At 41.7% G+C, this 288,358-nt stretch overlaps 1 protein-coding gene and 2 long non-coding RNA genes across 16 annotated transcripts in view; 2 read left to right on the top strand and 1 right to left on the bottom strand.

Annotated features, from left to right (window-relative positions):
- The first annotated feature begins 87,166 nt into the window (after positions 1-87,166).
- LOC102142342 (uncharacterized) lies at positions 87,167-194,935 on the top strand. Of its 11 annotated transcripts, none has more exons than XR_010583982.1 (8): positions 87,167-87,980; positions 88,792-88,870; positions 99,854-99,921; positions 115,707-115,837; positions 139,658-139,776; positions 168,011-168,225; positions 180,048-193,261; positions 193,407-194,935. It is a non-coding gene; the product is annotated as an uncharacterized lncRNA (long non-coding RNA). The 11 variants fall into 11 exon arrangements; XR_010583983.2 differs by lacking the exon at positions 193,407-194,935 and adding an exon at positions 100,686-100,750 and having other exon boundaries at positions 180,048-184,200; XR_010583985.2 differs by lacking the exons at positions 99,854-99,921; positions 193,407-194,935 and having other exon boundaries at positions 87,167-87,551; positions 180,048-184,200.
- A 52,828-nt stretch (positions 194,936-247,763) lies between these two features.
- On the bottom strand, positions 247,764-253,442 carry LOC135968882 (uncharacterized). The gene is made up of 2 exons (XR_010583897.2): positions 252,018-253,442; positions 247,764-248,838 (listed from the first exon to the last, which is right to left on the bottom strand). It is a non-coding gene; the product is annotated as an uncharacterized lncRNA (long non-coding RNA).
- Positions 253,443-253,654: 212 nt separating this feature from the next.
- The window catches only part of MAF (MAF bZIP transcription factor), a 391,888-nt gene continuing 357,184 nt past the window's right edge, over positions 253,655-288,358 (top strand). Inside the window, exons 1-3 of one of the 4 annotated variants that reach the window (XM_045381903.3) lie at positions 253,655-254,279; positions 254,457-255,610; positions 259,829-260,039. In XM_045381903.3, coding sequence (XP_045237838.1) covers positions 254,493-255,610; positions 259,829-259,922 — 1,212 coding nt within the window. In that variant the 5' untranslated portion in view covers positions 253,655-254,279; positions 254,457-254,492 and the 3' untranslated portion in view covers positions 259,923-260,039. Of the gene's footprint in view, positions 254,280-254,383; positions 255,611-259,828; positions 260,040-268,530; positions 268,593-270,925; positions 284,381-288,358 lie in introns of those variants that run through there. The other 3 variants (XM_074026757.1, XM_045381904.3, XM_005592863.4) reach the window with 3 other exon arrangements.

Genomic DNA, 288,358 nt, shown 5'->3' with positions numbered 1-288,358 from the left:
AATTAACAATTCTTATAATCTAAGGATAGAATAATTTTCCTAAGCTAATAACACATATCTATCCAAAACCTAGAGCAAGCGTCTGTTCTTGTCAGTGAAACTATGTTATTATTGCATTAAAATCAGCATTGCAATAAGGTTACTATTACACTTTCTGGCTGACATTTTTCTGGAGTATAGTAACCAACTCTATAGGACATGAAAAAGAAATGAAAGATATAGTACAGGGAAACAAAGACAAAAAACTGAAATTTTTTGCAGATGAATTGTTGTTGACAAGAAAAAATCCAAGAGACAATAGGCTACTTATTATAATACAATTAGTAAGATTTCAAAGACATTACAGTCTGTAACTTAAAAAATGGAGAATGCTTCTATACACAAATAAGTAGCAATCAGAATGTGTAAATTTAAGCTATTCTTAATAGCAAAAATACAATGCAATAAAATAAAATGTAGGCTACCTGGGAATAAAAAAATATATAAAAATAAGATAGATATGTGTCAAAGTAGATAAAACATTAATGAAGGACATAAAACAAGATGTAAATCAATGGAGTGATATATCATGCCCAAGGTCAAAAGACATTGTACCTTTGGGATAGCAATTCCCTCAAATTATTCTATAAACATAATAAGATTTGAACAAAACTAAAGAGCTGTGACAGGAGTAGACACATTTTTTTTTCTAAAATTTATTTGGAAAACTAAAATGCTGAAGAAGCATTTTGCATCAAGTGAAAAGGTCAAAAGATTCAGTAGAAAGCATTGGGACACAGGCTCTGTCCAGATAGGGAGAAGGATTAATTTTGATCTCTGCTTCACTCATTATTCAATAATGTATTTGAGTTGGATTAAATATCTCCATTTGAAACGTAAACTTTAAGTTTTTTTAAAAAATTGAAGTATGACTTATGGCCTTGGCATGAGAAAAGATTTCTTAAATAAAACGTATCAAGTAAAATCCTTACATGCAATTTTTAAAATGTAAGACTAAACAAAATGTTAATTAAAAATCCATAAACTGGGGTGAGGCCAAGATGACCAACTAGAAGCAGCGGCACTCAGAGGCTCCCACTGAAAAAACCGTAATTAGTTTGTGAATCCTTCACCAGCAGCCAAGGTATCCAGGTTCTGTCACCAAAATTGACTAGAAGGCTGGTATGACCCATGGAGAGAAGGAAGAACAGCGTGGTGTGGCGGCCCACCTGTGAGTCACTTGGGGCAGGGGAGCCCTCTCCCCCCAGCCAAGGGAGGTGGTGAGTGAGAGTGCTACCTGGATGGGGAAACTGTGCTTTTTCACAGAACTGTGCAACCCATGGATCGGGAAATTCCACTCACGAACCCACACCACCGGGGCCTAGTGTCCTAACCCTGGAAGGCACAGATTCTTACAGTCTCTCAGCTGGAATTGGCTTAAGCATACCGAACTTGGGGGTGGGGAGGCTGGTGTACACCACACTTGGGGACTTCCTTTTTTGGCTTTGGAGCTCCCCTCTGTCTCTGTATGGGGGAGCTTCATCCTTCTTCCTTCTCCCTTCTTTCTGGCCTAATAAACTCTCCACTCCTTGAAACCACTCCATATGTATCTGTGTTGTTTTATCTAAACCAGCATGAGGACAAAGAACCCTGGTGTTTGTCCACTCATCAGAACCATATCAGTATCAACAGATGAAATGACCAAGCAGAAGAAAGCGTATCAAAGTTTGAAGACCACCTTACTGAAATAAGACATAAGACAAGCACAAAGAAAAATGAATGAAAAGTAATGAACAAAGCCTCTGAGAAATATGGGACTTCATTAAAAGACTGAACCTATGATTAGTTGGAGTACCAGCGGGAGACAAGGAGAATGGAAACAAGCTGGAAAACACCCTTTGAGATATTATCCAGGAGAACTTCCATAATCTAGCAAGACAGGCCAACATGCAAATTCAGGAAATACAGAGAACACGATTAAGATACTCCACTAGAAAATCAACCCCAAGACACACAATCATCAGATTCCTCAAGGTCAAAATTAAGGAAAAACTGTTAAGAGCAGCCAGAGAGAAAGGCCAGGTACCTGCAAAGGGAAGCCCATCAGACTAGCAGAGGACCTCTCAGCAGAAACTCTAGGAGCCAGAAGAGTCTGGGAGCCAATATTCAGCATTCTTAAACAAAAGGATTTTCAACCCAGAATTTCATATCCAGCCAAACCAAGCTTCATAGGTGAAGGGGAAATAAAATCCTTTCCAGACAAGCAAATGCTGAGGGATTTCCATACCACCAGGCCTGCCCTGTAAGAACTCCTGAAAGAAGTACTAAATATGGAAAAGGAAAACTGGTACTGGCCACTGCAAAAACACACCAAAATATAAACACCAACGACAGTATGAAGAAACTGCATCAATTAGTGTGCAAAATAACCAATAGCATCATGATGACAGGATCAAATTCACACAAAATAATACTAATCGTAAATGTAAATGGGTTAAATGCCCTAGTTAAAAGACACAGACTAGCAAATGGAATAAAGAGTCAAGACCCATTGGTGTGCTGTATTCTGGAGACCCATCTTACATGCAAAGACACACACGGGCTCAAAACAAAGGGATAGAGGAAAGAAGCATGGAAAGAAAAAAAAAAAAAAAAAAAAGAAAGAGGTTGCAATCCTAGTCTCTGACCAAACAGACTTTAAACCCACAAAGATCAAAAAAGACAAAGAAAGGTATTACATAATGGTAAAGGAAACAATTAGACAAGAAGAGCTAACTATTCTAAATATATATGCACCCAATACAGGAGCACTCAGATTCATAAAACAAGTTCTTAGAGACCAACAAAGAGACTTAGGTTCTCACACAATAATAGTGGGAGACTTTAACTTCTCACTGTTGGTATTAGACAGATTAATGAGACAGAAAATTAGCAAGGATATTCAGGACTTTAACTCAGCTCTGGATCAAGTGGACCTAGTAGATGTCTACAGAACTCTCTACCCCAGATCAACAGAATACACATTATCATCAGTGACACATGGCACTTATTCTAAAATCGTCCACATAATTGGAAGTGAAACACTCCTCAGCAAATGCAGAAGAATGGAAATAATAACAAAAAGTCTCTCAGACCACAGTGCAATCAAATTAGAATTCAGGATTAAGAAACTCACTCAAAACCATATAATTTCATGGAAATTGAGCAACCTGCTCCTGAATGTCTCCTAGGTAAATAGTGAAATTAAGGCAGAAATGCAGAAGTTCTTTGAAACCAATGAAAACAAAGAGACATTTCTGGGACATAATCTCTGGTAGATGGCTAAAGCAGTGTTAAAAGGGAAATTTATAGCACTAAATGCCCACATCAGAAAGCTGGAAAGATCTCAAATAGACACCCTAACATCACAATTAAAAGAGCTATAGAGGTGAGAGGAAACTAATCCAAAAACTAGCAGAAGACAAGAAATAACTAATATTAGAGAAGAATTGAAGGAGATAGAGACATGGAAAACCCTCCAAAAAAAATCAATGAATCCAAGAAATGGTTTTTTGAAAAACTTAACAAAAATAGTTAGAATGTTAACTGGACTAATAAAGATGAGAGAAGAATCAAGTAGATGCAATAAAAAGTGATAAAGGGGATATCACAACTGACCCCACAGAAATGCGAACTACTATCAGATAATACTATAAACACTGCTACATAAATCAACTAGAAAATCTAGAAGAAATAGATAAATTCCTGGACGCATACACCATACCAAGACTAAATCAGGAAGAAGTCGAATCCCTGAATAGACCAATAACAAGCTCTGAAATTGAGGTAGTAATTAATAGCCTACTAATCAAATAAAAGCCCAGAATCAGATGGATTCATAGCTGAATTCTACCAGAAATACAAAGAGGAGCTGATGCCATTTCTTCTGAAACTATTCCAAGTAATTGAAAAGGAGTGACTCTCCCCTAACTCATTTTATGAAGCCAGCATCATCCTGATACCAAAACCAGGAGGAGACACAACAGAAAAAGAAAACTTCAGGCCAATATCCCTGATGAACATCGATGTGAAAATCCTCAATAAAATATTGGCAAACCAAATTCAGCAGCACATCAAAAAGCTTACTCACCATAATCAAGTCAACTTCATCCCTGGGATGCAAGGCTAGTTCAACATACGCAAATCAATAAATATAATCCAGCGCATAAACAGAACCAAAGACAAAAACCACATGATTATCTCAATAGATGCAGAAAAGGCCTTTGATAAAATTCAACATCCCTTCATGTTAAAAACTCTTGATAAACTGGATATGGACGGAACATATCTCAAAATAATAAGAGCTATTTATGACAAACGCATAGCCAATATCATATTGAATGGGCAAAAGCTGGAAGCATTCTCTTTGAAAACCGGTATAAGACAAGAATGTTCTCTCTCATCACTCCTATTCAACACAGTATTGGAGGTTGTGGCCAGGGCAATCAGGCAAGAGAAAGAAATAAAGTGTATTCAAATAGGAAGAGAGGAAATCAAGTTGTGTCGGTTTGCAGATGACATGATTTTATATTTAGAAAACCCCATCTAAGCCGCAAAACTTTTTGAACTGTTAAGCAACTTCAGCAAAGTCTCAGGACACAAAATCAGTGTGCAAAAATCACAAGCATTCCTTTACACCAACAATAGGACAAGAGTGAGCCAAATCATGAATGACCTCCCATTCACAATCGCTACAAAGAGAGTGAAATACCTCGGAATACAGCTAACAAGGGATGTGAAGGACCTCTTCAAGGAGAACTACAAATCACTGCTCAAGGAGATAAGAGAGGTCACAAACAAATGGAGAAACATTCCATTCTTATGGATAGATAGAATCAACGTTGTGAAAATGGCCATATGCCCAAAGTAAAGATACAATGCTATTTCTATCAAGCTACCATTGACATTCTTCACAGAATTAGAAAAAACTATTTTAAATTTCATATGGAATCAAATAAGACCCCATATAGCCAAGAGAATCCTAAGCAAAAACAACAAAGCTGGAGGCATCATGCTATCTGACTTCAAACTATATTACAAGGCTACAGTAACCAAAACAGCATGGTACTGGTACCAAAACAGACATATAGATCAATGGAGCAGAACAGAGACCTCAGAAATAGCAACACATATCTATAACCATCTGATCTTTGACAAACCTGACAAAAATAAGCAATGGGGAAAGGATCTCCTATTCAGTAAATGGTGCTGGAAAAACTGGCTAGTCATATACAGAAAACTGAAACTGGACCCCTTCTTTATGCCTTATATAAAAATTAACTCAAGATGGATTAAAGGCTTAAATGTAAAACCCAAAACCATGAAAACACTAGAAGAAAACCTAGGCAATACCATTCAGGACATAGGCATGGGCAAACACTTCATGACAAAAACGCCAAAAGCAATTGCAAAAAAAGCAAATAATGACAAATGGGATCTAATTAAATTTAAAAACTTCTGCACAGCAAAAGAAACTATCATGAGAGTGAACAGGCAACCTACAGAATGGGAGAAAATTTTTGCAGTCTAACCATCTGACAAATGTCTAACATCCAGAATTTACAAGTAACATAAACATTATTTCCAAGGAAATAATAAAAACCCCATCAAAAAGTGGGTAAAGGATATTAACAAACACTTCTCAAAAGAAGACATTTATGTGACCAAAAAACATAAGAAAAAAAGCTGAACATCACTATCATCAGAGAAATGCAAATCAAAACTACAATGAGATACCACCTGATGCCAGTCAGAATGGCAATTTTTAAAAGTCAGAAAACAATAGATGCTGGTGAGGCTGTGGAGAAATAAGAACACTTTTACACTGTTGGTGGAAATGAAAATTAGTTTATCCATTGTGGAAGATAGTATGGTGATTTCTCAAGGATATAGGAGCAGAAATACCACTGGACCCAAAACCAAAGGAATATAAATCATTCTACTATAAAGATACATGTACACATATGTTTATTGCAGCACTATTTACAATAGCAAAGACATGGAACCAACCTAAATGCCCATCAATGATAGACTAGACAAAGAAAATGTGGTACATATACACCATGGAATACTATGCAGCCATAAAAAGGAATGACATCCTGTTCTTTGCAGGGATATGGATGAAGTTGGAAACCATCATCCTCAGCAAACTAACATACGGAAAGAAAACCAAATACCACATGTTCTCATTCATAAGTGGGAGCTGAACATTGAGAACATGGACACAGAGAGGGGAACAACACACTCCAGGGCCTGTTGGGAGGTAGCGGGTAAGGGGAGGGAACTTAGAGGACAGGTCAATAGGTTCAGCAAACCACCATGGCACATGGATAACTATCTAACAAACCTGCACGTTCTGCACATATATCCCTTTTCTTTTTAGAAGAAATAAAGTAAAAATCCACAAACCAAGATAAATATTATTTTTATATTATATCCAAATATGCAAGCAATTCTGACAAGTTAATAAATAAAAGACATACTAAACAATGCGGGGAGGAAGGGGGAATAGTTCAATGACAAAGGAAATTCAAAGAAGAGAAAACCCAAACATTGGATAAAAATATTCCCATCGTTTTCCTTGTTGCCTTACAATGCCTTCTAGGACTTACAACAAACACCGGGGTCTGTCTCTAGACTCTCTGCTGTTTCTGTGGTCTACTGCTGATCTCTGCGACTTCAGCACAATGTTTCGATACTCTAAACCTGTGCTGTCTGGTGATGGGTCACTACATGGGTCACATAGCTAGAGACTATCTCCTTGATTGTAGAAAGCTCTATTAGCAGCACAGCTTCAATGTGTAAGTCTTTGTATCACTATAATAGAGCACGTCTCTCTCCTTTCTTTCTTTCTCCTCTTTAAAATTGCTTGGGCTCTTTACTTTTCCAAGTAAATTTTAGAATAAGTAATCAGGGAAATGTAAATTAAAACAACAATAATATTCCACTCTATGGCAACAAAAATGAATGCATTACATGCATCAAAATAGAGAGACCTGAACATAATGTGAATGTGTGAGAAGAGCAAGTTGCAAAGTGTGTGTGTGTGTGTGTGTGTGTAGGTGTGTAGGTGTGATGCCATGATACACTTTAGACAAATCTTAAAAACACACCAAAAAGTCATTCTGTTTATTATTCATGGATCATAATAATAGTTAATATATATTAAGCATTTATTTTTTTCCAGGCTCTGCTCCAGACACTTTAAATGTATCAACATTTGATGATTGCACATAGAATTGATTTACTACCCTCTTTCCTATTTGACTGAGGCAGAGCAAAGTTAAGCAACTTCTTCCAGGTTACTCAGCTAGTTGGTGCAGAGTTGGAGCTGAGAGCCAGGCTGGCTTCCAAGTCTGTGCTCATAAGCACGGTGCCATCCTGGATTCAGACCAGACGACACCAGACATGCATAGGGCTGTTTCTAGACATGGAGAAAATATAATAGAAATGGCCTTTGGGGCTTTACCTTCCATATAATATGTTTTAGAGAGAGAAAAAGAGAGAGAAGGGTCAGGGAGAGAGAAAGAGAATGGGAGAGCCAAAGAAAAGATAGGGGAAAATGTTAAAATTGGTCAGATCAGATTGGCCAGTACATGGGATCTATCACTTTCTGTTTGAGTAAAACATATAATATTTTTAAAATTAATAAATTAAAAAACAATGGGTATATTAATGGGTGACATAAGGCTTCCCAGACTTGCTTTTGCTCTGCAATTTGCTAACTAGACTTCTATGTTGCCAAGAGTCACCCCTCCCGGTTTGCAGAGTGAGATGTGGAAGCTGAAGGGTTTTTGAGGGGCAGCTGAGAGGGACACAGAACCAGGAGAAAGGAGAGACGGCAGGCGAGATTGTTGGGGTACACCAAAGGGAGGAAGCAGCAGCTGCAGGACGAGTGGGGTCATGGATATTTACAAGAGACTTCCAGAAACCCTATAGTGTTTGATGTAACCCCCTCTTCCATTTCCCCAGGAAAGCTTCAGTCAAAGCTACACTACTTTCCATTTCTTCAGCAGTCAGATTATGGTTTTCTTTTGGCACGTGGAGAAAAGTTGAGACTTGCCTCAGAGGGACCATGGCCTGGACAGCTGACCAAGTGGGTGCAGTCACGCTCAGGGTCTATATCCACATAAAGTGACTCTTCTGGGTACTTAGCAGGCCTCTACTGTGGCATCACTGCATCCCAAGGAGGTCTCTTCTTACCTAAGGCTTTCTGTCATCTGACGAGCTGGGTGCTCAGGCTTCATGCCCATGTCACCACGCTCCAGTGGCTGCCAGGTAGCCGCCCCGCCCCAGCATCGTGGCAGAGAGGCTCTTTGGCTGTCGCGCTGATGCCCGCTCACCTGTGGGGCTTCTTGCACAATTGCTGTCCTGGGAGCAGACAGGTGGGAGTGGCAAGGTGGGGCCCACACAGGCAGGTCTGGGGAAGCTTAACCATATGAATGGCAGACACCCGCCAGGCCTCCAGGAGCTGGGGAGCTGGGCTGCTGCAGGACCAGCAGGAAGGTGGGAAGGCAGGATAGATAATGGGGTGGTGAAAGGGCCTTTGGAGGGAGGTCCTTGGTGCTTCTTCTGCCTGCTGTGAGCAAAGGACCCAGCCCCAGCCTGCTGATTTATGGCTTCTCTTTTGTGAGCTCATCAGTGATTTTGGAGCAGGTTCATAAGAAGCAAATGCCCCGTAAAGGCACAGTCTAGCTCTGGCTCTGCCACAGCCTCTCCTGGGAGCGAAAGGAGGTTTCCCATTCCTGGGGTGTGGTTGGCCTGCACTCCCCTGCACACCAACAGCAGGCCTCATGCCGCCTTGCAGAAGCCAGAGACGGAGCTGCATGGCTCGGCTTCCACACGTGCCAACACTCTGTTTACAAGGCGAGAAGCTCTGGAGGAAAATGATAAGATGTTGTTTTTTAGGATATTTTGCAATTTCATTAAGCCCTGTGAGCCTCACTGAGGAATGCATCACTGTGAAAGCTTCCAGACCTTCCCGGACAGGGATATGGGGCCAGCTGAGAGGTGATACCGCCTGTCATCATTTGTTCTTTCTTCTGCCTGGGCCACCTGCTCCCGGATACCTCTGTACCCAAACTCGAAGCTTTGTCTCATCCTGCAAAAGGCAGGATCATCTAACCCATAGAACACAGACTCTGGGTCAGATGAAATTCGGTGAGGACTTGTCTTAGTTCAGGTCCTCGGTCCTTACGTTTTCTGGGCTTCAATCTATTTGTCAGAATGGAAGCCCTCCCTGCTTTGACGAATTTCTAAAACTGGAAATAAAAGTATTTTCATGTAATTAGTCTTCCTCATTAAATCTGTTGAGGACAATCGATCATACTAGTTAATTTCCAGTTCTTATAGTAGTCCACATATTGTACAATCAACCATGAATTGTTCATATCAGTTTGTTTTATGTAGTCATGATTGATGAAATTATCGTAGATATGCACGTGTTTTTAAAGTCACTTCTGTCTCAAAAACAAATATGTAAAGAAAGAAATGAACTACACACACACACACACACACACACACACATACACACATCAAGTAGTACCGTGGCAAAATAAATAGACTCTAGATAGACAGACCTCGTTCCCTCTGGTCTTGCTAACATATCTTGACTTTGTGATCTTGGGCAAGTTGATTAACCTCTCTGAATCTGCTTTTGTTTATTTTGGAGACAGTATGCACAGTGGTCAAGGGCTTTGACTCTGGAAGCAGATGATCTAGGTCTGAATCTCGGATCCATTACACATTCACCTATTTGTGCCTCAGCTTCCCCAGCTGTAAAATGCAAATGAGACTAGTACTCATCCCATAGAGATGCTGTGAGGAACAAATGAGCTAATGAAAAGTCACATGACATAAAGGGCTTAAATGGCTGCCCAACACATCGTTATTAAAATGACAGCGAAATGGGAATGATAATGAATAATAATGGAATCTACTTCAGAGGGTTGTGGTGAAGACGAGATGAGATAACGCACGTGAAGCACATAGCTCAGAGCCTGACACCCAGGTGCTGGCTACAATGGGAGCTGTTGTGGCTCTTATTTTTCCTTCGGGGCAAGAAGCAGAGAAGTTGGACTGCGCACAGGTCAGGCTGCACACTCCTGTGGTGTCCTGAGATCCATTCACAATTCTACAGCACCAGGATCTAGGGATATGCGGGGGACGGTGAAGACAGAAGGGTGGGAAGAGAGGTGATAGTGTCCTGGGAGAAGGGTTCAGAGAAGGCCAGGCTCTGGCACAGACAGAAGTTTCAGAGGCCGCAGACAGCAGCTACCTGGAAGGCTGTGCTTAGGCTGCACCCAGTGCAGGACCATTTTGCTGATCTCCCTCCTGCTGCCAAATGTTCTAACCAGAGCTCTTTGATCCGCTGCCAGGCTTTGGGTAATGGAGCCAAGGTGTGTCTGGATTCATGCAAGGCCCTCGGGTGAGGGCCTGTTGATCCCGACAGCCATGCCAGTGCAGGGCCAAGAGAGAATGTCCTGGAAGGGTGGGGATGGGTTGGGCTGCCTGAACCCTCCCACCCCAGGAAGGCAAAAGACATAGATCACCGGCAGCAAGGGGCTGCCAGTTCTGGTGCTTCTACTCTCCACAGCGGCCACAGGAGCCCGCACCAGGAGTGGGAGGAGCAACATTCCAGAAGCTGGTAATGATGCACCTGGGTGGGTCCCCGTGACCACCTAGTACAAACCTCCCATTGCCAGGATGAGAAAGCTAAGGCCGGAAGAGGTCAGGGAATTTTCCCAACGTCCACTTTAAGGGAGGGCAGACCTTTTAGTGACTTTATAGTTTCATTTCTCAACCTTAGCACTGCTGTTATTTGGGGCTACATAATTATTTGTGGTGGGGTCCGTCTCATGTATTATAGGATATTGAGTAGCATCCCTGACCTCGACCTCCTAGATGCCAAAAACACTCGGCAAACAAAAATGGGGTGACCAACAAAAATGTCTCCATGCATGGCCCAGTGTCTCCTGGGTGCAAACTCAGGCCCCAGATGAAAACCAGTCTCTTGGTGAATGGGACGCTAGAGCAACATTAATTGAGGACCAACTGCATCCCAATGGTCTACGCTAGCCATGCACATGCATTATCCTGTTTAACACTGACAACTATCTAGGGAATAAACTTTCTGTTTTCACTTCTATCTATGCAGCTTCTCTCTGCATCGATGCAGAAACTGTGCCTGCCAGAGTAATGATCCAGCCGAGGGCACGTGGCTACAGTTTGCAGAGCTGGACTGAAGAATGGCTGACATAGCCAGCCGCAGTGGCTCATGCCTGTAATCTCAACACTTTAGGAGGCCAAAGCAGGAGGATCACTTGAAGTCATGAGTTCAAGACCAGCCTGAGCAACATGGCAAGACCCCATCTCTATGAAAAATACAATAATAAGCAGGGCATGGTGGCACATGTCTGTAGTCCCAGTTGCTTGGGAAGCTGAGGTAGAAGGATCATTTGAGCCCAGGAGGCAAGACTGCAGTGAGCCATGATTATGCCACTGCACTCCAGCCTGGGCAGCAAAAGGAGACCTTGTCTTAAGAAAAAAAAACAAAGAATATAGAATGGATGATATAGACTTTATTGTTTACTGGGTGGTTGTGGTGGGGGCAGGCGTTAGTTCTGTTCTTCTTTCTCTCAATACCCTTACAATGTCCCTGCTTCAAAAGAGATCCCATACTATGCCTGCTACCCCAAGTCCTGAGTCAGAATTCAAAAGCAAATATGGTAGGATGATAAGAGAGAAAGGACTTAGGCAGCAGGAGAGCTGTGATTGGTGGAAGAGGCAGGCAGGAAGAGTTTGGGTTTGGAGATGCTGGTTACTGAGTCAGAACTCCAGCTCTGTCATTGCCTGTGTGACTTTGGGCAAGTTACATGTGAGTGTCGGAGCTTCCATTTCATTTGCTAAATAATTGGGATCATAACACACACACTGTAGAGTTGTTAGGATGTCACGAGAGAATGCACAGAAGTAAGTACTCCCAAATTGAGCTATTATCTACCTCAAAGGATTACTGGAGAAATAGAAAAGGGATATAAAGAACACAGCAAAGATGCTTCATAAAAGGTAATTATTATTATTGTTACCAAAACCCTTTGAAATTGGCTATTCATTTTCTGAAAGCCACTCAAAGATTCTGTTCCTATCGCAGAAGAATTGGATAAATGACTTCTTTGATAAACTAGCTTTTCACCTAGGGGATCTGGTTTACTGATCCTACCCAGATTAAAATGACTGAAAATCAATTTGATTTGACAGCTGTGGAAAAAGTGAAAAGCATGTACTAACTGTCAAGCCATGCAGCTCCTCGGTGCGGATACAAAGCAAGGCACAGAAAGGGTCCTGCTCGCTGGGATCTTGCTGCCTGGTCACCCATCACGGCTGATAAGATCTGACCTCCTTCCTACTTCACTGATGCCCCATGGGCCAGCAAATGCCCACCAATGTCCAGGCACTGAGGTTCTCGCCTGTTTCTCTGCTTCTGGGGTCTGGCCTTGCAGACTCACCCCAGACCTGCAAACTCTTTCAAAAGGGTTCTTTGTTCCTATGTAGCATCCATAGCAACCACTCAAAAGGCAGAACTGACTGGGTTCTGAGAGCTACAGCTGCAAGAAAGATGAAGGAAGGTGAAAGGAATCCCGCCACCTGCTCCTTGCCACAAGAATAGATGACTCCAGCCCCTGCTCCCTTTTGACTTCCCCTCCACTGAACCCCCATTTCTGGATTCCCATCCATATTCTTCCAGGTCTCAAATGCTCCAGGCATGTCCAACTGCCAAACTCCTGAAATGATACATCCTCTGAAGTCACAAGGCATAGATCAGGCCACTGGAGGCCTCCTGTGACCCCAGGAAAGGCCCCTGGCCTCCTCAAGCCTCAGTTTCCATGTTTGTCAAGTGGGGAGAAGAAAGCAGCATTAGCACTGTCTGCCTCATGGTGCTACTGTAAGAATCAGGTGGTAGGTTGAAGGCAGAGGGACTTCCTAAGCTGGGTGTGTCTGCAAATGGGAGTTGGGGAGTATTAGCCACGTTCTAGAGCGCTGCGAATGTGCTCCTTGTAGGAGTAGAGACGCTACCTGTGGACCTCATTTTCATTGTCATTTTTCCATGTGTTCTGATTTTGTCCTATTTGCCACAGAGAGGGATGGGGTTCTCACTGGGTCAACTCCACACAGGGCTGTTCTCCCTGAGTTTTTAGCATAAGTAACCCCGGACCCAAGTGAGGAATTTGGGTGTTTAGAGGTCCTCCTTATGGATTTATTTTGAACTAGCTGCTAAAAATAAGCATTAATCATCATGAAATAAGTAAACTGTGGGCTGCCTCCCCTGCAGCCTGCCATATGGAGTTGCCCCTGTTAGAAGCAGCATCTTCTCACAGCAATACCTGCCCCTGGAGAAAGACATCTGCCATTTGCCTTTTTTTATTTGTTTGTTTTATTCTCTCTCTCTCTATCTTTATATACCATCAGCTTCTTTCCTAATCAATAAGCTTCATGGACCATCTACTATTTTCTCAGTTTGAGCTATTCTGCTTATTTTTTTTTAAGTACAAACTACCTGGAATGCCTACATACTACTTAGCCTATATTTTAAGCCAGATCCTTTTAAACATGCCCTCCAAGGTTGGTGAATATTCATTCAATCAGTTTTATTTACACAAAAAGAGAGGCTTGTTTAATTTATAGGGGTATGTATTGTAACTATCTGTCTCCACCCTAGAAAAAATGCTGTCCTAGACAGCCCTGGACAAGTTGCTCAACTGTGTTCCAAGAAAGTGCTAGTTACTTGTCATTTATTGAGAATACCCTTTGTGTGAAGAAAATGGAAAGCATGCCAGGCATTGTGGTAATATCTTATTTAGTCATCAGCACCTCCTCCAACAGTTAGGTAGTCCAACAGTTAGGTATATGTCCCATTTTACAGGTGAGGAAAATGAGAGTAGGAGGGATGAGACAAGTTGCTCAGAACCACAAGCTCATAAGTAAGAGCCAGGGTGCAAATCAAGGCCTTCAATCCACTTTCCAGGAGTCCTGCTGATTAACTCACAACGCTCTCCTACAAAAGGCTTGAGGGCTAGGTGCTGGTATTGTCCTCACTTTACAGAGGAGGGAGTGAGCTCGGAGGGCCTTGGGTGTGATGAGTTGAGTAAGGAGAGATGAAAGATGCTCTCAAACCTCAGCACACAGTGTGGTGGGCGGATAGATTTTCACCGAGTTTGGAAGGTAAGAGTCTGGGATGGTTTTACTTAAACTATAGGATGTGGTGTACATGTGAAATAGATCTTTGGTGCCAAGGGTGGGGGCTCCAAGAAATAATCACACCTAGGACCACCCACCCTCTCAGCAACTGAAGAACGCTTTGTGTTTGATTATGCATAAAATTGTTTAATTAATTGCTTTTTATCCCCTGTCACAATATTCCACCTTCACGAAGTGTCTTTCATGTTGGATCTCCAAAACAGGAATAAAAGCTGTAATTAGTTGTAATGACTGTTGTGTTTTTAATAGTTACCTGCTATAATGTCCATTTGACAGATGAAGGGGCTGAGGCTTTGGGTCAGAGGATGATAGGCTAAATGCGGAGATCCAAGATGGAAGCTAGCCAAGTCCCTTCCACCCTGGAGAGTGGGGGTCCTGGGAGCCCCTCAGGAAGCCTTGATATGTCATAGAACAAGAAGTGCCATAGATGGTTTGAGTCTGTCTCCTCCTGCCTTTGGGCAGGGCTCAAGATTCTTCCTGAATTGAGAAAAATAGTCAACTTGCCATGGCATTTTAAATCAGGTATAATTTGTCCATTCCACTATGAAACAAAAGGGGGTTCAAGATTCAATATGCTACTGTTCCATGTACCAACCTCAATTTGCTCATGATTCATGATAAATTCTAAATCACAATCACCTTTTAGAGAGAGAGAGAGAGAGAGAGAGAGAGAGAGTGTGTGTGTGTGTGTGTGTGTGTGTGTATGCAGGGACAGGTAGAGTAGGTTGACGTTTGGGGGGAAAAAAATGAAGAGGAACTTTCTCCTATTTCCAACTCTAAAAGAGCAAGATCCTCAATGCAACCCTGTTAGTTAAACAAGAGACACAAAGGATTTGTCCAAAGTCATTACTGGTAAATGACAGAGCCAGGATTCAAACCAAAGGGCTTCTTCTAAAACTACAGCGGTGTGTGCAAATGGGGAAGAGAGGAACCCTGGCTGAGTAGCCATTTTGGGGGAAGTCAGGAAGTGGAAACTCACACTTTGGGAAGAAAAAAAAGCCCTCAGCAAAAAAAACAAGGTGTCCTCTTTGGAGCAAACTAATAAGAAAATTTTAATAACCAGATGGTTTGTCATGGGAGTAGATCTATGGTCTCTTGACCTGTCTTCAGTTCAACTCCTAGATATGTACTCTAGAAAAACTCTTATTCACATGCATTGAAAACCATGTACAAGAATATCATACAGTTGTATTAAGTTGGTACAAACATAATGGCGGTTTCTGCCATTACTTTCAATGGCAAAAACCACCATTATGTTTGGACCAAGCTAATACTTGTAAATAAACAAATACACAAAAACTAGGTAACTAGAAATGACCCCAATATCTATCAACAGGACAATGAGTAAATGGAATAGAACACTACCTAGCAGGGAAAATAAATGAACTACACACAGGTACATGCACCAACATAAATGAAACCTAGAAATCTAACACAGAGAGGAAAAATCAGGTGATGCCAGATAATATAAAATATGGTGACATTTTTACCAAGTTAAAAACAAGCCACACACGTACACTTACAGTTCAGAGATAACTACCTGAAAAATACAACTTTATAAAAAAGCCAGAGAATAGTAAACATAAAATTTAGGATAGTTTAACTTGATGAGCAAAAGAGAAAGGGCTTGGGAGAGAAGGTTCACCGATACTGGTTTATGGTTCTTGAAACATTGTTTTCCAGGTTGCTTATATACAGTTTGGTGACTAACATGTAGATTGCATATACAATTGTGAATGTCTCAGAATACATATTTCAAGAGAGAAGTTTCCTAGACCAAATGGCCCAAAGGCAAACTGTTTTATTCAGTGAAAATAGATAAACACGAATCCAAGAAAAGCACAAGGAATATGATATATTTGTGGGGAGTGTTGAGGGGTGTCAGGGGGAGCTTGGGAAGAGGAGAAAAATGAGAAAAAAGTAGGAAAGCTTGGAGAATAATTGTGTGTGTGTGTGTGTGTCTTGATTTTATTTCTCCTTTCTTCATAAGATACTTCCAGTTGCTGATGATCTCTTTTTACACCCTGTAAAATATTTGGTTAAGGACTGATGGAAAAAGGGAGAAAATATAGACCCCCCCTCCCCAGGACATAATGCTTGTCCACCATCAGGCTGATGAAGGCACAGGTTGGAGGGAGAACTAAACTTGGAGTCAGAGACCCCAGGGCCTCATTCCTACTCGAAAAGTGTGACCAGGTGGGGGTATTCATGCCTTCCAATAAATGGGGCATCTAGTGATAAAATGTATGTGAGATCAAGTTGTAAGCTGTAAAACGTTATGTTTTTATAAAGGTCATGGTGACTTTCACTAGACCCAGGACCTAAATTTGTGTGCTTCTGCAGATAAAGACCCTAGCCTTAATTTGCTGAGTCTATTCTCCATTTCGTACAAGTCCCATTTTGCTATATTTAGACACATCTTTTTCGCTTTGAAAATCAGAGTTTGAAAGAGATGGAAATAATCCTCCCCAAACATTATGACTGAAGCTTGTATCACAAAATATTAAAAGGAAAAGTGAAAAGAAAACTGTCTGGATATCACACAGATCTATCAGTGAATATCTTAAAACACTTACGTTTGGATTGTAGGCTTCATGCGATATTGAATTTTTACATGAATTAGACAACCAGTAAGAACACTTTAATAATTAATAATAATAATAATAGCAGTATTGTTTGGTAATGTCAAGAGTGTGCCACACACACACTGAGAAACTCCCTATTTATTTTCAAAGCAGTATTTTCAGGTCACTATCATGACCCATTTGCCAGTGGGGATTGGCAAGCACAGAAAGTTAAACCAACTTGCCCAAGAACACTTAGCAATTAGAAAGTGGCTAGGCTGAGATTTCAACCTCAGTAGGTCTGCAGATAAAGCCACTCACATTATAGCCAGGTCCTGATATGTAATTTCCAAAGATTTAACAGCCAGGAGAATGTGCCAGCCAAGCTGAGAATAACCTTATTTTATGAAGGACTTCAATTTATTTAACACATTCACCTACTCAGAGCAATGGATAAGCATTTGGGAGCAGCCAGCCTTCAGCTCCAGCTCTAAGAAGGGAGGGCCACAAAGCCAGGGGTGGAAGGAAAAAGCGAACCCATCCTGATTCCAACTGCCAAGCCACATAGCTCCGTCCAGAAATCCAGAGCTGCTACTATTGGCACAGGGTGTTCAAAAGCTGATGGGGCCTTAAAGGGAATGGATCTCACATTCTTGCATCCATTGCCTTCCCTCAGCAAGTCCTCTGGGCTGCCTTTGAGCTTATTTCCAGGGCTGCTGCTAAGGGACATGCACCGGTACCCCTCCAAACTAGGCTTGGGCTAAGGCGCTAACCACACCACTTTTTGCTGGGTCCACAGCAGGCAGCCTTGGAAACCGGGACTTCTAGTAGGCTCCTCATTGATGGGGAAGCTGTAATAGAGAGGAGAAGACGTTGCTAAGGTCAAACAGCCTTCAGGAGGCCAGAAAAGCAGTGGGAGAGCAACCGTCTGCTGTGAAGCTCATGACCTTTATAATACCACATGCAATCCCTACAAGGCAAGGGTTCTAAACTGGGGGAAACTGGGTTCTCAGCCTGGGGAGTTTTGGTCATCATAGCTCTGGTGGGCAGTGCTCCTGATGTCTGGTTTGTAGAGGCCAGAGACGCTGCTCCACATCTTTCAACACATAGGTCAGTCCCTGGCCCCAACACACACACACCACAAAGAACTATCCTCCCCCAAATGTCAGGAGTGCCAAGGTTGAGAAACCTTGGCTACGTTGCTGTTAAAGAAACAGAAATGGGAGAGAGTAAAGTACACCACAGGAAAGGGGGCCTAGTGATAGCAACTCGCCTGTATTTTAAGGACCCAGGCACTGGCCAAACTGACCCTTAGTAAATCTCTCTCATCCTCTACGCAGGATTGTTTGAAATGCCCAGAGACAGCAGAGAATACCATTCTCCATCTTATATCTCTTTCACAAGAGGTCTATAGCTTTGAAGAACTGCCAAAGATAGGGAGGTAGAGGCTGGGGGGCAAAGACGGGAGTGGAAGGGATTATTATTATTATTATTATTATTATTTTCTAGATACACAGAGTAACTATGGACAGAGCAACTCTGAGAGCATCAGGTTGAATCTTTAGGGGAACACTCTGCTTCCCAAGAATCACATCTCAGTGTCCAAAGAGAACAGGGAAACGTGTCTGTGAAGGGTTAAGTTTGCATCTTCTCTTGCTGGCGTGTCTCCCAGGCTAAATGAAGGCTGTTTCATCTCACATGGATATGAAAGACAAAGTGTGCAGATTGAAAACATCTGTACACCGAGTGAATGGACCACATGTCCACGGTGCCATGCCGGGGTTTAGCTAGATCAGTGCCCTTTTTGTTTGACTTTGGAAGAGCAACACAAATAAATACAGTAGGTTCCGTTTAAACAAAGAACTCTGATCAATAGAGGTTTGTATAGCTTACGACCTCCAACCATAAACAGAAATTTGAGGTAAAAATCCACAAATCCCAGATCAATTACCAGATTATTTACCCTCTTGCACCGCTAATGTTCCAATCTGCCTTGCATATTAAATAGCCAGGGAGGAAAAGGATTTATGTTGCAGAGAAGAGGGAAGCGTGCATGGATTTATTAGCCGTGGTAATCAAAGCGTGTGCCATACGTTTTCTATATAAACACGGCCGGGGTGTTTGTGCAAATCGGCTAAGATGAATTTTAAATTCCAAGACTTTTCAGCCAATGTTACCAGTAGCTTTAATAATCTTTTTCTATTTTTCAAAGGGGCGTTAACCATCTGCCACAAAACTGTTGCTGCATTGCGGTCTACCATAAACGAAAGTACATGTTTTGCGGGGCTCTTGGATGGGGGTATCAGGAGATAGAGGCTTCAATCCTTGTTATGCTCCTCGGTTGCTGTGAATCTTTGAGAAAATCCCTGCCCTGTGTTGCTCTGGGCTCATTTTCCTAGGTGTAAACTTGGGCTTTTACCCCCAAGCGCTGTGCCTGGTGTTACAAACTAGCACTGTACCTGGGGCAAGTTGTATCATCTTTTGAAGTCTCTGTTTTGTCATCTGTGAAATAGAAAAAAAAAAAAGCATCGCTGTTTCCCTGCTGGAATTGTGATTAGAAGTAAGTAAGATGCAACATATAAATGCATAGCTCACATCGGGACTACAGGAAGCACTGCTCCCCAGGCAGGAGCTACCGTTGTTCTTCTCATCACCATTATTATCAGTGTTCCTTCTCTGAGGTCCTGAATTTCAGCATATTCATGATGATTTGGAATGGGCCCTCTGAGTCAAGGACTTGGGGGAGCAGCTGGAATGAAGGAATGAAGAACTGTTAGGGAGAGGAGTATGTAGTGCCTCTAGAGAGGGAGCAGGAGAATTTTTTTTTATTAAGTCACCCTGAAGACCCCAGCAAGGAAAGGCCATGGGAGCCTTCAGACCACTCCACGTCCACTCCCACCTATCCACAGAGATCTTCTGGCTTGGATATTTGTTCATCAGTACCTATAGATCTACTCCCTGCAAAGAAATAGCTTGGGCGCCCCACCCATTACAACCCTCTATGGGATGCTGGCATCAGAGAACACAATTTCCACCCCACCCACTACACTGTAAGTCCCCCTGAGGGCTAGGGACCATGGTCATCTCATTCACGTCTGATCTCCAGTCCTTAACTCCATGAGGGACTCACAGTACATCTCAGTTTACATTTGTCAGACAAATGTGTTCTCTGGGATGCCCAGGAATGTCTCCTTTCTCTATCCCGGATTGTAGACTCCAACCTTCTCCTCTTATAGTCAGACCTCCTCATTACTGCCCGACTCTGGCCTCTCAAGCCAATCATGGAGAAAATGCTAGGATATACCCTATTCTCTGTTTCTCTTCCATACACCCATAATCGTAGGAATGACAGAGAAAGCAATCTGTGCCCAGCCGTGTTGAGAGCTTGACATATATAGACTCATAAATTCACAAAGCAACACCATTTTTTCCACATTTTACAAATAGAGGGAATGAGTGCTAAGGAGATTATTCATAGGCTGCAAAGAGGCTGATAGGAATCCACACGAGGTCTGCTTGACTCAACTCTTAGGCCAGTGGCTCTCGAGCTTGGACAGCATCAGAATCACTTGGAAGGCTTGCTAGAACACAGTTTCCTGGGCCCTATTTCAGAATTCCTGATTCAGTGGGTCTAGGGCAAGGCCTGAGAATGTACATTTCCAACAAGTTAGGTAGTGATGCTGCCACTGCTGCTGCCCGGGGATGACTCTTTGAGAAATACTAAAATCATCGTCCAATGGGAGACAAGTTCAATTATTGACTATTTTTGCTTTTTTTCTTCTTGCATTTTGAAAGAACCAAGTTATTTTCTAATCGTGTTCTACAATTCATCCTCAAGTATGACACTAAAAGTGAAATTCTTATTAACCAAGTGTTGTGATCTTCTCCAGAATCAAGGACAGGATAGTGAAGAAATTTCTTGTAACTTAACTAAGAGGTCTAATTATAGCAGAGGTTAACCAACCTTTAAAACAAATAAAGAAATAAATAGCAGAGGTTAGCCAACCTTTAAAAGAAATGCAGTTTCTTGAGTTGTAATTATTCTACATATTATAAAATGTGGAAAGTTATGGGGTGGGGGAAGGAGGACTAGAGGCTTGCATTCCTTAGTAATGAACTACAGAAGTAGTAAAAGCCCAAGTTAGAGTATTTTTTCCAATCTTTTACTCAATAAATATCCTGTCTCCAAAGTATCACAAATTCCAAATTAGCAGTGTGTGGATTCATGAAATCCATTCATTTCTCCATTCATGCATCCCACAAACATTTATTGAAGCCTCCATTCCATGCCAGCCATCTGCTGGGTGCCTGGCCAGGGGAGGGACATGGAGAGTAGGCAGTTCTGGGATGTTGATGTTAAGAGAAATAAGATACAGGCCATATCCTCGAAGAGCTCACAGGACAGTGGAAGGTAAAAGTCATAAAGCAGATGTGTGAGACTGCGCATGTGAGTGGAAAGTTGGATAAGGGGTTTCCAGACAAAGGAAATAGTGTATATTGACGGAAGCTGTAGTGGACTGTGTTGGTGCTACAACCAAATCCTCTGTTCCAGGCCATACCATTCATTCCCTAGTTGCTGTGCTGACTGCTAAGGGCTCCATGTTACCTCTTCTTAGCCAGCTAGAGCCACTTGCCAAGGAGGTCACAATATCCCCCTACCCAGAAGGCAGTCCATTGACTGACTGTTTAACACAGGACTACTTCAGGGTAAGAGTCCTCTCCCAGCTGGACCAATTATTTGATGTAATTCTTACTCCAGAGCTTTTGCTAACATTGAGCTAGAGCTAGACTACAGCGGAGGCCACATACTTGTTTAGCTCCTGCCCTGACCTCTTCTTCTCCGTAGCTTCTTTCCTACTGAAAGCACATCCTCAATAAATCATGTACCTCAACCTAGCTCAGTCTCTGCTTCCACAAAGGAGGTATAGTGGCTAACTGCATGGCCTCTGGAGCCACATATCTGCTTTTGTCATCCTGGGTCTGACACTTGCTAGTTGTAGGATTCCAGGTAAGTTACTCATCCTTGACTAGAGTTACCAATAGGAACCCAATAGAAAAGATGCATATATTTACCAGTAGGTACAGCAGGCAGGTCCCCCAATCCCCATCTTTTCTTTCCCCATCCCTTTTAAGGAGCACCATTGTGTCTATGAACGTGTACACACATGTACACACACACACATAGGCACACAAACCAGCCAAAATAAAAAACAACAGTATCAACCAAGTGGCTTGAGGACCCACCACATGGATGCCCTCTCCCTAAAGACTTAAAATTTAGACTCTGAAGTGCATTCTGAATCTGATCTAGTATTTTGTAACTCTCTGAAATGTCCATCCTGGCCTTCAATCAATGTACTCTCGGATAGGCCTCTAAGACCCATCTGTGTCAGTTTAAAGGCTTTTAGAAACAAGTAGTAAAAACAGCCGGGCATGGTGGCTCACGCCTGTAATCCCAGCACTTTGGGGGGCCGAGGTGGGCGGATCACGAGGTCAGGAGATTGAGACCATCTTTGCTAAAATGGTGAAACCCCGTCACCATTAAAACAATACAAAAAATTAGCCAGGCATGGTGGCAGGCGCCTGTAGTCCCAGCTAGGCGGGAGGCTGAGACAGGAGAATGGCATGAACCCAGGAGGCAGAGCTTGCAGTGAGAGGAGATGCGTCACTGCACTCCAACCTGGGCGACAGAGCAATACTCCATCTCAAAAAAAATACAAAAATAAAAAAATAAAAACAAACTAGCTTAAGCAACAGGATAAGACATTTTTTTGGTATCACACATACTGTCCAGAACTAGGGCAGATTCCAGGACTAGCTGATTCAGTGGTCAATGATGTCAGCAAACCCTTGGACTTTTTTCCATTTTTCTACACTGTTATCACCAGTGTTGGCATGTGTTACCCTCACGACGTGACAATGAGGAGCACTGAACTTCTGTGTTCCCACTTGTGAGCTACAGTCCTTTCTTTTCATCTTTGTGACCTATCCTAGGTCATGTGTCCACTCTGAACCAATAACAGTTAGCAAGAAAATGCCATGGTCTGCTCAGATTAAACAAATCAAGGCTTGCCCCTAGAGCTGGGGATGGACAGGAGGCAATACAGCAGCTTGACCGCGGAGCCAGAACACAGGGACTCAAATCATGCCTGTGACACTTACTAGTTATATGGCTTTGGACATATCATTGATTTATCTGTTTCCTTATCTGTATAATAGATATAGCAAGATGCCAACTTTGCAGGGTTGTTCTGATGATTAAATGAGTTAATAGATGCCAGGCACTGTGAACACTACTTGGCCATGCACATGGCATGCACAAATGTTAGCTGTCACACTATTGTGTTGTGTCTGAACAAAACTGGGTGCTGACCCTGCAATCCCATTACTGGGTATATACCCAAAGGGTTGTGAATCATTCTACCATAAAGACACATGCACACGTATGTTTATTGCAGCACTATTTACAACAGCAAAGACTTGGAATCAACCCAAATGCCCATCAATGATAGCCTGGATAAAGAAAATGTGGCACATATACACCATGGAATACTACGCAGCCATAAAAAGAATGAGTTTATGTCCTTTTCAGGGACATGGATGAAGCTGGAAACCATCATCCTCAGAAAAATAACACAGGAACAGAAAACCAAACACCACATGTTCTCACGCATGAGTGGGAGTTGAACGATGAGAACACATGGAGACAGGGAGGGAAACATCACACACTGGGCCTGTCGGGAGGTGGGGGGCAAGGGGAGGGAGAGCATTAGGACAAACACTCAGTGAGTGTGGGGCTTAAAATCTAGATGACGGGTTGACAGGTGCAACAAATCACCATGGCACATGTATACCTATGTAACAAACCTGCACATTCAACACATGTATCCCAGAACTTAAAGTAATATAATAATAATTTTAAAAACCCTGGGTGCCAATAGGAAAGACAGGACAGCACATGTTAGCTAGGTGACTGGCAGTGTCTGCTGTGCTATCTCCTGTTCAGCTCAGCATTCTGAGTCCAAACATCCTGACCATGTGGATAAGGTTTAAAAACCACTTTGTTTCTGAGATGGTTCTTGGCATTCAAAGTACCACCAAGCATTTGGAAATTGTAGCCTTGAGCCCTATTCTCAGTAATATTATCTCTCACCTGAGCTCCACCTGTAGCCCATCATTACGTTTCTCTTGAGTTTGGGTGGGGGTGTCAGCTCCAGGAGACGCTACCTCATAACAGGGGTGCCGGGACCCACCTGTCTGCTTGTCTTTCAGGGATGTGCCACCATGAAGAGGTTGTACTGGGCAGGCCCGGTTTGGTTTCGGAATCTATGAGAAGACAGACTGAGCTAATCATATGGTGCCATGATAGGCCCTGAAGAGAGAAACCCTTTCACTCTGGAGCTGTAGAGGCAGGAGTCAGCATCAGGCTGCCCCAGAAGAATGTTAGAGACGAGAAAAGTCAGGACTGATTAATTATGGAGATAAAAGTATCAAGAGATGGTGGAAGTACTTCCTGGTGAGGCTGTTTGTAATGCCCAGTTTAGTTCACTGTCCGTAGCAATCCTCAAGCTGGGGAACTGTGCATGGGGACACTGGAATGGGTTTGAGATGGTTGCTGAATTCCTTACTAATATGCGTGTGTATGTGTGCCTAGGTATCTGGACTTTGCTAGTAGAAAGAAAGGCTTCCAAGGGAATCTCAAATTTGGGATGTCCAAAAGAGGCTGAAATCCACCGCACTGGAGTCATCTCCCTACATAAGGAAATTAACCACCTCACTTCTGTGTTCATTTATAGATGACTTCTCACCTTCAACAAGGATATGTTAGCAAGTTAGGTATCTCAGGTCCAATAACCCACCAACCAGAAGTCAAGGAAGCTCACTGCTAGGCACCAACATGGGTCTATGTTTTGCATAAGGGAGAATATTAGTGAGACACCTGATTTATGTGGCCACCCAGAGTCCCGTTTCTCACTCAGGAAGGCTCAGGATTCTACCCACCAATCACCTGGAATAGCTACTCAGGTGTGGTGGCCTGGGCATCAGAGTCCCTTACCAGATCACACCCAGATAAATACAGAGATGGATAGTGCATATTTAGGAAATTTATTAGTAATTTGGCACAGTAATTTTATAACTACCTAATCTAATAGTTTTTAAATGGGACTTGTATTTTGTATGTCTTGTAGGTTTCATTTTTTTCTAATTATGTTGGTTGTATTTTATAAAATTATTATTAGTCTAAAGTGCATACAAAATTGTTTTTTAAAAAAACTAGTCTTTATATAGTTTGGGAAGGATTAACCCAAGGAATCTTCACCAGCTTCCGGGTTCCCACTCCCACATCTGTTGGCCGCTGTGTGGGGGACAGCGGATAGATGAGCCTGAAGTAGAAATGCAAATGTGAAATTTCTTTAAAGGCTCCTATTAACTTGAAAAGTCATAGAACTTGCACCTCATTCTAAAATATATCAAGTTTTGTTTTAATATAAAAATCAAGGTTTTTTTTTTCATTTGTTTATTTTCCTTCAAGATGTCAAATAAAATTTTAACTCCAAGAAGATGCACAAAGAGTTGTTAGTTAGTTGGTTAGCTACCTAGTTAGTTAGTTAGTTAGTTAGTTACTTTTGCCCTGCAGTTTTAAGTGCCTTTAGAGACATCACCATATCCTCCTGGGGAATGGCAGTATTTGTTATTTTGTGAAACAGCTTTGCAGAAGATATACAACAGCATTTAGGTCTCAATTTCAGATTTAAAAGTAACTTATACTCTTATAATATAGCAGTCAGTGTAGCCTTAATATATAAGAGCAAACTCTTATATAGCGTTTATTATGTGCTAGGGAATGTTATAGGCGCCTCTTCTACATCAGCTCATATAGTCCTGAAAGCACTCCTTTGAGACAGGTGCTATTAATATTATTGCCATTTTATAGGTGCAATACTGATGCACAGGGATGCTAACTCTCTTGCCCAAGGTCGCACAACTAGTAAGTAGGTGGTAGAGCTCAGATTTCCACCCAAGCAGCCTGGGTCCTGTTCTTGCTTAGACACTGTTCTGAACTTCCTGTAGCCTTCCAAACGGGGCAATCTCAGAGGCTGTGTCAATTCAATAAACTACTAGCTGCATGAAGATAATGCATTTGACTGAGGACCAAAGACTTATAGGGAAGCCACAGTTACACACGGTTCTATGCTAGACTCTGCTTGGATTAAATTGATTAGGTTCTGAAAATGCAAAATAACTTTTAATGCACATTTTGCTCCACATTCTGCTACCTAAGTGATAGTCTCGAGTTGAGTTGAAGTGGAGAAGAATTGTGTTTGGGACTGTCCGGTTCAAGGCACCCTGGCTAGAGCAATTTGCTGGAAAATTTGGGGGCAATTTTATAGCCACAAGTAGACCCCATCAATTCCACTACATTTTTTGGCCATGCCTTATTTAGTCATGGCTGTAAAGATTCAGCCTTTGTGAATTATCCACACGCCAACCCACATCAGCATTCGATTTGGTGTTTCACGCATCCCATTTGGTTTTGAAATTAGTTGAAGAGGATGCTATTTAGGGGCCATGTGAAAAAATATATAATCTGTCTTGTGCTTACGAAAAAAAAAATTGCTGTGTTCTGATTAACTACACGTGACGTTGAGATATATCCCTGTGAAAATGACCTCCATTTGCAGCCTGATTTTGATTTGCAGGCTGTGGAATTAAATTCCACCTCATTGGTTTTATGTTTCTCTCATCGTTTGTCCATTCATTCACCAAATATTTATTGAGCACCAACTATAGCCAGACCCAATGCTAGGTGCTTGTGTGGAAGAAGAGGCGGAGACTACTCAATGATGAATAAGACACAGTCTCTGCCCTTGTGAAGTTCATGGTTTTGTTAGAAAGACAGATGTATACCCATATAATGATAGTACAGGGTATGTACAAATACCAGGCCAACACCTATCACAGATCCCAAATTAATTCATTGTCTAATAGCTTGGTTACTTTGGTTAAGGAAAATACCAGTTTACACCGCCTGCGAGTTAGTAACTGAACTATTATTTATTATTTGTCTACCCTGAAAATGGAAATAATTGGATGCCTGTAAGGCTGACTTCAGGATGTTGAGTACAAGTGGTAACATTTGTCTACTGGATATACTCATGTCAGAAACAAAGCCAATAAGCAAAAACCAGGAAGCATTTCTCTAATGCACCTGCATTTACCCCATTTGCCCCCAACTTCACAAAACAGTTCTATATCTATAACAGAATTGCCCTGTGGCAACAGTCTCTGAAGATGCGCATTCTCATCTAGGGAGAAGTTAAGTGACTTGTCTAAGGCCTCCCAGCTAGCTGACAGTAGAAGAGAGCCCCTGAACCAAGTCTTCTTCTTCCAAGATCTGTGTCCTTTCTGGTTCGTCGTGCCATCCTAATCATTTATTGAACACCTATTGTACATTCAGTGTTAGACTCTCTGTATGATTGGACGGCATGATTTTAATATCCAGATGCTAAGTCTTCTAGCTCACCTGGCCAGTCATTTTATGAATGTTGGTTAAGAGGCTACTCTATACCCAAGACAGGAGTGGCCGTTACATTACCACTCGTGATGAACCCATTAAGGAAAAGCAGAAGCTTCCAGAGCCAGCTCTCTGTGGTGCACTCAGAGCGCTTCCTTGCCTTCCCGGCCTCACAACTTTAATGTTTTCCTTCATTTATTAACCCAAATGGTTCTCTGGAGCCATGGGGGATGGTCAAACAAGATAAAATAAAACAAAGAAACACCAACTTTATTTTTTTCCCTTTTTTTGTTACTGGTTTTGACTTAAATGGAAAACTCAACTCAGCTTTTTGAAAGTCAGAGTGGCCTTTGTGTTTGGAAATTAACTTTTTACATCCCCCAGGGGGTAGTTATTACTCACTGGATACTTTTAAATTTAAATGTGATCAATTAATTGATGGTAAAAATTATATTATGTAAATGCAAATTCAGAATTGAGTTTGGTGTTCACAGTGGCCTGAAAACATTTTAAAAGGTCAGGTTAGGCCTGAGGAAATTGGAAGTTTTAGTTCCTGCTATTAAAAAAGAGAAAAAAAGAACAAAAGAAAGAAAAAATGAGTTTGCAACAAACTCAGTAATGAAGACCAGAATTGTTTTTTTCTTTTCTTTTTGACAATGTTATCACAATCTGTTATCGCAATCTAACTGTACCACAGAAACTTCAATGTAAAGGAATCAGGCGAGCTTTTTTGTTCAACTCTTTTTGTTAGAAATCCTACTCTACAAGCCTTATCAAGCTTATAAAGCTCATAAACACTGGAACCCCAAACAACTTCAGAAGATAGAAAGACAAAATCTGGGAGAGAAAAAAAATAAAAAAGAATGGTGATAAAATGAAATTGAAGAGGGTTACACAAAAGACTCTGGAGCCATTAATTTTTATAGCTGATGCAGCTACTAATATTTTATGAGGTTTGGAAATATGAGTATAAAAAGCACCCTAATATCTGCCCTTGCTCTCTTTCTGTTGTTGTTGTGATACAAGATAAGCCCCTCGTATTTGTACCTTGAAGATGGCCTTATTACAGTTAAATATTCTAATGGCAGAAAATGTTCTGTTTCATTGGAATCTTTCCAAGTCAATGTTTTCATTTTTGTTTAGTTTGATTTTCCACCTTTTCCAACGGAAATTCATGGACTCCTTTATGTGCCATTTCTTTCCCATGTTCTTTTTTTTTTTTTAATTTCTTTCTTTTAACTTATCAGATCTTATTTCCAGTTAAATTGCAGCAGGGTTTATGTTTACCAGCTTTCCTGGACCGTACTGTGTGCGATGTCTCCATTTAAATGTAGATTTTGACTTTACACTGGGGAGGTAGGTGACAACCTTTCTGCTGCAGAATTAACATCAAGGTGAAAATATAAACTCAAAATAGATGCTATGTTTCCATAAGTAAAGCTGCGTAAGTCCAGTTTGAGTATTCTGAGCCATTTATTCACAAGTTCCCTTGTACTCCACAGGGGAAAACATTGTACAAGTCAGATCTATATATTTATTGAGGCCACAACACAAAACTTTAGGTCAAGGAAATCAAATGCTGAAGGGTAGCCCAGAAACTATTATAGACACTCATCCAAATGCAGCCCCATGACCTTTGGAATTAATGACAAATAGGACTAAGAGGACTAACTGTTCACATCTCTTTTCCTTGTTCAGGAGCCAGTTGCACTATGAAGAAATGGAATACAAAATATATACTCTAAATAAAGCTCAATCAAGTGCAGAAAATAATGCATTTTGAATCATAGCCCCAACCCACACACATTTTTTTTAGATTAACTGTGGTAGATATCTATGAAATTCATTTTAAAGACAAAAAAAATAACATTTTGCCCTCTGTCTTTTGCCCCATTTTATTGATAGGCCATTAAAGAGGGCAGGGAGAGAAATTAAGTATCCATATTTACATCTAGATAACTTATACAGTGTTTTTTCTCAGCTATTCATGGACCAGCCCTATTCCCAAATGATGTAGATGTGGAGCTTTTAGCACCATCCAAATAACTTAGTGAAAAAAGTATGTAACTTTGTTGAGAGCTCTCCCAAAAACCTGCACCATTGAGCCTATAAGTAAAATTGTCCTTATAGAAGCATATATTTTGATTGAGTTTATCAAAAACGTAGTGCCCTACTTCTCCTAATGCCTCAAGTAGAACCCTAATCATTACATGGGGAAATGTTTTCCAACCTAACTTATAAAGGATATTAGTCCATTGTCATGGTCAAAACCATGTGGTCTAAAACCACTGTGTGTCCTCTGGACTCCAGTTTGCCCATTTGTAAGCTGAGAATAATAGTAGTACTTATACCATGAGCTATTTGAAGAATAATGTCATTTAATGCAGGAAAAGGGTTGAGAACAGTGTCTGGTACAGATAAACACCCAATAAATATTGGATATCCACTCACACATACACATGGATATGTGTAGATACAGAATTCTCTCCTGAAGACTTCAGGAGCCAGAGAGAAAGGAGTGGCTCTAACTAAAGTCAAGTATCATTTACTTTTCTGGAAATCTCGATTATAGGGATGGGGAAGAACTTCCACAAACTGTAGGCTAGTGATGACTAAATGGTAGGAAAGCAAGTTCAAAAGCAGCAGACCCTGGCATAAACAGGGGAGGAAGAAGACAAAAAGATTTTAAAGAGGGCCCCCAGGTGCCTGACTTAGCTCACAGGCTCCAGGATCTCTGGATAAATTCAGGGCTAAAAAACTGAAGATGCCCTTACCACTTTGACAGCATGACCAAGAATGCCATCCTTTGCACCTCATCTGGTCTAAATACTTAGTTTACAAATGCATGTTGCTCAGTATCATGTGTTATAGATGCTTTATGTTTATTCAAGAACTCAGTTTCCAGACATGCGGTTTACCGCAATAGACAGCTGTTGATACTCTGATCCCATGAGCATTATAATATGTTTTAAAATTGCGACACTTTTAAACCAGATGTTCTACATAAATTGTACGCAGGGGGAAAAAAGAGAGAAAAAAAAGAAAGAAAGGGGAGAAGGAAAAAGAGGACAGGCAGATCTGTCAGTTGGCAAAACACCGGAGTTCCTCAAGCTCACAGAAAATTCACAGCAAAACTAAAGTGAACCCCGTAAAGCTTGTTCTGGGTTTTCTTCTGCAGAAAAGATTAAGGGAAAATTGTTTTAGCAGAAAGAAAGCTCCATCCTCAGGAAAGACAAGCAAGGGAACTGGAGCTAAGGGAGGGTCAGCCCCTGGCTCTGCTGTGGTTCTGAGGTTCTTGTCTCCAGCTGTTTTCCAGGATACGCAGGGTATGCACTGAGTACTTCACTGGTTCCTAATCTCTTCTGAGGTCCTATGTGTATTGCTCAATTTTACAAACAGCCTCTCCACTTCTCTCCCAAGAGTTCCTTTCAGTTGGAACAGAGGCTTGTAGGGTGCATCATTGTAGGTATATGTTGTGCAGTCATGTTGTTAAGAGGGGGCCCTCTGGCCTTAGACTACCTGGGCTCTAATCCTGACTCCATCTCTCAGTGAGTGCCCATGGGTATATTACTTCATCTAAGTCTCCGATGTCTCCCTCCATAAAATGGGACCGTGATGTCAGCTTCCTAATAAGGAAGCAGAAGCATTTAGCATAGCGCTTGATGAACTTTGAACATTTCATATATTCTAGACACTTTATATGTAAGACCTTTTTCCCAATTCAAACTACTTCAGGCTAACTTGCTTTGAGAGGAATTTGGCATTTTTACTTCTTCTCTGGAATAACTGTAAAATTTCGAGTATCCTCAAGTCATTCCTGGAAGTCATGATTCCACCCAATTGTAAATGACCAGTTTGGAGAGAAGTGGAGTGGTAGCATGCGGTAATGGAAAGGCGGCACCATCAGACAGATCTGGGTTCTCACCTAGGATCTGCACTTTGCAAGCTATGTGGCCCTGTTCAACAGCCTCAGCAGGTCAGGCCCTGACTTTCCACTTGAATTCTTAGGAATACCTTTTCACCTCAGAGAGGGTGTGAAATTAAAAGGAACCAATTCAGGTTAAGTGTCTTGCATACAGTAGACATTCAATCAGTTTTATTTCTCTTATTACATCATCTATATGGCTCCTGAAAATAGGTTTTTGTATATTTATCAAATAACTTCTGCCCAAGTACAGAATTTATCAAATTATATTTCTATTTGCTCATATACCTCCTCTGCAAAAAAAAAAAAATCAATAAAATAAACAAATGCAAACAAAAATAATAACAAAGCAAAAGCATCTGAGCAAAATAAAACAAAAGTTTTAATAGGTGTACACTGATCCCTGCTTACCTCTCCAGTCCAATCTCATGATTCCACCCCATCCCAACCTCCGACTCAGCCACCCTGAAATGAGCCACCTCCGTCAAAACATCTCCATCTCCTTCACCCTTGGTCTTTGCACTTCCTGTCACATTTTGGCCTCACACACTTTTCACCGTTCATTTCTCAGCTTAGACTTCAGTTCTAGAAAGGTTTCTCCAATATTCGGCTCATTCCTTTGTGTTCTCTTAATACTTAGTTCTTACCCTCATCCCAGCCCCAAGTTCACTCTTTTCCCATTTAGTTGTCTCTCTTGTTGGACTAGAAAACATTTGAATGCAGGGGTAGTGTCCTGTTCACCATGTTACCTTAGTATCCAGCACAATTCTGTTCCTAGAGAATTGAATAAATAGTTGGTGAAGGTATAAATACATAAGTGTGCAGATTGAGGGTTGGATGGATAGGTGGGTGGATGAGTGGGTAAATTAATGATAAGAGGGAATGGATGGATAGATGGATGATTGGATAGATAAGTGGATAGATGGATGGATGGATGGATAGATGGATGGATGAGTGGATGGATGAATGGATGGATAGATGGGTAGATGGATGGATGAACGGATGGATCAATAGATGAGTAGATGGATGAATGCGTGGGTGGATGGATGGATGGATGGATGGATGGATGGATGGCTGAATGGATGGATAAATGAGTGAGTGCATGGATCAGTGGATGGATAGACGGATGGGTGGATGAATGAATGGATGGATAGATAAATGACTAGATGAATGGATGGACAGTAGATGGATGGAAAGTAGGTGAATGAATGGATGGGTGCATGCAAGTATGGGTAGATGGATGAATGGATGGCTACATGGGTATATGGATGCATCAATGAATCACTTAGGACTGGAAAAGTGAGTCTCTGACATCAGCTACATTCTCTGCAGTTTAGTTGTAAGGTCTGCCAGCTGAATGTGGCCAGGAAATCAACGATGATAGTGAATTGACTATGTGATCAAATCTTTTCTTTGTGGTAACTTTATCTTTCTGGTAAGTTCTGAAGTCCCCCGTGTGGCCTACTAGGCTGTCACAGGTCAGCTTTGTTTACTTCTCCAGCCTCATTTCACATACTGGCTGTCTTTTTCTCTGTGCTGCAAGCTGGACAACATTATCCATGCTCCTCTTCATCTGTGAGGTCTCCTTGACTACCATCTCCTAGCCATATCCTTCTTCCACTTTTGCCCACCTGACTCTGACTCATCCTTTTGGGCTGAGCTTCAGTGTAGCTCCTCTAAGTGAGTTTTTCTTGACCTGCAACCACATTCTCTCTAAGTCTCCAAACTGAGTCAGGCCTCTCTGTTGTTTGTGCTTACACCCGCTTCTCATGCTCAACATAGCAGTTATCACAATTCTAATTATGTGGGAATTGGTGTGATTATTGGTTTAACGTCTGCCTCCTCAACTGCAGTGTGAACTCGAAGGGCCAAATTGGTAGTATTCACTGCTGTAATCCCAGGGCAATTCTGGGGTCTGGCAGAGTATGTGCTTAAGAAATAACTCTTATCATTGAAATTAATATTTCAGGAGTAGGGGCCCATGAATCCCGTAATATTGTTTCTAAAATGCAGAATTGGTAGTAGGTGGCATGAATTAATATAAACATACCAGTAGTTTATAGCACACGTCCACCTGGTCAGTCAAATGTGATTGGTTAGTCACGGGGATGGCTAATACATGAAATATGAAATCTCAGATTTCATATTAGTTTTTCAAAGAGGTCCACAATAGATCTCCACCTTGGAAAAATGAAGTGAAGATCCACCGCTCTGGAGTCTGAGAAGAGCCCATATTATGAAAGATTCTTGAAAACTATCAGGACCCTGTCCATAGTCCTAGACAATGTTGAGGTTTGTGTTTTCCATCTGTGCCAGATTCCCCCTGACACAAGCATCCTTCACAGCTGTATGTTACACATGAAGAATATTCTGGGTCACTTGAAGTCATCAATGATTCATGCCTGTGGAATCAATCTGTCACCGAGAAAGACATACATGGAACAGAGCAATGTGCATAACAGATTCCCTCCTTCAGGGGAGAAACTCTCCAAAACGTATGGGGGAGAAACAGACCTTAGTGGTCCACAGGACAGATGTGAACATCAACCTCAGCCGTCACCAGGGTGTCAGGAGGAAGGAGAAGAGAGGGAGAACCAAGCAGCTAGCTCCTTTTAGAATGAGAGTATGCAACCCTAGGGTGACTAGATATCCGGTCACACAAGTCACAGAAAAGAGTCAATGACAATAAGGCAGCAGGTGTTGTTTACTATGTGCCAGACACTGTGCTCAGGGTTTGCCAGGCATTCTTTATCCACTATTTACTTAAATTCTTACAACCACCCAGTGAAGGTTGGTACTGTTATTATGCCCCTTTGTGTAGGATCAAACAGAGCCTTCCTTCTTTTAATAATGGGGAAATAGAAGCAGGATGAGATTAAAGGTCTTGCCAAAGGCTACATAGCTACTAAGTAAGTAGCAAGACATAATTTGAATCCATTTCTGTGCAATACTAAAGCCTATGATCTTTCTTCTGTCTGCTATTATGTCTTGACCCATGCCAAAGTTTCTGAAACTCAGAGAAAAAGGAAAGCTTTCTGGCAACTCAGCAAAGGCAATTATGAACAAACCCAGACTGTGCTTGGTAAATGCATATGTCTGGCTGGAGTGGACCGTGAGTGTTGGGGAGGAAAGTCAAGCAGGTTAGAAAAGGCTGACTTGGTCATGGAGCATCTCAATACTTAGAGATGGGTTCTAGCTTCCATTCTCTTTGCAACATGGAGCCCGTGACCCGTTCTGAGTAGCAGTATAGTTTGTTAAGAATTCTTTTTTGGATTGAATTGTTGGAAGAGGACGGAGGCAGGGAAGCCAGCCAGAAGGCTGTGCAACGACTTATTTGAGTAGCCCCAGACTCATCTTGTTATCCTTTCACAGAGAAACCCCTGTAATTGCCCAAGACATTGGCACCAACTCCTCACCAAGACATTCAAGGCCATCTCCCTCTTTAGCATTTTCTAATGGCTCTCCCACCACTTGACACTTTAGACCACTGATCTTCTAAGTGTTCTGATTAGCTATACCCCTGCCCAACTGAAGAGCTTCATACAAGCTGTCCCCTTTCCTCTAAAATACTCTCAAGGTTCTTTAGAGGACCAACTCTTATCTGTCTTATGAATCCTTCCAGCTGCAACATCAGCTCTGCTTCCTCTTTGGGCATCTTTCTGACCCTTCCCTTCCGGATGACCCTCTTCTATGTGTACCTGCAATATCTTGACTTTTGTTTTCACCTCATTTATCATCACTGTATTAGTTAATGAAATAAGCATGCAGTTACCTCATTAACCTCCCACCACCCCATCGCTCTCTCTCTCTGTATTTCTTGAAGCTTTATGATGTCAAGGATGATGTCTCTCTTTTACATTGTCATGTCATCTCTGCTTAGCACAATATTTGTTTAAAGAATGGATGAATGTGGTTAGAATTCAGAATGCTCAACCTGAAATTGTGGAGTGGGAAGAAGTGGGTTTTGATTGGGATGAAGTGGGTCTTGATCAGGATGAGTGAAAAGAGGAAGGATATTGAGTCTGGGCTTGGAGCACAGCCTCTTATTCCACAGTCAGCTATGGTCAGCTGCCAATCTCAGCAGCAGGAAGTAGAAACATAGTGATTAGCAATTAATTCACTCATTAAACTAGCCAATTATATGAAAGGGAGAAAGAAACACCCATGGCATGTTGCTAGCAGAAGACACCTCCAATCACAACTACAGCCATGTCTATATGCTTTTTGATCTCTTGTCTATCTTAACTGACATAGTGAGCCATGTCGATAGCTCCATATTTTTGTGGTAGGAGGAGGCATGTATGAGTTAATAACAACATGAAACAGCCAAATTGTCTCTTCCCAAATGTGCAAATGAAGAGACACTTTCAAATCCAATGGAGGAGAACAACATTTCTTGAGTTGTTGCACGATAAAAAAAAAAAAAAAAAAAATCTGTCTGTTACGTTTGCATTCGAATGGTGAAATGACTGGCTATAAATTTTAAGTGTAACATTTTGTTTCTCTGAGGGTATTTTACACAATGTCCCACTGTCTTCTAGTATTGAATTATCACTCACATAAAGTCTGAAACCAGTCTAATTTTTCTCTCCTTATAGGTGACTTAACTGGATTGTCACAAGCTTCTCAGTTTTTCTTTGCAACTTGAGAACTATGCCAAGATATGTCTTAGTATTGGTTAATTTCTACCAGTTTTTCCTGGAGCACATTATGCTCTCTCTTAAATTATATCTTTGAATTTTTTTCTATTTTATTTACAGTGATGGATCCTTGCTTTAGACATACAATTGTGTTATGTTTAATCTTTTTTTGTCTTCCACAGTCATTAATAAATTTCTAATCTCTTTTAATTATTTCAAACTGTAAATTCATAAGTTATTGTATTTTAGGAAAACATTCTTGATATATGCCATTAAATATGTCTTCTAAATTTTTCTCAATTCTTTAGTATAGTTTACGTATATCAGCTATACATATTCTTGACATACATCAGTTATGTCAAATATGCTTGTATTACTTTATTCTGTTGCTGTCATTTTATCTTGAATCCCTCTTAATTTTTGCCTCTTATTATTATTTTATCTTATTTATTTATTTATTTTGAGACAGAGTCTTGTTCTGTTGCTCAGGCTGGAGTGCAGTGGTGAGATTTAGGCCTGGCTAATCTTTTGTATAATATATTTAGTAGAAAATGGGTTTCACCATGTTGGCAAGGCTGGTCTCGAACTCCTTCCCTTAAGTGATATGCTTGCCTCAGCCTCCCAACCTGCTGGGATTGCGGGTGTTACCCACCATGCCCAGCCTATTATTACATTTTAATCACTTGTCTCAAGTCAGTCTTTCTGTTCCTAATTATTTGTCAGCAATTCTTCCTTTAGTGGCTTACAAATTAGTTTCCAAAGGTATTGACTTCTATAAAGGCTTTTTATTTTTCTCAGCTTTCCTGAGTTTGGCCATCTCATTTCTCATCTGTTTCTACTATTTTATCGTTTATGTCTCAAGCCCTTATAGGTCTGTTTTGAGCTCATTCTTTGCTTAATCTCTTGGAACAGTTGACTAAGTGTGTATAGTTACTAATGCCTGGTTCCCTTGAGACAACCTTCTCACTGGGTCACATTGCTTGAGAACGTCCTAACACAAGATGCTGTTGTCTTGATTTACCACTCAGGGAATGGGGAGTTGGCAGGATTTGGATAGAAATAATATGCTCAATGACACAATCAGGCCTGCCATTGGCCAAGACATGTACTAGAGGCTTCCTGAATGGATACACCTAAACCAGCAGCACCAACACCACCTGAAAGTTGTTAGAAATGCAGATTCCCAGGTTCCACCCCACCAGACCCACAATATCCAAGTCTGCATTTTAACAAGATTGTCAGGCGATTTAGGTGCACATTAAGGTCTGTGAAGCCCTGTCCTAGGACACTACCACAGCAAAGATACTGCTTTAGAGTTCATTCACTCCTTTCCTAATGTCTTGTAAAAACGGTTTTTACCTACACTCTGTGAAGAATGTCTTAGAAAGACAACTCTCAACTGAGAAGGCCCCTGACTATATTTGAAGCTCCAGAATTGGTTGATATTTTTCAAAGAGTGAACACTTGTGAGCTGAGATTTACTGCCTATTTGAAGGGGAGAATGGCTGCCTGAGTGAACATGCTGATCAATAATTCAAATTAAGAAATCCCATTTTTAACACTCACACCACACCAAAATGACGGCAGGGCCCATGTTGTAATTATTACAAACTTCAGCTATTAGAGATTCCACTCTGATTCCTGTAGCCAAGAAAAGAGAAAGATGAGAAAAACCACTCTGCTTCTCTTAAGAGATTTTGCTGCATTAAGACATGACCAATGGTTGGTATTATCCCTGCAGAAATCTTTCACTGTGGGTTGTATCATACTTTTAAAAAGTATGTACTGGGTCTTCTTTAATGAAGATGAAGGCACTGGGTTGAGAGTAGAATATGAAGCTCACAAACACAAGAGACTGTTTCCTGAAGATCCAAATATATCTAACATCCTAAATGGCGTTTTGAGGCGCTCAGCTCTCTTGAGCTGTGATTTGTTTTCTGAAAGGACAGTTCAAGAGAACATGGCTTTGCAGGGCACCATGAGAAATGTGAGTTACATAAAAGAAAATGCTTCCTCACAGCATAAGGCAGAAATCAATGAGAGGTTTGTCTATGAGTGCCTCAGCTTCAGGAATGTCTTTATACACCTAATGGATGGCCAGGTACATCAGAAGGATATTCTCACTGTAGGCTGAAGGATACAGTTGATGACCTTCAGAGGTATTTACCGATTTTTCTGAATTGTAGCTATGTGACAAAACCAAAATATTTTCTAAATTTTTTTTAAAAGCATAAATCTGTGGTTCAATGCTTGTAGCACAAAATTCAGAGTGTTGATTCCACTGGCTTCAATACCCTTTTCAGTGGAAGTGGAGAAATTGTCCATCAAAGTAGAGTGTCCTGTTGGTATCTTAGGGTTCACTGCTTCCCAACCTTCAATCCAATTTCGCTTTCTTGATTCACACTAGATCCTCATACTAGATTAGGGTCCAAGTAGTGCCCACATTCTTAAAAGTGAGATGATATAAAAGTGGGAACATTATATAATTGAGGACCAAGTATGCTTCAATCCAATTAAAATGAAATTGGACCATCCTTTAGGATGGTCTTCTGATCAGTTAAAAAGAAATCGGATTGAAGGTTGGAAAGCATACTAGATCCTCAAGTATACAATGTTCCCATTTTTGTATCATCTCACTTTTAAAAATGTAGGCACTACTTGGATGAAAACCTTCAGTTCTCTTAAGGGACTTGGCGGCAGATACTGTTATTATCCTATTTTATGGATAAGATAAATGAGGTTCAGAGAAACTAAGTCACTTCCTCAAGATAACTTGCCTCAACTTCTAAAAGTCATAACTTGAACCCAAGTAATTTGACTCCAGATTCAGAGCTTTTAGTCACTACGTGAAGCTGCCCCTCAGCTAACAGTATTGAGTGCCAGGCACTGTCCTGTGTTTTTACATTGATAAGAATAGAACATACAGGTGCTGAGAAGGTCTAGAGTGGAGGTGGAGGAAAAGTCTTGAGAGTAGCCCTTGAAGAAAGTTAGGAGCCCAGATAGGCATAAAAGGCACAAAGCACCATTATCCAATATCCTGTCATAGTAGTAGTTAGATGTAGTTAGATACCACACCTAAGCCGGCCGTATTCGTATTCTGCATATCATGAGGAATGCTTTCATCTGCAAGTAACAGAACACTTGATTCCAGAGGTACACACACATGAAGATTTAGTGTTTCCTTGTTGCATGAAGTCCAGAGGTAGGTAGTATCCAGCATTAGTCTAATATAATGGTTCTTAACCAGGGATAAACACCTCATCCCTACAGGACATTTGGCAATGCCTGGATGCACTTTTGTTTGTCACAACTGGGGGATACATGTTTTAGTTGTTGCTAAATGCTACTGGCATCTAGTGGGTAAAGTTCAGGGATGCTGCTAAACATTCCACAAGGAACAGGACAGCTCTCCAGAACAAGAATCACCTGGCCCAAATCTCAATAGGGCTAAGGCTGAGAAATCTGGATCCAGTAGTGAATATTTATCAAGGCCTATCCCTCTGCATTTCTCTTGGCCTTTGCCTCATGGCCTCAGATGGGCTGCTGGATCACATCCTTATTCCAGACCAGAAGATAATGGATGAGAGAAAAGCTGCCAACCATGTCTTTGTCTTTTCTATTTTTCAGAAGAAAAAAAATGTGCCGTTTCAGAACCCTGAGAAGACTCCACTTCTACATGATGGCCGAGACCATGCTCCCCGCATAGAGAATTTGGGATGGGCAAAGTCCTGCACAGGATCTTGCTGTCCCAAACAAACTCAGGGTCTCCTAGCAAGGAAGAAGAGTCCTGAGCATCCCACAATTACTGTGTGCCATATCAGGCCAATGTGTTAACTGCTATTTTTCATGAATGCAGGTGGTTCTTTTTCCGACCAGTCCTGCAGAAGCCTTACAAAGTGCAGTGACCACACCCACTTTAATGGTGTTAAAGCAGGCTCCTAAGTCTGCCAGCACCTCTCTACCAGCATCCCCCCAAAGAGAATGTTTTTAAAGTGCCTTTTCCCATTGATAAATTGTCTGACCAGAGACTGATTGAATTATTTATCTGAACTCTGAAAATCAGGATGGTTTATTCTCAGTGCGGCTGCGGTCCAATTTTAGAAAATGTATTTGTGGAGCAATAAATAACAATATTACTCCCAGCCTCATTTTATTGCTGTTTAAGTCATTCATTCAACAAATATGTAGTGGGCTCTGATCATGAGCACTAGGCTTGCGTACAAATTATACATCTGGTAAAACTTCTAGAGTATAAGCTTTTTGAGAGCAGGAATTGTATTATCCTAATATTCATCATGATATCGCCAGAGCCAAGCACATCAAATGGCTCATGGTTAGATTGAAATGTATTTATTAAATGAATGCATGCATGCAGCATTATCTTCATGGGGATTATAATCTAGTTAAGGGTGGTTGTGGCTACAGAAAGTGCATATGATAATGACATACTTTTTTTTTTTCTTTTTGAGACAGAGTCTTGCTCTGTCACCAGGCTGGAGTGCAGTGGTGCCATCTCAGCTCACTGCAACCTCTGCCTCCTAAGTTCAAGCGATTCTCCTGCCTCAGCCTCCCAAGTAGCTGGGATTACAGCCACACACCACCATACCCAGCTAATTTATGTGTTTTTAGTAGAGATGGGGTTTCACCATGTTGGCCAGGATGGTCTCGATCTCCTGACCTTGTGATCTGCCCACCTTGGCATCCCAAAGTGTTGGGTTTGCAGGCATGAGCCACCATACCCGGCCATATTGCATTAATATTTTAAGAACATATGTATAATTTCATTTAAAAAGATAAACAATTCATTATAAGATTTTCACATTTCCTCCAAGTTCTACCAACTTGTGAGCCTATGATTTGGGTTGAATATTTCTGACTTGAATAAATATCAAGATATGCTTTCTTTCGGAGGTTTCACCACATACCAGAGACAGAGGAGAAAAGAAATGTACGATATGCAGACTGCCCTCAGGTATTTTACAGAGGCTACCTCTGTGGGTAGATCAGAGGAGTTTCTTGCTGCCAGCAAATGTGCTTCCATTTCTTCTACTTCCCGCCCTCCCACCTCACCCTTTTCAGCCTCCACATTCTGGCATGGCATTATCCAGGAAGCTGTAACCTCCTTACTGACAGCTGAAGGTGGGAGACAGCCTGGATTTCTCACACAAAGCTCCCCCCTGGGGATGCTTTTATGACGTCCTTGGTTGGGGCAGCTTCTGTGGAGGAGGGAACCATAATTCTCTCCAGATTAAGAAGCAATTTGCAGGTGTGAGGAAGGCTCCCTTGCCAGGGATGAATTCACCAAGTGAATGACTCATGACTCAGATCCAGCCTGGTCCCTTCATAAAGTTCCTTGAGGACCAAGGGGCCTAGAGAAGAACTGCTATCACTCCCCACCCCTGTATATGCTTCTATCAGCACACTGATGAGACTGTGGCACTGGGGTTTATCAGGTCCATGTCTCGCTGTTATTTGTGAGCTCTTTTGTTCATGTGTTCATTCAACCCATATTTATTGAGCACCTATGACGTATTTGGTGTGCACGACGTGGAACGAGACAAACACAGGAGTCCCTCTTCTGATGAGTATTATATGCAGGAAGGGAAGACAGTGAATGAAATACTCGATTGTACTAAAGGGCAGTTGGAAACAGAGGTGCACACTTGGATGACAATGTGCTCTGGGGATGCTTAACAATAGGTCTGGCGTATGGACCAACTAAGGGTAGGCTCCACAAGAAACATGTGAGCCGAGGACAGAAAAATCATGACAAAGGCTGTCTTACTATCTGTCTTACTATCTGTCTTGTGTCTCTAGAGCCCAGTACGATACCTGGAACAAAAAAATAAATGTGTGTTAACAGGACTAAATAAACGGCTCTCCCGCCGAGGTGTCTTCTGGATCCTGCTCCAGAAGGTGGAGCTGAGACCTTCGCCATTCCCTCTTCTGCAACTGGAGGCCTCCTCACCCACCTTGTCATGCACGCCATTCCGCAACCTCTGCGGTGATGATATTTTGCAATCACAAAGTGGATCATGTCACCCCTGCACAAATCTCCCGTGCTTCCCCACAGCAGGTAGGGAAAGCTATCTATTGAGCTCTCTATTTCCACAACTTAGATCTTCTTCTGGATTCCTGAATTCGTCACACATTCTTTCTATTGCAACTTTGAACCTGCTCTTCTCTTTGCCCTATGTCCTTTCCATTTTTCTTCACCCAGTGAATGCCCTTGCATTCTTTCAGAGCCGAAACATAGAAATCCTTTGGGTTATGTTTTTCTCAACTCACCTCATCATAGGTAGGCTCCCTGAGGATTGCGTCATGACTGTTCACCAACCTTGCATCTCCACTAGACTGTGGGAGCCTTCTTCGAGAATGCAGGCATTATTTTAAGAACCTTGTTTCTCCAGCACTCTGTCTAAAAGGCCATAGGGACTCAATGAGTATTTCTAAAATAAATTGGGCATTTTTCACTGCCTTCCAGGAATATTCACTATAAGACACAAAATAGTAACCTTTTCGTTTTCTAAAAGAGATAGTTACCATTGCAAGCAAATCTTACTATTATCTATGAAATGCAGAAAATATTTTTTATCAGCAGCATTTGGCTTTTGTTTATACTTTTGATGCTGTACTTCAAAATGAATAATCAATGTGGCAGTGCCCATGCCAAGTCTTCTTGCCTAGAGAAGATCTTCCAGGTGTCTTTGAAGATCACCAAGGCAAACAAACACATTTCAAGAGCACCTTATAGACGGTTCCCCTTTGCCTCCCAAAAGGGCATCTGTAGTAGAAAGCTCTTGCCAAAGGCTTTATTCTCCAACATTCTGCTAGAAAACTGAAGTAGGAGCAGTTGCTTTGCCCTTCTGAGTGACTTTGTAAAGAAGATAGCTGTAAGTTCACAGAAATAAGCAAGCCCCAACCTCACTACTGAACTAGTTTGGGACAGTCCTAGAGAAAAGATCCCCAGAAAATGCATCAATTAATTTGGATATTTTCTTTATTGGTTATCAAGAAATGATATTCAGTGTATATATACTGTACTGAGTATCACTGTGATCACTTTGCAAAGCCAATTTATCATTGCCATTTGTACCTTCAGTGGAAGGATACTGTCACTGCTGAGCCCAAAGCTGTAATGAACTTAAACTTTACAATAGGTACAGGAAATTAAGCAGTGTCATTTCAGAATATGCTATCCTATTCATCAAGTTAATACCAGGGTTCCATGGACAGGATGTTCAGGGGTTGATACATCTTTTGAAGCATGTAGTGACTCAACAAAAATAACTTTGATAATTTATATAATTGACCATATATGATACGTATTTGCCTGAAGTTTCCAGCAAGGCAGCAAAGAAGTTGTTTTTGTTTCTGATTTTAAACCCACTCCAGCTTCATCAGAGAGTTATGTGCAAGCAGAACTGTTACCTATTTCAAGTGGCAATTCAGAATGTTTTCAAAATGTTTTCCCATGAAATTAGAAAGAAAGAATTATTATTTGATGCTAAGATCACTATTTTTTCCTACTTTTAGACAACAGCCTTAAGAAAACTTAAGAATATTGGTGAATTGGGATTAGGGGGACAAGAGACTTTCTCTCACTAGTGTTGTGTCTTAGTCATTTTTAATGCCCCAGGTCTCAGGACCATCATCCATAAAATGAAAAGATCAGATTGAAAGGTCTTAGAGTCTCACTTCCACTCTACCTAACATGATTATATTTCAAATGAGGGTAATTACGAGATAAAAAGTTACGGGTTGAATAACATAACTTCCATGCACACCATGCTTTCATCCCTTGTGAGGAAGGATAAAAGTCGAGCCCAGTTAACTCAGCCAAGGACTCTCTCAACACTATAAGAGTGAGAAATGTCTATTCAGATCTTTTGTCCATTTTTTTTGATTGGATAATTACATTGTTTTTCCTATAGAGTTGTTTGAGCTCCTTATATATTCTGGTTATTAGTCCCTTGTCAGATGAGCAGTTTGAAAATATTTTTTCCCATTCTGTGGGATATCTCTTAATTTTGTTGGTTGTTTGCTTTGAGGGGATGGATACCCCATTCTCCATGATATGATCATTTCACATTGCATGCCTGTGTCAAAATCTCTCATGTACCCCATAAATATATATACCTACTGTTTACCTATACAAATTTTTAAAAATTAAAGCAAAAAGAGAGCTTCTAAAATATGAGTGAGAGTTGCAGGAAATGACGAGGGAGAAGAGCTGTCTCTAGTTTGAAAGCACTAGGCTGGGGCTAGAAGGCTTGAATTTGAGTTTTGATGTCCCCTTAACTCTTTTTATCAGCTTTGGTTGCTTTATCCATCAAAAAGGGATCAATCACCTCCATCCTCCTTGTCTTGGGATGGGGGAGGTGCTATGAGCATTAAATGATGTAACAGACCCGAGAGAGCTAAACCAAAAATGACAATCAATTGTACACATGTTAAGCATTATCACATTTATTAAGCTACAAGCTCCACTGACTGTTTATGCCAGAGTTTACCACGGTGGGTTTTTTTGGTAGATATTTGCTGAATGAAATAATAAACATATTTCTTCCAAAATCCGATCACTATTGTGTGAAGAAGACTGTTGGCTGTGATTTGGGGATGAGTTCTCCTGAGGATGGTGAGGAGAAAAACAGGATGTAAGAGTCAATCCACATGCAGGGGTGGCAGCACAGGGTGCTTTGGGGAGTATAGTCCTTCAATCCCCCAGAACGGTAATTCTTCCCAAGCTACCCACAATAACCATGCCAGCTATGTAAAACCAGTGTGCTTGTTATGCGAGCACTGCTTCTTGGCTTTTCTAGTGCTTCCACAATAATCGCTCTATGACCCCTGAGTTGCTCCTGCAAAATTCTGAATCTGCCAGTCCCCAAAGGGTAGTAGTCCCCTTCCTATTACTCAGTGATGGATCAAGGAGCCTGCCATGAAATCTTCCTGGTCTTCTTTCAAGAAAGTAGAGATGGGAGTACATAGTGGAGGCCCCCTAGGATCTGAACTGAAGAAGCTCTGTGATAAGAAACAGAAGAGTGAGGAACTCCTCATTTACCTACAGCATTCAAGTCACAACTCTAGGGGCATTCCCTTGACTTAAGCAGTACTTTCGCTTTACGCTGGGCTACCTGTAGCATTCATTTTGTGGTTATTGTCCGAGATAGAAGGGAGGAGTTATTTTGAGTCTAAGGAAGGAGGTGGCATCACTCAGACACCACCAGATCACCACCATTTCATAAAAGGCTTGGGCATTCCCTGTGGGAGCTCCCTCTGGACTGTGATCCTGTGTGAGGAGAGACCCCAGTTCCTCATCATGGTAAAGACCCAAAAGCAAAGCCAAAGAGGAGGAAATGACTGTGGGTCATATTCAGAGTGGAGTACAAACAAGCTGCCCTTACCCAAAATGCTACACATTGCTAAGACAAACATAGCGTTGTATCTTTTTAGAACCTTAAAACCGCACATGTGTTGCTGTTGAAAGACCAAATACATGGTGACCAGAAGGCATTTCTATGCCTATTTCTTTGCGACCTGATCCAATCCAGGATAAAAAATGAAATAATATTTATCACCATCATGTTCACATGAGAACACCTACTTTGAGTACTTGGTGCAAGCCAGGCCATTATAGGTACTTTACTGGCATTGCCAATGAGCCTTGCAACAATCCTGAAAAGCAGATATCACTATCATTTTACAGATGAGAAAACTGAGGCTCATTTTGAAACACGGTTTCTCAGCCTTAGCATGACTAATATTCTGGGCTGGTTAATTCTTTGTGTTGCAGGCTGTGTTCATTGTAGGATGTTTAGCAGCATTCCTGGCCTCCATCCAAGACTCTGGGAATGAGTTTCTACTTTTGCTGTTGATGTAAACACCAACCATTTTGTATAAAAATTACACTTTAATAAAGCTATTAAACAAAGAAGCAAACAAACAAATAAAAAAGTCACTAACCAGGTAGCACTCTTGATCTTTGACAGACAAAGCAGGTTGAGTCTACACTGTGTTGAAAAAATGTAGCAATCAGTATTAGGTAATTAACCCAGTGACTGGTTTTTTGTAAATTTTGAGCCAAATTTTGCCTTATTATGTTAGGCTCTTGCTAACTGAGATTTATATACTTAAACACTTAAAGAGAATATCAAATACTAGAGTGATCATTTTCATCAAATTCCAAGAATTCGTCCAGTCTGATTCTGCTGGTGATAATGTTAATAATGTATCTTTTAAGAGTTCCAAGCATAAATTATTTGCAACAGAAGTTTGATGGTAGTAGCACACATCATACATTAGTTCTTAAAGCTGAATAATGCAAGGCTTGTGCAGTATGGGTCGATAGCATTTGGATTTCTTCAAATCATTTTCCCTTTGCTCTCCCACTAAGCAGACAGTCCTTCTGTGAGGTCAGTCCACTGCTGTGACAGTAGGTAAGTGCCCTTACCTTATGCAATGCAAAAGAAACAGTGATATATCTTCATTTCAAGATTATGCCTTCTGTGTCCCAGGCACCACCCCCAGAGCTCCAGAGAACAGTTAGTAATTAATTGATGAGTGTTGTTTTTCCAGACACGTTAGAACATGTGCTCCTATTGCTGCATGGGTAGGAAGAGTTGAAGTGGAAAAGAATGATGTCAGATAACACTTTCTTTGCCTAAAGAAAAGCAAAGCAAAAATATACCAGGGTAACAAGGCTGAGAGGGTGATAGTCACTTTTGGAGTTCCCCCAAATGATCATGACTTTCCCGCCCTTTACTTTTTACATCTTTTCTCCCCTTCTCTGTCCACCTCTGCATCATCTTACTCTCCCTCTACATTAATAGACTTTTCCCTTGGGCTTCCAACAGGTTTTTTTTTCACTGCTAAATGCCTAGCACCTGGAATAGTACCCAATATGTAGTAATTGTTCAGTAAATACTTTGGAATGACCCGAATGTATATATCTTGGATAGGATAAAAGGTACGTAAGTTAATACAATATGTCTCCACTTCTGCATTACGAATGTTAATACAATATATCTCCACTTCTGCATTACCAGGCCCTATACCAGGTCATCCCATATGCCACTGGCCTGTTCATAGCTTGGGCACCTTGGGATGAGGGGCTCTGCCCTTGTGTAATCATCTGTGTTCTAATGGGTGAGATGCATGGCATCAAATGGCACCTTCTGCATAAGGACCAAACTTGGGGCATTGTTATATGGCCATGACAAGCATTCAGATATTCTGGACACTTCTTTAGAACTCCAACAGATAGGCCGGGCACGGTGGCTCACACCTGTAATCCCAACACTTTGGGAGACCAAGGTGGGTGGATCACGAGGTCAGGAGACCGAGACCATCCTGGCTAACACAGTGAAATCCCATCTCTATTAAATATACAAAAAATTAGCTGAGCGTAATTGCAGGTGCCTGCATTCCCAGCTACTCAGGAGGCTGAGGCAGGAGAATGGCCGTGAACCCAGGAAGCGGAGCTTTCTGTGAGCCGAGATCACGCCACAGCACTCCAGCCTGGGCGACAGAGTGAGACTCTGTCTCAAAAAAAAACACACACACACAAAAAGAACTCCAACCAATATGTATAAATCATCTATTTTGTGCTCAGCACTGTGCTAGTTGCTACATATGTCATTAGAATAGAAAGAGTGATTTAAAAATGTTTCCTAGCCCGGGTGCAAAGGCTCACGCCTGTAATCCCAGCACTTTGGAAGGCCAAGGCTGGCGGATCACGAGGTCAAGAGACCGAGACCATCCTCGCCAACATGGTGAAACCCTGTCTCTACTAAAAATACAAAAATTAGCTGGGTGTGGTGGCACGCACTTGCAGTCCCAGCTACTCAGAGGCTGAGGCAGGAGAATCACTTGAACCCGGGAGGCGGAGGTTGCAGTGAGCCGAGATCATGCCACTGCACTCCAGCCTGGGAGACAGAGAGAGACAACTTCTAAAAAACCAAAAAACAAAAAACAAAAAACAAAAAAACAAAAAACAAGTATCTCCTACGCAAGAAGGAAGGATTAGAAAGGAACACAAGGAAACTTTTGGGAGTGACAGATATGTTCATTTTCTTAATTTTGGTCATGGTTCCACGGGTGTATTCAAAGTTCCACACTCATAAAAATTGTACCCTTTAAATGTATTCAGTTTATCGTACTTCAATTACATATTAATACAGCTGTTAAAAAATGAAGTAAAAAAGATGCCTTCCAAAATGGTGAGACCATTGTTTGTTGGGATGAATGTTTTCATACCTCTCCCATTCCATAGTGTTTGTTTGAATGTTGGATGAGAAAGACCTTGGTCTGAAGTAATTATAACTGGTGGGAAGAATGGGCCAAGTCAAACAGATGCTCTTTAATAAGGAACAATGTGAAACTTCTTTTATTTGTGACTGAAAAGCTAATGACACAAGTATGGGATTGGAGAAACATATCTAAATACAGAAAAATACCTACAGGAGATGGAGAGTGTTTAATTGACAGTAAATTCAACAGTGCACTCTGATTGCCAGAAAAGAAAAAAAAAAGTCAGATTTTAGGACGCATTATCTCGAAGAAGGAAGGAGATCATTTTGTTCTCTTGGGTTCTGTATTCAGCTGGAACATTGTTTCGGGTAGATCATGGATTAATAGGGACATTTGGGTAGGATTTTTAGAGGAGATGAACCAGGGTGGTAAAAACAAAAACATTTAAGATAACGTAGCGCGAGGAACAGTGGAAGGAGCTAAGAATGTCTAAACCAGAGATCGCCTTCAAGGATCTGCCAACTCCTGGGAGAAGAATACTTCGCAGGTGTCAGGTACCCTGTGAACCATACATCACATGGCTTAAATCATTAACCCTGCAAAACAAGCCTGTGAGTGAAAGTGGGCTCAGTGTAGTCATCAAATATTTCTGGCTCTTCACCTTCTGGGTCATATTAGGATTGCAATTTAAAATCAGGCATAGCTGTGTAACTTTCTTTGGCCAGGAAATGTGAGTGCACAAGCTCTGGGTGGAGTGCCTATCAATACAGAGTCTCCATCAGCGAGATGGCTGAGTGAAGGTAACAGAGGTGAGGGCCTCACCCAAGCCAAACTAATGTAAGACTTTTCTTCTTGGTCACTTGGCAAGCCAGGGATCCCTCGCCAGTGATGCCCGACCTGGGCCTCACTCAGCCAGAGCTGGCGTGACCCCACTTGCCTGTGTTATAACTTGTACCCACCTTCAGTGGTCCCTTGCTCTTGTACCATTTCCAAGAAAAATGAGGATATGCTGGACATTGAAGAGTGAGGAAGGCAGAATTTTACTGAACAATGAAAACAGCTTTCAGTGGAGAGGGGACATGCTGGGGCTGGCTCCCTACCTGAAGATGGGAAAGTTCCCCTGTGTGGCTGGATCCAGAGCCTTTTATGGACTCAGAATGGGGGGTGCATGCTGATCGGTTTGTTAATATGCAGAAAAGGTTAAAGCAAAGACCACTCAAAGCTGGGCATGACAGTATAGAAAACCAATTAGAAAAGGTTAAGTGTATATGAAATAGGTGGATGGCAGGGACCAATCAGAGAAAAACACCAAACAGGAAGACAAGTTCTGAATCCCGTCCAAGGATTTAACTTGGAGCTTGGCTTTCAGGCTTTAAACTTTCTTTGGCTTGGAGATGGGGTTTCACGGGGAACCTGCTCCTATCTGCCTAGGCATTTGGCTGCCTCTTGTCGCTATCAAAACTACAAAGATGAGGTGTTATTTAAACTGGTCATTTAGAGCTACTAAGAGTTGCGATTGTCTGTTACTGCAGCAGAACAAATCTCATCATGATTGACAACTGATGGAACTTATATCTTCCTATTTTGAGTGAGTAAGTAACTTGCCTAAAACCTGACGTTTGTTATTCCACATTTGTTAACCCTGAGTGGGTTCGAATGCTTCGCAGGTTGACACTCCAATGACCACAACCAAGTAGGATTTAAAAGGGTATTCTATTACTTGCAAAAAGCGAAGAGGACACCGGGAATAGCTCCCAAAGCAGCACCTCCCCCAGCAAAGGTGAAAACAGGACTTTTATTCAGCAGGTTAACCGAGTCATTGTATGTAGAAGGAGGGTGAAGGCAGCATGCATGCTGTTGTAGACCATGCTTCAACACACATTGCATGAATAGAAAATAGTGAATAAGCTCCCCTCTGAGCAGAGTTTTTAGTGTGGCAATGAGGAGAGTTGGCCAAAATTCATCTCCACCTCTGGATTCAACCAGTTTTTGTTTTTTCCAAGGCTAAGCTTCTTCTTGGAACTTTCTGAAACAACAACTCAGGGTGTAAGAGCTACAAGTAGATACTTTTACACAGTGCGTTCCCAAAAACCCAGATACCCTGGGTTACACATTCAGTTTGTGACAAGAATTGCCATGAGTGAAACTCCAAACTGCATGCACTTCATCAAAGGCTTCATTTAATCTGTAGTCATGAGGGCAAAAGAAGGAGCAAAACCAGAAGTTAGAAGAAGCCCAATTTTTGGTTCAATGTTAAGAGACCACTTTCTTACAACTGCAGTTATCTGAAATAGAAAAAGCTGCTTGGAAGGTTTGCATCTTTCCATCTCTGGACGTGTTGAAGGAGAAGCTTTCTAGCTTCTTTTCTGGGATGTGGTGGTGAAAATCCAAGAATTGATAAGGTGTTTGGGCTGAAAGACTTGTTAGTTTCCTTCCAGCCCTGATATCCTAAGAGACTGTACCTCTTAAGTGGGAGAGATACCCAGAGGGCATTTCATAAACAGGTGCTGACTGCAATAAAACATTCTCAACTAGAGAGAAAGGCAGTTCTTTGCAGCATCTAAGTAACTGGTAAATTGAATCAATGCTGATTTCCCATACACCCTACGTAAGTTCAGCAGAACCCAGCTGAGTCCTCAAATATTAATTGCGGGGAATGATTTGTCTGCTCTAAGTAGTAATGCATAGCTTTGGGTCCCTCTTTAGTCTGTAAGATCTCCCACAAGCAAAGTACATTTATTTCTTTTTTTTTCACTGACCCCCCCCACCCCACCCCCCGACACACACACACACTGCCTCTCCTCATGCCAGGCTAATAAATGCCAATGTTTTGTTGTGACAGGCAATTCTCTCTGCATTTTAGATTCCATCTTCCTTTGGTGGGATACTAAGACCATGCTCCCCCAGACTAAAACTCTCAGCTACATAAATCATAGAGCAAGGGGATTTTTATGCAAAATAAAGCACTTTCCATGCTTTCTCCCTTGCAATGATTACATGATTTTCCCCCGAAACCGAACAATATATGTTTCCTAAATAGATCTCTCTCTCTGCAAGCAAACCTTGGAAATGGATTATTTGTTTGGTTTGCATTTTGTCTCCCAGTGTTGCAGCAACCAGAAGCCAGTTCTCACAGACACACCACAAAGAGGAGGAATGAGAAGAGCTGCAAGTCATCAAAGAGCCTGTCCTTTGGGACTTGCTCTCTCTGAATGGCATATTGCTTATTAGAACTCGGATCATGAGACAGTCAGAGAGTGTTGAAAAGGGTTCATTTCTAATCCTGGGGTGGGGGTAAGTTCTCAAATTATTGGTGAGAAAAAAAAAAGTACGAAAAATGTGTATTTTAACATCCGAAAGTTCATAGCATTTCTAAGCACATGTTTATTTTTAATTACCTCGTGTCACTTTTGAAAAAAACTAAGAAAGTTTGACATTTGAGAGATATTATCAATCTCTGCAGAAGGTACCCAACTCTAGGAAGTCTGTGGCATTCTTCACATAGTAGCACGTGTTAGATACACAGTCTGTTGAACAAAAAAGACAATGGGGATCCCTTTGAAAGAAATGATACATTTAATACCAGGGTTGCAGGTGGTGTTCGACAGCAAAATACTTCTAAAAGGTATTTATCTTCCATTTCAGAGAACACCTGTGGTGCCGAAGGCCCCTCCCACTGTCAGGGATGGAGATGTAGATGACTTCTCCTGGCTCTCTGACTTAGCATGGCCAATGGCCATGTGAGCCCAGGGCTCCATGCCCAACTTCTCTAAAGAGACTAAGTCATTTGATTCCCAGGACAAAGGAGCTCCAACAGAGTGGACACAGCCCAGCAGGGAAATCCTGACATCACACAAAACGGAGACAGCCTCATTCTTCTGGAATGTGAGGGGTTTAAAGGATAGCAGAGTTGAAATGTGCCTTTGTACCTTACCTAAATCTGAACTAAGCCCATGAGTTTTCAAGTATCGCTGAGAATATGGTAAATAATCTCATCGCCTGCAGTATGTGAAACATTTGATGTTAATTACAGGTTGGTTCATTTCAAAGGATCCTCTATGTCTCAGGAAGTTAATACAGCCTCGTGGCTTCAGACCCTGGAGCTCTGAATTTCAGACCTCCTAAACTCAAACTGCACTTCTCCTACATGTTACCTACAAGATGACTCTGCAACAAAATGCTTCTCTGAACCTCAGTTAACTCATCTGTAAAATGGACTAAGAATGGATGATTGTCAGAATTTATACAATTTTTACCTGATAGTATACACATTATCATCATACCATCAGCACTCTCATCATTGCAAAAATTGATTTCCTAAATATTTTGACTGGCCATCCTTTGCTATTGTAGTGACACTAAGTTGAGAACTCACACACATTCAAAATTACAAAAATTCTTGACATGGAATAAAAAGCATCCAGGGTTGAAAGCCTGAGTTCTCGAGTTCTCTACATGCAAATGCATTAGCATGTGTTTTTGACACTGATGTTAATTTTAATGCCTGTGATTGAGTGAAAGAGCAAAAAACAGGGCAACCAATGTACATGGCAAGTCCAGTCCCTGGCACACAGCATGGTTAGCATGGCTTTGCCTTTCCATCAACTCATAGCCAAGTCCCTGTGCTTGACAAGTCTTTGAGAATGTCGGGAGGGATTCCAGGACCAAGACATGCTGTCTGGTTGTTCTTGACAAGGGGTCTCTCGGAATGGGGTGTAACTCTAGAATCTGCTATCTGAACCCTCCTCATTCCTTGTGCCATACTTCAGCTACCTCTGGCCACAGCATTCAGGCTACTTTCCCTTCATTTCCTGGACTACAAGCTTCTAGGAGCAGCTGAAGGGTCTAGGTATCTTTCTCATCCCCAGTGTACAGAACATGAGCAATGTATCTGCGTGAGCCTCAATCATTAGGTGCGTATTGAATGAATGAATAATGAAACACTGCCTTTCCTTATTGTTGAACACAGCAAGCCATATTATATGTGTTGATTATATGTATTATTATGTCTTTTTAGGCAGCACCTGTATGCTGGTTTTACTTAGTGTCATGTCCTCAGGCTGAACACAGTGCCTGGCCCATGGTGGATGCCTAATAAATGTTTGTCTTGTGAATGAATGAAGGAGTGAATAAATGAGTAAACCATGGACTGGCTCAATAAATATTTAATGTTCTAGGCTAAATAAAACATTTGCCATCTGATGACTTGGGTAACTTGGGGTATATGCATCAGCTCATTAAGTATATGGCAAAGAATCAGTCATTAAGCTTGTCTTGTTATAAAATATGATTTGAGGACTGCAATAAACCCAGAATTATGCATGCATGAAATAAAACTTTGGTTGTAGGCTTTCTGTAGCAATTCTATTCATCTAAGCTCCATCCTGACTTGAAGGTCCTTTTTTCAAAGCCTGTTTTTATTGTTTGTTTGTTTGTTTTGTTTTGTTTTGTTTTTACCACTCCCCATCTCAGGGGCAGACCTGTAAAGGCCAGTATACTTTTTTTCATAAATTCTTTCTCACAAAAAGATAAAAATAAAGTATAAACGGGTGTGTGATTCATTTCATAGAAACAATTCAGGCTTTATTTGTAAAACAGAGAATGTACAAGGAGCTTATCAAACATAAATGTCAGGACATCCCCAAGTGTTGGCAAGGATGTGAGAAGAACTGTCATAGATTACTGTTAAGAATATAAAATGGTAAAACTACCTTAGAAATCTGTTTGTAGTTTCTATTAAAATGAACCTTACAACTGCACTATAACCCAGAAATTCTATTCATAGGAATATATACCCATATATTTGCGTATGTCCAAAAATGCCTATATAAGAATGTTTATAAATGACTTACTTATCTTAGTCAAAACATAAATAGATGCGGTCTCTCCAGTCAATGGAATACCATATAGCAATTACAAAGAACAAACTACTGGTACAACAGTATTGTCCATGCATAATTTAGTCTGGAAGAATCCCACAGATATTTTGTTGAGTTAAAGAAAGCAGACAAAAAGTGTGTGTGTGTGTGTGTGTTTGCGTGTATGTGTGTGTGTATACATACACACATATATATAATACAATATAATATATACACATATATATATAAGTGTGCATATATAAGTATATATATACATTCTTTGTTTTTTATATATATACACATTCAAAGACAGGCAAAACAAATCGATGATGATGGCCACTTGAATATTGGTAGAGGGAGGAGTACAGTGGTGGAGGGAGGCATATGGCAGCCCTCTGGAGGGTGGAAATGTTTTGCTGTTGTAGTGACACTAAGTTGAGAACTCATACACATTCAAATTTACAAAAATTTGTACATGGATAACCTGTCTCATTAAGCTGTATACTTAAGATTAACATACTTTATGTATACCTGGCTATAGTTACATTACTCCTCATTTTAAAAACTAAATAAATAATGGCGCCTGGACACAGTGGCTCACACCTATAATCCCAGCACTGTGGGAGGCTGATGCAGGTGAACTGTTTGAGATCAGGAGTTCGAGATCAGCCTGGCCAATGTGGCAAAACCCCATCTCTGCTAAAATTATGAAAATTAGCTGGATATGATGGTGCACACCTGTGATCCCAGCTACTCCAAAGGCTGGGGCACGAGAATCCCTTGAACCTGGGAGGTGGAGGTTGCAGTGAGCCAAGATTACATAGCCAAGATCACACCACTGTACTCCCGCCTGGGTGACAGAGTGAGATTCTGTCTTGAGAAACAAATTAAATAAATAAATAAATAAATAAATAAATAAATAATGGCAACAAATGTCAGGATTCTCTTGCTATACCAAAATTGCTTAATTTCTTTATTCATAACTGCAATCTTCTTCTTGCTTCAGTTTAAACAACAAATGGCCTTGGTTAGATTTCCTAGGCATTATGTTAACAAAATCAGTTCAACTACTCTGATGTTGGTAACTTGGACCTGTTACTGCAGAGGACAGTTGTCATATGGGGCAACCAGCTTCGACCCAGGAGCCATGTGAGCTGGGTTGGTATTCTGGCTTTGCTGTGTATTATCTACGGGACCTTGGACATGTCACCTTACCCCATTCAATTCTCAGTCCATTCATCTAGGAAGTGAGAGTAATATCAGTATAACCTCATAGGGATGAAATGAGAAATATATGTGAAAGTGGTTAGCTCAGTACTGGGCCCAGAATAAAGGTTGCCTAGCCATGGTATCGAGATAATTAATAGCAGTGTTTGTGCTAGCATAAAAAGCAATTGCAAAGGTAGTAACAGAATTACTAGAGTCACATTGACCTGTGCAGACCATAGCCTAGATAGCTCTGTTTTGAGCTGCAGGGATCACAGTGAGGGGAATATGAGTGCTGGTAGTTCTAATGACATTGTGGCCATATCACGTCAGAATGGAAACCTCCATTCTGGCTGGGAAAAAAGGGAATGTGGCCTGTTAGATATTTGCTCCTGGATCTGGAACAGCCCATACTTAAGGTAGGGCATTTATCCCTGTTCCTGGTGTCACCAGACCCCAAAATAAAGCCAGCTGTGCCATGCCCCCGCCTGCACCCCAGCCTGTGGTTCAGTGGGCAGAAGGATCACATAATTCTCTGTAATGATTCCCCCTCAGTGGCTGCCACGGGACAGTGTGTGATTACTGTGCAGAAAAGGAAACCAGGGGTTAAATCTTGGTGGAACCCACGTCTGGTTAGATCATTTACGTTCATAATTACTTTCCGTCACCACAATGGAGTGTGTCTGGTTGTTCATTATGGGAAAAGTGATTTGCTGTGGTGTCCACATGGAGAAGGCTGTATGACTCATATGTTGGGGCCCAGATTAGGGAATGCCAAGTCCTGGATAGGGCTGATTCAGCCTGAGATGTTGCCACTCTCCCTGACAAAGCTTTAACACTCATAGGTAAGAAACATGTGCACTCAATTAGCACATAGAAGATAGATGGATGATTCTCTCAGCAAGTCGCACTCATCAATAGCAATGGAAGCTGCCATTTGCGTAGTACTCACTACATGCTAAGTACTTATGTCCAGTGTGGCATGATGACCTCGCATCTATTCTGTCTGTCTAGACACAATTCATTGCCACTTTAAAGATGATGAAATGGAGGATTATAGGAATGAAGTCAAGCTTGTAGGTAACAGAGCCAGATATCAAACTCTGTCATGCAGGATTCTCGAGTAGGGGCTTCCCAAGAGGAACCTGGCTGACTCTTTGAGAGTCTAAACTTCCACTGGTTCTGACTAGGCTCTATACTGAGGCTCTCCTTAAGGATGATCAGATTGCTTTACTCAAAGGACCTATGTCTGTATTGGACCAGTTATCCTTGCCCTATATGTCAGCTCTCAATCTTCAACTGAAATATTACATTTATTTGTGCAGGGTTGTAAGTTCATGACGACTTCTGGATTTTTCCAAGAAAGCTGACCACACAAAGAAAAATCTTCAGGAAAATGTGGATTCAGAATAACTCAGCTTTTACACGTGAAATCTCACACACATTTTTAGATTCCTGGAACATCCTAAGATGAAAAGAAGAGATATGAAAACTTACATTGATTCCACCAAAACACAAGCTCACACGTCAATGCACTAAAGTACCATAATGGTTTGACACTAAGACAGTATCCAAAAGCTTTGATGACAGAGCCCAATAAATAAAAGTAGCTACAACTGGCTCTTATGCATAGTATACAAGATGTGTTCAGTGAAGTATAGTAATTGTTTGTCATTCTGTAAAAGATAGACAGGTATTAGCTTTTATCTTCTGCAGGTGAGCCAAGAGACTTCTAATTCAGTTTCCATATAAGACTCTAACCCCCAAGAGTCCCACACACCCATTTTGCATGGAGGGCAGATTCCACCTTTGCCCATAGGCATCAAGTTCTCCTGGACCAACTTGAAACCCACTTCTACAGAATCATGGGAGCAATGTGTCTTCAAACCAGAGGATAGAATCAAGCTCTTGTTAATGATATGGAAGACTGGAGGGAAAAAACAAATGCACAAGAATTTTCATAAGAAGAACTTAGGCCTAACCTGTGATGGAATTTATTTCTTCCCATCCACTCTGGGGCTGCTAGGAGCCACTGTGGCTGGCTGATGTAGAGATATTCTCCACCAAGCCATCTCCAGTGGCCTCAGATATGCACTCACAGAAACAAGTTGCATGCACAGGGTGCTATGGTGGCCTGAGATTGTAGCGACTGTGCATTGAGAGACACTAGAAGTCGAAAAAATGGCAGGCAGGGGTGTCTTGCAGTCACATGTCCCAGATTCACATCTGCTTAGAATATTTTTAGCTCAACACATTTCTTGTCACTGAAACTGAGCATGAGCTGTCACATACAATTCAAGATAGGGCCAGACTTGACTCTGTTTCCTATTTTTCAGCAGCTAAAGGCCCACACTTCAGAACTCATTTGGGTGATTATAGGAACAATGAAGTCATGACAATTTCATCATCGGGAAGGCCTGCCATGTCTTGTAAGTGATTTGATATTTACATAGATCAGGCTTGGAAAATAATGAACTCTCAGGAAAGATATGGACACACCTCCCTAAGTCACAGAGAAGAAAATGCTAATTGCAAGGAAGAAACCAAAGTAACATGTCCCCAAAGTTGCTCTGTGGAAGCCCAAATGTAGCTACCTTTCATGAAAAGATAATGGATGCATATCATAGCGTCATTTTAGAGATCCTCAGACTACATTAGCAAACAAAAGGCTCTGAAGTCCAGCAATTATAAAACCTTCACGGCAGGATTTCCTACAAGTCTTTGCTCATGAAAAATTTTTGTTGTTGTTGTTCAAGGAACACCTATTACCTGGAATGACTTCTAGGAAATGCTGGCCAACAAAATGGCTTGTGTTGTTGCAGAGGTCCAGAAAAACATTTTCTCCTAATTTGCAAGTCCTTAGAGATGACTCCAAAACAAAAGTCCTGCTTAATAGATTCTATCTGGGAATAACTAGTTCACACTGATTTTCAGAGAAAGAGCTGAGAGGCTGGAGTTAAATCACACTCAAAAATAAAAGAGATCCCACTTTTGGGTATATCCCAAAGGAACTGAAATTGGTATATCAAAGAGATAGCTGCACATTAAAGTTCATTCCAGCATTATTCACATTAGCTAAGATATGGAATCAACCTAAGTGCCCATCAACAAATAAATGGATAAAAGAAATGTGGTCTATATAAACAAAGGAATACTATCAGCCTTTTAGAAATAGTAAATTCTGTAATGTGCAATAACATGGATGAACTTGGAGGATATTATGCTAAGTGAAATAAGCTAGGTAAAGAAAGACAAATACTGCATGATTCCACTTGTATGTGGAATCTAAGAAAGTTCAGTCCAAAGATGCAGAGAGTGGAATGTTGGTGACCAGAGACTGGGGAGGGATGTAGGTGGGGAAAAGGGAGATATTGATCAATGGGTACAAAGTTTCAGTTAGACAGGAGAAATAAGCTTTAGTGATCTATTGCACAGAATGGTGACTATAATTTTTTAAATGCATCGTATGTTTCAAAATTGCTAAAAGGATAGATTTTCAATGTTTCACCAAACAAAAAAATATATATGTGAGGTGCCAGACTTGGTAATGAGACTCATTTAGTTATTTCACAAGGTGGCCATATCAAAATATCATATCATGCCTTATACTTATATACAATTAGTATTCGTAAATTAAAATAAATTTTAAAAATAAAGGAATGCCTAAAATACGAAAGAGAAGTTCTGAACTTTCTTGTGATTGCCATTCAAGTTCCTATCTCAGAAAGGAAGTCAAAACTCCAGGTAGAAGGCCAGCTGTGACCTTCAGAAAGTTCTAAGCAGGGCCTTGGTCACTGACCTTGGTTCTAAAGTTGGAAGAATGTTTCTAAGTCCTTTTTCCTTTCTTAACTGCAGTGTGACCTCAAACAACTTCCTTAACCTCCTCAACCCTCCCCATCCTGACCTGTAAAATGAGAAAAGTACAGTAATACCAGCAGCATCTACTTGTCTGATTCTCATGTGGATAAAAGGAGACAACAGATGGGGAGTTCTGAGCCTGTTGTTAGCATCCATCCAATCCATGGTGGCTATTAGGACAATTGGCCATTTGGGTTACTCACCAGTGTTCCCATAGCAAGCTGCACTGAAACACTTTAAATGGTGAAATTTCATTATTTTTTTTTCCTGGGCAGTGAAGAAGGTGGCAGTCAAAGTGAAGGGAAGAGGGGTTGCAAGACGTGGAGGTAGTGGTGGCAACTCTGGAGAGGAAAGGAACATGGCCAAGAAGTTGGGATTTGTGCTAAATCAAGAAGGAAGAACCCAAAAGCAGCCCAGAGACTTCACAGCCACATAAGAAAAATAAAGGGGGCCAGGCACGATGCCTCATGCCTGTAATCCCAGCACTTTGGGAGACTGAGGCGGGTGGATCACGAGGTCAGGAGTTTGAGAGCAGCCTGACCAACACGATGAAACCCTGTCTCTACTGAAAATACAAAAATTAGTCAGGCATGGTGGCCCACACCTGTAATTCCAGCTACTTGGGACGCTGAGGCAGAAGAATCCAGGAGGCAGAGGTTGCAGTGAGCAGAGATTGCACCACTGTACTCCAGACTGGGCGACAGAGTGAGACTCCATCTCAAAAAAAAAAAAAAAAAAAAAAAGGACGTGACTATTGCCAAAACCAACTTGTAAAACATCACCATGAAATGTCACCAAGCTACCTACAAGATGCTGGGCATACCTTCAGGGGAAGGAAGAAACAACTATGCAACTTTCGGTTGCTTCATTTTTCTCTTGCATTTCTAGTTCAGGTTTGGTTTTGGTTTTCTGTTATTGTTATTGTTGTTGTTTTGCATTCCAAATAAAATAAAATAAAAAAAATAAAAAACATTGCTATCATCCAGGCCTACAGATTTTTCAAGAATATCTAGTCTGTTCATTACTTACATTACATGGGGCCTGGGCATGCAAGCCTGAATGAAAGGAGTACTCAGCTCTGCTCAGAGCCCACAAGGGGTGCTCAGATGGGCACTTGCGGGGTAGGTCAGGGCTTCACTAGTGTGTGTTTTCCAAGCTGCCGTAACAAATGATGAAAAACTGGGTGCCTTTAAACAAGAGATGGAACTGAAGTGTCAGGAGCCCGTGCTCCTGCTGAAGTCCCCAGGGGAGAATCCACCCTGGCCTCCTCCAGCTTCTGGTGCTCCTGGCCTCCTTCAACTCTAGGCAGCATCACTCAAGAACACGATGAAAATAGTATTATCAGACCCATTTTACAAATTAGGAAATTAGAGTCCATATTGATTATGCAATTTGTAAAAATGTGCATAGATGTTTAATGGTGGGAGTGGAATTTGAATCCACGCCTGAGTGGCTTTAAAGTTCATATGCCTAAGCACTAGTCCAGCTGTTCTCAAACTTAAATATGCATCATAATAACTTGGGGGAACTGATTCAACATAGGTTTCCAGCCTCAGAGGATTTGAATCACTGGTGTGGACTGGAGCTTGAGGATGTTCGTTTTAGCAAGGAAGGTGATCTTGGTGTGATTCTTCAGAATTACACTCTGTACAGAAAGTTACACTGCATCCTAAGCTCACGCCCAAAGTAGAGTAACCAGCTGTCTTAGTTTGCACACAGAAAGTCTCTCATGCCAGGGAAACTGGGATAGCTGGTCACCCCACAGGCCTCACTCGAGCCTACACAAACCACTTTTAGCACAATGCCTGGCACATGGTGGACCCTTGAAAAATATTTGGGGAATGAATGAAGGAAGGAAGGAATACAGCTCCCAGTGGAAGCCTAGGGTTGACTGGCTTGGCTTCCCTGCAGCAAGAGATTTGAGGAAAACTTCAAGGGCTAACTCAGAGGGACAGCTTTGCCTGCTGCCCTGAGGAGTTGGTCACAGCCCTGGAAAAAGTGGTACCTCATCATGTTCTCATTTGTGCTGACGTGTGCAGGCGATGCTTGTCCTTAATGCAAAAAGAAAGGAGAAGAAGGCAGGAGTAAATCTCTTCTGTCATGATTACTCTTCCTGTCTTTTTACTGTCCTGTCCCTAAACCCTCAACCCTCCCCTTCCCATTCTGCAGACAGACCTGTCTACTGAGGAGTGGGAATTGAGGGAGGGACCCTGGCATTGGGAGACTGAATTCCGTTCACGCTCTGCCTCTGACCCACTGGTGCTTCTTCTTGGCAAATCAGTGAATCTATTGGGACCTGAGAAATGGCACTAAAAAGCTATGGGAATTGAGCTCCTTTCTTGATTATCTCACAAGGCTGGCCTGTGGTATGTGCATGTGGACAGGACTATGCTAAACGAGGAAGGCTCAGATAATAAAGTGTAGTTCTTTTAAACATCCATTCATTCATCATTCCCCAACACAGTGGGTGACTTGAAGGCCCTGTTCAGACCTAAGGCCAGCACTAGGCTTTTGGAATCTTACTAGTTCAGAACTTTTGATCCTTGAGGAAGACTAGCATGTAACAGATAATCACATAGACCAGAATACATAATTATGATCATGACATCATGACGTGTGCTACAGAAAAAAAAGAAGACAGTTTCATCAGACCACATAATATGGGGACCTGACCCAGTCTTGTGGTTTATGGAAGATTTCCCTGAGGAAATAACATTAAGGTGAGGTCACAGATTGAGTTGGAGTTCGCCAGGTGAAGAAAGGGTGGAATGGCATTCTTAGACAAAGGAACAGCAGATGCAAACACATTGTTATAAAGGATGGCAAAGTTTTCAATCCATCAATCTTTTTTCTCTTTCCCCTCTTGCTCCCTCTCTCCCTCCTTGTCTTTTTCTCTCCTTCTCCATATCATTCTTACGTCTTTCTTGTTTTACTTCTAATGTGGTTAATATACATTCATCTGCTTGCTATTGGTGTCGTTAAACAGATGATATTGCTGGGTCCCCAATTTGCATAAATGCTGCGGTGGACTTTCCTTCCAAATTTCCATCTCTAAGCATGCCCCCACATAAACACTGGCATTCAGTGGTGTGAAAAAAAAAAAATACAAGGCCACAAAAAACTCCTCATTCCACTGAGTTTTGCATTACATTGCAAATCACTCAGACATGATTTCTGGTACTGACCTTGCACCAGCTTCGAGGTGTCTTGGGCTGCTGGTGGATCCTGAGGTCTTCACGTGGGCAAGGCAGCCACAGTTGAGTTGGTTCAGCTTGCAGATTTGGTAAAGAGTTTGGAAGACATTTCCCTGGGAGTAGAAACAAGTGGCATCCTTCCAGGAGAAACAGAACTCTTTTCACGTCGTTCGCTCTGATTCGCGCTACATTAAAATAAACCTTCAGTGTCAGCTTCTGGTGCGAGCCTCAGGACTCTTCTAAATGTATCGTCTTCACAAAGGCATTTTCACTGTTAATCAACAGAGTGCCATGGATTTGACGCTCTGGTATTGGAGTACAGGTTTTGCAGTTATTTATTTACCGAGAGGGAAACAGAACAGTGGTTCCATTTGCCACTCCTAAATTTATTGTCAGTCCCTCTGTGTGGTGTAAAATTGTTAGTCGTCTTCAACAGCTCTCAGAAATAAGCATTCCAAATATATTCGCCTACTGTACAAAGATGTGCTGATGCCACTCCTTGCAATTTTGCCAGAGAGGATGGGAAATAGTAGATGTAACTGGTAGGAAATGAATCTTGAGAAGAAAACAAAAACCTAGGACTTTTGCAAAGCCTATGAAATAGCAGGAATTGCAAAGGTGCTTCCTAGCATAGCCTACTTAAAAATGGCCAGGTTAATCACTACAGGCATAAAGGACAGGAGAAGGAGTGTTCCCATATTAACACAGTGGGAAAGGGCAAGAGGATGAACTTTCTGTGTAAGATGGCCCCAACCACCAATGGTCAACCAATGGGCCCACCAGTTCTTCCATCTGCATCTACTACCTGGCAACTCATACCCTTCTCTCTTCTCTGCCAAAAGAAAGAAAAATACTCTGACATTGGCCAGAGAATAGGAATTGTGTAAACTCAAGCAATTTGGAAGTCCCCAAACCTTTCTGCCTGAAGGGAGAAACTTCCCGAAAACAAACAGGAAGTGGAACAGAGGTTTGCAACTATTTTACCACCCAAGTCAAAGATGTGCTGGAGTGCGAGTGCCACAGGTCACAGGAACTGATTGGAAAGATCTCTTCCCAACTCAGCATTCTGTAACCTCTTAATGGCAGCGTGAAATCGGCCATGATTACCAATCAGGACTAAGCTAATTTATCAGCACACTTCTGCCTAACATCTACAGTTATCCACTTCCTACCCCTAGATTACATATCTATTTATTCATTCATTTAATTCATATATATTGAGTCCTTATTATGTGCCAGCACTCTGGAATAGGAAATCCAGTCCCCATTTTATACATGTAAAAGCTGAAGTTCAGAGAAGCGAGATGACTTGTCCAGAAACACTTAGTGCCAGCCCTCTCCCAGGCCCTAGGGAAACAGGATGAAAAAGACCAATTAGGTCCTTGCCTACATGGAGTTTAGATACCGTCCACTTTAAAATCTGTGTTTATTATACAATTATTCATTTATTTTTCATTGTTAAGAAATGGCATGAAGGCATGTAAAAGAGACCAGTGGAACTTCCAATCAATGGAAAGAAACTATATGGTCACAAGGAGCGAAAGTCCTGTCACAAAAAGTAAAAGCGTTTTATATGATCTTGTGGGTGTTGCAGATGTCTAAGCGTGTGTCTGATTTTTGTTCGTATTGCCAGTCACCCAAAAGAGTCATAGATAAGCCCTCGGGGTAGAACTCCCAGTTCCCATTTTATACATGTGAAATGGGAGTGGTTACGCCTTTAAGACGTGGGAAGCGCCAATATCACATCTTTAGGAAGTGGAATAGGAATATTGATTGACACCTGAGACCCCCCAAATGAGGCTACATATGCCCAGATGCTTTGTAAATAAAAAAGCGTTTTATAATGTCACCACTGATCGCCATAATTATTAGTGGCTGGCATTGTTATTACTACCGCATAAAAGCATAAAGTCTTCTAATACCAAACCTGAACCTGAGCTTAGCTTTCTAGAAGAAAGAACCAATGTTAAATTTTTAGGTGTTGTTGCCTCCAGAGCAGCCCTCCAGAGAATTTCCTGGGGTGGTAGGGAGGGGATGGGGGAGAAAGCGGGTTAGAAAGCCAGGATTTTCTGAGGGCCAATGTTCTGCAGTGTCTGAGATGATAAGCAGACGGAGATTCCATTAGCTCCACTGATCCAGCATTGGGCTTTAGCCAACAGCAGACCCATCACGAGACCCCGGGCCAAAGATGAGCAACAGCTGCTGGAAACCGAGGCTTCTCTCCCCATCCACACAGTAAACCACTCTTCCTAGCGAAACAAAATGTTCTCATTTAAAATTATTTATTTAGTTTTTAAAGAAAGCCATGCGAGGCATTAAAGTTGTGCTGAAGCTGGTTGTGTTCAAAAACTCCAAATGATAACAAATGTTTTTATTTTATTTTATTTTCCAAACCATACGGATGTGCCAGCTCAACGCATCACCACTTGTTTATGCCAGAGCAGCTGTCGGCACCCTGATAATGCTATATAGCATCACTCAAGCACAGATTGCCAAACCAATGGAAATCATCTCACAAATTGAAAAAATAAAAATAAAAATAAAACCCCACTTCAAATAAGATTCCAACTGTAAATTTCTGCAAGAAAGAGGGTCGGGTAGAGGGGTGCGGAAATCCTATAAGCAGTCTTAAAATTCAGTATTGTTTTAACCAGGATAAAGTGTGACTCGTCTGGTTAATCACAACTAGTATTTGACCTTTACAAAGGTACAATTTATGTTTCATGGCCAAGTGCAATTTTGTGTTTTCTTTTTTTAATTATAACACTATGATTCAGAAGTCAGCCGCAAGAACAGAGTTTGGAAACTTGATTCCCTATAGGTTTTAGGCACTTTTTATGTATTTATTTGTTTTGACCATGAAAAAATAACCACTCATGACAGGGGTAAATTGCCAAAGACACACATCTCGGCCTGGTGTCCTAGAATCACCCGAAACCTTTATTAAAGTCAGTTCACATGTCCAGCCCCTGCGTCCTACACAGATGAGAGTAAGTTAAGCAGAGGATTACACTACAAGGAAAAGTCCTCCAGCTGGAAGGAAGCGAGCTCTGAAAGAACACATAGAACGTTGTGCTTCTGTTTGGCCTCTGTGAGCCAAAACTACCTGCTGGAACTTCCTTTATTGTCAATATTTCATGCTGCAGACAGCTAGCAGGGGACTAGAAAGAAACAGGAATAGAAGTCATAGGCACAGCCCTCCAATGCAGGAGGCACTATGCATGATCTCATTCAATCCCTGACTTCAGCGAGATAAGCAAGATTATGACCATTTTACAGATGCAGGAATGGAGGCCTGGAGTGGAGAAGTCACTTGTCCAGGGTTGTTGTGAGTTGAACTATATCACCCAAAATGTGTGTTGAAGTCCTAACCACTAGTACCTGTGAATGTGACCTTGTTTGGAAATAGGGTCTTCGCAGATATAATCACGATCCAAGTTAAGATAAGATTGTACTGGAATAAGGTAGGCCCTCAACCCAATGTGGCTGGTGTCCTTATAAGAAAAGGAGAAGAGGGGCCGGACGCGGTGGCTCAAGCCTGTAATCCCAGCACTTTGTGGGAGGCCGAGATGGGCAGATCACGAGGTCAGGAGATCGAGACCATCCTGGCCAATACAGTGAAACCCCGTCTCTACTAAAAAATACCCAAAAAAACTAGCCGGGTGAGGTGGCAGGCACCTGTAGTCCCAGCTACTCGGGAGGCTGAGGCAGGAGAATGGCGTGAACCCAGGAAGCGGAGCTTGCAGTGAGCTGAGATCCAGCCACTGCACTCCAGCCTGGGCAAGAGAGCGAGACTCTGCCTCAAAAAAAAAAAAAAAAGAAAAGAAAAGGAGAAGAGACACACACACAGAGGCAAATGTCATATGAGATACGGATATGTACAGAAAGCAGAGGATGGAAGGACACATGTGAACACCATGTGACAATGGAGGCAGAAGTTGGAGCAATGTGTCTACAAGCCAAGGAAAGCCAAGGATTGTTGGCAACCACCAGAAGCTAAGAGAAAGGCGTGAAACAGACCCTCCTCTAGAGACCTCACTGAGAGTGTGACCCTGCCGGCACCTTGATTTCAGACTTCCAGCCTCTAAGCTGTGAGAGAATAAATTCCTGCTGTTTTAAGCCACCTCATTTGTGGTAATTTGTTATGGCAGCCCTAGGAGATTAATACAAGGCGTTAATATGGTTCAGACATCTTACAATGACTGGATATCTTTTGCTCAAAATGAGAAAAAGAAACACTCTTGGCTGGGAGCAGTGGCTCACACCTGTAATCTTAACACTTTGGGAGGCCGAGGCAGGAGAACCACTTGAGCCCAGGAGTTCAAGACTAGTCTGGGCTGCACAGTGAGACCCAGTCTTTGCAATTTTTTTTTTAAAATCAGCTGGGCATGGTGGTACACTCCTATAGTCCCAGCTACTCAGGAGGCTGAGGCAGAAGGACACTTTGAGCCCAGGAGTTTGAGGCTGCAGTGAGCCATGATCCCACCACTGCACTCCAGCCTGAATGACAGAGTGTGACCCTGTCTTAAATAAATAAATAAATAAATAAATAAATAAAATACAGAGAGAGAGAAGCAATTTCTATGCAGGAATTTTGGTGCATTTCAAAGAATTTCAAAGATAAAGGAGAAATATATGACAGGGAATGGCAGAACTGGGAAGCCTTCTCCATAGCTCTGTTCATGACTCAGTATTGAATGCCTTCTCCACGACACATGTCTCACCAGGTATTGAGGATTCAGAGCTGAGTCCATAGGCCTTGCCTTGGAGAGCTTAGCATTCGGTTTATAATGCTGAGTAATACTGGAAATGCCAGTGATGGATTTTACAATGCAGCGAGGTACTGGAGGCATTCTCATCAGAGAACTCACCTTTGCATTAGACTTAAAAGGATGAACAAGATAGTGCATGATGGAGAAGGCATAGAAAATTGCCAAGCAGATGGAGCTCTTTGAGCAAAGGCCTAAAAGCAGAAGGTTGCCAGGTTTAGTAACAAAAGAAAACAAAATTACAGAATTCCAAACTAAGTTTAAATTTCAGATAAATAATGAGTTTTTTTTTCAGTATAAGTATTTGTTATGCAATAGTTGGGACATGACTTATACTAAAACAGTATTCATTGTTTATCTGAAATTCAAATTTAATTTGGCATGCTGTATTTTCTCTGGCAATCTGATTGAAGCATGAACAGGAGAATTGTGTCCAGAGAACCACTAAGGGTTCCATATAACAGGGGGGAAGAAAAAAAAAACTGAGCAAAGGGCTGGCAGAAAGAGAATCTGAAACAGCATGGGGAGACCCGGTCTTGAAAAGGTTTCCATGCCATGCTATGGCAGTCGAGAGACAACATGGTGGTTAAGAACCTGAACTGTGGTGCCAGAATGCTTGGGTTTGAACATCACCTTCACCGTTTACTCATGATATAAACTGGATCCTCGGTTTACCCATCCGAAAATTAGTGATAAAATAACATCCAATCCACAGCATTGCTGTGGCAAGTAAATGAATGGGTACATAGTAAGCATTCGTCCATGTTAACTGCTATTATTGGCACTGGACACACGCTCATGTATAAAAGCAAGAAACAAATCATGTATAAAAGCAAGAAACAAATGCTACTATCCAAATCCAGATGTTATCAGAGGTTGGTAGACAAATATTGAGAGCACATACTGTGTACTTGGGATACAAATGTTTATGATGAATTCCTTGCTCTCCAGAGGTATGCGTGTGTTTGGCTACAAAGTACCTAGAATACCGACTATGACAGTGGGTTCGATTATTTTTAAAGTACTTGTTACCAGCTATTATTTGTTGGGCACTTTCTACGTACCATCTCCATAGTCAAACGCAATGAAGTCTATCAACTCTGAGATGCTCTTTACAAAATTATCTGGTTTAATTCTCATAAAAATCCAGTGATGTTGGCATCATTATCCCCAATTTATGCATGAGCTATCCAAGAATGGAGGTGGAATTGCAACAATAGGAGCTTGGGTGTCAAACATCAATGCAGGCAGGAGCTGAAGACATCCTATGAATAGAATGGGGGATGTTTAAGGCAGTATTTGATGGGAATGTAGAATTAGATCAGGTGACAGGAAGGGTGGCGATTGAGGAACAACTGCAAGGAAAGATCCCTGGCAGTGATTCACGAATTGGGGTGGTGAGGCAACATTGAGGAGAAAGGTTGATTGATGCAGAAGCCATGTGTTAGCAAAGAGAAGCCCGGCATCTTCACAGGAGGGTCTCCATTGGCAGGGTGAGCGGTTTTCTGTGGCTCTGGTGATCTGCTGCAGGTTTTACAGAGAGGACAGTCAGACAGGATGCCTGAGCTGGTTCTAAATGACAATCTGGAAGGAGGGTGGGAGCCAGAAAAGTCAACCTCTTGCCCAGACTCATCCCTGGACAATGGCTTGCTCAGGTTGATTTAATTCTCTGGAACCAGTCTAGCCAGTTTGGGTGCCCTGGATTCACTAGCAGTGAGCCAAACCTGGGGATGCCCAAGGTTTGATATATCTGCTTGCCCTCCTCTCAAGGGACGTGATATCATCCAAGCACCAGCATGGGTCATTTTGATAATGCACTATCTGGCCTCATTTGACAAGAAAAATCCTACCAAGCAGAAATCACACCTCAGTCCAGGGGCCTCCAAGTAGTGTGGGTTTAAGGAATGACGAACCATTTTGCTCACATGAGAAATATGTGGGTCTCTTCAAAAGCGAAATGGTTTGAGGAGGAGAGCGTTCTTTGAAATCTCAACATTTAGTTAGCAAACAAGGTTTACTCCTCATTGCATGTTGCAGTTCAGATTTTTTTCCTGGGTTTAAGACTTAAACCAATTAGTGTGAACACATAAATCTCCATGTTTTCAACATGTTTATTGAGTGTCTATTTTGTGTTAGTTTATTGAGTATCAATTTTATGTCAGGCACTATGTTCGATTTTTACATACTCTTTGAACATTAGTACATTCTCACTTAATCCTAACGGCACCAAGTGTTATCTCTATTTCATAGATAAGAAAACTAAGATTCAGAGAAGTTAAGGGACTCATCCATGGTCAACTAAGTGATAGGGCACAAACCTTGAATACAGGTCTCTTGACCCTAACCCTTATCTTTTTACCCACTTTTTATCTTTCCAAAGGATTAAAAGACAAATAGTGTTCTTTATTTTCTAGATGATGAAAGAAGAGAACCATGGCCTGATTTTTTATTGACTCAGAGAGAGAAAAAACCGTCTCAGAATATCCTGCTCTTCTGAACTCTATCAACTTAGAGATTCTTCCTGAAATATTCCTATTGCCAAACACACAACACACATACACACACACACACAACTGAAGCTATAACAACATCTTTACTCTTTAAAAGGGTCCTGGAAACAGCTTGAAATCAAAGATGCAAATCTTTTAACACTTTGTCCTAAGAAAATATCATGGGTAAAAATCATGGCAATGGATTTCAGGTAGTGAAGTTAACAGGTGTCTCTTACTCTACATAGTAATTTTTTTTTGCTAGAAGTTGCATGTAAATTGATTGTTGCTTAATTCAATGTGATTTAAAATTCACTCGCAAAACTTTAATTGAAATTAGTTCTACAGCATCTTGGTTTATAAGATGAATAGTCCTTTTGTAATCTGTGCATTTACAAATTGTGATTCCTTTAAATTGTGTTATAGGAAAGCTGTGACTATCTATCTGCTGGAGAGGTTGATAACTTCTTTATGTTTTCCTCTTCTTGGAAACAACTCTAACTTAAAATTGGTCAATCTCAAAACATTGAGAGATGTAAGTCCTCTAAGTCTCCATGGGGCACTTAATATAAACTCTTGTAAAAAAAATTCACCTGCAGTTAGGTATAGACATTTCAAGTTCTTGGGTCTTAGCGTTCCCATCTAAAAAAAATAGACTAAATATTCTTCTCATTAACTTATATATCTGTCAAATGCTCTCACATCTCCCAGGCTCTTGAAGTCAGAGTTTCTGGATACAGAAGTATAACATAGCCTAGAAATGATGAAGAGACTCCTTTTCACACACACGAAAAATGATAAATTCTAACTAGGAAAGAGAAATGATAATAAACAGATTACTGGAGCCACCTGGTTTGTAGAACTTTTATTATTCAGACAAGAATGTCAAGCTGCATAGAATTTACTCATTAGGGTCCTTACTGAAGACTTAAGCTGCACCCAGAGAGGGCCAAAGAGTCCACGAAAATAGCAGCCGTTCAAAGATCATCTCCTTTCATGACAAAAGCGCTCATTAAATCAGGTGCAACAGCAATGTATCTCGACATAATAAAGGCCATATATGACAAGCCACACCTAGCATCATGTTCAACGGTGCAAAGCTAGAAGCTTTTCCCCTCTAAGATCAGGAAAAGACAAGGATGCCCATGGTCACCACTGCTATTCAATGTCGTACTGGAAGTTGTAGCCAGAACAGTTACGCAGGAGAAAGAAATAAAAGGCATTCAAATCAGAAAGAAAGAAGTACAATTGTCTCTGTCTGCAGAGGAGCAATAATTTGGGGTGGTAGTGCTAATGGCGATGATGGTGATAATACTGCTGATGGCAGTAGTGGTCATGGTGATGGTGATGATGGTAGTAATAGCAGTCATGGCAATGATGATGGTGACGACGATGGTGGTGGTGGTAGTGATGGTGATGGTGCTGGTAATAGTGATAATGATGGTGGTAATGATGATGGTGGTAGTGGTGGTGGTGATGATGATGGTGGCAATGATGGTGGCGATGATGGTGGCTCTGATGGTGGGGATGGTGATGGTAGTTATAATAGTAGGTGTGGCAATGGTGCTGGTGAGCATGGCAGTGGTTGTGGTGGTGGTGATGGTGGTAGTAACCATGGTGATGGTGGTAGTGATGGTGGTGATGGCGATGGTGGTAGAAATAGTAGTTGTGGCAATGATGATAGCATGATGGTGTTTGTGGTAGTAATGGTGATGGTGATAGTGGTGGTGGTGATGGTAGCAATAGTAGTTGTAGCAACGATGCTGGTGATGTCAATAGTGGTGGTGGTGATGGTGATGGTAGTAGCAACAGTAGTTGTAGAAATGATGGTGGTGATGATAATGGTGGCGATGATAATGACGGTGATAGTTATTGTGGTGGTGATGTCAGTGGTGACGTTAGTGGTGGAGGAAATGACATGGAAACTGTTATTTCAATAGCCTTGGAACTAATACATACTCTCATTCACTGCCCTTGATTCATCTTCCACTCTCCCAACACTCAACCTCTAACCAGCATGCTTCTCTTGGTGTCTCCATACAACTGTCCCCCTGATATAAGTCTATCTTATCATCTCCCTTTCTCGCTATTCCTCTTTTCAAATCTAATTCTCCAACCAGAGACCTCTCTCATCTGCCCACACTGAGTCCAAATACTTTATTAGTGCCTCTGTATTTCTGCCATGTGCATGATTTTTTCTTCTCCTTTTACTCTTTTGGAATGACTTCATTCATTCTACCGTCTTTTATTTACTTTCAGACCTGTCTTATATGGATACCATCATATTGGAGCAGTCCTCTTCTTTTAAATGGTCTCCAAAATTATTTGGCTATATGGTGTTTCTTTGGAATAAGTCCTAAAATGGTGAAATGTTTTCTCTTTCTGAAACTTCATGTCTGTTGTAAAGGCCTTTATGCACTCCTAAAAGCTCCCCTCTCCTGTTCCAGAAGGCATCTGGACTGGTTTAGTCCACCTGTCCTGATATTGTGCTAAGAAACTATTACTGCATTGCATATTCTCCTCCATGTTTTCTTTTCTAAATAAATAACTGAACCAATTAGAGAATCCTAGCTCCTCCAGTACATGCAAAATGCCCTTTCTACTCTCTTCTATTAACTGAAGTTTCTTTGGCCTTCGGTCTTCTCTTATGTCATGAGTTTATACCAATACTCTGTGAATCTAGGTTTAGCATATACAGTTGTTGTCTATGCTGCACTGTGATCTTGCATATAGTAGATCCTCCTCATCCAAATATCACTTTTAAGGATGTCTGTTGGAATAAGAAGTCATTGGGTGACTGAATGAGCAAACACTGACTCAGTGCTATAGACCTAGCACAATGGTCAGCATCTACTGGGCACTCAATATTTGTTGACAGACTGACTGATTGACTGAATGAATGAATGAAAATGAGGAACTGAGAAAGAATGAGAAGACATGTTCCAACCATTCTCCTTGAGATGATCAGAAAAATTGTCACAAAGGAAGTAAGGCGATTTGCTTTTGGTGGCTAGAATTTGGATTGACAAAGATGAAATGGATAAGGTGATAGGTTCCCTAGGAGGAACAAACAGGATATGATGGTGGAGGTAAGAAGCAAGTCTCATCTCTTTCCATGAGAATATTTCCAAAGATAATCTCCTTTTCCTCCTCCTCTTTCTTCTTCTTCTTGGATAATGGCTCTTTACACTTCTTTTTTTTTTTTTTTTTTGCCTTTTATGTATTTATTTATGATTGTTTTAACTTTTATTTTAGGTTCAGGTGCTTATGTGCAGGTTTGTAATATAGGTAAAATACTGGTGGTGGGGTTTGGTGTACATATTATGTTGTCACCCAGGTGATACGCATAGTACCCAATAGGTAGCTTTTTAATCCTCACCCTCCTCCCACCTTCCACCCTCAAGTAGGGACTGGTGTCTGTTGTTCCCTTCTTAGTGTACATGTGTACTCAGTGTTTAGCACCCACTTTTAAGTGAGAATATGAAGAATTTGGTTTTCTGTTCCTGTGTTAGTTTGTTTAGAATAATGGCCTCCAGTTCCATCCACGTTACCGCAAAGGACATAACCTTGTTCTCTTTTCATGGCTGCATAGTATTTTATGGCATATATGTGCCACATTTTATTTATCCTCTAATCAACTCATGCAAGGCCACTGACTGCTAGAAGGTACCTGGAGTGAGTGAGGTGGCTCTAGCCACTTTCCCGTGGTTTCTCACAATCCACCAGGACTCAGCCCTCACTTGCCTGGGCCATGCACAGTGGTTCTCAGTGTCCACTGTCAGTGTTTTATATTCCCACAGTCTCTGGCCCTATTAGAATGGTGACAAAACCTCCACTGCTGGTTCCAGGTGGTGGCCCCTTTTTGGTTCCTATCACATTGCTAAGTTCCAGAAGAACACGGAAACTCTGGCAGAGAACACTTCTCTTTACAGGCTGAGGGAGCAGAAGTTGGAGAGCAGATTTGCTTATCACTCAGCAAGGCAACAAAGAAAGAGCTCTGCTGTCTGTTCAGACCGAACGCACCCAACTCATACTGTCACACTGCAAGTTTATCTCCCCAACTAGATGTACATTCCTTAGAAGCAAGGACTGTGTTTCATTCAACTCTGTACTCCCACAATGTCTAACACATGGTTTGAAAACAGTAAATATTTATAAGAACAAATTGGTGAAAGCTTATCCCTTAAGCCGGCCTGAAATGAGTCATCATCAATGGTGCTTAGGATGATACAGTACTTGAGACTACAAGCTTTGGACCCAGAGGGACCAGGGGTTATGTCCTGATTCTGATCCTGTTGAATGACCTTGACCTTGACAAGTGATTACAATTTTAAGTGTCAGCTCCCTCATCCACGCGGTAAACACACCAGAACCTACCTCACAGGGTCAGATGAGGATTAGATAAGACAATATACTTAAAACGCCAAATAACACCTAACATATGTCAAATGTTTAGTAAATATGACCCACAATTATTCCTTACATTATGGCTTAAATATATAAAGTATAATCCAGAAATACCTATAATAAGGGTCATTCCCCTGTTCAACTTCACAAAGATGCTGAAGATCAAGGTGATCTAAGATGACAGACCCAGCAGAAGTGGAGGTCCCAAATGATGATCTTGAGACCTCTCAGATAAGCAGAGGTGCAGGGAAAGGTAAAGTACATGGAGATGAGATCTGAAAAAAAATAAGAAAATTAGGCCCCTCTTAAATTACCTCTACCCAGCATTAATCACAATGGATGCAGCATAAGGTCTATTTTTACACCAACACTAGAGGTCACAGGCAGTGGACATTTTGTATTTTTTTTTCTACTTCTCAAATTACTCAGGACTCAAAGTGGAAAAGATGACCTGTTGGTTTGCTGATGGGATATTTTAGGCAAAGTCATGGGGCACTGACTTTTCTCTTCTCAGGACAAAGTAAAGTGATGCTTTGTCAACCACCTGGCCAATTTTGTTGCTGTCGACAGTGGATCCTAATAACATGGTCGGCAAAGTAGGTTGGGGCCTCCTGTGTGATCTACTTTAGCTCCTGGGTTTCCTATACAGACTGTCTCCATTGATCAGATATAATCGAATAATGGCTGAAATTCTGCATCTCCATGGGCCCTATAGGCCATTTCTTTATGACATGACCAAATTGGCCATAGCGCATTCAATTTGTTTTAATGGCCAACACAGATGCAATTAAGCGGATTGACTGTGCAGCGATCCAAATTGTCCATTAAGAAGGTGGCCGAAATAACTGGACCAAAATCATGTACCCCCCATCCACTTATTTTGGGATGTCTAGACTTGGCCGCACCTTTAATTTTCTTAAAACCCCCGTTAACTAGCTCTGTTTAATGTTGATGCTACAGTGTTCTTGAGAATGAAATGAAGCAGGTTTGAAAAAATAAAAAGAGATTTTTAGGATGATTCTAAACCTTCTGATCTGAGTGAAGTAATAGGAAGTAAGCACCTCATTCGAGCTCTGAAGATTTACAAGGATATGAGAAATTAAATGCATTGGTGCAGATTGCTACTAATACTCATTTTATGAGGAGGGATTTATCTTCTCACATTAGCAGCCCCCAAGGTTGTGATCTGTCTCTATAATATGTACCTGCATTTGAACAATTGACAATTGACTTCATCTGTTCCTACTTTGCTAATTTAATCTGTGAAGAATAACTACTCTTGCAGGAATTTTAAAGATGAAAAACACATCCATTATATTATTGAATACAATTGATCTTTGAGTACCTGTGTATGGTTAGATATATGCATTTGATTCCTTTGTACAACTATCAGACAGTCTATATAGGAAGTCTCATTTATTAGGTAGAGGTAGAATGTGTCTGCTAAGATATTTTCAACTAGATATTTAGCAGTACAGGACCAGTTATTGCTAACAGAAGTAGGCAAAAAAAAAAAAAAAAAAAAATGAATACAATCAATCTGATCTATCTTGAACTTTCATGTTTAAAGTCTCTATTTTCCATTTCAGTGAGCATTTTTCTTTTATATATGTGTCATCAATAGTCATGGGCAAAATCAAAAAAGAGACACATCAAAATAGAGTAACTAGCAAATAAATAAAAGCATCTCAGCTGTCTTCCAAGCAATATATTTCTCCCATCATTTGCTAAAATTACTGGTATTTTAAATCGATACTGTGTTTTTTGACTTTGAAAATACATTTTCACTACAGTCTCGTTTTATTCTCCAGGACTTCTTCTAAGTCAGGTATGGCTATCCCCATTTGGCTGATGAGGGAAGCATAGCAAAACTGAGGGACTTACCAAGGTTACATGGTAATAGTGGCAAATGGAGGAACTAGGGCTGCTGCCTCAGAGCTTTGGTCCCCCTCCTGAGAAGGCAAAGGATGATCTGCAGTCACACTGACTATCTAGACCCAATTCTCTTATAGACTCGGAGGAGGATGGCTCATCTCAACCGTAACATCCCCAGGGTCGCAGTTCTCTTGATCCCAAGCAATTTTCTCAAAAGCAATATAGTGTCATGGTTAAAAGTGAAGTATCTGGATTTGAATCATATCTTCATTTTTCTTGGACATAAACTAAAGATAACAATAGCACCTACCTCATAGTGTTATTCTATACTATCTCCTGACTGTGTTTATGAGTTCTCTCCTGTTGACCAGTCTATACTGATTGGGCCACTACGACTACCTAGTATTCATTAAAAATTTATTGAATGAATAAATGAGAAATAAACAAGATGACAATATCAACTGCCTGTCATATAGTCTTAAATACTCTATAAATGTTCACTATTACTAATAAAAGTCTTTGTAATAGATTATATTAGAAAGACAGAGCCTTAGTTTCTTCATCTCTAAAATGGGCTAAATAATATTGCTCTTTTAGGGTTGTCAGAACTATTTTAGAAAGATCCATACAGGGTGCCTGGTATGGTATTTAGTCTTAGTGCTGCTGAGCTGTTATTATTATTGGTGGTGGTGGTGGTATTTACAAACTTTGGGACTCCTCTAAGATTTTGCATATGTAAAGCAAGTGAAAGTAGAAAAGAAGCAATTGAAAAAGGCTATTAGTCACTGGGCAAAATCAAAGGAGAGAGGCATCAAAATAGATAGCTAGCAAATAAATAAATATATCTCAACTGTCTTTCAAGTAATATATTTCTCCCACCATTTGCTAAAATTTTTAGTATCTTAAATTGATACTGTATTTTTTTGACTTTCAAAATACATTTTCACTGTGGTCTCATTTTATTCTCCAGGACTTCTAAGTGTTCACCATATATCAGACATTTATGTACAACACAATAACTAGCCTATGTGGAAAATATCTGATTTACAGGTTATAGAAGCTGAGGCTCAGCCCTGTGCAAGGTCATGGCTGATGGAATTTGGGTGCCATTGTGCTTTTCTCCAAAATCTTTGATTTTTTTGAACTATATGTCCCTCAACTAGTGTTCTTGCCCTTCCTCACACTGAAGCATATTCCTCTCTAGGAATTTAATGCAGAGGCAAACTTTGAGAGCAGAGGCCAAGTGAGGCTATTGTAGCTGCTCCCCCATTGGTTTGAGGGTAAGGCAAGGACTAGCATCATATATCTGACATACAGCAGGGGCACAGTAAATACCTGCTGGATGATTAATAAATTCCTCCTTATCTGGGGAGAAGATCAGAGGGGCAGAAGTCTCAGGGCTTTCTCACCTGCCTTGGGTCTCAGGCAAACCCAAGAGGCTCCACGAGAACTCAAGACCACAGTGGATCTCGGTCACACTATTGCTACTGCAAACATTTTTCAGGATATATCTCATATATTATCTCAATTTAGAAAGAGAGATTTGTTTAGTGGCCCTACATTAATACCTTCCCTTCTGCTCTACCCCACAGTTCCCGCGTTCAACAGGCCCCCAGTAGTCCCCATTTATAACACACGGCAAATTTAATGATACTTGGGAAACATGAACCACCTCCTCAACTCTTCTATTTTTTTACAGCGACACAATTAGCCAGATGACGAAGCTCTTTAAAATGAAAGAAAACACTAAAAAAAATTGATTTTTTTCTACAGAGCCATAATATTAAATGTATCATTCCAAACTGAAGTGGGGACTAATTTAGAAGCGATGCATAAATCTAAAACTATCTGAGTACAGCGACATTTTTTTTTAAAAAAGCCTAACAAAAAATTATATATGTGGAAGCTTGTCTATCATTAAATTACTTGGTTTGGATTTCCACTAATAAAATATAAGGACTTGTTACTATATTAGGCAAGTCACTCCCATTATTAATTTGTTAGATAAATGGCTCCTCTATCTTGGAACTTTAAATGAAATGGAATTCACTAATCCTAATTGCTTTGCCTTCTACTGGAACTTTTTCCCATTAGTTCAGCATGATTTTTTTTTTCTTCTCTTTTCCACTTGAAGAGGGGAGCCTTCTTCAACTTAAAGCCTTAGGGTATACTTTATGGGTTTATTAATTATCAGGTATTCATTCAAAGGGGTTAATTAAGCAATAACTTTCTATTGACTGCAGTATACAAAGAATAAAAGGCTTGACTTCACCTGCTGATTAAACACCTAGTGGCCGTGCCTTCATGTTCCTCCCTGTGGTTAGGTGAAATAAAAATCTTTTACCAGTTCTGGTCATGGGTTGCAAGGCCACTCAGGAGGACAGTTACAACCAGTTTGTATTTACAACTCAAGCTACCTTGAGATTGCCGAGAAAGAGAAAGAACTTCTGCTTCTCGGGGTTTCCAAGGAGAAATTTTGTCCCTAGCATCTTTGCTAAGAATCACCATTTTTCTCTGCAGCATGCTTTTCAGCAACGGAAGGTGAAGGATGATTTCCTTCCCTGTCTCTGGGGAGTTTCATACAATTAAAACAAGTCAACATCATAAACCCACAGGGGTGGTGGTAGTTGACACACCTATCTTGGAATTTTTTGAGATCATTTCAACTTCAGGGTACATCTAAGCTTCATGCCTAGTGGTTGCAATTCTCCAAATCAAACTAGTGACAGAGGCATATCATACTTTCAAGGAAGATGGGCTCTTTGAAGACTGACCAACAACTTGCCAAACAAGGGAGGAAGGAGATGAGTGTTCACTCAGAAGATTCCATGAATTCAGCTTTCAGGAGGGAATAAAATAAAGCAGCTTTAAGGTCATGGTCTTGGGATGTGCTAGGATGTTCTTCTGAGAAGAGGAAAAAAAGGACAGTTCATGAAAAACGTATTCAACAGATGCTTCTGATTCATGGCCAACCCTACCCCAAAATTATGTGGTGATAGGAAAAAACAGAAAACTGCATCCTTGGGTCCCCAGTCTCATCCTTTCCTACTCCTTCCTTTTCCAGAATAAGTCAAAAGAGATGGTACTTTATCCAGGAGGGCATACAGCATACAGTAGGGTGTTCACGAACATGGATATGGAATGATTTGCACTTGGATTTGAGCCACAGTTCTCCCATTTATTAACTGAGTGACCTTAGGCTGGTTATTAAGTTATCTGAGACTCACACATATACAATCCCATTCATTCCACATAATAATCATAATAATTTCATAAGGTAGATATTTCTCTAATTTCCCTATAGCTAATGAGGAAATGGAAAAATAGAGCAGTTAAGTGGATGATCCAAAGCCATTCAGCTACCTCAAAGGTTGATATAAGATCAAATAAGATGCAGGTAAAATCTTTGGCACAGGACTGGTCCTACTAAGCACCTGATAAATGTCAGAGGTTGCTAACATTATTACATCACTCTTGTCAACATAGCCATCCTTTTCTTAGCTAAACATACTCTAAAATAATTAGGTACATACAGGGTAACCATACCTTTTTTTTTTCCTTAAAATGTAACAGAAATAAATCTATTAAGTTTTTGCATGTAATTTTGACCTCACAATACACACACACACACACACACACAAACTAGTATTGCTCATAATTCTGTATTTTATAAAATTTGCAAAGCATTGCTTTTAATGGCAAAAACTGCAATTACTTTTGCACCAACCTAACATCAAAAACACATAGAGAATCCATTATCTGTATAGGGAGACATACATATAGAAGACCACATAAAACTATTGCAATACACACCCTCGAGAAATGACATCATTGTACTCACATTGGAGAACAAAAACACATATGCTACAGTGACTCTCTTCCAAAGAGTACAGTATAGAAGGTAGGAGACAAGTGTTACTATACAGTGGGAAAACCTGGCAAACAATACTTCGGCCCGGTAATCAAGGTCAATGGCAACAATTTCAAATCATGTTGATAGTATGTGCCCTTGATGTGGTGTGATGAGAAGGGCCCTTTACCTCTGGGGTCTTTCTCCCAAGATCCCTTAAATGCAGTCCAATCATGAGAAAGTCATTAGAAAAAATTCCAACAGTGGGGCATTTAGAAAATTAGTGGCCAGTATTTCACAAAACTGCCAATGTCATCAAATCCAAGGAAAGTCTGAGAACCTGTCCCAGCTCAGAGTAGTCTAAGGAGATATAGCAACTGACTGGAATGTAGACTCTTGGATTGGATCCTGGAATAGAGATGGGATATTAGGGGAAAAAACATGGAAATCTGAATAAATTAGGGACTTTAGTTAATCATAATGTATTGATATTAGTTTGCTGATTGTAACAGATGCACCCCACTAATGTAAGATATTAATAATGAAAACTGTATGCAGGGGGCAGGAAAGGGGTAATATGGGAACTCACTACTATCTGCCCAATTTTTCTGTAAATCTAAAACTGTTCTTAGTTTATTAATAAAAATTATAAAAATAAATTTTTAATAAACTTTAAGAATGCATATAACAAAGAAAAGCCTGCCTTACTGCCCACATGCCAAGCTCTCACTACTATAACCAGGTTAAAGGGGGTCCCCAACCAGGCAAATGTTAAGGAGGAGAGTTCTTTTGCATGTTCACTCCCTGAGACTGGAGCCCATCTGGCCAGTAGGAGCATCCATAATCTAAGGGTATCTTTGATATTGGAAGTCCCCAGAGTGAATCTTGGTACGAAGAAGGGGGTTCTCTAAGGACAATGCTGGGGATGTAGTGAATCCATGGCTTCCAAAATCAAGTCTGTGTCCTTTGATCAAACCTCCCTTCTCCACTTTTAAGTAGGATGGAGAGGCTGAGGAAAGAGGCAACACTCACTTATGCATTGAAGTATCCTAAAAATATGTATTAAGTGGTTACCCTGTGCCAGGCTCTGATCGGAGCACGTGCCTGCCTTCAGGGAGCTTAAAGTCTCCTGAAAAAGAACACGGAGGTGGCCCTACTACAAGGTAACACCAAAGCTCTGCCTTATAAAAGGCCCCAAGACAATGATCTGTGAAGGGCAGGAAGGGGATTATCCATCCCCACGTGCACGAAACAGAAGGGTCTAGAAGGTCAATGTTGAGATATGAGGTCGCAAGGGTGCACAGTCCCGGAGTCTCTCCCATGAGCTTGCAGCCCTCTTTCTATTTGCCTTGTCTCGTCCTACTGGGATAAAGGCAAGCCTAAATTCAGCATTTAGGAGAACAAAAGAGAAGCAGTGTGACCCAGAGACTACAAATATTTTTCTTAAGCAACCACAAGGGACAGGCTGTTTGGTGAGCACACTCACCAGATGGCTGGGGCTCGTCAGCTGCTTCCAATCAAATCTTGCACCACTGAGTTGGTGCATCCCACACACTCAGCAAGATTCTGCTGAGGTGTGGGGGGAGCAGGAAACACCCTGTTTTCTCCATACCTAGAAAGTGTGCCCTTGGAGTTTGCAGGGCAGAATCCAAAACTAACAAAGTATCAGGAGAAGACAAAAGGAAACTGAAGACAGCACCCTGTTCTGGGCCATGTGTTTTATTTTAAGTTTATGGCTTTGGAGTAAAGGCAAGGAGAGAAACTGGTTCTTCAAGTCTGTGTGGGCAGAGAGAGGCAGGAAAGGGTTGGAAGAGGAGATGGAGGGAGCTGGCTGGGAAGAGATGAATGAGAAAGGGGGAATAAGAAAGAAATTAGAACATCCAAAGATCATTTGCAAAGATCATAAGGTGCGAAAGCTCAATTTATGATGACTAATATTATTTTGTAAATTAGAACATCTTTACTTAATTTCAGATATGGAGAAAATAAAAGGCTGAATCTATTCATTTATATATAAATATGAATTTTGTATATATGAATATGTATTCATATGTGTGTATATAAATATGCAGACGTACACACATATACACACACACACATATATGTATAATAGGAATTTTGGAAAATGCACTTTAGTGGAAATTTTAAAGTATTCAATACCTTTTCTCCTTAAAGACCAGAATGTTTCCTTTTAAATAAATGACTGTTAGAACAAATGTTCTCCCATGAAGGGGTTTCAGTGAGGAATGAGATGCAATTCTAATGGTATGGTTGAATATGGTGATGTTTGACTTCTAGCACCTCCTTGTCCATGCATCCACAATAAAATGTAGCTCCTGAGTTCAACCTATAACCTAGATATCACTTTGGGTTTTGGACCACAAAACTCCAACAAAGATTCCAGGAGAAACAAGTCGGCATTAGAAATACTGCCTCCAATAGACCCTCCCTCTCAATCTCTCTCCTTCTTAATCTGAATGAGGAGTTTTTCAGCTTTTTCCTAGAAACAGAACATCTTTTCGGGCACTGGGATGATGCTTGCTGATTTGGACACCCCTACATAGTTCATAGGCTCTGAAACACAGGGAATTGCAAAAACACCCAGGTTTGCTGAGGACATTCAGTGTCATGTAGGTATGCACATGTCCTGGGGCCACCAGACTTGTTCATACCTGCTTATCATTCCAAGACGCGGAGCAGGCAGATCTGTTCCTATAAGACACTTACATAAAAGAAAACGCCAGACTCTCCTTGGAACAGAACACGTGCCCCGTCCCAAGCTATTCCAGACAGCAGGGGTGGAAGAGGTCTTACTGGAGTTCAATAAAAGGTTTAGTTTTTGCCTTGTTCTTCCCCTGCACTAAATCACAGGAATATAAAAACTTAGACCAGTAATCTCTTACAAATGCAAATAAAAATTATCACTTAGATTATGTACCTCCTGCTATTCAATACTTCTTCGAAGCCAGGTATAAAAGCACCACCAGACAGGATTTGAGCACTGGACATGCTAAGGTTGAAAGTGTCTTAGTATGGCTGGGCGCAGTGGCTGACACCAGCAATCCCGGCACTTTGAGAGGCCGAGGCGGGTGGATCACCTGAGGTCAAGAGTTTGAGATCAGCTTGGTCAACATGGTGAAACCCCGTCTCTACTAAAAATACAAAAATTAGCCGGGTGTGGTGGCAGGCTCCTGGTAATCCCAGCTACTCAGGAGGCTGAGGTCCAAGAATCGCTTGAACCCGGGAGGAGCAATTGCATTGAGTCCAGATGGTACCACTGCACTCCAGCCTGGACAACAAGAGTGAAACTTCATCTCGAAAAAAAAGACTGTCTTAGTATGAACTGGACACTTAATACGTATACACTAGAAAATGAATATTGGAATCTGAAATCTTTCAGGGAAAGAAGAGTGGATAAGAAGGGAGGAAGAAAAGCGCTCTTCTTTCCTTTACTCAGGATGGAATACTGCCTTCCAAATCTGGTCCACTTCTCTTTGCCCAGGAGTGGCTGCAATCCGTGTACTTTTACCGCCTATGGTTTCACGGTTAGAAATCCGTCCCTAAAACTTGATCAGTAAGCTATAATTTTCTCTCTCCAAGATTGCTCCATTGTGTAGAGATTTTGCTTGCTTGTTTGTTTGTTTATTTGTTTTAATTCTGATGAGATGCTAAAAATATCATGGGACTTATTGTTGACAAGGGTTGCTAAGTGTTTCTAAATCAGGATTTCAATGGATTTTGCTGCCATTATATGTAAGCTTTCTCTGAGAAAGAATAAGTATGATGAAAAGGGCCAGGATGCAAATATACTATCCTGCTTGTTTTATTTTAATTCAGTCAAGACTTTCCTCAGTCATTTAAGCCAGCCAAAAGCATTTTAAATATTACAAGATCCCAGGTATCTATATGATTTTTCATCACTGGGTTCCTAGCCCTTTACTAAAGTGATTCATAGTATATAATAGATGACCAATAAATATAGACTGGGAGGATGAAGGGGTGACTGCATAAGAGTATGATAGAATTAATGGGAAGTGGTTTCAAGGTTCCGACTGGTTCTTCCTTTCTCTCTTCAATTCATCACTCAAAACTCTATTTCCTAGAAAAATACACAAATTATGCCAGGTGAGCCTGGTTGTAGGCGATCTCTAGGCTGTCTCTGGCTTCTCTCCCACAAACTTTTCTTAAATAGCCCGTCAGAGTGCTTGCTCCTGGTTTGTACAGAGCATGTAAGTTGCAGGAGTGTTTCCAAACTCCTCTGATTGGAACCATCACCTGGGATGCTTACTAAACACACAGCTTCCCAAGTTCCTCCTATGGATCGCAACTTAGGTTGCACATTAGATTCAACGGGGGAGCTTTTAAAACTCCTGATGACCAAGCTGTCTTTCAGACCAACTCCATCAGAAATTCAGGGTGTGGGATTCAAACATCAGGAGTTTTAATGCTCCCCAGGTGATTCCCGTGTGCAGCCCAGTGTGAGTACCACCGTAGGGATTGTGAATCAGCAGATCTGCTTTGAGACCTCAGAGATTCTGCAACAAACCCCAGGTGACATTTGCCAGTTTCACCTAGAACCAAATGGTTTAATCAACAAAGTCACTTGCTAATCATTGTTTTTTTTTCTGAAACACCAAGCAAATCATTAGACTTATATTTTGGCTAGACTGAGATTTTTAGTCGACATCAAATACACTTTAAACTGATCTGCAATGTCAAAGGGGAGTAACACATCATCACCATAAAGCCCCAAAAAAACTTGAGACAAAACTGAATTAAGAGCAATTAATGACCCAAAGTGAGCTTAATGATGACCATGATAGTTAAATTCTGTTTGGTAGGACGAGACTCATTTCTTTAATCTATATTGTCATTAAAATGGACTAGCATGGCTCCATGATAATTTGAATGGTTTAATGTTGCTATTTAGGAATGAAGAATAACAGAGTTTACATCTTGGCTAATCCATTAACAAGCTGAGGGACCCTATGCAAGTTACTCCACGACTTTGTGCCTCACTTTCCTCATCTGTTAAATGGAAACAATACTGTCTACATTCTCTCAATATTATCCAGAATATTCTCTTAAATGAGATGATATAGACGAAACAGGAGCAAACAGCAACCACTGATAACCCTCCCTTGTGACCCCATGTGGTTATTTATTAAGTCAATAACCTCTCTTCACAGGAACTGATTACATAATGTTTTATGGTATTTTTCTGTTCATACAGAAAAGCAAGAAAGAGCCCTGGGTCAGAAGTCAGGCAAAGTGGATTCTAACCCACATATCACTACCGCCTAGCTGTGTAACCTGCAGTAACAGCCTAATTCTCAGGGCCTCAGTTTCCCTCGACACCAAATAAAGTGCTCCAAAATTTGGAGACGGTTTCAAAGCCATCTTAGAGTCCCTTACACCTGCCACAGAGTGTGATTATCTTTGTTGGTAAACTAAATGTCAGGGAAACACTCCGGCTTTCTTCATTTATTTCAGACTTTCACGCCATTGGTGATTTACTCATCATTTCATCTCTTAACTACGTGAATTAGATCAGCACAATCCAGAGAATAAAAACTAGGCCTATCTTTACTAGAAAAGAAGATTTGGATTTCAGGGTAACACAGATGCAAGAATATGTGGCTTTTCTGCCAGGCCCAGTGGAAGTGTATTCAAGGCTTGTTCCCTTCAGGGACAGCTGGCATCACACCAACCTCACTCACAGTCCAGTGTTTACAGGCACTCCAAAACCTCCTAAGAGTGTATTTCATAAAAGCAGGGCCTGTCCAAATCCCCTGTAATGTCTCCAAAGGGAAAGGATAGAGTCAATAACCAGGGCTGTATCTGTGCATTGTAAATGCCCCAAACCTCTGTTCCCTCTCTGAGTTCTCACACGCACGTGTGCATGCACACACACACACATAAACACCGCCATAAATATATACACTCCCATTTAATAGACTGGGGATTCAAATTACAGTTATAGTGTCATAAAACTGACTAACTGCAGGGTGTGTGCTGAAGTCTAAGTGTGTGTGTGAGGTGGGTGGGGGCGGCCAGCTTACAACCTTCCTCCTTTCCTTGAGGTTCTACATTCTCAAAACGTGAGATTCCTCTGGGACATTTAAATAAGCTGTATTCATAGGGGCAGCTACATAATTTGCCGGCCCAGTGCAAAATGAAAACACGGGGCCTCTTCTTCAAATCGTATTAAGAATTTCAAAACAGCAACAGCAGAGCAGTAAACCAAGTGTAAGACCTTCTAAGTACAGGACCTGTGCATTTGGGCTGGTCACACACCCACAAAGCCAGCTGGGGTTTGAGAATAACACACAGAGAGTCTGGATTCGATTTTTGCAATATGCACCATTTCCTTAGGAAAGTTCAAACTTTCCCCCTGAAGTTTCTAATCTGAGTCTGCTGAATGAATTGACAATACATTAACAGAAGAAAAGCCATGACAAATCTACTTAATCATAGCTTTATGTGACATGGGAGCCCTCAAAATGAAGACCCAAAGACCCAGGGTAAGAATAGATACCCAGGGTATATTTTTATGCTTAGGTTTGATGAAGCACGGATAGCCAGGTAGAAATAGGGTTGGACAAAGAACAGTCTGATCTAAGAGCAAGAGACTGGGGCAGAAAACCCAGCACGGCCTGTCCAAATTTTTCTTAGCTTCTCTATGTAACATTTCTTCCTCTCCAGTATAGGGCAGGACGTACAATCAAACAAGGCAGGTCAGAGAATTTCTTTATGGCCAGTTCTGAAAAGTGCTTGCAGAGGTACCTGGCATCAGGAAAACAGAGTGTCTTGGGAATCAGACTGGCTTGGGTTTGAATCCTGTCGAACCATGTACTAACCACACAATTTCTCCGACACTTCCACTCACCATTTTGAACTTCAACTTCCCATCTATTAAACGGAGACATGGCAACCCACTCTCCGAATTACGGTTAATTCGAGGATTAAATGCAATAAAGCATAGAAAACAAACAAAAATCGAGGTCAAAGCCCGGTACATAAGTGTTTCAAATCGCCCTTCTTTTTGGGCACAGATCTTGCAGAAAACACACTATATATTAAAAGTGAAGCTATTGTAATTGAAGACCAAGAGAGATTCGAAAACCTGACAAATGTTTTTCAAACTGTCCGTTCTTTTGACACTAACGAGACTTCCCCCTTGAGTGGGAAGAGATGACCTTCTGAAAAGGCCCTCCGTCCGCGTCAGAATTTGGGGACTAAAGCATGCATTGGGGACTAAACTTGGTGACAAGTTGCAAAGGGAAAGGGGGAGGGCAGGCAGGGTAAGAAAGAAAAGTCAGCGCTGGGATGTGAAGGGTCCACTGGTTTGTTTTCCCGGCTGGGACAGCAAACGTCTCCGCTCCATGTTTCTGGAGCGGGGCCGGCCGCTTCGCGGCTCCCATTGGTCCGGCCGCAGCTGTTGCTAGGCGGATGGACCAATGACGCGCGAGGGGCGTCTGGGCTCCTCCTCTTCTAGGTCGCGGATGGAGCCCGGGACGCCGCGGCCTCCGCGCCTCTCCCTGCGGCTTTTTCTCTTCTTCTTCTTCTTCTTCTTTTTTTTTTTTTAAGGCGGGGCGGGGCTGGGGGCGCGGCGCCCCGGAGCTCGGGCCGGTGGAAGGTTCACGTGCTAGGCTCGACCTACCTGTCTGGCGCTCCCATCGCCCTCCAGCGTTGCGCAGCCTGGAGGGACAGGGCGGGACGAGCGGGGGGTTGTTTTTTTTCCTGGTGCGAATGTGTATTTTGTGTTTTAATAACTTTACCAACTCGGTGAACTCTCGCGAGAGCACCCGCTGACTCTCTTGCCTCTGCCCTCCCTCCCAGTCTCTAACCGGCCTCTGGGCCACCTCAGACAGGTGAGACCACAGCCCCTGAACACACACACACACACACACGCGGAGCCACCTCCAGTGCCTGAGCCCCCAGCCCTTACACACACCCATACACGCACTTACACACACACACGCGCTGAACCACTTCTAACACTTGAGCCCCCAGCCCTTAGAGACACACACACACACACACACACACACGTTTCACCACCTGCAACACTTAAGCCCCCAGCCCCTACACACATACACACACACACGCGCTGGGCCACTTCCAACACTTGAGCCCCTTGCCCCTACACACACACACACACACACACGCACACAAGCACACACACAGACGCACACGCTGATGCGGGAGCATTTAGCAGTTTCCTTGCTGAAAAAGCAGGACCTCGGTTTAGAAAATGGAAATTGCCCAGGAGGAAAAGAGTACTGAGATATATGCAGCCCCAGGTACTTCGGATTAATAATACTATTGTTAATAATAATACTATCATTTCCGAGGGCTTACTCTGTACCAGATACTGTGTTGAGTAGTTGCCATGCTTCATCCTATTCAGAGCTTGGTGTGCCCATGGGTGAACAGAGGCACTGAGCAGGGGAGGCAGAAGCAGGAATGGAACCTGTCTGTGTAGCTTTGGAGCTCTTGGTTCTACCCACTTACTGGTGTGGTTGCATGGCTGTACAATTGCCCATGTGCTTATGGCTCCCATCTGGGGATAGGTCTCAGTAGAACCTATGCCGCTGGGGCTACGCCAGCCCCATACAGTCCTATGCATAACTACCAGTTCTCAGAATAAGCATGTTTATCACCCTAGGCCCATCCGGCCCCATCACTGTATTTAACACTTGCATTTTAACTGGATCTTCTTCAAGAATCCAGGAATGAGTAGAAAAGATATGTGTTCTGTATCTTTGGGGAACATTTTATCTTCATCCTGCAACACACATCCACCTCAGCAGCCTCTCCTCAACTAATGTGGGAACTACAACTCACAGAGGAAAAGTAACTGGATCAAGGCCACTCTGATCGAAGCTGGTCACGTCCCACATCTGTGAGACAGTAGAGCCAGTTCTCTGCCCGGTGAAGCAAGCCTGTAAAAGCATTTCTTTAACAAGTGACTTCAGACTTCATGTAAACTCAACTGCATACTGGAAGTCACTGTGATTCTAATTTTATGAAGAATTATCAAGTGGAGCATATTTAACAAAGTGTGTGGGTTTTTTTTTTTCTTACACAGTTTTCTTTTTTCTTTTTTTCAAGGTGCCTTCTTCTAATTCATCTTGTATGGCTTCACCACTGTGGCTGTCAAGATGGCATGCAAAATCATCCCTCTTTCCAGGTGAGTACGCGGAGACAGACGTGGAGACACATGTAGCCCAGTCACATAACAACACAGTAGGCAGGCCCAGTCCTGGAGCACAGATTTCCCCTCCCCCTCCCCACACCTTAGCTAGCTTCTCTGCCCTCCCTGAGTGCCTATGGCTTACAAGTTATCCATTTACAACAAAAGGTTGTTTATTCAGAATGTAGGGACTGGGAATGCAGAAGCCAAAAAAATAATAATAATAATTGAAGTGAGAAATGAAATCTCTTCTGTTTTTTTGTTTGGAAACTGCCTGGGAAGTGGCCTGCCAGCTAGGAGCAGGGTTGGCTGGTGAAGAAGCCCCTGCTGGCATGACTTTTTTCAGCTTAGCAGATGCCTGTGTGCCACCCTCACCCTTGCTCTGAGCCTGGCATTCAAGGGAAACGTGTCTGTACTCACTGTGCTGTTGTCTAACACGCTCAGCAGAAAGGCCCCAGCTAGCTTCCTTCTTTCCTTCGAAGCAGGAGAAGACCTTGGCGTGCCCACCTCCTACCCTAACAGACAGCACCTAAAAGATGGTTCCTTTGATAACTTAAAGGGGATGTTTTTGAACGTCAACACAAGACAGTATCGCCCAGCAAGTGAGAGGTTTTCGGCTCCACCCATCCCCAGAGACTCACTTGGTCTCAGAGAGATAGTACTGTCTCCTTTCCTTAAATCCCCCTAGCTTAAAAAGCCTAGCCAGAACCCTGCTTATAATCTTTCTCCGTAAAGTTTATCTTCTAACTTTTCTTTAAAACCTATGGAAAATAAAAATCGGGATTGGAGCAAAGCAGATTATTGTGTTTGCAGAGGCTGATATAATTGCTGGCTGTTTTCCCTAGGATCCCACTGTAACTCTTGAGGCAGCCCTGAATTGTAAAGGATGTTTGCAAAGCAGCTTTCTTCCCGAACACTGCCCTAAATCCCTCCTGTTGTAGCCCTCCACTCCCTCTGTTTGCCCGGCTTTGCCCGGTGCGGTGAGACGCCTATCCACACAATGGTTGCTCTCTCCTGCTTTCAGTTTTCTTTTCAGCCAACAGCCTCTCAAGCATTCTTTCTCCTTTCCACATGTATTCCTGTGGAGTGTGTTCTGCCCCTCTGCTAGGCACTGGGATAGAGGGAGCCAACACAGACGGGGCTTACAGTCAAGTGGGAGAAATAGTATTACCCAAACCTTCACAAATCCAAACTTAACACTACCACAAGGATGTATGTTCATGACACAGTGACAACGTGTGCTAACGGGACTTAAACCCAATTAGAGCGATCAAGACAGGCTTCATAGAGGAACAGACCTGTGAGGTCTCATAGATAGACAGAGGGTAGAGGTTAGAGACGAGAGTGGATAGAAGTAGAGCTAGCACAGCCAAATGCCCTCTGCTGGGCTTGGCATCTGCCTTGAGCACAGTTCACAGAGCCTGTTCAGGCCAATCCACTTTCCATGGATGGGAAATTGCTTTTTACAGAGACTGGTAAAAATTAGCTTCTCTAAGAACACTGGTCTTTCCCTTGAGACAAGAAATTGGGACCATATGTTTAGGCCTGGTCTTACTAGGTGGGTGTACAACTCACCAAAAGGATAAAATCAACACATTTTTCACTGCTTCCATAATCAGGGAGTGGGAACGTTGGAGTCCTACTGATTTTTGCCTTGGCTCAGGGTAGCTTATATTATTGAGAAATGCTAAACTTTCAGTGCCCCTGTATTGAAAGAGTTCAGATTCAAATTTAACTGAGATTTATTAAGTGCTGACTAGGAACCTGGTATTTCCTAAGTATTACTCCTTGGAAGCCTTACAACAATTCTGGAAGATAGGATTTTTCAACCCCTTTTCACAGATGAGAAAACCAAGGACTAGAAAATCCCCTGGATCCTCATCCCAAGTATTTGTCATGGATGCATGAGGATAAAGTCTTCTTTGACAGCTCACCAAATGAATGTTTTGTGTCACAGGCTCACAAAATGTCAGGTTCAGGCAGCATTTCATACAAACATTTTTTTTTTTCAATTATTTGCCAGTGTTTGATCTTTAACATCCTTGACATGTCCAGCCTGAAGTTGAATCTCTCTTCTCTTAGGAAATTCACTGATGAAGCCAGTTTGACTTTCAGATCTTTGATTTTTCAAACAAGCTTTTAGCCTTCAGACTTCCAATTGACTTAAACAGGAAACATAACCGTTTTAGGAATGATGTGGATATAATGTTTAAGCAAAGGTAATGGGCATAAACAGAATCAGGTGTACTAACAGCAAAGCTCATTACTTGGTGATTATGCCAATTCTGCAAATAAAGGAAGAACTTAGAGTAGCTTCATAAACACCATAATCTAAGTGTTTAAGAACCCCTGAGGGCTAGGCTCATCTCCTCTTGACCCTACAATCTCTCCTGCATTCTTGGGATTCTAAATGGCAATATTAAGTCATTGAATTGACCGTTCTTCTCAATGGCCTAACAATGGAAATCCTTCTAGGCCTAATACCATCAAATTGCTGCTCTGAGGTTTACCTATCCACACTCCTATGCCGGGGTTGCAGCAGAAAGGGCCGTGAAGTTGACATATTTGGAGCCAATGATGAGCCAAACCTAAAGTCAGTTTCCTAACTCCACAGGCAACCTATGTTCTGCTTCATGTTGCTTCTCCAGTTGGGTGCTCCCTCGATAGACACCAACTGGCTCGCACCTGTCTTAAGTATCAGTCACAGCAGTCCCTTCCACCACTACCAAATAGATCCTCTTTTAATTCATCCATCCATCCAACAAATATTTACTGCGCTCCGACTATGTGCAACAGTGAGGGGGTGAAGTGAAAAAGCGGCCCTGTCTCCACTTTTACGATATGCGCAGTTTCGTGGAGGAAAGAAGATGATATTTAAAGGGCCAGTAATGAAATGCCAAAGTCCAGTGATTATGCATAATCACATTTTCCCTTCAAAAATTTGTCTTTGGTTCCTGAGAATGGAATGGAAGGCAGAGAAGCAGACTTTACTCTCAGTCCTTTGCTAACAACGTTGACATTTTATGACCTTTATTAATTTTTTTCAAGTAGCTATCAGGCTGTGAGATTATGGTGTCTGTTGGCTTGTTTACCAGTTGATGATCTTCCTTTACTCCGTTAGAACGAAATTTCCATGAAACGAGGAACTTTCTCTAGCTTACTCACCTCCGAACCTCCAGGCTCTATCAGAATTCCTGGAACCAAGTGAGAACATCATCAGATTTTTTGAGCTAACACATGACTTTCTCCTTAAACCTGATTGAGGCAGGAGTGCTAGAAGCAGCTCAACATCCAGGTGACCAGGAGTTTCAGCAGGCAGCTTTCCCGACCCGCATCTCTCTGGAGTGTCCTGCTGCCGTTTTGTGCTACCGTCATTACAAGAGCTCTAGTTTACTCTTTAGCAGTTTCTTGGGGATTTGGAGAGAAGGCTATTTTTGTTTTAATAATTTAATTACTGGTTAACTATTACATCGAAGTTCAGAGGTAACTTCTTGAGTGTGCAACTGAAAACCATTTTTTCTACTTTCTCTCCCTCACCATCTACCCACCTCTTCCCAGAAATAGTTGCCTAACATAAAACCCATGTACTTGGCAGTTGGTCATGGAAGCATGTGAACCTTATCCCACCCTAATCAAGGAAGGGAGAAATGGAAAACTTGATCCCCAGGTGGCTTCATAGGAACCAAAAAAAAAAAAAAAATAGAGGAGATGCTTGCATTGTCCAGTGCTGATAACATTTTCCTTTTTTAAAACAATCATTATGTTTGTGCTTGCGGCATGCTTTGTAATCACTTCTGATCGCCGTTCTCTACATCAGCACAGCATTTTATCCATTTTGAGGAAACTGCAGTTGAGGTCAAGAGTGGATGAGGGCCTTCTCCTTGAGATAGAACAAACAGCTCCAACCCTGGAACAGATCCACATCCACAAAAGTCTCTGCTGTCCCTGCTACCATTTCCTCCAAGGGTTAAATCTCCCACATGGTTAAGTGCAAAGGGGAACATCCACTTTCTGAGTAGGATTTGCGCACTAAGAAAGAAGCAGCATCTCCAGGAGGTCGTTATGAGGGCTGGAAGCGGGGGCTATGCTCAGAGCCCAGCACCCACCCCGTCTCTATAGTGTGGCACTGGCAATTAGGGATGTTGTCTGTCATCCCCAAATCCCAGACTAGGAGAAGGGCAGTTGGATGTCACTGGAGGAGACAGAAGATGGATAGTCCTGGGAGGTTCCTCTGTCCTATCGATGCAGACACACCCGTCTCTCTGTCTCATTGCTTACATCACCTTCAATTTGACCAGATGGACATCATGGGAGGATTTTCGTCTGGATCAGGATTCTTAAAACACTAGCAGAAAGAGCTGGCTCTTGGGAGAAATGAGGATGGGGCCATTAGAAGTTGGGAGCTGGGGTCATTAGGAAGCAGCCAGGCTGTGTGGAGGCACAGGGGAATTTCTGCTCAATAATGGGAAATGTGAACACAGGTTAGTGCTGTGATTACAGCATCCTGGAGGGGGGCTCTGAGAGGCCAGGAATAGATTATGACTCACTCAAGCAAAACACAGGGGAAGGGACGAAGGTTGCCCCTCCAGTCTCTAGGAAAGCCACCCCTGTGGGAAGAGATATTCCACTCCAGGGTGTGGATGGGAAGGGTCATTGGGAGCATCACTCTGGGAAGTGGCATGTAAGTATTCTTGGACCTGGGAGAACTAGACCAGATTGGATCAGTTCAATGAAAGCCCAGAACAGAACTCTTTGGAGAGCTTATAAAAGGATCTGCTGGCCCTGGAGTGGCAAGATCACTGAATTGCAGAGTTTTCACCCTGTTTCTAGGGGACAACTGGGCAAATAACATCAAGAACCTGGGGGAACAAACTCAAAAACACAGATTTATTCCAAGAAAATGTTTAGATATACACATAAAGATTTATACGTAAGAAAGTACATCCGTGGGATATTTATGTGGGTGAAAAAATGAGAAATAATCTAAATGTCCAATAACAGAGGAAATGACTTAATCAATTTCATTGCCTTCCTACAATGGTACTTAGCAAACCTTTAAATATAAAATCATGTTTTCAAAGCAATCTTAATGACATGGGAGAATGATTATGACATGCTAGGTAAAAAAATGCAGCTTACCTTATGAAAGCGAATTGGATGTAATCCCAATTTAATATAGAGGAAAAAAACCCAAAAGGAAATAGACCAAACTGTTAACATTGTTTATCTGTATGTAGTAGAACTAGGAGTAATATTTTTAAAAGGTGTTCAATGTTTTCCAGAGTATCTACATATTAATATGGATTGATATATATGCGTGTATAACTTATATATATATATATGTAACATACACATTAGTTTTTCTCCCCTCCTTATCTTTCTTGCCCTGCTTATTCCTCTCCACACCAATGTTTACTACTTGACATACTATGTATTTAGTGGTTTATTTGCTATGTTTCACTGTTTGCCCTTTTTGTCATCATAAAAGTTAAATATTCTTAAAATATTTTAAAAGAATAATTATAATTGCAGAAAGGGTAAGCTTTCCCCATTTTTATAATCATGACAAAGTCAAGACCAGGATACAGGATATATTAAGCTTATCCTTTGTCATGGGGGCTAGTCAATGACAGCCATCAGTTTCAGTCCCAAATGGGGAAGTAGAGGAAGAGGCTACCCCAGCAGTAGAAAGATAGCATGGATGATCCCAGAGTAGAGGCTCTGAACCCGGGGATTCCACTTGGAAAAAGATTAAGTCCTTAGCATATAAATTCCCAGTGTAAGAGCAGTAGGTACCAAGGGCGGACTGCGGCAATGTGAATTTAATCAATTCATCCATAATGTCCAAGTTCTCCCCTGAATTACAGTTGCTCCAATCACAATCGACCCGTGACATGTTTTGCTTGAAGACAGGAGTTTAGATGTTGCATGGTATACTGAAAAGGGTCAAATATGTATGTTGATTTAGAATCCTGATTTCAGTACTTCTTAGCCACGTGACCTCATTGAAGGTATTTAAACTGCTGTCCTAATCCTTAGTTCCCTCACCTGCAAAGTAACATTAATCTCCCTAAGTTATTTTAAGTATGAAATGAGATTATAGATAAAAGTTCTTGCATAGGGCTGGGTTTAGGGTCTGCCCCAAATTCACCCTGGCCACGGTTCTGGAAGTCTAGTTTTCTTTTCTCTTTTTTTTTTTTTTTGAGACGGGGTCTCGCTCTGTCGCCCAGGCTGGAGTGCAGTGGCTGGATCTCACCTCACTGCAAGCTCCGCCTCCCGGGTTTACGCCATTCTCCTGCCTCAGCCTCCCGAGTAGCTGGGACTACAGGCGCCTGCCACCTCGCCCGGCTAGTTTTTTTTTGTATTTTTTTTTTTTTTAGTAGAGACGGAGTTTCACCACTTTAGCCAGGATGGTCTCGATCTCCTGACCTCGTGATCTGCCCATCTCGGCCTCCCAAAGTGCTGGGATTACAGGCTTGAGCCACCGCACCCGGCCCTGGAAGTCTAGTTTTCTAAGAACAAACCCAATCAGTAATAGTTTCATACAACAAATATCAGTCTCCACATTGGCTTAATCGTGATTTAATGATTCTATAATCTCATTGCAGATTGTAATCAGGACATAAAGGGGTCTTTGAGTAGGGAATTCCTCTATTTCAGTGTGCTGTGCAGACCACCAACATCCCAACTCCCAGCAGGGCTTGTTAAAATAGGGCACAAGTTAACAATGAGGAGTTCCTGGCCTCACTGGACATCTGAGTCACATGGTCTAGGGGTGAAACCAGAAAATCTACACTTTTAGAGGGTCACCAGGTCATTCTTATGCACAGTAGAATTTGAGATCCACTGCAGCTAATGTTTCCAAGAATCAGTAGAGGTGCATATGACCTTTTTTAGGTCAAGGCACAAACTTTGCATCCTTTCTCCTCTTCCAACCCATAATTCTTTTTGTTAGGGTGATGTCTAAGAGAGTGGCCTTGCAGAAAGAATATAGTCATTTTCCATGTAGTGTTTGCGATCTTTCCGAAGACTCCTGTTCAGTGGCAAAACTGTGACATGCTGAGCCTGGCCTTGCAGGGCTGTGGTTAGCCGTACAGTAGTCCTGAAAGTCCAGTGTTCAACATGGATTCGTACAGTCTGTGCTTTGGTTTTAAGATTTGTACAAATGATCTCACTGAAATCGGAATCAAAGAAAGAAAGATTTATCCTCATTTTCATACCTCCCCACAAATTAATCTTTTTCCCTGTTTCACCATATTTCTTCCTTCCAGGCCTTGAATACTTAAGTTTTACAAATTCATAATCATTACACTGATAGGCTTCTGAGATACGAGTCTTTTAATTTCATGATCAATATCCTTTCCAGTTTCCTTTTTCTGGTGTTCCTACCACACTGTAGAATTTCCTTGTAATAATTAATTCTTAACCTTTAAGAGACTTTGCAGTTCTCACAGCATTTTCATGCCCATTATCTTATTAACAGAATAATTTATTTAGATAGCTGTGTTCCTTCTCATGAAGAGTATCTCAGCAGAGACTCACCCAGCAAAGTGCTTAGAAGCATGAGCTCTGGAACCACAGACCCAAGTTTAATTCCTGCCATTTAATAACTGAGTGAATTCAGACAAGTAATGTAGCCTCCCAGAACCTGTATCTCTTGTCTCTACCATGTAGGTAGATAATCACAGTACCCACCCATAGTGTAGCTGTAAGGATAAAACGAGATAATCACTTGTAAAATGCTTAGCATGATGCCCAGCATAGAGTAAGGGTTCCATTAATGTCAATTATTATTGTCATTATCATTGTTACTAAAAATCTTAGATAAAGGCTTTTAATGACTGTAGGAAGTAAGAGGAAACTAACTTCATTTGACCGGATCTGACCCCCAAATCTAGCTTACACCAATCCAGTTTTCAGCCCAGAGTTCAGGAAAGAGAGGACAACATTTTAGGCAATGCCCATCACTGATTGTTTGTCCAATGGAGAGATTATGATTCCATATTGTAGAGGTAACAGCTTCACCTGGGACAGAGAGATAACTTTTGAGTTTTTACACCAGACTTGGATATAGCTGGTTAAAATTAAATCCAGATTTTTCATAGCTTAGAAATGTTTGAAACCTGCTTTTCATAGTTTTCACATGGTTCTTTTTAGACTGGGTATGAGAATGAGGACAGGGGGTTCCTACTGCCAAGTTTCTCATGGGGAAGCATGTTCTCGCAGGCCCCAGCAAACTTGCTTGGTTCCAGGAGTTCAGGCCCAGGTAAGCTTTGGACAAACACCTGAGGCTCTGGGAGGCTTAATTGAGATGAGCCTGAACTTAAATGTTTTATGAGGTACGCCCATTGCTAATTTTCTTGGCCAAGTTTGAGTCTGTCTCACTCCTGCTAGCACCTGAGAAACTCAAGTCTTCACCATGGAGCCTTGATTGATTTCACCTTACTGTTTCTTTGGGCACAGTAGACCGTGTGTGTGTGTGTCCCGGTCACCCAGCGCAATCACACTGAGACCTGCAGCCTCCTATCCTTTCAACCTAGGAGTCATTACTGCCTTTGTGCAACTTGTCTGGAAGTTCCAGAAAAGCCAGGCCTCGTATCTTCTTTAGCCAAGTCCTCAAGGACAAGACCAAATTCTCTTTCAAATATAACAAGTCTGGTGAACAAGGGAACATGAAATCCAAGCATCTTAACCAAGCTTCCATGTGACTTGGGAGCAAAATAGCCTGTTTTATGAAAGAAGAAAAAATACCCCAGCTGGATAAAGCCCATGGGGTGATCTAAGAGAGAAGCCAATTACTCTGCTGAGATTTGCCATCTCTTTTTGGTTTCAACAAGCTTCTCCCCACCAAAGTTCAGAATCATCTGGAAAACTTTTTCTCAGCTACCTCCAACCTTCAGACTGTATATCCCCCAGTTTGTTTTTGTTGTTGTTGTTTATATCAAGAATCACTCATACGTATGCCAACAATATTATTAGAAAACTCACACCCAGAAGGCTTGAGTGAAACAATACCTATAGGTCCATGCAATTTTCAGAATATTTTTCAGGCCACCAAGAAACAAACTGAAGAGGCACCAACCGGTTAGATAACAGCACACTGACGTTTCACTCCTACATGTGTATTGCTGTTTGGAATGTTCTAGATGTTCTAGATCAGTTATGTTCCAGCCAGAAAGAAAAATCAAAGCTTAAGAGCTCAATGGCAAACATTCAGTATGGGAAACCATATCATAAGGTACAAAGACATTAAAGGGTATGAGGAAGCAACCCACAGGTTTGCAGCAACTAGATTCTTCTAGGGCTGGAGAGACAAAAGGATGTGGCTTTCTCAAAACTCAGAAGCCAGAGCTGTGTGGCAGTAGCATGGATGACAGAGGCTTTCTGGGTAGAGCTGGAATTCTGGAGGAGAGACAAGCATTTGCTGGAGATGCTGATCAGAGCATAACAAGAAAAGGAAAAATATCCTGGCTACTCTCTTTCTCTCGCCTTCCCACTCTAACCATTGGTTCCCATTGGCTAAAGCCAATCAGGAGCCCGTTCCTAAAGGAATGGGGGAAATATAGTTTTCAGGATTCAGTATTCCCAAGAAATAGGTCTAAAAATAGTCAGTATACAGCCAGCACACGTATGTGACCAATGCCATTATATGTAAATTTTATACTTGTTACCTAAAAGCAAAGTTACCTAAGAGCAAAGTATATTTCTTTTTTTTTTTTGAGATGGAGTCTCACTCTGTGGCCCAGGCTGGAGTGCAATGGCATGATCTTGGCTCACTGCAACTTCCACCTCCCGAGTTAAAGCAATTCTCCTGCCTCAGCCCCCTGAGTGGCTGAGATTACAGGAGCCCGCTACCACGCCTGGCTAATTTTTGTATTTTTAGTAGAGACATGATTTCACTATCTTGGCCAGGCTGGTCTTGAACTCCTGACCTCGTGGTCCACCCGTCTTGGCCTCCCAAAGTGCTGGGACTACAGGCGTGAGCCACCGTGCCCAGCCAAGCAGAGTACATTTTCAAGTGCATTAGCGTGTGTTGTCTCTATATTACTATCTTCACATGTTGTGGTAGATACTTTATTCTCATATTGTCAATACCTAGTGCATACAGTAAAGTCTCCATCAATGTTTCTGAAGAAAGAACACCAAGTCTATGAAGAGCACATTTTTAACTCGAAGGAGAGACAGCTGGAACGTAGGTGGTGAGTGGATTCCTGGGCTGACAGAAGGATTCCATGAGATGCTAGATTTGTATATGCCTCATAAGTGTAAGGCCCAGACAAACACACACTGTCAGTTCTCTTTGCACTGTGTGAGCCAGTAAAACAATCCAACATCTTCTTTTTTTCAGGGTGATGTTGACACATGTCAAATACATTAACATTCCTATTGAAATGACTCATTTATAGGGAACAGTCAGCTCAGAAAGATAGGAGGGGAAGAGTGAGAAAAGCATTTTACAATTGTTCAAGATTTTATGAGCAGTACGTCTTTTGTTTTTTGTTTGAAAGACGGCAATCATGGTATTACTGTTATCATATCATTATTTTACATCATCACGATGGTTGTTGCTGTAATTTGTATATTGCATTAACTGCAGCAACTTAGAAGTCCAAATGAGGTCACCGAGCTAGAGATTGGATGTGAATGACAACACCTCACCTGCTCGGCTGCTGTAGCTCCCCACGCTTGCCAGTTTCTCTCTCTTCCTTAGTGTGTCGAGAGTGGCGGTGCCCTAAACCTTCTGTGGCTTCTGTGTGGCTCCTGCCCTGTCCTCCTTTCTCTTGCACTCTGCTGAGACCTCTGCTCACCCTCCTCAGGTGGGTGCTCATCCCACGAGGCTGAACTCGGGGGTCAGGTTTGGGGAGTTGCGCTCCCTTCCCTCCCTTCCCTTCAAAGCCTCCTCTACATAAAGTTAGAACTTTGTTGTTGATGTTGCTTGGTTGAGTTGGTTTTTTTTTTTTTTTTTTTTTTTTTTTTAAGGAATATTTGACTGTATCTGGGGCTGTAAATGAAAGGAAACAAGAATCTATCAATTTTTGCAACTAACAGTGAGTCTGTTTAGAACACCCCCACCCTAGGCCTAGACCCCCACTTCCTCATGAGGTCTTCACAGAGCTGCCTCACTGTGTGCATTCTAAACTTCTCCATGCAGGGAGAGCAGCTTCTCTCTCTAGGCAATAATCTCAAGCGTATCTTAGTCCCAGAGTCCATGCTTACTCACCATGGGATGCAGAGGGCAGAAACTGTGCTTCCTGCATCATGTTTAAGACCGCTTTCTATCTCTGTCCTAGTATTGACCTCAATCCTGAATGATAGACAATGAGGAATTCCATTGTCTTCAAGAAAACACATCTCCTTCCCCATCGCCCACACCCACCACCCACACATACACACATAACGCTAAATAGGTGATCAGAATGTAGTTGTGTGACATCCAGGCAGTTCTCCAAGCTGAGCCACTAAATGTTCAAGAACTCTGCCCATAGATTATCAACACAATGGTTTAGGGTGGTCTTCACCCAGGATGGTCTACTTTCTGTTTTTCACCATGCCTTTTCAAGATGACAGGAGTATTCACCAGCCATCTTCTGCTTATACATTATAACAGAAACACACTAATACCACCAAGGACCATCCCAGGTACACAGGCACAGAGCAAATGGAATCTCAGTGGGGAAAAAAAAAAAGCGCCACTTCTGTTCCACCACAAAATATTGACAATGAAAACAGAGCTATGGCTCAGTCAAACATTCCATTTTAAGTTACCAAACTTCTTCTAAAAATGTGTATTCGGTTTCATGGCTCCTTATAGGTTTTCCCCAAGGACCCTGGACAATGCTGGTTTTTTCTATGTGCACCACCAAAGGGCCCATCCAGGTAATTTTTCTCAGACAAGAAAATAGAGTACTATGTTTCCAAAGGGGTAGTTTTTAGCAGAAAACTGCTTGCAGATCTGAAATGATAGAGCTTCCAGCTTTGACAAGACCTAGGCAAGGACTTGAAAGGCAGTTTTAGTCCTGACACATATATACCACTATTGCTCAAGTCTGGTGGCTTCAACAAGTGGTTACCCTGCTCGGTAGTGACCCACTGTGGCCATTGGCCCTGTCTTCACTTGATTTACCCATCCCATGGTTCCCCACCTCCCCCTCATATGTACATTGCAAGGCCTCTGCACGTGTGATCTAACTTAGACCAGCAGCCTTCCCTGTGTTGGTCCAGATAAACATACCCCAGGAAAGTGCTCCATCAACTTGCCTGTGTGAGAAGTCCAACTGCAAATTAACCTCTCAAGCCTGGAACATTCTCTCTTGTGACATTTGATATGGCTTTCCTGCTTGAATGCTTTGGGCTTTTTGATGTTATTGGTGATGATTTTCTATATATAGCATCTTCAATATCTGTGCCATCTCTCCTACCAAGAGATCACAGGATCTTCCCTTGAACTTCAGTTTCAGCTACTTGGAGAATAATTGTCTACTTCTTAGAAACCTCTGTAACCCCTACACTGAAATCTATGTGTGCCATAAAGCTTACAGTGGAAAGAAACCCATTGCAAAGAAATCCTGAAAATTTTGTGATATTGTTTGACTGTCTTTACATGATGCAACAATAGACAGGGTTTTTAAAAAATGGATTTGTGGTAGAAAGCAAAAGGAGAGGGTGTTTTTGGAAACTGTGACTCTCCTTGAGAAACTCTTCTTCCATGCAGCCAGCTCTGTTTTACTACCGTCTTGTTTCCATGGGATTGCAGCGTAGGTTTCCCTGATTTCAAAGCCTCATCTCTTTTTACATTACCACACTGCCTGCCATTTAGTTGAGCAGTTGTTTGACAGCCATGTCTTAGTTCTGTGATGCATCACTCAAAGCAAAGTTTTGAATTCTACAGTCAGTTTACCCAGAAAAACAGCCAGGAACAAACAGCCTCAAACTAACATTCCTTCCTTCCTTCCTTTCCTTCCTTCCTTCCTTCCTTCCTTCTTTCCTTCCTTCCTTCCTTCCTTCCTTCCTTCTTTCCTTCCTTCCTTCCTTCCTCCCTCCCTTCCTCCTTCCCTTCCTGCCTTCCTGCCTTCATTTCTTTTTTCCTTTCTTCCTTATTTTCCTACTCTCTTCTTCCCTTTCTTCCATCTTTCTTTTATCCTTTTTTTCTTTATCAGTGTTGGTAATTTACCTGGGTATCTTTTAACTCCTATCAAAACTTAATTTGCTATCATCTTTTACCTAAGCACATGAAAATTAATCTTCTCACAGAAGTGGAGACATCTGTGATTCATTTCCTGCGCTTCTCCAGCTGCTGTCAAATTGCTTTCACTTCATCTGTATCCCTACCAGCCTGAGCCTGGTCTAGGAGAAACCTTCTAAATCGCCTCCACAAACCTTTTCTCTCCTTTTTCCTAGGAACCCAAAATATCAAAGGCCTTTCTAGGGAGAATGGCCATTTTCCCCAGTGTATGCCTGTTGTCCTTCAATGATTATTTCAAACGTGCCCTGTAACTCTCAAAAGTGTCCTGATTTTCTGACAAATTATGCAGCCACTCAATTCCTAAGAGATCTTTCAACTTGGCTTAGACCCCAATTTCATGGCTTGGGGTAAGCAAGCTGAAGCCCTCCCTGGGATTTCCCAGAAATCTGTGTGTTCCTGAGGTTCACTCCCACTTGCTTCTTTGTGCCTCCCTGAATTTTCTTTTTCTCTCCTACCAACCTGGATACAAAATTCAGCTTTCATTGCATGACTCAAAATCTCCACTAATGTAAATCTTATAAACCTTTTTGATATACTTTAAATTTTGAGAGCGTGCTGGAAATAGCCACATCGTGGTTTATAAGCCCCTCCCAATTGATCTTTCTGGTCTTCTCCCACCTCCTGGGCTTCAACCTCCCTATCTCTCCTCAGCTCAGGAGCAATAAACACATTCCTGTCTGCCCCCTACAGAGCCTTGCTGTTCATATCAAGTCCCTAGAGGCCTCAGCTCATATCCCAAGTACTTGCCAAGAAAGTTTTCTAAATAACTTGTTCTTCCTGAAAGAAAGCCTAGTGAATTCATTTTTCATCATGTAATTAAATCTAACTACCTAAATACATTTGATTTCATTGTGCTTATCTTGGTTGTCACTGGCATGTGGACAAGAGTAAACTTTGGCAGAAAATATGGGAGAAAAGACGAAGTGATTAAAGCTTAAAAGAAATAAAAAGCATGGGACGGGAAAAAGAAGAGGAGAGGGAAAAAGAAAGAGGGAGGAAAGGAAGGAGAAAGGATGGAGGGAGGGAGAGAAGGAGGGAAGGAGGGAAGGAAGGAGGAAGAGACCCTTGGTTCCACAGTTAAAGTGTTATCCCCCTGAACAGTGATTTTAAAACTTTTCAGTGAGTTGGTGTTCCTGGGAATGTCTGCTGAAAGTTTAGATTTACAGAGTCTCACTCAAAGACCTCGACTTGGTAAGGCTGACAAAAACCATGCTTTGAAAACTTCTGGAACACACCTAAGCTTAAGGGAGATAGCAAGATTATATGAAACCAAACACAGCTAAATCGGAGAGGATCACAATTATGTTTTCTTTCACCAATTTATTTGAACTCTATGGAGATCATCCTGTCAGTCTTGGTACCTCCTTTTAGCCTTAGAATATGAAGTCATCTTGAGTGACAAAAGTATAGAACACAAGCATTAGAATATCAAGGTCCTTTTCAAACCTGACCTTAGTTTAAACAATATACATATTAGCCTTATCCAGTATCTTTGGAAACAGACACAAAGCCAGATCATCCAGGAGAGCATTGGCCAAATTACTGGGTTGTTTGCTGAGCTTCTTTGAAAGAGCTTGTCAGGGAAATATTAAATAGTACATGGAAAGTACCTAGTATTTTGCCTGAAATCAAGTGTTATTATATTGGAAAGGACAATGATTTTTCTGATGGAGACACTGAATGACAAGCTTCTCAGCACATGATGTCCAATGTATTTAAACGATGTCCTGATTATGAGGAGTGTCCCTAGTCCAGGGGGGTGACCCTGACAAAGCTGACGTTAGCTGGTTTTGAAGGGGCCATCACAAAGGCTATATGTGACCCTTGCTCTACTTTTATTCCTTCTGCAGTTGTCATCCAAGCAATTGTCCCCTGCTCCTTCATGCCCATGCTATCCCTGGCTCCCTCCCTCCTTCATTGCAGAGCTGCAATGGGGCAGATGACACAGGTGATCAGAGCTCACCAGTCAAACACTAGGAACAGAAGACCATACCCATAAAACTCAAAGAGCTAACAACACATGGGCATCAGAATAGGACTGAGAAAAAAAAACTCACAGTAAAGAGGCTGTTTTAAATTAGTCCAGTGCACATTGTGCACGTCTTGGAAAACCTTCTTGAAATGGACACTTCCTCGTCTGCCATTTTGCTGTCTGATTCTCGCCATACCCCTAATTCCATGTATAGCTCATAAACTCTTTCTTGATTTTCCCCTCTTGGCTTTCTACTTGGAGCTGACTTCTGTGCTACATTCTTCTGTATATCTGCCCATAAAGGGGGAAAATGTGTACCCCTCAGCCAGAGAACTAAATTCTCTTTTCAGGAAAATCCAAAGACCCCCAATAGCAATGTAGTAAGTCTTCTGTTGATGCGCTTTTGTCTCCACACCTCTCTGAAGGCTCCTACAGGTTGGTTAGCTTCATTCTCCAGGAAGTAGAGAGCCTTGTAAGACCTCCCCGGGGTCCTTCAGTAGATCCCCTCCCTCAGTTCTCACAAGTATGAGAGATCACTAACTCTCATCATTTTAAGATAATAAAGTCAGGTGTTGTTCTTCATGCAAAACAGAAGTTGGGGCCAACTAGTGACTTTGTGTGACATCAGATCTGGACAACAGTTCTATAAAGGACCCGTACAAAGGTCAGCTCTCCCTGTATTCACTCCTGGTCTCCTGGTACTAAAAACAAGTTTGAGCAGGATCTATTTCACAGGACCTTGCTCACTCAGAGGCCACTGGGCAGATGACTTCATCATCTTCCATGTAGATATTAAATTTCAAAATCCCTAAGCAATCATATGGGAATACTTATTTTGAGTCTCATAATTCATTGTACATACATTCATAATCACAAAGAGAAATAAAAAAAACACTTTTTGGTGTGAACTGAGCTTGGTATGTTTTGAGCACTATCTGATTCACAAGAGTTGCTTAAAATAGATTAATGCAAAATGATGTACCCTCCAGAGGGATTTTCATACTGGCTGGCTGCATAGCTGTTTAATAAATGTGACTTGCTTTAGCATTTTTGGGGTCAGATTGAGAGGGCTCAACATATACCTATCCTCATGACATGGGCCCTCCCCTTGACCAGGAGTGTGAAAAAATGTGCCCACAGCCTCCATCTTAATGTTTAACTTGCCTTGGGATCCTTCCCTCAATACTGGGGATAGTCTAACGTGACATATCTGCAATTAAAGGGTGATGTCAGTTGACACCATGCCACAGAGACCAGTTAAACATTGTTCCTTAGAAAATAAGAGCAGGATTCAATCCTAAAAAACTTTGGTAGTAGTCCAGAGACTGAGTCATTTGGCGCACTCGGAGCGTCTCAGCTAGCTGGAACATGTCAAGAAGCACAAGCTCCCTTTACACCATGGAAGCAGGAAAGCAAGAAGTAGGAAAATGAAATTTCAAAATAACATACTGTTCTAGGTGTCTACTATTTCCCTCACAATTCAGGTCTAATCTTATTCATGGCTATCAACCCCTGGTACTGCAATTCACCACCTCTGCTGAGTGGAAAAAGTGAAGAGCTGCATGTCTATATTCTTTCCATGTTCAACACAATGTTAGGTGCTTGCATTTTTTTTTCTCGTCTTTGCTTCTTGCAAAAGAGCTGGGAATTGAAAGATTAAATCGACTTTAATTTATGGGCACCTCCCATTTTGATGGGAATACTTGGAATGTTCTATATACTTGTAAAATAAATGACTTAATGGAAACTTAAAAGTGTACCCAAGTGACTCTGTGCTCATGTTTGCTGGATTGAAATTTCATGCAAAAATAAAGATATCTAGTGTGGAAGAGAGATACTATGGCTACCCCTCTAGGGGGAGAATGCAGTTAACTTTCAACAGGAGTTTTTTTATGGCTGATGTAGCAAATTACCAAAAACTTGGTGTCTTCAAACAACAGATTTATCATCTTACAGTTCTGGAGGTCAGAAGTTTGACGTGGGTCTCACTAAAATCAAAGTGTCAGCAGGACTGCTTTCCTTTGAAGGCTCTCGGGAGAACCCATTTCTTGCCTTTTTCAGCTTCTAGAGGCTACCTGGATTCCTGGGCTCATGGCCCCTTCCTCCATCTTCAAACCAGCAATGGTGGGTTGAGTCTTTCTCACATCACATCTCTCTGTGGTTCCTCTTCTGCCCTCTCCTCCACTTTTAAAAACCTTTGTCATTAGAATTGGACCTGCCTGGATAATCCAGGGTAATCTTCCTATTTTAAATTGAGTTGATTAACAACCTTAATTTCATCTGCCTTAATTCTTTGCCAAGGAAAGTCACAGGTTCTGAAGATTAGGGCATGGACGTCTTGGGAAAAGGGCACCATTCTGCCTACGTGATTTCCAACTAATCCTATGATGTAAATCCTACCAAGTAAATTCCAAATGCAAAGGAGTTCTTTTCCATCTGTTTTTCTACAAAGGAAAAACAACTGAAATTGGCTTCACACGACAATTACATGAGTAAACTTCCAGTTATAAATTTATAGTAGAAAGAGAAAGGTGTTTTCTGATAATGCATTTCAGTTAAGAGCCAAAGAGTCTTAACTAAAAATTTGCTGAAAATACTGCTATAAACAATGACTATTAAAGTTAAATAGTCATCAAGTTAAGTAAAATTCAATTTAACTTAAATATTTATTAGGAGTGAAAGCCAACATAAATGTTGAAAACTCAAATCCTTATTTCTCAACTGTCTCCTCATTTTCCCACAACGTATTTCTGGCTGTTCGGAGGTAATTTCCTAGGTTTTATTAACCTGTAATAGAAGGAGTTTACAGCTGAATCCATGCCAGAGAAAAACTCATTTGCAACCCAGTGTCACAGCATCCAGGGCCAAAGGGATTGAAAGAAAAAAAAAAAAAAAAAAAGCATGAACTCAGAAAACCTCGTTGCCTGGAAGCTGCAACAGGGTTAGAAAAAGAGGGTCACCCCAAGAAATGTAGGTAACCTGATCCATTAGCAACATGTCAGCTTTTCTTTGCTAAAAATTTCCAAATAAATACATTAGACATTTTAAAAAATTATTAAGTGACTAATCTATGCCCAGCGTGGTTTCAGCTACTGAGAATACAGTCATGCTGTGAACAAGGAATACCAGGTGTCTCCCTTTGTGGGGCTTGTATTCTTGTAGAAGGTGTTAGACAACAGAAATGTAAATGCTGAAAATAATAAAACAATTTAATTGTGAGTTTTAACAGCTAGGTCTGTCTCTGTCTCTCTCTGTCTCTCACACACACAAACACACACACACACACACGCACACACACACATGCTACTAAACCCAAGGCACAAATCGAATCATTAAGGAGAATTTCATACAGGACTATTTATAAAGGTGTGAGTAGGTTCACAGTGAACAAAGGAAGGATGGTGCAGTACCCCAGAGCTAGCAATTGCAGGGAGCTGTTACCAGACCCAGGCTTAAAGGAAAGGACCACCTGATTCAAACCCAACCTTCAGAAGCAGCATGTCCTTAATCCATGGCAGCCCAGCAGGAAGGGGACTGGGGACATCATTATTCTGATTCGTACTCCTGTTGCCTGACTGCCCTCCCTCAGCTAAATCCAGCTGGAAGCCTGAGATTCAGGGAACCCACTACTGCAGTCCATAAGGATCAGCCTCCCTGGGCACAGAAGAGGGTGGGGAAAGGTGGAGACTGTATAGCTAGATGAGCAAACCAAAAACTTCCAGCACGTACTGCTATGTGGAGATGCACTGGAGTAACAAATGAGATCTGGTTGGGTATGGAATGGTGCTCTGAGATTATTTAGGCAGAGTTCAAGAAAGATTTCTTTTAGAGGGTGACATTTGAGCTGTGGCCACAAAACAAGAAGAGGCCACCAAGGTACAACAGTATGGGCAAAAAGGACCAAGCGCAAGTGGAAAGGACCTAAGGGAGGAATGAACTTGGCGTGTTGGAAAGGGAAAAAAGTTCAGTAGGGGTGTAACCTAGCCAGGTAGGAAGCAAATTATAGATAAAGTCAAAGAGATAGGTGGCAGCTATGTCAAAAAAAAAAAAAAGCCTTGTCTTAGGTTGGGTCTCACTGGAAGAAAACCACAAGATGAAGTTTTGAATACAAATAGCTATTTGGGAGGGCACAGTAAGGAGAGTGAGAAGTGAGAGAGGGAGGGGAAAGATTCCAATTAAGGGTGTGTTATTGACTGGGCTACCATGTGGGGCTCAATCCCATGGGGGCTGTCCGTAGCACATCTCACCCTGCTTCCTCTGGAGAGGAGAAGTGGGCTTCTTACTCCTCCACCCATTAAGTATAAATTAAGTATAAATTTATTTATACTTCCTGGCTCTTCTGAAGAAGGCACAATCCCCAGGTGAGGAGTGGCAGGTGTTTACAGTGAGATACTGCTGGGCAGGTGTGATCAGGAAGGGTAAGTGCTGGATGACAAGGGTCGGGCACCCTCAGAGTCTGCTAAATGTCTGAAAGTCATTTGGACTTTTTCTGACTGTGATGGAAAGCCATCAGAGGTGATGAATTATTCACATTCGCTCTCTAACTTTGCTGAGTCATTAGAGTATAGGAGTATAAATGGGTTACTTTTATTATTATTGAGATATAACTCACATACCATAAAATGTATATTTAAAGTGCACAATTCAATCCTTTTTGGTATATTCACAGAATTATGTAACTATCATCACTATTTAATTGCAGTATATTTTCATCACCCCCAAAAGGAACCCCATACCATTAAGTCATTCTTAAATGGTCGTATGGGGAAGATGGTTAATGGTGGTCTCAGTGTCCATAAAGGAAATATTGGGAGAGAGAAAAGAGTATTGGCTTCTGAGTCAAACACCTCCGGCTTTGATTACTGTACCTCTTTCTGGCCCTGTATGGCATGTTGCTTCCTTCCCTGACCTCAGTGTTCATATCTATAAAATGGAGGTAGTACTGTCTCAGTGTTACAATTTTTCTGACAATTGCAAGCACTCTTGTGAATAAGAGTGCCTGCCCCATAGTCAGCTCTGATGCATTTTAGATACTATAATCATCACATGTTATATACAAATGTGGGTTGGGGATGTTTGCTTCAGATAGGAAGGACAGTCCTACGAGAGTGTAAAGTCCTATGCTTGAGAAGAATGCAAGAGTTAGAAACAAAAGAGTAATAACAAGTTAGGAGGGAAGTTTTGGTGAGTTGAAGGGCTGGTTTGGGATGCTGTTTGGAGTGTTGTCTTCCAGTCAAGCAGCTGAAAGACAGACAGAGAGAGATGAAGAGAAATACGGAGATAGAGTGACAGCAGCAACCCCAGGCAATGTGGAACTTGCACACTCGAGACCAGAAATTGCTGGTGACCCATGGAAGATGACCTGGCTCTGTTACAGACAAGGCGAGCTCAGACAAAGCGCTCTGGCCAGGGTGATGGGGATATGGACTGATGTTAGGAAGAGGTATGTGGTCATTCAGGGAGCCAGGCTGGGGCAGGGCATGACCCAGGAGAGAGCTAAACTCAGTACCTAGGCTGTGTACCTATCATTTATAGGCCCGCATGTATCCCCTTCCATGAGTCTAAATACATGGCTTGACCAAGGGTGATGTTGCAAATGAACTGACACTGAAGAGGGGGAAGGATATAGAACAGTGTGACAAAAGGGGTGACATCTTCTCCCCAGTGCTTTAAAAGCAAACACAAAACTCTACCCCCAAGTCAAGGAGCAAATACTATCAGTTTTTCTCACGTGCTCTGAGAGTGTTGTAATTATATCAAGCTCCCATACCTCTGACTACCACAAATAATCAATGACACTTATTTATAGTCTGTACCAACTTTATCATGGCCTGCCCATGATTCCGGGAACTTGTACAATAAATGATCCATAGTTATGAAGGGTAGCCCCATTTAGCACATGGGAATACTAAGGACAGATGTCTAATAAGTTGTCCAAATTCTAAATAGAAATGGTATTTGAACCCTGGAAGTGTAACTCCACAGCCTGAAATCTTTGACACCAATGAAATATCAAGATGGGAGTATTTATGTAAGAAGTCACAACATAACAAGGTGGACAGTGCCAAATTACCCATTTTTATGGAGACACCAAGATGTTAGACTCTCATGCACTCACATTTTCCTCCTCCTCCTCCTCCTCCTCTTCCTCCTCCTCCTCCTCCTCCTCTTCCTCCTCCTCCTCCTCCTCCTCTTCTTCTTCTTCTTCTTCTTCTTCTTCTTCTTCTTCTTCTTCTTCTTCTTCTTCTTCTTCTTCCTCCTCCTCCTCCTCCTCCTCCTCCTCCTCCTCCTCCTCCTCCTCCTTTTGGGTTAATTCCTTCAGTATCTTAAGTACATAATATAATTCAACAACAGAAATGGAACCTAGACCATTGGATGTGGGGAGTAATAAAGATACTGAAAACAACTATCCACCCCTCCATCAGGGCCTCACAGGCTCCTCCTGGTGCATTCTGGAGCCTACAAACCAAACTAGGAAACCATTCACTTCTCAAAGCTGAAGCTCACCCTTTAAGACCTCAAAGATGAGACACAAGAATAGAGATGTTGAGCAAACGTTCAACAGTCCTGCTTTGAATGTTCCGTATACCCTAGCTGGAAGCTTTACAACACTATACCAATTTTGAGGCAAGCGGAGACAGTGAACATGTACCCCTGAGGATCTGGGGACAACACCAACTGCCATAATTTTGGCAGTTTCATCACATAATCTGACAGTCCCTGTTTCAGCTTCCAAATCTTGCAGGTTTTGCATTCATCTTCATAATGTGGCTATAAAGTTATTGTTTAACAGTGATGGTGTGGCTGGGCATGGTGGCTCACACCTGTAATCCAAGCACTTTAGGAGGCCGGGGCAGGTGGGACACCTGAGGTTGGAAGTTCGAGACCAGCCTAACCAACATGGAGAAACCCTGTCTCTACTAAAAATACAAAATTAGGCAGGCATGGTGGCACATGCCTGTAATCCCAACTACTCGGGAGGCTGAAGCAGGAGAATTGCTTGAACCCGGGAGGTGGAGGTTGCAGTGAGCCAAGATCACACCACTGCACTCCAACCTGGGCGATAGAGCAAGATTCCATCTCAAACAAAACAAAACAAACAAACAAACAAACAAAAAAACCAGTGAAGGTGCTTTTTTTCAAATGGCCTGGGATTGGGTGATGGCTCCAACAATTTCAGGTTGAATAGATCTGAAATTTAATTTATCTGTGCCTCAGTTATTCCCTCTCTATTAAATCATAGAGATGGTAAAAGAATACCTTCCGTATAATGTTGTTGTGAGAAAATAGTTAATAAATACCTGAACCCCACTAAGATCAAGGTCTGATGTATAGTAAGCATTCAGTACATGTTGTCCTTTATATATTTACCCAAGAAATAGTAAATAAATGTTCATAAAGACTTAATACTGTCCTGGGTTTTGGAGAGACAGCAATTTAAAAAAAAAAAAATTGAAACAGTTAAAGAAAAAGAGTTCCTGTCTTCCTGGAGCTTGCAGTCTAGTGGTAAGAGATTATAATAATCTCAGATCTCATGATCAATTTAACAGAATGATGGTGTTTTATATATTTACTAATAAAGCAGCCAGCCTCTACCCTCTAACTTCTTGATCTTCTTTGAAGATTGATAATTTAGGATGCACACGTTTTATTTTCTGCAGTCCCATACTTGCTTGCTGTCTGCCTCTGTTTAAGGAGCCAGGGGTGCTAGGGGACTTCAATGAAGAAGATAATATCTACTAAGTGCCTCAAGAGCAGGATCACGGGGCCTAGAATCAGACTGCGGTCTTCAGGTCCTCACTCTGCACTTACTAGCTATGGGACCTCAAGCAAGAATCTTGACCTCTCAGTTACCTCATTTGTAAAATGGAAACAAGAATAATGCTAATAGTAATACCTATTATATACCCCAACTTTGCTTTGATTACCAATATTAATTCATTTTGCAATCACCAACGTAATTGCAAAATGAACCAATATATGTAAAGTACTTAGAAAAGGTTTTGGCATAAAACCAGCTCTCAATGTGTATTAGCATCTACCATTTTTATTATTATTGTTTTTATTATGCATCATTATAATTACCTTTTTATATTCAATGCTAACCATGAAGTGTGTACTTAATAAATTTTTATTGAACTAAATAGAAGATGGTGCCTGGAATGGAGATACTCATGGTCTAGTGAGAAGAAAGACATGAGGATAACATACAAACATGTGAAGCAAGCTGATGAGTGCTAAGGGCGGCCTAAGAGCCAGCCAAGGCCAAGAGCACTGGTGGCACCATTTCCCTTTCCTCCCCCACCATTCCTGCTTTGTTTTTTGTGCTTTTGGTGTCATATTTAAGAAACCATAACATAATCCAGGTCATAAAGATTTATATCTATGTCTCCTTCTAAGAATACTATGACTTCAGTTCTTATATTTAAGTCTTTGATCCATTTTCAGGTTTTTTGTATATGGTGTAAGGTAGAAGGTTCAAATTTATTCTTTTGTCTGTGGATGGCAAATTGTTCCAGTACCATTTGTTGAAAAGACTGTTCTTTCTCCATTGAATGATCTCAGTTACTTTGTTGAAAATCAATTGACCATGTATATTTAGGTTTGTTTCTGTATTCTCAATTCTATTCTGTTGATCTATATGTCTATCTCTGTGCTAGTACCACTAAGTTTGATTGATGTAGCTTTGTATTACATGTTAATATTAAAAGTGTGAGTCCTTCAACTTTGTTATTCATCTGGCCTTTGGCTATTCAGGGTTCCTTGCATTCCCATATGAATTTTAGGATCAACTTGCCCATTTGCGCAGAAAAAAAAAAAAAAAGAAAAGCAGTTAGTTTTGATAGTAGTTATACGAAGTCTGTAGATTAATTGGGAACTAATTATCCCCAATGACTAATTATTGTCATTTTAACAATATTTTCTAGTTTTCCAGTTCACTAATATAATATGTGTTTCTATTTATTTAGGTCATCTTTGATTACTTTCAAAAGTGTGTGTGGTTTTCAGTGCATAAGTCTTGTACTTTCTTGGTTAAATTTATTCCCAAGCGTTTTATTCTTTCTGTTGCTATTGTGAATGTAATTGTTTTTGAAATGTTATTTTTGTATTGTTCATTGCTGGTGTGTAGAAGTAGAACTGATTTTTGTATATTAATCTTGTATCCTACAACTTTCCTAAACTTGTTTATTAGCTCTAATAGTGTTTTTTATAGATTCTTCAGGATTTTCTCTACATAAAATCATGTCTTCTGCTAATAGACATAGTTTTGCTTCTCATTTCAATCTGGGTGCTTATTCCTTCTTCTGACCTAACTGCTTTGACTAGAACTTCCAGTATAATATTTAACAGAAGTAGAGAGAACAGACATCAGTATACTGTTTCTAATAAATAAAATGTCCAGTCTTTCACTGTTAAGTATGACATTAGTTGTTTGTTGTTTTTTTTTTTTTTTTTTTTAAATAGAAGCTCTTTATCAGATTGAGGAATTTTCCTTCTATTCCTAGTTTATTGTGTGCTTTCAACATGAAAGGTGATGGATCGTGTCCGATTCTTTTTCTGCATCTATTAATATGATCCTGTGGCTTTCTCTCCCTTTATTCTGTAAATATAATGTATTACATCAATTGATTTTTAACAAACCTTGCATTCCTTGGATAAATTCCACTTGGTAATGATGTATAATTCTTTCAATATGCTGGTGGAGTTGGTTTGCTAGGATTTTGTTGGGATTTTTGCACTAGTGTTCACAAGGGATATTGATCTATAATTTTCTTTTATAGTGATTGTTTGTCTGACTTTGGCATCAAGGTAATACTGGCCTCAGAATAAGTTGAGAAGTGTTCCCTCTTTTTCCATTTTTTGTAAGTTGTGAGAAGAACTGATTTTTTTTTTTTTTAATGTTTGGTAAAATTTACCATAAAGCCATGTGATCCTCAGCTTTGGATTGCTGGTTGGTTTTAATTATTGACTCAATATATTTACTTGTTATAGGTCTATCCTGATTTTATATTTCTTCTTTTGTCAGTTTTGATAGTTTGCATGTTTCTAGAAATTTGTTATATCCAAGTTATCTAATTTGTTGGTATACAACTGTTCATAGTATTCTCTTTTAATTTTTTTTATTTCTGTAAGGTTGGTAATGATGTCCCCACTTTCATTTATTATTTTAGTCATTTGAGTTTTCCCTTTTTTCTTGACTAGTCTAGCTAAAAGTATGCCAATTTTGTTGATCTTTACAAAGAACCACCTTTTCGTGTCATTGATCAGGGTTTATTTTCGAAGGGTGGTTTTCACTTTATAATATCTGCTTGCAATTTGAGGGAGATTATACTGGTTTCTGCAATCACAAATGTACTGTTTCTTAAGGGTCAGTGTTTAAAAAGTGATCTCTATATTTGATGAATGGAGTAATACATGTATTGACTTACATAGAAAATTTTCCCCCTTTTGGTTAAATGATGTTGGCTACATTCTGACAGATGAAGCCTTGAGGAGGTAATAAGGAGAAAATATTGCTAAGGACACTGAACTGTGTTACAGTCATTTTAGTGCTTATATTTTCTGCCAAAAATAAGTTAAACCAAATATAAATATGCAAATGTAAACAATTCCTTTATGTTGTCATCTTATTCTCAAATTCTTCTTCAACTTTTTATTTTTATTTTGTTACTTTTTTTTTTTTTTTTTTTGAGATAGAGTCTTGTTCTGTCACCCAGACTGGAGTACAGTGGTGTAATCTCAGCTCACTTCAATCTCCACCTCCCGGGTTCAAGCAATTCTCCTGCCTCAGCCTCCTGAGTAGCTGGGATTACAGGTGCCTGCCACCACGCCTGGCTAATTTTTGTACTTTTAGTAGAGGTGGGGTTTCACCATGTTGATCAGACTGGTCTTGAACTCCTGACCTAGTGATCTGCCCTCCGTGGCCTCCCAAAGTGCTGGAATTACAGGTGTGAGCCACCGCTCCTGGCCAATATTTTATTCTCTATGTACAGCACCACCCTTTTTTTTTTTCTTTTCTTTTTTTTTTTAACAGAAGGCCCATTTCATCTTATCCCACAAACCCATAGAAATCTCCCTTTGGGAAGTAAAGCCAGAAAAGAAATTCTGACAAATAGCTACATGGCCTTCTCTTTTCCAGATCTGAAACTTTACACAGCCTCTCTCCTCTGCCTCAATGACCTGATCTATATGTAGCAAATTCCTATCCGTTTTCTTACATCTTTCAGAATAGAGAAGGGTCAAGAATGCTGGACTTGTTTTTGCCAGAAGAATCGTTATGAAGAGCATAAAGCAGGTGAACCTTGATCTGCTAATTGCAGAAAAGCAAATACATGGTTTTGTGCACGAGGCAGGTCAGTCATGCGTGAGGGATGGTCTGGGCAAAGGGTTAGTGACAGGAAAAGCTGAATTGAGAACAAGACATCACAGGATAGCTCAAGATCTGAATATAAAGTCTGAAATGACCTTCATCTCCCTGCCACATACACATACATGGGTGCACGAACACGTGCCATGCGCAAGTACACATGCAGACACTCAAAGGCCTTCCTTTCAGTCACACAAAAACATGAGTACTTGTGATCTGAAACCACTTTCTTTTGTGTTTGTCTCCAAAGGAAATGGAAATGAAAGCAAAATGGAAGGACGTGAGGTCCTTATCCTTGGAGATCCTATGGAGTCTCCACAGACATTCCTTGAAGAAATCAGGTGTGACGGATGCTAATGCAGAGCCTGGTGTTTAGCAAAAGTGAGTCCTACATTTCATGATTTGGATTATATGTGTGTGTGTGTTAGATTATCTACCTAGACAACTACCAACAATTCCTCCCATTCCTGGACACTCATGCCACTACTTCTATCAAGAAAAGGAGTCTTCTTCCCTTGAATCAAAGCTGTTCCTGTTATTGTTTTGACCAACACGATGCAACAGAAGTGACACTGTTTCTTGGGAACCCTGGAAGTTTTCACATTTGCCTTTTGGAATCCAGCTCTCATTGAAAGAAGCTGGATAGACTACTAAAAAAATGAGAAACAATGTGGAGAGAAAAAGTTCATTTGCTTTCTTTTAGAAGGTCTTAGGTGGTTTGACTTCTTAAAAACATGGCTTTCAATTTGAAATAAAAGTAAAATAGCTGTGTCTGTTAAGTGCTAGATAGGGATGCAACTGCACACTGGCCTGTGAAGTCATGTCTGCATAGCCTACACACAGCTTCTAGAAATAGGCTTTCAAGACTTGGTTCAAGATGCCCTTAAATGTGTCTTTGTTTTCAGGATGATGAACATAATGTTTCTTAGAGAAGCAGAAAGTCAGGGCTTGGGTCACGTGTTCATCTCTTTTAGTCTTGAATACTTCTTTGTATGGGGAGCTCATCAGCTTCCAAGGCAGAAGTTTTATGTAGAGACTACTCAAATGGAGAGTGAAGTTCTAATAGAATTCCAGCAGAGCCACAAAATCAATCCATGTCTCATGCACATTCCATTGTCTGTTCACACTAATCACTCCAAAGGAGAATTAAGGGACTAGGCAAAACTCATTAACTTTCTCAGGTCTCCTGGGTAAATGTCAAATGACTGTGAAAATGGGACTCTAGTGAAGGAGAGAATGGGGCTCTCCAGAGTCTGACTCGTTCCAGCTAGGAAGGTTGGGACTTTTAAGGAGGATCCAGGTTCCTTGACTTATTTACCCAGATTTATTCCATTCTTACTCATGCACTTGCTCATTGCATAAACATATATCTATTATCATGTGCAGGCATTGGGAAGTGTCTTTAAATATATTAATGCTCATCTTCAAAACACTCTATTGAGTAAGTATTTTTATCCCTTTTACAATAGATTCAGAGAAGAACTTTGCAATAGTCACACATTTAGCCATGGCCAGAGTAAACAATCTTACAGGGTCTTTATGTTTCAAAGGTCATGTTGACTATGTCGCCCTTGTGTTACACAAACTGACGTGAGATTGAAACATCTGGTTTCACCTGTATTATAATTTGCTTATTTTAAAAAATTTACTCACTCTTTATAAATAAATTTATTTTAAGAAACTCTGCATGGTTAGCAAGAGAAAAATTATACATTGTTTTAAATATCATAGCAGTATTACTGACCACAAATGGAAAGGAGCAATGAAAGTAAAGCTGAATTGTTGGGTTTTGGTTATATCGATAAGAGGCATTTTCAAGGGCTTGAGCCTAAAGGTTGCTCTCCCTATTATAAAGGGAAACTAGCAAGTGGTACCCAGAGATATTAGAAACATATTGACACACAGCTGAGACTTTTAGCCCCCATTATTTAAATGAGGAAGAATAAAAGAGAATTCAAAGGGCAATGAGTTCTCAGCAGGCATTAGCCACCTTCCTTTTGTGCACCATCTAAAACCATCCCCATATCACCTTCAAGGACCTGCGGCTGTGTATGCTGTTTCTTCTCGCAAGAGTTCCTTGAAAGATCTTGAAGAGACAGACAAAATCCAGACAAATGCCATGCAGTATGAAAAGTATAACGTCATCATGCTCTCCAAACCTTTTTGATCACGAACCCTTGTAATACATTTTTGAACCTATACTCTCTACATACCTTTATAGTCCCACTTTTAAAATGAATACATGTGCAATGGCATGCTAGTATTTTATGCAACTTGTAAAGTGAACAAAAGTATAAATTTTAAAAAATAAATATATTAATTTTTTTTCCAAATTACTCAAAAGAAGTTCGAGTTGTCCCATTTGGGAGACTATGGGTTAAGGGGGAAAGTGCAGGGAGCACAAAAAGAGGGTACCCAGCTCACCCAAAAGGATGAAATGGAGGCTCAGACAAGGCTCTCTGGAGGGGGGTTCACATGAAATGATCCTGGTGTCAGCAAGGTAGAGAATTCAGAACAGAAGGGGCCAGCCCAAGTGGGCATCCATATACTTATACACAGGCCACAAATGAAGGAGTAGAAAAATGAAATGGGAGAAAAGGGGGAGGAAAGAAAGCAGAATCAGTTCCTGGACAGCTTTGCAAACTGAGCTGAGCCAAGGGGCAATGGGGAGCCCTTGAAGGGTTTTAGCAGGGAACAATCCAAGCTGCGGAATATCCTTCCTCCATTCTCAAAAATGCACACATGGGTGTACAAAGCCACCCTCACCCTTATACAAACAGGGAAAAGAACGGCCTGCCTACCAAATGACTTCACAGCAGTCATTTGTACAGTCATTCAACACACGTTTATTAAGTGCCTACTATGTGCCATCTGTAATGGGTATTCAGAAGCGAACAAAACATCACAGAGCTTTCAGTGATGTGGGGAAGATAGACTAAAATCTAGCAAATAATCAAATTCATTCATAATCACATTGCAGATAGAAATAATGTGACTATGAGAGAATTGGAATAGCAATTGGCAATTGAAAAAGCAGTATCCTGAGGTAGCCTTCTCAAGGAAGGCTTCTGGGTAGGAGACAGGTAAGCCAAGATATGTGTGAATTAAAATAACCAGCCCATGAAGGGCTTGGGGAGGAGCTGTCCAGGCTCCAGGAATGTTTTAGATGAAGAGATCATGAATATACAAAATATTTGCATATGTGGGGAAACAAAGAAGCCTGGAAAGCTGAATTGGAGTGAGGGAGGATGAGAACACAGATGGTTTTATAAGATGGGCAGAGACTTGATGCCTGGGAAGCAATGGGAAGATAATGAAGGTGATCGACAGGGAGGAGTGAGTTTCGCATTACATTTTGACTTTAAAAAATGTTTTTAAAGAGATGGGGTCTTGCTATGTTGCTCAGGCTGGCCTTGAACTTCTGGACTCAAGGGATCATCGTGTCTTAACCTCCCTAGTAATTGGGACGACAGGTGTGCACCAACACTGTGCCCAGCTCACATTACATTTTGAATAGCTCCATCTGGCTGCTGGGAGGCCTGGTGATTGTTGTCGTTGATCTCCTACAGGGGAGCTTGCTTGGCAAAGGGTGGTAGTCATAAAGAGACAAGTAGACATTTGAGTAATAATATCGACAGAACTTGGTGATTATAAGAGTGAATAGAGTAGAATTTGGGAAAAGATGCAGAACTCAAGCACATGATGTCCAGAGAGCCCAACTGCATAAAACAGGGAGAGCCTCAGTCTCCAGAGAGCATGGGGGCAGGACTCTCTCATGTCACAGCAACAGTGCACCTCACTGCTTCTGGAAGGAGACAGATCTCTCAGAGGATCTGGGGTGTCCTCAAGTCCAAACTCAAAGGGTGGCTGCTTACATTTTTCTCTGTCTCCAAAAACTTATGCATGCTTGATGCTGCTCTTCAAAACAACATTGAAGAATTAAAAATTATAATGAAATCTGGAAATGTGGTACTGATCATGGGTGTTTTCTTCCTTCATCACTGGGCTCTGGAGTGACTCAGAGAGAGCTCAACGCAGGCGTGAATTATCTTTTCCATCAACACCATCGCCCATAAGGAAGCCACATCTGCAGCACTACCCACCAACCAGTTTGGGGGACCACCTGGGAAAGGGGTGGGGGGGACTCCAGTTGATTACTCAGGACAGACGACTCTTTGGTAGGAACTGCCCTCAGGAAGCTGGTCTTCAGCGTGATGTAGCCCCCAGTGTTTGTTTTTTCCTTTGTTTTCTTCTTCTTGCTTCTTCCATTGATCCTAAGTGAATAGCAGTGCTCTGAGCTCTCTCGGAGAAAAGGGAACTGGCATGTATTAAGCAAGAAAGCGCTTGCTACGACCAAGTCCCTGAGTTAGTGTCTTTACATGGCTTATCTGATCAGAGGTCCCCAGCAAAGGTTTGATGTGGGAAGTATTACCCCTGTGTTACCAACAGGAAAAATGAAGTTCGGAGATGTCAAGAGAGGTATCCAAGGGTCTTACGGCTAACAAGTGGAAAGGCCAACAAGACTACAGATAATAAAATCAACATTGTCCATTTGGATAGCTTTACCATGGGCTAAACAAGGATTTATGTGATTTACACACACCTACCTAAATAATCCTCACCCTCAGTCCTCAGGAGAAGGCAGTAAGGAGGAAAGACCCCTATGAGGAAGGTGTTCCTGTTATCCCCATAACCCGAGGTCACCCAAATAATAAGAATTGGGATTTGATTTCAGCCATTCTGGGTCTACTCTCTGCCCTAGATTTGCTCAAATTTGTACCCTTTTCATTGTACAACTTTGCACACAGAATCACTTAGAAGACAGTAATTCTAAACCCATTATGAGGACCTCAGTGGGAGTCAGGAATGAGAGATGATTAAAGAAACACTTTCTATAATGAATGTCACATGGGCCCACTGCCTGGGTTTGCATGTGTTTGCATATGTCAGCCACATGTGTACATTTCAAGGGACAGATAGCATGAAGTCTTGGAGGCTTTTCATGTTCTTCTGTGTGAGCTAGAACACATGGTTGAAGCTTTCTCTCCTCAGTTCCCTCGCTGTTAAAATGAGGCTAATTTCTCCTACATGAGATAGATCCATGGAAGTGTTTTATAACATCTAGCACATAGAGGCATTCAACAGATGTCAGTCCCTTTCCCACTTCTAATTAGCGTGTCAAGAAAAGAAAAGTGGAGGAGAAAGCAATGGACACACAGAGGTTTTTTTATGTTCAAAATGCAAACACTTACTGAAGACACAGGGCCTACAAGAGAATTCAAAATGGAGATATAAGAGAACCCAGAGGAATCAAGCAATGAGTGTGGTAAGAACAATTAGAATAGCAGAAGAAATATTATAGTGAAAGAATCTCTTATTAGTCAGATAGTAGGGAAAAAAGGTCTGGCCTGCCCATTTTTTTTTCTTTTTTACAGTCTGCGTATGCCTCACCAGACACACTGTAGGCCACCCACAACAAGTATAATAGGCTGTCAGGCTAAAGAGAATCCCTTCTGGGAGGGATGAGTTGGACACCCAGACTTTTGCATATTGACTTATTCAGAGTAGAGATAAACAGGGATGTAGAAAGAGAATGTCCCCAGCCTCCACTGGGGAAAACTGGCCACTGAGCAACATAGACAAGAGGAAGGGGTAAAATCCAAGTATAACATGGGAAAGAAGATACTGCAGAACACGAAACCAGGAGGGGAGAGTTTGTGATGTCCGAGATTACTGCTCAGTGTAGTATGGCCTCAGGGTAAGGACTTTGTTTCATTTGCCTCGTGTCCCCTGCTGTCCAGCAAGATGTGCACACACAGCTGGGGCTCAGTTAGTGCTGAATGAATCAGTACATATGGCAGGAGGGGAGTCATCTTGATCCATGGCCCCTGCTATCCTGCACCATGAATGCAGGGAGCCCAGAATTCCAGCAGCAAGGTGAGGGTGGAGGTGGTTGGGTGGGGGAGACAGAAACCCCCCAGTAGCCAGTGCTGTGTGCTGGAAGGAGAAGCCCTACATCTCTTTGCACTGCCCACAGGCACCCAATCAGCTGAGGGGCGAAGCCGTGTGCTCTGCACTAGAGCAGGAGAAAGGAGGAGAGGTAGCAGTGGTGGGATGTTCTCTCTCCAGGGGGGCTGAAACTGCCCAGACCCCGCTCAATCTCGTACTGAACCAGACTATGTGGCTTTCCATCCCCTCTCCCTCCCACAAATAGATCCTTTTATTTGCCTTTCTTTTGGTTTTCTCAGAGTCAACTTGGACTCCCAGTGGTCAGTATGGGCTCACCAAGAAGTTAGTCTAACACTGTCACAGACTAGAGTTACGGCAAAGACTAAGGACCCATACTGAGTCCTCGTTATGTAGGAGACACTGTGCTAAGGGATGTACGTGTCTTCTCCAGTCTTCGTAATAACCAGAAAAGATGTTGTCCAAGTCCATGATGAATTGCATGAAGATCAGACAAGATTCACAGCTTGCTCAAGACAACCTCACTAATAAATTTGGTCTTTCTGGCTCTTAAATCTCCTCCTATAAAGCCGCGTGGGCATTCAGCCATTTTGACATTAGTTTTTGGGGCAGTGATGGGGTGATAATGATAGGGATGAGGAAGGTGACAATAATCATTTCTATTATTTTATCTTGATAATGTTGACATAATTATAGATGAGAAAACTGAGAGTCAGAGAGGTAAAGCATTTGCCCAAGATCACAGAGTTGGTAGATGAATCCTTAAAATGCACCAGAAAACTACTTAGAATTCGCCACACTACTGATACACAGACATAAGTACAGATTGAAGAGTGAGGGGTGATGGGTTGAGGTTTAAGGCATACATTTTTCCTCCTACACCCAACACGTTGCATTCAGACAACTTATTTGTTTTTATGCTAACCAGTAGATATGTTAGGTATGCTGTATGGCCTTACTGCAGCCATTTTTGGGGACTGTTTCCATGTCTATTTATCTTACTCCACCACCCTGGGATCTCATCATAGGGGATTGGAAGGGAATGAACAAGTCTGACCAGAGACCCAGCTTGGAGAAGATCCCTTGGCAGCAGAAAGTAAATCACAGTCATCTAATATCAGTTTTCATTTCTTATTGATCCTTTTTATTTTCCTTTTATAGAAGAGGAGCACCCCTGCAGTCTAGCTCATCAGTGGACCTTTAAAGGTTTCCTATTGATCTGTGAAACTATTGTCTCGGTCTGCATTATCCCTTTCAGAGACGCCCTTTGCTTTTGGGTCATGTTGTGTATTTAGCTTGCCTTCCCAACATGGCTTCTATTCTGGGACATCTCCTGCCCAAGCTTACGGATTGATCTGACGTGGTGATGCTGCTGACACCTGTTTGGGGGCTCCAGGACGTCTTCAATCCTGAAAAGAATGGGGAATGTTGGTAGAGGGGTGAGGGTGTAGTGAGGACCCAATGGCCTCATTCCAAAGGAATAAAGTAAGATTAAAAACAAGAACTGTCCTTTAGTGAGCACTTTCTCCTTGCTTCAAGCTCACAACAACCAAGGGAGGAAAAGTTATACAGATGTAGAAACTGAGGCTGAGACATATGTAGTTGTTTGTGCAGACATACTCAGCTTTGAATCATTTTACCAGTAATTACCTGCATGTTGAAATAATTTGGCAAAGATTTCACAGAGCTTATCTATGAAATCCTTGTCTCTAAGATGAGAACCATGATAGAACATTCTAGAGGTGCTCTAAGGTTCCCATTAGGTGATATATCTGAGGCCCTTTATACAGTGTCCAGCACGGAGGGTGTCCCCAGTAGATACTTGATGAGTGAAAAGATACCTCTTTCAACGCATCTGCTTATAAAATTAATTTGTCTCCTCTACTCCCATCATTAGAGAGAAATCCATTATTCTTTCTAAAACTAACACTTCCCATGAAGTGTAGCTTCCAGATTATTTAAACAGAAAGATATTTGAAAATAGCTAGTTTAGTGCCTGGCATATAGTAGGTGCTCAATACATGTTGGTTATTTCATTTATTCTTCCACCCCTGGCTCCTGAGAAACTGTATGACTCCTGTCTCCAGCATCCTCAAATTTCCTTATCCTTTACCTTCAGACACAATCTTCCTCTCTAACACTCTTTTTTTCCTTTCCAACTTTTATTTTAGGTTTGGGGGATACAAGTACAGGTTTGTTACATGGGTAAATTGCATGTTGCAGGGTTTTGGCATATAAATTATTTTGTCATCCATGTAATGAGCATGGTACTCAATGGTTAGTTTCTTGATCCTCATCCTTCTCCTGCTCTCCACCCTCAAGTGGTGGGCCCTGGTATCCATTGTTCCCTTCTTTGTGTTCATGTGTACTCAATGTTTAGCTCCCACTTACAAATGAGAACATGTGGTATTTAATTTCTGTTTCAGTGTTAATTCACAAACACTCTTTATTAACCTCTCTCCCATATTTTTTTTTCAGCCGTACTCCTTGAGCCTTCATCAGCACAAGTTTTCTTCCTCGTGGCTCACTCCTTTCTTCTCAACTGCTAAGAATTGCCTCTGACTTCTCCTAAGCTCCTATTTCTTCAATGTTCTATTGACCTATTCGTTTCTTGACATTCATACTTGTCTTTCTCAGCCTCTCTCTGGCTTTTTACAATGTTCATTATCCCCTCTTCCTTAAGAAAGTGCTGTCCTCTCTTGGCTTCTGGGTCATTTCATTAGTTCATTCATTTATTCACTCCACCATTTCTGTGTGCCTTTTTGTGCTATACGAGGCACCAGATTAGACATAGCGACTATTCAAGGAGTGTTGAGATACGATGGTATACTCTGGGCTTTCTTCTCTCTTCTGCCCTTCTGCCTTCTGTCCAACCCTAAAGGATCCTTTCATCCTCCCTACAGATGTCATCTTCTCTGCAAAGACATCCTAATCATCCTTAGACTGGGACATTTGTTTCTTTTTGTCTTCACTGTTTCTATTCATTCAGCTTACTTCAATCTTTGCCTATATCCCTTGGATTGAAATTCTCCAGTTTTACCCCCAACTCGCACTGTGCATTCCTTAGAGGTATGAAATAGGCAAGGCTTGATAAGTATCTACTGAGTTCAATGGAATATTGTCAGTAACTCGTTCGCTTTCTCCCTTGCTTACTCTTTTTTGTTCTGTTCCATAAACGGAGACATGGCTTGAGAAGTTTAATCTTTGTCTCTTCAGGCTCTTTAGGTGGTTTGTTTATTATAAAACAAGCTGTAAAAGACATATTCTGTTTATTTCATTAGGGCCAGCTATTATCTTGTACACAACCATACAAATAGAAACCTGCCATTCTTTCTCACCTTGGCCTTCATTTTTCATGGTAGCACTCACATATGCTTTAACCAGGAATCTTCTTCACTCCAGTCAGTTGTGTCTTACATTCATTTCTCAAGGCTGCTATAACATATTATTACAAATTGGGTGGTTTAGAACAACAGAAGTTTATTCTCCTGTAGCTCTAGAGGCTGAAAGTCTGATATCAAGGTGTTGGCAGGGCCATGCTCCATCCAAAGTTTCTAGGAAACAATACATTCCATACAACTCTCCAAGCAGCTGCTGGTGGCCAGAAATTCTTGGCATTCCTTGGCTTGTAGCCATATCACTCTGATATCTGCCCTTCTTACCTCTGTCTGTGTCTGTGTCTTTACAAGGACACTAGTCATTGGATATATGGATTTATTACCCACCCTAAATCAATATGACTTCATCTTAATTTCATTAAATCTGCAAAGACCCTATTTACACTTAATCTCACATTCTGAGGTTCTGGGAGGACGTGAATTTTGGGAGGATGCTACTCACTCTCCAGTCTTCAATCTATCTTGCTCCCAAAATCACATTACCCAGTCACTGTGTGGTTGTATCCTTCCAGGCCTCAAAAAGCTAAAACAACTTTATATGTCCCCACTTTCTTGACCACCGTAAGCTGCCTAAGCAGTCTGTTTTCCAGTCGTAGTGCACATTAACTTTAAGTGCTTAAAAGAATTATTACCCTGATAAACTATAAACTCCATGGGATAGAAGTCTATCTGCCCTTTTTATTCCCATTTCCAAGCATGCTGTGCAGCTTGTGTGTAGGTGTTCAACTGCTGTCTCTTGAATGAAGACACGGTGAGTTGAGCCTCAGTTTCAAGTCCTCTACCTGACTTTGAAGAGTCCTCTGTTACCTGTCACTGCACCATCTGCTCCTGTCAGCATTTGCTGAGCAAGAATTAGGTGCTCTCAATAAATACTTGTTGGTTGATTGATCAATCCATCAACCAGGTTTCCTGCTCTGAAGTATTTTTAATCTAGGTCTCCAGGGGGGTGAGGTAAGGGGCATGAGAGGGGTAAAAGATGGACAGTAGAGACACTTTATCAGCATTCTCACCTTAGAACTTCTGGGAATTGCCCAAGGTTTCAATTTGCCTGATAATCCACTTCTAGTCCTTCAAGGAGAAAGAAAAACAATGACCTTTGGAGCCATGGAATGTGAGGACCAGGACATGGACATGGAGATTCATATGAAGAATATAGTATGAATTTAGATTCACGTTTCTCTGCAGAGAATGTTGGAGAAAGGCAGAGTGCTGACTTATGTTGGAGAGATGCCAGTAACCTGTATTCTTACCTGGATCACCAATGGGTCTGTGTCAGTGAAGAAGGTTTGTGAAAGTTACACTGGAAGGCCTCACATCTTCTAATACACCCCACCTTGGTGTGACTTGCACCTGGGTCTTTAAAAAATGGTGTTCTAAGACTCTGGATGAAGTTGCCCCTAGAATGAAGGTGACACTACTGGAAGCAGCTGTTTCTGATGTAGCTGATCTTTCTGTCAGTTGGCTTCTGCAGAAAATGTTAATGTCTATCTAGGATGATTACAAAAAACAGAAAGAGCAGAGGAGAGGTTGGGGTACCAATCACTTTACTGTGGAATTCGGTCATAGGCCATCACAATTGTTACCCACACCTGAGTCAACTGCCTCCCCACCTCTACCCCAAGCTGATGTGCCCTGAAGCAATGAAGTTCAGACATCTAGTAAGGCAAAAGACATATGCATCTACTGTTTTATTTTTCCATGATGGTTTTTCTTGTCTAAGTGTCCTAAGTCACCCATCCTCTTAGCACGTATTTTTTTTCGGGGATTACAGAACTAAAGCTGGCTTTATTTTGTTTCAGTTCCCTTGCATCCATTTCAATAGAATCACTAATACCACTCATTTTCAGATTTTGTGTGCTTAATAGATTCAGAATATGAGGTCATGTGTCCAAAAAGATAATTATCATTCTGGGCAATGATTGAATGGTTTCATTGTCCTGAAAATATACTGCAGGCAAAAAGGACTTTTGTTATGGCATTACCTGATGTGTGTGTGATTCCCGAAACTTCACTGACTCAATTTGCCATTCTAGAATAACAAAAAGTTAACTTTGCTACAAGGAAAGTGGAATTTTAATAGCAGATCCATCTGTATTATCAGGAAATGCAAGCTATGCAAAAATTGTATTAACTACTAGTCTATCAGATCCTGGTGAGAGAGAGTTTATCACATGTGCCTATAAGTTACCTAATTTATTTATTTCCTAAATTCTCATCACTTGGAGCTGGAAGGATGAACAGCACCTCTCCTGGCTTTCTGTAGTAAGAACATTGGTTGACAACATTTCTTTCACAGCCTCTTTTACTTCCTGGAAGCAGAGAGGGCCCCAGCTTTGTGCTCTCCCAGTGGAATGTGGATGTGAACTAAGGTCACCATTCCCACAACTCTTTGAATCCCAAAAGGATTGACTGACACAAAGGATTCTGGGAAAGAATGTCCAGCTTCAGCCCAAAGCAGGAAATAGGAAATGCCAAGGACTAGGTGCATAGATTAAATGATGACGAGCAACCTAGAACTTTCCTTTTCAGTATTTCAACTCATCAAGGTCTGATTGCTGCTGAGCTCAACATGGACATGCCAAGAGTGGCCCCACTTAGGAGTCTGCCTCATCTGTGTGGCTGTGTGGCTCCCATATGGCTCCAGACTTCCCACTGCTCCTGACCTAAACACAGCAGCACCCAAGACAACAGGGCACCATGGACAGGGTTTATGTTACCATCTCTGGTCAAGCATGTTTCATTCTCTATTTGCTTTCTATCTCTTCAACATCCCCTTCATCTCTCATCATCAATCTGTGTCAATGTAGCATTAATCTTCAATAATAATCAAAGATGAGACCAATCAGTCAAAAGACTGGATGTAGAAACTCAAACTTTTGGGTGAGTGAACCTGGGTAAGTGACTGAACACCCCGCCGCACCCCCAAGCCTAAATGTCCTCCAATAGAAAACAGATAACAATACCCACCTGAAACAAGCTGTGATTCAAAATGCCTGTACCACATGCCATATTCCAGGGGCAGGGTGGGAAAACCGCCTCTGCTGCTGGAACTTTTGAACCATGTGCTCTCATTGCAATGATAATCCAAAGTAAAATTGACGAAGCATTTTCTGCAATATCCGGAAGACCCGTTAAAGAACTGCCATTGTATTTTAATGCCGGTTGCAAACAAAGTTTGCAAGATCTAATACTAATTTGATTGGCTGTACTAGTGAAAAAAGAATAAAAGGGAAATAAAGTTAAAATGATGCACTTCTGTCAAATCAATGCCAAATAACATCATGGTGCCCAGTGTAAATGGGGAGCAATGACGGGACACGTGAGTCATCAAACCACGTGTAGGCATGGTGAATGGAAATGTACCTGTACAGCAGCGTTCAATACTGCTTTGGTGTAGTAAGTTTTGAATCAGTTTCATCAAAACTATATCATCTGTTGCATTTAAGTAAAATGTATATAGCTTTGTTTGCATTAAATGTATTAATTTATTTTGTTTTATAGTTTCTTAGCAGCAATAAGCATTGGGAGGTAAAACAGAATTTTACTTTCCAAATATTTTTTAGAAACATCATACTAAAAATATCAGATTTTTTTCTGTACTTTCAGTGGATTCTGTGCATAACTAAATTGGAGAAGCATTCTAATAACGTACTTGAACTTCTCCATAGTAAATGACCCATAGAAGATACATAAGAAATGATGAGTTTTCTTTTTGGAGGTGTGTGTAATAGTGGTGTATCTTCAGCATGGTGAAGGATAGGAAGAATAAAAAAATAATGAATAGTCATAAATCTGTCTATTCATCACTTTTTATGTGCACCTGGTAATATGCTAAGGATATTGCTTAGATTGCCTTTCTAATCTTCATAACTATTTGAAGACACAGGATATTCCCCACTGTATTACATTGCCTTCCTGCCTTCAAGGATCTGACAGTCTACTCAGGAAATGACTCACGTGTAGAAATCATTCATTTGAGGTTACGAATGTTAAATGCTAAAAGAAAGGTGTGTGAGAGCTTTAAGAAGAGAGGGATCTGTCAGGGGGGGTTGTCTGGAAGGTTTCATGAATTGAGGGTCAGATATGGATTGACAGCATTGCAGGAATGTTCCGTCTGTCCCTCCAGACTCACTGTTCCCCTTCTGCATCCTCCTCTGGAACCCCGGGAAGCACCTTTCATAGATGATAGCAACAGTTTCTCTTGCCAACTACATGGCTTCCCTTTGGGCTCCACCAAAGGGACGGCATCTTCTTGTTCCATGGAAGCGTGGAAAAAAGTTTTCTCCTTCTAGAGGTCATCTTCTTCTGGAAGTCTCTTAGTGGGTTTCATAGTCAGATCACTAGTGGGACTGGATGTCTAGAACGGAGGGCCCCGTGAGGGTTCCAGAGCAGTTTCAAAATGACTTGCATGGTGTTGCTTTTCATACATTTAGCCTCCCAGCTGCATGGCAGGCAGAGGGGTATCCATTGGTGTCCCCTCAGGAAATGCAGCTTTATCATGATAGTGTAACATGGGCACATAAGATAGCTGCCTGCCAATATCAGAAAGTTGGGTGAAATCAATCAGAGGAGAAGCCAAGCCAAGATCTTGGCAAAAGCATGAGGAGGACACAGGAGGGTGGGAAGACAGAGGTCGGGCTATTTATTCCTTGGTATCCCCCTTCTTGACAAGTTGGCTGTTCTCTCTACTGAAAGCCAGAAGCTGGGTGGGAATGTACCTCCTCAACCCCTATCCATGCTACTGTTCGTTATTTATTCCTCAAGTCCTGCCCTCACCTCAGTTACATACCCCTTTAGTAAACTCTCCTCCCACCACCCAGGTTTTGTAGGTATCTGTTTTCCTCTAGCCACTGCCTGATACACAGAGGGATGGATTCTGTGCATAACTAAATTGGAGAAGCATTCTAATAACGTACTTGAACTTATGTTCAAGTAAGTTGAACTTACCTGGTATGGGACTCCATACCAGGGATCTCAGGTGGGCAGTGGGTGGGGGCTCATCTAGGCAGGTACAAGGTGTATGTTAAGGTGCAAAGGATGGTGAACACCGAATAAAAATAATAATTACTAGTATTGGCGTTTGCAAGCCCGCTTTTACCTAACTAGAAACTGGGATCTTTAGCTCCATAATTTTGAATCCTGGAGAGACCAGAGCATTGCCACTTCCACTTTCCACAAGAGGAAACAGAGTCACTGTTTAGGCCTAAGGTAGTTTAGCTATTAAATGGCAAGGTCAAAATTCAACTGAGGTTCTATCTAATTCTGTCTCTGGATGCTCATTCAGACTTCTGTCAGCCTCTCAGTGACAGAAATAGTCTGATGAGAATAAGATCAATACTGGGCTCAAGTACCCAAGTAAGTATCCCAGTCTCTGTTGAGGGGACTCAAATGGAAGAAAAGACCTTATGCCCGCCTACCCTTAGATCACAAGTGTCTGCTCTCAGGCCACCCCTTAGAGGAAGGGCTAGTGGAGCCATCTCTTTTGTACAAGGGACTTCCTTGAGCTCCTTTAAAGTGTAGAAAGCACCCCACCATGTTAACTGGAATGCCCTTTCCAAGTGCAGCCAGAATCAGACTTTAGAAATTCTCTGGGCTTCTCTGGGTTAATAACTGTCCATCTTGCACCTGGCTGGCCTGCACGGCTCTGGGCCCTGAACTCTGGCCAGCAGCTATATCTGAGCTGAGGCCCACCTGCTCCTTGGAGAGCTGAAGCCTCCAGAATGAGCACACATTAATGTGATTTCCTTGTGGTTAGGATGCTGAAAAGGCCTAGTGTGGCTCTAGGAGAAAATCATGGCATCAGGCATGCAGACCTGGCAAAGGATGTGCTGGAAAACCTGGCAGTGTGACAAACTTTAAGAGAAGGGAAGAACTTGCATCAATAAAGTTTATTGCATTTTTAAATGTTTTCTTTAGATGTTTGTTATTAAATTTCTGGGAAAGATAGTACAGTTTAGTGAAGGGGGTGAAAAACACAGTCCCCCATCTTGAGTATAGCCTAGGAATTTTTTTCTATATTTCTGTATAAATATGTATACACATTTTTTATTGTAAAAGTGTACATCCTGTTTATTTAAAGTGGGGTCCATGGACTGGTAGCCCTGGAATCACTTGAGAGTGCACTGGAAATGTGTAATCTTGTGCTGACCCCAGATTTGTCAAATGATAGTTTTAGCAAGATCTTTAGGTGGTGGAAGGGCACAAAGACTATAAAGCTGAACAGTGTCCAATGGTGTGAATGTGCCATGAATAATTTCATTAATCTCCTTTTAGCTTAAAAAAAAATGCTTTGTCTAAATTTTCATGATCACATGCTACAATATAGTGAAAAATGCTACAAAATAGTTTTTTGCATTCAACTTAGTACAAACAGTGATGACGGTGATCACCATTATTACTATGATTTATTGAGTGCTAATTACATGCTAGGTCCTGTGATGAAAGCTTTACAAGAATTATCTCATCTCCTCCTTATCAGGGCCTCCTACAAAGGGGCTATCTCTCATTTAGAAGTGATGTTACAGAGGCATATTTTAAATAAAGTATTTCAAATAATTATGATATTTTAAATATTGATATTACTATAACTGATGATAATGGTGATAGCCCATATTGGTCACACGCTACAGAGACTGTATTAACTGCTTTATGTTCATTTTCTAAATCTGAACTTCAAAGGCTGAAGAGGCGAGTGTTATTATTAACCCTCTTAAAATCGAGGTAAACAAGCTCAGAGGTTAAAAATCTTGTCTGAGGTCACATCTCAAGATCACAGTAGAATCCCAATCTGGACGTGGACTTGCTGGGCTCCTCCACTCTCAGTCATCATGGTTCAGGAAGAGGAATGTGCTAATTTGCTTTCAGTTCTTCAGTGCATTATTGGGACCTCACCTCTCTGTCACTGTTGAGCTCCTAAGCAGGCCATTCTTCTCCCAAATCCTTTGTGTGTGAATAGAGAAGGGGATTCACCCACCGCACTGCCTCCTTCGGGGGATGGGCTGAGAGAACAGAGGATTTGTTCCTAATCACAGATCTACACAGCAGAGCTGCAGGCATCGGAATCCTCAGACATTCAGACTGGCCAGCCCGTGTGGCAAATATCCCAGGACTTTGCAGGGAACAATGGGCAATGAACTGCAGGTGACCCGACCTGCTAATCGCTCCCTGATTACCAGCTAATCAGTGCCTTGTTTGGGACGCTGAATCCCAATTCCCTTTGGACTGGGCTGGGCCTTGGCAGACAGTCACCTGGTTAATGTGGCAGGGGCGAGGCAGAGGGTCATGTGCTCCAGTGCACGGAGTGGCCAAAGGCCGCCTTTGGGGAAGTGGTCACAGGGTCTGTCTCTCCCTCTGATCCTGGGCAACTACAACATTTGTCAACAACATGGAAGTGAAGCGAGGTGGAGAAGTAAAGGCCAGTGCCTCTTTCCTGAAGCCTATGGAAAAAAACAAATGAATTGACTTTTAAAGGCACAGAGAAAACAGAAGTGTTCTTTTTTCAGAATTTCTCAAAAGAAGATATTATATGGAAGGTTGAATTCACCACCACCAAGACCCCCACAGCTACCACCTCCATAATCAATATCATCACCACCTCATCACTGTTATCACTTCTACTGTCATGGGAACCACCACCCCACCCCCACCCTCACCACCACCACCACCTCCACCACTACCACCACCACTACCATCATCATTACCATCACCACCACCAGCAACAACCCTGCTATTTCCACCAGCACTCCACCACCACCACACCACTACCACCACAGTTGCCGTCCCCTCCCTTACCATCGCCTCTACCACCACCACGACCATTACCACCACCACCATCACCATCATGATCATCATCCCTCTCCCACCACCACCACCATCACCATCATCATCACCACTGCTGCCACCATTACCACTCCCTCCCCACCATCACCACCTCCACCACCATCACCGCATCCCCACCTCCACCATCACCACCACCAACACCATCATCACCATGCCCTTCCCACACCTCCCACCAATACCATCTCCATCACCACCACTACCACCACCACCACCATCACTACTATCACCATCACCACTACTGTCACCATCACCCCACCCCCTCCTCCCATCACCACCTCCACCACCATCCCCACCTCCACCATCACCACCACCAACACCATCATCACCATGCCCTTCCCACACTTCCCACCAACACCATCTCCATCACCACCACTACCACCACCACCACCATCACTATCACCATCATCATCACCACTACTGTCACCATTACCCCACCCCCTCCCCACCATCACCACCTCCACCATCACCCCACCCCCACCATCACCACCACCAACACCATCATCACCATGCCCTTCCCACACCTCCCATCAACACCATCTCCATCACCACCACTACCACCACCACCACCACCATCACTACTATCACCATCACCATCACCACTACTGTCACCATCTCCCCACCCCCTCCTCCCATCACCACCTCCACCACCATCACCCCATTCCCACCTCCACCATCACCACCACCAACACCATCATCACCATGCCCTTCCCACACTTCCCACCAACACCATCTCCATCACCACCACTACCACCACCACCACCATCACTATCACCATCAACATCACCACTACTGTCACCATTACCCCACCCCCTCCCCACCATCACCACCTCCACCATCACCCCACCCCCACCTCCACCATCACCACCACCAACACCATCATCACCATGCCCTTCCCACACCTCCCATCAACACCATCTCCATCACCACCACTACCACCACCACCACCATCACTACTACTATCACCATCATCATCACCACTACTGTCACCATTACCCCACCCCCTCCCCACCATCACCACCTCCACCATCACCCCACCCCCACCTCCACCATCACCACCACCAACACCATCATCACCATGCCCTTCCCACACCTCCCATCAACATCATCTCCATCACCACCACTACCACCACCACCACCATCATTACTTCTGGCCCTGCTGCCACACCACCACCACCACCATAGCTGTCACTACCACTACCAACACTGCCATCACTGCTAAACCATTGCTACCACCATTATCACTATTATCACCACCCACACCACCACCACCAGCACCACTGCTACCACCACCAACACCATCACACCACTACGAGGACCACCACCTTCACCAATTACTTATCATCATTAGTATCACCACTGCCAAGAACAATGAAAACAACACCATCACTGCTGTTCCCACCACCATAACACCACCACAATAGCTGCCACGCCTAACTCACATGGCCATATTCCAAGAAAGCAGTTTACAGTAGTATTTTTAAAACACTGATTTGAGAGTCAGACCAATTTAGGATCTATTCCAAGAAGTACTAGTTGTTTGAGTTTAAATAATTAATTAACCTTTGAAACTTAATTCCCCCAAATAAAAAAATAGAAACAGTAATAGAGCCAGCTGATAGGAATGTGGTTCAGACCAAACAGTTATCACAATGTTTGACCGGTAACTCAACGAAAGTTCACTATCTTTATTATCAGTATTTCCGCCCCAACTCCTTTTTAATACACAGCTGCTCCCCTAGCATTTTTGCTTGAAAATGGGTGAGGAAAGGACAATTTATCCCTTTATTTCTAAATCTCATGGGACCCCCTAGGCTGCCTGACATCCCTTAGAAGGGGTCTGGTCATAGCAGTATGGGTTGAAGAAAGTTTCAGATTTGGAACTCAGCTGTCTGGATTTGAATCCAGATCTGCTTTTTAAAATCTATCGGGCCTTCAAAATGTGTCTGTCCTCTCGGAGACTTCCTCTTCTAAAAAATGGGGAGTCATATCTTTTCCTTGAAGCATCTGGGGAGGATTCCATGAGATAAGATAGAGAAAAGCCCCAGGAGATGATGGGCAGAGAGTGGGTACTCAATGCATGGAGTTGACTTTGATGTGCTGATATTTCAGTTTTGAATAAATAATTATAAGGAAGTGAAAAACGTACACACTGCTCTAGAGAACCTTCTACTGGGGAATAAAATCCAGTCTTTCTCTCTTCCAGATGGAGCTGAGCCTGGCTCTCTAACCGGTTCTCTGGGTGTACTGCAAAGGTCTAATAAAAGGCACCTTTGCCCAGTTGCTTCAATTCTAGGAAGCTGTTCAATGTTTGACTATATTTCTCCATACTCATTTGAAAATGGTTCATCAGGTTAGTTCAGTTGAATTATTGCTCCTTGGGAGTTTTCCAAACCCTGGATTTCCTTCGGAGAGAGCTAGATTCGATTCCATTCTGGGAATCCAGCTCCTTGCCCCTCTCTGTGACCCCTGGTCGCAAATGCAGTAAAAATATCCTGCCGCCTCCTGCACTGAGAGAGGACTCCCTGGCCTCCTGCTTAGAGATGGAATCTCATCTCTTGGGAGTTTCAGAGCAAGAACGTTAGACAAGCTGTCTGTTTTCCTTCTTCATTTCTACAGTTTGGTCACCGACATTTTGGTAGCAGATAGTAGCAATAATGGGTACTCCTAAAAGTATATATATGGTAAGAAGAAGAAAGGGAAAAAATATCATTCTATCCAATCACATTTGTCTCCTCCATTTTGTTAAACAAACCACGGTGAAAGAACTTTCAGTACAATTCCATCCATGGTCACTTAGCACAGACTACATATCAGGGAGTCAAGGGAGACAGGGAAGAATTCTGAACCCACATAAACAAACTCCTTAGAATCAACTTTAGCAAATGCAGCACCTGGCTAGGGCAATTCTCGAATCTCCTAAGGAACACCAGGACAGGTAGACTGTTAGCCAGAATGTTAGACTGTTAGACTGTTAGCATGAAACACATGCAGTGTTTCATGTTCTGAGTTTTCTTTCTTGTGAAAGTCTAGATTCCACTACCCAGTGAGAAAGAAAGGATGCAGGAAAGAAAATTTATTAGCAGATTGTCCACAAAGTCTGTTTCGAATAGTTTCAAATTTCACTCCCATCTCCACGGTCTTGAGTCTTTTGTCAGGGTGGACTGACCCTTTTAATTCTCCACCTACCTGTGGATAGAATCTAAACTCTTCTTTGTGCCAGTTGCTACATCAAAGGTTTTACTGCCATTTAATTCTCCAAGCAACCCTGATTGCTTGCCTTTTCTTATTTTTTCACCCAGTACTGCATTTTCAAAAAACTTCACATACTGCTAATTAGTGATTCCAGATAATTGTTTCTAACTACTGCATGGTAATCCATAAAGGGCAGCTCTTCAATTTACTTTCCCATTTCTGCAGCTAAGGACCCCCTGGTTGCCTCTCTGGCCCAGCAATCACAGGTCTTGGCTGCATGAAATCCTCTTAGATTCCCTCTTCTGGACCCAAGTGAGGATTCTTTGGGATATTCTGAAAGGGAACTACTGATTCTAATGTACATAGATGCTCTATTTTTGTGAGTTTATTCTTTAGATCGGTTTCACTTCTATAATCCTAAGAACTGGACATGAAGAGTCGTGTGTTCTCACATCTTAGACCTGGCATTATCCAGCTTTCCCATTTTTACCAATCTGATGAGTAGAAACTTATAACTCATTGAATTTGGTTTGCTTTTCCCTGATTTTGAGCTTTGTATTATTATGTGAACCATTTGGATTTTTACCTCTGTGATTTACCTGTCATATTCTTTGCCTCTGTTTATTTTTGCTTGTTTGTTTCTTTTTTTACTTTTATTTTTATTTTTGAGATGGATTCTCGCTCTGACGCCCAGGCTGGAGTGCAGTGGTGTGATCCTGGCTCACTGCAACCTCCGCCTCCCGGGTTCAGGCAGTTCTCCTGCCTCAGCCTCCTGAGTAGCTGGGACTACAGGCACCCAGCACCACACCCAGATAATTTTTGTATTTTTAGTAGAAATGGGATTTCACCATGTTGGCCAGGCTGATCTCAAACTCCTGACCTCAGGTGATCCGCCCGCCTCGGCCTGGGAGTACAGGTGTGAGCCACCGAGCCCCGCCCTTTTTTTGTTTTGTTTTGTTTTGTTTTAAAGAGACAGGGTTTTACTCTGCTGCCCTGGCTGGAGTGTATGGTGTGATGCTAGTTCACTGTAGCCTTGAACTCCTGGGCTCAAGCGATCCTCCAACCTCAGCCTCCTCAAGTAGCTACGACTACAGGTGCACACCACTACATCTGGCTAATCTTTTTATTTTTATTTTTGTAGAGACTAGATCTCACTATGCAGCTCAGGCTGATTCTGACCTCCTGGTCTCAAGTAATCCTCCCACCTTGGCCTCCTGAAGTGCTAGGATTGCAGGTATGAACTGCCATACCCAGCCCTTTGCCCCGTTTCTGATGGATTTTATGATCCTTTTCTTGTTAACTTACAGGTTACTCTCATATATCCTATATTGGTTGTTAGTCAGTTGTAAATGTTGCACATACTGTGTTTCAATTTTTTAATTTTTAACTTCATCTTTACAATTTTTCATTAAAAAGAAATCCTCAACTTTGGTGTCATCAAACACTTCATTTTTTTTTTTTTTTTTTGCTTTATATTTGGTAATTTTAGGTCATCTTTAGAAAGTTTCTCCCTACCTCTACATTGTAAAAACACTCTTCTAAATTTTGTTAACCATTTAAGCTTTCCTCTCATACTGGATATCATATGCATCTGGAGTCCACCTTCATGTACTATAGAAATATAGATGTTATTGGGCCAGGCGCGGTGGCTCACGCCTGTAATCCCAGCACTTTGGGAGGCCGAGGTGGACAGATCACAGTTCAGGAGATCGAGACCATCCTGGCTAACACGGTGAAACCCCATCTCTACTAAAAATACAAAAAAATTAGCCGGGTGCGGTGGCGGCGCCTGTAGTCCCAGCTACTCGGGAGACTGAGGCAGGAGAATGGCATGAACCCGGGAGGCGGAGCTTGCAGTGAGCCGAGATCGCGCCAGTACACCCCAGCCTGGGCGACAGAGCGAGACTCCATCTCAAAAAAAAAAAAAAAAGAAAGAAAAAAATATAGATGTTATTCTTCTCCATATGGTGAACCAGTTTCTCAATACCATCTACTAAATAATCTAACCATTCCCTATGATTTTTAAACCATGTTAAACATGTTTCAAGTCCTCATTTATAAGGAGGCCTGTCTTCTAGGCCTCTGTTCTGTTCACTGGTCTCTGTTCTCAAGCCAGAAGCAGACCAATTTTACGATGATGGTTTTGTAGGAGGTCAGCATTTTGTAGGATAAGCCCCTCCTCCATATTCCTCTTCTTCACAGTTGGCCTAGCTCTCTTGGGGGACTTTACTCTTCTGTATCCATTTTAGCATTAATTTTTCTGTGTTCTACAACAATAAATTTTTTAAAACACGTCCAGCTGGAGTTTTTTGTTTTGTTTTGTTTTGTTTTTGCAATTGCATTGCGTTGCATTTTCTTTTCATCCTTTAAATAAAACAAGACGTTTTTCTTCAGGTGTTTTTCAGGTATAAGCTGAGTCTTTGAGACATGCTCTCATTTCACATTGTAAGTCAAGGTGAAGGGTGTAACTCCAGTGAGGAACACTGGCGCTCTTCTCCAGACCAGCACTGTCCCACGGCACCCAGAGAAGCGTTAGCTTTGGTGCTGGGTTGGGATAGTTCTGTTAATGCCTGATTCCCTTCTTGAGTAATGACTCTGCTCAGGAAACTGTGCCTCAGGGCTCAGATTTCCCCCCATTTAAACTTGTGGCTTCTTGGCCTGGAGCTTGTTCCCTTCCCAAAATGTTTGTTAGTGCAGTGGCTTTTTATGGCACTTTATGGAAAAATTAAGGGGTGGGGGTGATGACCGTATTCTGCAAATCAGCCCGTCTTTAACCTTCGTTTACTGGAATTTGAGTCCTCTGCATACCTTGTTAGCAGAAAAAACTTCAAATATATTTTTTTCCATCCAAGCTCACAATTGGAATGTTCTTTACCTCTTAACTCAGGCCAGGACAAATGTGGCCCAGGTTCTGAAAAACAGCCTCTTATTTAGAAGGGTTGTACAGCAGCCTTTGCACAACATTTACGACTGCAGTTATCTACACGTGGATCTGGAGGGGGCCTGGCCTGTGAGAATCAGAAGACAGAGGCCACTTCATCCTGCAAATTGCTCAGGCGGGCAGTGTTGGTGAACTCACCCGTCACTCCCCTGAGCCCCTTTCCAGCTTTAAAATCTTTCCTGGGAAACTATTGGATTAGAAAGGAGCCCTTCAGATGGTGGCAGTTTCTCTGCTTCTGGAAAAGGGGCTTAGGAGACTTAAGATACAACCTAGTCTCAGATAAAGGGCGGGAAGTCAGAGCTATTGGCTGTGGTACTAGCAGAGGAACAAAGGCCAAAACAAGGTCTTCCAGACATGTCATGTTTTTCTTAGAACTAGGGCCTGTATTACACACAAATTTGAGATTATCTCCGACATTTATCTAAAATTAACTGTGGTTTTCAAATGAAAAACATTTAGGGGAGGATCAGATAAGAAGGAGGCCTATTTATAATACTTGCCACAGGGAGGAAAAGGGAAGAGAAAAAGCAAGAGCGAGAACAAGAGTGAGAGCAAGAAAGAGAGAACGAGAGAGATCCTTAAAATGATACTAAACATTCTTGCGACACCATAAGCCATAACTCTGACTCTCTTTCCCTGCCTTTTATGAATAACGGAAAAGAGAACTTTTATCCTGATCCACCGTAGTTTCTTAGAGAAAATCCCGCTCCCAACTAGAATGCTGGATTTCCATCTCATTCTGGATGTAGCCGGAATTGGGTTACAATCATTCTGAACCACTGAGTGTGACACAAGTCAAAATCTTTGTTCCTAGAGATTGAGATATTAGTCAGTGATGTCTGGCTCTGAAATGGTTATTTATAGATTGGAACGACCTGGAGCAGCCAGCAGAGTGACAAATGAGGAAGAGGACAGAATCCAGCTGAAGAAGCTCCGGAAGATACCATTTGAAGTCTGAGTGCTTGAACTCGCAAAGAAAGCACGTGAGTACACACTAGCACTTGAGCTCTTCATTTTAAACAGAATAAAGAATATACTGCTAGTATTGTCATTTTACAGATAGGGAAATTGAGACTCAACAAGGCTACCTGGATAGAAAGAAAATGAGCCAGAATTTCAAGCAAGCCTGAGCTTAGAATCTACACCTTTTTTTTTTTTTTTTTTGAAACAGGGTCTTACTTCGTCACCCAGGCTGGAGTTCAGTGGTATTAGGTTGGTACAAAAGTAATTACGGTCTTTGCCGTTTAAAACTAGAGCCTGAAACTGCAATTAATTTTTCACCAACCTAATGCACTTACCAGAGCTCACTTAAGCCTTGACCTCCTGGGCTCAAGTGATTCTCCCACCTCAGCCTCCCAAGTGGCTGGGACTATAAGCAGGCATCACCCTGCCCACCTGCCCAGCTAGCTTTGTGTGTGTGTGTGTGTGTGTGTATGTGTCTGTGTGTGTGTGTGGAGACAGGGTTTTGCCATGTTGTCCAGGCTGGTCTTTAACTCCTGAGCTCAAACTATCCTTCTGCCCTGGCCTCCTAAAATTCTGGGATTACAGGCATGAGCCACTGTACCCGGCCCAGAACCTAGGCTCCTAACTTCCACACCAATTGACCTTGATTCAGTCATTTTCATTTCTATAGTACTTGGCATAATTTCACTTTGCACACAGTATCTATAGATAATCATTCCAGGGCAAAGACAGAAAGATCTAGGCCTGTGTGTGTTGAGGGAGGGATGTATTCAAAAGAGAAACTCCTTGAGGACAGCAGCAACAACCGTTCAAATAAGACACCATCTATGGAGCACACAGTGTGTGACTGCCGCTGCATGCTACTGCATATAATCGTCATAAGATAATTTATGTTATTACATGTGTATTACTGCATGTAATCTTCACGTGTTATTGCCTCTAACAAGTTATGTATTTACATATAGTCTCATAACTGTGTATAGAAGGCCATTTTAGAGATGGAAAACTGAGGCTCAGAAGCAGTAATTGTCTTGTTAGTCAGATTTAGCCAGGGTTTGGACTGTGAAATGCAGAGGACCACTTACTTTTCACTACACCATAAATGCTCCTCACCACTGAGGCATGTCAAATACCAAATATCTCCAGGAACCTTAGGCTCCGTCTCCATTGTTTTTGCCTTTTTCCCCCCTAGGCACAGGTTGGCAAAGAACAAATGATCCCAAACACCAAACAGCCCAGTTGGAAACATTTAACCCACATACTTTCAGACTTTCTGGCATGGACCAACCTCTTGTCTTACCTTTGTTCCTGGCCAGAAAGAAATGGCATAAAAAGATGGACAGTTTTTGTAACCCCTTTGAGCTCTAAACCATGTTTCCTGTGCACATAGCAGATCTTACAGAAACCAAGCACTTCTTTTAGGCATCTATATTCTTAATGCCCTAAGTCAAGTGCCCAGATGGTTAAGACAACTGTACCAACAGAAACATTTTTTTAAAAATATCCTAACACAACATGAAGTGACCATCACGAATTCAAAGAAGCAGGCATATTTCTTAAAGGTTGAAAAGAGGTGAGTCTTTCACAAGATGCTAGCTCAAGGCCATATTTGCACAAGTATAGTCATTCCTCTAGCAAGGTTTTGTTTATCTGGCCATTAAAAAAAAATTAAAACAACTTTTACTTTCGGCTGTTTGAACAAGGACTGTTTTTCCAGCTGTGCAGTCTAAGGAGGATACAAGTGGCCTGGTTTGGTTATATTTTTTCCAGAATAGGAGGAAAGTTTCCTACACAATTCTGCTCGGGCTAAACTGCATACAGAGCAGTTTATTTATACTGTTTTCTCGCACACCTGTTTGGATATGGGCTATTTTCTGGTATTTAAACATACCATTTCTTGCCAATTGCTTTATCTTCAGAGTCCTATGGTTTGGCTGCAAATGTTTCTTATTAACTCAGAAAGAAACACCAATTCCTCCACGAACATTATTAGTGAGGACTAAGATAACTTAATTGTTACTTACTTCAAACGTGTTATCACTGAAGAACTTTATCCCAGAAATCCTTTCGAAATAAGGTAGAGGCCATTTCACTATGCTTAAAGGGAAAAAAAGGAGTAACGAAGCCTTTTTGGAAGACAATCCTTTAATAAAACATCGTTTTTCTTTAAAAAGAAATAAAAAAGCCACCTGCTTATTTTGAGCTAGTATGTTGCGATGGAAGGAAAACATTGCCATTCTAGTCTGTAATGGGCTATTTTACCCACTAAGGAAGCGCTGGGATGCACAGATGGCAGCCTGAGAATTTGGGTAAAAGCCCTGACTCCACTCACATGACCTTCTCTGAATCACTTAAACTCTAGGTACTTCTCTTATTTTATCAGTAAAACGTGGGTCATAATAGCTATCTGGTAACTAGATCATTTAAATCGACCCGTAGATATTAAATAGCTATGATAGGATAAAGCTTGGTCTAGGCCCTGGGGTACGGAGATGAATGAGACAAAATCTTTATATCTAGAAATTCACAGTCCATAATCCTGTACATAGTAGGCCTCTCTTCTATGTTAGGGGAACCTGACATTTATGTGTAGATTCATTAGTAGCTAACTATAAAGTCAAAACTGAACCTGTAGAGTTGAAATCTAACTGTTTATGTGAAGGGGTTAGTTTTATCTTGCAGCTAAAAAAGCAGACTAAAATGCTAACGTAACAAACTCTATTAGTTATCAATAGCTGTGTTGCAATCCATCCCCAAAGTGTAGTGGTTTAAAAAAATAGGCACTTACTGCTCACAGTTTCTGTAAGTCAGAGCCCTTGGGTCGTTCAGTTGGATGCCTCTGCCTTAAGGTCTTTCCATAGGCTGCAATTTGTTTGCTGGCCAGGGCTGCAGTCTCATCTGAAGGTTCAACTAAATGGAGATCTTCTTCCAAGCACAATCAAATAGCTGTTGGCATTATTCAGTCTTGTAGAGGCTGCTGTACTGAGCACCTTAGTTCCTGGCTGGCTGTTGGCTGGAAGGCATTCCCTCAGTTTCTTGACATGTGTGCCTCTCCATAGGGCAGTACATAAAAAGGCAGCTAGTTTCCCTGAATAAGAGGGAGTGAGCAAAAACGAAACCACATTCTCTCTGTAACCTAATTTTAGAAGTGACATTTCATCACTTTTTCAATCATCTGTTTACCTGAAGAGAGCCAGAATATCCAGCCCACACTCACGGGGAGTAGATTACACAAAGACAGGACTATTGCAAAGCAGTGATATCTGGGGCCATCTTAGCAGCTGCTTACCATACAAATAGAAGCTACAATGGGTAAAGATCCAACAGCAGCCTCGACCTTATCTCATTATAATGGGTTTGGTTCCATAGAGTATCCACTTTCTGACACAGCAGGGCAGCCCCCTCCACATCTCCACGAGAAACTTCTGTTTCACTTGCAGGGCAAATCTTCTGAGACATAACCACAATGGCCTTCCCTGAAACCGTTTCATGGAGGTTTCTCCAAAGAGGAGCTATCTCTACACCTAGCAGCTCCCATCATATCCTGAGATGATGGCACTGGGATAACACAGCCCCAGGCCTAACGGTCCTAGGAGTCTTCTTCTTTTCCTCTCCCTTCAACATGGATCTCTTTTATTTTTGAAGCCTCAGTTGTGAAATAGATAGACTGGACAACTCTTACCACATGGAGTTGCGAGGATTAAATAAGAGAAGCAGTTAACAGAAGTGCATATTGTGTATTTCAGATTGTAGGTCCACTATAAAACTCACCCCTGCTTTCTGGATTTTAGAATGTTTCCAGAAAGACAAATAATCACTGCTCGATAACATGATTATGAGACAAATAATCCTAAGGCAGAAATACGAGCAGGGATTATATGGGCCAATCCAAATGAATGTTGGCTGTAACCTCACATCAGGAGTCTGAAAGTCTGCTATGGTGCCAGACAACCTTCAGTTGCTTGATTTTGGAGTAATGGGGAGTGGGCAAAAGGTAATGTTCCAAAGAAGGCCAGTGTGGCCAGGGCTTGGCACTGGGGGCTCAGAGCAGTAATAAATCATCAACAATTACAAAAGTATTGTCTTCAGTGTTTTAACTGGTAAGCATACAGTGAGGTGTAGAGTTTTACTGATTGCCATCAGCTCTGAGAATGGGCATGGTAGAAATACAGGGTGAAATGACCTGACTTGTTTAGAGGATTTGAGAAAATCTTCTCTGACAGAGACTATAGCATAAAACAGGAAGATAAGTAGAGGTTATAAAGGTGAAAAGAAGGGGGAAAAGCATTTTATCACATGGGAACTTCCTGTGCAAAGACCCTGAGACTAGAGAAGGCATGACATATTCTGAGATCCGTGGACAATATGGGGACACTAGAGTAGGGAGGACAAGAGACAGACTGTGACCATTCTAAGTCACGGGAACGATTTGGACTTTGATTTTACAGGCTCCAAGGAAAACAAGCCACTGAAGGGATGTAAGCAAAGGCATGATAGTATCAGCTTTTCATTCCAAGGGATCATTCCGGCTAAAGATCGCAGCACATAATCATTGTAAGAATTATTATGAATTTTCCCTGTTTCTCATTGCCATTGCAAACAGAAAGACCCAGTTAGTTAAAGAACACATGGGCTCTGCTGCCTGCCCTCTTGGGGAACACAAATAAAGCCTCTGGACCTTTGGATTCAACCCACCAAAGTCTGGGTCCAAGTCTCCAGAATTAGTCAGGCAGCACAAATAATAGATACCCTACCCCCAATCCCTGCTGCCATGGTCTGAGTAATATTTTAAAGATACTAGCACAAATCCTAATGTTATTTAGAGGATTAAACACTTGATTGGGCCAGGCATGGTGGCTCACGCCTGTGATCCCAGCACTTTGGGAGGCCAAGGCAGGCGAATCATGAGGTCAGGAGATCAAGACTGTCCTGGCCAACATGGTGAAACCCCGTCTCTACTAAAAATACAAAAATTAGCTGGGCGTGCTGGCATGCACCTGTTGTTCCAGCTACTCTGGGCATGCTGGCACGCACCTGTTGTTCCAGCTACTCAGGAGGCTGAGGCAGGAGAATCACTTGAACCTGGCGAGAGGCAGAGGTTGCAGTGGGCTGGGATCGCACCACTGCACTCAGGCCTGGCAACAGAGCGAGACTCTGAAAAAAAACTTGATTGTGTGTAATAAATCTTGACATAGCATCAATGAGGACAGGAGACAGACCTAGCATTCTTGAAGACCAATATGCCAGTCGCGTTACTTAACAATATTTTCTTTAATCTCTACAACATCTTCTTGAGGGTAGAGTTATCATACACACTTCTCAAATGATTAAAAAAAAATAAGGTTCAGAAAGATTGTAAAATCCAGGACACTAAACTAGTGAATGGATGTTTATTTCAAAGCTCATTTTCCCACTTGGAGTAGAGTTTTTCTCAGATGACATTGGTGTATAGCCCAGTTTCTCAGCCTCGGTACCATTCACATTGAAGGCTGGATACTTCCTTTTTGTGGGGAGCTATTCTACGTATTGTAGGATGTTTAGCAGCATCCCTGGCCTCTACTCACTAATGTCAGCAGCATTACCCCCAGACGTGACAACCAAAAAGATCTCCAGATATTGCCAATTGTCCCATGGGAAGAAAAATCAAGCCCTAGTTGAGAACCACTGGTACAGAATTTACTCCTCCAGTAAGGTGTTTAACTAGAGATGGCTAAAAATGGTGCATTTCACTGTGTTTGTTCATTGGCTAAATAAGGTCCCATGGCCAGAACCAACATAAATGGAGTGGGGAAATACACTCTTCCCATAGAAAAGAACTGTAGGTCATATGATAACAGGCAAGGATATATAATCCTCTTACAATACAAATAGTTGGAGAAGATAGTAAAATTACTAATTTCAGGTGTGATTCATACTATGAGAGAGTGTAGTGTGCTATGCCAATGATATCAGAGAGAAATAGATTAATCTGGATGGTCAGAGACCTCTCTGAAGAAGGGAGTTTTAAACTTAGACCCAGTGGATAAGCCATTGTTAACCACGCAAAGGACAATTGTGTATAAAGGGAGTATTTCTGGCAGAGGGACAAGCATGTGTCCCTCTATAGGAAAATGTAAGTACCTTTGATGATTTCTCCAAAAAACTTAGTGGTCTCAACCAAAAGTCCTGATTTCCATCGGTAAAATATGAAAACAAATATTATTAGTGGTGTTATTTGTTTAATATTAATTATGTGCCAGGGAGTGTGATATAAATAATATGAAGTCTTGGTCACAAGATGCTCAGTCTAGTTAGTTGGGCAATAAACACACCATTAAATTGGCAGCTAGTAAGACATATCAGAGGAATGCACCAGGAAGTAGGTGTGTTGGGAATTTGGAGACTGGCTAGATACTTGTAGCCTGGGGAAGTAGAGGAGACAGAGCTTTAGTTTAACTTGAAGGTTGGTGTATTAGTTCGTTTTCATACTGCTAATAAGGACATACCAGAGACTGGGTAATTTATAAAGGAAAGAGGTTTAATTGACTCACAGTTCAGCATGGCTAGGAAGGCCTCAGGAAACACAATCATGGTAAAAAAGGAAGCAAGTAAATCCTCCTTCATGTGGTGGCAGGAAGAAGTGCAAAGCAAACGGGAAAAAAGCCCCTTATAAAACCATCAGATCTCATGAGAACTCACTCACTATCATGAGAACTGTGTAAGACTAGCCGCCTACATGATTAAATTACCTCCCACGACACCTGGGGATTATGAGAACTACAATTCAAGATGAGATTTGGGTGGGGACACAGCCAAACCATATCAGTTAGGTAAAGATTAAAAGAATCAAGGGAAAGATGACAACATTTCTGATGTGAAAGGTAGCAAAAGCAAAGATGGGGGAATTGGGCTGGAAGGAGACCTGTGAAGCAAAGAAAGGAATCTAAGAAGGAGGAGAAAAAAATTCAATGAGAAGACCCCTGCCAGGTTTAAGCTTTAAATGCCACTCTGAATTCCAGGGTTGAAGCTGATGGGTGACAGCCAAAGGAGAAAAAGGAAGGAGACTTACCAAGTAAAAACAGTGTATTCCAGGACCTGCCTCTCAAAGCGACCGCCATGAACCACCCGCCTCAGCATGTGAGATTGCCCAACCTCAGGTGACCCTGCAGAGCAATGAACAGGGAATCTCATTTTCACCGGACTTCCAGATAATTCTAGTGCTTGTCATAGTTTCAGAAACACAGCACTTGAAAATCAATTTGAATAAATTAAAATAAGAAAAGACAGCAGACAGGGAAGCAAATGAAGTGTCTTCTGCAGGCTTTTAGCATGAACTTCTAAGGATCTTGTTTGTGATTAACCAGAGATATGAGAAGAGACAAGTGATGTGAATGAAGAATCAAAAAGGCATGATACCTGCATGATTAGAGTAGATAATGCACAGACAACACAGAGAGTGGGCAACTGGAAGAAGGAGGAAGAAGAATGCCAGAACCATGATGGACGCAGGAAAGTCAAGGACAGGGTAGGGTGGAGGGCAGCTGATACGTCGAGAGAGAATAAGAAATGGCCTTTTGAACACATTGAGTAGGAATTTCCAGGACAGCCTAACCACGGAGATCTTCAAATGATGTCGTGGAAGATCCAATGGAGGGAAGGGTAGCATGCATTCTCCATGAAGGGAGGACCATTCTTTGGGTCTCCACTCTATTTTCAGTTCCTACAGCAGTAATGGGCATAGAACTGGCACTGAAAAAAAAAATAAAAATGTTAATCAACCAGGAAGGGACACGTAGAGTGATGCACAGACCACCTGCTTGCAGGTACCCTTGGGAACTTGTTATAAATGCATCTCCAGGACCCACCCAAGCCCTACTACTTCCCACTCTCTCAGCGTAGACCTTGAAATATGAACTTTTACCAAGCTAAGAGATTCTGAGACTTTCTCAAATTTGAGGCTTTCAATTATAAAGACAAAGAAATCAAAGCAAGGGAAGACTCAAGATAAAGAATTTGGATGATGTCCACCACTAGGAGAAAGAAGCATGTAATGAAGAAAGAGAAGTAAAGTGAACGCAAAAGTGGCTAAAACTGATCACAATCCATTCGGATCTTCTCGGCATTCAGTATCTCACTTTTTCTGTAATGCATTAATAGTTGTATTGGTCCACTTCTTGGGGGTAATAAGCTCCATAACTTTGCTACCTGGTAGAGAAAGCCTTATTTAACTTTCTTTTGAGCACCAAATGAAATCTACCTTTATGAAATAAGTTTGACATGCATTGATTAAGCTCTTAGTGTGTGAAAGTTGCGCTGATGTCAAGGGATATAAAAATTAGTAAGATTCAGTCCCTGCCATGGAAGCACCCATTGCCTATGTGAGAGACTCACAATAGCAGTAGCAACAACACCACCATCAATAGTCCATGTGCTGAGAAGTGGTCAAAGGGTAGATTGTGTGAGGGTAACCAAAGCATCGCAGAGGAGTGGAGTAAGCCTCTTCAGCAACCCAGGAAGGCTTCTTGGAAGTGGCAGCACATGAAAAATAAGCAGGAATTTTCTATACAGGGAAGATAGGTACAGAGAGAAGGGTTTGGGAGAGAAAGCTGAGATCTGATCCCTGTGGTCCATATGGGTATTTACCCATGGTTACTGGGCATGATGAACACAGACAGGCAGATGAGAATAGAGAAGAGGACTTAGGATTATGGGTGGAGCCCAGCAGACTCCGCCTGTTGAGAGCCATCAAGGTGGCATATGGGTGGAGCTGGGAAGAGGGCTGCCCCTTCCTCCCACACTGCCAGGGCCTCCAGCCCAGTGCCTTGGAAGGCAGAGCCTGCAGAGAGGGAGGGAGTAAAGCAAGTCCTGGCACCCCCTCCCTGTGACTCACTCTTGGCCTTTTGAGCTCTAGCCTTTGCCGAGAAGCCAGGAGGTGCTCAGGGAAGCTGCTGGGAAGTGAGGCCTGGGCTGGCCAAAGCCACCTCTACCCTCCTTTTCTGTTCAACACACAGGGACAGGCAGTAGACAGATGCTCCTGAGGTTCTAAGATGCCATCAATTGCAGGAGAAAGTCAAGGGACGTGCCTACCAGAGAGGCTGACCGAGGGCTGAGAGGTCAACTGTTATAGGATAGGGAAACTGAGTCTTAGTGATGAAATGGAGTTGCCAAGTCCATACAGTTAGATCTGAGCCAATTCTGCAATCATTCCCAGACCTCCCAATGTGTAGCCAGTGTCTCAAAGAGCGTCACCTTCTGTCAAATGAGAATAAATGAGGCTGACATAAGAATTCAGGCTTCAAGCTATTTTGGTTACCAGAGGCTGGTAAACTATGTCTCACAGGCCAAATCTAGACATGACTATCTATGTATTGCCCATAGCTGCTTTCAAGTTGCAGTGTCCAGTTGAGTCTTAACAACAGAGAGTATACAGTCCACAAAGCCTGAAGTATTTACTATCTGGCCCTTTGGAGAAAAAAAAAAAAAAAGTGTCAACCCCTTTTGTAACCCAATACTTCTCAGATTTTAGTGTGCCTGAGAATCTACTAGGGAACTGATATAAAATAGTTGGTGCATTTAGAGTAGGACTTAGGAATCTGAAGGTAATAAGAGTCTTAGGGATTTTGATGTAGATAACTCAAGACCACACTTTGAGAAATGAAACTTTGGCCTATCCTTGGCTCAGGGGAGGCAGGGCTGACTCTAGGAGAATCCTGGGCTTTGGGGACCAGGTCTGCAGTTCAGGCTACACCAGGTGGGATCTAAAGGCCTCTATACAGACGTCCAGAGCTCCTCCAGCTTCCACAGAGAAAAGCCCCAGGAGGCCTCTGCAGGGTTACTCACTTGGAAGGCATAGAATCCTGGCCGCAGAGGAATGACTCTCTGTTATCAGCTCTCTGGCTCTCGTGGAGGCATTTTCTCCCTGGCCCTTACCATTCTCATCTGTAAAATAAACCACTCAAATCCTATTTATTCAGATGTCTTTGTGTCCTATGGTTGCTGATCTTTTTTGTTTCATTCTTTCATTCTTTCTTTCTTTTACTTCTTTCTTTTCTTTCTTTCTCTCTTCTTTTTCTTTCTTTTTCTTTCTTCTTTCTTTCTTCTTTCCTTCTTTCTTTCCTTATTTTCTTTTTTTTTTTTTTTTTTTTTTCAGAGTCTCACTCTGTCATCTAGGCTGGAGTGCAGGGGCATGATCTCAGTGCACTGCAACCTCTGCCTCCCAGGTTCAAGTGATTCTCCTGCCTCAGCCTCCGAAGTAGCTGGGCGTACAGGTGTGTGACACCATGCCTGGCTAATTTTTGTATTTTTAGTAGAGGTGGGGTTGTCACCATGTTGACCAGGCTGGTCTCAAACTCCTTGATCTCAAGTGACCCGCTCGCTTCAGCCTCTCAAAGTGCTGGGATTACAGACGTGAGCCACCACACCCAATCCGGTTGTTGATCTATTATAATGAATGATACACTAATGCCAATGTCGCTGACATCCCCATAACGTTGGCAGAGTACCAGGGAGTGACGATGTGACTCGGCATCTGCTTTCTAATTCCTGGTCTCAGGGGCCAACAGAGCTCATGAAAAGAGACTAAAGGGAAAGTTGTGGAAAAGGGAAAGTTGTTGAGAAAAAATGAATAACCTTCACTGCCAACAAGCGTTTATTCACATAACTAACCATTAGACAATCATCTTTTGTTGAGAACACATAATAAACCTTGTGAGTATAAAGAATTACTACTGGCTCTGCATTGAGAGGCTTATCCTACTGAAGAGCCATGATCATTTTGGCATTTACAATACCCATGGCTTTCATTTGGCTCAGTGGTTACAGAAAAAGAGAGGAATATTAATGTTTTGTGTTAATTTGAAACACTTAAATGTGTTCAATGTTATTTGTATTAGCTACAAAAATTTGTGATAACTTACACACCCAACAATAGAGGACTGGTGTTTAACTGAATGAAAAACTTTCAAACCATAGAACAGTATGCAGCCATCAAAAATTACATGTACTGTGAGGTCTCCAACACTGATGTTTTACTGACCCTGGGAACTGGATCATTCTTTGTGGCGGGGGATGTCTTGTGTATCATAGGTTGTTCAGCAGTATCCCTGGTCTTGAACCACTAGATGTCAAAAGCAAAACCCCTACTCACTCCCCCCAATTAGTTGTCACTAACTGTGACAATTTAAAATGTCTATGCACATTGTCAAATGTCCCCTGGGGGATAAAATTGCCCCCTTGTAGAGACTTATTGGTCCACAGAAAATTTTGGATCATCCTAGAAATTACATACACTGGCATAGGCAAGAAAAACAAAAAAAAAAGAAAACTGGGCATAGAGTATGATCTTCTCTATAGAAAATAATAGTAGAAGGAGGATGAGGAAAAGAGAAAAGAAAGTGGAAAATGGATAGAAAAAAATGAAAAACTTAGTGACACAGAAAGGACTAGAAGGAAATGGCCCAAAAGCTTAAAAATAGCTGCTTCCAAGTGGTGAGATGATAATCACTTGTGTTTCTATAAATGTTCTGAATATTTTGTAATGTTCTGAAGATTCTACAATAACTGCATATGATTTCAATAAACAGGAAGAACATGGAAAGGAAACAAGTTAAAATACTGAAAACTTACACAAAGATAGACATTATTTCTGATTTATTTAGGTGTTATTTATATTAGCTACAAAAATTTGTAATAACTTATACACATCTAACAATAGAGGGCTGGTGTTTAACTAAATAAAATACTTTTGGCCGAGGTGGGTGGATCATGAAGTCAGGAGTTCGAGACCAGCCTGGCCAATATGGTGAAATCTCATGTCTACTAAAAATACAAAAAGTAGCCAGGCATGGTGGTGCATGCCTATAGTCCCAGCTACTTGGGAGGCTGAGACGGGATAATTGCTTGAACACAGAAGGCGGAGGTTGCAGTGAACTGAGATCCCACCACTGCCCTCTAGCTTGGGGGACAGAGCGAAATTCTGTCTCAAAAACAAACAAACAAAAACCTTTCAAACCATAGAATTATATGCAGCCATCAAAAATTACATCTACAGTGATGTCTCTCAACATTACCATTTTATTGACATTGGGAACTAGATAATGCTTTGTGGCCAGGGTGGCCATGTGTACCCAAGTTAAAATACTGAGAACATGCACAAAGACAGATACTATTTCTGATTTATTTATTGGATATTTATATTAGCTACAAAAATTTGTAATAACTTACACATCCAAAAATAAATGTAGACTGAACCACTAAAATCCTATTTATTCAGATATCTTTGGACTTCACATTTCTGAAAATTGCATCTTCGTTCAGATCTATCTGGGACAGGCTGTTATGGGCCCGTGTCTGTACTGTGGAGTCTCACCGGCCAGCAGGACATCTTATGGTTCTACTCACAGGGAAGTTTTAAACTGAGACCCACAGGATAAGCCACTGTTAACCAGGCAAAGGACACCTGTGCATAAAGGGAGTATTTCAGGCAGAGGGACTAGCATTTGTGTGGGAAGATGTAAGTACCTTTGATGATTTCTCCAAAAAACCTAGTGGTCTCAACCAAAAGCCCCTATTTCCATCAATAAAATATGAAAACCACTATTATTAGTGGTGTTATTTGTTTAATATTAATTGTGTGCCAGGTAGTGTGATATAAATAATAAGCAGTCTTGGCCACAAGATACAGTCTAGTTAGTTGGCAGTAAACACACCATTAAATTGGCAGCTAATAAGACATATCAGAAAGTTGGTGTATTAGTTCTAGTCACAGGGGAGTTTTCCCTATCCTCAACTTACAGTGGGTTTGAATAAAGTCACATTGATCTTGATATAAACTTTTGCTCTTTCATCTCTATTGACATATCATAGAGACCCTAAACCTTTCTAGAATTTGCCCCAGTAATTTCTGAGAGGCTTCAGGGGATGTCCTATGGGATCATCAAGTTGTCCTTGGGACTCTGCCTAAATGCTGTTGATGATCTTTGTCCAGAAAGACATTGGAAGATGGCATCTAACCCACAATGTTGTTGCCTGTTCATGCTCATGTCTGTACCAATGCTGCCTCCTCCAGCTGCTCCTGGGGCAGGTAGGCCCTGAGATGCCACATTACTTTATGTCCCAAAGCTCTCATGCTTCACTGCCTGGGCCAGCTAGTAGAAAAACAAAACAAAAACTCTGATTCTGACTCTACTATCTTCATCCATAATTCTTGAGCTCTGTATCAGAAACTGACAAGTATTTTTTACTCTAAAGGGCCAGATATTTCTGTCTGTGTGCACTACATGGTTTCTGTTTCAGTTATTTAACTCTGCCATTGTAGCAAGAAAGTTAGCACAGGCAATACATACAAAAATGCTCATGAGTGTGTTCCAATAAAACTTGATTTATAAGCTGGGCACAGTGGTGGATGCCTGTATTCCTAGCTACTCAGGAGATTGAAGAGGGAGGATTGCTTGAGCCCAGAAGTTCAAGAACAGCTTGGGCAACATAGTGAGACCCTGTCTCAAAAGATTAAGAAACAAAACAACTTTATTCCCAGACTTTCAAACTTGAATTTCGTAGAAATATTTTCCTGTCATGAAATTGTATTCTTTTTAAAAATGTCTAATCATTTAAAAATGCAAAAGCAATGATTCACTCAAAGGTCAAAGTTTTTAAGTGTTAGGTGTCAGGCTAGACTTGGCCTGAGGAACGTAGTATAGTAGCCCCTGCTCTAATGCAAGGGAAGAAGCCAGAAGGAAGACCAAAAGGGGAATTTGGATAGGACTTGGTGGGAAGAGTGAAGCAGAAAGATACCATGGTTCATTGGTTCATGTGTTCATTCATGCAATGACAATTATTGAGAACCTACTATATAGGTGTCAGGTGCTCAATGAAGTGCTAGGGTCAGAGTAGTGAAAAAGACAGCAAAGGACCCAGTGCTCACCAAGCTTACTATCTATCAGGAAAAACAGACTTTGAATCAACATTTAAAACTGCGCTGGCCAGATGCAGTGGCTCACGCTTGTAACCCCAGTACTTTGGGAGGCCGAGGTGGGCAGAGCACAAGGTCAGGAGATGGAGACCATCCTGGCTAACACGGTGAAACCCTATCTCTACTAAAAATACAAAAAATTAGCCAGGCATGGTTGTAGTCGGCTGTAGTCCCAGCTACTTGGGAGGCTAAGGCAGGAGAATGGCGTAAACCCAGGAGGTGGAGCTTGCAGTGAGCCAAGATTGCTCCACTGCACTCCAGCCTGGGTAACAGAGTGAGACTCCATCTCAAAAACAAACAAACAAACAAACAAACACCAAAAAACTGTGCTAAGTGCTGTGAACAATTCCAGGAGTCCAAGAAAACATATGTGAGGGAGAATAAAGGAGAGGTATTAGTTGTCTATCACAACATAATAAATTACCATGAAGTTAATGTCTTAAAATAACACACATTTATTATCTCCCAGTGTCTGTAGGTTGAGAATCCAAGTACAGCTTAACTGGGTCCTCTGCTCAGGGTTTCACAAGGCAGCAAACAAGGTGTCCATTGAGCTGCATTCTCATCTGAAGGCTTAAATGGGGGAAATTTTCACTTCCAAGCTCTTTTCAGTTGTTGGCAGAATCGATTTTCTTGTGGTGGTAAAATTGGAGGTATTGGCCTTTTTTGGCCACTGACTGGAGGGAACCCATAGGCCCCCAGGGCAGCCCACAGTTCCTTGCCCCCAGGGACTTCTCCATCATGACTATGGCCACTTACGTCATCAAGACCACAAGGAAAGTCTCTCTTTAGGAAGACCCAGTGTCTCTCTCAAAGACTTTTACCTGATTTAGTCAGGCCCAGAATGGCAGAATAGTCTTTTAATTAACTAAAAATTGACTTATTTTGGAGCTTAATTATATCTACAAAACCTTTTCCCTTTGCTGTATTCTGCTGGCCAGAGGCAAAGTACAGGTCTCACCCAACTCAAGAAGAGGGGATTACGCAGACTCTGAATATGAGGGCTGGAATCACAGGACCACCCTAAGGTCTGCTCACCACAGGAAGGGAAGATTTTTCATTGAAAGCAGTATTTCTTTGGGACTATAGATGAATATGATCTAGCTAGGTGAAGCCTAGAGGGAACAGAGTTCTGGGAGGAGCAAACAGTGTGCACAAAGACCCTGAGGAAAAATGGCAATTTTGCAGAGCTGTAAAAAAACCAGTTTAGTAGAATGGCTCTCATTTCTGGCTGTATATATCACCTGAAGAACCACAAAAATAGTTGTTTTAAATAACTACTTTAAACCAATAAAATTGTAAAGTTCTTGGCCTAGGGTTTGGCAACCATCTTTTAAAATTTTTCTCCCTAATTGTCTCTGGGTTGGACAGGGGTTAGGGGCTGCCCAGATGTTGGGAACAGAGAGATAAGCAACATTTCTGTTGGCTCAGATCAAAAATTGCTCAGTGAGATTTCTCAAAGAATGTAAAACAGAACTACAACTCAACCCAGCAATCTCATTACTGAGTAGATAGCCAAAAGAAAATAAATTATTCTACCAAAAATACACATGCACATGTATGTTCATCACAACACTATTGAAAATAGCAAAGGTGTGGAATCAACCTCGGTGCCCCTCAGTGGTGTACTGGAAAAAGAAAATATGGTATGTAACATATGGGATACTATGTAACCATAAGAAAGAATGAAATCATGTCCTTTACAGCAATACGGTTGTAGTCAGAGGCCATTATCCCAAGCGAATTAATGCAGGAACAGAAAAATAAATATCACATGTTGCCACTTTTAGGTGGGGGCTAAACACTGTGTACTCATAGACATAAAGATAAGAACGATGGACACTGGGGACCACTAGAGGAGGAAGGAAGGGAAGGGGCAAGGGTTGAAAAACTCACTATAGAGTATTATCCTCACTATCTGGGTGATGAGATCAACTGTATCCTAAACCTTGGCATCACACAATATAACCAGAAAACAAACCTGCACATGGACCCTCTGAATCTCAAGGAAAGTTGAAATTGGTTTTTCTTCTTTTTTCTTTCTTTCTTTTTTTTTTTTTTTTTTTGAGACGGAGTCTCGCGCTGTCGCCCAGGCTGGACTGCAGTGGCCGGATCTCGGCTCACTGCAAGCTCCGCCTCCCGGGTTCACGCCATTCTCCTGCCTCAGCCTCCCGAGTAGCTGGGACCACAGGCTCCTGCCACGGCGCCCGGCTAGTTTTTGTATTTTTTAGTAGAGACGGGGTGTCACCGTGTTAGCCAGGATGGTCTCGATCTCCTGACCTCGTGATCCACCCGTCTCGGCCTCCTAAAGTGCTGGGATTACAGGCTTGAGCCACTGCACCCGGCTGTTTTTTTTTTTTTCTTTTAAAGAAAAAAAAAAAAAATTGTTCAGTTAGAAGATGCAAAGAATAGCTCCTTGCTGTTTTCAAAATGCAGACATCATTTAAATGTTCATTTAAGGAAATCAAATTCATGTTATTTAGAAAGCAATATTTTCTTTGGACCAACAAAGCTAGACTTTAATTGGAGACATGCAGCACAAGTTTTGGCAGTGTTGCCCAAGGTGCTCTCCATTATGGCGGTCTCTGTTTTAAAAAATATACAGTCAAGCCAGGCACAGTGGCTCACACCTGTAATCCCAGCACTTTGGGAGGCCAAGGCATCAGGATTGCCTGAGCTCAGGAGTTCGAGACCAGCCTGGGCAACATGGTAAAACTCTGTCTCTACTAAAATACAAAAAATTAGCCAGGCATGGTGGCGTGCACCTGTAGACCCAGCTACTTGGGAGGCTGAGGCAGGAGAACTGATTGAACCCAGGAGGCGGAGGTTGCAGTGAGCTGAGGTCTCACCACTGCACTGATTTCAAAGCAATTAGTATGTATCACTCACTGGCTGTGTGTCAAGTACTTCACTGAGAATCTTTGTGTAGAATACTGTATTTAACACACATAATAGCACAACAACAGGACAAAGGAGATATTGCCATTCCTACTTCACAGGCAAAGAGGACGAGGCTCAAAAAGTAACTTGTGCCAGGCAAGGTATCAGATGGGAGGGTTCAGAAGTTTTGGAAATGGACAATGTTGATGTTCTTCAAATCCTGGGCCCCTTTTTCATGGCCTTTGTAACCTAGAGAAGCTATTCAGTCCCTTTAGTCAAAAATCTTCATTTGTTAAATAGACAGCAATAATACCAACCTCCTAGCATTGCTGGGAGGATGAACAAGACAATCTTTACAGTCCTGGGAAGAAGAGGTGAGTTCTGTTTCTTAATATTTTTCTGACCTACACCTACACCAGGTCATAATAAACAAATTCAGGATGCCTACCCCACCTTCTCAATTCCAAGTCCAGTGGACTTTGCGTTGAGTAAAAGGAGAAGTACATACTCTTTAGCAGTTAAGGACAGAATTTTCTCACCCAGGTAAAAAGGAAGATGATTATTTAAGTACCCCCTGAAGTGGAAATACATTTAATTTTTCTGATCCGTAAACATTTTATTTAGAAATCGAGCAATCTCACAGATTTAAGGTAAACAATCAACTAGATGTTTCTTTGTCTGTCTTTTATGAATTCTTCTGTGAGACTCAGATTTTTCACAATGAGTTAAGATAATGACAACTAGTGGGTTTTTTGCTTATTAGTTTGAGACAGGGCCTCACTCTGTGACCCAGGCTGGAGTTTAGTGGTGCAATCATGGCTCACTACAGCCTCAACCTCCCAGGATCAAGTGATCCTCCTGCCTCAGCCTCCCTAGTAGGTGGGACTACAGGTGGTTGCAATCACACCTGGCCAATTTTTTTTTTTTTTTTTTTTTTTTTTTTTTTTTTTTTTTTGGAGAGACAATGTCTCACTATGTTGCCCAGGTTGTCTCAAACTCCTGGGCTCAAGTGATCATGATCCATACACCCTGGGCTTCCTAAAGTGCTGGGATTACAGACATGAACCACTGTACCCAGTGATGCCTACTTGTAAATATTTTTGCAGCTCTCTAAAGTCCAATGCTCGTGCAGCTCTGACTTAGCATGCTGTCTGGATCTTTGTAGTTGCTCAGTAAAGAGTCTCTGTTAATACAAGGACCAAAGAATAAAGAGGGCATCAAGGAAAGTGGTGAAGGAGATTGTCACCAAATTATTTACTGAACCATTCCACTCATTAGTCCTTAAAAAGATGACTACTTTGATTCTCCTTATCTAGCACCCCCCTGCATGATATGAAAAGATGTTAAACATAGTGAGACACTGCATTATATAAATAACACACACTCTAAGGTTTCAGCTCACAGTTTATTTTAGGTCTCATTCTGCAGGTGCTTGGCATCCAGGGTCAGGTATACTGAAAACCATTATCCTTTCTTTATGAGGCTGGAAAGTGTCATAGACGAAGGCCTGTCACAATCAATATTAAATTGTCTGTTCACTCAAGCCTGGAGTACATTCTGAGGTTATGTTGCATATCACTAGCCCATGACCAAGGACAGCCAAGCTCAACCCTCCCTGGCCCCCCTACCAGACCCAGAAGATTCACAGTTTTGCAATTTGAATGGCCCATGGTCTCTGGGCCATTGTCTAGACTGAGTTTCCAACCCTGAATTCCCCCTTTTGACTCCGGTGCTATATTGGGAAAGTTATCTTCTAGACAAGCAAATAAAAAGAAGGCCCCTTGACTCCTAAGGGTCATTTCCAAATGCATGTGCAATGCTCCAAGAGCAATGGAAAACAGCTGTGGAATCCAGCTGCTGCTCTGAGTAGTAAGAGGGAAACCGCCAGGCTTGCGTGGACTCCCTTTGGTAGCCACGTATCTCAAGTGGCTTTTGTTTTTTGAATGATAAGATAGTGTATGTGCTTCTCATTTTTTAAAATTCCATGTCATCCGCTGCACCAGCAGAAGCCCTGGCAATCTAAACTCTAAAGGACAGCTCAGTGCGCCCAGAATTTGAGCCAGTGTTAGGAACATTGCCAAAGGATCTTTGTGGGTTTCTCATAAATTGGAGTGCACAGATGATGCTGAAAAAAAGAAAAACAGATAATCCAAACTACCCACGATAGAACAACAACAAAAAGTCTTTTAAGATTCCAGAAAAAAACCTTCATAGTTAGATTTTATTTTTTCAAAGAAATATGAAAGAAAATGTCTTCTTCATTTCTTAGAACAGAAATGATTGCAAGCAAGGTATAGAAGAAACTGAAAACATGTTTTGCTTAGTGAGTATGCCAACTGTTGGCAAGAAAGGAAGGAAGGAAAGGAAAGGAAAGGAGAAGGAAGTGAGAGCAAGCAAGAAAGAGAGAAAGAAAGAAGAGAGAAAGAAGAAAGAAAGAAGAAAAGAAAGAAGAAGGAAAGACAGGAATGAAGGAAGGAAGGAGAAAGAAAGAAAGAGAGAGAAAGAAAGAAAGAAAGAAAGAAAGAAAGAAAGAAAGAAAGAAAAAGAAAGAACGAAAGAAAGAAAGAAAGAAAGAAAGAAAGAGAAAGAAAGGAAGGAAGGAGAAGAAAGAGGAAGGAAGGAAGGAGAAAGAAGGAAAGAAAGAGAGAAAAGAAGGAGAGAAAGAGGGAGGGAGAGAGGTAGGGAGGGAGGAAGGAAGGAAGGAAGGAAGGAAGGAAGGAAGGAAGGAAGGAAGGAAGGAAGGAAGGAAGGGAGGGAGGGAGGAAGGAAGGAGAAAGAAGGAAAGAAAGAAAGAAAAAGAAAAGAAAGAGAGAAAGAGAGAGAAGGAGGGAGAGAGGAAGGGAGGGAGGAAGGAAGGAAGGAAGAAGGAAGGAAGGAAGGAAGGAAAAGGAAAAAAGGTAGGGAGGCAGGGAAGAAAGAAGAAAAGGAGAGAAAAAATTAGGCAGGAAGAAAGGGAGGAGGAAAGGAGGGAGAGAGGGAAGAAGTGGAGCTACCTCCTCCATTAGGTAGAAGAGGCCCAATATTTAGGAACTGCGATACTTTTAGGGGTCCACATCAATGTCATAACTTTATTTTTGTTTAAAATCAGAAGAAAAAAGTGAATATAACAACAAATATATACTATTGAATTCTGCGTGTATCATATTTATTCATATACCAATGCAGTCATAAAATGTAGTTTTAAAATTTATTTAATGGAGAAAGTGGCCCATAAAAGTGTCCAGGGCCTACAAAAGTAGGAACAGTCTCAGGAAGGAGGAAAGGGGAGGGGAGAAGATAGGAGGGAAGTGAGGGCAACAAAAGAAGAAAAGCTGGAAGGGAAATACGGTAAGATTGTGAGATTTTGTGCTTGGTAATAATGGTTGCTGAGGATTCTTCCAGTGGTAGCTTCTAGATGATTATCCGGTTAGAGAACCTGGTTTGGAGACTTGGATACCATTACTGAAAGTTGTATTTTAACTTTCTGGTGATCATTAATGCACTGGGGAAATAGTAACAGAAGCAATAAGTTACTTTAATTCGTCCCATGTTTCCTGGTCTGTATTGTAGCACAGTTGTGGCCTTAGATTACCTGAACCCTTTAAGTCATATTTATGATCTTTAAACTTTAGCGAAGCTGAGGACAAAGGAAAATCTTCACCCTCAGAGGAACAGATGTCATTTTTTCTAATATTGTAAATTACTGGGTCAATGCTTCTTTTCCTGAGTAAGGGACGGTTGTAAGTTAAGGAACTTATGAAAGCTCTGGCCTTCCTAGGCATCTCTCATCCTTTGACACTTTTTAAATTTTCATTTTCAAAATCCTTAGTCCAAGTAATCACTGCCAAGCCTGGCCTCCCCTCTTCCACTTGCAGAGGAGGCCCCATGAATTCTCTGGAAAACTGTTTCTCTGGGGACCATCTAGACCTTTACAGACTGAATGCAGCAAAGAAGAATTTACTATAAGAATGTGTCCTTGTAAGTTGGACCAGAGTACAAAATATTACCATGAAACTCAGCTGAACCATTTGATTCACTGGGCAATATTTAGGTAAGTTGCTCTGTGCCTCAGCTTCCCCATTTGAAAATGTGCCAAACAACACCTTCTATGCAAAATTATTGTCAGGATTAAAATTAAATTATGTGTATGAAGCATTTAGCACATGCTTGACAAGTTTTGGATGCCAATTAAATGATGGGTATTATCTTTACTATCATTAATTTTCATTTTTTCTCAATTATTAAAGAGATGATACCTATTGTACATAAATTAAAGGTATTGAAAAGTGTAAAGAATCAAATAGAAAATCACCCATAATCACTTCACCTAGAAGCAACTAATTTGACATTTTGGGATATCCCTATTCCACTCACATGTTTGACAGCATTTTAGATACAAACTATTGAAACTAATAGGAGGGTGCCATACAAAAATCAATTGTGTTCTTATATATCTGACATCACATAATTACAAAATGTATTTATTAAATCTGGTGTGATTTATAATGGCAACCCAAATAATAAATATGTAGAGAAAAAAGCTAACAAAAATGTACACTTTTTGTGGGAAAAAAAATAGGAAATGTTACCTTACATCATAAAAAAAATTCAGTATCTGAAGATATAGATCATAGTTATGGGTGATCAGATTACAAACCGACAGTTCTTCCCAAATGAATCTATATTTAAATTCAAAGTAATTCCTATAAAATCCCAACAAGGAGCTTCAGAAGATAATACTAAAATTTCATATGAGAGATAAAAGAGGCAGTAATAAATAAAATTTTGAATAAGTAGAAAAAACCAAGGGACTTACCAGGTATCCAGGTTTATTAGAAATCCATAGCAATTGTGACATCATTATAAGGTGAAAATACAGACCAACGGGATTCAATAGGAAACTCCAAAACAGATCCAACCATCTACAGAAGTGCAATGTAGAATATAATGGCCATAGAAATCAGCAAAGGGAAAGTGAACTACGTAATCAATAGTCCTGGCACAGCTGGTTTTCCAAAAGAAGATAAATAGAATCAATCACTTTCTCACTCCATGCACAAAGAATTATTCCAAATGGATTAAAACCTAAATGTGAAAAGCAGACCTAAAAATTTAGTGGAATATATAGAAGAGTATTATCTTTATGCCTTGTAATAGTAGATTTCTCAACCATTGCTGAAATGTATTCTTATTTCTTAATGATAACTTTGCATTTATTAAAACTTGAAAATTCTATACAACAAAATACTTTAAAACAAAGCCAAAAGGCCTGAGAGAAGATATTAGCAACACACTATCTATGAAAGGGATGATATGCAGAATATCTTACAATTAATTAAGAAATGCATAGAAGGCAATAATAAAATGAACAAAATTTATGAATGTACAAGTATTAGAACAGAAAACCCAAAAGACCAATGAGTGAGTGAAAAGATGACCAGTCTCACTAATGATAAAGAAAATAAACACTAAGATACCATTCCACACACATAAGATACTTTAGAATTGAAAAGTCTAACAATACCAAGTGTTGACAAGAATGCAGAACAAAGCAAATTCTCATACTTTCTTGTTGGGTGTGTAAATTTTTATAATCATTTGGGAGAGTAGTTTTGCAAAATCTAGCAAAATTGAAGATAGGCATAACTGAGACCCAGCAATTTTACTCCTAGGAATATGCTCTGGAGAAGGCTTTGTACATGTGTATGATGTGCAGGTACTGGAATGCGTAGTGCTATAACCTAGGATGTTCATAATAGCCACAAGTGGAAAGCCCTGCAGATGTCCATCAATAGGAGAATAGATAAATGAATTGCATATTTATGCAGTGAAATACTCCTCAGCAAATAAAATAAATCAACCAGAAATACATACCTATCAAAATGAATTGATCTGCCAAACAAAATATTACACAGAAAAAGAAAACTGCAGTAAGTTGTTGGTTACATAAAATTTCAAATATAAAAACAATACTCTTATGCTGTTTATAGATATTTCTATGTTGAGTAAAAGTATGAAATTATGACTTAGATTAATAATCAGCAAATTCAGGGTAGTTGCTTCTGAGAAGAGACTGAGAAAAATGGAATGAGGGAAATTCAGTAGATTTCAACTGTCTTTATAATAATGCATCATTTAGGAAAAAAATGAATGTGAATATGGCAGAGTAAAACATTTTAACAAAGTTGAGTGATGAATGCGCTGGCTAAGTTACATCATTCTCTGCATTTTCTCTATACTTTAAAGATTTCATAATATGACAAATATTTTTAAAGATTAGACAAATGCCTGTTGCAATTGCAGTTAAAGGAATAAAACCCAGTTGTTCACAAATATGCCAAATGAAAAGCACATTGGTAAAACAAACAAATAAATAAATAAAGGTCTGGGAGAGGAGTAACTTCCCAGGGAGGGAACTGCTAAATGGAACAGTTGAGTTTTTCTTCTTGACTGGCTGATATCCTCTGGAGTTTTCTTGTATTAAGTGTCAAGCCATTTGTACTAGGTATGATGTGGAGAAACCTGGAGCCACAGGCATCCATGCACTCTGAATTTCACCCAACACCACCACACCCAAACACAAAACAAAAACATTTGAACCATGACCAGCAAAACCAACATGCACCAGGTAAGAGATAAAAATGAATAATGTACCATGGTGTGACCCATGCTTGCTCAGTGAGATGTGGCTCTGAACTTCCCTGAAGTCAAAACAAAGAGGCAAGCATGGCCAATCCCAAGATTTGCAACATCCAACAGGCAAAATCAAAGGGCTTTTCAGGAGAAGTACAAACATTTCAGGAGATTAGAGCCTGAAAGAAAATTCTCCCTTGTTATGATAAGGATAAATACAAAATGAGAAACAAAGCCATCTACCCAACAAACAGCCTAGACACTGAGCACTGAATCTGCTCCAACCATCCACACAACTTACTGTCTACACTGCATTATCATGACCTTCCTATTCCGTTGTCTTCATTAATGACTTCACTACTCAAAGGGACTTTTGTCCAGGCATTGATTGTTCATTACAGGAACTTCCCCAAAGACCTAGCCACTCTTCCCTGGAAAGAATCAACAGACAACTGGGGCCCTAAGAGCCTTTGAATCTTTATTGTTTCCCCAATGCTTTCGGTAGAAAGGGGATACAGAATGGGTGCTGATATCTGTTACTAGGTAATAAGCATCTTCCACAATTTTAAATTGTATTACTAACATCAATAATTGGTATTCAGTGGGTCCTAAAGATTTTGCATTTATTATCTCATTTAATCATTAAAACATCTCTAAATGCATGGTACTGATATTTTTCCCATTTTACAGATAGGAAAACCAAAGCTCAGACACAGACATTAAGCAACTGGTCCAGTGTCAGGCAGTAACTATCAGAATCAGGACTTGAATTGGATCTGTGTGCCTTCAGTGTCTGAGTCCTATAACCAGTATGCTTTACTGTTTCTATCGGAAAAATTCGAGTCTATACCACCAACAACTGGTTGATTTTAGACTCCATAAAAGGAAGAGGCATGGCCATTTCTCCATCTTGAAAATTAGTTCCATGAGATAGCTATTCTGAATCTGACTCTGTAGTTCTCTGGGGTTTGTGAGTAGCCAATACGTGACCAGCCAATACCCCTCTTTAACATAGCCCCTTCTCTCCCACTCCGTCCCAAGAAGAAAGCATGGCCTTTGTGATCCAAGCTCCTGGAGTCCCCTCTGTGAAAGCAGTGCGGGCTCCACAGACCCAGCCTAGGGACCATTTGGCAGGCTGAGCCATGTGGTCGTGGGCCAAGGTTCACACAGGAGTGCGGAGTGATTTGCAATCAGTTGGGAGTGATTACACATTGTTTCTCATCGATAGGCAGGAGGGAGCCCTGACGGGATAATGAGATGCAGCTGATGGAAAATCACAGCTGACTGTCGCCAGTGAGCGAGCTTGCACAGCCCTGCAATGCTGCAATCGAGTCCTCCCCACTGCAAAGGCCAGGAGAAAAATCTGTGGAATTTTAATACTAAGCCACCCCACAGTGCCAAGGGAAATTGACTGGAGGGTCCACCAGTTGAGGAGCAGATAATTGGGTAAGAACAGGATACAGGCGATTCCTCTGGACAAACCACAAACCCTGCCAGGACGGGGCTCCAAATAGCTTTCCTAAAAAGAGAGAGTAGCCGTGCATAGGCAGCCCCTGGGAAACGGCTAAAATGCAGGGTACTAAAGCATGGGGCCCCTTTGTCTTGCCTGGCCCCAGCAAAACAAAATGAATTTCTTTGCCTCCGTGCGTTACCTGCACAGGGTCAGAAACTGCCACGGAGTGTTTTTCTCACTGTGCTCAATGAGAGAATCTGTTTAAGCTATGTTTCCATGGATCAGTACGCTAAGGGCCAACTTGAGCCCTGTTTACCCTTCTGTAGTCAAGGAAAGACAGCTGTTTGCTTAAATTGAGGTCTCCTTCTTCCATGACAGTCATTACTGCCTCCCCAGTTAGAGGTAATAAGCTTGAATTTCCCAAGCAGATGTGAGTTGCTCAAGTCTTGACTATTCTTGTAAAGGCCATCCAGAACCCAGAGTGATGTTCCTGAAGAAGGTACTAAAGACTAAGTCTTCATACTTGATTACCATTCCCGATGGAGGTGCAAAGAGGTCCCTAATAAATAAACTTGCTGAGTGCGCAACTCTGGCCCAGACCTTTAACCCTGTTTCCTCACATAGCATTTCTATCTCCTACATTTAGGCTGTGTTGCCACTGAACAACTCACTGGACTCATTCATAAGAAAGGAGGTGGAATTTGGCCAATCAGTGCTTGGCTAGTGAGCACCTAAATAAACAAATAGTGCAGCAAGTTGACTGAGTCAAACCCTTGGTTAACCCATTCAGTTTTGTTTTGTTAACAACTTATAATATTCCTTTTTTAAATTAAAGACTTTTTTATTTTGAGAAAACTGTAGATTCACAAACAGTTGTAAGAAATAATGCAAAGAGTTTCCTTTTAGAGTTTACCTCATTTTCCCCAATGGTAACATCTTGCAAAATTATAAGGTCAAATCACAACAGGATATAGACATTGATACAATTCATTGATTCCCAGATATCCCTTGTTTTGCTCATTTGTTTTATGCAACCTATCTTACAGGTAGGTTCCAGCATCCAGCACCATGGTCAAGGTAGAGGAGTTCCATCACCACAAGAATGCCTTGGGTGCCTTTTTGTAACCCTCCTCCCTGACCCACCCCTAACCCCTGCCAACCATTAATCTGTTTTCTATTTCTACAATTTTCTTACTTTAAGAAATCTACATCAATGGAATTGTAGAATATGTATTATTTCAGAATTGACTGCTTTTTCACTTAGCATCATTATCTGGATTCATCCAAGTCGTTGCGTGTATCCATAGCTCATACCTTTTTATTGCTGAGTAGTACTCCATACTATGGACGTACCACAGTTTGTTTAACCATTCACTTGCTGAATGACATCTGGGTTACTTCTGGTTTGGGGCTATTTTGAATAAAGTTGTTTTGAATATTCATGTGTTAGGTTTTTGTGTAAACATACATTTTCATTTTTCTGGTATAAATATCCCAGAGAATAATGGCAGGGTCATATGACAATTGCATAGTAAGTTGTATAAGAAATTCCCAAACTGCTTTTCAGAATGGCATGGTCATGTTACATTCCCACCAGAAATGTATCAGTGATCCAGTTTCTCTTCGTGCTCACTAGCTTTTGGTGTTGTCCCTATATTTTATCTTAGCCATTCTGATGGGTGTGTAATGATATTTCACTGTGGTTTTAATTTGTACTTACCCAAGGGCTATTGATGATCAATATCTTTTCACATGTTTATTTGCCATCCATACACCCTCTTCAGTGAAATGTTTATTCATATATTTTGTGAATTTTCAAATTGGATAGCTTGGCTTTTTTTTTTTTTTTTTTTCTACTGCTGACCCATCCCACTTTTCCATTTATTGCTAGTGACAGAAACTAAAAAACTTGGCTTCAGCCTGCTAAAAGCTGAAAACGAAACAAAATAGAACAACAACAAAATAAGGCATGTTGGACAAGTTTCCATGAGTTTACATATGTCCTCTCACTTAATGATCACAATCCTATGAGTTAATTTCTGTTTTCTTTCTTATGTTACTGTAAGGAAAAAAGCTTGGAGAAACTGTGTGCCCAGGGCCACAGAACAAGAAAGTTGCAGAGATGGAAACCCAGGTATCCTGACAGTATAATTTGTCCTCCAAATGCCTGTATTATACTGTCTACCTGTGTATTGTTTGATTTATTTGACAACATGAAGTCATGTCTTTTGTAATCACACACACAAAAATATTGCTGAAAATAACTTAATTTTGATCTTTAAAGGAAGAGATATGTCCTCTCTTTGACCAGCTTAGCTGCAATGTCAGTTTACCGGTTGTGGAGTTGAGCCTGTGGTCCATATACAGCCTATGGGAATGCTCCCTTTAGGACTTTTTGCCCATAAACAAACTTCTAAAACTTCTTGAATATTCTAATGATTTACAGTGTCTAAAAAGAAATCTTTTTTTTAAGAATACAATTTTTTTTTCCTTAAAATGTGTTTGGCTGCTTTCGAATAGCTCCTGAGAATTAAGTGGTCTCTACAATGTCTCCTCCGTATTCCAAATAAACAAGTCAAAGCCCGAAAGCCCTGTGGTGGAACATGACCCAAACACACAAGTCGTTACGGCCTAAAGTCACCTCGCCAGAATATACCGAAAGACAAACAGAGAGCATTCTTTAAATATTTCCAGTTCGAAAAAAACAAAAAACAAAAACCTTATTTCTTTTTTTAAAATAACAAGCCACTAGAAAGAAAATAGTAAATAAATGAAAAAGTAAATAGTAAATAAAATGTACATTAATTAAAATAAGTAAGTATTTGCTTGACAAAAAAAACATCTCCAGTAACCCCAAATCCTGCAAAGGAAAGAAGTGGAGAGTTGGGACTTGGCATAAATACTCCAGAGCTCTCCCTCAGTCTCTTTATTTCATACTTTTCTGATCCACTGACATCTCCCCACATACTCAAACCTCTACAAAAAAATAAACACTAAAAATTAAAAAAAAAAAGTATGATTATTTTTCTAAGGGCTGTTCATTCTACCATGGAAATATTTCTTCCATTACTAACATCCTTTCTGTTCTGATGACCACTAACTTAGTTGGGCTCATGTCACTTGTTTTCTTCTGGATTCTTGTAACAATCTTCGCCCAACTCCAGTTTCTTTCTTCTTCAACCCATCTTACCCAGACTGCCATATTAACTGTCACAAAACACAGCTCAAAGACCTTCAGTGGCTCCCCACCACCTGCTGATGCAAGTACAAACTCTGCAATTTGGAATTCAAGGCTATTAAAAGAATTATTTCAATCTAACTTTCCCTACTTTTTCTCCCACCTTCATTCTGTCCAACCTAGGGGGAGAACCAATTCCAAGCTGGCCTTGCCACCTCTGTGCGTTTCTTCAAGCTGAGCCTTTAGCCTGGGCTGTCCTCAGGGGACATGTGGCCATTCATTGCCTCCTTCAAAGCCGTCAGAGACCCTCCTCCATAGGATTTTCCTTTTCTCCTACAAGTCAAGACCTGGAACATCAGCTAATGGTAATCCTCAGTTTAGCATAGCTGCCCGCAAAGGTAAGCACTCTGAAGGCACTCTTAATCTAATCTTAATGATGTGAGTTAGGCAGTCATCTGCTGGTAAATGTTTAACAACTGGTTCTTGGGGGAAGGGAGGGAGATAGTACATGCATATATTTGCATACATACATTTATTGTAACTGTGGTTGATATAAAGGACACAAAGCCCACTTAAATATTCAATACTCCTTTTTGTAAATTCCATATAGCCCCTCAATTCTTGAAGACTATTTTGTTGTTTTTTGGTCAAATAATTATATCTATAGCCAAACTGTGGTTGTGAAGGACAGGTGAGGATAATTCCAACATAAATATTTGTTGATATTTTGTTTTCATTAGTGAGTAAGGTGAAAGTGAAAATGTGAAATGCTGGAACTTCACTTATTTATTAATGACATGAGTGAATTCTTTGCTAGCTTAGATAATAGCGATGAAATGCTAAAATAATATTTGCTCAAGTTGTTATTTGCAGACACTGCACAATTTTATGGTTAATATGCATCATTAACATCATTTCTAACACATGCTTAAGTCTAGAGAATTAAAATAACAATAAATTAAGCCCTGATTTGCCTATTTCCATGGTGTAAATATTTCCATCATCACTGATTTCAAGCTGCTGACTTGATGTCACTGAACATGGAGGCAAGAAAAGATGCACAGCTGCTCCCTGTTACACAATATTTCTACTATACAGATATAATAGATGTAAATAAACCAAATAATATAGGTACATGTAAAATAATTAGAAAGTTTTGAGTCTTGAGGATTTATTACCTTTGTTTTAATGTGATTGATTTGATGATAAATTTGTATAATTTAGTCCTTAATTATGACTGTGCTTAATAATTGACCCGAACATTTTCTGAAAATTTAATAATCAGCTCTGACATTCCAGTACAAGCCAACCCCAGCATCTCGCTGGAATAAGAGATTATTAATGCCCTTTTTACTGATGAGGAAACAGTTCTCTAGTCCAAATGTAAATGTGTCGATTGAGTAAATAAATCTATATAAATCAAAATTATTTCACCAGTGCTCCACCAACCTGAGATCCTGGTCATATTTATCTTCTTCATCTCTGTATCATTGGGCCCAGCACTGCAACTGGCTTGGGGCAGAGCTCAATCGATTCTTGTCAACTTTGCCCTTCCCTCCCTATTCAGCCGTTTATAAAGAAGGCTGACCTACAAACTTATTTTGGTGAGAGCATAGGAAAGATCTATTCTTGAGCAGTGAAACACAACTAGCTTCCTCCACTTCATACCGCAGATCTGACCTAGCTCTGTGACCTCAGCCTGCCACTGCACTCTAAGGCTCAAAATGGAAACCACGTGATACAAACAGAATAAGAAAATAATTACAAAAGGCCTTTTGTAAACTGTAGAGCGCTGCATTCTAGGGATTTGTTCTTTTAAAAGAAGAGAACCCATGGTAGAGGCGGGAAGAAATATTTTCTCACTTCTCTGTAGGTATCCATATCTCTTACTAAAAAATATATTGACTCTGGAGAAGATGGGAGAAGCCCTCCCACTAGAAGCAACTATAATAGTAGACAAAAAATATATGAAATAATTATCCCCAAGCACTGTTGCAGTGCAGGATTCCATTGGCTTTCCACCTGGACACACTTTTTTATAATGTAAACTAGGGAGAAGGATCTAGAACAGCACAATCCAGCTCAGTTGGGGAGACTGAGATGACAGTTTGGGGTCATGATGTTGTTTTTGTAACATGACGTTACAAAATTATGTATAAATTAGATATTTATTCTGGATTCAAGATAGACCAATGTATTTTAACATGACATAGTATGAAAAGTTTATTGATATGGTTTCACATTCTGCATTGCAACTAATCTCACAAATTTTTTGATGATATAGTTGCTTTTCATAAAAACATATTTTTATGTGAAATGGGGTTTATCATTGCCATTTTAAATCACTTAATAAACATTTACAATTTTTACTTTTAATTTATAATATTTTAAATATAGATAAATATTATGCACTTGAAGGGCCACAAGACAAAAGTATTTGACAAGGGCTTCCCTAGAGTCAAGGTTGTTCTAGACCCCTAACGGAGTTTAAAAGAAGGGTTGAAAGTATTGTACTGATCTGAAAGTAAGTTAACTGCCCAATAAGACAAAATTCAACACTTTATTAAGATTTTGTTAAGAATGACTAGGAAATTTAGACACTCAAAATTTAGTATCCATACAATCCAATATCCAACCAAAAATTACTAGACATTTGAAGAACCAGAAATATGTGGTCCATATCTAGGATAATATTCAGTCCATGGAAACAGACTCCAACAAAATGACAGAGATAATAAAATTAGCAAAAGAAGAATTTAAAAGAGTCACTATAAATATGTTTGTATTCAGGATTCCCCAGAGAAACAGAACCAACAGCATAGAGATTTATCATGATGGATTGGCTCACATGATTAGGAAGGCTGAGAAGCCCCACAATCTGCCATCTGCAAGCTGCAGCTCCGTGAAAGCCTGATGGTCTAGTTTCAGTCCAAACTTGAAGGCCTGAGAACCAGGGGAACCAACAGTGTAAGTCCCAGCCAGAGTCCAAAGACTGAAGAACCAGGCGCTTCAGTGTCTAAGGGCAGGAGAAGATGGATGTCCCAGCTCAGAAATAAAGAGCAAATTCACCCTTCCTCTGACTTTCTATTCAGGCTCTCAACAGACTGAGCGATGCCCAACTGTATTATGATGTCAATCTTTATTCAGTTGACTGATTCAAATGCTAATATCTTTCAGAAATACACTGACAGACACGTACAAAAATGTTTTACCAGTCAACTGGGCATTCTTTGGCTGAGTCAAATTGACATGGCCATGCGTGGTGGCTCATGCCTGTAATCCCAGCACTTTGGGTGACTGAGGCAGGCAGATCACTTGAGGCCAGGAGTTCAAGACCATCCTGGCCAACATGGTAAAACCCCATCTCTAATGAAAATACAAAAAAATTAGCCAGGTGTGGTGGCATGCACCTGTTATCCCAGCTACTCAGGAGTCTGAGGCAGGAGAATCGCTTGAACCTGGGAAAAGGAGGATGCAGTGAGCTGAGATCATACCTCTGCACTCTAGCCTGTGCAACAGAGACTCCATCTCAAAAAAAAAATTGACACATAGCGTTACCGATCACAATGTTCACGAGTATAAAGGGAAAGAATAATGTAGAAGAAACATAAAGAATCTCAAGAAAGAAGTAGGCCGGGCGCCATGACTCACACCTGTAATCCTAGCACTTTGGGAGACTGAGGTGGGTGAACTGCTTGAGCCCAGGAGTTCAACACCAACCTGGGCAACAGATGAAACCTCATCTCTACAAAAAAATAAATTAGCGAGGCAAAGTGGTGTGCACCTGTGACCTGCAGTCCCAGCCACTTGGGAGGCTGAACCAGGATCATCTGAACCAGGAGGTTGAGTCTGTTGTGAGCCAAGATCATGACACTGCACTCCAGCCTGGGCAATAGAGTGAGATCTTGTCAAAAAGAAGAAGGAGAAGGAGAAAGAGAAGAAATAGAGGCTATAAGAAAAGAAACAAATAGAAATTCTAGAACTTGAAAATACAGTATCTAGAATTTGAAAGTACAGTATCTAAAAATCTAGAACGTGAAAATACAGTATCTAAATTTCCTAGTTATATTGCTAGATGGCTTAATAATAGACTAAACAGTGCAGAAAAAAATGATGAGAAACTTTAACACAGAACAATATAAACTATCCAACACAAGGACAAGAGGAAACAAAGCTGAAAACAAAATGGAACAAATTTTCAGTGACTTGTGGTGTGGTATCATGCAGTCTAATATACATGTGACTAAAGCAGCAGCAGGAGAGAAGAGACAGGAACAGAAAATACATGGAGAAATAATGATGGAAGTTTTTCAAATTTTTTGAAGTTCACTAAACTGTAAGCAGGATAGCCAAAGACACACACACTGTAACCAAGACACATCATAATCAAATTGCTAAAACCCATGATACAAAGAAAATTTTAAAAGCACCAGAAGAGGAAGAGTTAAACAACGAAAATACACATTATATAAGAAAAACAATAAGAATATCCAAAGTCTTTGTAAAGAAATGCAAACTAAAAGGTAAAATAATGATGTCATTAAAAGGCTGAAAGAAAAAAAAATTTCAACTTAGAATTCCATATTCAATTAAAATACTCATTAACAAGGAAACGACAACAACACAAATTTCAGACAAATGCAAACTCAGATAATTTTTCATCAGGCCTGCACTCTGAGAATATTGATGAAAATGTTTCAGGCTGAAGGAAAGTGACATTAGATATAAACTCAGTTACGCATAAAGGAATGAAGAGTGTGATTCTATAGGTAGATATAAATAAAATACTTTTATTGTTTTTAATGTAATTTAAGGCTTAAAATTCATAACAGCATATTTCAGTATTATCATAGGTTTAGAAGTGAAACATATGGCAATAATAACAAATAGCCGAAGGGGATAACGGAAATAAACCGTGCTAAAGTTCTTACATTTACATCAAGTTTTTAAATAGTATTTGAAGGTATACAATGATAAATTAGACATGTGTACTGTAAATATAAGAACAGGAACTTCAATAAATAAATATATATATGCACACACACACATATATATATATGTCTACATACATACACATGGAAATTAATAAATAAAACACTGAGATGTAGGTAATAAACCAGTACAGAATAAAAGGTAGAATACTAAAAAAAAAAAAATCTGAAAAAATTACTCATTTTATCCAAAGAACGACAAAAAAGAGAAGGAAAGAAACAAATAGAAACAAATATCAAGGTGGTAGGCTTAAACCGAAGCATGCCAATTTTACATAGAATGTAAATGGGTTCAGCACTCCAAATGAAAAACAGAATTTAACAGACTAGATGGAAAAGAAAAACACAACTATATGTTTTTTCACTAAAGATACATTTTATATATAACGACATAAACAAGTTAAATATAAAATAATAAAAATAATACAGCTACAAATCGTAAGAAAGCTGGAGTGCCTATATTGATGTGAGACTAAGTAGATGTTAGGACAAGAAATTTTTCCAAACATGAAGAAAGATATTTTATGTTAATCAATAGGTCAGTTTACTAAGAAGACATAACAATCCTAAATCTGTGTGCTCCTAATGACAGAGTTTCAAAATACTTGAAGCAAAAATGACAGCACTCATTGTGAAATGGATAAATTCACGATTAGAGATGAAGACTAATAAAGGCACGTAGGCAGAAAAATCAGTCTAGCCTATCAGTGAAATCGACTTCATGTTTATAGAACACTGTATCCAACAACTTCAAAATATGCATTATATTCAAGTAGGCATGAAATAGTTCTAACAGTAGGTATGTGTGTTGGGGCACGAAAAAAGTCTCAATGAATTTTTTTAAATTAAAATCTTACAGGGTATTTCTCTGGCCACAAAGAATTAAACTAGAAGTCAATTACCAAAAACTCTGGAAAATCCACAAATATTTTGAAATCAAACAACACTCTTCAAAATAATGCATAGGTCAAAAAAGGAAACATAAGGGACATCAGAAAATAATTGGAACTGAACAAAAAGATAAACAAAAAGAGATCATAACCCATCAAAATTTGTGGGATGCAGCTAAAGCAGTTTTGTTTGTTTGTTTGTTTGTTTGTTTGTTTGTTTTTGAGATGGAGTCTCCCTCTGTCGTCTATGGTGCTGTGAAAAATATTATCTCATTTGGTTTTATGGCAGCATAGTATAGGAGAAAATTTATAGCTTTTAAGTATTTATAATAACATAAAAGATTTAAAAGCGTGGACCTAAATTTCCACTATAGGAAACTAGAAAAATAATAGCAAATTATATCTAAAGTATTCAGAAAAAAGGCAATAATAGAAAGAGTGGAAATAAATGAAAAAGAAAATGGATAAACAACAGAGAAAAATCAAGGAAACAAAAGATTGGTTCCTTGAAAATATTAATATAATTCATAAACCCCTAATTACACTAGTCAAGAAAGAAAGAGGAATCACTTACTAGCAATATGAAGAATGAAAACACTATAAACACTACCAACATTAAAAAGATAACAAAGGAATATTGTAAAGAGTTTTTTACCAATATCAAGACCTGTTTCTTAAAATATACAAATTATTAAAACTGATAGAAGAAACAGAAGTTTCAAATATTCCACATCTATTAAAGAGTTTTAATTCATAAACACCTATCACAAAAGAAAATTCAGTTTCAAAGCTTCTCTGTTAAATTTTATTAGACCTGCAAGGAAGAAATAATGCTGCTTCTACATAAATGCTTTCAGAAAACAGGAAGAAGAAACTATTTTTACGTCGTTTTATGAGGACAACATAACCCTGATAGCAAAACCAGACAAAGACATTACAAAAGAAAAAAAAAATCCTCATTAACACAGGTCGAAAAACCTTTATCAGCACACCAGGAAATAGAACTTGACAATATTTTGGCAACAAAGAGGATAATATATTATGATGAAGTTTGATTTGTTTTAAGAATGTAAGGTAGGTTTAATACTTGCAAATACAATACACCATACTAACAGAATATAAGAGAAAAAGTATATAGTTATCCCAGTGAATGAACACTTTGACAATGTGTAAAACCTGTTCATGATAGAAATTCTTAGCATAGTAGGAGCTGAAGGAAATGTTCTCGATCTAATAAAAGGAATCTATGGAAAACACTGTAGTTAACATTGTGCTTACGATAAAAGACTAAGCACTTTTTCCCCAAGATCAGGAATAAGGTAAAGATGTCTTTCCTCATAAATTTTATTCAACATTTTACTGCAGGTCCTAGACAGTGCAATAAGACAAGAAAAATAAAAGCCAAATATATTAGGAAAGAAGAAGTAGAACTACCTTTATTAGCTGATGACATCATCATGTATGTAGAAAATTGTAAAGAATGTAACAAAGTGCTACCAGAGTGCATAAATAAATTTATTGAGGTCACAGGATACAGTCAATATATAAAAGTAAATTGTATTTCCATATGTTTACAGAAATCAAGCTTAATGTTTTTAAAATTTTTTCAATAACACACAAAAATATAAATAATACTACAAAATATAAAATACTTAGATATACATTTATTTAAATATGTACTAGGCTTCTATGCTAATAAACTACAAAACTTTTTGGAGAGAAGTAAAAATTTAAATAAATGAAGAGTAAATCATTTTTGGATTGTAAAAATATAGTTAGGATGCTAATGCTTTGAAAATTGTTTTCTAAATGCAGTTCAACATCAATCAAAATTCTAGCTGCCACTTTTGTAGAAATTGACAATTAGATTTTAAAATTTATGTGAAAATACAAAAGACTTTATTATTATTTATTTTTATTTTTTTGAGATGGAGTCTCACTCCATCACCCAGACTGGCTGGAGTGCAGTGGTGCCATCTTGGCTCACTGCAACCTCCGCCTCCCGGGTTCAAGCAATGCTCCTGCCTCAGCCTCTCGAATAGCTGGGATTACAGGCGCATACAAACATGTCTGGCTAATTTTTCTATTTTTAGTAGAGATGGGGTTTTACCATGTTAGCCAGGCTGGTCTCGAACTCCTGACCTCAAATAATCCACCCACCCCTACTCCCAAAATGCTGGGATTACAGGCATAAGCCACTGCGTCCAGTGGCAAAAGACTAAATAGCCAGAACAATTTTGAAAAGGAAGAGATTTAAAGTTGAAGAAATTCTATTACTCAATTTTATGACAGTAGGAAGCTGAACATAATCACAATAGTGTGTCATGTTAGTGTAACATTGGAAAAATGTATCAGTATAACAGAAAAGAAAATTCAGAAATAGACCCAGACCTAAATGGTTAGTTGATTTTTCAGGAAAGGACCAAAGCAATTTATTGGGGAAGGAATTTATCTATATACAAAATAGATGAAACTTGACTTATATCTCACATCATATACAAAAATTAATTTCAGATGGTCTATGGACCTCAATGTAAAAGATAAAACTAAAAATCTTCTATATTGAATCTCAGAGAATTTTTTCACACCATTAAAGTGATCAAAAATTTCTTAGGACACAAAAAGTACCAACCATAAAGGAAAAATAACATGGCAAAATGGACTTTATTAAAATTAAACATATCTGCCTTTCAAAATACAACATTATAAAGTGCATATTAAGACATAAACATTGACGAAATAGTCAAAAGACTGAGGCAAGGCGTAGTGGCTCACGCCTGTAATTCCAGCACTTTGGGAGGCCTAGGCGGGTGGATCACCTGAGGTCAGGAGTTCAAGGCCAGCCTGGCCAACATGATGAAACTCCATCTCTACTAAAAATATGAAAATTAGCTGGGCATGATGGCAGGCACCTGTAATCCCAGCTACTCGGGAGGCTGAGGTAGGAGAATTGCTTAACCCCAGGAAGTGGAGGTTGCAGTGAGCCGAGATTGTGCCACTGCACTCCAGCCTGGGCAACAGAATGAGACACTGTCTCAAAAAAAAAAAAAAAAAAAGACTGATACTCAAAATATAAAAATGTATAAACAACCCTTAATCCTCAATATTTGAAAGATAAATGACTCAGTTTTTTTAATGCACAAGAAACTCAAACCGGAACTTAATTTTAAAAATACTCAAATGGTCAAAAGCACACGAAAAGTGTTCAACATTAGTCATCAGGAAAACATAAATAAAACCATGAGATAATATCATGCACTGACTAGAATGGCTAAAACAAAAGAGACTGACAGCACCAGATGTTGCTGTGGACCTGAAAGGAGTGCAAAATGGTAGGATCAGTGGGAAACCAGTCCAGCAATATCATAAAAGTAAACATACGCCTACACCAGGACCCAGCAATACCACTTTTAATGTGCACCCAAAAGAGATGAAAGCATATGTACATAAAAAGGCTTGTACAAGAATATTTATGGAAGCTTCACCAACAATAATAAATAACTATACAGAGTTCAGATGTCCATCAAAAGGAAATGAATAAACAATTAGTGACATATACATACAATGGAATACCATATAACAATAACATGTAACAAACTACGAAACGTGCCACAACATGAATCCACCTCAAAAACATAATACTGAATAGAAGAAGCCAGATATGAAGCAGTACTCTGTACGATCCCATTCAACTGAAGTTTTGAAATAGGCAAAACTAATCTCTGATGAAAAAAATATATGACTTAAGTCTTTTTTCTTCTTACCACCAAGAATGCCAATGTAAAACCCTTAAATACGCGCGCGCGCACACACACACACACACACACACACGCCACAACCTTCCGATAGATGATACCAAATGTGACTTAGACTTCTCCTTCACTGAGATGCAGAAATTTGATTTTTCCCCTGCTAGTACAGAATCCTATGTACCCAAGAAAGCAAACTGTAAATCAATACTCACGAGTTAAAGGTGACATTTCAACAACTGTACATCCTGGAGCCTCTCAGGATCTCAGGATCATTTTGTTCCTGTCAAATATCTAACTTTTTAAATAATTTATGAGCATTGAACTCCACATCTTACAATTCCAGGATGAACTGTCTTCATTTTAGATGTGTATGTTGTCATTCAAAGAGCCAGTTATTTATTCATTAAATATTATTGGACATGTACTATGTGCCAGGCACTAACTATATTGAGCAGTGTGGATTTAATAGTGGAAAAGGTAGTCACAACCTAGACCTGAAGCTTATATGGGGAGGAAAAGAGAATAAACATCAACTTATGGGTTGTACCAATAGTTGTTCTTTTTTTTTTTTTTTTTTTTTTTTTTTTTTCTGAGACAGGGTCTCACTTTGTCACCCAGGTTGGAGTACAGTGGCGTGATCTCTGCTCACCGCAACCTCTGCTTCCTGGGCTCGAGTGATTCTCCAGCCTCAGCCTCCCAAGTAGCTGAGACTACAGGTGCATGCCACCAACGCCCAGCTAAGTTTTGTAGAGACAGGGTTTTACCATGTTGCCCAGGCTGGTCTTGAACTCCTGAGCTCAAAGCCATTGGAACACCTCAGCCTTGCAAAGTGCTGGGATTACAGATGTGAGCCTGTGCCAGGCCTAATTTTTACATTTTAATTGTAATGATTGTTAAAAAAATAAAAATGAAAATAATTGGACAGCATAGGCTTCTTATGTGAACATTTACCAAGAAGACGTGATCTTGTCTTGGATGAATGGAGTCAGAATAGAGATCAAGGAGGGCTTCCAGGACGAAGAAGCTTTTGAGGTGGGCTTTGAATGGTGAACAAAGATATATCTGGAGGGTGCTAACATTTAAGATGCCGTGAGAAAACTCCTCATTGAGGAAAGCAAAGATACAGAGTGAGTCTGATGAAACTAGCAAGGTCTGTAATAAGCAGGGCTCTGTTAGGAATTTTGGCTTGATCAATAAATAAAATCAGTGGGGAAGCTATTAAGGAATTTGCACTATGAAGGGATATGACCGTCTGGTTACAGTGTGTAGAATAGACTGGAAAGTATGGCTACAAGCAGTGGGGAGACCAGCTTGAAGACAATAATAATAAACAAGTGTCCCTATTAATTTCCAAGGAGAGATGTGCTCTGAACTTAGATAGCCCTACTTGGAAGAATTAGCAAATACATGGCACTGCTTTGTGGACAAAAAAACAGAAATCTAAGCAGATGTCACCTTTTTAGCAGAAAAAGTGAAAGAAGAGTGAGAAGAAGAGAGGACATAAGAATAAACAGACCCCAGAAGACAAACATCTAGGATAAGCTATGCGCCAGTTTTTCTTTTAAATTTTTATTTAGATTTAGCAATTAATAAGAGCTCATTCTGCCTCAAAAGTGCACCAAGGGCTTTATATTTATCACAGAACTGGAGGTTTAGAGAGGTAGAGTAACTTACTCAGGGTTACAAAATCGGTAGGTGGCAGAGACAAAGCTTGAACCAAGGGCTCTCTAGTGTGAAATGATGCCTCCTCACACTACATGATGTTCCTCTTTAATGGTTACCTCCTGCCCTTGGAGTTCTCCATTACTCCAAGCCCATTATATTTGGAACAGTTCAGAGTTCTTCTATACTTCGCCATGGATACATGAACCTTAGCCCTAATGGAGCCTTAGAAATTAAGTAGGTCAATCCTCTACTTTTATAAAAGGATAATGTGAGATTTAGGGATATGCTGGGTTCCACCCAGGGCCCCTCAACAAATATTGGCGAGTGAGGTACAGAACCCGTAGTCTTCCATTAAACTATACCTTTTGTTCAGCTGATCCATCCTCTTTATAGATTTGGGGATTTTGCAAACCCCAAATTATACTGTTTGTAAGTTATACTGAGCCTGGGGTAGCTTGATAGAGAAGGGCAGTTCTTAAGCACTGGTCTGTAAACAGAGTAAACATCAAAATGACTTGGAGAAAAGGAGGTTTAAGTCTAGACAATTATTTGGTCTAGTTCTCTTCTCCAATGGGAGGAAGAATTACTGCTATATATATATTTGAATATTTTAGAACTTGTAGCTGTACTCATAGTTTGACAATTCAGATTCCTTGGGGCAAAATACCTTCTACTAAAGCAAGAGTGATTCTTTGGATACCTACAACTTCAATGCAGATAGGAAAATTTAATTTCACAAACAGTAAAATAACAACCTCCATTAGGTAGAACACTGCACTAGTTAATATTTCCAAAAGGGAAATTCACATTATTTATGCTTTAAATTATACATCAGTACCCAAAAGAAAGCATAAACTACCTAGAAGATATTGGATGATCTAGCCTTGTGTAATTAAATGCAATTAATTTGTAACTATTCCAGATTCTGGAACTGTTTGAATTTCTCGGCAATTCTTGGCACAGAAGCATCCACGCTGATCCCAACTGGGAGAGGTCTTTTCTGGGTAGGAGGGACCCAGATTTGGCAGCAGCAAACTTGAAACTCAAGGGAGACTCTTCACATTCCCAAAAGAAGTCTTGGGGCACCACCACGCCTATGGTGAACAAGGGTGCTTATTCAAAATGCCAAAGCGTGATGATTTTAAGAGGATTCTCCTCTTTCAATAATCTCTGGGTACACTTGGAAAGAAATTTTACCTTCTGTGTTGTAATTGAATAGATTTTATATTTTTAAGATAAAGAACATTCAATTTTACAACCCTAAAAGGAAAGTGTACAGGCTGCTTTCTCTAATTCAATCTTAAAGCTCTTCTCTTTGATGAGGAGCAGATACTGTTTAATTTCTGACCCACCAATATGTCTTCCCAGCCTATAGAGAGACGGGGGTGCTTTCTATCTCCTTCCCGTTTACCACCGTAACTTCTTCCCTGACTATATTCTCCACTGTGGACAAATTCAGAGTTGTGACTGGGAAACAAAATTCCTGGAGGTATTTAAAAAAAAAAAAGTCAGGGTAATGCAATGTGTGGAATTTGGATTAAGCTCTGAAATGTTTTTAATTCCATCTCCACTGCTCACTATTTGTGTGATATTAATGAAGTAAATAACTTCTCTGAACCTCAGTTTCTCCATTGAGGTAAAATTCTTTCAGGGTTATCATGATGATAAAGTGAGACTCCTACAACGTAATAGGTATCTAGCATAATCCCTGGCAACAAGTTGAATCCCACGATTATTCCTTCCATTTAAAAAAAAATTAAACCAACCCCCATGTATCGTTTCATAAACCTAGAAGAGTCCACTTATTTTAGATCAGACACTGAGAACTTAAAAGGAAAGATAGAGAAGAAGTTTGAGATAGGCTTTGAGCAAAAACAAGAGACAACCAACAATAACAGGGCATTTGCTATAATCATTTCTGGAGATCTTTGCTGCATAATGCGGGTTCTTCTTGCACAACAGCCAAACATGAATTTGACAAATGAAATGACTGTTTTGGTCTGCGGTAGGTCAGAAAACAACAGTAGACCAGAAGGCCATGAAGGGGATTTAAATTGGGTAAATCTTTCAACCTCTCCTGACAAGTTAAGTATAGTTGGCCTTGATAGAAACTGCCAACAGCAACTTCTGAGTTTCCAATGTCCCCCCACACTGGTGGACACCTGGGATGTTCAGAGGCATTACTGTGTTTGTTTTGGATGTGGAAATACATGGAAATAGAATGAGATCTTCCTGAGATTCTTACACATAATCGTTTCTTGAATTTCACTAAATTATGGAGTAAGGTTTATTTTGGAGCCTGCAACCCCAGATAATGAGGTCATAGCCCCAATTTAAACCAGAGACCAAAGCCAGACTTTTATAGCTTAGATGTAACACATTCAGAAAACACACACACACACACAGCAGATAATATATATTATGTATTTCTTAGAGTCAGTATTTTGCTCTATTTTCTTCCTTTGGTTTCCACACACACCCTCAAAATGCCTGCTATCACTCACACCCCTTAATAGTGACAGACATACATGTGATCTCAGGGAGTAGTGCATTTCTGTTGTTTGGTGATGAGGAACTGGGCTGTCCCCACTCAACTCCATGATATCAAGATGAGGAAATCAATGCCCAAAACAGGAGTGAACAGCTCCCATAATAAACTGAAGAGGGAGTACTGCTATTAATAATAGTTAATCATTATTAATAATAATGATAATGATCATAACAATAACAGTAGTGGGACTGCTTACTGAGCACATTCGAAGCACCATGGTGACAGCTTGCAGACATTTTATTGTGTAATTCTCATAATAATCCATTTATTGTCACCATTTTACGGATAAGGATACTGAGGCTGAGAAGGTGGTCACATCACCGTAAAGTAACAGGGAGGGAGTTGGAACTCCTGTCTGTAAAGTCTTTTAACAACCACATGAGTTTAGGTTAAGGATGAGTTCCACAGATAGTCACTCCCTTATTCAAAAGTTATTTATTACATGTTGACCCCGTCGCTGGGACTAGGATAGATGATAAGAACACAAAGATGAATTAGACTCAGTGGTTTCCCCAGTGTTGCAAATGAAGAACAGCTTGTGAGGAACAGCTGGCAGTTGGTGTGGTGAAGAAGCTGTGAGAGGTTGGGAGCTGTGACTGAGGTGATTGAAGCAGTGGGCCAGGTTCCATCACAGAGGACCTTGTGACTGCAGCTATGGAAGTTTACCTGTATCCTCTACACATGTCAGGGGTTTAAGTCATGTTGAGGCAGAATTGGATTCAAATTCTAGAACAGTATCTGACTCTAGATCATGAGTTAGTCTGGAAGAGTCCAAAATTGGAGACAGGAAGTCTATTTAGAGAAGCACTGGAATGGTCCAGGCCACAGAGGGCTTGAGTTGTGGCCACTATAACTGAGATAGTGAATTCATAAACTACTTATGAGGTTGAATCAGCAAGACTTGGGAATATTGGGGATTGGTTAGATGTGAAGAGGGAAGGATAGAGAGGACTGCAGTAACTCTTATAATATGGCTGTAGGGACATAAGATGGTCCTGCGACCATTCCATCGAAGAGTAGAGTTTTTGAAGCGTGGAGAAGTAGAACAGTTGAAAGGGAGTATACTGTTCCTCTCTGCTAACACCTTGATTTCCTGTCCACTCCTGGAGTCCCACTTCATCACTGTTCCCTCAGAAGTCCAGAACTTCATGAACTAAAACAGAGGCTTTTCTCTCAACTCTTGTGGTTGGTCATAATCCAGCTCTAGAGCCAAACATGACCCTCATCCTCAGAGGAACTAGGGTTGTACAGCCAGACTTTGTCTCCTACAGTGCTACCTGTTTTCTTCCAGCTTCCAGGTGCTGTGGTCTCTAGACAGTTGAGTCATAATTTCCCAGTATGGGAGGTTGCACCAAACACCTCCTTTTTAATAAGCTACCTTTAACCTGGATGTGTTGACATTCTGCCTTGTTATTCTTAATAATGTATGAAGGTGTCATTTGAAGTTTGCTTTACCACTGGACTACCTATAACAGACTAGCTTTTTGGGCTAACTTCTGATTAGCCTGGATAGAAGTCATTTTGGCATGGTATTATCATGGGAGTTTAAATACCTGCTCTCTGTAGGCTCTTAAGACCCTCAACATTTCAGCCCATGGAGTCTTTTCTACTTACTGGCATGAATGAGAGCTGGCTTGGTGGACACCTCCAAAATGAAGACCAAAACTTCTAATAGAATATCCTTGCCCCCATTCCCTAACCCTGTAGCAACCCAGATAATTGTGTTAGACTTTCTGTGTGACCCCTTGTCTTTTGCTTTCCTCCTCCTCCTCAGAGGTGAGTCCAAACTTTGCACAAAAGAAAAAGCTACTAGGTGTTGCCCAGCAGCAGAAAATAGACCTATAATATGAGCTGTGGGGAGCAAAACTTAATGGACTGCATTCACTCAGAACTGCTAGAGCCTGCAGCTGCAGAATTTATAGAATCAACACACACACGCTGAGCTGCGCTGTAACACACACACAGCTATCACAAAAGAAACTCAGAGAAACTGACAAGTGTCACTACCCAGCTCGGTGGCTCCAAAGGATCAGGATTTGCAAACTTCTGCATCCCCCTCACAGTCTATGTTCTAGCCCCAGTGAACCACTCTAGCTCATACCCTGAGAATGCAAGGATTTCTTTTTCTTCCAAGTATAGGCATGCACTTCTCCCCTTACTAGCTAACCTTTCCCATCTTCTCATCTAAGTTTAAGAATAATTTATTGGGAGAAATATTCCCTGGTACCTACAAGTTAGATTAGGTGTCCCTGCCCAAGTTCCAAGTATATGTGATATGGTCTGGCTCTGTGTCTCCACCCAAATCTTATCTTGAATTGTAATCCAAATTGTAATTCCCACGTATTAGGGGAGGGACCTCATGGGAGGTGATTAGATCATGGGGGTGGTCCCCCCATGCTGTTTCTCTCCTGCCGCCATGTGAAGAAGGATGTGTTTGCTTCCCCTTCCACCATGATAGTAAGTTTCCTGAGGCCTCCCTAGCCACGCAGAACTGTAAGTCAATTAAATCTTTCCTTTATAAATTGCCAAGTCTTGGGTATTTCCTCATAGCAATGCAAAAAATGACCTAATACAATGTCGTAGTGCTTTCTTTCCCTGTATTCCAATAATCATTTTATCTTTCTGTATGACTAAACTTTAAACTTAAGGGCCAAAACTTTCATCTTCATATCCCCAGCAGTTCGTACATGTACTGCATACAGTACTTAATAGAGGTGAAGATGGTAATGAAGGAATAGGCAGTTGCCTCTGCTCACCATTCTCAGTTAGCATGAAAACAGGAAGAGAATGTAATGTTCTTTCCGAAAGGCCCACTCTGTTAGGTTTTTCTACTAGGGTGACTCCAGCCAGGACAGAGAAAGAAACCTTATCTAGCACTTCCCCAGTCGTAATGGGCTCTTCACTGTGCTCCAAAAACTATGACTCTTCCGGGGCCTAGGAAAACACTGACCTCACCTAGAACAGAAACCTCCAATTGGGTATTGTGAGGTATGCCTCAAAGAAGACCCAGGCATTCCTCCCGCAGATAATGAATGTGCTTTTCAGGCCAAGGCTTTGGAGAGAGCCTCACCAACACTTCCTGTCTCTTCATGTTCTACATTCAACCCCTGGGACACCATTGCCCATTTTACAAGCCAGCTCCTGCACATCTCCCAGGCACCAGCCTGTTGGTGCAATCCTGAAACTCACTGGACTGGCTGCCCCAATCTCCACTAGTGAAACGAAGTATGCCATGTCTTAAGGATGCGCACCGCCTGCCAAGTTGAGAAAATGGGGAGGTGCATTCAGATTTTAACCTCCCTGTTTACCCTTTTTCTGGTGCCTCTAAACCAGGATTCACTAATACTGCTTTACATGCAAGTTTTCAAAATCACATCTGTCTCTTTCCTTGATTGTGGTGGCAGGAATTCTTTTCCCCCATTCAGAACTCTCCCAATACTCGCCTCTTTAATTGGAGAACACCCTTCAGGTTTCACTGTAGTCACAATACAACGTCTTTGATATTAAAGGTCAGTGCAAAAATCATTGCAGTTTTTTACCATTACTTTTAATGGCAAAAACTGCAATTACTTTTGCACCAACCTAATATTAGGGTCTACCTCTTCTCTAAGGCTCTTGAAGGCGCAAAACAAGTCTTACTTTTCCTTATCATCCTGACAGGAATCTAGTACCAGAGGCTTATACGTATTTGGCAAGTAGTACATATTTGCAAAAAGAAATGGAGTGGAATTATCTGGAATGAATGGATTCATTAAATGAGGCATGGTTTGGCACACCACACATTGGCAAAAGAATGCAGTATTCAACAAGCGTTTATAGTCTCTTTGATTCTTTTAGATGATTTCGATACTAATGTGCTTTTGATTCAGTAGTAAATGGAAGCAGAAGAAATGCAAATGCACATAGAAATTATTGTGAACCATGAGAAAATCACTAGAATGGCTAAAAAGAAAAATAATGACAGCATCAAATGATGGAGAAGACATGGAGCCACTAGAACTCTCATACATTGTTGGTGAGAGTGTAAAATGGTAAAATCACCTAGGAAAATTGCTGAGTAGTTTCTCAAACAGTTAAACATATATCCACCTAATGACCTAGCACTTCTACTCTCAGGGGGATTGAAATGAAAACATGTAGGTCTAAAAAAAAATCTTATGAAAGAATGTTCGTAGCAGCTTATCTCATAACAGGCAAACACTGGAAAGAAGCCAAATGTTCATCAACAGAAAAATAGACAAACAAACTCTGATATATTTATACAATGGAATATTACTCTGCAAAAAAGGAATAAATTATATACATAAAACAACATATGTGAATCTCAGAAATGACATACAGAGTGAAAGAATCAGGCAACACAGAAGAACATAGTGTACAATGTCATTATATAAAATTTTAGAATTTCATAGAAGACTTGCCTACAGTGATAGAAATCAATTCAGTGGTTGCTTCTGGGGTGGAGAACTGACTGGAAATTGGCATAAGGGAACTTTTTGTGGTGAGGGAAACATTCTGTGTCCTGGTTGGTAAATGAGGTTACACAAGTATATGTGTTTGTCAAAATTTGAGTCAACAGCACACTGAACAGCATGTCATTGTATGCAAATTATACCTCAAACTAAGAAAGTCATTTTGGATGCTTTGTCTCTCAAGTCTCAAAGAGAAGTCTAGATTTTTAGGGCAGAAAGCAGGCTGAGTAAATCCTAAGGTCCCACTCATGGTGTAGATGAAGAAACTGAATCCCCAGATGGAGAAGTGACGTGTTCAATATCGCACAGACGTAGTGGCTGAGGCAGGACGAGAATGCAAGGCCCTTAATGTGCAAGAAGGTTGGAACCTCATCGAATGATCCTTTAGAATGAAAATACTTGGAATTATTACATTGGTACAAAAGTAATTGCAGTTTTTGCCATTGAAAGTAATGGCCAGAACCGCAACCACTATTGCAACAATCCAGTACTTCACCCCTACAGTCTCCTTGCTTAGACATTATCAGTTAATTGTCCTAGTGTGCCCTTATACCCACCCCCTACTCTGCTCCATACCATTCCACAACTCCTTATGGTATTTCACCAAGGTGGATGATTTCCTAAGCTTTATCTTCATGAATACTAGGGCAGAGCTGAACTAACTAGAGTAAACTAGAGTTGCATTCTCTCTAGATATAGGAGCTCTAGATTTTAGGTCATCCTAGGGCCAATGCAGAGACCCAAAAGAGAAACTCAGTGACTCAGAAGAAAGGTAGAGAAAACCCTGGTTACCAGAAATCAGGAAAGATATAATAAGATCAGATACAGAAGCCCAGGCTGCTATAGAGACTGGCCAGAGGTCACTGAGTTGGGCAATAAATGGAGCAAGGAGAGGAATCTGGCCATTCCATCCCATCACCTGTACAAACCAGACTGGGTTACTTGCTCTGTTCTAGACAGTATCTGTCTTACCAGACTCAGGCTCCTGGTGGGGACCTCCAATCCCATTGCTGGCTCTTTGCTCTTTACTTCAACCACATGTCACTTGGATACCCCAGAGAGTAGCAGGAAAGGATCAACCAGGTAAGATGTGGTCCCCAGACCCATCACCTCTCACCAAGGTACAAGAGGGATACTGTTTAACCATGACACTACTCTGAGACAAAAACCTAAATTTTTACTCTTAAAAAATCAGTTGTTAATCATCCCCCTGTGATCTCAATTCCTTGCATGTCAGCTTAGAAGGGATGCTTCTGGGTACTGGCTGATTTTGTTCCTTGGCTACTTCTTTTCAGACAATAAAGTCCTTGTTAGGGGAACCACCCCTATCTCCTTCACTATGGACTACTGTATGTCCAGTCTTACTGAAGGTACAAATTGTGGGAAAGCAGGCCATATGCTCCCAGTTGAAATATGTCTCTTGAAGATACGTAACCTGACTATCAGCTGTGCAAGACATTGTGTAAGCTTCAAAGGGCCATCTCTTATACAATGCCAGACACTTAGTAGATGTCTTTTAAAAAAAATATTAGTCGAGTAAAGAATGAGTGAATATTTGCCTTCTGGCATCTGTGACATTTCATCTCAGTGTATTCTGGGCAAGAAAGCAATTGTTCTTTGAAGCCCAGTCAATCTGTTTCAGGGCACACATTGCCATACTGTGCATGGGTATAGCATGTAACTTCTCTGAGCCTCAGTTTACTCATTTTCTACATGAAAAATAATAATACTGAACTTAAAGTAGGGACTTGTAGCCTGGAGTCCATGGATCCTTAAAGGCACCTTAAGGTGCCCTTAAAATTGAATATTATTGTCTATATGTATGAATTTTTATGAGGGAAAGAGTTTTAGATTTCATCAGATTCGTTAACTAGGTCAGTAACTTCTTTAAAAAAAAGAGAGAGAGAATAAGAAACCACTGTGGCCTTAGATATTTTTGTGAAGATGCAGATAACGTATGTAAAGTGCCTGAGAAAGCTAGAATGCACTGCAGCTGCTACACAATCATCTGGCCTGTGTAGCAAGCTTTCTGAGCTTCGGAATGATTATTCCAACTCTTATGAGTCTGCAACCTTCAAAATAAGCCCTTTGAGTGGTCATCTAGATCATTCGAGGCAAATTCCTTGTTCTCTTCTGGACCCAGTTGCTTGTCTGTAACAAAACAGTTGTACCTGGTGTTCACCCGAACTTTGCAGATGTTAACATTCTGACTCTGTGCTCCCCACCTTCGATGATAGAAATAAAATTCAGGTGAGCATCAATGTATTTAGCTGTGTTTCATTTCCAGAGGGGTTAAGGAGAATGGCCTCTGCTTTTTACTTCCAAGAGAACTTAAGTTGGTTACCGGAAGTCAACTTCAGTGCAAAGAAAGGTCTGGGAACAGCGTACGGGAAGGGCATTCTCAGGATTGGGCAAGGAGCAAAGCAGACCAGGGCTTTTGGGTTCCTCCTTTGAAAAGAGGTGATGGAGTCAAAATTCCAGGTTTTGGAGGAGCAAAGCAGTTCAAAGGGGCAGAGTGCAGGTGGGGTCACGACTTCTCTGCTTCTTCCAATCTCTCAATCAGTTGAAAAAGGAAACTGAGATAAACACTCATGTTTGGAGGGCAAACCACCAATTTGCATAGATTTAGGCAGGAAAGAGCCCCTTTGGCGCCCTTCCTCTTTGGCTTGCTTCCAAAAGCTTTTGAAAAGCTTCTCTCATGTAGACCCCTACGTTAGGGTAAAGTTTTGAACCCACCCTCTGGTTAACTTTGGAGGAAAGAAGATAGGAGTCTGAAACACCCCTCCCATGCACTTCACAGTTACACCAAAGACCTGGTGTGACCATCTGGAGCAAATGCACAGAAAACCCACTCACCCTTGGCTAGTACTTAGATGAGTCCATTACCAAGCCAGGCGGAATTTCTCATGAAAGGAGGCTCTGGGTTATCCCAAGGAGTGGGTTCTCCATATGGGGGCTTCAGTTACTTATCTGGTTTCTACATTAACCCACCTCAAATTTCACAATTCCCCAAAAGGAGTTGAAACGTGACCCATTGCTATGTGTGAATATGGTTGGTTCCCACCCAAACTCATGTTGAAATGTGATCCCCAAGGTGGCAGCGTTGTGTTGGGTAGACAAATTCGTGGATGGCAGGAAGACCATAAGGCAATCAAAATGATGAAAGGACCAGGGTCTGATCATATTTATCAGGCTGGAATAATGGTAACATCTCATTAAAACTGATTCAAAAATAGATGCAAAACACCCCCACTTTGATTTAGAAGAAAAAACTGAAAACACAAAATAGGTTGGAGAAAAAAAGACTAAGCAGGAACATACAAGAGCTAAAAAAAAAAAAAAAAAAAAAAAAGAAAAAAAAAGCCAGCAGTGTCCTAGTCAACAAGAATGGTCAATATAAAGCAAAGGTGATATCTGGCTGATGAAGATGTTAACACAGATTTGGGATGTATTAACAGAAGTTGATGTTCCAGTGCAACAGAGGTGATCATCTTGTCTTCCTCCTCTATGGTCAGCCCAGCCTTAAAGTCAGACCTAGTATGAGAGAAATTGCCAAACTGGCTCAATAGTATATTCCATGATAGGGACAGAATCAGAAGGAAATAAAGAAAGAAATTTCTGAAAATCGGAACCTTTCTACCTACAATAGGTTAACTGTCCTACCCTCAGAGGTCTCTAAGCATAAACTGAGTTGACCAAGGCCAGGCCTGGTGGCTCAAACCTGTAATCCCAGCACTTTGGGAGGCTGAGGTGGGAGGATCACTTGAGTCCAGGAGCTCAAGATCAGTCTCGGCAACATAGTGAGACCACATTTCTACGAAAAAAAAAAATGCCAGACATAGTGGCAAGTGCCTGTAGTCCTAGCTACTGGGGAGGCTGAGGCAGGAGGATCACGCGAGCCCAGAGGGTCAAGGCTGCAGTGAACCATGATCACACCATTTCACTGCAGCCTGGGCAACAGAGTGAGATCTTGTCTTAAATAAATAAATAACACATTGAACAAAATATATTACAGGAGAAACTCCTAGATAAATTGGATATGAGAGATGCTGTGCACTTCCAGGGTGCTATGATTCTCCATTCTTTCTATGAACCTTAATGCTATGGCCAAGTAAGACAGTGTCCTACTAATGCCTTTCGTTGTGTTAGGGCAGGTTTAATTGCTTGTCAAACCAGTTGGTTTACTGGATGTCAAGCCTCCCTGGGGAGGCAAGGATTGTGCCAAGTTCTTTGCCATCCAGATGTTCAGGGGATGGAGCATTCCCTGGAGGGACCTACCCTACCCCACCCTAGAAAGCTGCTGGACCTTGGCATGTGAGAAAACCTGGGCTCCTCCAGATTTACATGGCGAGGGAGTGGGAGCTGCCCCACCTGCCAGTTCGGCTGCCCAAAGTCCCATCCTACACAGGTTTGATAGCTCCCTAGGAATAGACTTTGGCATGGGCCCCTAAAGTTGTCTGGTAGAGACATTCATATTGGGCACAGTCTATGGCAGCCCACCAGGCCTTACAGCACTTCTCTGGCTCTGGTGTTTGCCGTATCCTGTCTGCTAGATTGTGAGGTTCCCTAGGATAAATATAGATTAAAAGCCGACTTCCTCTGGGAAGCTTTCCAAAACTAGGCCCTCCCCCACAACCCCAGACGTGAGCTTCTAGCTCCAAAATCCACAGTATGGATTGTGACTTCTCTTCTAGTGGAAACCACTTTCTAAGTTGAATTATAACTGTTTACACATGCGTCTTATCTCTAGCTCTCTTACTTGCTCATTCCATTCTCATTTTAATTCTTTCTGTCCCCAGCACCTGTGTGTTGTCAATTTTTAAATCCATTTGTTCAATCATTTACTCATTCATTCAAAAATATTAATTGAGCACATATTCAGTCCCTGTTCTCATTGAACTCTCTCACAATCTAATGGGTGAGGTAGACTGTAATCAAGATGTGCTGTATAATAGGGAGGGAGGGAGATGACGTGCTGAGAGTACAGAATATTGAGATACGACCCAAGCAGGTTAGGGAAGACTTCCCTGAGGAGAGAAGAAGAGTGACTAGGAAACAGCTGGGCAAGCAGTGGGGAGGAATGTGTTCCAGGGAAAAAGGAATAGCACGTGCGAAGATCCTGCGGTAGGAGAAGCCATGGTATCTGCTGGAACACGAAAGAGCACAGTAGTGTGGCCAGGCAGGGAGGAGCAAGGGGGCAAGATAGGGCTGGAGAGAAAAGAAAGGATGAGTGATCAATTGGATGACTAATTAAATTCATGATTCAATGAATCAATGAGTGAATGAGAATATTCCCTGCCTCTTCACTGGGAATTATGTAGGAGCATTGGTTTGAAAGCCAAGCAAGTGGAGCTCCCGTCACCTTTCTACCACTAGCTCTTCTGTGGTATAGGATTAATCAGCCCCCTTTCTGAGCCTCAGCATGTTCATCTTTCATGATGATAGAGGAGGGTATGGTCATTGCTGTGATTTTTTTTGTTACTGTTTACTGTGGATGCTGCTTGTAAGGTTTACTATGGGAGGTGCTGATGGAAGTTTTAAGCTTCTACCAGATTTCATAAAAGCGAATGCCTCCAAAGGCTGTGCTGGTCCCACAAATGTATCTAGCCAGCCCGTTGTTAAACAGTGGGGTTGATGTGCTGCCTCACACTTGCCTTGCACCACACCCTGCCGGGTAAGGCCGCACATTCCAGATCCTGTGGGTCTGCAAGCCACCGGTCAGGGCACAGGCACTCTATGCAGTGACATATCTACTAAGGAATCGTCTGAGAATGAACTCCTTCAGTCAAAGCAAATACAAATTAAGGTAAATGAAATGTTGAAAGTCACAAGTCATGTGAATAGGAGGCTCTGCTGCCTTTGTACCTTAAGACAGAATGACCTTGGTCCCTGCCTGTGATGCAATCTTCCCAGAGTTCCCGTCCAGACACATGACTGGCCCTCAAGACAGCCATGCATTCTGCCCTTTGTCTCCAAAGGCCACTTTCTGACCCTTTCAGCCATTCACCAAACAATTAGCAGTGCTCCTGGTGTGCCACACCCTCTGCAAAGAACCCTTGGGAGAAGACTTGAACTTGGTTTTGCCTTCCAGGAGTTTCCAGTTCAGTGAGGGAGACAAACAAGTCTCCATCTACAATGGAATACAGCGTGCAAATGTCCTGTAGAAGCTCACTCATTCACTCACTCAGTCAGCCAACAAATATAGACGAGAGCCTCTCTCAGGCAAGGCACTGTTTTTGCTCTAACAGGAGCTTAATTTTCAAGTCCTATTTGTATATACATGCATTATATGAAGCATTAGATGGTAAGATGGAGAAAAATTCAGCAGAGAAATAACATGGGAAGAGCTGAGAAAGAGGCCATGTTGTGATTTTGAACAGGATGGTCCGGGTAGTCTTTATTGATCAAATGACACGAGCCAACATGGGAAGCCAGGGAGCCTGTGGATGATGTGTCTATATAATGGGGAGCAAAGTACTATATGACCTTTTGTCCAAGGATCTGCAGGAGGCAGGATATCTCTTTCCTCCGCTGATGTAGAAGGGACTAGAATGATGAGGGCTAAAGGTCTAGGATGCCAGCCTGGCTTTCCTCAGACCCATGACCCCTTGGTGTAATTGAATTAAGGAAAAGTCTCAGAGTGCCTCAACTACTTCCTAAGCCCCGACCTAACTGCATGTAGGTCTAACTGTCTGTACCATAAATTAATATATTCCTGTAGTAGACAGACTAAAGGTCCCCCAAAGATCTCCTCATCCTAAACTCCAGAACCTGTGAATATGTTTTATTCCATAGTAAAAAGAACTTTGCAAGTGTGATTGAGTTACGGGTCTTTATGGGGGCAATCATCCTCAGTTATCTAGGTGGGCCAGATATAATCACAGGGTCCGCATAAGAGGGAGGCAGGAGGGTCAGAATCCGAGGAGGAGAAGTCACGTCGGAAGCAAAAGTCAGTGTGGTGCAGGGCAACAAGCCAAGGAACTTGGGCGACCTCTGGAAACTGGGAAAAGAACGGAACTGATTCTCCCCTGCAGCTTCCAGAACAAACACTGTCCTGTCGACACCTTGATCTTAGCCCCAGAGACCCATTTCCAACTTCTGACTGCCAGAAAGGTAAGATAGCACATTTGAGTTATTTTATGCTGCTTAATTTGTGCTAATTTGTTACAGTAGCAAAAAGAAATTAAAACAATTACCAGATTATTTTGTTTGATAAAAATACACATAGCAGTTTACAGAACTCTGGGTCTCTTTACAGATGACAATTCATCATTGAATCCCCAAAAGCAGGCATCAAGGTAGGTACTATTAGTTTCCTCATCTTGTCGATGAGGTCATTTAAGCACAGAGAGTTTAGGCAATCTGACTAAGGTCACACAGCTCTTAGTGGTGTGGCCAGGATGTAAACCCAGGTTGTCTGACTCCAAGGATAATGTGTACCTGCTCCCATTGATTTTCTTACACTGACCTTTGCGAGCTCAACAAGAGCCTTTGCCTTTCTCAGGCCTGGACAATCACCGGTGCTGTCTCCACAGGGGTATTCCTTCTCCCATACTGCTGGGCCCATGGACAGCCTCTCAAGCCACCTTGTGACTTATCCACAGAAATTTTGTCTCCTTTAAAGAAACCAAGCATCACCAAATCGATATTGAAACAAATATCTGGTTTCCATTTCTAAGGGAAAACACAGAAGTAAAGAGGTCATTGATCTTTCTTTTTTTTTTCAATTTTATAATGTAACCCAATATTTTTACAGAGATACAATTCACATATCCTTAAATTCACCCTTTAAAAATGTACAATTCAATGGTTTTAGTATATTCACAAGGTTGTGCAGCCATCACCACCATCTAATTTCAGAGAATCTTCATCACACTCCAAAAGGATATCCTGTCCCCATTAAGTAGTAACTCCCCATGATCCCCTTCCCCCAGCCCCCGAACCACGAATTTACTTTATGAATTTGCCTGTTCTGGCATTCCATATAAATGGAATCAGACAGAATGGTGCAGCCACATCAGGTTTTTCTACTGTCCCAAGTGAGCCTGCCTTGTTAGGTTGTCCACCACAAATCTAATATTCACCATTTCTTCCTTCATCCTCCATTCCATTGTCAGTTTGCCATTATTTTGTGGCTCCATTTGTGTGGGCGTGTTTGTAAGCTGCTGCAAACCCTTTTGAGAATTGGGCAGTGCGAGAATACATAAAAACATTGATTCTCAAATCAACCAGTAACGAAACTGAATCTTACAAAATGTGGCTTTTGTGTCTGGCTGATTTCACTTCCTATCATGTTTTCAAGGTTCTTCCATGTGGCAGCATTAATCAGGGCATCATTCCTTTTTAAAACTGAGTAATATTCCATCATGGGCTATAACATGAATGTGTTTATCCATTCACCATTTGGATTGTTTCCACCTTTTGCCCTTTGGGAATAATGCTGCTATGAACATTTATGTGATCCGTTTTATTGTACCTAATTGGAAGGGATTCCAGACAGGATCCAGTGGCTTCCAGAGAGCTCTGCTGGCATAAAGGCCTGTGAGCAAGTTGCTCTTCTTACAGTCCAAGTCTCTGCGGTGAGATGTCGACACCCCTTTGGAATGTACCCCAGGGTCCAAGAAGGAGCAGTGGGTTCATGTGCAGAGAGTACATTGTTCTTTCCCGAAGGGGAAGTGGGAGAAGATTCTCCATCTATAAAACAAAGGGCTTCATGAAATGAAGAACCTTAAAAACTTGCAGAGGGAACCACTCCACGGAGCCGAGTCTCAGGCTAATCTCTCTTTCATGGTTATTTTTGATGCTAGACCCACTGAAATGCATTATGCTACATTGATATGTGGGGTATACAGTTTATATGGACTGCACACATTAAGCAAGATACATACATATTTTAAATGTAATAGGATATGTCATTATGACTTTTTTTTGTTTTCAGCATTCACTTTGAATAAAATTTTAAAATACCTCTTGGTGGGGGGTTGGGGACAAGTAAAAACAGTTATGTCCAAAAGCTCTAGTAATCAAAGGCTTTGGGTACATGCTTTTGTCAATAATTTTAAGAGCTATTACAAATAAGAAGAAAGGACTTGTGTTATGTGGTCACAAAGAGCTCTTCCAAGTTCCCATCTACACCAACCCTGACTTCTTGCAGCCTCTGTAGAGGCATGTACCCCATGCCTTAACGTGAAGACACGAGTCTCAGGCTGTGATCTCACCTCCTTTGTCCAAGCACATCCCAAAGAACATGTCACCCAGCGGCGTTTCCAGTGGCAGCAACACAATAATACGCATTTCAGTAACACATGGAATAAACGTTATTTTCATTCCAAATGCAGTGGTGGGAATCAGAGAAACAATGGCCTTTTCCTGCCCAATGATACAAGTTAAAAATATTGCCTGCTTCTTTGCTAACTCCCATCTTAGCCCCGCACATTTAAAAATACACCCGTCAGTGGCTCTGCATTTGAAAATGTATTTTGCATCTGATAATTACGATGCATTTAAAGGGCAAAATTAGAAAGCACAAAATTAGGCTGCCAGGCTTAATTAGCCCATTCTTTTTTCTAATGGGTGGAATTCGGGCAACCGTAGGCTTGAGGGGCACAAAGACCCCTAATAGGGGTAGTGGAAATTCACCCACATCTCTGTAAACTCAGTCTCTTGGCGAACCAGATCAGGGGGATTAACTGCACAACAAGAAATGTGAGAGACACGAAACAAGACAATTACACACTCTTGTCCCCAAGAAAACGATGTGAGTGCAATTACAGAGTAATCTATCAACAGATAACAGAGGACCATGCACGTGGCCTCCCAGAGGCCTGATGTAATCACAGTGGCATTATGGGTTTCTATGTAGAGATGAACTCCGCAGCTTGACGTGACACATTTTCCAGGATAATTATCACCCATATCTGCCTGCATGCGAAGACCCACTTCCCTCACCAGCTCTGACCTTGCTAAATGATTATTGAAATGCCTTACTGTGCACACTGTAACTGGCCACTGCTCCCAAGGACCATAAGCTCTTCACGAAGGGGTGCACTGAACTGGCCGGGATAGGACTGGAAACTTCCAAGTGCCTTCCAAGGCTGTCCACTGTATTCTCTGAAATCTGATTCCGCGTCCCTGATGAAGTTATCTTGATGGCTGGCTGCGTGGAACTCACCCTGTACCCAGCCAGGTGGATCCGTCCCCAGCATTCAAGGGGAAAGTTCTGTCTTTTCAAGTTGCCATGGTCCTTCGCAAGCCACGACAGGCCATGGGAAGCCGAGTTGAGGCGCCGTGATCCCAGGTATGAGTCACCCTGATGAATCAGCCGTGTCCCTACTATTTTTTTCAAGCTGTGGTTTTCTTTATAACAGAGACTGTGTTGTTCATTTCGCAGCCAGATCTAGAAAGCTGCTGTATGCTGAGAAAGGAGGCCTACTGTACTATGTCCACTAGATGGAACTTAGAAAGGCCCGCCCCTGCTGCAGGCCGCAAGGAATGCTCTGAAACAATCCATGGCACAGCTGCAGAGCTATGGAAGGGGCCTGAACCCTGACTCTCAGTACCTGGGTGGTCTCTGGCAAGACACTGCACCTCTCTGAGGTGAAACCCCCAACTTGTAGAGTTATAAAAATTCATTCATTTAAGAAAGTTGCTTTCAACGAGGAGCCATTATGCACCACCACCCCCCAAGGGTACCATTTGGCCATGTTTGGGGACATTATTTGTTTGTCACAAGTGCTTTCCTTACCATTCTTTGTTGTTGTTGTTGTTGTTTTGAGATAGAGTCTTGCTCTATCACCAAGGCTGGAGTGCAGCAGCACGATCTTGGCTCGCTGCAACCTCCACCTCCTGGATTCAAGCAATTCTCCTACCTCAGCCTCCCAAGTAGCTGGGACTACAGGCTCATACCACCATGCCTGGCTAATTTTTGTATTTTTAGTAGAGACAGGGTTTCATAATGTTGGTCAGACTGGTCTCAAACTCCTGACCTCATGATCTACCAACCTTGGCCTCCCATAGTGCTAGGATTACAGATGTGAGCCACCACGCCTGGCCTTCTTTACCATTCTTTACGTGGCATTTGGTATTACAGAAAAATATGCACTTTAGTGTGACTCCCTTAAGTCACTAAACAGTTGGTTAAGATTCAGACCTTCATTTTTGTTTCAACATCTTTATACAAAATGTGTATGACCTCAAATTATATAGACCAAGATGTAGGGGAAAGGAGGCAAGTAAACCATGGCCCGCTAGAGTCACTATGTCAGTGTTATATTTTTTAACCTGGTTAATGTCTCTTCATGACAATTGTTAGCTATTTCCTTCCAAAGAGCCAAAACAGGAGAAATACAAGAATAGGTTGCTAGAAAAGGTATAATATATTTCAGCTTCTGAAACTTAGTAATTGGAATTTTCCCAGTTCTGAGCAGAATTGCTTTACCCAGAGTCCAGTCTGATGATAAAATGGTGGCCTCAACCATGATTCCAGAGAGAGAGAGAGAGAAACATTCAGGAGCTGCACACAGACAGCTTGCGGATCCTCAGAAGAATGAGAAACCTAGGGAAGGTTTGGGTAGGAATCTCCCCGGGCCTCTTAACTCGGTGCAGAGGCACCTTCCCTCTACAGCAAACACAGCTCCCTTACCCCTTGTATCTGCAACACCTAAATCCACAGCGGACAGAACAAAGAGCATTGCGATTGTCAGGAAGGAAGAAAGAAGTTCTGCAAAACCCCAGCATGGGATAAACAGAGCCCAGGCAATGCTTAAAGTTTCCCACATGCCAGGTTCTTAGGGCTCTTGATTGACCATTCAAGGGAACACAGCTGTTATGGAGGAGGGGGAGGCAAGGTAGACCCTGAAGGAGGAGGACGAGGACTGTTTGCAGACTAGACTATTCAATTGACTTGGAAAGAATTCCCCTCATGCCTCCCTGCATAAAATAGTTGTCTATTTCAGATGGATTACTGCAAACTCCCAGATACAGCCCTTAAGTGCTGTTTACACAGTGAGCTAATTGCGGTAATGGAACCCACCCCTCCTTGTCCCTCAGCTTCAGGCCAGTTTCCCTCATGAGCTTCCATAGTAGCAGCCCTATTTGTGGATCTTTCTCTCAGCCCCATACTAGGAGCCTAAGTGGGAAATATGTAATTATTCACTTTATAGCTATTGATGCCTCCAATGCTGACTGGCCATCACCACCCAGGGCTTTCAGGCAGCAGGGATGACAATCAAGCAGAGGGGGTCTGTCTGGAATCAGACTGACCTTCTTTCAGGACAGGGCCTGGGGCTCACCATCACCAGAGCCTTGCCTGCACAGGTCCTAGGAGTTTGGGTCTGGATTAAGTTCACATTGTGGGACAGTTTTTCAGTAGCAGTGACTGTTCTGTTGGTCCCTGTTAGTCTCGCTTTTTTCCTAAAATTAGCAGCAGGAATATTAGCCCGTGGTGTTCCTTTAAATAACTCCCTATATCTTGGTGAAATGCACCTGTCACTGCAGTTGAGGCCAACCAGAAGCCCAATGTGCATGCACTGTGACCGTTAACCTGAGTGTATACAGCTGAAGCTTGCTCATTGATGACTCTCATTCAACAGACCTCACCTTTTGTTATGCCTTTATCCCATCAAGCCCCCATCTAGATTCTATTTTAATGCAAGAACCAGTTTCTTCTGCCCTGAGACTTTGGCTCCTGTATTCATTCCTGATTGCTGCTATAACTATTAACCTCAAATTTAGCAGCCTGAAACAACAGAAATGCATGCTCTTACAATTCTGGAGGTTAGAATATCAATGTGGGTTTTACTGAGCTGAACTCAAGATGTTGGGAGGGCTGTGTTCCTTCTGCAGGCTCTAGAAGAGAAGCCATATCTTACCTTTTTCAGCTTCTAGAAGCTGCCTGTTAGCCCTTGGCCTCGTCCTCCAGCTTCAGAGCCAGCCATAGTGGGTAAGTCCTTTTCAAATTGCATCACATGACTCTTTCTTCTTGTGCCCTCCCTTCTATTTTTAAGATCCCATGTGATTACATGGGGCCCACCCAGATAATCCAGGAGAACCTCTCTATTTTAAAGTTAGCTCAGCAACCTTCATTTCATCTGCAACCTTCATTCCCCTTGGCCATGTCACCTCCCAAAGGATGTGGACATCTTTGGGAGCCATTATTCTGATTGCCCAGTTTCTCTTCTGAGAATGGTTCTTATCTCCTCCCCTCAATTTGGCAGTTGGACAAATGAACCCTCAGGTAACAATTTTTCTGAGGTAATGTTGGATCTTGAGACTCTCCTGCCTCCCCCCAAACCCCACACACACACCATCATTATCATCATCATCATCATCATCAACATCATCAACATCATCATCATCAACCGTTTCAAGTCCCCATGAGTGGACCAGAACTAACATGTAAGCTCCATGAGGACAGCTTTGAACTATGTTCTGAGTGCTTAGAACAGCACCTGGTATACTGCAAGTGCTCCATAAATACTTATGGAATCAATCAATCAGATGAATAAATTTCAGCCTAGAAACAGTGTGACAATATCATACATGTGCCCCAGGGTCAGAAACAGAGTTTATTTCTTGCCTAGTTACCTAGCAGTTCTGTGCTTCTAAGTTCGGCTTATCTCTCCGGTGAGGATAAAGTTCTCTGTCTAATGTGGCTACTGTGAGATGACAGCATGCTTCGTGGGAGCCCTGGGGTGTGATAGCATTGTCTTTGCCCTAGTGGTTACCACCATGGATAGGAAAAGAGACATATAGGCAAACAAGACCCTCAAATGTTAGAGATGTGTTGAGAAAAATGTGTTGAAAGACAAAGAAGGAAACGGCCGGTTCAAGGAGACTTCACAGATGTGTGGAGACTGGAGCCTAATTCTAAACAATGAGTGGGTGTCAGAAAGATGGGAGAAGGCAAGAGGCATTCCAGGAGAGGGAAGGGCATGAACAAAGGCCCAGAAGCATGGAGCCACCTAACCCATTCAAGGAGCTGTGGGCAGTTTTATAGGATTAGAACCAAGGGGACAATGGGTTGGGGGGTGGGGGTGTGACATGACAAGTGATAAGGCTGCAGTGGAGTGGTAGGAGGGCTTGTGACTGAGCAGGTCCTGTATGCCCTGCTAAGGCGCTCTAATAGCTTAAGTTGGTGCTTGACAAGCTGGGTATCCCTCAAATCGGTAGCACCAACACATGCATGGTTTCTGATTCTGTGCTCTTGCTCTCTCATTCATTCACACAAACGACATGTGCAGGAGACACATACAGCGGTTTGGCAATAAATACATACACCTGGGACATGCACATCTATCCAATGCACATACAACCTGCCTACTAGGATGACATATGCATTTGGGGCCCACATCTTGCATACATACACATTCATGGTCCAAGCACACACAGGAGGCATCCAGAAGCACATACATATGGGACATATATGTATGTGCCCAAAACAAATACATCACTAAGCATGTGGACAAACACGCACACACACACACAGGACACACACACAAGCATGCATATTCAATGTGCACACTGACCGGGCACATACGGGCAGCCACACCATCACAAAACACACACCATGGACACCAAAGACACAGGCACACGAGGAAAGGACACCCTTACTGTCGATGTATACACACAGGCTACCAATCATGCACACCTTCCCACTCGCTTATTACACATATCCATGCTCACACACACACATACTGAACATACACTCACATATTTACATGCACAAACACACATACACACACATACAGAGGGCACCCACAGTGGACCATGCCAAAGTGCACGTGTGCACACATGTGCACGCACACACACACACACACACGCATCTTGATCATGCATATGCAGACTTCTCATTTCTTTCTGGAATGTGTCTGGGTTCCAGGCAAGCCCTTGTTTGGCCTGAGGGAGGCTGTGATTATTCTCCCAGCCACAGCAGGCAGGGCAGCTCAGAGACCTGTTTTGCATTACACCGTTCATATCTACGTCCCTCCCCATGAGTAAGGGTGGTGCAGAAAAGGAGTGCCTTAGCCTCTCCTTGCACCAGGCTTCTATCTCTCCCTGTAACCCAGCCCCACTGGAGTCTCTGCAGCCTGTGACAATGGGATGTTATCCAAAAGCATTGCTGGGTCTTTTGCAAGAGTTCCCCATGTGAGACTTACTGCCTATCCTTATCCCTCCCTTTCAAACTCAGCTGGCGGGAGGCCAAGCCATCTCCGGGGTAGGGGGGCAGAGCCAAGCACTTGGCAGCTCCTAGCACTGTGAGGCCCTCATCAGCCACTCTCCCAGGGGCCCTGTTTGGGCTAGAGAGCCCAGCCAGCTCTCTAGCTCTGCTGAAAGGAGTCCCCCGCAACATCTGCTTGGCCTATCTGGGGCTATTCAAGCACAACTTCCTCTTCTGCCTGTGCTCATCTAGGAATTGGGTTCCAATGAGCTGGAACTTGGTGCTTTTGCCTGAAGTTTTGACAAGTTATTGTTTCCTGGCAGCAGCCAAGATGGAGCTGTGACCTCCATCTGGGTTAATGAGTGGAAGACTCACCATGTGCCTACCATGTTGTCCCAGTTCATTGTCCTGCTCCAAGGTGCTAATAAACAAGGTTACACCTCATATTGGTTGCACAGCCTCCTCCTTGGATACCATTGCATACCCTCAGTCACAGCAAGCCTCAACAGACGTAGACCAAGCCCCTACTCCTTGCTAGAGAAGGAGAAAAATGGCAACATCAGTGCAGCGAGCTGTCAGAGGGATGTTAATAAAGTAACTCTCATATTCTCCATGGCCCCCACTCCTGGGAGATTTGGTTAAAATTCGTCCAAAACTTAATTCCACAGACTTGCAAGAATCCCAAGCTGTCCCCAGAATTGCTGTGAACTCCACCTATTCCTCACATGTCTCTTAGCTTTGGAGCTCTGAATGCACCTGCATGTGGCTTCAAATTCCACCCCCATCAAGCTGAACAAAAACCCATTACTTAAAAGAATTTCCAAAATAAACCCACTTGTCTGAAACACTTTGAATTCAGTGACTTTACTGAAAGCTTTGTGATCACAGGAAGGGGTACATCGCAGGGGCTTTGGGCTGGTCTTCCTGTGTCCCACCAGCTTCAATCCTGCGCTCACCTCCCATCTTCTTCTTCCTTCCCTCTTGGGAGTAACTCCCAGTTCTGTCTCCCTCTCCATGGGCTTTCTCACATTCAGGCCGAGGAAGACTGGCTCCCATCACTCATTCCCAAAGAGACCTTTTTTAATATTCTCCTCTCCCAAGAGTGTGTGTCTGTCCTTAAGAAATTCTCATAACAGCTGCCAAGAAAATAAAATATCCTCTAAAACATCACATCATAAAGCTGCATGTTCACCAGAGAAGTTCCTCAGACAAAGATGAATAAACGTAGAAAAGGGAGCTCTGGAAATGAGACTACTTCCAATATTAAGAAGATGCCTGGCTGGGCACAGTGGCACCCATGTGTAATCCTAGCATTTTGGGAGGTGGAGGTGGGAGAATCACTTGAGGTCAGGAGTTCGAGATCAGCTTGGCCAACGTGGTGAAACCCCATCTCTACTAAAAATACAAAACTTAGCCAGGCATGGTGGCGGGCACCTGTAATTCCAGCTGCTCAGGAGGCTGAGGCAGGAGAATCACTTGAACCTGGGAGGCAGAGGTTGCAGTGAGCCGAGATTGCGCCATTGCACTCCAATCTGAGCAACAGAGTAAGACTCTGTCTCAAAAAAAACAAAAAAACAAAAAAGAAGACGACGAAGATGCCTGAGATGCCTGGCTACTAAATGCAGAATTAAATGAAGAGAGAACTCGGGAATTCGGTGTCAAAACGACTCTTTTTTGCCCAAGCATTGATGAGACAGCTGAAGTGAGAGTCAGAAGCTCACCCCCTAGATGGGACCCCAAGAAATTTCTCTCTAGCCAGAGTCTGACATCTTTGTTCCATGTTGACGACAAAGATCTGAGCTCCAAAATCCACCCCCGCCCCCAAGTCACTGTGGTTTCTCCAGGCCAAGAGGGGCGAAGACCGGGCAGGCACAGGTTACAGGGCTCCTCTGAAGAGTTGACTAGCGGCCATTCATAGGCAGGAGAGCTCCTTCTCAACAAAGTCTGTTTGTTTCCCCCAAGAGCCTGGGGAGTCTGTGCCAAGACAGAATGACTCATTGGCTCCCAGGCCTTGCCTCACTCTGGGAGACACTCAGCCAGGCCCTTCTCCCCGAAGAGCAGCAGGGCAGCCTCCATCTGGCTCCAGGCCGATGTGGGTGCTACACAGTGAGCTTAAAAACTCAACGTGGAGAAGGGTTCAAGTGTGAGTCTTTCAGCCTCACCCCTCATGCAGGATTCCTGTGTCCATGCGTGACGACTTTCTTCAAGGGTTCAAATATGATCAGTTTAAAAGTGAGTGTGATTCCCCTCCACAACCCCGCTCATCTGAAAATCTCTCACTCATGGCCAAATTTGAATGCAAAAGTGTGGAAACTAACGTTGGGTCCAAAACAGCCTTTGCAATATTTTAGAAGTTTCCAGAAAAGCTTTATCCAGGAGAGAAATTTCTTTCTTCAGAGCAGTCAAAATCAGTTATTGACACAAGTTAACATAACTCATCAATGAAAAACTGGATACAAATCCAACTAGTTATCCTAACAGCTTCAAACTCATAGTCGATTATATCAAGATTATACTTGCTACTGACTTCAGAGGATGGTTATGAAGAGTAAATAAGAAAACGATGACTACAGAGACAGGCCAAAGCAATGCTCTCAGTAACTTACAAGTATTATCTGACTCCATCCTTATCATCTCTGTCACAGGTCTCCAGAAACTGCATGCATCTTTATGCGATTTTGAGGAATCTGAACCTGGAGAACTTAAGTGGTCCAAGTTCACAAAACTAATAAAAATCATACTAATGACAGGCACAAGTATCATGCCTGTTATCCCAGCACTTTGGGAGGCCGAGGCAGGCAGATCACTTGAGGTCAGGAGTTCAATACCAGCCTGACTAATATGGTGAAACCCCGTCTCCACTAAAAATACAAAAATTACCCAGGCGTAGTGGCGGGTGCTTGTAATCGCAGCTACTCGGGAGGCTGAGACAGGAGAATCGCTTGAACCTGGGAGGCGGAGGTTGCAGTGCGCCAAGGTCACACCACTGAGCTCCAGCCTGGGTGACAGAACAAGACTCAGTCTCAAAAAAAAAAAAAAAAAGAAAATTAACACAGCAAATAAGTAGGACGATAAGATAGTAAAAGGTGAGCACCACTCAGCGACTTAGAGATGCAAAAATGTTTTAGTGGCCAGTGCTTTAGAAGCACATATATTAATTGGCAATGCATATGCTAATTATAAAGCTAGCTTATCAGTTCGGTAAAAACTGTTTCCACAGGTCCTTCATCACATCAACCCCCAGACAAGGTATTTCCTAAACAGAAAAGTATGAATCTGCAGGTAATCTTGATTAGTTTTTCTTATGTTTCCTCCCAGCAAGAGAGATGTCACTTAGTCATTCAACAAATAAATTTATTCAGCGCCTCCTTTGGGCCATGCGCTCTGTTGAAGCTGGGAATAAAATCGGTAATGGAAAGAGACAGAACTTACAATTCAGGACAGGGCGTATCAAACTCAGCACTGGTGACATTCCAGGTTGGATCATTCTTTGTTGGAGGACCCTGTTCTGAGCGCTGAGGGGATGTTTATCAGCTTCCCTGGTCTCTAGCTACTAGATGCCAGTAGTGTACCCCAAGAGGTGACAACCAAAAATGTGTCCAGAAATTTGTCAAACGCCCCTGGCGGGGCAAACTCACTGCAATTGAGAACCACTGCAGGAGAGGAGGAGAGTCATTAATCAAACACGGACAGTTGTCAGCACAAGGAACTTGAAGGACCAGCCCCAAACTCAGTTTTCTTGGTAGAAGTGATGTCTAAATGGAAATGCTGGCCCTAGCAGAACTAGGCAGAAGTAGTAGTTTGGAAGGTGAGAGAGATGGGTCTTGGAAACATATCTGAGGCAGAGAAAACAATGAGACCCAAGGCAAGGAGGGAAGTGTGATTCTGATTTGGGGTCTGTGTTGTTTAACATACATATCCGTGCTGTGGATAAACACTAAAGGCAGCATTATTCAATGTACATTTGGTGCAATACAGAGAGAAATGCATTTCAGGAGGTTTATACAAGCTAGAACCATGGGCCAAAGTTTTAATGCACTAACAAGATCAAATGCAAACTTCTACACTATGTGCCTCCCCATAAATCCAGCCATTAAAGAATGGAACCCTTGGCTGAAAGGCAGGACTTCTAAAAGGCTTTGAGTGGAAATCAGTGGATCTCACACTCATTCATGCATGAGAAACCTCTGCAGGGCTTCTTAAAGCACAGATGGCTGGATACCAATCCCAGTGTTTGTGATTCAGGAGATCTTGGGAGGAGTCCGAGAATTTGCATTTCTAACAACTTCTCAGGTGATGTTGAAGGGGCTAGTTTGGGCATCAACTTTTGAAAACCACTGGTATCAGCTTTAGTTTTTAAAGATGTTAATGGCAACAAGGTCACATTAATAGAGATAGAGTGTCTAGTCCAAGAAGGTGAGAACCTCAATACCAAGAGAGTACACTGGCATGCCAGGAAGAACGCTAAGCATCACATTTTAAGGGATCCTTGGTAAACCAAAAGGTGTCTAGAGAAGAGTAAGAAAATGTGGGGCATTTGGCCTAGAAAAAAAGAAGTTATGGGAAGAATGTGGGAGCTGCCGTTAAAGAGCTGAGGGACTGTACCATGAAAAATGGATTTGATTCCATTTTTATTCTCCAAGTTTGACCATGGTAGTTCAAGATAGGGACAGTCAGCGGGGGTAGGAGTGCCAGGGATAAAGGTTTGGGCTCAACATGAAATGGAATCTTGTAACAATTGCAGCTTTTGTGCAGCACTATTCAATAGAAAAATAAGACGAGGCATACATAACAATTGTCTAGCAGCCATATTACAAAAAGTAAAAAGAAACAGGTGAAATTAATTTTCATAATACCTGTCATTTAACCTAGTCCTTCCAAAAGGCTGTCTCTTTGACATGTGATCGGTATTAAAATTATTAATGAGAGAGTTTACATTCATTTTCTCTTTGTACTCAGTTCTAACCTAATGTGTGCTTTACATCTTCAGCACACCTGCATCCAGACCGACCACCACTGTTCCTGCACTCCGCGGCAGTAGCCACAGGTGGCTTGGAGCTCCAGCATTAGACAGCAAAGCTCTAGTGATTTAGCCAGCATGAAATAAATGATTCCTCATTCTCATCAGTTGCTCTGTTCTGTTACTGACTTTGGGATTTAATGGCACTGCTATTCCCTTAATACATTCCTATTTTAACATGAATTCCCGGTAGGTTTTACGTATATTTTGAGAATTTTATGACACATTTTAAGGTATCTCAAGAAAACCTGGGGCACCCTAAATAGAGATGGTAGCAAGATTCCTGGCTGTAAGTGACAGGACACTGTATTCAACCTGCCTTAAGAACATAACAAAATAATTCATTGGTTCTCATTTTGAAAAGTCCAACAGCAACACTGGTTTCTGTCTTGGCTTGGCTGTATCCAGACATAATTGAGTTACCAGCGTCTTCTATGGCTCCAAAATTCTCTTAATTCTGTGTTTGCCTTCATTCGGTGGATCCCCCTGACACAGAAGTATGGCCACTGGAAACTCCAGCCATAAATCATCTGTACAATGAGCATTCCCTGTAGAATAAGCTTCTTTTTTCACATAGTTCCAAAGAGTCCTAGATTTGAAGCTCATTGGCTTGAATTAGCAGTGCACTGATTATCCCTGAATCCAAGCATTATGGACTAAGCATTTGGTCAGGGTTGAGTCACCTCTGGAGCCAGGATTCTAGAAGGTCAGACTCATGCAAACCTCAAGAATGGGGTAAGAGGGATGGGTTTCCTAGAAGGAAGGGAAGGGGGAATTAATACTCGTTCACCAGAGATGGACACAAATGACAGAGGACAATGGGTCATTTTGTCCTGGATTGTGACAATTGCCTTTTGAGGAGATCCAGTTTTATCTTTACTGAGAAGGCACTCTTTGGAATTTCGTAGATGTGGAACGCAATTTAAGGCCCTAATCTTAAGTATTAAGGTCACAATGGGAGTCTTCCTTTGCTTTGTCAAATCTGCTTGAAGAAGCCTTGTCCCATGTGGCTGAATGTGCGTGACAGACTGAGATCAGAATTACTCCCTGGCGTCTGAAAAATATATTTCACTTTACAAAATTCTCAGGAAATATAGAAGAGTGAAACTTGGACCAACTGGGCTGCAATATATTCTTTCCCTTCCTTCCCCTAAACAATGAGCTTTCAACCAAGACAGTGACTAGATTTTGCACCAAAGATCTCTACGGTGAAAGATGTGAAAAGTCTGACAAGACTCCAAGTCTGACTTTTTCAGATCCCAGAACACCCAGAACACAAACAGGATGATGCATTTCATCCGAATACCTGCAGCCCATGCTCACAGGCATTCTTTGTATCAGTTCCTCACTTCGGCTTTACCCGCTAAGTTCCTCCCATTGAATTCAGGTTCCTCAAAGCTATGCACTTTCCCTGCTCACAGATACCTAAGAGCTTCTCTAATTCATCTAACAATCTAGACAGGGTCGTGGACTGATGCTTGAAATCTTTATGTGTGCAACAAATTTGGAGAAAACAGAGGATTCCAAAAATTGACCAAGCCAAAGGATCTTTAGGGACAAGGTATCTTTTGTTATATAAAATAGGATATTTTATCTCAAACTAAGGTTTCATTAGAAATAGCAGTGACCAAGAAACATTAGTTACAATCAGGCTGGGCGCGGTGGCTCACGCCTGTAATCCTAGCACTTTGGGAGCCCGAGGTGGGTGGATCACCTGAGGTCAGGAGTTCCAGACCAGCCTAGGCAACATGGCAAAACCCCACAAAAAATAGCCAATGTGGCAGCACGTGCCTGTAATCCCAGCTACTCGGGAGGAGAAGGCAGGAGAATTGCTTGAACCCCGGAGGCGGAGGTTGCAATGAGCCCAGATTACGCCACTGCACTCCAGCCTGGGCGACAAGAGTGAAGCTCCATCTCAAACAAAAAGATAAAGAAATATCAGATTCAATCTGGTAGAGTTTCCCCTGCAAGATTCCACTTTACACGCTTAATTTGTGGGCTCCCATTCTTCCCTCTGGAGCCCCCAAAACTTTGTTGGCTCTTCCCCTCGAAACTCCACTTACTGATTTGTTCGGCATTTCACCTCCTCTCTGCACGCACCTGAGGCTGTGGGGCAACATAGCTTAATGGAGTTAGACCATCATGGACTCAAATCTCATCTCCGCCACTCTTTAACCATGTATCTTGAAAGTTCTTAAACTTTTCTGGGTCTCAGTTTCTTCCACCATAAAGAAAATAAAAATCTCATCTTGGGTTGTTTTGTAAAAAGATATGAACTAACGTATGTAAATGACATGGGGCACAATGTCATATTGCTCAATAAATAGTAACACTGTATTATTATCACATTGTACTCCGGTTACTTGTTTATAAGTCCATGTTCCCCATTAGACTCTGGGCTCCTCTAGGAGAGGGACTGCGTCTTATTAAATTCTATGTTTCAATCCAGAGTGTTAAGAAATACATGTTTATTGAAATAATAGCATGAATAAATGAATGAATGCATACAGATGAAGACACAGTTCACGGCCAATCTCTAGGGAACAGTGGCCCTGCAATAATAATACTATGTGAAACCCTTTCATTTTCATTTGAATATTGAGCACCATATTAGCCCGAATCACATGGAATGTTTCTGAAGAAACATTGTCCATGGTCAGTGGAGTGACATCACATGATTCAATCTCATTAAGAGCTATGAGTCTTGAGTTAATTTTCAATGTATTTCAGATATCACCACATGATTAATTGTATTAAACATCTTGCTGGTCCACCTCCTTCCAACCACACTGAGCAGGCAGAGACTGAAAATCAAAATAACAGTGTTTGTAAATGGAAAATGCCTGCTTGTAAATCAAGCTGTAAGTATCACAGGCCCTGAAACCTCACAGTTGGCTTTCTGAAATTCAACCCCTTCCCCACACCCTGTTTTAGAACTAGAGAACCTACCTGTGTATTTTCAACTTGTGAGCAGACGCACGCTCATCCCACACTGCAGTCTACTAAGCAGCATCATTTCAGGTATGTTTAAACCTGAAAATTTGACTCAGGCAGTGGGTATCCAAATTATCTCTCAGCCCAATTGACTCAGAGGCAGCCTGGCTGGGCTAACTCCCTTATAAAAAGTAGTCTCTTACTTGGATTCAAAAACCTCCTTCAATACATGATGTTAATCTCGTCCTAACCATATTTTGTAAATACGAAGGCTGGTTCAGTGGCCCCACTGAGACCGCATTTCCCAATAATGAGGAAAATGGCATTTACAGGAAGGTCTGAAACTTTCCTTCAGTAGCCTGCATTTTTGCTAAGCCCCGTATGAAACCTCCATGTGGGCATGACTAATGGATCCACCTAATTAAATTTTTACAGCATTCCAGGGCTGGAGTGTCAAATGTTTGCTTCCAGCTTGAATCCTTGTAACATTGTCAAGTCAGTCTTCCATCCCATCCCCCTCCCACACACACCTTTTTTAGGGGCTGTGGGCTGCATTCCAACGTCATAGGAAATCAGAATTTGCTTGATGAGGATGAAGCCAAGGATTGCCAAGTAGTTTTGGCAAGTCAGCCTCCCTTCACCTATTTAGAGAAGTTAAAAGAAGCAAAAATGAACAAACAAACAAAAAACACAAAGCAACAACAAAAACCCTCTCCAGCCAGGGTAGATTCTATACAAGAAGTTGAAAAGGTCATCTCTCATGGATAAGGAGATATTCACTGTTGTTTGCAAATCCTTGCTGCAAAAGACCATAGTCTGCATTTGGCAAGATGGAATTTTAACTCTGAAAGCGTTCTTGAATTCGGTGGATTCTACAGTCTTCAGAACAAAAGGGATTTGCTGAGTGTCATCTGTAATACATGTTTTGCTATTTTTTGTTATTTCATTGGTTTCAGAGAAAAAACATGCAATTAAACCATTTGCTATCTCTTTACTGAAAGGTGAGGGTTTATCACAAAATGGGTTGATAATTTGAGAATGTGTCCAGAGTTGCTCAGCTAAATGAGGAAATAGAATCCAATTTTTGCACTGAATGACTCTCAGACTCAGCCAGGTCACTGCCAGTTCCAAGCTGCGTGCCTCCCCACTGACCATCATAGAACATGTTGGAGGTGCCTTCTTGAAGATAGATGCTCAGAAAGGACACATGGCAGTCAATCCTTGCAGTCTCTAAGCCAGAGATTCTCCAAGTGCCATCCACAGCCAGAGATTCTCCAAGTGCCATCCACATCATATACATTTCGAACGACCTAGGGAGCTTGTTGAAATGCAGTTCCAAATCATTCCAGTCTGATTCTCCAAGTGGAGACAGAGACTCCATACGCTTGTCAAGGTGCTCCCAGGCACGCTCCAGAGTTTGGAGGTCCAATGCTCTGGGGTTGCTGGAAAGGTCACAGCCAAATTGCCAACCCACAAGGGGGCTGAAGTTGCAAGTGACAAGCAAGTCATGGAGTAACTAAGGCCAGAGGGAGACACTTTCCAGGGAACCAGGGCACAGGCACAAGGAAATTGTTGTTTACATCCAGGTTTAAAGTCTCCGTGGACACATAGAGGTTCACCCCACCCCCAAAAGACCCCAGAGATGATTCTTCTGATCTAAGACTGCAGGAATTAGTTGTAATAGGGAACCTGCTTCTGATATCCGTCTTTTATTCTCTCTTCCCCTAACAGTCCCACCCTCTACACACGTACTCAAAAATATACTTGGGCAAACACTCAAATGAGTCCACATGCACAAACTTGCACCTACCTGCTTGACAACATATATGTTTGCAAACATACCTGTTGCCCACATGGTGTAACACAGAGATACTGTACCTTGCCTCTTGCTGAGACAAACTGCTCTCCCATCAAAAGATTTTTCTTTTTAATTTATCTTAGAAGAAAACACTAACCATAAACTATTCAGAAAATCATATCCCTCCATGACCTCCATCCTAATGTGAGAATCTGCTAACTATACAACCAATGAGTGACTAGAGTCAGGGTAAGATGAAATTGTCAGACATTTATGATACAACCAGCAGGATTCCTTGGAGACCATTTCTCCTGGCCCTGACCCTGGGATGAGCCCAGTACCATATTGGACAAAGCGATAGTGTATAATAAGGTCAACTCGACAGGCTTTGAAATTGGGTGGTCCTACAATAATGTCTTCAGTTTCATTGGCTGTGTGACCTAACTGAACCTCAAGGTCCTTTTCTATAAGCTTAAATTTTAAAAAGAAATGAGACCACATGAGAAAGCACATAGCCTAAGGTGCTAGGGCATTCAGTAATAAGAAGTGATTGATAAATGATTGGCCTGATGGAATGCCTGTATTTCATAGATTTTAGATTCAGCAAATACTCAGTTTGAACCTAGACTCTTCCACCTATTGGCTGAAGACTTTTGTGCAAGTTTCTTGCTCTCTCTAAATGTCAGGCCCCTCATCAGAATGGAAATAACACCATTACTGGACTCACAGATATGTTGGGTGAATAGTCTTATAAGAATTTATATCAGGCATGGTGAATGCTTAGAGATGGCTGGCTTCTTCTCATGCTTCAACTTTTTCTCTAAAGTGGAGAATATCTTATGGAAAGAAAAGGTAGCTACTTTCCCCTTAGGGAAAACAGTAGGCCAGGAGAATGGACACAGGCAATGAATTTGTAACTGTTAAGAGAAAGGTTCATTCCCCATAACACAGGTCACCAAATGATCTTTCAGAGAAAGCCAGTCCCTGTTTCCTGTGTCATCTAAGCTGCAGGAAATCTTCCCTTGCCTGTAGTCAACCTTGGATCAAGTAAGCTCCCCTTAAAAGGGAAGGGATTTTTCTCCTTGAGATGCGGGCACTTCTTTTTGAAAGGTTTTACTTTCTTAGGCAGGTAACCAACAGCCTTTTGAATTTGGTAAAACGGCTTCCATTGCACATCTTCAAGGAGGCAGATGGATTTTTAGATCTCGTAAGGTTTATTACTTCTTTCTTCTGAGCTCTGTATCCTTGGGCAAGTGGCTAACCGTTTCTGAATCCCTGTTTCTTCATTTTAAAAAGTAGGAGCTCTATGGAGGTCTCTGAGTCCCTTCAGTTCTTATTCCTGGCCACAGAGCCAGCATTGTCCCACTCTGTGGCCCCAGGTTTAACTCTGGCCTTGTCTTGGGTGACGGACATATTAGCTGATTGTACACCAATGCTAGTCAATACCTCAAAAAATTAAACAGAATTACCACAGGACCCAGCAATTCCTCTTCTAGGTATATATGCAAAAGAACTGAAAACAGTCTCCAAACAAATACTTGTACACACCACTATTCGCAATAGTCAAAAAGTGGGATCAGCCCAAAGAATCATCAACTATGAGTGGATAAACAAAATGTGGTCTATCTATACAATAGAATATTATTCAAATATGAAAAGGAAAGAAACACTGACATGTGGTACAACGTGAAGATGAACCTCAAAAATACTAAGCTAAATGGAGGAAGCCAGACACAAAAGGTCCCATATGGCCGGGCGTGGTGCCTCACACCTGTAATCCTAGCACTTTGGGAGGCTGAGGCAGGTGGATCACCTGAGGTCAGGAGTTTGAGAGCAGCCTGGCTAACATGGTGAAACCTCATCTCTTCTAAAAATACAATAAAGAGTTGGAAGTAGTGGCGAGCGTCTGTAATCCCAGCTACTCAGGAGGTTGAGGCAGGAGAATCGCTTGAACCCAGGACAAGGAGGTTGCAGTGAGCCAAGATCGCACCATTGCACCCCAGCCTGGGCGACAAGAGCAAAACTCTGTCTCAAAACAACAACAACAACAAAAAAGTCCCGTATATGATTCCATTTCTAAGAAATATTCAGAATAGGCAAATCCACAAAACAGAAAGCAGATCGGTGGTTGCCAGGGACTGAGAAGGGGAAATGAAGAGTGACTGCTTAATGTCCAAAGTGTATGGAGTTTCTTATGGGATGATGAAAATATTTTGAAACTAGATAGAGGTGATGGTGGCACAACACTGTGACTGTTCAAAATTCCACTGAATTGTACGCTTTAAAAGGGTCACTTTTATGTTATGTTAATTTTACTTCAATTTAAAAAGAAATCCCAAATCAACGTGTAGGTGGTCTTGATGCCACAATGAAGAAAACAGAAGTCAGTAGTTGTCAAGCACTGATTAAAAATTTGCACCTTGAGGGCAGGGCAGTCCCCTAAATCTCTTTAATTAAGACAAAGAAGACAACAGCAGCGGGGAAATAGCAGTTCCACAGATGAACAGCAATGAAGGCACGAGCTGATGGCTTCCCAGGAACGGTCAGCTGCAATGATTTTTCTAGAGTGAAGTTAACATGTTAAGTGTGCAAACACACTGTGGGTTCCTTTGTTCCCCCTCCCCGACCCTCTCCACCAGCTATCTTGGCTTGGCACGCATCCTATTTTCCGAGCGGCAGCTGTGCACAGTTGAATAGTAAATCAAACACCCTAAAAAACTGTTGTTTTAAAACAATGTCTCAGATTTCCCAGATATTTCATTTCTGTTTTTCTTCCCAACACCCCTTGCCTCAGACGGCACTAATAGTAAACTCATTCAGGTACCGAGCATGCTGCTATCCTGTTCCGAGGAAGTTCATGAGTGAGTTAAGAAGTGGTTTCAGGGGGCAGAATTTACAGGCAGAGTAAATTTCAGGCTGATCCTGTATGTTGTTAGAAAATATGTTTTGAACAAATGCTGTAAGGCAGGAAGGGTGGGGCTTTCTGAGAATACTAATCACCAACGTAAGCCCCGAGTTTCCAAGGATACTGGCTCTTCACAGCCCTGGTTCTGCAAGCCACTGGGCAAAAGCCTTTGCCTGTGGCTCCCAGAAAAGGTTGTATGGGATCCAAACTCACTGTCCAGAGGGGGCAGGTTTCCTATGGAAAGAGACAAATCATTGTGCTGAAGGTCTTTCTCGAAGGGGTAGTTCCTGGTTTCCTGGCAAATCTCACACACATGTACATATAAACACACGCTAACAAGCCCTGGGGTTATGAGTGCCCCAGTTCAGCCTCCAGTTCTTAAGTCAGACTTTCTCGATCTTGGCATTATTGACATTTGGGCTTGATCATTCTTTGTTGGGGGTGATGGGGGTTGTTGTGGGAGCTCAGAAAGGTTAGATGACTCACCAGGGTCACAAGGCTATTAAGTCACCGAGCTGATCATATATTCACTCAGCAAACATGTCATATCACTTTCTGTGTGTTGAGCATTAGTATAGGCACTGCTAGCCAGCAAATATTTATGAAACAGCTACAAGGTGTCAATACTATGGATATAGGAGACAAGAAAGTATAGCTTCTCACTGTGGAGGAAACAGAAAGTAAACATGCAAACCAGGGTTTCTGACCCTCTACACTACAAAGGCTTGGAATTTGCTCATTCTTTGATAAAGGGGGCTGCCATGGGCATGGTAGGATGTGCACGGGCAGGGGGGACGTTTGGCAGCATCCCTGGCCTCCGCTGAATTCCAGTAGCATCTCCCAGTCTAGATAACCAAAAGTGCCCCTGGGCATGGTGGCCTGTGCCTGTGGTGTCAGCTACTTAAGAGGCTGAGGCAGGAGAACTGGTTGAACCTGGGAAGCCAAGGCTGCAGTGAGTCATGATTATGCTGCTCAACTCCAGGCTGGGTGATAGAGCGAGATTCTGACTCAAAATTTTAAAAACTGAAAAATAAAAGTATCCCTGGACATTACCAACTGTCCCCTGGAGGGGCAAAATCACCCCTGATTAGGAACCACTGACATAGAGAACTTAAGAAAACAAACTTCAAATGGAATGGAGTTGTCTGATAAGAGTAGGCAGTCTGTACACAGATTTTATTCCAGAGATGAATATTCCCAAGGAAGGAATATTCAGAGACGGGAGCTGGCCCCTGGAGTGTGATCGAATCAACCCACCTGAGAAGAAAGCAGCAGTATTTTAATCCATAATTGGACTAGCCAATTTATCTGAAATTTCCTTATTGAATCACTCATTTAATGATAGTGTCCTCACAAGATGATAAAGTCCCATGCAACCAGGGACTTTGTGCACTGGGGTCACTGCTGTATTCCCAGAGCCTACAACAGTGCCAGACAGAAAGTCCTGGACTTTGAATGGTTTACCCATCCTGAAAATAGCCTTCAATGTATTTCAGATATCATCACATGATTAATTGTATTAAATATCTTACTGGTCCACCTCCTTCCAACCACACTGAGCAGGCAGAGACTGAAAATCAAAATAACAGTGTTTGTAAATGGAAAATGCCTGCTTGTAAATCAAGCTGTATCACAGGCCCTGAAACCTCACAGTTGGCTTTCTGAAATTCAACCCCTTCCCCACACCCTGTTTTTGAACTAGAAAACCTGCCTGTGTATTTTCAACTTGAGAGCAGACGCACGCTGATCCCACACTGCAGTCCACCAAGCAGCATCATTTCAGGTATGTTTAAACCATGAATTTTACTCCTCTTTCCTTTACCTTCTCTTATTTCTCCATCTTTGTCTTTCTGGCCTTTTCTCTCTTTCCATCCACACCAAAATATATGCACACATTCTCAAGCACAAAAACGAAAACATCACTACTCTTACAAACAGACACACTCATACCCACCAACACACTAGCAGGGAATTCAAAGTCAAGACTAAACACGTGCCCTTGACTCAATCAATGTTCTGAGAAACAAAACCCATGCAAACCCAACAAGAGATCACCAGGACACAGATCGTACCAGAAATATCAACGGGCCTGCCAGGCTCTCGGCATTTCTTGTGATTTGTCACAACTTAAGGGCTTGGTGTCCTCACTGCAAGGTCACCAGAAATTCTGTGTCCAAACTAAGAAATCGTGCCATGCTTTGCATTCAAAGTAATGCATATTTGCAGAGAAAAATCACATTCAAAGTTCACCCCCTCTACTCCAAAAAGAAACAACCACTTTTGCTATGGAGCCCATAGAAAGTGGTTCCTAGCTCTTGGCAAGATTATTAAAGGCTCGCTGAGCAGGCAGAGACGCAGTTCAGAAAACAGAATCATTTATTTACCCAGATAAATTTGATACTTGCTGCATAAACTTGAGGGCTCTCTCTTAAACACTTTATATGCTGTACTATACCCAAAGGACTGGAACTGTGCCTTTAGATTGAGGAGAATGATTGGGAAATAGCAAACCAGAGAAATAAATAAATTGTCTGTATTTGTTTTTGTAACATGCTTTTCTAGACATGCCACAAGGCCTCTCTATGGTAACATGTGCTTGGTAGCCTGAAATAAAAAGTAACCTCTTGATCTGAAAGAATTGAACTCTTACTCATTTTCCTCCTGAGCGGAAGTGAACACCTGTCCATCTGCCATTCTTGGTGAGCAGAGAAAGTTCAGACCTAGTAGCCGCCATGCTAAATCAAGGTGTCCATCCCTTTTCCCAAACTGCACACAGAGGAACTGTTAAAATTAGGAGGCGAAGTTCTAGAAATGCGTGAATTCAGACCCTCAAACCATATTTGGATTTGAGAAGGTACCAAAACTTCCATGGAAACTGCAACCATCTTATGCAGAGGACCGAGTGTGGGATGGGAGAAGAATTTAGCCTTGTCCCCACTGCCAGCTGATCTCCTGTGATGAGAGGTATTTCAAATCATGCTGTCTGAGTTCAGATGTGCCAGGGAAGTCGAACTTGTACAGTCTCTGAGGAACCCTTTTAATTTTCAGTTTCTTTTGCCCTTCTTATTGAGTATTTAGTGAAGGTTGTGTTGTTCTAAACACTTTACGTGGCTGTAATCCTGCCCAAAATTTTAGGAGGTACTATTCTGTTATCCATGTTTTACAAATAAATAAGACCTAGAGAGTTTAGGCCCTAAGTGATGACAATGCAATGTGAACGCAGGTCATCCTTTATCATAGCCAGCAATCTTTCAACTACAGCTGTGTCTCCTAAATGCACTTCACTCACCACATAGGACACTCCCAGTCCCTCAATGGCTTCGGTCATGGCCTCTATAATAGCCATGAAAAAGAATTCAATGCCATGCCAGCTCCAGTCTGTTAGTAACAGAGGCCTGAATCATTGTGCTTAAGCAGCCAGGCACAATGAGACAATAAAATTCCAAGATCGATCAGTGATGTCTGCTATGGGTGTAGAAATAGCCATTAATGACATGTATGCTACCTATCTGCTGATGACTGCCCAATTTCCACTGCTAGCCAGAACTTTATCTTCTGTTCTCCAGAGGCAGATTTTCAGCTATCTACTAGATGTCACCAAAGAATGTCTCTTGGGCATCTCAGACTCCTCAAAGCTGACCTCTTCTCTCATGATTCCTAATCAGGTTTGACAAATAACTATCCACACAAGTTTCCTTTCTTTCTCTTTCTTTTTTTTTCTTTCTATTTTATTTTATTTTATTTTATTTTATTTTATTTTGAGACAAAGTTTCATTCTTGTTGCCCAGGCTGGAGTGCAATGACACGATCTCAACTCACTGCAACCTCCGCCTCCGGGGTTCAAGCGATTCTCCTGGCTCAGCCTCCTGAGTAGCTGGGATCACAGGCATCTGCCACCATGCCCAGCTAATTTTTGCATTTTTAGTAGAGACGGGGTTTCACCATGTTAGCCAGGCTGGTCTTGACCTCAGGTCCACTGAAGTTTCTATACTACAAACCTGAAAGCTGAGCTTAGCTCTTCCCTCTCCTTTATCCAATATGCCAATCGATCACACATCTTTTCCATTCTACTTTTCAAAAATGTTGAGAATCTGCTGTCGGTATCACATTCCTACTCCTTGGGTCTACAATAGAACCTCATCTCTACTATCACAGCAACCGACTAACAAGTAGTGCTCCTGCCACCCAGTGTGCTTATCTACTGCTGAGAAATCCTTCTGAAATGCTAATCTGGGTATATATTTCCCCTAGCCAAATACCTTTATGACTTCTTTAAATTCCAAATTCTTCAGCTGACATGTAAAACCCTTCACAAGGGACGCCTAATTTTAACCAAGAGATATTTCCCATGCCCCTCCATTACCCACCCCATCATATGTTACCTGTGTGTCAATAACAGAAACCAGCTTACTCTATCATGCCATCATCACTCAAGCCTGTGTGTCTTCATAGAAACTGTTTCCTCCACTCAGGATGCCTTCCACAATTTACTGATGCTTTCTAGACATATCCGTGCCCTTGGCAGGCATGAGCCAACAGTCACCGATTATATCCTCAGCTCTAAGAAGTGCTATCTGGAGAACAGTGTAGCTATACAATGCCCATCTACAGAGGAGCTGGGCCTCATCCAGGCCTGTCCTTTCCTGAATCCCCTTGCAAAGCAGCAGCTGTTAGGATGAGATTCACAGGCCATGCGTTTGTAAACAGAAGGTACCCTTGGGATGGTGTTTCCATGGAAGTTGGATGGTGAGAACCATGACACTTGGCCACCCCTGACAATGTCACTTCCACTCCAGGCACCTCAGCTGGTGGATTTTTGCACCAGCTTACAGCTGCCATTGCATTTGGGCCACACCTTTACAGGACTTGCAGCTCATTGCCAGTCTCATAGCCAGAGTCATGATATTTGGCTCTGATTCATGACTGTGAACTCCTCAAGGGAAGAGACAAGTCTGAGAAAATTTTACCCTCCCATCATAACTGATGTAAGGAAGACATTCACGAAATGGTTGTTAATGGATTAAATACAGTGAACCAGAGAACAGATGAGTCAGTCTCAGCACCATCCCTTATTAGCTGGGCGGTCTTGGTCCAATATTTTAACCTCTCTATGCCTCAACCACAAAATGGGATAATAGTAATGCCATACACTCTTGCATTCTTCAGACATTGTTATCGATAGGTGGTAGAGGATAAATGGATGGATGGATGGATGGATAAATGTTCAAATAAGTAGATGAATATTCATGTTGATGAATGAGTGGATTAACAGATAAATAAATTATTTGAGGGGTTTATATTATCACATAATTAATCAAGAAAAATGTTATTGCTTCAGTACCAAAAGCCACCATCCATTCACACACTAAATAAAGTGACCCAACCTCAGGAAACAACCAAATAAGAGTAATATCTCAATCCCCAGGGATATCACAAAGGCTTCCTCTGAGCACCTGTTTTAACAAACACCCTTTCCCGAAAAGAAGAGAGGAAGGATGGGAGGAAAGGGAAGAGGAAGAAAAGGAAGAGGGTGGGAGGAGACAGCAGAAGAGGGGAGGAGAGGGCAGAAGAGAAGGGAAGAGGAGAGAGAAGTAAACAGGCACAAACACAGAGACATGACCTAAAGCCCAGCCTTCCCATCGAGTGCTTGAAAGTGCTGTCATTTCAGTCTAACCATCTCCCCTCACCTTCAGCCTCCCTGGGAGCGGTCTACAAGCCTGAGGTTTTGCCTTGCAGAAGGTGGTGAAGACAAGATCTGGAACTCCCAGCTACTCTGCCTTTATTTAATCTGTCATCTCAGTAGCACTCATAGGCAAGGGCAGCCTGGTGGAGAGGTGCCCACGAGAAGGAGCCTCCCCCTGAATCCTTCTCTTTATCTGTTAGGGGTCATCCTTCACCCACCTCAGATCACTCACCTGTGGCTAAAAGGCCTGGCCCACCTGGAAACCCAGACCCTCCTGCTGGGGAGCTATGTGGACCCCCAAATCTACGGCCCCTCCCCGGCTCAGCCACATCAGCTGAGTAATCTCCCCACGCATTCTGACACACAGCTGCAAGAGATGAAGACTGTACTGTTGATAGATGAAACTTTGGATAAGATTACATGGTTTTGAATATCTTGATGACATATTTGTCTAAAAAGTCTTTTAGAGGACAGCCTAATATAAATGCACGGAAATGTTTCTAATGACTAGCATTTGTCTACAGACTTCGTTGGAGAAATTAGCATTCATGTGTCTCAGGATGTCATTTGCATTTGTATGTGGGGACCAACTTTTGAATAATCATTTCTTCCAGCCCAGAAGAGTTAACTGTTTACTCTGAACACAGGCTGGTTTCCTTCCGAGGCTATCTAGTTGGATCTGTGGTATCCAGAAATGGGTAATGATGTACTGGTCATATAGTCCACTGCTCCAGGACCACTAGAACCTTCTAAGTCACCCCCATATAGTACTTGCCTTAGCAAATATTTACTTGGCTTTCTTCTGGCATCATCCACCTACCTGGTGTTATCACCTCCCCTGGCCCAGCCAACTTAAGGTCTTGCTACAATCTCCAGACCCGCTAGGTTAAAGTCTGAGGTCTATCTGGTTAAAAGTATACTTGGAATTCTCCTGATAATAACATAGATGCCATTAAAAACCCATGGAAAGCAGCTAGTTTATGGAGGTAGCATATATCCTATTTCCTGTATGGTTTCTTAGAGGTCCATTGGCAGAAGTCCAGGGCAATTTTCCTGGTCCAATTTTGCATCACATAGGAGAAGAAGAAAAGCTCCAAATAATGCAGGGCAGGGCTAAGTTCTAACAAGGCTCTTGTGTGCTCTGTGATGTCTGGGAAATGAATTAACCTCTCTGGGTATCAGTTTTTCATCTATAATTTGAGGAGGCAATTCCACCTAACACCTAGAGTTTTAAAGATGAAGGGTGATCATGTATATGAAATGCCAGGGTTTGGCACATAACAGACATGCCATAAATGTTACTTCCCCGTCTGACTCCTCGGCATTTGCTAGTGTTCTGTCAGTAATGTGCCTGAAAGCAAGTTTGCAAACAGCAAAAAATGATGTGCTGGTTTCAGGATAAGATCATTTGGGAGAGTTTGTGGAGGGCATTTTTATTGTGAGGTAGCTCGACAACCGTGGGATTCCTTCACTGTGTGAGTTCTGGGTCGCTGGTGAAATTCTCCTGTGCATCTTCATTCTCCAAGGTCTTGTCCCATGTTGGAAGTAACCCCCAGACTCTTCTGCCTAAGTGCCTTCCTCTGGAGGGAGAAGGCTGAAGTCCAGGTGAGACCCAGAGCATGGCTCTGCTCCAAGACCCAGCACCATGGAAGGAGTTTTCATTGCGTGAATGCTCAGTGAGTGAATCTGTGTGTGAGCGTGGAATCCTGACGGCACCACGCAGCCTCTTAAAATGTGGAGCAGGAATGTTGATGCTCTCTATTCCAAGAGATAAGTATCAATATGAAGAAGATGAATGGCCACAGCAACAATAATCGTACATTTCCAGAGCCCTCACTCCAGGCCAGACTTTAAGCTGAGGGCTAGACAGTGCCATCTAACTGAAACACTACTGACCCACAGCTGTCACCTCCTGTTTCCTATCCCAAAGGACACTTGGATGTGAAATGGGAAGAGGGAGCTTGGAAACCCTAGGATTGTCAGTCAAGGATGCTAATATCCAGGCATCTCCATCATTGTTCCTTCCCCTCAGCATACCCTGTCTGTCTTGTTTTAAAGCATGATACATTTCAGGTATCACCCGCTCTCTAGTATCTTCCCCAAATCCCCAGGTTTGGAGGGAGAGGGGATTCTGTGCTTCCAAATGTGGGTGGATTCAGCCTTTTAGAGACTCCAAGAACTGGAAGATGAAAGACGGTCACCCTCCATGTAATTAAAAATAGAAACAATATCAGACTTAAGAGAAGTAAACAAAATCCAGTGAAGTTCAGCTTTTCCCACGATAATGACTTTGATTTGTGTTTTAAGTTGCTGTCAACAGAGCTATTTGGAGTAGGGGGAGGGAGAAATGCTTTGCTGATATCTGAAGCCCAGATCTTTCTGCCTGTGATGCAACCTGGCACCAATTCTGGGGCGTCCTGCACTTCCCTGTATCACAGGCTACATGATGACTCACACTGGGATCTCTGATTTGCTGGTGTCTGTCTGTCCACCTGTTTAACACCTCCTGGAGGGCAGGAAATGGTATGCCACACGGAGCTTGACACACAGAAGGTGCCCAGTGAATGCTTATGAGATAAATGAACTTGCTCCTGTAGAATGTCGTCTCAATTCACTGGTGTGTGCCATACTGGAAACCTCTCCTCATAAACTGGTCTCTTTCTCTCTCTCCCTCTACCACTGTGTTAATATCTCAAATGATGCTATCTGGTGCCTTGCGTCTCTTGCCAGGGACAACGCCTTCTCCCAAAAAGTCCCACCCTTTTTATGTCTGCAGAGGCAAGTTGGGAGAGGCAAAGCTGATCCTCCTTGAAGCTTGGATTTTTTTTCTATTATTATACCTTGAGAATATTTTTATGTGCCTCTTGCCAAACCTGAAACTTGGTGTCAGAATTAACAGTGATCCTCTGAAAAGTGGAGCCTGAAGTGTCTCTGGGAGTGCGCCTGATCACTCCTAACAACGTATTTCCCAAGCAGCAAAAACCTACACCTAGTCCTTAGGGCAGGCGCAGCTCCGGAGAATGGCACAGAAGCTTCTGACATCACTTTTCACCGGTATTGTGAAAAACAAATTAACCCCGTGGATGTGGCTACTGTAACCTCTGTTTTGACTGAGTTGATTGGTCAATTAGGGCAAGTCAGTAAATGAATACACATATGTGTATCAACATACAGGATACATATATATAATTGATATGCATATATATTTTCTCCTTCCTCTTGTAGATGTTTTGTTTTAAACATCTGCTGACTCTGCAAATCATGTGGTTCTTTGCTGCACTACAATGAAAGACTTGAACAAGTTTCCTAAAAATGTATAAAAAGTGTCCCTTCATTCAACCCAAGTCGCTTAGCAAAATGTATGTTCTTACAGTTTCAATTATATCATTTATTGATGAAAAGAATACAGCGACAAAATTGGCCCTGAGTGTCTATCACCAAAGCATAACTATCTGGAGGATATTAAAGGAGAACTACACCATAGTGCATTTCTTATCTTTTGTCCTAGAGTGGAGACCTTGGGCTGGATGAGGAGGACGGTGGCAATCAGAGGCCTCATTCAAAAGCAGAGCACCCCATGGCAAAAGGGCTTTGTCCTAAGTCCCACTTTCAAGTGCTCTGTGGAAGCTTCTGGAACATTCACTGTTGGGGATATTGTAACGGCGTAAAGGACTGAGGGTGTGTTAACAACCTCTTTGCTCTCACGCAAATTTGTGTTGAATGTCTTTTGTTTGTCCCTCTCTCCAGATCTATCCTCTGCCTTTCTCCACCCAGCACTGTGCTCCGGGAGGCACATCTTTGTGATCAGTGGCCTCCCCAGGCCCTTTGGCCGGGTTTCCATTTGGGTCCGGCCTACAAGAGACATTGGAAGGCGATCAGAAACCAGCGTGGGCTGCACTGTCAACTTAGCCAGCATTCCCTTTCTCTCTCTCATTCTCTCTCCTTCTCGCTCACTCTCTCTCAATTCCTCTCCTCTCATTTTCTCTCTGAATTTCGGACTCCCTCCCTTTCCTTACCTCCCCCAGCAGCAAGAGGTGGTTCAGGTGCTCTGAAAATGGTAGCCCCAGAAAATCACACTTTCCCTTAGGATTTTCTTATACTTGAGGCTACCCTTTGTCAACATCCCCGTGATCAAAATGTTCCTCATATTACCCGGGGAAACACCTTCCTGCCAGGACACAAATGATACAAAATGTGTCGACCAAATAGAATCACAAGGGAGTTGGTTCTCCTTGGGCGCCCTGGAGGTCCAAATGGAGTAGACGCTCTTTGTTGTTCTTCATGTCTCTCCTCGGACCCCATGTACCGAAGAACGTGAATGATCTTTCTACTCTTCCTGGGAGAGACAAAGCCAGGGTCATAAACACTCTATCAGGGCCTTGCTTCCCTCCATACCCAACCCACTTCCCTTGAACCCCTGCATCAGAGCTGAGCTGTGCAAAAGGGTGGAGCGCTGGACTAAGAGTCAGGAGGCCTGCAGGCAAAACCTGGTATAGCTCCTTTCCCACCCTTTCAATTTGGGTCACACACATGCTTCCTCCTAGGGGTCACTGGTCAAGTCAAACTGACAGCCCAAGCCTGGTTTCTCATCGGGCTGTCCAAGGATTTGAAGGATAGATGAAGACAATTTGAAACTTGCCATGCTCTAAATCAAGGCATGTGCTCTTGTTTGATTGGCATCCAGCCTCCTCAGCTAGACTAGGAGTTCCTTAGCTCAGGAATGGCTTGTGCCTAGTTCTCTGTTCATCCATAGGATCTACTCCAGGTCCATGCATTTGGGAGCTTATGATGTAGGCAAAGCGTTTCCACCAAAAAACAATTACTTTTCCAGATTCTACTATAGTCAGGAATAGTCATGTGACTCAGTTCTCACCAATAATATGTAAGCAGCTCAATGCTACCATCAATTTCTGCTCTTTTTTTTCTACTACTACCTGGAATGCAGACACAATGGCTGGAACTTCAACAGCCACCCTGGGAAGGTAAGGTGATAAGCAAGAAGGAAAAGATATAACAATTGCTTAGATGCTAGCTTTGATATTATTAACCCAATGAACTAACACAAGCAGCCAAGTACTTTTACACGTGTGTGTGTGTGTGTGTGTGTGTGTGTGTGTGTGCTAGAGAGGGGGGGCATTAATCTTTATTTGTCTAAGCCACTGTTAATTGATTATTGCTTGTAGCCATAGGTGTTCTTATCCAACACAGTGAATAAGATGTTGAAATAACTTCATCTTCCCCAACACTCCATTTGCTTTGTAAGTTGAAGTCTGTGTACCATAGACTGTTCTTTTAAGTGAGAGGCCTCCATTAAGATTAATTCTAACACAAGTTACCCCAATCATGCCTAAGACCCATAACTGCTTTCCATCCTTCTCAGTCACTCCTGGAGCTCCTTCAGAGCAGACGCCGTGTTGGTATTTGTATCCCTGGATATCCACATCACATTTTTCATACAACTGACATTCAATAAAAGACTGAGGCCCAAAGGAAAAAAATAGGCTTCAGAAGTTCCAAAGAAAATATTAGCAGTAACTACCATTTATTGAGAGACTAACATATGCGAAACACTTTCTAATCACTATTTCAGACACACCATATCCCTAAAGAAATTTTAAAGAAGTTTAGCTGCAGGTATTTTAAGATTGGAGACCCCAAAAGGAAAGTCTGCAAAGCCTGGAGCTTTGTAAAGCCCCAGATCTTAGAGAAAAGGAACGTTCCAAGCTAGGAACTGTGCAATCAAAAGCAAGACAATTGCAGGCATGGGGTAAATAAGCAGGAAATGCAAGTTGCTGAGTTTTGCGAAAGAAAGCATACAAATTGGGAGCCATATTTGTGGCCAAATTACTCTACAAACTCATAATTTGGCCAAGATCTTGAGGTTTATGAATGACACAGGGCACATGTGAATCTGTCCCCAAGTCTGCTGGGATGTCCCCAAGTCTGCTAGACACACAATTCAGTGTACAAGCCAGTTTGTTCTTCTTGTTTTAGCATCTGAAGATACCAGCAGACCCAGCCAGGTGTTGACCCTGCATTTAAGCTGACTGTGTTTAAACCTTCAAAGTATCTACTATTCAATCCATGAAGGGTTCAGAGGATGGTGGTTTGGGGCTATTGAGAAAGTGTCTCTTTCCACTCTCTAATTTGCATGCTGGATGTCGATTGAAAGTTGCTATGGTGATCCGTTTGACCAGAAGTTTCCGCTGAATCATCCCAACACATATATAAAAACATAAGTGTGGTTTGAGGACCCAGAGCCCAGCAGCTAGGGGAAATGTCTCCATTCTTCACTTGTGACTCACTCGTGGTCATGCGTAGGCCCAGCTGTGAGGAAGGTGAAGAAGGTGAAACCTCCGGGTCAGGTGTAGCTCCCAGGAGAGGTTTAGCCCAGCAGGACACAGTGAAATTGCCCCTGGGGAACTTAAAGACCTAAGAAGGAAATGAAAGCCTGCACCTGGACAGTGCCTTGCCCCACTGGGTCCTTCTGCAGCTGTGGGTATTTTAAGTAAATGTCTTAGTTTGGAGACCCCAAAAGGAAAGTATGCAATAAGCATGTATGTTCAGGTAGTTTATCTGGGGGTTGAACCAAGGAAGTAGAAGGGAAGGAGTGGCGATTCTGAGAGAGCAAGAAGGAAAAGTCAGTAAAAGGATGTGCTGTCCAGGTGGCTGCTGTGGGCAGAGATCTGTTTTAGGGACAGCTTCTAGAGGAATTGGTGACAAAACACAGTGACTTGGAGCAGGCTGACCAGAGTTCAAATCTTCTGTCTCCATACTGCAAGGCCTAGAGGCCTTGCTGCAGGCCCTGGCAAGTCTTAGCCTTGATATTGACTTCTCTATGCATAGAACTAGAGGAAAGAATACTTTGTGAGGCATAAAGAAAGGATGTACACAATGGAGCCCAATACAGAATCTGGTATGTCCTCAGTCAATTTAGGTTTCTTTCTATCTTCTGTTCTTGAAAGAGGTTCAGCTAAACACGATCTGCTATTCTTGGCTGTGGACCAGGCACCATAGCTTATGGCTGAGTCGTTAATTTATATAACTAACGATTTAAACAGGACTCTCAAAAGATGCCCTTCATCTTCTCTTTTGAAGTGAACTGGATTTGGCATTTGTTGTTCTTTATGTGACATATGTACTATGTAACTAGGTGAACACGCATATGGTTATCTTTCCAGAAAAACAAATGTAGATATGTCTACAGAGTTGCCTAATTAGTCCCTTATTTGCTACTTGGGAGACTTTTGGGGGATGCCCCTGGGTTTGAACAAGAATTCAGAGATGTCAAGGGAAAACATTCCAAGGTTGGCTGTTAAAATGCTATTAAAAGAGAGATACTGTTTTTCAAATTGATGTAGATTTTTAAAAACTGTGCATCACATTACATTAGCAACAGTGTAGAAAACAGATGCAACTTTTTTATAAAATAACTTTGTCATATCAAATCCCTAAAATATTTATACCTTTTTGCCTAGCAGCCCAAAGTTTTCATATTTATCTTAGGGAAATGATCAGATATTCAGCAACCGTGTGTACGGATATGGATCAAAGCAGTTGGTGTATTACTGAAAAACTGGAAAGGATCTCAATGGCCCCAAATAAGCAAAATAATCAAATACATTATTTTTATAATCACGTGATTAAATTTTGTGTGTCCAATAAAGACATGCTTTCAAAGAGTAGTTAATGACTCAGAAAGGTATGGATTGGTATATCATGAAGTAGAAAGTAGGATATAAAATGCCATATAGAAGTGGGATATAAGTGGTACACTCAATTTGATCTCAGTTCTCTTAAAAATATTTTTAAGTAGACATTTGCATATTTGTGTAAATATGTTTGTGTATGCATTCCAATAAATAACTTGAAAGAAAACACTATGGGCAACCACTGTTTCTGAGTTATCATCACTCATATCTTTATTGTCCTTTTTGTACTTTCTAAATTTTCTGTAATAAACAAAAAGTAGTCTCATAATCAGAAAAAGAAGTAATAAATTTGATTTATAAAAATGCCAAAGAAGGCAAATTTTAGAATCCTGGTCATTTTTCGTTAGGAAAATATTTCTTCAAAATGCAGCTGGATCTGCCCCAAAAAGGTTAGGGGAGCTGCATTGTGGTTACCCACTTTCCCCAAAGGGAAACCCACTTTGCTGCATGACCTCTGACCCCAAGGAAGGAACAGTGAGGAAGACAGCCGGGTGGATGTGGCAGGAGGGGATTTATAATCGCCTTGAATGACAGCTGTCGGAAGACCATGTGAAGGGTTGGTTAGTCTCCTGAAAACTCAGTGTGTGTGGTCCATTACAGTGCCTGCTGTCACTTCTGACCTTTGGGGATGCATTTTTGACTGTGCAGAGAGGTTGAAAACTAGAATCTCCTAACCTCCTGACCTTCATATCTTTTCTAAATTCTCTCCTTTGATGGCACCTCCATTCCCACATCCCCTCCTTCTTCTCTTGTGGCCCCGAGTCTATGTTCTCCAGCTGGGACCTTTCTCAGGAACTCTAGTCCTGCATTCCCAACAGATCATAGAACTTAGCTGACCAGGTGCCTTGTGAGTTATGGAGGTGACAGCAGGCACTGTCACCATAACAGAACTCTCGTCTATGGCCCAGATGCATTTCTTCTCCTGCCTTCTTTTTACATCAGTGAGAACATTTTTCTTGAGTCATGGATGACTTTGAGAGTTTGAGGGAGTTCATGAGACCCTTGCAGTAGGTGTGTGTGCATATCAGTTCATTTGGGGGCACTTGAAGACCCTAACAGTATAAATCAAATTTATTACTTTTTTTCTGATTAAGACAGTACTTTTTGTTTATTACAGAAAATTTAGAAAGTACAAAAAGGACAATAAAGATATGAGTGATAACAGATCATTAATACTTCAAGTTAATGATCCTGCTTCAGACCAGCCTGCTTTCCACAGTAGCTGATAGAAACTGAGCACTTATTGCATGCCAGGCACTGTGCAGGGCATAGTGTATGCATTATCTCATTAAACATTTGCCACAACTGAGTTTTCAGCAAAGAAGCCAAGGTCTAGGGAGAGCATGTTCATTTGTCCAAAATAAGACAGTTGGTTTCTAGCAGGCTGAATTTGAACCCTCATCTAACTCAGAACACTAAAACTCTCAACCACTCTACTTATAGCACCTGTTTGATGCACACTACTACACAACCAGAGATGTTCATTAAGTGTTTACCAATATCTCCAACTTCTCAGAAACTGGCCTGAAAAATATTCTTTCTCACACAACTGATTTCCAACCTAGGCATCCAAGTAGAGATGCCTCTGACCGCTAAATACTGATTTTATTTCTTGGCCAAACAATATCATGATAATAGTTCCAGAAATTAAAACAGAAAAATGAATGGATAACAAGCTCACAATGCTTGCACCACCCTGGAAGGGATAACTTTTTTAGGGTTACCTACTGGTTGTCCATATAAATAGGGTTGCACCTTACTGAAAACTTTGAAATTTACTTGCAGCAAACTTTGAAATCTGAGTCAGCAAGGTTTCCACTCGTGAAGCCTCCCATAGTGCTTTGGAGCTAGTCAAAAGGAAGGCTGAGGACCTCTGAAAGCCACCAAGATGGCTGCTACCTCAGTACCTGCCTCCCAGGTAGCATGACCATCCATGGGAATGAAGGAAACCATTTTTATAAAAATCCCTTCTGTAAATTAGCCATGAGTTGTAAAGGAAATTGCCAACAGTGTTTTGATGTTGCAAAGACTAAATGAGTTTAGACATTAAAAATAATAATAATAATAATAATAATAATAACCTGTGATTCCATCCTTATCTTGCTAATGGGAAACTACTTTGGTCATCATTCATTCATTCGTTTGTCCAATCAGTTTGTCAGCTGCAATTCTGAGCATTCAGTGTAGGCTACAGACCATCAAGGGTGCAAAGAACACAAGACGAATTTAGGCATCGTCCTGTCCTCAATAAATTCCCAGACTAAAGGGAGAGAGAAATGCTCAAACAAGTAATTACAGCCCAGGACTGTCAGTGTTTGCATAGATGTAAGTCAGGGAGGTGTCTAGGCAGGAAGGAAGCACATTAAGCTTGGCCTGAGGAGTCAGAGAAAGATTCCCAGAGGAGGTGAGAGTGGAGCTGTGTCCTGAAGGCCATTGTGCACTGCAGTTCACCAGAAGGACAAGCAGAAGGAACAACATGGAGATGCACAGAAGTGAGAGAAAGAAGGCACACCCTGGGATCTGCAAGGGTTTGAGGGGCTGGGAGCCATGTGCTGCAGAAGGGGAGCAAGGGTGCAGAGCCATTGGAGGTACTGGTGGGACCTGACTGTGAGCCTCCCTGCGTGCATGTTACGGGATTTGGACCTGACCCTGAAGATGATGAGAGCTACAGATTTTAAGAGGGACTGAGGCACGATGAGGTTTACATTTTACAACATATTTTTGATTTTTTAAAATGTGAATTTACAACACATTTTACAAACATTTTTCGATTTTCTTTCTGTTTTTTTGTTTGTTTGTTTGTTTTTTGACCAGAAAAGCCACAGATGAGGGAAAATTTGGAGAGAGATATTGGATGGATCAGACATGAGTTGAGAGGCAGTATCACTGGGTAAGAGATGAGAAAGAAGTCCATCACTTAAGAGGTGGCTGTGAACATCAAATAGACTTCAGAGCAAAGCAGTGGGAGATTTAAAGGTGAGAAGATGAGAACTCTTCATTCATTCATTCATTCATTCATTCATTCTGCCATCTGACCAGGTCCCTCAGGACTTGCTATGTTCTAGGCATTGCACTAGGCACATGGGAAAAAATGGTGAGCAAGAAATACCTCTCCATATGGAGCTCACAGTCTCATGATGGAGACATCCACTGAGACAGCAAACGTTTTCTGTAAAGAAACAAATAGCAATTATTTTAAGCTTTATTTATCTTGCAGTCTTTGTTGCCACTGCTACTGGTATTCCTCCCCATTTTTTCCTCCTTCTTCCCCTCTTTCTTCTAAAAAAAAGAAAAACCCTTAAAGTACAAAAAAATGTTCTTGGCTCACAGGGTTGTACTAAAACAGGGTCAACAGTGCAAACAGGATTCAGGAAAATGATGATGGGAGGAAGTAGAGAGAATGTGCAAAGTCTCTGAGATGGGGGCAAGCATGAGAGGCAGAAGAAGAAAACTAGCAAGGCTGGAACAGACAGCTACATGGGTGTGGCTCAAACAGATGCTGGAGCCAGAGTCAGGGACTGGATTTTAAATGTAAGAAGAAAAGATAACAGAATGTGCATTCAAAATATAACAACCACCATTTTAAAATGTGGTCAGCTAAGGATACAGGGAAGATAAAGCAAAAGGAAATAGGAGGTGAAAGAAACTAGGACGACTGGGAAAACATAAGCACACAGAAAAGCAAGCACAGAGATTGACGCAGACTGGGAGAAATGACCACCCTCCCCATCTTCTGGGGTCCTTACGGCGATTCAAGAAGGTGATGTAATTAAATTGTTTACAGCAGTGGCAGGCGTTAGTAGATGCTCTGTAACAGCCAACTATTAGAACAAATGCATTGTAAAATCCAAAGTGGGTTCTAAATAGGCTTTTGTGGAATGGGTGAGTGAGTGGAATGGGGAGCGAATGTATGAATGAATAAGCAAACAGAAAAAACATTCAGCAATGAAAGTTCCTGTTTTGGAGGGCAGAGGAAATAATCGAGGGACATCTCCAACAGCGAGGGGCCATTCTGATACGAATTCCATCAATCCACGCGAAGTGAGGATTCAATTAATACAGCTACTAAATAAGGTTTCATCCTGCAGTGTGAGGGCACCTAGGGCACGTCATCTGAGCCTGGCTTCTCTGCTCGGAAGTACATCCAACGTCAAGACCCCAGGCAGTCTGGCTGGCAATTAGAGCCAAAAAAGCAAAAGTCTGTCTCTAAGCACTTTCTCCCCTTAAGCTTCAAATTGTTCTTAGGATCTTTGTGTTTCTCCAACACAGGATCTGTGCTAAATACCCAGCTCCCTTCCCAGTGTGGGAGGGGACAAGAGGTGGACACCAGCATGGATCCTAACAGGAAGGAGTTTGGTGATTCTGCCCTTAAAGGCTCCAGTGTTTAAAATCCTAACAGTCATCTGAATGTCGTCGCGCCAGTACATCAAGCAGCTCCCATACCTGCAAAACAACCCAGGCACCAAAGAGAAACAGAACTAAAGTGGACACTGGAGTCTGATGGATGGAGGCATGCCTGGAAAACTCAAAAGAACCCCTGGATTCCAGACCCCCTCCAAAGGGCTTATATAATTTCCTGAAAATGCTTTAGCATTGGGCTTTAATTAAACATTTAATATGCATCATGCAAATTTATTGATTCTGCCAAGGAGGAAAAGATGAATCTTATACTTAGACATCTCCAGCTAAGATCGCTCATATTTTCACGGGAGTTATTAACGGAGCCTCCAACCCCACTTCCAAAGTTTGAACAGCACTGCAGGAGCCGAGGAGCACCGTGGATCTGGAAAGTCACTGGCTCAGTGCAGTTGTGTTCATTTCTGCTTCTCAGGTTGAGCCCTAAGGCTGGATGGGGAGAGGTACAAGCTGCTGAAATGAGCATGAAATTCTTGAAAATGGACCCCGTTTGTCATAGGGTCTCTTTCTGTTCACCCTTCCTGTTGCTCTGACTGCCGTGAAGTTCTGATCCTGGGAATGGATGCCCCAAGCAGCCCAGAAAAACACTTTGAGGAAATGGGTCCTTAAAGGGCAAGATCTCACCACCTGCCTGACCCAGTGTGGTTGGGAATCTCACTCAGTTCATAGTAATCGACCAAAATTCTGGAAGAACGGGGAATCTGATAGACTAAATACTCTCATTAACTACAAATTAATCATAAAACCCTTTTGTATGTTTGACTATACTGTTAAAATTCCTTCTGAATTAATATTGGTCTCATTTCCCAACTTATTAAAGGGTAATCACACACAAGTCTCTCTCTGGTGAGCAGGGATTGGAAAATGCCCTGGGCTGTTCTAACACCAATATTCATTGAACAAGACAATAGCTGTAGAGCAGTGGTTCTCAATTGGGTGATTTTGTCCCCCAAGGACATTTGGCAATGTCTAAACACATTTTTGGTTGTCACAACATGTGGAGAGTGGTTGCTAATCACAGGGTAGAGGCCAGAGATGCTGCTAAACACCCTACAATTTACAGAACAGCCCCCCACCACAAACAATCATCCAGCTTTAACGTCAACGGTGCTAAGGTTGAGAAACTGCCATACAGAGGTAGAAGAGGGTCTATAATATATTAGCTAATCATCTAGAACAAAGATTAAAAACAAGCCAAAAACCCTCCGATATAAGAATCTGGTAGGGACTCTGCTATGAAACAGTTCTGTGACCTTGAGTAGATTAATACGCTGAGCATATTGAATTCAATTTATTCACTCATTCATTTAACCAGCTTTTTGAAAAATGCTGTGTTCCAATCTAGACAGAGGAAAGAAAATAATTTATATGCACAAGGGTTTAATGCAGGAAAGAGGCAATGTCCAAAGAAGACCAGAGTGACTGAAAAATAATCAGAATGGAGGGCAAAACAGAGGAATTCTGGACCTTGTAGATCCTAGTGAGAAGCTGAGCTTCTATTCCAGTTGTGATGAACAATTTCAGACAGTGAGTCACATGACCCAGTTTATGTTTTAAAGCCAGCTTACTAGACAGTACCATCCTCTTCTTATTCACCATGTAAGCTCTGAAAGTGTCTGTTGAGTGAGAGACTCTGTTCCCTGCTGCTGTGTTGAAAAGACTTGACCAGAAGGAGAGGACAACACTGGAGGCAAAGAGAACAATCAAAAGGCTATTGCATGGTCTCCAGGCAAATATGGAAAAGACAGAAGACAATCAACCCATTTCTCAGATGGTTAAACATAGAGTTACCATGTGACCCAGCAATTCTGCTCCCAGCTATACCCAAGAGGAATGGAAATACACCCCCACACAAAAGCTCATACATGAATTTTCATAGCAGCATCATTCAAAACAGCCAAAAGGTAGAAACAACCCAACTGTCCATCCACAGATAAACGGATAAACAAAATATGCTGTATCTATACAATTGAATATTATTGGGTCACAAAAAGAAATAAAGTTCCATTATAAGCTATAACATGAATGAACCTCAAAAACATGATAAACATAATATTAACTGAAACAGGCCAGTCACAAAGGACTGCATATTGCATGATTCATTTATAGAAAATAATTGACTACATGTATTTATCCATTTATATACTTACTCGGGGATTTGAATGGATGGAAGATAAGATACTATCCCTGTTTCCATTTATAGGAAAAGTCCTGAGTTGGCGTATCTCTAGAGACACAAATCAGATTGGTGGTTGCCCATGGTCAGGAAGAAGGTGAAATGGGAATAAGTGCTAATCCGCAGGGGGATTTGGGTGGGGGTGATATAAATGCTCTGGGTTTCCATAGTGGTGGCTGCACAACCCTGTGAATATGTTTTAAAAAAGTGAATTGTATACTTAGGACAAAAGAATTTTATAGTATCTGAATTTTATCTCGACAAAGTTGTTTTTTAAAAAGATGGTGCATGCACTAAGATGGGTAAAACTACACTCAGGGTGTAACTCGCAGAGCTTAGGTGCTGGTAGGATGAGAGAGGAGGGAAAGAGCAATGGAGAACACCTGCCTAGTTTCTCCATGATGCAGCTGTCCTTACTCTTGACAACTGTATTTGGTATCACTTGCATGCATGATGATTTTTTTTCAAAATCTGCCTCTTTCTTCTAATTGAAGTATAAGGGGAAAAAGGCTTATGGATGGCTTCCTTAGATAAATCAAAAAACTTTCTTTTTGATGAGTTTTTTGACTCCAAATTGCCATAAGACTGCGACCTTTAACCCCAGGAATGCTGATGAAGCAAGCTCAGGTCTACAAAGCATTGAACACTCGATGGGTTTTGCACAGAAAGGATGAGTACAACTTAAGGTTGATGGCTTCCCCAGGCAGTATTTAATGCATGGAGAGAGAATCATGGTCTTTCCTTGATGTAGACACTTTTATTAGCTTTTTATACCCATACAAGTGTGACTTCCGGTAAAGTCAGTCAAAAACAAAAAGAACATTCTTTTATGCAGATAAGAAATGAAGATGGGGGGAAAAAAGACCCAGGAACACATAATTCATTAGCATTAGATATCAAGTTTTCCTTGTGTCATTTTTGGGGGGAGGTGGCACTTTAATCTGGTTTAAAGTATACTGACAAATAATGAACATGCTTCTGCCCTCACAAGAGTTTTCAAGGCTGGAGCAGAAGTCAGCCTTCCTCATTGAATTCTGGGACAAGGAAATCTCCCTGTTGGCCTTAAGGGCCACCCAAGAAACACACGCTATTATACTCACAACAATATCTAATTTCCAAAGTAATTGACTACATGTATTTATCCATTTATATTCTTATTCGGGGATTTGAATGGATGGAGGATAAGATACTATCCCTGTCTTCAAAGAGCTCACAGATGTACGACAGAGGTAAGACAAATAGGCAATGGTAAACTCTGTAAAAGAAGTATTCAAAGGGTAGTGTGGGAAGCATGAGTTCATTCAGAAGTAGGCATATTAGAGAAGTGTCTCTGAAGAAATTATGTGAGTTAGAATGCTCTTAGCTGCAAGTAACAAAACACAGAGCTTGCAAAATGAAATGTTTATCTTACGCAGAGATTTGTAGGTGAGGGGAGATTCTAGATTGGATGCCCTGGCTGGACACTGTCTTCAAGGACCCGTCGGTTCCTGTTACCCTGCTGGGCCATATTCAATAGATCATCTTCTGACCCTTGGGGTTCTACCAAATGAGTGTAAGGTGTGGCTGTTACTGAATAGCAATGTGTACTATTAACTACCTTTATTAAGATGCCAGTGGCCTCTTATAGGATGCTCATATAAACTATGCTTTGGGACTGCTGGAAAGTACAATTACTGACTTGGGTCATTATTTCCTTCTCTTCTCTTCTAACAGCATCTAAAGTCTACACTAGAATTACAGAACCTGAAGTTATTCTCTTGGGATTTCACAAGGCTTGGGTTAGCCCTCAAGTCAGATCATTCAAGAGCCAAGTGGTTTTGGTGGCTCTGCGCCCTGAACCAGACCCCTCCACTGGCCCTGGCTTCCCATCAGAGGACACAGAGAGGAGGCAGGTTTTGTTTTCCAAGCCTGCACCGCCGCCCTCGCACTGTGCAGTCATTTTGGCTCCTTGGCGTAGGAGGATGCTCACCGCAAGCTGGTCTGAGCCCCAGGCTCCTCACCCTACAATACTCCCCCGCAGTCCACAGCCCCCTGGGTGACTTGACGCCTGGGGAGGCTTCATGGTTCAGGCTGTGCTTCGCAGATGCTCCTCTTTTCCAGGCCCTGGTTCTCCCATCTCCTTGGCAGGTGGGCCATCATGGTTGCCCAACAGTGGATCTGTGCTTTGTACCTCCCTGCTCAAGCAAAGATGGGGTGCATGCATCAAATAAGAACTCAAAGCCGTGGTCTCCCCTGCCATCCCGGAGCACCTCCCAGCTTCCTGGTTGCTGGCTGGAGACCACAGCTGGGCTTAGAGGCCCAGAGGAGCTAGCTGCCAAGCCATTCCATCTGAAATACCAGCTTATGACCAGCAAACTGAACAAATTTAATACAGAAGTCACCGAGAGAGAATAAATAGGGAACCCTGTGGACTATGTCATCTTCACTGGGCAACTTTTCCATTACTCTCAGACTTCAACCCAATTAGAACCTGGCTAATTAGTTTTGTGCACTGCACAACAGTTGGAGAAAAAGGTCACTTTGGTACATAATTTTCTTTCTCTTTTTAAGCCACAGAACTTCCTGCAAGGAACAAGCATTAACCTCCATTTCTCAGAAGCAAAACAAGCCAAGTCACACATTTCTATGAATTCTCTCAGTGAGCCAATGATTAGTAATAATAGCAGTAGCTGTATCTATTTATTGAGTACAGGTGTCTGACTCTATAGATCTCGCCTGCCATGGAGGCCCCCCGAAACATGGGGAGCCTGTTTCTTATATAAGTAACCTATGTCCCATTGAGAATAAGGAAGACAGGCAATGCACTCTCACAGAAGAATATAGGCAGAGGTCAGGAATGCAGAGAGCTTGTCCTGGCCCTACCAAGCACATCAGAGCTTTGGCAAGACTTTTTCTTTCTCAGTGGAGATCTCCAAGCACTATATAAAATAATGAGTAGCTATAACAATAAAATATACGTTGGTGGATGATTTTATTTAAACTAAGTATTTCTGCAACAAGAAAGATACTCCGGCAAGTATGTTGGGGCCTCCCACCACAAAAACAAACAAACAAAAAAAAAAACAAAAAAACAAGCATCACTTGGTGGCTACCATGTGCTAGGCAGCCTGTAAGGCGCTGCTAACATGCTTGCTCATAAAAATGGCTTCAAAAGATACGGGTAGAATTGCAGATTTTTAGGATGGAAGTTCAGTGTTCCTTGACGTAGCCTAGATGAAAAAAGAGAAGCTTACAGAGTTAACAATTCTCCCCAAATCCTTTGAAGTTTAGATCCATTACAGAGACCCATAATATCTGAGGGTTAGTTAAGACAAGGCCTCAGCACTGACTCCCTTCACACAATAAGAACAGCCCAATCCCTGACTATGTTGGCAGGAATTATTCCTCAACCCTATATGTTATGTAAGGATTTATGCACTTAACTCCAACCTTAACCACTTCATCTGAACTTCAGAACACAGCTCATTACCCTGATCAGCTCTGCTGCAATTCCTCCTACCCATCTCAGTGTCCCTGCTCTCTGTGCCTAGGAGACAGCAGCAGGAGTACAATTTTAAACACTGGCCTTATTTTCTCCTGAATCTTTGCTCCTGCTTGTTCATTGGTTCAGTGTGCCTTCTCCCTTCTTGACTTCTGGTTCCATAACCTACGAACCCTGTCTAAAAGCTGTATAGACAAGCATTTTGCAATAGGGACACTTTCAGTTATGACATATCCCTGTATTTGAAGAAACTGGGTGACCAGCCGGTCAGATTTTATTTCTAATATTTGGAGGAGATCCCCATGGTGCAGAATGATGGGAGTGTTCATTGGAAGCTCACCTGACATACTCTGTTGTTTCGGGTGAGCACATAGGTCCCCCAACTAGCTCAGGATACACCTTTAGACCTTGAAGAGAGTATTCAGTTCCATGCGAATGAGTTGGTTCCCATGCAACAACAGGGAGACCAATGAGAATGAGAACATGGACCCAACTCCTATCTGTGAGATGTGTTCCAGCACCATGAGGCCTTGTGAACGCTTAGTGAAGTGGTTAGGAGAAATTGTATTCTTTCTCATGTGAAACTGAATAATCATAGTGCATTCCATACATAATACAAAGCCCTAGAGATCTAAATAGATACTAGTGAAGAAAATATATATATATACACACACATATATGATATGTGAAAAATAATTATGTATGTGTGAGATTCATATATAGTATGAATAAAATATTTTTGTATTCTTTCTGAAAAACACAAACATAAAAAATTAAGTGCTGGTTAAGGGTCAGCATTGACTCCCTTCACGCAATAAGAACAGCCCAATCCCTGAATATATTGGCATGACTTATTCCTCAGCCCTATACATTATGTAAGGATATATGTACGTAACTCCAGCCTTAACTACTCCATCACAGTGAACTTCAGAACACAGCCCAGTACCCTGATCTGTTATTTCAGATGAGCACATGGGTCCCTCAACTAGCTCAGGATACACCTTTGGACCCTGAAGAGAGTATTCAATTCCATGCAAATGAGTTGATTCTCATGAAACAACAGGGAGACCAATGAGAATGAGAGTATGGACCCAACTCCTATCTGTGAGACGTGTTCCAGCACCACGAGGCCTTGTGAAAGTTTAGTGACGTGGTAGAGGGTGGAGGGTCATCTCCACAACGACAGCTTAACTTTCCGTTCAGATACTCGTTTGTTTCCTACTTAATGCAGAAATAAAATAACAAATAACATTGGTTCTTGTTGTCACCAATAGGCTGCTCTACATATATTCTAAGGGGTCCATGTGTCTAAGAGGCAAAAACATGTTAGTGTCTGGAAGATATTGCAGAGAAGCTCACAAAGTCACCTTCGTCTTAGTGTCCTTTTACATGTTCTCTGAGACTGTTAAAAATAAATGCTGTTGGACTATGTACATAAAAATGGATGGATGGATGGATGAATATATGGAATGATATATGGATGAATAATAGGATTTTTTTAATCCCTGTATCCCCCAGACTATTACAAAGCCTGACATACAACAAGCTTTTAATAAGTGAAGAACAGACATGAAGCTCTCATATCTTTATAATAGGTCAGCTGGTCACTGGCCTTTCAAGACCTGGGCTTGGAGGAAACTCAACAGCATCTGACACATGTTGGTATCTGTTCATTCATCAAAACCTAGAGATTCTGATGTCTCATGCATGGCTTCATGTGTCTCATGAGAGCATGACCATTATATGGGGTAATTTGAAGAGCATTGCTACTCTAAGATATTTTCTGAAAACTCTGCCACTAGTAGGTTGAAATTCAGGAGTGGGGCTAGGAACCAATGAAAGAAAGCCTTCATCCTTCCAAGTCTGTCGTGAGATGGTCTAGAGAAGAAAAATCCTGATACTCTGTCTGAGCACCCAAATTCCTTGCTCAAGTCGCTCTCCCCTGCAGGCCTGATACGTCCCCATGTCTTGAATCATTGCCAGATACAAGGGAGGCTGACCCCCGACCAGGGGAAGCCTCATGCAGGTAAAGTATGTGATGAATTCTCGATTTCCAAATACATTAACCTCAGAGTCCCCATATACATGGAACGATGATACAAAAGGAACCACACTGAGACCACAAAATAAAAGCCTGGTGTTTGTGCCTGGTCTTGCACAGAAATCTGTTCCCTCTGGGGGTCGCATGAGTAGGCAGTTTTTAAAGGTAATACAAAGCCAGAGTTGTCACCAGGATCTTCACAGTCCTATAGAGGAAAAAGTCCTGCAACGTTGTGTCTTTTTAGTGCTTTGTACCTTGGAATATTTTTCTCTCCTTCTCAGCCAAAACTTTTCTAGAAAGTATCCCGGATTGCCTACTCTTTTTCTCTGGTAGAATTTGAATTTATTTCACAGGTATTTATAGGACCCCTATGAACCAGGTGCTGGTTTGAGTTTGCTGGAACCAAGACACAGAGATTAAACATAAGGCTTCTGCTTCAAAACGGTCACAGAATCATGAAAGAAATAGGTAAGTAAGAAGACAGTGACAAAAGGGTGGCACAAGGAAGCTTTGTGATGGAAATGCCATGAATCTTGACTGTGAAAATGCTGATTGTGATCACAGGAATCTACACGTGATAAGACTGCACAGCATGAAATCACATACACATAAGTGCACATAAAACTGGTAAAATCTGTGTAAGGTGGGTACATCATAACATCATCAATTTCCTGGTTGTGCTATTGTACTCCTTTTGCAAAATGTCAATGCTGGGAGAGAATGGGTGAAGGGTACACAGGATCCATCTGTATTTTTCCTTACAACTGCACGTGAATCTACAATTACTCCAAAATTTAAAAAATTAAAATACATATATAATTACAATGTACAATCACCAACGCCATGCCAGTGGGCCCTGAGAGCAGAATGGAGATACACTGTCCCACTTAGATGAGAAAGCAGTAGTCAAAGAAGGGCCTCTCAAGGAAGGAGAGAAGTCTCAGCTACCAATGTGAGTCAGCTAGGCTGAAAAGGTGGGGAGGAGGAAAGGACGTAGCAGGCTGCAGGCAGCCCAGACCCGCAGGCACCGTGGCTGGGTTGATAGTATGACCCTTGAGGCAGGTGAAAAGTGCAGTGTGGACAATGTCCCCAGCCCTGCCTCAGCAAGCCAGCTCTCCCACCATTCTGCTGCTACCTCCTTGGGTTCAGACCACTCCTTTTAGACCTAAAAGAAGGCCTGTTTTCATCTATAACAGAACTCCCTTCTGCCCCCTCCCTTTTACAGGTCATGTGTTTGTTGAAGAAACCAGAACATTTGTCTTAGAGAAGTTCCCACATTATCCATTTGAATTATAGCTTCACAACAGGGTCTGCATCATTTCTCTATCGCCTGCATTTCCTGTAAGCTGGTAGTCTTATTATTATCATTGCCATCATCATCATCACTATTACATGACTACCCAAATCATCCCAATGTTACTGGAAAGGTAAAAATGTAGACAATAGAGGGATAGTTTCTAGAAGTCTCATTTCTCTTTCAAATAACTTTAAACCAAACCTTTCCTCCCCATGACATAGAAAATGGACAGCAAACTCACATTGGTGCCCAAGTTTAGAAAGAGACTCTAGTACAAAGAGTACGCGCAGACTTGTGCAATGGCCAAGAAGAACCAGCACTGTAATTGCATTCAGCTCAGACAGCTTTTGGAAACAGACCTTTCTGACGGTAACTTCCAATAAAGTTGGTGGGTGTTACATTAATGACTAGACTCTTAGTCACCTCAAGGGAATGAAAATCAGATGACACCAGGAGGGAGGGGAGATATTAGCAATTCTGATTACAGATATGAATGTAATTTCAGGGGTGTTTTATAATTGCTTTTATGCTTTGATTAAGTGCCTCACGTAATACCGGGCTACAAGATGGGAGGCTCGAGAGACACGAGGAAACCCAAGGTTATTTACTAGCCTTAATGCCAGCGCCCTGAGAAGGCCAAAGAGGGCATATGTTTGATCATCAAATGCAGCACAAAATCTTTACTTCTCAGCTTGCCCTCTGTGCTTTAACACTCACAAACAATCTCCAAACACACCGCCGCTTATGTGTGTAGCGAATACCAATTTAGGGATAGTGATAGAAATTCCCAAAGAATTAAGGGCATTTTCTAAACAGGTTAAGGGGTGGGGGTGTGGGGGGCTGGTAATAAGTTCAAAAGCTCTGTATCATCTGCATTTGCCATCTCATTCCTATTCCACCTGTCTGTAAAACAGACTTGCTCAGATCTTTTTCACCAGTGGAAAGGTTTTGGAAACAGTCCTTTCCAATAATGTCTGTCCAGTAAGATAGTCCTAAGGACACAGGTTCAGCCTAACATCTTTAAACACCTACCGCCACTGGAAACCGGAGAACTAAACTTCTAGAAATTAGTTTACCTGATTTTTCCTTGAACTTCATTCTTTAACAATTTGCTATTCTTGTGAAACCAAAACAAACAAGATTGTTATAATAATGATTTCGCCATGACAGAAGCAAGCTTCTTGGATCTAAGGATTCACACTATGCACATAAAATGAGTCACTTGGTCAGCTGGTCAACATGCACTCAACACCTCCCTAAGACACACTCACAACAGATGTTTTACTGACAGATACAAAGATGGACCATTTACCAGTGTTTGGCATGATACCATATGATATAATACAATATATGTTACTATATTTTATAGTAATATACTATATTATATGATACTATACTATATCATATTACATTACATCGTAATATATGTTAGCTATCTATTTTGTTACCTTTCGTTTCTTGACTGGTTCCCTCCTACAATACATAATAAAGGAAAGTAGTTGTGCATGCAAACTTTGCAGCCATGCCTGGATTTACATCTTGTACCACACCTGCCATGTGGCCTTGGAAAAGCCCTCTAAGGCGTGCCTAAAGGGAAGCTAAGGGGGTACCTTAGCATCATCCTCTGTCAAATGTAAATAACAGCAGCACATATCTGATACGGTTGCTGTGACAATCTGATAAGTTAAAACTAAGGGCAAGGCCCAGGTGAGTATCATGTCTGAGTTGGCTATTAGTAATGCTGCCATTTAATGGTGGGTTCCTCAGTGTTGCCGTGGGTGACGGCTTTTCCATCACACTCAGACAGACTCAGAGAATTCTCCAGGCCCCTGTCCCATACCATTTCTGAACCCACGTCTGAGCCAATTAGATATTTCATCTCTTTGCCACAGGGGTTGGCTCAGGGGTGGGCATATAAGCAGTCAAATGAACTAGACCCATGCAACCCAAACCGTGACTTTCAGTGCTCTACTGGGGCCTCCAGCTGGCTCCCATGAACTCAGCATAGGAGGATTAAAGGCTGGAACTACTACAATTATCACACTCTTATGCAGAGCCCTGGTCTGGAGTCCACACAGATGGAAGGAAGCCAGTTCCAGTGACACTACATGACCCCTGACCCCAACTAGCTCTGTCCCTAGACCTCTGGGCCATGCGAACCAATGAGAATCCTTTTTGCTTAAACAAATTCAGGTCAAGAGTTGTTCATTTGCAACCCAAAGATCATTTGCAACCCAAAGAGGCTAAATTGACATTCCATTATACAGATGAAGATAATGAGACTCAAAAAGTACATCAAGAACTCTTCTAAGATCACACAATCAGCAAGGTGATACCCTACCTAATGGATACATTGTGAGGCTCCCAAAGAGAGGTCAAACTACAACCGTGAGGATACAGGAATGCAAGGTAGGAGCCCAAGAGGGCTTCTGGAGCAGGGGGGCTTAGTATTAGCATCAAACTTTTACTAATGGATGCCAGACACTCTGTTCAGAGCTTCAGGTGCAACGTCACATCACATATGAGCTGTGCCTTGAAGAATGGGCATGATTTGTGCATGTGGAAATGAAGGTGGGCCTTGCATTCTTATCTGAAGCTTACAAAATAGTGTCTGTGTACCTTGACGCCCTGGGAAAAGCAGCTGTGACTCAAAGCTACACCAGAGCTCTCTCCAGCAGCAGCAGGCAGGGTTGGAATAGGATGCGCCACTTACACTCAGCCACTTAATCTTAAGCCTCCCTTCCTCCAAAAACCCATCCCAGCAAGATTGGACTGCAGATCACTTCAGTTCCAGAGCTTGTATATCTCAACCATGTTGTCTACTCAGTTCCAGCTAAGGGATATAGGCTAATGAGTGAGCAAGATAAGCGTCCTGGTAATTGAAGGACGGGCCAGTCAGACTAGTGAGAGGCGAAGGTAAGAAGTGCCGTGTTGCAACACAGCGGCCGGCCACCCTGCCCCTTTCAAAGTCATGTTTTCTGGGACATTTGGCAGGACATTCTGTGTAGGTTCGAGCTTCAAAAAAAGAAGCAAGGAATCAGACAGTGTGGTCATTTCCACTGAAGAAACATTTATGGAGCGCTTACTGTATGCCGAGCTCTGTAGTAGGCGAAGGAGATGGAGAGAAGAGAGGCGGTGTCCCTGTCTTTAAGCAGTTCACAGGTGGATAGTAACTCCCAGGGCACTGTGAGGACTCAGACACAAACTAGCAGAGAGAGTGGGCACCTGGCCTGGCTTGGGGGCCAGTGGGCAAAGAGAACACAATTAAGACTTTTAAAAGGAAACCCAAGACCTAGAAGAAGAGTCAAAATTAGCCAGAAAATAAAACAGAGGGCAGGGGAAGTGGGAAGAGGGAGCAAAATCCCTCCTTACAAGGGGAGCAAAATCGTGCAAAGACTTAGGAGAGGAGAGAAAGAGGCCAAGTTATGAGGTAAATACAACTCTAAGGCAGGAGCAGAGCAGACAGAAGAGGGGAAACTATTCTATTTCTCAAGTTCCTAGTATGCCCTGGCCCCGTACTGTGAAATGACGTGTATAGAGTGTGGGCAGAGCCCCTGGCACATGTTAACAGAGCCTGCTCTTTTGAGCATTCACTCGGGGCAGCCACCATGCCAAACGCTTGGTATACATGCTCATCATTATCACAAAATCCCTGTCTACCTCTCACTAAGAAAAAGACGGGTTCAGAGAGGTCAGCTAATTTGCCTAAGGTCTAACATTTGGGGCAGAGCAGGATTCACATCCTCATTTTGGCACCAGGCACCTCCAGGGTATGTCTCCCTGCCCAGTGATCCTCCTCACTGTGCTGCCACCAAAGGCTCTCAACAATGTCAACCTAAAACAACAGCATCCTCTGGCCTGGAGATGCAGGAGGGGTTGGCTGTGCCATTCTGACCCTGCCTTGCTGTATCTGTTGTTTTGACCTTGAAGATGTTCCAAAGTTGCCACCATGACCCATCAATGCTCCATGGCAGCCCGACATGCCAGCTTCTATCTGTCTACGGGAGTCTGGTCCCTATTTATACCTACCCTGTATTCAGCCTGAAATGGCTAGGAACACTCCTCCCATGCAAGCAGGTTTGTTTTAACTGCTTCACGCAGTTCAGTCCACTTGCAGCCTAAAAAATGAGTTGAAGGAAGAGAATGAAGGGCTTTGCGGAGGTCAGAGGGTGAGTCAGAGGAAGACCTGGGTGCTGACCTCAGATGCTGTGTCTCCTGGTCGGTCCCTCTTCCCCAACCCCAACTGCCTGAGCTCACATCACTGTGACAGCGACCAAGCCTAGCCCCTCATCAGCAGCTTCAAGCTGAGCTGAGAGTCAACGGTCAGTGATGTTTCCCTGACGGGTGTCCATCACTCCTTCCAGTCTCTGAGGATCCCAGGCTGGGTCTGCTTGAAACAGCCAGAGCCATGCTTCCTCAGGCAGGACACAGACAGCAGGTCATAAATCACTTCTGGGCTGGTTCCTTCTCTCATTCCCAGATTTCTCTGAAAGGGGTCGAGGTGGGATCCTGGAACAGGAGATTCTGCAACAGCCTGCATATTTACATCACTGAGGGACCAGTGGTAGCTCAAAGGTGGACACTGAAACTCTGAAATCTTCTGTTGAAGAAAATGCCTCTGAGCTCCCCGGCTTCAAAATTGGCATCAGGAAATGGCAGGGAAGTTGGTGATCTAAACCAGAGATAAAACAGGGAGGAAAGAGCTGATCTCAAATATGTTTTTATGTATACACACACAGAGCTCTTCCGCTTAGCTTTTCTAGGTTACATCTATTTTTTATTAGTCTCTGAGATCCCAACTTTGGACAACTACTATGTATTCTGACAGGGCAAAGGTTTACAAAGACAAAGGCAGGTGTGAAATGTGACACAATTATCTAGTCATCTGTCTTCTCCAACAGAAAGATTTGCCTACACCATAAAAAAGTGAAGTTATTCCAGCCTGGCCAATGTGGTGAAACCCCATTTCTACTAAAAATATATTAAAAAAAAAAATTCAGGCATGGTGGTGGGTGCCTGTAGTCCCAGCTACTCGGGAGGCTGAGGCAAGAGAATTGCTTGAACCCAGCAGGTGGAGGTTGCAGTGAGCCAAGATTGCACCACTGCACTCCAGCCTGGGCAACAGAGCAAGACTCTGTCTCCAAAAAAAAAAAAAAAAAAAAAAAAAAAAACCGTGAAGTTATTTTAGAATTCATTAGAAAGATATATGTAGGACTTCCAGATGGGGTCATTTAGTTTAAAATAACTCCAATTACAAATTAGGCAGAGTCCATTTAACATGTCCATTAGGGGACTTGAATGATTTCATGGGTCACTTTGTGTAATCATTGGGAGTTCAGAGGGACAGTCTCCACTGAGATGCCACAGGTCTTTGTCCCTTCCAATGTTGTTATCAGCAACTCAGGGGAAGAGCAGGAAATTCAGAAAACCTCCAACTATTTATGAGCTCCTCTGTGGCCCACACCATAGGAGACACTCCAGAGGCACAATCTTTAATCCCGACAATACCCAATTTGCAGATGACAGACCTGGCTCTGTGAGGCTAGGTCATATAAAAAGCACATCAATTTCATTTGCCACTGGCACTGAGCTGAAAAACAAATTAAAACTACCTGATGGCACATTCTAGATCCAAACCGATTTAGACAAGCCCAGAACGGACTGAATCTAAGGACATGGAGCTTATGGAGGATTGCTATGAATTTCTGTGCTTGGGTTCAAAAACAAGCACACAAATCCAGGATGGGGGAAATGTGAGAAGAAAATGCCTGGGCTTGAGTCCACTGTCCATGAATGATGAGTCACCAGTGTTAGGTGTCTGCCAGAGAGGCTGGTGAAATTGTGGGCTGTATTAGGAGCAGACAAACTGCAGCTTAAGGAGGTGGAGCATAGGTGCTCTCCCTATGATAGGAGGCTCACACCTGGGTATCTGCGTTCAGTTCTGAGACTTGAACCCTCAGAGGGCAGCAGGAACCAGGTGCGCCCACCTGGGAGTTAGTAACCAGAAGGAGTTGGCACTTAAAACCGAAACGTGGAAAAGTTAAAGACGCTGGCTGTATTTTGAATGAAAAACAAAAAGCAGGGAAAGGGTGTCATACTGGCTCTTTCCAATTCCCAAAGACTCTGCTGCACAGAAGCACTTATTATACACAGCTTCATGAGTCTGTAAAGTCAGGGCTAAGGTCTAGAAGAAGGGAGTATGACTTCATGTTAAACAAGAGCTTTCTTCACAATCTCAAGAACTATGGGAATACAGATGGACATAATGGGAGGTAAAATTGAGATCAGCCCCTGTCACTGGAGGTGATCAGGTACATAGAGTTAGAGTCATGTTGTGGAGTTTTGTGGGCTCTGGGCACCGTGGCTTCTGTGGACCCTTTGTTCTATTAAAAAATATTTTAAATTATATTTTACAACTATGTTGGTATGATGACAGACATAATCCATGCTACACTACATTCCTCTTGTACTTCTATTTTTAAAGTTTTTTAAAAATGTTTTTGTGGACCCTCAAGAGTCTTGTGGGCTCCAAGAAAGGTGTCTGTTGGGCCGCATGGAGAAGTTGTCCCTGAATGCAGCCAGCTCACCTAAACCAGCTTCAAGCTCCTATACTGGTTGGAAGGACGGTGTTCAGATCAGATCCCCAAACTTCCTCCAGCCTGAGGTTCCACAAGGTGAATTCTACCAAAGAAGACAGGAGTGCCCAAAATCTCTTTTCGAGATTGTTAACATGAATGTGTTTTAAAGGGAGCACAAGTTAAAGAACTATGTACATGCTTCGATGCCATTGTGTAAAAACTACACACATATACCCCAACTATTACAGATGGTAACCACTGAGACCAAGGTTTAAAGACTGGGGTGGAGATGAGGAATAGCAGTTCTTTTATTTGATAGCCTCTTATTTCTGTCCTGTTCAAATGTTTATATTTAACAAGGAGCATGTATCACTGTTATAAAGGTACTAAATAAAAACTATTAACAGAAGGTCTGTAAATTTTACTATAATTTTATTTTGAGTGGATGGGGAGGTTTGCCCAATATGCTATTCTTTCTCAGATTAGGAATACTCCATTGTGATGGGGGATGCTGTGAGGATGTCACAGAGCATGTCTGGGGTTTTCAACGCACAGAAAAACACATCAGAGATATCAGCAACACCCACGTTGCCACCAAGAACTAAGGTATAAAACAGGGCTGTAAGGGACCCCTTTACTCAGGCATCAGCCAAACAAACTCAGAAACAGAAATTCAGAAGCCACCTGCATTGACATACTCATCCTGGTAATCACAGGCGTGTCTACGTTTGGTCTGTATTTTCTAAAACTCTGTTTCTTTCCCAGGTAGAATGGCTGCTGAATGCCTTTGGAACAGGAGCTATGAATCACCCCGCCCTCAGGGCTAGGAAGGAGGGTGAAAAACTTCACAGAACTAGCACTACCGCACTACCGAGGAGCCTGTCCTCTGAGTTATCAACCATGAGAGACGCAACGCGCATCATGATCGCCCTCATATCAGGTCCCCTTTTCTGTTTCTGCTTTTCTGTTAATCAGTTCTGAGTTCACCACAATAAAAATCTTTGAAGGGCTGAATGCTTTTGAGACAAATTCCCTCACCAGTACAGGCTGTGAAGAGGATGAAAAAGGATGACAGTGGAAGAACGAATCATAAAGCTGACCCTAATTGAAGGAAAACAAAAATCTAAGGAGATGCCTATCCCCTGAAAAAGGAAAGTGGAAACAAACAAACAGAAAAAGAAATCCGGGAAATCTATTGACTGAAAATGACAAGAGTGGGGGAAAACAGGCCCCATCATAATTTTATAGCTCTGTCTATTGTTTAAAAGCAAAGAAGCCCTTTCATTCCCACGTTCAGGTGTGCACAAAACTATGTATTAAACACCTCCAGTCTGCGCGGCCGTGTTGGGTCTTTGTCAGGTGAAGAAAGCAAAGAAGGTTGGTACACCTTCCCAGGAATTCTCACTGAAGAAAACGTCTGGATTTTTTATATCTCTTGTGCAAAACAAACAGATTTCATTAAGTGATGTATATTGTTTTCCAAGGAAGAACCCTGCAGAGACAAAAACAAATAAGCAAATAAATGAAACAAAAATATGATTTTTAAAAAACCCAAATTCTTCCAATGCTAATTTACTTGTTATCATGGTTCTCTACAAAGGCAGAGATCACTAATTACAGGTTTTTCCAGAGTACACATTTCATGTCAAGATCATCCAATCCAAACAGTGTACGGAAAGCCTAGGCCTTCTCCTTCACTTTGCCCCCTACCCCACCCTACACATACGCCCCCATCTAAATGATACCCTTGGAAAGAAACCTACACATCTCATTTATCTATATTTTGCTTCCTCCCTTGCCTCCCTGTAACCAAATGTGAGCTGTTCTCTAACTGCACTGGAAAATCAGAATTTATTGTACATACGTTTGTGTTCCACTTAATAAAAAAACCTATATTTTAAGATAAACTTTGTTAGTAATTCATGAGGTAAGTGACTATTTATGCTAATCAGGCAGAAATATATTCTCAAGCATAATGCATTACATAAATTTGAATGCAAAATGTTCAATTATGAAGTAAATACAGGTAATGCAAATAATAAATTACCTCTAATAAAAATTATAAAAGATGTGTCTTGAAAGAGAGAGCGGCTTTAACTTACAACTGTGAATTGCTTAAAGAGAAAAGAATTAATACACGCTGAATTACTCTGATGATTATTTAGCACATAATTCACCTATTCGTAACGACTCCTAGTAATCAGAGTGTTGTTTCACATCCTCCAATATGAGGCAAGACTGTTTCCTCAGCAATTTTACCCTTATCAGATTATCTCGTCTGATTCTATTAATTTTCTTCCATGAATCTGCTAACAGTGATTTGTGATTTACTTACCCTGCTAACTGAAGACTGTTAAAAGGATTTATCTAACACTAGACCTAAGAACAGGGTACGCCTTATCATTCAGTTACTCTGAAGAACTCTTTCTCAAATCAATTTAGTTGGTTTCATAGTGAAATTTAGTGGACACTGGCTAGTTCTGCCCCATAAAATCAGCTCCTAAACAAAGACTTCAGACACTATACCTGATGCATCCCGTTCTATTCAGGTTATGGATGTCTGATTCCAGCATGATGTATTTGAGTTGCTGTAACTCACAATCAGGAAAAATATATTCCTTTAAGCTTTTAATCTTTGTAAGTTGGACATGTACAGGGGTTTTGTTTTTCACTTTTGCATGAAGTCGTTATGTATGTCCTGACGTGAAACTATCATTGTGTTTCTGATGTTACTGTGTCACAATATTCTATGCGATGCAACCCATGCCCTCCTCCCCCTCAAAAATCTTCTATAAATATTCATTGCTTTCAGAAACTTTAATACTACTGGTCTGCATTGGTCAATAATGACAAATGCATGGTTTCTAAATTACTGTATATTGTTCTACAGAGATTACTAGAGTATATATAGCAAGGGGATGTTAAGCAGTAAGAAAACACAGTTCACATTGTATTTGGATTAGATTGGCTTGGATAGAAGTGAAACAAACAATGTTAGCCAAGAAGTCTAAGGAAATGTGGCCCACTGTAATTGTACAGAATCAAAAACCTGAATAGTACTAATTAAAATGAGAGAGCTCAATTGTTATAAAAGAAATGCTGCTAACAGAGAACTGTAAATGTTTAGACACCCCTGTGAATCACTAAATAATAACGTAAAAAGGATAAAAATGAGAATTAAGTTGTAAGCCTGAGAGCACTACTGCTACACATCTAAAAAAATAATTCTGATCCTCTCTTTTTTTTTCCAGGAGAAAATGGGAGACTATAAAAGACCTTGCAATAAGAGAAATAAAAATACCATGTCTTGACAGCAGTGTACATAAATAAACCATAAAAATGTGCAGATAATAATATATTTAGCTGCCCAAACATGGGCATTTAATTTGTAGAAATGATATATAACAATGTAACAATTAGATACTCTGCCACGAATGTGTACGGCATAGTCTTCACCATTAGCAAATTTTGTGTATAAAATAATATTATTTATTATAATACTGCTTTCAGAGGCAGTGATCATACCTTACAGCTTTTAACACAAATATGATGCAAAGGGATTAAAAATATATCATAAAGTAAATTCCTTCTAAATATACTTAAATTCCTATTTTACATGAAAAATATAAACTTCAGACATTTGTGACTACTGACTTTTAAAAAGACCTAGAAAACTATTGTTATGGGCAATGTTAAATGACATAATGCTTATGTTATGGAAAGTGTGGATTTTCCTCTAAATACATAAACTATAATCCCTTAACTTCATTACTAGGTAAAATATTGTTAAAGAGAAGGAAAACAAGGGAATTCTGCTAGGTTGCATAAATATTGACATAATCTTCACTCTTTCTTCCCCAAACTGGTAATAGACATAGTTTATTCCACCCAACAAAATGCTCCTATAAAACCAAAACTACCCTTATAAACAACTTCTCTGCAGTCTCGATGAAAAGAAACATTACTTGTCTGAAAAATACGGACAGCGCTGCCCTTTTCAGATTAGGATGTGCCTACAAATCTTTTGGGAAGTCTCCCATTAAGGATTCCTGGGTTTGCTCAAACTGAAGGCTACCAGGATCAGAGAAATTAACACAGGTCTAATCTGGTGCAAGGAGCGAGTGAGAGACACCTGAGGTTATAAATAGCAAAGTATGCTACGGGGTGGGGAAGACCATTCTGAAGTGCAATGTTCAAGATGCTGGCTTAATATATGACTAAGTGTCAGAAGTCAGGTTTTCTGAGAATTACTTTTCAGATAAACAACTTTATAGCACTGCACTTAATCTTACTAGAGACATCTCATTTATCACTGAATTAAAAGTAACTTTAATTCTATTGATATTGCCATAAAGCCCGTTGAAAATCCCTCCTGGCACTTTTAAAGGGTTTGGGGCCCTGTTACATGGGGATCCGCTTGCAAAGGTCTCAGCCAGAAATTACACCTGGAGGGTGTCTGTATCCCCTGGCCTCTTTGTCAACAATCAAGAAGAGGAGGGGCAAAAATGATCCCTGCATCTGCCAGCACTTTCTTCGGCCCCTTTCCTATAGAGTCGGGTTCTCCCACTTCAGTCAAACTAACTTTCTGTGCCTCTTTCCTCCTTCCACATTGGGTAACCAGCTGCTTTTCACTTCATCGACAAAACTGGACACGGATCAATTTCAACTGACCTTTGCCGAAAGGTGGCGCTGTTGAGGTAAAAACCAACTCGCTCCAACAATAGTTTCCACGCTTCGGTCTTTTTGCAGGCTTTTCAGAATTTTTTTTTTTTAATGCACCCTCCTAGAGTCTCCCCCCACCCCCCCGCCCATAAAGTAAAATAAATACGATTAACAACACCAAATGCATTTCATTAATTGAAGGAATCAACAGTCCCAACTTCTAAGCAGGCGGACTGGTCTTCCAAAGGCCGGGTCGGTTTCAGGAGCTTTCTCTCCAAATAAATCTCTGCTTCTTCGACTTGCCTATCGCTTTAAAATCTTAGAAACAGAGTTAGTTGTTGGTTTTCTTCTTTCTCTTTTCTTTTTCTTTCTTTTTTATTTCTTTTTTGCATACACTTTAACAGAATCGATCTAGAAAATTGAACTACTTATTAGCATTTGCAACTGGGGTGGGGGGAGCAGCCTCCCCCAGCCCACCTCCCCCCCCCCAACTCTGGGTTTCCGGGCTAGTTCCAGAAACCGCGGTTTAAAATTTAACCCTTCGAGGGGAGCTGGTGAGGGCTGGGATATTGTTTTTCCCCCTTGCTCCCCGCCACGATCAAGTCCGAAATAATTAAAGGAAACGTAAAAGTGCAAAGGGCGCGCCTGACCCTGATAAACAGAGGTCAGATTTCGTAAGGGGATGGGTGAGTGTGAGAGAGAGTGTGTGTGTGTGTGTGTGTGTGAGAGAGAGAGAGAGAGAGGGCGCAATCTGAGTCTCAAAGGCCAAACTCTGGCCAGTTAGGAGCCGGAGGGCTGAGCCCGGCTGACCTGACTTTGAGCTTCCCTGGAGTTATCTCGCATAGGCGCTCGGTCCGTCCAAGGGCACGCGACGCCAGCGGGCAGCCAGTCCCCGTGAAGAATGGCCTCTAACCAACTTATTTTACCTCCTTTTAAAGAGAGTGATAAAATGGGCTTTCTCTCTCCACGGACTCACAGCATTCCGGGCAGGCGCACGGCGGGGCAGCGTCCAGCCCGCAGCCCCGATCCGGACACCCCAGCTCATCCCTCGCTTCCCGGTCCCTTCCCCTCCCCGGCCGCCCGAGAGAGGGACAAAGAGTTGCGGCCAAGTTTGAGCGCCGGGCACGGCCAGGCTCAGGGAAGGAAGGTCCCCCGGCAGACACCTGGGTGCCAGAGGTGGTGCGAGGAGGAAAAGCTGGGAGGCGAATTCATAATTCTAGGAGTGGAGGGCAGGCAAGGGAGGGGAATCAGGCCAATCCCAGCCAAGCGAGCCCCTGGCGAGCTGGGGCTCCGATGGAAGGCCTGTCTCGCGCTCCAAAGAAAAGCAAACCGTCCTTCCAAGTCCGCCCGGGTTGCCGAAGCCCCTCTGGAAAAACTCCCTCCCCTCTTACACCAAACTTTGGGCCGGGCCTCGTTCCCTCCCGGGTAGGCAGCGGCGCAGGAAGGGTTAAGCCAGCCCGTCCCAGCTGACAGTCAGCTGATTGGGCCCTGATTGACAGCTCCGAAAAGTTTCCTTGTTTCTATACTATTATGCTAATCGCGGCCGCTCTCGCCGCCTCCCATTGGCCCGGAGTGCCAGTCAATTTCTCATTTGGACCTGACGTCACGAGTGCTATAAAACTCAGCAATTGCTTTAAACTCTTCTTGCTGGATCAGAGGCTTTAAAATCTTTTTTCATCTTCGAGCTGTAGCTCGGGCTGCTTGTCGGCTTGGCCTCCCCCTCCCCCCTTTGCTCCCTGCCTTGTCTTTCCCCAGGACTTCGCTATTTTGCTTTTTTTAAAAAAAAAAAGCAAGAAAGAACTAAACTCCCCCCTCCCTCTCCTCCAGTCGGGCTGCACCTCTGCCTTGCACTTTGCACAGAGGGAGAGAGCGCGCGAGGGAGAGAGAGCGAGAAAGAGAGAGAGAGGAAAGAAAAAAAATAATAAAGAGAGCCAAGCAGAAGAGGAGGCGAGAAGCATGAAGTGTTAACTCCCCGGTGCCAAGGCCCGCGCCGCCCGGACAGACGCCCGCCGCGCCTCCAGCCCCGAGCGGCCGCCGCGCGCGCCCTGCCTGCAGCCCGGGCCGGCGAGGCGAGCCCTTCCTTATGCAAAGCGCGCAGCGGAGCGGCGAGCGGGGGACGCCGCGCACCGGGCCGGGCTCCTCCAGCTTCGCCGCCGCCGCCGCCGCCACCGCAGCCCGCGGAGGACCTTCCCGAGCCTGAAGCCGCCGGCTCTGCGCGCAAGGAGGCGAGCGAGCAAGGAGGGGCCGGGGCGAGCGAGGGAGCACATTGGCGTGAGCAGGGGGGAGGGAGGGCGGGCGCGGGGGGCGCGGGCAGGGCGGGGGGGGTGTGTGTGAGCGCGCTCGGAGGTTTCGGGCCAGCCACCGCCGCGCGAGCTAGAAGCGCCCCAGCCCGGCAAGCTGGCTCACCCGCTGGCCACCCAGCACAGCCCGCTGGCCCCTCTCCTGCAGCCCATCTGGCGGAGCGGCGGCGGCGGCGGCAGGAGAATGGCATCAGAACTGGCAATGAGCAACTCCGACCTGCCCACCAGTCCCCTGGCCATGGAATATGTTAATGACTTCGATCTGATGAAGTTTGAAGTGAAAAAGGAACCGGTGGAGACCGACCGCATCATCAGCCAGTGCGGCCGTCTCATCGCCGGGGGCTCGCTGTCCTCCACCCCCATGAGCACGCCGTGCAGCTCGGTGCCCCCTTCCCCCAGCTTCTCGGCGCCCAGCCCGGGCTCGGGCAGCGAGCAGAAGGCGCACCTGGAAGACTACTACTGGATGACCGGCTACCCGCAGCAGCTGAACCCCGAGGCGCTGGGCTTCAGCCCCGAGGACGCGGTCGAGGCGCTCATCAGCAACAGCCACCAGCTCCAGGGCGGCTTCGATGGCTACGCGCGCGGGGCGCAGCAGCTGGCCGCGGCGGCCGGGGCCGGCGCCGGAGCCTCCCTGGGCGGCAGCGGCGAGGAGATGGGCCCCGCCGCCGCCGTGGTGTCCGCCGTGATCGCCGCAGCCGCCGCGCAGAGCGGCGCGGGCCCGCACTACCACCACCACCACCACCACGCCGCCGGCCACCACCACCACCCGACGGCCGGCGCGCCCGGCGCCGCGGGCGGCGCGTCCGCCTCGGCCGGTGGCGCGGGGGGCGCGGGCGGCGGTGGCCCGGCCAGCGCCGGGGGCGGCGGCGGCGGCGGCGGCGGCGGAGGCGGCGGGGGCGCGGCGGGGGCGGGGGGCGCCCTGCACCCGCACCACGCAGCCGGCGGCCTGCACTTCGACGACCGCTTCTCCGACGAGCAGCTGGTGACCATGTCGGTGCGCGAGCTGAACCGGCAGCTGCGCGGGGTCAGCAAGGAGGAGGTGATCCGGCTGAAGCAGAAGAGGCGGACCCTGAAAAACCGCGGCTATGCCCAGTCCTGCCGCTTCAAGAGGGTGCAGCAGAGACACGTCCTGGAGTCGGAGAAGAACCAGCTGCTGCAGCAAGTCGACCACCTCAAGCAGGAGATCTCCAGGCTGGTGCGCGAGAGGGACGCGTACAAGGAGAAATACGAGAAGTTGGTGAGCAGCGGCTTCCGAGAAAACGGCTCGAGCAGCGACAACCCGTCCTCTCCCGAGTTTTTCATGTGAGTCTGACACGCGATCCCAGCTAGCCACCCTGATAAGTGCTCCGCGGGGGTCCGACTCGGGTGTGGGCTTGCTAGTTCCAGAGCCATGCTCACCACCACCTCGCCCCCCACCCTCACCGAGTTTGGCCCCCTTGGCCCCCTACAGACACACAAACACGCATGCACACCACACACACACACACACACACACACCCCACACCCTGCTTGAGTTTGTGGTGGTGGTGGCTGTTTTAAACTGGGGAGGGAATGGGTGTCTGGCTCATGGATTGCCAATCTGAAATTCTCCATAACTTGCTAGCTTGTTTTTTTTTTTTACACCCCCCCCCCACCCCCGGACTTGCACAATGTTCAAAGATCTCAGCAGAGTTCTTCATGTGAAACGTTGCTCACCTTTGAAGCCTGCATCATTCACATATTTTTTTTTTCCTTCTTCCCCTTCAGTTCATGAACTGGTGTTCATTTTCTGTGTGTGTGTGTGTTTTATTTTGTTTGGTTTTTTTTTATTTTACTTTTGGAGCTTGCTGTGTTGCCCCCCTTTTTTCCAACCTCCACCCTCACTCCCTCTCAAACCATCTCTTCCGAGATGAAAGAAAAAAAAGCAAAGTTTTTTTTTCTTCTCCTGAGTTCTTCATATGAGATTGAGCTTGCAAAGGAAAAAAAAATGTGAAATGTTATAGACTTGCAGCGTGCCGAGTTCCATCGGGTTTTTTTTTAGCATTGTTATGCTAAAATAGAGAAAAAAAAATCCTCATGAACCTTCCACAATCAAGCCTGCATCAACCTTCTGGGTGTGACTTGTGAGTTTTGGCCTTGTGATGCCAAATCTGAGAGTTTAGTCTGCCATTAAAAAAACTCATTCTCATCTCATGCATTATTATGCTTGCTACTTTGTCTTAGCAACAATGAACTATAACTGTTTCAAAGACTTTATGGAAAAGAGACATTATATTAATAAAAAAAAAAAGCCTGCATGCTGGACATGTATGGTATAATTATTTTTTCCTTTTTTTTCTTTTTGGCTTGGAAATGGACGTTCGAAGACTTATAGCATGGCATTCATACTTTTGTTTTATTGCCTCATGACTTTTTTGAGTTCAGAACAAAAAAGTGCAACCGTAGAGCCTTCTTCCCATGAAATTTTGCATCTGCTCCAAAACTGCTTTGAGTTACTCAGAACTTCAACCTCCCAATGCACTGAAGGCATTCCTTGTGAAAGATACCAGAATGGGTTACAAATTTAACCTGGCAAACATTGAAGAACTCTTAATGTTTTCTTTTTAATAAGAATGACACCCCACTTTGGGGACTAAAATTGTGCTATTGCCGAAAAGCAGTCTAAAGTTTATTTTTAAAAAAGAGAAATCTGCCCCATTATTTTTGGTTGGTTTTATTTTTATTTTATATTTTTTGGCTTTTGGTCATTGTCAAATGTGGAATGCTATGGGTTTCTAGTATATAATTTAATTCTAGTTTTTATAATCTGTTAGCCCAGTTAAAATGTATGCTACAGATAAAGGAATGTTATAGATAAATTTGAAAGAGTTAGGTCTGTTTAGCTGTAGATTTTTTAAAAGATTGATGCACTAAATTGTTTACTGTTGTGATGTTAAGGGGGGTAGAGTTTGCAAGGGGACTGTTTAAAAAAAGTAGCTTATACAGCATGTGCTTGCAACTTAAATATAAGTTGGGTATGTGTAGTTTTTGCTATACCACTGACTGTATTGAAAACCAAAGTATTAAAAGGGGAAACGCCCCTGTTTATATCTGTAGGGGTATTTTACATTCAAAAATGTATGTTTTTTTTTTTCAAAATTAAAGTATTTGGGACTGAATTGCACTAAGATATAACCTGCAAGCATATAATACAAAAAAAATTGCAAAACTGTTTAGAACGCTAATAAAATTTATGCAGTTATAAAAATGGCATTACTGCACAGTTTTAAGATGATGCAGATTTTTTTACAGTTGTATTGTGGTGCAGAACTGGATTTTCTGTAACTTAAAAAAAAATCCACAGTTTTAAAGGCAATAATCAGTAAATGTTATTTTCAGGGACTGACATCCTGTCTTTAAAAAGAAATGAAAAGTAAATCTTACCACAATAAATATAAAAAAATCTTGTCAGTTACTTTTCTTTTACATATTTTGCTGTGCAAAATTGTTTTATATCTTGAGTTACTAACTAACCACGCGTGATGTTCCTATGTGCTTTTCTTTCATTTTCAATTCTGGTTATATCAAGAAAAAGAATAATCTACAATAATAAACGGCATTTTTTTTGATTCTGTACTCAGTTTCTTAGTGTACAGTTTAACTGGGCCCAACAACCTCGTTAAAAGTGTAAAATGCATCCTTTTCTCCAGTGGAAGGATTCATGGAGGAATAGGGAGGCAGTAATTCAGGGTGAAATTATAGGCTGTTTTTTGAGGTGAGGAGGCTGGCCCCATATATTGATTAGCAATATTTAATAGAGATGTAAATTATGACCTCATTTTTTTCTCCCCAAAGTTTTCAGTTTTCAAATGAGTTGAGCCGTAATTGCCCTTGGTGGGAAAACAAAACAAAACAGTGGAACTAGGCTTCCTGAACATGGCCCTGCGCTTCTGATCAGGGGCAAGCCCATCCAAAGACAGAGGAACCAGACAAATATGGCGCCTCAGAGGTGGCTTGGGCACATAGGCATTTAATGGTAAAGAGAAACAGCGCTTGCCTTTTCACTAAAGTTGATTATTTTTCCTTCTTCTCTTACACACCGTGATTTTCTTGTTAGCAAGGCCTGACAAGATTTAACATAAACACTTTAGACAAATCAAAGTTGTTTGTTTTGTTTTGCTTTTCTCTTTAACATTGAAGGTCATTTGTCTTAAATAGGAAAAAGAAAATCTACTCCTTACTTCCATAGTTCCAAGTACGTATCTGGTTTAAACTGTGTTATCAAATCATATTTCACCATGAATATTCAGTGGAGAACTTCTCTACTTAGATGAGCTAGTAATGATTTCAGATCATGCTATCCCCAGAAATAAAAGCAGAAAATAATACCTGTGTGGAATATAGGCTGTGTTTTCATTTATTGGTATTTACCCCAAAATAGGCTGTGTTTGGGGACTGACTTAAAGATCACTTGGAAAGACTCAAAACTACCTTCACTAGCAGGACTCCTAAGCACTGACCTATTTTTAAATGACACAAATTCATGAAACTAATGTTACAAATTCATGCAGTTTGCACTCTTAGTCAACTTCCCCTAGCACACTAATAGAATGTTAGACAAAGCCAGCACTGTTTTGAAAATAGAGCCAAACACGATGGCTTTTGTTTTGTTTTTTGCAGTTCTTAAAAAAAGATAATATTGCAAGTCTGACTGAAAGACTTATTTTGAAGAAAACAGGTTGTGTTTGGTGCTGCTAAATTCTGGCCAGTTTATCATCTGGCCTTCCTGCCTATTTTTCACAGAACATGAAGACAGTGTATAACCTCGACATTTTGACCTTCCTTTATGTGCTAGTTTAGATAGGCTCCTGAATCCACACTTAATTTTGCTTATCAAAAGTCTTAATAGTAAGCCTTCCCTCGTGAGCTTGAAGTCAGTGTTCTTGACTCCAGATATTTCTTTCCTTTATTTATTTATTTTTTTTCCCTGATCACAACTAAGAGATACACAAACTCTGAGGAAGCAGAAATGGAGAGAACGCTTTTACAAAAATCTCGGCATCTGATGAAAGATTTTAGGCAAAGACATTCTCAAAATAAGAGGGATATTCTGGATGTAGTTATTGCAGTTACCTCATGACGAATGAGGCCTGGATTGGGAGAAAAATACAGTTGTGTAGAATTAAACATTTTGGTAGGAATCTACAAGGCGGTTGAATATAATAAACTTTAGAAAATCAAGTGCAGAGGTGCTGGCAAAAATGAGGTTTGAGCGGCTGGCTGTAAGAGAGGGTTAACTCCTAGTAAAAGGCATTTTTGGAAATAACAGTTACTGAAAACTTTGAAGTATATAGTGGGAGTGGCACACAAATACATGTTTTTTGGTTTTTTTTTTTGTTTGTTTTTTACAAAGAACTCTTAAATCCTGAATAAGTGCTGTTCATTACAAATAAGTCTCTAAATTTAAAAAAAAAATCATATGAGGAAATCTAGCTTTCCCCTTTATGCTGCGTTTGAGTCTTTGTCTAAATAGTGTTAAAATTCCTTTCATTCCAATTACAGAACTGAGCCCACTCGCAAGTTGGAGCCATCAGTGGGATACGCCACATTTTGGAAGCCCCAGCATCGTGTACTTACCAGTGTGTTCACAAAATGAAATTTGTGTGAGAGCTGTACATTAAAAAAAAAAAAAAATCATTATTATTTGCAGTCATGGAGAACCACCTACCCCTGACTTCTGTTTAGTCTCCTTTTTAAATAAAAATTACTGTGTTAGAGAAGAAGGCTATTAAATGTATAACTTCCATAGTAATTAACTATGCCACTTGTCTGGGGGTTTCATAGAGACCCGTAGAAAAGCGCACTCCTGCTTTTCGATTTATGGTGTGTGCAAGTGAACAGGTGCGATGGTTTCAACCTGCCATACTAGTTTTAAAAATTCACTGAAATTACGAAGATACATATATATGCATATATATAATGGAAAGTTTCCCAGAATGCAACAGTTAGCATTTTAAAAGCATATATAGGCATGCACATTCTAAATAGTACTTTTTCATGCTTCATTGTTTCTCTGGCAGATAATTTTACTAAGAAGAAAAATTGATATTCAACTCCCCTTCCCTAAACAAATGCATGGGCAGAGGCTCCAGTGGAGCCGAGCCCCCTGGTTTTCTCGTAGGCCCTAGACAGTATTGCGCTTATCAGTGATGTCAAACCTGCCCATTTGTCAGACATAGCTGTAAATGAAAACAATGTGTGGCAAAATACAAAGTTAGTTAAATACACACCCTCTGTGTGATTTTTTGCTCCCTTTTCTTTTTTGCTTACAAACTCTCAAAAAAAAAAAAAATCACCTCCTTTAAATTTCCCTGGCTTCTTGCACGTTTCCCTTTTCAAAAACCATGTAATATTTTTTTACAGTGTATCTGACACATTAATATATTGACATCGAATAGGCAGAGGTTCTACTTTTGCCTAGCAGATAAATCTGTTATGGAGACATCATTTCCTCACTGTCTCAAAGCCATAACTACCTGGGCGCCTTTCAACACAGACCCCTCCGATGGGAAACGGTGTTTATTACTGAATGCAGGATGCTCATGCTCTGATCTTTTCTCCCTTGTGCCTTTACCCCAGTCATTTTTACTTAGCAACACCAATTCTAGATACTTCTGTTCTGAAGTAGAACCTCCCCCTTGCCACACCACCAGTTTTCTTGCTAAAAGCAGTGGACAGAAGGCAAATCGTGGTCACCCTTACAAACATGGCACACAGCTGTCTCGGTAGCTGCATTCCCAGCATGTCCTGGTCTAAATATCTAGAGTTGCCTATGACACATTCAAAGGTTCCCAAGCACAGTACATTGGGAGTCTTTTGCTGTTGTGGCCGTTGTTTTTGTTTAGGCCAACTTACTTCCGTATTCACATACTCTTGGCTTTATGAAATACACTCCTCCAGTCTACTAAGCCAATCAATATATTTAAAAGTCTGATTGCCACATGAGTCTCTCTCTCTCGCTCTCTGTATCTCTCTCTCTCTCTCTTTTTGTTTTTTTTTCTGTTTTGCCTGCCGGTAAAGACTGAGATAGGTTGGAAGACTAAAATACATGAGTACATGAGTGACAACCTTCAGCCGTCTGATTTCCATGCCAGTAAAACACACAACCAAGCTCTTCTTAGTGCTGCTAATATAAACATTCACTAAGAGGGGATAGGAAGTGAGATTTACCAGCTTCACATTGCTGATTTGCAAGGTTCCCCACTACGATTCTCTGTCATTTGATTTTTCAAAAATAATTTTGTCCTTCTCTTTGAAGAAATGTCTTAGTTCTTTTGTTTTGGGTTTTTTTTAGAGAAGTTTTATCTGCAGTGATAGGCTCCAATTTTTATCTCCTCTGATTATTTGTCAGGATGCTGCATGAATAATTTGGGGCCTATGCCTTTCTCTTTCCAAGAGAAACTTGGAAGTTGATTTCACTCTTAGCCCACCCTAAATCTAAAAGAAGATATCCGAAGTTCAGGCAGGCCATACAGTAGTTATAAAGGAGGTGGTCCAGGTCCAGCCACCTCAATCAGGATTTGTTTGTTTTGAAGCATTGGCTTAAAAGCAGAGCAAGAGCCTTAACCTACCTTCCCATAACATTGCTTTTCTCGCTTTTGATACAAATCTTCAAAATTCAGACATCAAACAGCCCCAGAAAAGGGGAATTCTCTCCAGGCGTTGCTCCGCCCCAGCTCCTGAACAAACCCAGCTCTGTCTAGCATTTTTTCCCCTAGCGGGGGTAGGGGACAGGGTGAGAGAATTTCAGTCTCCCAGGCTGTCTCATGATTGTTGGGGCATAAAGAAACACAGTCCTGCCACAAATTTGGAGCATCTTTACCCTTTGGAGAGGAACAAAACAAAACTAAACAAACAAATCAAATTGCTTTGCATGAAGGCGTAGCAAATAAAATCTCGGGCTCCCTGTTCCCTGCACCATTTGTAGGAGGTGAGAAATGAGGGAAACAAGAGAAAGGAGAACTTTAAAAGCAGGAGGCCCAGGAATAATCCCTGTTACCAGTGTGAATTTCACTTGCTCCGTGGCTAAAGTCAGACCTAGTGTGCATGCACGTATGGCAGAAGTGAACTAGGCTCGGCTGTCCATTTCTTTAAAATACGTTCACATGTTTCCTTTCTGAAAACAATCTTGGGGACCAAACCCCAATGGAGAGATTTGAGGAAATCGTTAATGTCTTAACATTGGAGTATTTATAAATATATCAGTCTGTGCTTTGATGATGGTGACATTTTGGACCAGCCAGACATATTGTGCCAATATTTAAACGGTCATTGCAATAGTTTTGTGACATCATGACAGTATTTTATTGTTTAAATTTGAAGGCCCTCTGTGTGTTTTCCATAAGTATGCCCAAACGAAAAAGGCTGAGAGGGGAAGAGCAAACCAACAACACACAGAAATAAGATCTTTATATGAATTTTCATCAGAGTCGTACAGTTTTAAGAAACTCACAAAACACATTTTCCACGACTATGACTGGAATGCACAGTTCCTTACACAAATCATAGCATTTACTGAGCACCTCTTCTCTTGTTCAACGCAGTTAATTTTCTTTTCCTTCATTTTTATTAAATAACAGTTTTCCCAACAATTAGAACTATGGATTGCAAAATCACATTCCTCCCTTCTACAGAGATGCACCTTAGATAGATCTTCAGTTACAATTAGAAGGAGCATTAATGCAAGAAAGGAGGATGAAGGAGTCATGTCTGCTGAGCTTTGGGAAAAAGAGTGGAAGGAGAGGAAATAGTTTTCTGTATTTTCCCCTGCACTCCTCGACCTGCCCCTCACCCCCCAACCCATGCCTTGGTGTGAGCTGCAAACCGGTGATTCGCATTCTGAATTTCTCTATTCTAAATATTCTGATTACCAGCCTTGACCGTTTCCAAGCGAAGATTCCAAAGAGCCATTTTTTCCTTGTGGTTGGTGCTTTCCATTAGGGAACAGGAGAAGTGATGAAACCTTATAGAACTGGGTGGGAAGGAGTGAAAATCACTCTCCTTCCAGAATCCCCAACCAGGATCGTTGTAAAGGGAACACTGGCCTGAAAAATTAGGTCAGGAGTTCAGAGTCCCTTTTTGCAACCAATAGTTGTCCTGGTTCTCTGCATGACCTCAACCACTTCTTGAGGCCTGTAGAAGTGGGTTTCTGACTTTGTTGGAGGGATTCTGCAGAAGGAAAGCAGGCAGAGGATCCCAGGACAATAGGCAACCCCAAACTAGGCCCAGAGAGCACAGGAGAGGAAGGGACCTGCATGCAGAGGCTGGGAGAGTATGGCCCGGACTAACAGGCAAACCTTGGCTTATGACCTCCAGTCACCAGCGGTCAGCTCCGGGTCATTCTGAGTCCCCCGAAAACCTTCCACCAAGAAGGATGTTTGCAGTGTGACTGACAAGCCACTGACAGGTTGTGAGTTCTCCACAGAGTCCTAGAAACAACAGTGAGGTCCTTAGCACCAGGGTCTCCACCCTTGCCACCTGACTCCTGTCAAATCTCAGAGTCCTTTCCATCATTTCTGACACCTTTTCCTCCCATGCCTGGTCATTCCAGGGCCATGAAAGAGCCTCAGAAGGCACTGTCCTCAGGCCAACAAGTGGAGGAAGCTGAGGTCTGGGACCCAATAAGTCACCTCCGCCCCTGTTTAAGTGTAGACACAGACAGGTATGGGGAGAAGGTCCGTCCGGGGAGCAGCACTGGAAGCTCAGTTGCAATCTTCAAAGCTGGCCAGAGCTTTTGGTGCAATGGTCTTGAAGCCTGGAATGAAGGAGAAAAAGGCAGAGAGGATGCTGAGTTTGTCGCCTCTCCCAGTTTCTAAGAACAACCCTCCCTCCATGCCCCTCCATCATCCCCCACCACCGCCCCCGGTTACCCGCGGGCCCCAGACAGGAACACCGCATTCCAGTCCTTTATGCATGGGTTCTGCGGGGCACAGTGGCCCTGGGCATCACTGCCCGAGCCTGGTGGCTGCAGCTGCTTGGGGCTGGGTGTGCTCCCCACCCTCTGGGGTCCCCCGAGCGGTGTACAGCAGGTGCGCAGGGACTGGAGCCCAGACAGAGGGGGCGGGTCCCGAAGATTGCCTGAAGCTACCGCGTCCCTCAGTCCTGGGCAGGGCCTGCAGTCCCAGACCCGCGGCAGAGCCCAGGGAGCCAGTGCGCTCAGACGCCAGCAACACAGCGCCCCTCGGAGATGCCCACGACGCCGCCCGACGTCCGGGGGCGCTAATGATGGCCGCACGCAGCGCGCTCCCGGGCCCCGCGCCCACCCAGGCTGCCGCACCCCTGCAGGAGCTAGGATTGTGTTCAAATTTGGTTTAAAAAGTCAAGAGTACTGCCCTAGCGGAGCGAGCTCCGGGGATATCAAAACTCCCTGGTGCGCCGCTCTCCTGGATGGGCGCCTGCAGGGAGGGAGCAAGACTCGGTACCCGCATGGCTCCGCCCTTCACCTTGAGATCCCCTCGCTCCACCCGATAGCGGCCCCGGGAATCCTCTGTAAATAAGAACATCAGCTCCAAATCATTTGATTTTTATTCTATTAGTTTTCCGGCCCATTTTCCAGATTTTTTTTTCTTTCTCTTTCTTTTTTCTTTCTTTTTTTTTTTTCCTTCTTCGGTTAGAGACAGAGTAAGAGGGAAAAAGAGAAAGGCAAGAGGAAAGGCAGATAGCGTATTTAAAAATCTTTATGGAAATCTCGATACGGTTTGGGGTTTCCGTGGTGTAGTTTGATGCACATTATAAAACAAAGTCAGTCAAGCAAACTTTATGAAGATTGCTCCAACAGCGCCAGGATGAGGGTCCTGCCTGCATTCTTGGATTTCACACAGTTCTAGACACATCTCAGGCATCCAGGAACTGTCTCAAGAGGACAAACTTTTAAAACCACTACTTTCAGAACGGATCTTTTCCATGAGGGACCTTTTTCTTAGAGGGACCCTCGGTTTGTGAGAATACTTAAGTTAGGCAAGTATCATTACAACTTAAAAAAAAAAAAAAAACTCCTTTTTATTCTCTCCGTCTCTCTTAGGGAAGGATTTCTATGTAAATTAGTATCTATATATAAATAAATATATTGAAACTAAAACAGATAAATATATTGAAACTAAAACAAAGATGTCAGTATCTGAGAAGCTTTTTACACTGTCAGATTTTTTGTGTAAATCTTGTTTTTCATAGACGACGGAAAAACCCTTGGTAATCATTCTAAGATTAAATATGTTAAAACGTGATGTTTGTGTCTTTCCATCTTCAGGCATTCACTCCAATATATTTTTTAATCTGCCTTAAAAACAATTCATTCATTCATTCATTCATTCATTCATTCATTCATTCATTCCTGGAACCCTTTAACACATTAGGGAGGGGGAAAGCTATTAAAAGATAAATCTGGCCCCGTGTGGTGGCTCGTGCTTGTAATCCCAGCACTGTGGGAGGCCGAGGCGAGCGAGCAGATCACCTGAGGTCAGGAGTTTGAGACCAGCCTGGCCAACCTGGTGAAACCCGGTCTCTACTAAAAATACATCAATTAGCCGGGCGTGGAGGCACGTGTTTGTAACCCCAGCTACTCAGAAGGCTGAGGCAGGAGAATCGCTTGAACCTGGGAGGCGGAGGTTGCAGCGAGCCCAGATTGCGCCACTGCACTCAAGCCTGGGCGAAACAGCAAGACTCCATCTCAAAAAAAAAAAAAAAAAAAAGAAAAAGAAAAAGAAAAAAGAGAGATAAATCTACAGTTCCCACTTTATGAAATAAAAATGATTCGAAAGGCAGAGTTCATCGGTCAACTCTGTCCTTTGGTAGGCATGCGCAGAACCTGAGCTGAAACTGCTGTCTTAGGGCAATCCTCCCACGTAAAAGGCAGGTAAGCTCCCTTTGCCCGACTTTCTGTGACTCCGAGCAGTGTGGAGACACATGCTGACAGCCCGCGACACATTTTCAGGTTGTGATCCCCATGTTAATTTACCGCACTGTGCAGGTAATGAGCCCTTTTAAAATCTTCCCTGGAATATCAGTGCACGCTCCTGTGCTATTTAAAGAACTCTTCAATTGTTAGGTAAACAGATCCAAGTATAAGAGCTATGTGCTGGTAGACATCTGGCTTAGATTACTTCATTGCGGCCCAGCTCAAAAATCTCTCTTACCCCTACGTGAGACCTCCTTTTCCCCCACCATCTTTCCCCAGTAACTGGTCTGAAGGAAAGTAATATGAACACAGAAACTGCAGTGGCTTTTGGACGCTATTCATGTGTGCAAACAGAATCTACCTCGCCTCCCTTCTTTTGCTTTGATAACAGGATGGGTTCCCCAGGTGGCCAGAGTGTAGAGGTCATCTTGAAGAAAATGACACCAATGATCTAAAAAGGACATCTACTTTATGAGATTTCAGGCAAGATGCCAAATATCGCATTTAATGAGGCCTGGTTTTTTTTTCTTCAAAAATAACGGAGACTATCAATGATATGGCCAGGAAGGCAAAGGGGGTGTTTTGCAAAGCCTACGTCCAATTATTGCTTTGTAATAATTTTCTAAAATTGAAAAATGCCTCACAAGTATATGATCTCATGTAAATATTCCTTGCCGAAGCTTAACATATGTTTGCAGTGCCCCCAAGGAATTACAAAAATATTCTCCCCACAATCTCTTAAGCTTTTAAACTCGATTCACTTGCGTTTCTAAAAGAATCTGTTGTTTCTAAAGATTAAAAAAAGTAATCCTATAGGGGAAGTTTTTTTTTTGTTTTTTTTTTTGTTTTTTTTTTTAAAGAGATTAGCCATCTGAACTTCAAATGGAGAACAACTGATACTGATACACTTCCTGGTTTTATCACTTCAGTCTGTTTCTTATTTCTTTCCTATTATTGTTTGCATAGAAATTATATATTTGGCAAAAAATAACGTATACTAATACGTGAAGGAGAGTAGTTTCTACCTTAAGATTTGAAAAGCATTTCTACACAAAATGTGAATAAATGCATATAATGTATTTGGGGCAGCTTTGACAGATACAAGGGTAAGAATTTATTTATCTGAGTGCTTTGGGCATAGTCTTACCATTTAGATAAAGGGCATTTGAAGGAATTAGAGGGTTACGCTGAATGAAAATGTAAGTAAAGAAAGATTATATGTTCCGTTACAGCAGCCTAGAGAATTCAGCAGGTGCATGAGCATAGCATATTTGTTCACACCAATTGTAAAGTAATCCAAATAAAAGTGTGGGGGATTAAAGAAAAATAACTGAGTATCTATGTTGGAAAAAGAATTAGATTGACTTACTAGTTTATCACCGTTATTGTACACAGATTTTCTGTGACCATGTTGAATTTTTTAAATTAGATTTTAAATATATTTTGACAGTCTGAACTTGTACAGTGTGACTAACTATAGGAAGAAATGACAGGTCTGCTTTGTTATTAAACTGCTGTCTGGAAAATATTGGACTCTGTACAGTAAATGATAATTATTTTGCCACTTACATTAGTACAGCTAATAGCAATAAGGGTTTTTTGAACCATAGAAAGCTAACTACTTTGAATTACTGTGCTTTGTTATTCACTGTGAAGCAAAAAGATTTTTTTTAAGCAACCTCATTTTCATATCACCGTTCTAAGCACTCCCTGCTACTAATTTAAACAGGGCAGAAGTTAATAAATAAAGAGGCGGTATCTAAGCAGTTCTATTTGTTAAAAGAACATTTGCAGTTAAGGTCAGTGGTGCTGGCAGAATAGACAGAGCAACAGAGGAGGCTGGGGGAGATGGAAGAGAAGGAACCCTAGCACACACCAGTGGAAGCTGGGCCAGTGTGGTTCTTCGAGGGTTGAGCAGCCTGAAAGCACTTGAGAGAAGCTATCAGAAATGATTCTAATCCTTCCCTGCTCTGAACCCAGAATCTCTTCACTCCCTTTGAACTGAGGACAGCTTCAAAGCTGATCCAGGCTGCCAGACAGTGGGTTATGGCTATCTCAGCCTCCTGGTTGGAGAGCAATATTCAGAGGGAATGAACTTGTATCGCAGGCCATTCCCTTCTACATCAACCCCTCCTCTGGCTTGGCAGGGTTGAGGCCACCACACAAAAGCAAATGGAACAAAATCACTCTTCTTTTGGTGTAACTCTGCCCTTTTGATAGATAGTTAGGCTGCCTGTAGCATACTGTTCTTGAAACATTCTTCGTGGTTATTAATTACCCTTTGTTTATTTTAATATATTTACTAAATCAGGTACCCAAGGGAATCCTCTGCATCAGTGATGTGAAAAAATCCAGTTGCCTGAAGTCAAAGAGGTACATCTTGACTTTTGATTTGCATGTGCTTGAGTTTTTTTCTTTTTCTTTTTTTTTTTTTTTAATGAAGGGAAAAGCAAGGAAGCAAACAAAGAATGCTGCTGACTTTTTAGATGTGAAAAGTTCCTGTTTCAGTAGTTTTAGTATTTGGATTTCGTGTGTCATGTACATGGTGATGCTAGATGCCAAAGAGGAGTGATATGGGAGATAGATGTGAAAACCAGCATGCATTTATTTTTTCTGTATTTATTTCATTACATCCATGTGTTATGTCAAGCTACTAATCCAGTTTGGGTAGATCTCAGATCTTCAGCTTTATCCAACGTCAGTCTATTGACACTCAAAGAGCTACTTCTTGTACTTGAATGTCAAATAATTTGGGTGAATCTGTGAAACTAGTATTCATTGCTCTTGGCCAGTTTTGCTGGGGCCTCATAAACATTTCAAATTTACAGTCACTTATAATTCAGTTCATGCTCACATTTGGACATTTTAGTGTAATTTCAAAGCACAGTATGTCCCCACTTCTGTGTCCAAATGTGGCTATGGATCCCCTCCCCACTTCAAAACAAGAAAGAAGGGGAAGGAGGAGACGGGTGGGAAGCTGAAACCTGATTTTCATCTATCAAAATAATGGAATTGAGCTATTTAAATGGGTTTTCAATTACAAGTGTCCCAGCATGAATTTTATTATGAACCCTCTTCATTTGGAAAGCTAGACCAACATTCTTACACCAATTATTACTTAGTAATAATTACTTAGTATCATAGTTTTTTATGTATTCTTATCACCTCTTATTGGCTAATGGAACATTTGATTTTTTTTAATTAAAAATTTTGCTTGCTGAGAAATTTGCATGAAATATATTTTTTTTGGGTTTTAGTGAAACTGAGGGGGGGAAAATCACACTTTCAAATTGCTGCTCTTTGCAAAGGAGGTAGGTTAAGGATCCAGTGAATTGAGAGTGTTGGGAAAACATAGCCTTATTCTTTTCCCACTTTTTAAAAATAGTATCTGATTACTTACCTCTACACGGTGCTACCATGAGAGTCTTACTTTAAATAACTGGATTATGAATATTTCGTTGTTTATTTTCTACTCTTAGATGAAATTAACATTTTCTTTAATAGTTCCCATACATAGATTTAAACTCAGTGTATACCTTTGGGGTTAATTTGTGTGTCTGAGTATACGCATGCAGTTCCGATGCTTTATTCCTTTATTGTCTCTGCCTTTATCATTACAATGTGAGAACCACCTATTAAATATGATGATCTAGGTCCACTGGCAGATTTCGTGACATTGAAACCATCCATTTTGAGCAAAGAGTTAATGAACTTGAAAGGCAAGGTTCACACTGGTCCTTACCCCCTGGTAATATTTCATATAAGGTTACTGGTGGGAAAGAAATCAAATTTCAGCTGTGAACATGATTGACAGGTGAGAGCAAGAAAGACAAAGGCATTTGGTCAGATGGGGAATTTGGGGAGGAGAAGGACAATTCCTTGAAGTTACTCTGTGATATTAGATATTATAAGCTGATATATGAAAAGTTCAATACTTGGTACTCTTGGGGGAGTTACTTAGTTTATTTTCAGAATGTCACTTTGGTTAAGGGATTTCAGTCATGGAAGCCAAAAATGATGAACCACTAGCTTTTCTGCTCTCTGGCTAATTTCAACCATGTACAGCTTCATGGCTTATTTCTGACAATTTTCTAGGCTAGGATATAAAAACTAAATCCTAAGCTATTTGGGGAGTCATTTAATTACCTTTTATGTATTCTCAGAAGCATTTTAGATTATATTATGGTTCTTGGACATATTACAAAATATTCATCCCAAGTGGTATCTCAAAAAGATTAAAATCTCTATTTCAGTAGCATCCCTTGATCCTGACTAACATTTTTCATTAGGGCATGTTACAGCTTAACATACGCAAATCAACCAGCATGCATGCTACGCCAAGATTGTGCCTTCTTAAAATAGGGCTTCTAATATGAAGATTAACATAGACAACAATTGCACACTACTTGTATGCCTTTCACCCGATTTGGCTATTTGATGTAAATTTTTCCATGGTACCATCTTTGCCAGGGAAACATGTGATGATGATGATGATGTTTTAACCTCCCACTAAGGGTGGCTTTTGAATCTGCCTTTGAGGCTGTCTTCTATCTTGAGTTGTGACAAGGGGACAATACAACTAACCAAGGTTTGCACTAAAGTGTAAAGTAGGTGTTCACATGTTCTTGCATCTTATGCACTGAAAAACCAATCAGAAGGTGGGGATGGACCTTAGCCTGCTCATGTCTATACTCTGCCCCTTTCAGATGTTCCTGACACTGGCTCAGATCCATCTGGATGCAACCAAGCCTTATAGAGCTGCCTCAGGGCAGGGCAAGTGGGACACTTACATAGGGGAGAGGCCCATTTGTAGCTTTACCTGTCACCTAAGGGAGAAACTGATGGAACTGGTATAAACAGCACTTCCTGGGCCCTAAGGACCCATCCATATTTTTTTCTAGTCTTACAATCGGTGGATGGAGTGGACATCTTTTAACCTGACTGCACCTAATCCGATGACATGAATTCAAACAGTTGTCAAACATTTAAGGAAGGCTTTATGATTTTGTGAACTGGGGAAAAACAAAGCACAACAAAAGCAGTAAAAAGTACTCGGAAATCTTGTTTCTATCTTGCACACCTGTCCTTCTGTGTTGCCCGTAATCATCCAGAAATAAAATGCAAATGTGGTTTCCTGATGCTGAGTGTTGGTGCGGGTGCCTTAGTGCACTGTGTATAGCTACTTCTTTCAAATATAAAAGTAAAGAAGCCATAACCAAATTTCCCTTGCAGAACCCATCAACATATTTTAACAGAAATTGTGAACCACGTGGTCGCATACAAAAGACATGTGAAAACCAACACTGTGAGTTCGGATTTCTTGGTGCCTCTATTTGAAAAATCCAGGTGGCTGGTCTTGACCCCATCTTCACTGAAGGCCCCTCAGGGCTTCTAAATACTTAGTTTTACGAGTAAATCCCCCACCTACAACAAGGGAAGGAGAAAGCTGTCTCGGCTGCAGATTTGGAGCAGAGACCCATCTATCCCAAATTCCACGAGTATGTCTCAAGCTAATGACATCAATATATCTGTTGGCACTGAGAAAATAAGGCCAATTTCATTTAAAGTGTTTTATTATTTGGACTCACCCTAATTTTTTTGTTATTGTTGTTTATTTGGATGATACTCCTCCCTAACTACCGCAGCACCCTCTTTCCATACAGGCTGGCTAACGTTTTTCTATGAGCACTGGCCCACTCCTGAGCCGATTTAATCAATTAATCATAGCAGAGCATGTGCAGCGTAACTAGCCTAATTATGCCATATAAACTTGTATTATTTTCAGTCAACTCCGGGGTACTATTGAAGGAGCCAACTTAAAGAAACATTAAGCATTAAGAAAAAAAAAAAAAAGGAATTTCTGCAAAAGTGCAGCACTCATTACTTAAAACAAAATGATGCTTCTGTAGAGCTTTCATTCCAAAAGCACACATTCAGTCACCTGCCAAAATCTCCGATTTACTGCTGCCGTTCACAGATGCCAATGTTTAAACTCCCTTCACCTGCTGCTTGCTGAGTCTTTTATTTCCTCCATCCAAAAATCACCGTAAAGTTGTTGTTTTGTGTCTGCAGTTTTGGCTTCTCCTGACACCTAATGAAGTTATCAGCAATAAATGAGCTAAAGCAGCAGGGTTGAGTTTTGTGGGTTTGTTTTTCGTCTCCATTTTGCACTATTAGGAAAATGGTAGGACAACAGTAAGACAGTGGTAAAAATCAGCACGCCTCTCTTTTCTGCATCTATAGGAAATATAGTCAAGTTAGTAGCACTTATAAAGTTTCAGATAGGAACTAATACCAAATGGAAGGTTATAGTGTCAGGTGCTCAGTGGGAAAATCCAACCAGCTGAGAGATTTACAGGTATTGTCAATAGAGACAAGGTGTCCGCCGAGCAGTGACCTCAGGTGTAAGCCTGCGGAATGATATTAACACGTAATTAACAATCCAGGGGCGCATTGTACAACTTAATCATCAGTAGGGTGAGCATGACAGTCCAAAAAGAGAGGCGAAGGGAGATTTTTTTGTTGGTTGGATTTTGTTTTCCCATTTTCCCTCGGCAAGCATCATCTAATAATGTAGTTTTTTTTCACATGCAGCTAGTGACGATTTCTTTTTAGTCCTCTCAGTCTATTGAAAAGCACAGTAAGTTCGTTTGCTAGCAGGTAGGCAGTGGAGGTGAGAATTGAATTGATCTGAAATGCTCCGAGAAATTGACCCTGAGGTCGCTCTTCCTTTAAATTGGGTTCCACAGACAAAGTTTCTTTTCTTCTTCTCTGGCTCCTGCGTGCTGCCAGCAGCAGCGTTGAGTTGGGGTTTGTAATTATTTAAAGGGATTCTAACGCCAGGGTTGACTCCCCCCTCTGCAAAGTTAATCAAAATAGAGACCTTTTGTTACCGGTGGTAGTTAATTAAAGGGCTGAGTCTATACTGCTGTGGTGTGCCTCTGGCTTGTTTATATTTTAAAAGGAGGTTCATTCCTGATGAACAGGAAATGGGGAAGAAAGCGAACATGAGGGTCTCTTACTGGGCTGAACATTTTGAATAGCAGAATGGAATTTTCTGTTTAACTTTCATTACTTCTTTTCCTCTTCTTTCTCTCTCTCTCTTTAATGGAATGATTAGAATTCTTTAAAAAAAATCTTAAGGTACTCACTGTACATTTAATAGTGTTGAAATCAAGCACTGCATTTTAGAAGGCGTGTGAGTCTGCTGGAAGAGATGCTTGGCATCTCTCGTCTCTCAGCGGTAAGGGTAGCCAAGAAAGATCAGAAATTCCTTTACCCGTGTTGACCTATTTGACCCAAACTAAGAACTGCTTTCTCATTCTTTGCTTCAGTGGGTAGCACATACTTGAAGTTCTGTCCCAATGCTCAAACGCTGTTTTGTTTATTTGGTATTGGTTTTCTCCAGACTTATTTTTAAATTTTTCTTCTTTTTTCTCCTTTTAAAGCCTGGAACAGTTTCTCACCATTGCCTGGTAGAATGAAAGTGAAAAGTGCACAGGCTACCTGAGCTTTACCAAGCAGGTTTGGAGGTTTGAAGCTGTCATAGTAAGGGAGGAGAAAGAATTCGTGATGGGGCCAGGATTTCTGTAAGCTGTGGAGCTGGGGCCGCTCGGCTGCCCAGGTCTGAGGGCTCCCAGCTGTTCTGCCTCCAAGCAGCATCTGGAGACTCATAAGACCTTTGAAGCCCCCTGGCATCCCATTCTTTCCCCCGACGTACTGCCTCTGGATCCTCAATGTTTTTCTAATCCACCAGAACCACAGAATCAGAACTTTCAGAACTTCTGCTTTCAGCCTGTCCTCATCTTATTTGTCAGTGATAAAGTTGTTCATTGGTGTGTCCTAGGCACTCTATTCAGCATGCGCAGTTTGGGGAACCTCGTTATGTTCCATCTGTTTGCTCTGATCTTCGATCACTTGGTAGCATCCTGACAAGACCCTAGTCTAAGGGCAACAAAGGCTGTGGTCATGAAATAGCACATGACCTGTGCTGCAAACCATCCCCGCAGATATGTGGCCACATAATAGACCCAGCTCTCAAATCAGGCTGATAGGAGTGTTTTGGTCCTGGCCCTGGAAGAAAAATACACTTGGTTTCTGCCTGAGAGTAGGAGGTTTTACAGAGGCGTGGCAAAATGTCACTCTGTTCAAGAGGGGGGGAAATAATAAGGAAGGATTTCTTTTTATTTGTTTTCTTCCTGTTTTGTTTGAGAGGGGTGATATTAGTAATAAAAAACATGCCATTGCTGTTGCTGAGAAGTTTTATTTTCTTAAGTATTGGTGAGGAGGCTGGGCTGGTGTGTGGTTCCTGCCAGACGTTTCTTTCTGTCTTTACTCAACATGTCACAGTGCCATTCAGATTTTCTCATCCTCTTCAGCATCATTTCCTTCCACAGTAATAATAATAATAATAAAAAGGCATCTTCCCATGTTTGCCACGGTTAACCAATGACATTTTCACTTTAGGAAAGATGAGATCCTTGTGTGTGATTTCATTGTGAATTTGTCAGGAGTTATTTGCAGAGCTATTGAGGAAGTAGTGAGGCCGTTATTCTGAGAATGCCTCTTTTTACTATTTCTTTAAAATTTAATTGGTATCAGGTCACTGTGACTCAAGGGTTCCTCTTATTTTTTCTTTTCTTTCCCTTTTTACTTTTTCTTTTGGTATTGCAAGCTGCAATAAAGTGACTTGTAATTTATAATCAAAGTTTGGAATCGGTAAACTAAACTGTAAAAACCGACTTTGGGGTTTGGCTCATAAAATAAATATTTGAAAAAATATAGCAATGAGGCTTGTACGGTAGAGGCAATGTCAGTACATCTATATCTGTGTCTATAAATATATGTGTGTTTTGTTTCACAGATTGTTAAAGCTGGTCTTGAAAAAGCATCTTCTGAAACTGTGACTTTTTCTAACATCCAAGTATAAGGATACATTGATGGGATATAAGCACAATCTCTTTAATGAACTTCTAATTTGTTGTTTAAACTCCATTCATAATTCACATTCCCTTATTTTTTCATGAAGGAGTATTATTTTTGCATGACAGAGTCAGAGTATGTGTGCTAGAATTCTCTGTCTGTAAGCTATAGTGCTCCTTAGCTCGGAAGACTTTTTTTTTTCTTTCCCCCTAACAAGGAAGCTCATTTAGAAAGAAATGTTTATGTGAAGTGCTTGTCAGTTGGCATTTTTACTGGTTTGCTAACCCAAAGGTAAAATATAAAGGCATGTCTTTTCCTGGCTGGCTTGTTGTTACTAGAAGGGTCCCTCCCTTGTTAGCTTGATAAATAATTTTACTAGGGGGACTCTGCTGTATTTTTATGCTTGCTGTCTATTTTCTGCTTGCTGCAAATAAATTTCTGTACTCAGAGGGCACTAAAACTCCAAACACATGGTATTTTCCCATTTTGCTGCTGGTCGCCTGAAATATTTATTTCATGTAGTGTGTTTAATTAATTTTTTTAAAAGGAAAAAATAATTCGTGATTAATAGCAAGTGAAAATTATCTATTTCTCGGGACCATTGGGTTTGACCTTGGACAGATAGCTTTTTAAAAGGCTTTGTGTGTCAAAGCTTCTCTAATATTTGTCAAATGGAAGACATGTTATTTATTGGGGGAGTCTTGTAGTTTTCTCATTATATATTTCCATGTCTGTTTTTTTCAAATTTAAATATTAAGCTGTTAATATGAGAAATGAATAGGGCTATAGAATTCTATCTAGAAACAAAGCACTACATAATAAAATCTTTACATTTGAAAAATGATACATTGTGTGAAAGTAGAGAAGAAATTGATCATGAGTATCAGTATAACTATCGGCATCTACCTGAGTCCTGGGCATTTAGTCCTTGGATTCATTAATACTGAAGAGAGCATGGTATGGCTCTCTGGGGCCAAGTGGGTCCCTGGTAGAAATCTAAAAAAAAAAACACACCCCAAAACATGTCAATAAAATAAAATAAAAATCAATGTATTCTATAGATTACACATACAATGCACATAGCATATTATAGGTATACAATGAAATGTTTAACAAAGCAGTTAAATTTATAAATGCTGGTTTAAAAAAGTGATCATTTTAAATTAATGCCAGATTATCTCATTAATTGAAATATATATTTTTAAAGCAGCCATTATGCTTGTTATTTGCTGTTTATTATGGGCTCATTAGCAATGTGTTGTTTTCAGAAATTGGGAAATACTTTTACAAAGGTACCAAACACATAAATTTGAAACCAGAATGCCAGCACATGTAACCAATGTCAAGGGTGCTGAAGAGACTGAGTCAGAGGTTACCCAGAGCTCAGTTTCTGCAAAGATCACCAAAATGAAGAGGAAAATGTAGACAAGGGGATCGATGAAAGTTTTAAAATATATATGGAGATCCACAGTCAAGATTCAGAATATTTCATTTTTGGGGCTTTGCACCATAATATTTAATCACAAATTTTTACTATAGATAGACTTTTATTTTTCTCTAACTCTACAACAGTGGAGACTATGATGAACATCATATTTTTTAATATGTACAGAAGAGTTAATATTTAGCATTTCTTCTGATCACTTGAGGGCCATTCCAGCATGTCAGGAGTTAGAGACAACTTCCGTGGAGCAGAAGACAGTGACGTTCTCTGAAGCCCTGCCCTTTGGAGGTCACCCAAAGCCTCCATGGGCTATGAAGACAACAGCTACCATGCACCAAGTATCTCCTAGACACCAGATCTATGCCATCTTTGACCCTTACAATAAATACAGAGGCAGATATTTTAATCTCCCTCATACACATTAGGACACTCAGGCACAAAGCAATTAAGGTATCATTTGACCCTTCACTATAGTCATGCAGATATTTCTACATAGACACTATCTCAACCAGTGAATTCCCTCATTCCTCCTCAGTGAAGCAGCCCGTTTTTAAGCTCAGCACATGTAGTATGAGCCCAGGTCCCCTCTCCTTCTTTGTCATCTTTTTCTGAGTGGGATTGACTGAGGCCCAGAAGAAAATGAATATAATGTGATTAGTATCAAGGCTAGAGCTATGGCTGTTAGTGATCTTGACCCAGGACACCTCCGGCTCTGAAAACAAATGATTCTGTAGTTTGATGTTGGTAGGTAATGAGTGGCTTTTTCTACTGAAAAAGAGAGTGTCCTTTATGATCATTTAAAAAACAATAGGTGGCCCATTTCCTTAATACCCTGTAATGTGTAAAGTATCAGGTACACTGTTGGCACTCAGGAAATTGCTGGATAGTGAAGGTAAATCAGCATTAAATCACTCTAATAAAAGTCCTATTTAATAAAAAGTTATCAGCAAAATCTGTAGTAACACTAAAAAGGATACACAGTTTCTGCATCTGTAAGACAGGAATTGCCCCTCAAAGGCATGTGTAGAAGACTAAATATGATAATATATGTAAAGTACCTGGATTAAATATGATAATGTATGTAAAGCACCTGGCACAGGGTAAACACTCTGCCATGCTTGGCCTTGGACAATATTATATGGAATAAAAATTTGACCTTGACACCTTGCAAGGCTTGGTTTGTTTTAGAATCACTTTGCCATTATGATATTGGACATTTCCCCCTAAACTTGAAAATAAGTTTTTCAAGATTGGAAAACTAAGAAAAACATACAACTAAAGTTTATAGCTTCCCTCCTCTGAAAAAAAAAAAGCACTCCTCCTGAAAAATAAAGTTGTGCTTTGGGAGTTTTGTGGTCAAATCATTTAGGAAAATTAAGGGTTAGAGAAAGTTAAACATTTAATCTTGCTATCATCCACCTCAGAGGCTTTGTATACTAATATGCATGATGACCCTCCGTGGGGAAGGACCAACTCAGGTGGTATATGGTATCTTTCATACTTTCACGAACATGGAACCAGTTTTTTAATCAACCATCTTATGGATTGCACACTGTATGGGGGCACTTTTGAAAAATGGTTGGCTAAAGTATTGGTCCTTTTTTTTTTTTTTTTTTTTTTTAGTACCAATAGACTTTTATTAATTTCCCCCCATGAAACCCATTACCTGAAAAATTCATTTGTCATTCTGTGTATTCGTTTTATTAATCAGAAAAGCAAGAGCAGTGATGTAATTCCATTGATGTATACTCAGAAGATAAGAAAACGTTATGAGGGTAACCCTATAGGTGTTTACAATTGGGTAAAGGTCATTATTCCCATTAATAATGGGAGTGGCTCGTGAGCGACATTACTGTCTTCATGGGCTCCCTGTGGGATTTCAGGACCCCAGTTTAGGACTCTCTGCTCTTGTAGAAAACCCAGGATCACTGTCTAATTTGACCCAGACATTTGTGATGGAATGAGCCTTCCAAGAAAAGCAGAGGTAGTATAAGAATGTGTTAATTTCCTAGGGTCTTGGCCAGGGATTCTTTAGATATAAAAACTGTGCTTTCAGGTTTCTGTTCCTTTATCATAAGTATAAAGGTATCTATTAAGGGTATAAAATAGAAGCTGGCTTGTGGGAAAAATTGGGATGAAGGTACATTCTCTTTGTCCCACCTTCCTCGCTTTTCTCTTTTTGCACATCTGCTTTGTTTTACCTCCAGAAAGCAGGCAGGCCTTCTCTGCTGTGCAGCACAAATTATTCCCACCATCACCCCTGGGTCCCACCCTAAACATGCCCGTTCATTTTCAGCCCTTAGCAGAGGTTGGCTGGAGACTCTAAGTGCCGAATCTCAGAAAAGATAGCTGATTGGCTCCTCTTGGTCAGGTGTTCATCTCTTGTCCAGTCAGCAGTAGCTAAGAGTGGGTCCTCATGGCCCCTTGCCTGCTTCATTAGATTTTCTGAAAATGGGGTTATGGGAATTGTCAGAAGAGATAGCTGATTGGCTCCTCTTAGGCGTATATCTCTTGTCCAGTCAGCAGTAGCTAAGGGTGGGCCTTCATGGTCAGCTGCCTGCCTCATCGGATTGTCTGATAATGGGGTAATGCGATTGGGTAAGGCTTGGCCAATGACCAGTTCCCAATAGGGGAGAGGGAAACTTGTACTGAGATTCATGTGCACCCCTTTAGAAGAGAGGAGTGAGTAGGATTGGGGCATACACGGGTCTCTGAATCTGAAGACTGGATTGTGGAGCTTTAAAAACATTGATGCTGTGCCTCAGACCAATTGAATCAAGAACCTTTAGGGGCCGGTGGGGCTCAGACATCAGTATTAAAAAAAAAAAAAAATCCCAGTGATTCTGATGTATTAGGATTGAGAACTCCTAGTAGAAGAACCCCCAGGGACACAGTTATCTACTGAAACCCAGAAAGGGAAGAAGCTGCTGGTGAATTTCCCACATTTTACTCTGAGTTTTACAACTCAGCATTTCTGAGGTCCAGTTTAAAATGGAAAGGGATGAACAATTGCTTTGCATTTCCCCTGCTTCATCTGCCCTTCCTGGTTCTTCATTAACATCAACGCTATTCTTTATAAGCAAGGCCAAGGCAGTCAGGTAAGGTATCCAGGGAAAGTGAGTTGAAGCTGGTGTCCAGAAGCCTCAGTTTGAAGCCAGACTTGGCCACTAAAGCAGCCATGTGACCTGAGTGGGTCACATTCCCCCGATTGCCCTGCTGAGTCTTGCTCTTCTCTTTTGGAAAATGGGTCCATTGAGCTATGGTCAGAGGTCTTCCATGGGTCTCACAAAATCAGTGAAGTGATCAGTTCATCCCAGAGCCAGCACCTGAACTAAGAGAGATACATAGAAGATTTTGAGTTGTTAGAATGGCTCATTTTAACGGTGTTGATGGTGCTTTTAAAAACAGTCTGCAGAGAAAAGAGAATAATGTATTTAGTTATCAAGTCACAAGGATGGAGGTATTCCCAAATTATTTGCACAGACTTCTGCAGATACCAATCAGATATTTATATTATTCGTCATCATCATCAGACACTTATTTACTGTGTGATTGGGGTAAAGTAGAAACAGGACTGAGGGAAAATGGTGCTGGCTGGAATTAACCAAGATGCTTGATCGCACGCTGTCAGACTCATTGATTCTCCACTAAAGCATAGTATTAAACCACACAAAAGTGGGCCTGCTCCAAAGGCACTCTTCACTCTGCCTTGTAAGACAATTACGTTTTAAATTTCTCATCTCCTCTTGGACGCTAAACTGTGTGAGCGTGAAGTTCATGCCTCATTTATTTTTGTGTCCAACACAGCTCTGTATCGGTGAGTAGCACATGGTAGCTGTCTCGGATCCTTTCCAGAATGCAGCAGGGTATACCTGAATAAGCAATTAGGTACACAAACAAGCAAACAAATGGGAGATAAGAGCCTGGTAAAAGTGTGTGAAATGACCAAGATGACGTCTTTGCAATCTGTCAAAATTAGAAGTATTCTCTTAACTTTTTTCTAGGTTTTCAAAAGACCCCTAGCCTGACATTTCTTTGTCACTTTTGCAGACTAAGTTTCCTTTGCTGGACAGCCTGTTAAATGTAGTCTGCACTAGTGCTGTTTCTTAATGTTCTTCTTTGGAGATCTGTTGGAAAGTCGGTCTTTTTTTCTCTGACTGGTTTGTTGTCAAAGTTATTATACTTTAATTATTTTAAGATTTAATTGAACAAGTATCTGTTGTGTATTACCTACACAATAGAAAATGAACATGGTGCTGAGGATATAGAAATAAATAAGACACATTCTTGCTTTCAAGATTTATTATTGATTAGGACAGTTAAAAACATAAATGCTGGTCCTGTTTGATAAATGCTTTCCAGAAGATATGAGGGAAGAAAGGGAGGGGAATTTTTCAAACTTGGGTTTATGAGGTGAACAGGAGGGGTGTAACCATTTTGTAAACACCATGTGTAAAAGCAAAAGCTTCAGGAGTATCAAAAGTAACCTAAATTTTTAATCTGGGATAAGGAAGATTTTCCTTAGCCTGATGTAAAACCCAAATGCTATAAAGCAAAGGCTTGGTAAGTTTGATTACGTAAGCGTTTAAAACTTATGCAGAGCAAAAGCACGACAAAACAAAAACACAACAAACAACATGAAAAGACTAAGTGGGGAAAGTTGCAACCCACAAGATAGTCAAAAACCTAATTTCCTTAATATAAATAGCTCTTGGAAATCCATAAGAAGATAAATGACCTAATAGGAAAATATCCAGAGAAGAATGGACAGTTTTGGGGGAAAAAAGTACATATGAATGGCCAATAACGTTATGAAACAATGTTCAACCTTTCTCACAACCACATAATAATGATATTTTCTTTTGGCTAGAATGTAGAATGATTGGCAGTCTCCATACACTGTTGTGAGCATTTAAATTGGATAACCTCTTAGGCAGCTAATATTTATACCATCTTATAGCACAGAATATTCACAGACATAACACCTTTTTATACACATTTCGTGTTTGGGGATTTTAATTCAATACAGCGCTTGGGATATAGCTGGAATAAACAGTGTGTTAATGTGTGTGAGTTAGGGAGGAAGGATTGCCTCAGACACAGGCCAAGATGGGTAGACAGGGTGCATATCAAGAAGAAATTGGAAGGTCAGGCCAAATAAGGCGTGAAAACAGGAGGCTGAAACTCAAGAGAGGAATGAACTAAAGTGGCCAGTGCCTTGGCATTTGGCATGTTTCCCTCCTCTGAAGCCACTTCTGCCTAGAATTCATTTTTCAAATGTGAAACGTTTTCAAATGTGAAGCCATCCAGGTAGCCCCTCCTCCTGATCAACCTAAATTTGCTCTGAGCTCTCCACCAGATAAAAGAGACTTATGTGCGTTAATTGAATTAAGGCTGGTATTGTTCATTGAGCTGTGGCAGCGGTTCCTCTGTTCTAGGCTTTTTCTGTATCATCTGCATTGTCACAGCCAAAAGTGTTGGGGGAAGAAAGGGAGGGGCATTTTTCAAAGAACTACATGGGGATTTGGTCACGTGTCCGCCATTAACATCAATCGCAGGTGCAGGGCAAAAATGCCTCACACGTCCCTCCACACACCTCTTTGAAAAACGGCCCCTCTGGTGTTGCTACCAGACTCCCCTCCACTGATACAGGATTTGGGGGCTTTGAAGTTGGTTGTGGAAATTTCACTGCTTTCTTTGACTCCAGCAAATTGCTCCAAAATGCTACAAATGTAAAAAAGACTAAGAAAGCTTTAGCAGCAGCTTAGAGGTGGAATCCCCTTAAGCCATTGACAGAAAAATGTGTTTCTTCTTTCAGTTTTTAATTTGTGAGTTATATCTTAAAATACAGCAATGCAGTCATAGTCTTTTCTTAGGAGAAGGAAAATGAAGAGTGAGTCGGGCAGGGGCTGGCAAAGAAAGGGGGAGATTTTGTAGTTCTAATTCTTTGACCTTGTTGCATTTGGGGGAAGTCCTAGAAGCAGGGACAAAACTTCCTGCAAAGAAATTATGTAAAACATGTGTTGTTCAATGTGGTTGAAAAGCATTTCCAGCATGGGTCCAGTTGGAACTCTTCTGTGAATTTAGATTTGACTGGGTTGAGAGAAGCTGGTGACGCCACGGCTGGAAACCTTGTAGACCTATAGATCTATCCTGCCTGAACCCAGGACAGCAGAGGATAGGGAGATTAGAACCCACTACGTTTGGCCTACAGGATGCAGTTCTTGGCCATGCTTAAAATTTTGCCTTAACAGTTTCCTGTTTTATGGGGAAGTGATTGGGCTTTGGTGCATTTATAAAAAAAAAAAAAAAAAAATTCGCTGAGATATTTTTTTCTTATAGTATGCTAACACTGCACCAGGCTAGAAAGAATTATGGAGTGGTGGAATTGACCGCTAGAAGCTCCCTGGGCTTCAGTTACCACCTCCATAAATTTAGGGATTTGGCATGAATCAGACGTTTTCAAACTCGTTTTATTTTGTTTTGTTTCTGCAGAGGAGCCGTTTTGGAAACTGAAAGTTTATCTGGGATCACTATGTAAAAGAGAAATTGGAAGCCACTGAGGGTGGAGCTGATTCTCCAAGTTCTTAGACCTTCCTCCCTCCCGCTCATCTCCCTGGGACTCTAGGTTCTATGCAGCCCAATTTGAATATCTATGAGAAATACTTCTCTCTAAGGAAATGTCAGCTCAGACAGTCTTGGATGTAGCAAAGGACCACTTTTTTTTTTTTTTTGACTGAAAATGTGGGGATTCCTCAGGGTGGAGCAAACTACACAGATATCAGTGCCAGACCTTTCTAGCTTTGTGACTTTGGGAAAGTCACTTTCCCTCTATAGATGCTTGGTTTCCTCGCCTTTCAAGTGAGAATGCTAGAACAAACCTGATGGAATTCTTATACAGGTTAAATGAATGAACCCAGGTGGCATCTATTAAGTGCCAATACCAGCTGGCTGCTCTTTTCCTACTCATGCTCAGCATTTAGCACAGAAACTCGCACAGAACATATTCCCAGTAAATGTTTGCTGGATTGACTGTCAGTAGTATGCCCATAGGCACGGGCTCAGAAGAACCAGTTGTATTGTATCTTCTCAATTCCACATCTAGAGACTTTACACTGGTAGCAGAAAATTGGCCATAGTGGGAATATTTGCAGAAGGGAATATAAACACTGTAAAATCAGAGCCTTATCTTGACCCACCCAGAGAGCCAGTTGCTAAACATTTAGCAGCTCACCATTGCATGAGCTTCCCAGATGAACAATTTGAACAGAGGAGTATCAAATGTATATCTACTATTGCTAGTCTGGTGGTAAGCACAAAAGAAGCAGAGAAGTTAGAGATAGCTGTAGGCTGCAGATGTCAAAGAAAGATCTTAGAAAATGGAGAGGTTATGGATACCCAGGAAGAAGTAATAGGATGTTCCAGGGCTACAGGGAATAGGATAGGAGGGAACATGGCTAGGTTATTAAGGGAATGGCTTTGGAATCTGAAAGACTGGGGAGAAGACAGGCAAGCAAAGAGCTGAGGAGGGATGGCTGGATAACAGGACAATTTGGAAGGCCAGGGCTGGAGGAAGGTGTTAGATTAGGCAGAGCCCAGAAGGATGCTTAGGTAGTGTTAGAAAGGAAGGTAAATCTTAATTCCATCCACAGCAATGATTCCTTTACCTTGCAGATATGTCCAACAGCATGAAAAGCATCAACCTGTCAATTTTAGTGGCTTTCTTAGCCTTTTGAGCTGGTGCAGAGTCTAACTAAATACCTTCCAAACACCTGAAGAAATTTAGATAAATCAATGGAAGAAAGATCCAAAAAAAGGAACAAAGACAGGAGTGGGGCTTTGGGGGCTGTGGTCTGAAGATGACAGCAATGGATCCCACCACCTGGTCTTTGCTGCATCCCTCCCAGATTCCAGCTGATGGGTCCTGAAACCAACATCAGTTGTTTGTATTTAACTTGTTGTACTTTGACTCCTGCCTCCCTAAGAGCCAGGGACAGCTCCCTCTAGGTTGGTGCTTCCCAACGTTGGTGACTTGTGAAAATGATCTGAAAAGCTTTTCAAATCCCAATGCCTATTCCCCAGCCCAGATCAATTAAATAATCCTGGGGTGGTACCCAGGCATCAATAATTTTTTCAAAGCTCCCTGGGTGACTGTACTGTGCAGCTAAGGCTAAGAAGCACTGCTCTAAGGCATGGGTTCTCAAACTTCAGTAAGCCTCACACATTGCATGGCCTCACTCCAAGTTTCTGATTCAGACAGTCTGAGTGTAGAGCCTGAGAATTACATTTCAAATCAGTTCCCAGGTGATACTGGAACAGGGACCACGTCTGAGCACTTGAGAAATCTCTGCCTTCAGTAACTAAAGCAGGATTTGGAAAACAATTTGATAGAGGAGTTATAGACCGCATCCCATCCCCAGCTCTGCAGCTCTCACCCAGAGAAACTCACCCATTTAAAGCGGTGGGTCTCAACTGGAGGATACTGCTCCTCCAGGGACATTTGGTGATGTATGGAGGCATTTTTGGTTGCCAAGACTCAAGGTATGGGGGCCACTGGCCTCCAGTGAGGTTGAGAGGAGGGATGATGCTCGACATTCTACAATGCACAGGGAAGACCCTCCCACAAAGTGTTATCCAACCCCAGATGTCAATCTTGCTGGGACTGAGAAACTCTGGTTTAAAGTCTCTGAGGCTGTTTGACTTCCTAGGTGGAGTGGGAATAGTGACACCTGTCTTTCTAGATTGTCGCTCAGAGAGAATGAGACCGTGCAGTGGCTTAGGCAGGAAGTGCTCAGTACATGGTAGACGTGCTTGACCTCCTAGCTGATTAATTTAGTGATGTAAACTTGCGTGAGGGGGCTTGACCTCTGTGAATGTGTTCTTCTCATCTGCAAAATGGGCACAATAACAGAGTCAGTGTTCTGAAGAATGCTCGTAAGGATTAAAGGGGATAATCTACGTAAAGCCCCTAGAAGTGCTTAGTAAACGTGATCCATTATTGCCATTCCTGTTAGATGTTTACACAGGCCTTGATTCTGAAGGTTGTCTTGAAGGGTCCAGGATGGTCACCTACTACTTCTCAATTTGTAGGTCCATCAAACAGGTGGAAAGGCAGCAAATTTCTAGTTTTCAGGAGGCAAGGACTCAGGAACAGTAGCAAAAATAACAGCAACTATTTAGTACTGAGGGCCACATCCAAGACCCAACCAGATGATAGCTCCGACAGTGCCCAAGTGCATGTGGCCGCTGCAAAAACCTGAGGTGTAATTTTTACCTACATGTTTCTAGCCTCAGTGTATGCCTGTTTTAATGAGAATTTGGTGAAGTGAAATATTGAGAAGATAAAAGACCTTCAGACTCACCTACCATGAGGCAGATATGTCTCAAGGCAATAAATGAATTAGGATGGCTCCCTGCAGGCCTTCCCATTTTCCAGATAGAACAGGAATCTGAACCGGGGTCTGTCTGACTTCAACACCTGGGCTCTCAACCAGCCTGTGGGTCATCTTGTGAGTTACAACAGGAACCCAGCAGAAGACACCAGGGACCATGAGGGGTCATCGACAGACACCCAGCCCTGCCAGACTTCCTTTGCAGAGCTTCCAGCTCCTATCTGAACTACAGCCGCAGAGGTAAAATGCCCTTTCTCTAATCTGCATGCAAAATGGATTTGAGCAACTGGATTTTATTGAGTAACAGACTCCCTCTTCCCCCACCCCCAACATTTGAAAACATATTGTCCTCTTTACTGTAGTTCATTTTGCTTTCTGAGGTGATTAATGAATTAAAGATGCAGCGTATTTATTCTTTTGCCTGATTACCATTCTGTAATAAATCTAAGCTCTGGAGTCTGTCGATACAAGAAGGCCAACCTGCCTCTTTGGAAAATAAAGATTTGTACATTAAGCTTAACTTCCAGCTCTCCGACGCAGGAGAAAATTCACCTTTAGAGCCTTATAAAAATAAATAGGGAACTCAAAGAGATGTTAGCTGGCGGGTGGAAGATGCCATTTCTGAGGACTGGAAGGTGTTGTGCACACATCTCCCTGGACATAGGAAAGCCTGATGCCCTGTAGATGGGATTTATTTATTGGAAATGCAGAACACTGAGCTGCTCACGGAGGCGATGGTGGGCAGGGAGGAGATGCCCAGCAAGGCCTTGTCCCAGGTCCAGCGGGGAGAGTCCATGCTTCACCCTCCGAAGCCCTCACTTTATATAATTCTTGTTAAATTTGACCCATATCAGGGCAGGAAAAACATACAAATAGACAAAACTAGGTTGCTGATATCATTTCTCATTTTTTAAAAACTTTTTTTTAAGAAAAGGAAAAAGCAAAAAATAAAACAAAAATCTCCCTTGCCTTGTGGCTCCTGTTGGTCCATTTCTCAGTTGATTTGACAGGATGTGGATGTATCTGTGCATATGTATAATCAAACTAAGGTAATGATCAAAACTCAGATTGAATGAGTGACTCCTGTAGCTAATGTTTGCCTTTTTTTTTTTTTTTTTTTTTTTTTTGAGACACAGTCCTGCTCTTGTTGCCCAGGCTGGAGTGCAATGGCACAATCTTGGCTCACTGCAACCTCTGCCTCCTGGGTTCAAGTGATCCTCCTGCCTCAGCCTCCCGAGTAGCTGGGATTACAGGTGCCTGCCACCACACCCGGCTAATTTTTGGATTTTTAGTAGAGACGGGGTTTCGCCATGTTGGCCAGGCTGGTATCAAACTCCTGACCTCATGATCTGCCCGCGTCAGCCTCCCAAAGTGCTGACATTACAGGCATGAGCCACTGTGCTCCACCTAATATTTGCATCTTAATGGTAGGTAGTCTTTCTTTATATGCATTTAATTCATCCCCAGACAGCCAAAAGATTATCTTCCAGGACTCTATAAAATGCCCTAAGAGGTATTCAAGATTCTATCCAAGTCCATTTTTCTGGAAAGAGAGTCTCTACATTCGTCAGAGCCTCAAAAGCTTCAGTAGCCAAAGAGAATTTGAGAATCAAACCACAGGGTTCCAAAGGCCTTTTCCTTCCTGGTGAGAATCCCAGCTCCATGAAGTGGTGGAAAGAGTCAGGAACTGGAGGTTCCTTAGGGCCCTGCAAATCTCACCAAGATAAAGGATTCAGGCCAAGTAGAGTCCAGTTCAGGGTTCATCCACTAACTCAGGTTGGCGATGGGGGTCGTTACACTTTTCCCTTGAACCTTGGCTTCTTCCCCCAAGACCCACACTTGTGGCATGGTCAGGAGGGTCAGGTGGCCACCAGGGTGCAGTGTCAAAGGAACGCATGTCCAGGATCAACCCTCCAGAGATGGTTGGTTTGGTTAGCACTGAAAAGTGGGCAAGATGTTCCTATGGGCCCTTCCTTCCCAGAAGCACCATCACTCCCTCAGCTCAGTGTGGATCTGCTGGGCCAGCAACAGGGAGGACTGGGGGTCTTGCACCACAGTCCCCACTCTCTGCTATGAATCCCCCTTCCTAACCAGCCCAGGCCCCTCTGACCATTCCCTCAGCTCTTATAGCCTTTTGTAAGACCATAAGATTAATCTCTCCCACACTGGTCTAAAAGTGCCATAAAGATGGAACTGTGTCCTATTTTGATGCGCGGGGATTGCCTTTGTATCTCTAATGGCAGAGTGTTGGCAATTAATTGGTCCTTATATATATATGGATATGTACATTGTTTTGAAAAAAAGGAGCCAATGAGCTATAGAGATGTTGTTCTGGATGCAGATCAGAATTACTTGTGAGTTGTTTGTGTTTTGTTTGTTTG

This window comes from Macaca fascicularis, chromosome 20 (genome assembly GCF_037993035.2).
Source record: "Macaca fascicularis isolate 582-1 chromosome 20, T2T-MFA8v1.1".
Taxonomy (NCBI): domain Eukaryota; kingdom Metazoa; phylum Chordata; class Mammalia; order Primates; family Cercopithecidae; genus Macaca; species Macaca fascicularis.
Note: the sequence above shows the minus strand (reverse complement) of the source record. Positions and strands in the feature narration are given on the sequence as shown.